The sequence below is a fragment of the Drosophila innubila genome, assembly GCF_004354385.1.
Source record: "Drosophila innubila isolate TH190305 chromosome 2R unlocalized genomic scaffold, UK_Dinn_1.0 1_C_2R, whole genome shotgun sequence".
Lineage (NCBI taxonomy): Eukaryota > Metazoa > Arthropoda > Insecta > Diptera > Drosophilidae > Drosophila > Drosophila innubila.
In genome coordinates, this window is record NW_022995374.1 from 25,386,778 (window position 1) to 25,670,886 (window position 284,109).

The 284,109-nt window shown below is 37.5% G+C and overlaps 29 protein-coding genes and 2 long non-coding RNA genes across 65 annotated transcripts; 9 read left to right on the plus strand and 22 right to left on the minus strand.

Moving 5' to 3' along the window:
- Window positions 1–6,872: 6,872 nt before the first annotated feature.
- LOC117783521 lies at window positions 6,873–8,469 on the minus strand. The gene is made up of 4 exons (XM_034620945.1): window positions 8,409–8,469; window positions 8,242–8,328; window positions 7,202–7,439; window positions 6,873–7,146 (listed from the first exon to the last, which is right to left on the minus strand). Exons 2-4 carry the CDS (start codon window positions 8,294–8,296, stop codon window positions 6,942–6,944), a joined length of 498 nt encoding a protein of 165 aa, XP_034476836.1. The 5' UTR covers window positions 8,297–8,328; window positions 8,409–8,469; the 3' UTR covers window positions 6,873–6,941.
- Window positions 8,470–26,607: 18,138 nt separating this feature from the next.
- LOC117785461 (transcription factor collier) lies at window positions 26,608–58,398 on the plus strand. Of its 2 annotated transcripts, none has more exons than XM_034623485.1 (11): window positions 26,608–26,798; window positions 31,261–31,478; window positions 31,549–31,604; window positions 39,789–39,862; window positions 42,165–42,233; window positions 54,100–54,181; window positions 54,660–54,840; window positions 55,103–55,384; window positions 55,462–55,609; window positions 55,684–55,973; window positions 57,958–58,398. In XM_034623485.1, exons 1-11 carry the CDS (start codon window positions 26,623–26,625, stop codon window positions 58,047–58,049), a joined length of 1,668 nt encoding a protein of 555 aa, XP_034479376.1. In that variant the 5' UTR covers window positions 26,608–26,622; the 3' UTR covers window positions 58,050–58,398. The 2 variants fall into 2 exon arrangements, with proteins under 2 accessions (XP_034479376.1, XP_034479377.1); XM_034623486.1 differs by having other exon boundaries at window positions 26,623–26,798; window positions 55,465–55,609.
- A 4,371-nt stretch (window positions 58,399–62,769) lies between these two features.
- LOC117784619 lies at window positions 62,770–65,030 on the minus strand. 2 transcript variants are annotated; one of them, XM_034622414.1, is made up of 2 exons: window positions 64,665–65,030; window positions 62,770–63,644 (listed from the first exon to the last, which is right to left on the minus strand). In XM_034622414.1, exons 1-2 carry the CDS (start codon window positions 64,900–64,902, stop codon window positions 63,088–63,090), a joined length of 795 nt encoding a protein of 264 aa, XP_034478305.1. In that variant the 5' UTR covers window positions 64,903–65,030; the 3' UTR covers window positions 62,770–63,087. The 2 variants fall into 2 exon arrangements, with proteins under 2 accessions (XP_034478305.1, XP_034478304.1); XM_034622413.1 differs by lacking the exon at window positions 64,665–65,030 and adding an exon at window positions 63,868–64,214.
- Window positions 65,031–67,653: 2,623 nt separating this feature from the next.
- Window positions 67,654–88,095, plus strand: LOC117785643 (patronin). Of its 22 annotated transcripts, none has more exons than XM_034623752.1 (25): window positions 67,654–67,854; window positions 68,664–69,050; window positions 73,456–73,767; window positions 73,824–73,912; window positions 73,971–74,106; window positions 74,179–74,429; window positions 74,496–74,596; window positions 75,499–75,651; window positions 76,453–76,557; window positions 76,860–77,072; window positions 77,555–77,617; window positions 77,779–77,928; window positions 77,987–78,116; window positions 78,194–78,548; window positions 78,612–78,713; window positions 78,990–79,136; window positions 79,347–81,137; window positions 81,218–81,454; window positions 81,511–81,709; window positions 82,150–82,224; window positions 82,524–82,595; window positions 83,193–83,297; window positions 84,672–84,845; window positions 86,076–86,358; window positions 86,422–88,095. In XM_034623752.1, exons 2-25 carry the CDS (start codon window positions 69,021–69,023, stop codon window positions 86,564–86,566), a joined length of 5,418 nt encoding a protein of 1,805 aa, XP_034479643.1. In that variant the 5' UTR covers window positions 67,654–67,854; window positions 68,664–69,020; the 3' UTR covers window positions 86,567–88,095. The 22 variants fall into 22 exon arrangements, with proteins under 22 accessions (XP_034479643.1, XP_034479648.1, XP_034479645.1 ...); XM_034623757.1 differs by having other exon boundaries at window positions 84,672–84,740; XM_034623754.1 differs by having other exon boundaries at window positions 84,678–84,845.
- A 752-nt stretch (window positions 88,096–88,847) lies between these two features.
- LOC117783865 (U3 small nucleolar ribonucleoprotein protein IMP3) lies at window positions 88,848–89,661 on the minus strand. Its single transcript, XM_034621418.1, has 3 exons — window positions 89,469–89,661; window positions 89,169–89,380; window positions 88,848–89,109 (listed from the first exon to the last, which is right to left on the minus strand). The coding sequence occupies exons 1-3, from the start codon at window positions 89,603–89,605 to the stop codon at window positions 88,913–88,915; spliced, it is 546 nt and encodes a 181-aa protein (XP_034477309.1). The 5' UTR covers window positions 89,606–89,661; the 3' UTR covers window positions 88,848–88,912.
- A 128-nt stretch (window positions 89,662–89,789) lies between these two features.
- On the plus strand, window positions 89,790–90,563 carry LOC117783863 (anaphase-promoting complex subunit 10). The gene is made up of 2 exons (XM_034621417.1): window positions 89,790–89,969; window positions 90,032–90,563. Exons 1-2 carry the CDS (start codon window positions 89,831–89,833, stop codon window positions 90,484–90,486), a joined length of 594 nt encoding a protein of 197 aa, XP_034477308.1. The 5' UTR covers window positions 89,790–89,830; the 3' UTR covers window positions 90,487–90,563.
- Window positions 90,547–93,757, minus strand: LOC117783862 (ras-GEF domain-containing family member 1B). The gene is made up of 6 exons (XM_034621416.1): window positions 93,539–93,757; window positions 92,357–93,326; window positions 91,536–92,297; window positions 91,332–91,475; window positions 91,070–91,275; window positions 90,547–91,011 (listed from the first exon to the last, which is right to left on the minus strand). Exons 2-6 carry the CDS (start codon window positions 93,182–93,184, stop codon window positions 90,774–90,776), a joined length of 2,178 nt encoding a protein of 725 aa, XP_034477307.1. The 5' UTR covers window positions 93,185–93,326; window positions 93,539–93,757; the 3' UTR covers window positions 90,547–90,773.
- Window positions 93,758–97,951: 4,194 nt separating this feature from the next.
- LOC117784939 (cathepsin L1) lies at window positions 97,952–100,011 on the minus strand. Its single transcript, XM_034622797.1, has 4 exons — window positions 99,984–100,011; window positions 99,065–99,244; window positions 98,798–99,006; window positions 97,952–98,738 (listed from the first exon to the last, which is right to left on the minus strand). The coding sequence occupies exons 2-4, from the start codon at window positions 99,236–99,238 to the stop codon at window positions 98,036–98,038; spliced, it is 1,086 nt and encodes a 361-aa protein (XP_034478688.1). The 5' UTR covers window positions 99,239–99,244; window positions 99,984–100,011; the 3' UTR covers window positions 97,952–98,035.
- A 2,437-nt stretch (window positions 100,012–102,448) lies between these two features.
- On the minus strand, window positions 102,449–102,868 carry LOC117784986. The gene is made up of 2 exons (XM_034622854.1): window positions 102,732–102,868; window positions 102,449–102,667 (listed from the first exon to the last, which is right to left on the minus strand). The coding sequence occupies exons 1-2, from the start codon at window positions 102,831–102,833 to the stop codon at window positions 102,518–102,520; spliced, it is 252 nt and encodes an 83-aa protein (XP_034478745.1). The 5' UTR covers window positions 102,834–102,868; the 3' UTR covers window positions 102,449–102,517.
- Window positions 102,869–105,841: 2,973 nt separating this feature from the next.
- Window positions 105,842–112,200, minus strand: LOC117785462 (proline-, glutamic acid- and leucine-rich protein 1). 4 transcript variants are annotated; one of them, XM_034623488.1, is made up of 4 exons: window positions 111,656–112,047; window positions 108,421–108,796; window positions 108,189–108,338; window positions 105,842–107,139 (listed from the first exon to the last, which is right to left on the minus strand). In XM_034623488.1, exons 1-4 carry the CDS (start codon window positions 111,705–111,707, stop codon window positions 106,167–106,169), a joined length of 1,551 nt encoding a protein of 516 aa, XP_034479379.1. In that variant the 5' UTR covers window positions 111,708–112,047; the 3' UTR covers window positions 105,842–106,166. The 4 variants fall into 4 exon arrangements, with proteins under 4 accessions (XP_034479379.1, XP_034479378.1, XP_034479380.1 ...); XM_034623487.1 differs by having other exon boundaries at window positions 108,189–108,341; window positions 111,656–112,044; XM_034623490.1 differs by lacking the exon at window positions 105,842–107,139 and having other exon boundaries at window positions 107,950–108,338; window positions 111,656–112,200.
- Window positions 112,201–120,037: 7,837 nt separating this feature from the next.
- LOC117784262 (protein 5NUC-like) lies at window positions 120,038–122,184 on the minus strand. Its single transcript, XM_034621952.1, has 6 exons — window positions 121,971–122,184; window positions 121,787–121,922; window positions 121,461–121,717; window positions 121,104–121,380; window positions 120,717–121,017; window positions 120,038–120,660 (listed from the first exon to the last, which is right to left on the minus strand). The coding sequence occupies exons 1-6, from the start codon at window positions 122,171–122,173 to the stop codon at window positions 120,071–120,073; spliced, it is 1,764 nt and encodes a 587-aa protein (XP_034477843.1). The 5' UTR covers window positions 122,174–122,184; the 3' UTR covers window positions 120,038–120,070.
- Window positions 122,185–124,019: 1,835 nt separating this feature from the next.
- LOC117783810 (protein 5NUC-like) lies at window positions 124,020–130,322 on the minus strand. The gene is made up of 5 exons (XM_034621355.1): window positions 129,869–130,322; window positions 129,685–129,820; window positions 129,366–129,622; window positions 128,958–129,286; window positions 124,020–124,639 (listed from the first exon to the last, which is right to left on the minus strand). The coding sequence occupies exons 1-5, from the start codon at window positions 130,051–130,053 to the stop codon at window positions 124,065–124,067; spliced, it is 1,482 nt and encodes a 493-aa protein (XP_034477246.1). The 5' UTR covers window positions 130,054–130,322; the 3' UTR covers window positions 124,020–124,064.
- Window positions 130,323–130,674: 352 nt separating this feature from the next.
- Window positions 130,675–132,208, minus strand: LOC117785595 (protein 5NUC-like). Its single transcript, XM_034623692.1, has 5 exons — window positions 131,980–132,208; window positions 131,785–131,920; window positions 131,465–131,721; window positions 131,132–131,408; window positions 130,675–131,071 (listed from the first exon to the last, which is right to left on the minus strand). Exons 1-5 carry the CDS (start codon window positions 132,162–132,164, stop codon window positions 130,775–130,777), a joined length of 1,152 nt encoding a protein of 383 aa, XP_034479583.1. The 5' UTR covers window positions 132,165–132,208; the 3' UTR covers window positions 130,675–130,774.
- Window positions 132,209–132,429: 221 nt separating this feature from the next.
- Window positions 132,430–135,997, minus strand: LOC117785592 (protein 5NUC-like). Of its 2 annotated transcripts, none has more exons than XM_034623684.1 (7): window positions 135,885–135,997; window positions 134,399–134,626; window positions 134,189–134,339; window positions 133,877–134,133; window positions 133,546–133,822; window positions 133,186–133,486; window positions 132,430–133,116 (listed from the first exon to the last, which is right to left on the minus strand). In XM_034623684.1, the coding sequence occupies exons 1-7, from the start codon at window positions 135,893–135,895 to the stop codon at window positions 132,542–132,544; spliced, it is 1,800 nt and encodes a 599-aa protein (XP_034479575.1). In that variant the 5' UTR covers window positions 135,896–135,997; the 3' UTR covers window positions 132,430–132,541. The 2 variants fall into 2 exon arrangements, with proteins under 2 accessions (XP_034479575.1, XP_034479576.1); XM_034623685.1 differs by lacking the exon at window positions 135,885–135,997 and adding an exon at window positions 135,692–135,709.
- Window positions 135,998–136,760: 763 nt separating this feature from the next.
- Window positions 136,761–140,146, minus strand: LOC117785593 (protein 5NUC-like). 2 transcript variants are annotated; one of them, XM_034623686.1, is made up of 7 exons: window positions 140,001–140,146; window positions 139,064–139,296; window positions 138,858–139,008; window positions 138,538–138,794; window positions 138,185–138,479; window positions 137,827–138,124; window positions 136,761–137,770 (listed from the first exon to the last, which is right to left on the minus strand). In XM_034623686.1, exons 2-7 carry the CDS (start codon window positions 139,279–139,281, stop codon window positions 137,211–137,213), a joined length of 1,779 nt encoding a protein of 592 aa, XP_034479577.1. In that variant the 5' UTR covers window positions 139,282–139,296; window positions 140,001–140,146; the 3' UTR covers window positions 136,761–137,210. The 2 variants fall into 2 exon arrangements, with proteins under 2 accessions (XP_034479577.1, XP_034479579.1); XM_034623688.1 differs by having other exon boundaries at window positions 136,761–137,766; window positions 137,823–138,124.
- Window positions 140,147–149,111: 8,965 nt separating this feature from the next.
- On the minus strand, window positions 149,112–151,062 carry LOC117783811 (protein 5NUC-like; the record flags this gene model as incomplete). Its single annotated transcript, XM_034621356.1, has 6 exons — window positions 149,112–149,678; window positions 149,745–150,042; window positions 150,102–150,396; window positions 150,455–150,711; window positions 150,776–150,926; window positions 150,989–151,062. Coding segments are annotated over 6 exons (1,581 nt in total), but the record flags the coding sequence as incomplete, so codon positions are not given.
- A 2,769-nt stretch (window positions 151,063–153,831) lies between these two features.
- Window positions 153,832–154,720, plus strand: LOC117785597. The gene has a single exon (XM_034623694.1). It carries the CDS (start codon window positions 153,918–153,920, stop codon window positions 154,422–154,424), a length of 507 nt encoding a protein of 168 aa, XP_034479585.1. The 5' UTR covers window positions 153,832–153,917; the 3' UTR covers window positions 154,425–154,720.
- A 6,170-nt stretch (window positions 154,721–160,890) lies between these two features.
- On the minus strand, window positions 160,891–162,959 carry LOC117785596 (probable basic-leucine zipper transcription factor E). Its single transcript, XM_034623693.1, has 4 exons — window positions 162,814–162,959; window positions 162,700–162,731; window positions 162,346–162,654; window positions 160,891–161,992 (listed from the first exon to the last, which is right to left on the minus strand). Exons 1-4 carry the CDS (start codon window positions 162,937–162,939, stop codon window positions 161,932–161,934), a joined length of 528 nt encoding a protein of 175 aa, XP_034479584.1. The 5' UTR covers window positions 162,940–162,959; the 3' UTR covers window positions 160,891–161,931.
- Window positions 162,860–165,349, minus strand: LOC117785594 (KH domain-containing, RNA-binding, signal transduction-associated protein 2-like). 3 transcript variants are annotated; one of them, XM_034623691.1, is made up of 5 exons: window positions 164,322–164,592; window positions 164,137–164,261; window positions 163,484–164,064; window positions 163,173–163,414; window positions 162,860–163,115 (listed from the first exon to the last, which is right to left on the minus strand). In XM_034623691.1, exons 1-5 carry the CDS (start codon window positions 164,590–164,592, stop codon window positions 163,033–163,035), a joined length of 1,302 nt encoding a protein of 433 aa, XP_034479582.1. In that variant the 3' UTR covers window positions 162,860–163,032. The 3 variants fall into 3 exon arrangements, with proteins under 3 accessions (XP_034479582.1, XP_034479581.1, XP_034479580.1); XM_034623689.1 differs by adding an exon at window positions 165,146–165,349 and having other exon boundaries at window positions 163,033–163,414; window positions 164,322–164,665; XM_034623690.1 differs by having other exon boundaries at window positions 162,860–163,414.
- A 934-nt stretch (window positions 165,350–166,283) lies between these two features.
- LOC117784317 lies at window positions 166,284–169,254 on the plus strand. Its single transcript, XM_034622016.1, has 4 exons — window positions 166,284–166,709; window positions 166,778–167,436; window positions 167,499–168,420; window positions 168,485–169,254. Exons 1-4 carry the CDS (start codon window positions 166,403–166,405, stop codon window positions 169,093–169,095), a joined length of 2,499 nt encoding a protein of 832 aa, XP_034477907.1. The 5' UTR covers window positions 166,284–166,402; the 3' UTR covers window positions 169,096–169,254.
- A 603-nt stretch (window positions 169,255–169,857) lies between these two features.
- Window positions 169,858–178,168, minus strand: LOC117784319. Of its 2 annotated transcripts, none has more exons than XM_034622018.1 (2): window positions 177,953–178,168; window positions 169,858–173,884 (listed from the first exon to the last, which is right to left on the minus strand). In XM_034622018.1, the coding sequence occupies exon 2, from the start codon at window positions 172,941–172,943 to the stop codon at window positions 171,300–171,302; it is 1,644 nt and encodes a 547-aa protein (XP_034477909.1). In that variant the 5' UTR covers window positions 172,944–173,884; window positions 177,953–178,168; the 3' UTR covers window positions 169,858–171,299. The 2 variants fall into 2 exon arrangements, with proteins under 2 accessions (XP_034477909.1, XP_034477910.1); XM_034622019.1 differs by lacking the exon at window positions 177,953–178,168 and adding an exon at window positions 177,717–177,838.
- A 1,809-nt stretch (window positions 178,169–179,977) lies between these two features.
- Window positions 179,978–195,639, minus strand: LOC117784322 (dynein light chain roadblock-type 2). 3 transcript variants are annotated; one of them, XM_034622024.1, is made up of 4 exons: window positions 195,628–195,639; window positions 180,417–180,450; window positions 180,285–180,363; window positions 179,978–180,208 (listed from the first exon to the last, which is right to left on the minus strand). In XM_034622024.1, the coding sequence occupies exons 2-4, from the start codon at window positions 180,417–180,419 to the stop codon at window positions 179,997–179,999; spliced, it is 294 nt and encodes a 97-aa protein (XP_034477915.1). In that variant the 5' UTR covers window positions 180,420–180,450; window positions 195,628–195,639; the 3' UTR covers window positions 179,978–179,996. The 3 variants fall into 3 exon arrangements, with proteins under 3 accessions (XP_034477915.1, XP_034477916.1, XP_034477914.1); XM_034622025.1 differs by lacking the exon at window positions 195,628–195,639 and adding an exon at window positions 184,448–184,458; XM_034622023.1 differs by lacking the exon at window positions 195,628–195,639 and having other exon boundaries at window positions 180,417–180,533.
- On the plus strand, window positions 183,055–183,437 carry LOC117783812 (dynein light chain roadblock-type 2). The gene is made up of 2 exons (XM_034621357.1): window positions 183,055–183,078; window positions 183,135–183,437. Exons 1-2 carry the CDS (start codon window positions 183,055–183,057, stop codon window positions 183,435–183,437), a joined length of 327 nt encoding a protein of 108 aa, XP_034477248.1.
- LOC117784318 (myotubularin-related protein 14) lies at window positions 184,625–202,864 on the plus strand. The gene is made up of 6 exons (XM_034622017.1): window positions 184,625–185,245; window positions 199,391–200,136; window positions 200,210–200,848; window positions 200,924–201,103; window positions 201,165–201,536; window positions 202,147–202,864. The coding sequence occupies exons 1-6, from the start codon at window positions 185,129–185,131 to the stop codon at window positions 202,280–202,282; spliced, it is 2,190 nt and encodes a 729-aa protein (XP_034477908.1). The 5' UTR covers window positions 184,625–185,128; the 3' UTR covers window positions 202,283–202,864.
- Window positions 187,918–189,824, minus strand: LOC117784321 (glucose-induced degradation protein 8 homolog). Of its 2 annotated transcripts, none has more exons than XM_034622022.1 (3): window positions 189,597–189,824; window positions 188,637–188,776; window positions 187,918–188,577 (listed from the first exon to the last, which is right to left on the minus strand). In XM_034622022.1, exons 2-3 carry the CDS (start codon window positions 188,737–188,739, stop codon window positions 188,057–188,059), a joined length of 624 nt encoding a protein of 207 aa, XP_034477913.1. In that variant the 5' UTR covers window positions 188,740–188,776; window positions 189,597–189,824; the 3' UTR covers window positions 187,918–188,056. The 2 variants fall into 2 exon arrangements, with proteins under 2 accessions (XP_034477913.1, XP_034477912.1); XM_034622021.1 differs by having other exon boundaries at window positions 189,474–189,824.
- Window positions 202,799–204,147, minus strand: LOC117784320. Its single transcript, XM_034622020.1, has one exon. The coding sequence runs from the start codon at window positions 204,008–204,010 to the stop codon at window positions 202,916–202,918; it is 1,095 nt and encodes a 364-aa protein (XP_034477911.1). The 5' UTR covers window positions 204,011–204,147; the 3' UTR covers window positions 202,799–202,915.
- A 2,388-nt stretch (window positions 204,148–206,535) lies between these two features.
- Window positions 206,536–208,260, plus strand: LOC117784455 (actin-like protein 6B). The gene is made up of 3 exons (XM_034622197.1): window positions 206,536–206,845; window positions 206,923–207,765; window positions 207,855–208,260. Exons 1-3 carry the CDS (start codon window positions 206,644–206,646, stop codon window positions 208,088–208,090), a joined length of 1,281 nt encoding a protein of 426 aa, XP_034478088.1. The 5' UTR covers window positions 206,536–206,643; the 3' UTR covers window positions 208,091–208,260.
- A 60-nt stretch (window positions 208,261–208,320) lies between these two features.
- LOC117784456 (S-methyl-5'-thioadenosine phosphorylase) lies at window positions 208,321–209,877 on the minus strand. The gene is made up of 3 exons (XM_034622198.1): window positions 209,717–209,877; window positions 208,799–209,578; window positions 208,321–208,713 (listed from the first exon to the last, which is right to left on the minus strand). The coding sequence occupies exons 1-3, from the start codon at window positions 209,765–209,767 to the stop codon at window positions 208,675–208,677; spliced, it is 870 nt and encodes a 289-aa protein (XP_034478089.1). The 5' UTR covers window positions 209,768–209,877; the 3' UTR covers window positions 208,321–208,674.
- Window positions 209,878–210,996: 1,119 nt separating this feature from the next.
- LOC117785117 (threonylcarbamoyladenosine tRNA methylthiotransferase) lies at window positions 210,997–212,836 on the plus strand. Its single transcript, XM_034623022.1, has 2 exons — window positions 210,997–212,073; window positions 212,138–212,836. Exons 1-2 carry the CDS (start codon window positions 211,078–211,080, stop codon window positions 212,807–212,809), a joined length of 1,668 nt encoding a protein of 555 aa, XP_034478913.1. The 5' UTR covers window positions 210,997–211,077; the 3' UTR covers window positions 212,810–212,836.
- A 22,169-nt stretch (window positions 212,837–235,005) lies between these two features.
- LOC117784183 lies at window positions 235,006–235,167 on the minus strand. The gene is made up of 2 exons (XR_004617407.1): window positions 235,093–235,167; window positions 235,006–235,057 (listed from the first exon to the last, which is right to left on the minus strand). It is a non-coding gene; the product is annotated as an uncharacterized LOC117784183 (long non-coding RNA).
- A 2,487-nt stretch (window positions 235,168–237,654) lies between these two features.
- On the minus strand, window positions 237,655–238,365 carry LOC117784184. The gene is made up of 2 exons (XR_004617408.1): window positions 238,056–238,365; window positions 237,655–237,820 (listed from the first exon to the last, which is right to left on the minus strand). It is a non-coding gene; the product is annotated as an uncharacterized LOC117784184 (long non-coding RNA).
- Window positions 238,366–284,109: the final 45,744 nt, after the last annotated feature.

Consider the following 284,109-nt stretch of genomic DNA (forward strand, 5'->3'; position numbering starts at 1 on the left):
TTTATTGTTTTCACTTTTGTCGCATAAAAATGACAACAAATTAGTTTGACTGCCGCGTGGTTTCCCGCTGTGTTTTTCACAGTTTTCTTGTTGTTATTTTTCCGTTTTTTTTATGAGTCCACGTCCTTGACTGTTCGGTGCTCAAACCTGGACAATAAATTATGTGGATGCTGTTGATGTGTTGCCGGTTGGAACTTCCGGTTGCAAGGGTATCATTGAGCTACCCCTCACACCCCTAAAACAAGCAGGAATGGGCAACAGGGAAGGGAATGAGAAAGGGCAGGGGAGGGATACTTGGGCGTGAGGCTCTTCAGTCGACGTGTTTGATTAGCTTTATTAAATATGCAAACAATGAAATTTTGTTTTGTTTTTGTGAAAAAAAGTGGAAATTTTTTCGACAATTCAATTAAATGTGCGCAAAGAAGAAAAACGAATTTAATTTTAATATTTTTACCATTGCCATTGTTGAACCCCAAAGCGAAAGATATGTATAAAAAAAAACCTAATTCATTTTCATTTTTTATTTATATATAAGTTTTTTTACTTATGCAAGAAAAATTACCGTCATAAATAAAAATTTTGGAAACATATTTTAATGGACCCAAAATAGAAAAAAAAGCTGCTCGGTAGTAAACTTCAGATTTATGAGCCAAATGAATTAATTAAACTCAAAGATTGTCAAGTATTTTATAGAATCAATAAAAAATCATGATTTTTAATTATTGCCCTAGTATACCATATTCATCACTTACAGGGTACAGTATAGTTTACTTTAAAGAGAAGTGCAATGAGTGCCAAGCGAACCCGAAAATGGGCTGTGGCCATTAGATTTTCCTTCAGCGAGTGCGAAAAGTGCCCAAACACCAATAAGAAGCAGCTGCGGCAAACGGCAAGAGCGAGTCTAAATTTGCGATAAGAGAGCAGACAAGTTGAAAGAGAATATACGCTACGCATGCACTGCTTTATCGACGCGCGCTCTTCTGTTTATGCTCAACGGAAAAAGCTTCGCACTGTGCGTTTATTAAAGCGCAGCTTAGGGGTTTTCTTTGAAATCTAAAGTTATTAAATTACATTAGATAAGTAATCTATTTTTAATATTATATTTTTACTCTTTTAAAAAAAAACACAACCATAACTGTCAAAGTATAGCAACATGTTGTCAAAGTCTCCGAGACTCCAAAATGTGTCCAGTACCATTGAACTTGAATTTCGGTTTTATATTTCACATTTTTCCTTGTCTTTTTTTTGCGCTGCATTGTCAACCATTCCGTCCGCGAGTAGGTGGATGAATCGAAATTCCCCCGGGACCGGGAACCAAAATCCAAATACGTACACTAGAAGACATGTGTATGAAAGTGTATGTGTTGAGCATGCTCTTATGTAGATATACACGTAGTAGCTGGGAGCTGTACTTTTGGGTCAGTTTCAACCCTTTAAGGTCTGGGGAAAAGGGATGCATTCATCGTTGGTTTAACTGCCCAAAAAATAACAAACAACTAAATGTGAGGTAGTGCACATATTGTACAAAAGGGTTCATTAACAACATTAATTAAATTCGGCAAACCAAAATAATAATATGTTGTATTGCATTTTATAAGACCATATTATCTTAATAGCGCAGGTTTCTGTAATGGATAACTGTATTTATAGCTGACTGACTGTCTAACTTTAGTTGCTTTTAATAAAACGTAATCTAGAAGTTTTCTGCCACCAATGTAAAAATTTGTAAGACCTTGTACTTTAATCAATAAAATTTCCCAAAAATAAATCAAAACCTGACTAATTTTGGGGAATTTGAACTCATGGATGGGTAATGTATTGTCGAATTATTTATAAAACTTATTGAACAGCTTAATGAAATCAACAACAACATACTCGAAATACCTTCACTTAAGTAATTGTCTTTTGTTTTTTTTTTTTAAAGATAGCGGAAATACCTTCCTCTGTGATAATAGATACTGCTAGTCAAATATTAAGCAGTAGCCTGCTTTATGATCGTATTTTTTTTGACTCCAGCATTTTTTCTAAATACAAATTTTCAGTTGGTCCTGTTGCTGCCCCCTTTCACTCCGTTTGAGCTCTCCATCAATTATTCCAGCATCAGTCAGTTAAAGTCCATCACAGTGCCTGGATTAATCGCACAGAGTTTGCCGGTTCAGTCTGAGCATTGTTTAACAATTAAGGGAACAAGTTGTTTAACTTTACCTAAACGATTTAAGTCAACAGGCAACTGAAATGCATTGCCATGGTCTGTGAGGAAAGCCAGTCAACCATCACTGGACTCCACCGTGCTCATTCTCGTCCTTGTCAACGGCTCATCAGAATGCTTTTGCCTTCTGTTGCTTCCGCTTCCGATGATGACGACGAGAAACAGCTTTGCCTTTTTTATAGTGTGTTTCTCTCCTGTTTTTCTGTCAGATTCGGGCAAATAATTTTTGCTCCAGCATCTGCATCTCTGTCCATTCCGAAAGGCTTTGCTGAAATGGCAAAAATTTGTCAGCCGATTTTCGTTGACGTTTTTGAATTTGTAACATTTTTTTTATCGCTTCTTCAGATTGGTTTGATTATTTTTTTTTCCTTTCCGTAGATTGCCATTTAGCAGACTTGAGGTTGCATCGCCTGCCCGCCCACCGAGATTCCTGGACATCATCGAACAAAACATCGATCCAATAATTAAATTCTCGCTCAGTCAATGGAATTAACTGTTGTCAATTATCCATGTGAGGACCCGCCGCTGCTTTCATGCCTCTAAATAGCAAAAACGTGGCCGTCTTGCTCTTAGCCGCCAATAAAATGTCACTTGGCCAGCGTTGGCATCGCCATCGCCATCGTCATTGGCATCAGCATCGGCATCGGCATCGCCAAACGCAATCGCAATCGGCGCTCGTGTCCGGCGGCAGTCGGCGTTGAGTTTTGTGCACTGAATTTGGCATCGCATCGGATCGGTGTATCGGTGGCCACTCTCCGACCAGGTGGCGTCTTCTGCGGTGGCCCCGGACCACACAAGTTGCTTAATTTGTTGCGCTCCATGCCCGAGCTACAAGTTGTCTCCGCTTGACTCCCCATCAATCAGTGAGTTTGTGGCCCGCTTTTTGTCCCACCGCCAATCTCGTTTCATAAAAATTCAGAACACGAGCGACGCTATGCGCTTTTTGCGTACGAGTATTGCCCCATTGCTTGATCATTCGATGGCTTTTCTCCTCGGCCGCTATGGTCATGACAGTTCCATCACAATGCCTCATTTCTCAATCCCCTCTTCCCGCGCCTAACATCAGATCGATAACAATCCAATGCTCCACTTATTTTCCTCTTCTTTTCTTTTCTCGTATTTACATATTTTCGATGCGTCTATTTGAACTTTATAATTCACAATACATTTGGAAAAGAAATTATGTACTACCAAATTTAAACGTAGCACCATGGCTCATTTGGCAAAAGTAGTTGGCAAAAAACAATTTTTGCGTTTGTACCCTTGGGCAAAACTTATGATGTGGTTCGATCAAGAATTGATTTTAATAATTTATCTTCCAAAAAAAACCTCTTTACGACATTCGTTTAGATATTTAGAAAAATAATGTTTTTTTGTACTAAAACGTGATTTTCGACCGATCGAAAAATGTATATATTCAGTTATCAGGTAATGTCCCAAGCCCCTCAACCAAAATTTATGTATCATATCCCAAAAAACACGAAATAATGTATTACAACATTTTGAAACTAAATAAAAATCGTTTGAGCCGGTTTGTCAGAAATCGCCTAAATGTATGCTTAATACCCTATTTCACCTGTAAAATGTTACCTAAGTACTTTAGAAAAAAAAGTTTGAAGGTATACCTAAAAGTCCATCAAAATACTTTTTCAGCGATATATAGGACATATCTGTAGCTTCTATGGCTTGGAAGCGGAATTTAGCGGAATTTACCGTTTTGCCGCTGAACTAGCGGGAAATTCAAAAGGTCGTAAAACAAACATTTTTAGAGTTTCGAAGGGGAATAAATCCCCACCATTAGATCCGTAATTTTTAGAGCTTTTAGACAAACAGACAAACAAACAAACAAACTGACTTTTCATTTCATTTTGAGAGGTCCACTAATTATCTTATGAACTAGTTGTCAGATTTTGATGATCGAGGTATCAATCGACGCGTATTTTTAATTAGAATTTTTATTAAATAAAAAAATTTTCCTAAAAGGCCCCACGTACACCAGATGAGTTAGCAAAAGTTTTAGTATGTAGTTTTTCGATCGGTATATAACTCGATCTGATCAGACAGTCGTAGCAAATTTCCATATTAGATGTATATCTTTTTAGGCGCCTTTCGCACCCTTCGTGCAGCTTTCGTCACTAGCGCTGACTGAAAGTGATGAATAATGAAAGTAAAAAAATATGCGTTTTAAGGCAACTATTAATCAGTATATAATGAAATCGAGGTGGGGTTTGGTGTCAAACTAATTTATTTCTGTTAACAGACTTGTTTTTTTTAAAGCTAACTCGATAAACAAACAACTTTTTTTTGCTTTGAACCTATAATTGTCGAACTTTTTTAACTATATATTCAGATTTTTAATATAGAGTTGACTCGAGTTCACAAAATATTATTTTTGTCTCTGATTCTGCGAATAATCAAAAACAGGTTAAAATCAAAAACCAATGCTACAATTCTGGCCGATTGGAGATTTTTAACTTTTAGTAACATAACCACCGGAATTTTTCTATTTTTTGCCATTGCCATAGCCAATGCACTGAAGCAAATTATTTGTATCGCTTTACTACGGAAGAATTGGTTGAAGATCGTAGGAAAAAGCTGTAAGTGTATGATTCAAAAATTAACGGTAAAAGGGACTTATTTACTTAAGCAATTGCAAAAAAGGAAATATTTTATTTTTAATTTATATTTTTCTCAAACTAAAAAAAAATAAAGGTTTATTTTTAACAGAATTATTTAATTTTTTATCGCATTTTAAATTTGAAAATAATACGAAGTTTTTCGTCAGTTGACGGTTTTTCTAAAACCGCTCCTACTTTTTGTGGTCTTAATTTTTGTGAAGTTTTAAGAATATATATTTCAAATTTCAGACTGGAGACTGAGATTGTATATAAAAAGCACACATATGTTATGACACATTGACAGTCAATGGGAATCGAACTGAAGAAGTTTTGTTTGTGCCAGATCGGCAATTCTAACCATTGAGCCACTGGACCACCAATATTTGATAGGTAGATAACAAAATACCATACGTAGATCAACAAATTGCATTTTCCTGGTAAACACAAATTTATTAAAAAAAATACGCAAATCCGGAGATATTTAATTATCGTACACTATCGACTGTGGTCTATCTACAATCGTTGAATCATTATATTTTCTGCTTTCGGATACCCTGCATCTGTTTCGAGCAACTTAGGGACTGTTGGACAGCCTGGCACATCTTAGATGATTGAATCATTATCTGTGATGTGATCATGAGTAATTTCGTATCTATTCGATGACATTCTTTACAACAAAGAAACATAATTAAAAGATAATTATAGCTAGCTTAAGGATTAGGTAATAATTTTATTTAGCTTAGATTGCCTCAGGGCTTAGTTGGTAGACTCATGTCTGACTGTTGAAAAGGTGAGATCCATGTCTATAAGAAATTGGAAGTCTTGTTTGAGTTTGATTTAATGCACTCGCTAGTAAATTCATTACACTTTCAAAATTACGTGGAATAAATTACAATAAAAGACGTGGAGCACACATAGCACTAGGATGGGAATGAAGATGGGGTTGAGCGTAAGCTTAAAGCCCGAAGCTGAAGGCATCATCTAAACGAATTAGCCGTAAACCCCAACATAATCAAGTAAATTAATAGCTCTGCCAACAGACAACAGACAGGAACTGGAACAGGAACCAAAGACTGGAGTCGAGATCAAAGTAATTAATTATAATAATTAAAAACTTTTGGAAAGCCCTGCGCCAAGTCGACAACCAGCGAAGTTGAGGAAAACTTTTCAGCATTTGCATGTCGCACGCGGAAAAGGGAAGGAAGTGTGGCCGTAAGGAAGGATGAAGGGCAGAAGGGAGGTGAAATGAGAAATGTGAAATGCTGTTGAGGTTGTGCGCTCGTGTGGACTTGTTATACCCCTCATATGTGTAAGAGAAGGTGGAATGCGGTCACAAAAGTTGATATATAAAAGATGTGCCTTGCAAGATTAAGTAAGTTCTATGCTCACTGTCGTGTAGGGTATCTCACAGTCGAGCTGTCTAGGCTGTTAGTGTATTAACTTGTTTGCGGAGCAATCTGTGACCAAGCTGCTGGCTGGTTAAGCAGCTTCGCGCTCTTCTGGTGCCAAAGTGCGTGTACCTGTTGAGATTTGGGCAATTCCCCAAGCAAATAACATATTCATATTTTGTTCTGGCTGCAACATCTTTTGATTTGCATGCAACGTGCCATCAGGTTGAGCCCATTAGACATCATCTGCCTTGCCTGTTCCCCATTCTCTTCCTCTTTTACTGCCTCTGTCACAGTCACATAGTTTGCCATTTGTCATCCCGGCACTATGCGTAGTTTTAATCAGCGCTAAGAGCCTCCTCAGATGTTGAGGGTGGTGGGTGGTAAGGCAGCGACATCAATTCCGCTTGGCTGGTTAAATGCCTGCTGAAAGCATTTACCAACACTGGCGCTACGCCCACTTGACATTGTTTTTGCTCAGTGGAGCAGGCGGTGCACTTTTTGCGAGATTAAACAGCAGCAGGAGCATTAGGAGCAACAGGAGCAGCTTGACTGCAATCATATAAAGTGTCTGCATGGCAAAGATGCCAGTGCGTCAGTGTCAAGTGGGCGTTAAGGCTACGCCCACTGCATAACCCCATTGAAAACACATGTGACTGGATGTGATGTGAAATTTAATTCGTATTACACTTCCATTGGCCAGAGGCCTTAATTCTATGGATAGGATTAGTTAGTTGTCTCTCTGTGATGCCATTGTCCATCTTGGTGAAGATAGTGTTGATTCACCTTCTGATTGGTATGACCCTTGGCATCTGTGGTCTGCGAAATGTGAGTAATATGTGCTTGGGGGCGGGACCCACTACCAGCCGTATTGCTGAAACCGCTTGTTGGCGAATCCTCGCCGAAGCGTTGTGCTAACACAACAGTTGGCCTACAATGCAAATGGTTAAGCTGAAGTCAATGTAATGATGGACATTTCAACTCACTCATAATGCGCAATGGTTGCTTGCACAACTTTGGAGCCATCCTCATTCACCTTCGAAACCGTCGACTGTTGGTGCACGACACCATTATCCGATGAGGAGCTTGACGATGATGAGGATAACGAAAATGACGACTGACGGCGCAAACGCCTCAGCAAGCGTGCACTGACTGGATGCACCTCCGACTGATGACCCTCCGAGTCCAATGTGAAGGTTGCTCCCGGCACATACTGTCCAGCTTCTGAAATATATGATTTTCAAATTGCAATGCGATTGTTAATTTAAAAGAAAACATGCCTTATATTATCAATAATGCTCCATATATTAAATACCAAACGTAAATTAAGAACTCTTAAAAAATATATTTTTCAATCTTTTTAAATCTGTATCTAAATTAATCGAAACGAGTATCGCTTATTTTTAGTTTTAGGTAAAATGGGAAGTTTAAATTATTTATTATCCGAATAAAATCTGTTGACATTTTTGTGCTAAAATGTACATAAAGAGGACTAACGAATATCAAAATATTCTTGAACATATAGTACTTTGATTGAAGACAAGTAAGGTGTGTGATGCAGATCTTCTGTTGCCTTTAGAATTGTGATCTGATTTTATACATTTTTGGAATTAATTATCAATTAAAGACTTGAACATTACAAATCAAGAACTTGTCATACAACGTAGATTCAGTGTTCGATAGTTATCTTTCCTTATGACTATTTTCAAAATTCAAGTCTCTACGCATTTCAATACTGTATTTTACGCAGCTCGTGTCTTTTTTTATGCTATTTTATTATTTTTATTTTATCAATAAATATATTAGCATACAAGTCTTGAGAGATGCTAATAACGAATGGAATCAAAATGAAGATGATAATAACAATAGATCGTGTTTGTTTGTGTTGTTATTTTTCCCAATAGCCAAAACGCGTCGCTAATAGACGATGATGTAATCGCGAATATTCAGAGTCAGTTAACTAACTTTACTAACTTTAGCGTTCATTGTCTGCTGATGACGAATGCGGCAAACACCTCGTACTTACCGGAAGCGGCGTGCACGACCACGAAAAGGGCAAGAGCGATGACTGCGTATTTCATGTTGCTTAGCTGCTTTCTATACACAGATTCAACTATAATTCACAAAGCACAAACACACACAAAATGTTAGCGATGATTATCAGCAGCAGGTTCCGGAGGAGCGACGACTTACAGAACGAAAGACTGAGGCGACGAACGTGAAACGTGGAGCGACAAGTAAAGTCCAAAAACGACTAAACTTACGATGCCGATGTGGGTCGCTTTTATATGGAAATTTATCGAGCTGACGTAGTGCGAATAATAAGAAGAAGAAGCTGCCAAGTCGCAAACCAGATGCGTCTCAGTCTCAGACCCGGGCCAAGCCCCGCAGCTGAGACAAAAACAAAAATAAAACTCAAGTATTAAAATAAAGTTGTGAGAATAAACTGAATAAGAAGTCATTAAGTGGAGTTACAAATACTCATTCTTGGAAATATACACAGAAATATATGATATGTTAGATTTATATTGCAGGGAAAACATTTCCATAGCTCCAGAGAACAAGAATTATAAATTCCCCGTTGAAATTCGTATGATAATAAAGAAACTTGCTAAACAAGATCTAAAGATCTATCTAGTATATTGGGGGATTTTGTCAAACTCGATTTGGTTTTACTTTTGTCATATTTTTGTTTGTTTTTGTTTGTCTGAACTTGCTTAGGGCTCTTGGATCAGGGGCTCTTCCACGTGAAGCTCTCTCGACTCATTGAAAGCATTGTAAAGCTTCTCTTATGTACTCGCAAGTCGGCCAAGTGTGGCTCTTGTGAGTGTGAGTTGAGTGTCGAATTTATTTTTGCTGACCTTATTCGTGGCTATTCTACCACAAACTGCTTCCCATGTTGTTGCGGACAATAACCTCTTTGTCTGCAGTTTAGTGTAAATTAAATTAAATCGACAAATGTTACAAACGTTGTTATGCAGTTCAAGCATCATTTGGGGCATTCAACTTGTGATCGATCTGTAATTAGTACCTGATGAATAATATGATACCTTTCTATAAAAATGTGGCAACTTCTTGCCTGTCCCTGTCTGGATCTCGATAATCAGAAATGTGTAATATCAATGAACTTTTTTTTCCCATTCGGATTTTCACATTCGGATTCATTATGCGAAATATATATTTATTTAAGCCAAGAAGTGTATAAAATAACACAGATTAAATACACGAAAACTGTTGTTCGTTGTCTAGTATCACACTACTTGCACAATACAATTTATATGGTACCGATACCAAATATTGTTATTTTTAATTGTTGAAAACTTTCTGCTGAATGCAAAAGTAGTAATCAGGTATCATGATTGATCTAATTTACCTGCTGAATGTCCCCATTATTTACCAGATACTTACTTAAATATATTTAAAAAGCAAGTTAGAACGATTTGCTCAATAATGCTTATCTACATGAAGAGTGGAGTATCTTTAATTAAAAATATTAAATGAAATTTTATACCAAAAACTTCATACAGTAATACCAACAAAAATCATCATCATCATCGAAAATCGCTTAGATCTATGTTTATTAATTACATTTAAATATGTTAAATCAATAGCCTAATCGATTAATGTCCAAAATAAATTGGCAATATGTGCTAAACCAAAATATATGCAATGATGAATGAAACGAGCATAAAATGGGATAAATATTTTTCAACTAAACTCATATTATTGGTTTTAGGATCCTCTGAAGGTGCGTCAATATGTTAAACAGTTACATGTATAATTAGTATATTAGGTAGCTAGGCTTAAGAACTTAAAATCGGATATAAAACGACTCAGCTTTTGTAACTAATCAAGAGTATATATTCAAAGTATATAGACGGTATAAATAGAAGAAGATGGAAGAATAAATTTGAAAATTTTAAAAGCTGTCTCGTTCATATATATATATAAACCAGTTCGATACCAGGTAATAATTGGCAAAGCTTGCTAATTAATTGACGCAATACTAATTAATAAATCGATTTACATGCTGCCAGCTTTTAACTTCCAGTTTAAACTTTTGTGCGATCTTATGATTCGATTATAAAATAGTTAAGATAGGTAGTATATTTTCATCAGATATAGGCAACGGTAAAGCATCTCTTTAAAAAAAAACAACAAATGGTCCGACGCCTTACATTTTACGCGAAAACTAGTCAAAAATCAATAAAGTCATTACGAATATTGAATCAACAACAACGATTGGAGTGTTGAGTAACACGGCCAATTTGGATACACTGTCTGATATTTTTATTTTTAAGCTTTCCCGCTACCTTTGTTGGAGTTGTTACACTGCTTCTCATGGCATTACTTCACTCCCGATTTCATCCGCATTCAAGTCTGACCAATGGGAGCGTTTGCAGTATATTTAAAGCAAATTATATGCAAATATTTTACAATAAATTCATTCCCTGCTTAAACAGTTGACAGAAATAAAACAGACTCGGAAAAAGCCAAGGTATCCTGGATTGTTCATGCACTTAATAGAATAAAGCGCATTTGGCTGAATATGATTCACGCTCGGAATAAATATTCACTCTGAATAAATATTCAACAATATTAGCTTGTCTTAAGGGGTCTTTGAGGAGACTTAAAGAATGCAATCAAGCTAGAGCAAACGAACATCTGAGCAGGTAGATGAGTGCAGTTTTCAATACAAAAGAATACAAATCGAATATTATATACATATGTTTTTGAATTTTGCACACGTTTATGGAAAAAGATTAAATAAAATCGTTTCTGCAAATGGTGACAGGCAGTTTTCATACCCCGACATTTTCCTGTTTTTTAGCAGGAAAAAGAGGAGGATAAAAACAATTTATTATTTGGGAAGTTGAGCAGTTGCTGGTGAACACATTAATCATTTGTGTCCGAGATGTGGACACTGGCGAATACTCGCAGCATTTGAGCAACATTTTGGGGCATGCCAAAACTTTTCGATGTGCCGCAGCATCCCTCATCCCTTCCTTGTTGGTCTGTTCATCTGGTCGTCTGTTGGCCACAACGTGTTGAAATTACAAAAATTCTCTACAATGTGTTAAAAACCGAAAAGCGGGCCGACCCATAATAAAAACCAAAATAAAATATTTCATTCACACAGAGACAAACGGCATAAATTTCCTTTGAGAATAGATTCGTTTGCTCCGAGACACACAGACAGACAGACTGACGGTATAAAAAACTTGCAGTCTGATGAGCAGAGGGTGTCGTCTCTTGTTCTTGTTGTTTTCAGGGGCACTTGCGGATCAAGGTGATTATGTTTGACAGCCGACCTGGGACAAAGTGCCTGGACATCTACGGGACATGGGTACTAAGTGCTAAACTCGAATTCGATTTCGACATCTCCAAATTGGTCTCACTATTGTGATTTATTGGCTAGCTCAAATTTTACAATTATTCAGGCTTCCCTTGCATAGTTTATTAATTGTCTTCAGCTATAGATAATCCAAACAAATCTTTATATAATTTTGAGAAAAAAAAAATCCCAATCAAATACATGTGCAATTTTTTATCATCGTACAAGTTCGACATTAGAGAAATGCCCATATATTCTATTGGACATAGATTTGCATTTATTCAATTCAACTAAAATATGTGAATTCAAAGTATAAAAACACATGCCAAGACAACATTTATTTTTTGACAAAAGGCTAAAATTATAGCTCTTGATTGGCAATATAATTGCTGCTAAAGTTGATATTTCGTTTTCAAGATAATAACAAAACACTAAGGCACTCGGATGTAACTAAAACAGAAGTCGCTTTCAAGGCGATCACAGACTGTAGCCCCAAAACACTTAATTTTAGATCCCGTACCTTAAAAATGTACAGGGGTAAACTAAGTTTGTTTTAAAAAAATATATATATATTTATATATTCTTGATCAGCATCAATAGTCGAGTCGATATAGCAGTCTTCTGTCTGTCTGTGCGTCTATCCTGTATGAACACCCAAATCTCAGAGACTATAAGACCTAGAGACACCAAACTTGATATGTAGGCAGATCAAGTTTGTTGTATTTTTAGACCCCGTAGCAATGTCGAAAAAAAAATTTCATGTCCAAATTATAAGAACAATTTAAAAGCTAGTGACACCAAATTTGGTATGTAGATTCCTCTATCTTGCAGGCAGGTCAAGTTTGATTCTTTTTTGAATCGGACCACTATTTCATATAGCTTCCATAGGAACAATCGGTCGAAAATCAAGTTTTAGTATAAAAAACTTTATTGTTTTATGAGATATCTAAAGCAAACTGATACAATAAGCATTTGACTTGGTTTTATATATCCTGTCCAAAGTTGGTTCAAATCGGACCACTATGTCATGTAGCTGTTAAAGGACCGATCGGGCGAAAATCAAGTCTTAGTATGAAACACTTTTTAGCTTTATGAGATTTCGTAACCAAACTGATCAAATATGCATAACAATTGGCTTTATATATCCTGTCCTAAGTTGGTTCAAATCGGACCACAATATCATATAGCTGTCACAGGACCGATCGGGCGAAAATCAAGTCTTAGTATGAAAATCTTTTATGTTTTATGAGACATTGTAACCAATATGATTTTTTATTTTTTCCATTATTAGTTTTTGCCATAGTAAGTACGGGGTCACAGACAGTCGAGTAGCCTCGACTGTAGCACCGGCCGATTAATTTTTCTATGAGATATCTCAGCCAATCTGACAAAATATGCTTTTAAATTGGTCTTACACATACTTACCGAGTCAAATAGGTTAATACTATTATAAAGCTGCCATTGGAACAATTAGTCGAAAATTAAATACAGAGCTCTGCAAGGCCGTCGAGTAAGCTAAATATTTTTTAGTTTTTAGCAGTCTTTGCATTTTCCATTGTAAGTACGGTATCTTCGACAGTCGAGTATGCTCGACTGTATCAGCGCGAGCGAAGCGAGCAGGGGGCGGTTCTCCCCTAGTTTTTACACCCGTTACTTAAAAAATAAGTAAAAGGGTATATTGTTTTCGTTGGAATGTATGTAACAGGGAGAAGGAGGCATCTTCGACCCCATAAAGTATATATATTCAGGATCAGCATCAACAGCCGAGTCGATATAGCCATGTCCGTCTGGCCGTCCGTGTGAGCGCCTAGATCTCAGAGACTATAAGAGATAGAGATACTAAATTTGGCTCACAGATTTTTATAGAACCCACGCAGGTCAGGCTTGTTTTAAATTTTTGACACGCCCCCTTCAACCCCCGCAAATCGCGAAAAACCACCACCCCCGCAATTTTTAAGATAACACAGTTTTTATGGTAATTAACGTTTTCTATTAATATTATCTATAATATCACCTAGCACCGCTGCAAGGTTTTATGGATGGAATATAACTAACAAAATGACGTACTAAAAATTTTGCTAACTCAACTGGTTAATGAGATAAAGGGGTGTACGTGGGAGGGAAACAATTTTAATGATTGCAGCTAATTTGGCCGTTGGGGCCTTTTGGTAAAAATACGCGTCGATTGATACCTCGATTACCCAAATCCGACAACTGGTTCAAAAGATTATTAAATTTGAAATTTTTAGTGGACTTTTCAAAATGAGATAAAAAGTCAGTTTATTTGTTTGTCTGTTTGCATCAAAGCGCTAAAATACGTTAAATGTAATGATGGGGATTTATTCCTTTCGAAAATCTAGGAATGTTTGTTGTACGACTTTTTGAAAACACCGCTAGTTTAGAGAGAAAACGCTATTTCCCGCTAAAATTTAAACCACAACAGTTTCCAAACCATAGAAGCTACAGATATGTCCTATATACAATTGGAAAGGTGAGTTTGAGGGCTTTTAGGCGTACCTTTAAGCTTCCGTTCTAAAGTACTCAGGTAACATTTTACAGGTAAAATAAGGTTTTTAGCTTACAATTTAACAATTTTTGAAAAATTGACACATGACATCTTTATCAAATTTCAATATGTTAAAGTCGATTCCGCATTTTTTTGTGTATCACAGATATCAGTAAAAATTCGTTTTGGCAAGATAATACCAATGAAGTGTATATATACATATTACTTAGAGTTCAAAGATGACAGCAGCAATAAAATGGTATATCAACAAACCTATGTAGCAGACAGCTTTTGCGCCACCAAAATAACCAGTGTTGCCAAAAAAATTATTTTTGCGTTGCAGAAAAACCAGTGCTGCCAGACTAGTTTGTTTTTTGACAATTCGGGCTTAAACTAGTTTAATTTAAATAAACTTGTTGTGTCTTTCTGCAACGCATATGAAATTTATTTATTCTTTTTCTCTTTATTATTTAGGAAAACAATTTTTTTTAATATGAAATAAATTCAACAAATAAATTAACATATATTAATATCTGTCTGAATTAATGATAGCTATAATACAATGTCAAACAAAAAGAATTGCAAAACTTTCTGATATCCCAAAAAAAACACCTCTACTCGAGGTAAAAGTCTAGTGACGAAAGCATATTTCAGCCCCAAAATTTTTGATATCCAATTTTGTGACTAACAAAATAAAGTTTATTTAAAAATTTTAAAATTAAAAAAAAAACACGAAATTGGCATTCGGCACTGCGCAAAAAGTAATTATTATATTCGTGGGATTGTTTTTTTTTTTTCTTTTTAATTTTAAATTGAGTTAAAATATCTTTAAATTGAATAAAAATCCAAAAAAAATTGTTCGAAAGTACTGACATTTAAGAAACACCAACATTTCAAACGGTTTATTTCAAAAAAAAATTTCATTTTTAAATCTCTAGGGATTTCTGGAGCACATTTGAATAGTTTTAAATTATGCGATTATGTGTGTATGTGTAAATTCAGCTGTTAATTTCTGTCACCGGAGCGGACTCGCTTTAGTTACGGAAAAGAAAACTAAAGCCACGACCATTTGTTGGCTGAGTTGGAATAAAGATGATTTGTGGATTGCTTTCTGGTCCGGAGTGTTCACGCACTTTGCTGATTACTCCGGTGATTTTTGCAATCAGAAAATGTGCACAAAATAATGCATGGCAACTGGGACATGATTAGTTTCTTGGCAACAATATGAATAGCAAGTGCCAGGACCAAACATTGCGCAGAGACACAGCAGAGAGTTCACATCGCCAATGGAATGTCGTGGAATCAAGAAATCCTTCAAATTAAAATGTAATGAATGCGGACAAAAGCATCTCGTCTGCCAGCTACGTGATGGTCAAACTGGAATACAGTGAGGTAAGTGAAGTACGCGAATGGCATAAGAATTAGTAGGCAAGTAATACTCTTAGGACAGTCCGTCTAACTCTATTCTCAGTCCTCCTGCCTTGTCGTCTTGAGATGTTGTATTTAATAATCCCGTCTTAAGATTAAGCTGCATGATGACCTATGATTTAGTGGAGATGTTGAGCATATGCCACATCTCTTTATCCTTATTGTCATTATTATTATCTGAAACTGCATTGCTTCTTTTGTTCCTGGGAAAGGCAAATAGACGCAATGCCATTTTGGCAATTGGCACACGCCCAGACATGATTGCATCCGGTCAGGAAGCTGTATACGAGACAGGCTTCCTTCCTTCCGTTACGTTCTTCCTATCAGCCTTGTTTCTATGTCGTCCGGTATCATCCGCAATTTTCACGCCCACTTTGTTTGATGATGACAAATCTAGTTGCGTGTTTGCCGATTTGCGACGTTTATCAGATTGGCCTTAGCCAGGCCCAGTTATGCTGCATCCCGTGGCTTCCCGTAGTGGCCGTAATTATGTTTATTTTCAGATACTGCTGCCGGGCACATTTAGGTCACGTGGCGCAGAGGCAGTTCCACGGCGGGGGGAGGTGCAGTTGGAACGAGCGGCACGTGCTAATCGGCGGTCGCATGTTCCATGTTGCATGCCCCCGATACGAGCTTGATAATTGAAATCGCTAAGCCGAACATCGAATCGGAATGGCTTCATTTAACTGACCATTTCAGAGCCAACTGCCCCTTAATGATTTCGACGTACTTATTTCCCGCACTTAGTTGATTGACTTGACCAATTTCCATATATTAACTTACTTACAATTCGCATATTTCATCTCAGGCTTCGCATTGCAAGTTATTCTTCTGTAGTTAAAACATGTAACGACGCTGACAGAAGAAAACGACATGCAAACTTGCCCCATCTGAAATTGTCTTAAGCATACTGAACATTTCTGATTTAAATCAGTCCACTATATCATGGAGCTGACATAGGAACTATCGATCGAACATAAGGGTTTAGTATGAAAATCTGATTAATTCTTAAGATATCTCAACCACACTGTGAATTTGGTATTGTCCTATCTATGACTATATATGTCGGCGTAACAATCCATCGAAAATTGAATACATGGATTATAAATAGTGTTAAACCTTTGGTTTATCGATGATCCATTTTTTTTGGTATTTAGAATTTAAACTAAAAATATGGTAAATAACGTTATCTATTAACATTAACCATAATCTAACTTAACCGCAGCAAGATTGGACAAGTAGATAGAGAGTATAAGCTAACCAAAGTTATTATTAAAGATATTATTTCAATACAATCACCTAAAAGTATGCAGTAGTTTTTAAAAGGTAGTATTTTTTTTAAAATACTTTTATATATATTAAAATAAGTAACGGGTATCCTATGGTCGGGTTCTCGACTTTCCCATTTGTTTTTTTATCTCCAGTCTTTACTATGTACTAGTACTTGTAATGTACATGAGCATTTAGCGAACTATAAGCGTTTTTTATTTGCAACACTTTATATGAGCTGGCCTTGAATTAAGTATACATTAGATTTAATTTAATACCTTTTGCAGTAATCTGACCAGACATTTAACCAGAACAAAGTAAAGTGTGTGTTCTATAAAATAGTAACCACAATTCTTTTAAAGTTCTACTTTACTTTAAGACGCCTCTGTTCATGGACAGTTGCTTAAAATTTAGTAAAAAAAGGTAAGTCAAAAAACCCGCACTAATAATCATAAACACATGTGGACCATTGTGAATGCTTGGGTGTGTGTGTGTGTGTGTGTGTGTGTGTGTGTGTGTGTGTGTGTGTGTGTGTGTGTGTGTGTGTTGCTTGTCGCCCTGAGGACGCATAAATTATGAATTAAAACCTCACACAGGCGAGTGGGCGGCTTTTTCGAAAGTTGGCTGCCAAGAAGTGTGCTAAATATTTTAATACGTGAAACCATAAACCTGAGTACGATGAGTATTTATAAATTAGCTTTCACACACACACACACACACACATGCTTTAACAAAATGGCTGACCCTTAGGTGAAGGACAAAGAGGACAAAGGACACGCCGGGGCTTCATTAGAAATGCCAACTAATGTGCTTGACTTAATAATAATCAAATTTATATGCATGGTTATGTGCTTTAAGTGATCCTGTTGCCAACAAACAAGCAAACAAATAAACAAAGGATGAAGGACGAAGGATGTGGGATTGAAGCTGACACTGAAACTGAAACGGAGACAGAGACAGAGACGCAAATTGAAAGAGGCTTAGAGAATGAAAAGTGCCAATATCCCAGCTCAAATGAGTCCTTAGAATTGTTAGGCTGGGTCTTGAGACAGCCAGACAGATGCGACAGACTGGACAAGAGAAAGAGAGAGAGAGAGAGAGAGGGAGGGGTGCGGCTGGACTTCTGCGAAGCCACGCCTACAAATCCAGGTCCACACGATGTGCACGTCGTACCGTTATGTTATGTGTTATTTGTTGTTTGTTTTTTGTTATTTGTTATTTGCTGTGCTGGACGGCACTAAATGGGCAAAAGGTTGCTCTCCTGGGAGTCGGCAATGTATCCTGCACTTTGGACCACTGCAGTCTAATGATGAGTCTTGAAATTTTCACAAAAATTAATTATGAATACCGTAAGGATATGCCATAGAAATCTAAGCACACACACACTTGCACACACACACACAGCTGGAAGTTGTTTATATTATTTTGACAAACAGTTTTTTATTTACGTGTAATTTTACTTGGCCGTCTCCTGGTTGGGTCTCAGCTGAGCCAGCACCAGAACCAGGACCAGGTCCAAGACCAGGACCTTCGACTGGAAGTTGCCATCCAGGAGACAATAAACACAAATTACAGTTACAAATAACGCATATGACCAAATTTTTGTCCACACTTGCTCGTAAATTAACATTTTCACGTACACAGCGGAGAGTCGAGCACACATTAACCCCTTTTTTTGCAGGGATGACAACGCGAAGGACTCGAACGAGGGACAGGGACGGGGACAGGACGAGCCGTTGTAATCTATCGCCACGGCAGGAAAAAAAGAAAAAAATTGAAATAAATTACCAAAACTAAAGGCACAACTGTTCGCATAATGAAGTCAAATTATATTTGCCGCTGCAAGGGGCACAAACGAGCTGGGCGTTTACCGTACCGTTTGGGTGCGCCCGAGAGACCCGGGCCGGGAACTACTTCAAATTATGCAAATCGCGGACATCGCATCCTCAACAATCGAGGCTCGATAACCGACCAGCTCCGCCACGACGATGAGGCATCGATAGCCTAAGTGTCACCCCCGACTGTGCAACAGGCCGTAAATAGTGACATTAGCGTCAACAAGCATTTGGGCCGCTATCCATTCCGTGGCCGAAAGTGTGACATGTCACTTGAGGCGTGGGTGTAGAAGGGGAGAGGGATGGGAATGGAATGGGAGCTAGAATGGAGTCCAGTCTGGCGGTGATGTTATCATTTAATTCGTTGAAATTAACACGAACATTGTTAACTGTAAATGAGCTAATTAATCTAGTAAATGTGTCGTGCGACTAGAGAGCCAATGTCTTCCCAGTCACCTTTCCCGTCCCCGTCCCCTTACATGTCCCCTTCTCCGTTGTCCACATCATCCGCCCCAAAACATCATCAACAACGTACTCCTGCCACATTGCATGATACAAGCACTTCGCGTTTTTGTGGTTCTCCAGAGGATCCTCACACGCACGCATGTTTACACTCTCACTTCCCCCGTGCATGCCCCCTCCTCTCCTCCGCCTCCTCCTCCTCCTCACACCATTTATTTCAGCTGCATTCGTTCGTTCCCAGCGGGTGCCACTAAACCCAAATGAGATGCATGAGGCACATCGTAAACTTGCCCCGAATGTGCTCTAAATAATTTAATAATCATTTCAAATAAAAATAAAAGTTTTAAATTCCGCTCAACTCTTCCTCGAGAGCAAAGGAAACTGTATTATAGTAAACTACGGAAGTATAAAAACTACAATAATGAATAGAATATTATTAATAATAAACAATATCCATAATATTAATAACATATTATAACATTTATTTGCTTAATTGTCAGCTGTCAGATTTAATTGAATTTTTTAAATAGTTTCTACTAAAGCAAATAGGATATTTTATTGAAATTTAGCTAGAAGATTTTCCAATTATAGACTGATTTAGTGGTCTTATGGTCTCCTAAGGCAATTGTTTATAACAAAACAATTCTTGCCAAATGACGTTAGGTATCTCATCAATAAAACTTACTCAATACCTACAATTTCAAATGGATAAGAGATCTTCGGAAATAATTATTTGACCAGTCAACTGGGATATAAGTACCTTTTAATAATACTTTTTAAAAAATATCTTATGATAGATGTTCAACTCTGGAACAAACTACTACAGAATCTTAAAACAAATAATAGCACACACCAAATAATGTAAAGACTGATGCCACATTTCAAATGTAATAATGTATACAAATAACTAAATTAATTTAAATAAAAATGAACTAAACATATTAGTTAAAACACTTATATAAATTTAAAATATTGTTATTTAATAACTTATATATTTATTTATTAAAATAATGTTAGTGATTAAGAAAATAAATAATTATAATTAAACTTAAATCTTAAATTAGTTTTATTTAATTAACTTGTTCTTTTCTATTTGAAATTATCTTATAATTCGATAGAATATGTTATATTTGGTAAGTTATAAGTAGCTCCTTCATTAAATATTTGACTAACTTAATAATTAAAAATACACAAGTTTGTTATGTTGAATTTTGGCTAACTCTGATCTGTTGGCCAGAAACTATTTGAAACTTCAACTGTCAAGCCAATTTGGGCAGTTTTCGGCCTGAAGCTAATGAACTTTGTCCCCAAATTGAATGCATTTTCAGAAACGCATTTTTCATAAGATTTTTCACGATTTGATTTGGATGCGATCGAATACGCGTATTTGGCATGCAATTTCGTATTTATGGCATGCTTCAAAGTTGTTTTCCCTTCTTTAACTTATCTGACGCTGAGATCGCTGAGAGTCCAAACAACTGGTAAATATTTATGAAATGGGCATATTTTTGTTGCATTTGGCTTTTTGTCAAGTTGTCGCCATCGGATGGAGAAGCAGAAGCAGAGAGAGAAAGAGAAACAGGTCTCTTCTCGTGTGATAAGCAACTGGGGAAGTGCAACTTCCAGTTGCAGTTGAGATGTGCGAAAAAGTTCAAACACCTTGACTTGAGCTGTGAGAATATTTTTTTCGAGAGCTCCAAGCAGAACATGATGCGGCCAAAGAATAATATTCTTTTTTTTCTCTTATGTAAACTTAACCTTTTTTGTGGCAGAACCCTCCGCCCAATCCCCCTTGACGACGTTTAGCAAGCGCTTTGTAAATATTTAAACTGGTCTCAATTGTTTTGCAAAATCGTTGCATTTGGTCAAACACGTGTTTGAGATAATTTAATTAAATTTACTTTTACTTGGCTCTTGTGTTGGTTCTCATGTAGTTGTTGTTATTTTTTAGAGGCTGTCTAAACTGCCGCCTTCCGCCTTCAGCCCCGCCGAAGGCGTGCCACGTGCCGAGCAAGCTTAACTGGGCCTGATTCACTCGACCTGCTACAACAAGTTGCACTCAAACCCGAACTTGACTCAAGTGGCAAACACTTCTCTCTGCCCGTGGTGGGGGTAATTTCTCGATTGTGGCAAGTGCAATTTGCTGAGGATAAGGGCGGTTCCATGTGATTGAAAACTGCAACTAACGAATTTCTCTTTCAATCGCTGCTCAATCAAAACTTTGGTGGTCTCTTCGCTTTGTTGTGTCGCGTAGACAAAGCAACTGTCATATGTTGTCATTTCCAAAGATACTTTTATTGTCAGGCATCTGGCAACAAATCCGCTGAGAGATCGGCGAGTTAACCAAACAGATTCCATGAATAGATGACGATGACTTGAAGAACTTGAAGCGAGTAGATTCTTTGACTCTGCTTTCTTCAAGCGTATCACAGAAAGAGAGAACGAGAGAAACAGAGACAGACAGAGAGAGAGAGAGAGAGAGAGACTGAAACTGCAATGATTTATGTGCGACTGCTGCCTCCCTTGGCATTACTCATAGCTAATTTGCATATTGCCAGGATTCCAGTTCCACTTCCACTTCTAGCACCAGAACCAGGACCAGCGGCACACTTGAGAAAAATGCATAAAAGGAAACTAATTAAAATGTTCGCGCCTCAAATTTCCACTTTCCCTCCTTCCCTCCATACCTCCTCTTTCCCTGTTTCCCTCTTGCTGTAAATTTATGGCTTGACTCTGTGAATGTCTTACATATGGAAAGTTAAAATTATCGCCTTTTCCTTTCTTTATGACTGACAAATGGACACATTTACATGCGCTCTTTAGTTTTCAAGCATTAAGTTTCATTATTCAAATTATTCATGACAATTGAATATATTTGGTATCTGTGTAATTCAAGTGGAACCTCATAAATTCATAATTATTGTAAATGGTGAAAATCAAACTCTGTGAATTTATTCGACAAATCTTACATAGATGTTAATGCTTTACTAATTATTATCTGGATAACAAAAACTTGCTTAGCATATTTAATAAAATCTAGAGGTGCCCACGGACTTATTACTAATAACTAAGGGCTTTCTGCCTCAAAATGGTAAACCATAAGCTTACTTATTTCTTACGTTAATCTCCAAAAGTATGTGTGTTGAAATTTTCTGATAGTTACACTTCTCTACTTGTGATAAAATCATAAAGTATCGTTCATTTCAACTAGCTAACAAGAAGAATAACAATAATATGTTTAATATTTTATCACACGTTAATTTTGTTAAAATCTTAACATTAAGTTTAGTGTTTGAGCTGAGCCGGCCCTATCTTTAGTTTATACTATAATTTGCATTCGATAAATTTAATTGAAATATGTAAGAGAATGGAGAAAATGGGTAAAATGATATTGTTTCTCCTTCTGAACGCGTCAAATACAGAAATAATAAGAACTTCATACCTTAGGAATATCCGTTACAGACTTTTAGGTGCTTTTATTGCATTTAATATTAATACAGCCTTTACTGAGCTCACACGGACGGACAGACGTACATGGCTATATCGACTCGGCTGTTGATGCTGATCCTGAATATATATACTTGTTAGGGTCGGAGATGTCTCCTTCTACCTGTTTTAAACATTCCAACGAACACCATTTACTTATTTTTTAAGTAAACATTTTTTAACTATAACAATAGCAATATATGCAAACTAGTCTCTGAGATTATAACTATCTTCATGAAACTTGGTACAGATCCGCCTTTTTTGCTAAAGGCTCTGAATATGTGAGAGCTTTAGGAATCCGACCACTATAAATAAAACATCATATAATATCAAATATCATAAGATTAAGTACGAAGTTCTCTTTTGTCGTTTAAGATTTCCCAAGCTATCTTAAAGATTTTGGCTGTTTGTAAAACTCGGTTTTGTTTTTTATTGCAATATTTTAACCAAACTCGTGTGTGTCCTTTTGTCCTTTACATTCTGACTCGCTTATTAACTACTAACTTACCCTAAGAAGATTATTGTATAGAATGAAGAAATGCTCAAAGATATCAGAATCTTTTAAAGATCTCTTATCTTATAATTCATTTAGATAAATAAATTTTACTGATGAAGCTAAGCTTTGATTATCACTCAATTAGTTATAACATTACTTATCATCAAGGGTTAACCACTGACTTTTAATCCCAATTGTCATCTCACTTGTTTGTTTGAATGTCGCGTTGTATTATTGTTGGTTTTGGTTAAAAGTCAATCCGCACATTTAATGTAAGCACTTGTAATGATGAGTGTTCAGATCCTGCTCATTTCGGGGGAAGTACATACAACCTTGTTAATCTCTTAAGTCGCCGGCAAGAATTTAATTGTCAGGCAACCCAGTCAGGAGCCGACGGGGTGAGGGGATTGCATTGCTGGAAAATTATTTGGCAATCGGGTAGGTAGACTCTTCCTTGTAATCCAATTGAAAACAATTCAAATTTGCGTTTCGAGTGATTTTGAATGGTCGCAACACAGAGTTGACAAAAACAACAAACAAACAAACAACAATGAGCAGGGGTGAGAGAGGCAAGGTAGGGAGGGGAGGGAGGGGAGCTGAGCCCAGGCCAATGCACAGGGACTGGCACGGGGCGAGGTGTTCTATGACAGCTGCCAGGCGAGGCACACACACACACACACACACACACACACACATACACAGTTCCGCAGTCCCGTTGAGAATAGCGCGTGATAAAAGGGGTTAATCGAACGTCCGCCGAAGTTGGACCGGACCAACGACCCAGCTGACTGACTGGCGGTCTGACTGGCGGTCTGCCTGGCTGACTGTGACTATTCGCTCGGGAGCATCGAAGTCGCATGAAGTCGCATGAAGTCCCTGGCACGGATTTTGTGGTCGACGACGGCGCTAATGAGGGCCGCATACTTCGGCACGGTTCAGCCGCGGAAAATTTAAATTTTTCCTTGACTTTTGCCGAGGAAAATCAAAACATTTTGGGATGAAAACTTTGCTCCAACATTTGGTTAATTAGCGACGCCTGGGGAGATCTTTTGTTGCCCTTTTGATTCGAGCATTAAATATACATGTACTTGGAAATTCCTGCCTTATTCGTTGCCTTATTGACGACGGCGTCTTATGGGAAACATTTAGACTGTCACTTGGAGTGTTCTAAAATTGGTAACCAGTAAACATTTCCCTGCGAGGAAATTCCCAACTGCAGCACTTGCAGTTGATGAAAATGCAAGCATGACAAGCAAATGAGATTAAAACACCCTTTAAATTAATTCACAGAAGCGCAAACAACTCACAGCCCAACATGTGTGTTATCTCCCTCTCTATCTACCTACCTCTCTCTCTCTGTCTGTCTGTCTTTCGCTCGATTGGGACCGCATAGTGTGAAACCGCAAATGCGGAAAATGCAAATTGTTTGCCTGCTGATGAGGCGTGACAATTTTGTGGGCGGATTCGCTTATGTTTTCAATTCGAAGATGACACGGTTTGATGCTAATCCGGGAACCAGTCACTGCGGGAGTACGAGTACCTACTCGAAAATGTTTGACAACTTGCTTTAAGAATGCGAATAGCCAAGAGAACAGGGCATGTACACAAAGACAGCTTGATGCTCCTTTTATCGAGTTACTGCTACTATAAGAGGCAACAAAATGCAGATAACTGATTAATGTACTATATTCCAATAAACGAGGTTAAATGATATATTATTAACAGGCACGATTTCTATCAATTTATAATATTTATTTAACTTTTAAATTGAATCGCGCCTTATGCTTTGTTTCAGCATTCCACTCGTTTCTCTGCTGTGCACTGCTCAAAGCAGCAGCAGCACAAACCATTGCACTGCTTTGCCGACACACTTGGGTAAGAGCAGCAGTCGCTCTCGCTCTCATGCGCGCGCTCTCTTTGGCAGGCGTACTGCGAGCCATTCACAAGGCAGCGACCAATCAGCGACGAGCAGACAATGACATTTTGTTCCGATTCCCAAATGGTTTTATGTGTGCTACGCTGGAATGGGGCGTTGACACATTTGTTGTTATCGTTGTTGCTGTTGTTGTTGTTGTTGTTGTTGTTGTTGCTGTTGTTGCTGGCTGAGCACCCAGGGCCCGAATGCCCGAATGCTGGCAATTGTTGTTTGGGAATAGCCATAGATAAGCCAGAGTGCAAGGGGACCTGGACTTGGGGCCAAGCCATGGCTCAAAGGGGCTGTCTGGCCAACACGCCTCTCAGCCAGTCTCCTAAGGGGGGCACCCACTTGGTCGCTGCCGAAGACGTAGGCACCGTTTCGTGCTGTGTGCCAATTCACAGTGTTCCAAAAGTCTCAAAACAGGTCAGCGTCGGCGTCCTGGTCCCGTGCTACTCACACACACACACACACACACACGTGCTCTCTCTCTCTCGCTCTTTCTCTTTTTAAGCGTGTGCGTCTGTGCTCGCTCTGTCTTGGCTCTCTGTCTGACCTGCGTCCTTGTCTGCTGCCGTCGCATCTTCGTCATCGTTGGTGGATGGTTGCTGACAGTTCGGCTCTCGACGGACGGCCACATGTTTCCCTTTGGCCTGTGCCTGCGCCTGTAACTGTGACTGTGCCTGTGACTGTGCCTGGCCTGAAAAACCACCACTCCCAGCGATAGGTTAGATTTCCATTCGTTCGCTTGGACTGGCAGTCATGTCTTATTGTTGTGCACCCTCTCCCGCCCCCTCTCTATGCTCAACATGAACATCATCGACAACCGCCCGCTGTGCTCCTGCGACGCACGCTCGTTTCGTTTCCACCGCGACTTCTCAACTCTCGTTGGTCGTTGGGTTGCTTTGCGTTGCGGCTTCACTTGCGCTGCTTCTGCTGCTGTTGGCGTCGCAGTCTGTAGCTCGCTGCTGTTGCTGTTGCTGCGCAGTTGCCTTGGCCGTTTGGACGTTCGGTTGCAGCAGCATCGCAGCGGACTCGGATTCAGTTGGGGTTTAACAGCCACTCGGGACGGTAGCGCGCGCCGCTTAAACTTGTTGCGAGACCAATTTTCCGAAAATCCCAAATTCTCCGCGGTGCATTGGCATTTACACGTACATAAAGAGGCATACTCCCACACACACATATATACTGTATATATATTATACTAATACCAGGTTAAAGTCAAATCGAGCCCAAAAGCCTCCCAATTACAATTGCCTTCAGTGTCGATTTGTGCGATTTGTGCGATTTTGTCGTATTTGCAAATTGAGAGCTCAGCTTTAGTTTGGCTTCAGCCTCATCCGTGTCGCGTATTATTGATTGCTGTGCCTCTCCAGAGAGATCAAAGTGACCCAGACAGACCCCAGGTGCTTGGTGTATTCAAATCACAATAATTGCAACAACAACAATAATAACAGCAACCACATTCACCACGGCTGCCACAATTGCAACCACGCCCAACGCCCACGCGACCAACTACACGAAAGTGAGCGACTACGCGTACGCTGATCTCCACCAGCATCATCACTTCGCTAGCACAGCGCCCCTGACCAGCGCCGATAGCTTCAAGCTGCGCTCCGAGGAGCCGGTGCCGGGCTTTAGCTCGGCCTCGCCGTGGCCAACGCTCGAGCTGGGCATGGAGTGGGGACGCAAGCTGTATCCCACGGCGGGACCCAGATCCGCGGGCGGCCTCATGTTCAGCCTGCCGCCCACGGCGGCGGACATGAATCAGCCGCGGGGACCGATGACATCGCTGAAGGAGGAACCTCTCGGCGGACGCTGGGCGATGCAGCCAGTTGTCGATCAGACCAAGTAAGTGAAAGTGAAACAGCCAACTGATGATACCAGATATGGAATCTCGATCTGCAAAGTGAAATGAAATATTTCAAATATAAAATGTGTATAAACCAGATCAAATTGATCAAGTGCTAAAGATCAATTCAATTATTTTTAAGTGAATCTTCTAATTGAGTTGAAATTCGTTGTTTCTCTTCTGCCTGGGCAACATTGGCAGGCTTGGCAACATCTGTGAATGCGTTTGGCAACATTTCGCATGTTGCGGCAACACAAAGTTTGCACAAATAAAAAGTCTCCAAAAAAGCGTTTGTTTACTTTTGCCAAAGCCGGCAACGTGTCCGATATGAATACCCCGGGGGGAGCTATTCGCTGGAGCGCAGTCAGTCAGTCAGTCAGACAGTCAGACAGTCAATCGAGGGGCTTTTTATGGGCTACTCCCCGCAATTCAGTATCCACCGCATCCACCAACAGTGTGTTTTGTTTTGGCGAACATTTCACTCACGTTTCACTCAAAGTTATACTCAGAAAGTGACTCAAACACCCGAGCCGGAGTGTCGCCAGACATCTTCACGCACTTTCCGGGGATGCTCCCAACATCTGGAGCGGGGGATGTGCGTGCTTTTTGGGGTCTTTGTGCGCTCCGCTTCTATCCGCTCCGTTCAAAGGGATGTTTTTGTTGTGGCCGCTTCACTTTCACTTTCACTTTTGCTTTCGCCTTGGCGTTCATTTCAATTGAATTACAAGAAGAGCGCCCCCGGCTTTGAGTCTGTGAGGTTGCTTTGGGGTTTGTTTGTGTTTGTGTTTGTGTTCGATGCGTTGTGTTGTGTTGACTAGAACTTCTCAGGAAAGCTTCTCTCTGCCCGTTTCTCGACTGTTTGTTTAGTTGTATCTGAGATGCTTCTAGCGTGAGATGTTCGCGCCGAGAAGAAGTGCGCGTGTGGCCGAAATCGAAAGTGCGAGTCTCAGTGCCACATTGGTTAAAATGACAGCGGGCTTTCATTCCGTGCATTCAGCGTCGGCAAATCAACAGCAACAACTGCAACACTCACACTCACATTCCCAATCTCAAACGCATTCACATCAGCACTCAAACTCACACTCACAGCCAAATACTCACACTCATAGCAGACAGAATCATCATCAACATTTGCTGCAAGAGGAGGATTCTCTTAATCAGGATCATAATCACAATCAAACTCTAAGCAATACTACAAACGATAAGATAATGCGCTGTGATCTGAGGTAAAGTTGAGACTGAGGGTAGATATTTACATTTCTATTCACAAATAATCAATTAACTTTAATTATTGCAAATAATAAAAAAGGAAATATCTAGACAAAGTCAATTCTCGAGCTCAGTTTCGAATATTAAATAAGTAGAGTCGTATTTAATTGATTTCAGATGTTTACTCTTGTATCATGTCTGAATAGTTTTTTTTCTTAATGATTTATTCTGAACTGGGTTTTGTTTCTAAGGAACTTAAAAATGTATTTATAAAGACAAGACTAAGAATCGAACCGAGCTATTTTTCAAACTGATGTTTTATATGTGTGTGACAAGTCGGCAACTCTAATTAGATAAATCTGAATTTTAAGTTTTAATTTTTCCTTCTTTCGAATTAATTTTTAAAAATTAAAAGCCATTTCTTTTTGTCGACATTGTTTGAGTGATGCTAGAAATATAATGAATATACATATGTGTTTTCGTTAAAATTATGCAAATTAATTATTATACAAACAGTCGAGCTGATCAAACAAAAATATGTTTCAAATCAAATCGGAATATATGTTGTGTTAATACTTTCGAAAGCAATAAAAAAAGATAACAAACAAAGTTTATTTGCTTCAAGATAATAAATGTAAGATGGACTTTTTCGAAGAGTTCCAAGTAGCAACTTTTGATTGCAATTAAATTGTTTTGTTTAAACTCCAACTTGAGTTCAATTTATGGCACAAGTTTAGCACATTGCAGTTAAAAAGTTTGAGCATGAAATAAATTTGACAATTATCGGGTCGAGTCAATATATGTTATATGTACTCTGGTCATTTATTTATTTATCTGCAAGCATTGTCACATATTGTACTAAGTACTAGTATGTTTGGTATACAAACAACAAGAAACTACAACAATTTCGATCATAAATCAGAAATATTTGAAATTTATTTCAACAAAGATTGTGGGCAAATTGCAATCGAGCAGCGTTTGTGTTGTGGCAACAATGCAACAATGGCCATAACTGTGCTCAACAGCAGCAACAGCAATAACAAAAACAACAACAACACCTACAACAATATTGTAAATAAAGTGTCCTTTTTAAAGGACACTTTCAGCACTCGATGCAGTTCGACTGAATGAAAAAAGAAAAGAGCAACGATAAAATGAAATGAAATGAAATTTCACGTGCGCGGAATAGGAAAAACGTGACCACGACTCCATTGGAATCCCTGTCCTATTGCCTGTTCCTGTTCCATGCACTCCACATGGTCACATGGTCCCATGGTCACCTGGGCATCGATTTCCGACAATTAAATGTTGGCATAATAAAATCAACAGCAAAACGGCCACAAAACGTTTTTCGCAAATTGGCGGCAAGTGCAAACAAGCCATAGAATGAAAATGTCCACAATGCGACCGGAGTCGGAAAAGTCAACAATCGACTGTCGTTCTCCTGGCATGCTTAGCTCCCGAACCCCGACCCTCAGACCCGGTTCACCAGGCGGAGTGGCAGGAGCACTGACAGGAGGTGGAACCGTCACTGCTTTTTCTTTCTTTTTTATCCGCTTCCACTCGCTGCTGGAGCCATAACAATAACCTTTCCTTCGCCCAGAATGTAACATGTCTGGCATTTATGTGTCGTATTTCCCGAACTCGAACATCATTCGGGAGTTGTTTGGCATTTGCCATTTGAAATCGCATTCTCATCCTGTTACCATATTTTGGCACTGTATCCTGTTTCCTGGCATACTCCTATATCCCCATCCCTGTTGCAGCACTCAGCCTCAACAGCCGCAAATTGTCTAATTTCATTTTTGTTTTCCCAAATTGTCAAATTGAAATTGCATTTATGCAAATCTTTATCAGCACTTTCCGATAAATGGGTTCAAAATCAAGTGATCGAAGAATCTAAAGAACTATATAAACTAAACAAGACTGAAACTAAAGCAGTTGATCAAACTTAGCTGGAAAAAGAAAGCGACACAACTAAAGTGTAATTACATAAATTTAAATAAATGGACATGATAAACAATCATCGACCTTACTATGATAATAACTCAAAAATAAATGGAAACTGAACGCATTTTGTTGAATCTTTTTCCCGAGCTACGACTTAAAATTATCAAGGTAAACCAATTTTATTCACATTCGTAATTACAACAGTGAAGTCCTTTGAGCCTTTATCCAAATAGTGTTTGCTCAATTTTTATTTTTGTTTACATAACTCGAAACATATTCGATACCTTGGGTACGGGGTTAGATAATGTTCAAGCGATTTATCATCGGAACTATCATTAGCGGGTCCCAGTCCGTCCAACTGGTATTATCCTTTGGCAAATGTGTATATAATTGCAGGCGCCGAGAAGCGCGTCAAGTTGCAGGAGACGTGATAAGGGGTAAGGGGCGAGGGGTAAGGGGCAAGGAGCAGGCATATGCGATACTACTTGACATTTCCAGAATAAATAATAGAAATCTGATAAAATCAGCATTTTCTAAATTAAATTGTTCGTTATGCATACGAAACGAAAGCGCAGCAGGACAACTCGGCCGTGTCCGAGGGTCGCAACTCAGCTCCGTAGTTAGCATTGTCCGGTAATTGCGCTGACAGCCCCAGACACGGACGGAGATGGAGACGGAGACAGCAACACAGACACGAGTCAGCCATAAGGTGAGCAGCAGTGAAGCCAACGCAAGAGGGACAGGTCTGGACAGTGGACAGTAGACAGTGGACACTAGTGCTGACATTTGGCATATGGAGTGGACAAGCCTTTGGCCCATGTGTGTCCTAGCTATGGCCTTATAATTACAGTGTTTGCTTGGCCCACATAACATAAATATTTCTCGTTGTTTGCAGACAGAAAAGTATCTCTTCTCTTTGTCTCTCTCTTTGTCTGTTCCTTTACATCCCCCACAATAGTTGGTGTGTGTTAATTCCTTTATTCATCAGGATTATTGTGTCACGTTGAAGTTGCTTATGCGCTTTTAATGATAGCTGTCACTGACCACTGACCACTGACCACGAGACACTAACTCACCAACTCACTAGCTCACTGGCTCACTGACTCAACAGCTCCGGCTGCTGGTTAAATGTCACTGTCAAGTAATTGAGTTGTCCCAAAAACAGGAGGCACACAAGGTTGACCAGAGCACTGTTAATTGCCCAGAGTAGACCCTCTGTTTGCAGTGCTAATAGCATAATTAGATGTCTCCTTCTTTTCCAAAATACACACTAATATTTTGTTGTTATTGCTCTAATTGCAGCCTGGGCATTGGCCGCGCCCACTTTGAGAAGCAGCCGCCCAGCAATTTGAGAAAGTCCAATTTCTTTCACTTTGTGATTGCGCTCTACGATCGCGCAGGTCAGCCCATCGAGATCGAGCGGACCGCCTTCATTGGCTTCATCGAGAAGGACTCGGAATCGGATGCCACAAAGACCAACAATGGCATTCAATATCGACTACAGTTGCTCTACGCAAATGGTGAGTAGCGCACGTTGGGCGCCAAATAAAATAAAGTCCGACTAACGATACGTATTTTATTTGTTTTCAGGCGCACGACAGGAGCAAGATATATTCGTGAGACTCATCGATTCGGTAACCAAAGCGGTAAGTTTGAAAAGTCCACTTAAAGTAAAGAATCCTTCCCTTCTCTTCCCTTCCCCTTCCCTTTCCTTGTTTTCCTTTGGCTCTTGCTCATTTTTTAGTCGCCACGCAATCGAAAACTAATTCCTTCCACTTGGCTGGCCACATCCTTCGAGCAGTTTGGTTTTGCTGATTCGAGCATAAGTTGCATTCGAAATTGATTGTCACGGCTAATTAAGTGTGTCCCATGTCCTTTGTGCAAGTCCTGTGCGCAGTGCCAATAAATTGAGTCGTCAATTGACTCGTCCTGCTCCTTCTGCCCGGCCAAACAGCAGCCAAACGAGCAATTCATTCACACGACACGTCGCCGTCAGTCGCGCCTCTGAAAGGGGTGTAACTGACTCTTATCTGAAACTGAGCCGAATACGGAGCTGCGACCCGGGGCCCAATCCAATTGAACATGGCTAATGCGCTTTGTTGTGGGTGCTAGCTGCAGGCACTACTCAGGACTCAGGACACTACTCGGACCAGTGCACCATATGTCAGCATTGTGTGGGCCTAATGCGTGTGCCGCGTCTCTTGGTCGTGCTCCTGCTCCTGCTCCTGCTCGTGCTCCTGCTCCTGCCCCCTTTCCCATTCCTTTCCTTTTCAAGGGCAATTAATTTCTCGAGTGACAAATTTTTATAGACGTTTGTTCGCCTCTCGACGTTTTGCTATCGTGCTTTCTTCGTATTCCATTATTTTGTCGCCCATTGTGGGCGTTGCTTTCACCCGATCGCAATAAATTTATCCACAAATTATCGATACCCTGCCCGAATCGAATCCAACCGAACCGAACCCGAGCCGTTCACCAATGTCTACAATCTATTATGTGAGCACTTTTTTTTTGCAAATGAAATTTAATCACACAATATTACGAACCCTTAAAGAATTTTCTCATTGATGGAATAAAAGAGCCATTACGTCATAATGCGAATACCGCCTGGTTCGAATACGTTCGGTACAATGTATCCGATAAAGCTTTAATAATTTATTTGATACTTTTCAACAAATTTCGCTGGAATTTGCAAAGCAATAAAAGCATAATCTAAAAAAAGCCAATAAATAAAAATAAGTAAGCAACTGTAAAAAAACAAAACAAATCGTTAATGTTCAAAACATTTGCAATGCTGATGCCTCAAAAGATTATTAATTATAATTATGGCAAGATTAAGATATATAAAATATATTATTAGTAAATTTTCAAAAGTAATGAAGAGATTCTTAGAAATTATGAGTGCTAACGAACGGTAACATTTTTTCAAACTGATTGTTAATATAAAACTCTGTGGCCCATTTTATCAATTTCTAATTAAGGGATTTGATAACTATCATAGAAATTAACATCAAATTTCAAAACATCTCTTTGTTCAAATTTAACTGCACTTTGAACAAACGGTCAAAAAAAATTTATTTTCTACAATTCATGAGATTCTTTCGTGCTTTTATTGATTTACTGTAAAACAGTTTCGATACATTCGACTTTGGAATTAAAGACCTTTAAGTGAGAAATGGGGAGCTTAAAATTGTATTTTGGAAAGTTTATTTTATTTGTCACTTTTAAGATCACTTTTAAGGCTTTCAGTAAATCTAAATGATAATAATACAAATACAGATATACCACATTAATATATTCTTCATATGAATAAAAAGGAACTTAAATACACTTAGGTTTCCTACAAAACAATCACTTTGATATTTAAGGACATTGTAACGTAAACTTGCCCAAGAATACGTCCGTTTAGCCACCCTTAAAAAACCAAGAGTTACATTTAACTGTCTGTCAGTTGTCAGGCGAGTTTAAAATGTTTGGCAATTGGGCGGGAATAAGGGCCGACAAAAGAACAATCATTTGATCGGATTAGTTGGGTTTTAGAACTCAGCTGAATCTGACGGGGTGTCCATAAGTTGAACACGAATAAAAACTCGTATGTAGACCTCGACCTGGTCAGATGACGTTTGTTTCGTTTCGATTCATTTCTTTTTTTTTTTCCTTTTGCATACGCGTGGCAGGCGTTGGGTGCATTGTACTTTATCTGAAGCACAAACAGTGCGTAACAGGTAAACCAGGAGGCGGACGTGGGTCGTGCCCCGGATTGTTGTCCTCATCTGGGGGAGGGTGACTGCAAAGTGAAACTTGAAACTGTTGAAACTAAAGAGGCATTGCGATTAAACAAGATCAGACTCGACATTGTCTTAGGCATTTATGAGAAAGCAATGGAAAAGGGAGCACAATTGTCACGTGCCGCAGTCGCGAGAACCGAACCTGAACCCGAACCCTTGCTTGCAATCCGCGATTTTTATCGGTTAGCCCGCACTTCGCTGAATGTCTGTGTCCTTGCTTGGAGGCTGGCAAATGTAGCAAATCATCGTCATAATCATAATTACATTCGATCAGATAACTGGCGATATAACACAGCCAAGCAACCACCAACTCCCCGTACCGCCAGCAAGGCGGTGAATTGCAATTTGAGCTAACGAGCAGCAGGAACCAACAGCAGGAGCAGGACCAGGAACAGGACGAGAACGACTCAATTGGTGTGGCACTCGCATCATTTGCGCTCATATTTCACAGTCAGTGTGTTCGCTGTGACTGTCGCTGTCGCTGTCGCTGTTCCTGGTCCTGTCTGTGGGCCCGGCATAAACATAAAACAAAAGCGAGCCAAACTGCGACAACTGCCCAAAATCCTTTTGGCTGCCAATATCGCGCTTATCGCGATTTACACGCATTATGCGGCCGGCCAAAAAAGCGCAGCGAAATTCTAAACCGAAATAGCGAAGGGCGATTGCTGATTGCCGATAACAGGCGATTAATGCAGCTTGATAAGCCGATGCCGATGCCAATGCCAATGCGAATCTGGATGCGGAAGTGAATGTATCCACATTAGGCCTCAAATTGTATAGCCTTTCGGTTGGACGAGCTAATTAGTCGTTCCCTTAAAAGTTGTAGCTTTAGTTGGGACGCCATTGTTTGCATCAACAAACAGTTGTTAGAGATGTGCAATATGCAATTGTTACTTGTCACTACTTTTGAATATTATAAACATAATTTAAATAAATGTTACAATACCACAAATGTCATATACATGAGAAGTCTGCTTAACAAACAATCGTGATACTGCCAGTCAATATCGCAGAGTTGCTCATCTCTAATGAATATTGGCGCACAATAACAGCACCAAAAACGCATTCATCAAGCGCCATTGCAGCTGTCTGTCTGCCTCTCTGTCTCTCTCTGCATTTCGCAACTCTCGCATCTGCATGCATACGAACGTGTATACACGTGTGTTTGTTTTTCGCTGTCTCGCTTTCACATGCGAAGCTTTCTTTGTCTGCTCGCGCTGTGTTAATTAAGCGATAATATTAATTTGTATGTCAACACTTAAAAATAAAGCGCGAACATTTTCGATTAATAACACATTTCACATTTCATTTTGGCATTTTATCCACTGCACAATTGCTTTTGTTTTTATTGCTGCTGGTAGTTGTTGTTGTTGTCGCTGCAATAAATTCAACAGATTGCACAGAAAATCTCCACATTTGCATCTCTACAGTGAGCGCCATTTGCACTGCTGATTTGATTGCGTGTGTGTGTACATGCATACATTTGTATGTATTAAAGGCATGTTTGTGTTGTTATTTTTGTTGCTGTTGCTGTTGTGCGGCAATACGATTAAAAATGCTTTCACGGCAAGTGCATTTCCATTTCTGCGGTTGGCGTCGCTCGGCCGAGTGCCAACAAAAACAAAAAACGAACAAAAAAAAAAAAGAACTGCTCTTCATATCGCCCTCATTATGCAAATGCAAATGTCTCTGCGCTAGAGATGGGCGTGGGAAACACACGCCTCTTTAGTGACACGACAAAATAAACATCACGATTCGCACTTAAAGACTAAAGATTAAGCTATTTCTGTCTGTCTGTCCGTCTGTATAAACAAAAAGATCTCAGAGACTACAAGAGATGGAGCAACCAAATTTGGCACACAGATTTCTATAGACCCCACGCAGGTCAAGTTTGTTTTTTAAATTTTTGCCACGTCCCCTTCGGCCCCCACAAACCGCGAAAGACCGCCAAGGCTACAGTTTTCAGATAACACATTTTTTGTGGTAACTATCGTTATTTTTTGTTATTAGATATTATCCCACATCTTCGCAGCAAGATCGGACAATTAGAACGGCAGTAATGGCTAAATAAATAAATCAGGCAATTCAAGGTCCCCTAAGTATGTAACGGGAATTCCTACAGTCGGGGTCTCGACTGTCTGACAAATTGTAAATAAGATATTTAATGGTTTCAATGATTTTCAATCGAGTGTCTTAAAAATATAAATGTTGGGATTATTTAAAGAGAGAACTTAAAGCGAAGTTGCAACGCGACTGCAAATAGGTTCCCATACGAGTCCTCGTGTGGCCCTTTGTTAACTTGTTGTGCTTTTTTGGGAAAAGGCTGTCGCAATTTATACGGTACCCAGGACGCGGGACAACGCTGATAAATGGAGCTTTAATAAATTAAGAGTAACCCTCAATGTTCTCTCTTTTTTTTTTGCTCTCAAATGCTTTTTATGCGCTTTTTTTTGCTGCTGTCGCTGCCTGCGATAATTTATCTTGTTTGGCGAGATTTTTATTTTGCAAGTTAAATATGCAACATGCAAGTGCGTGAATAATGCAAAGGCCGCTGTGCTTTTTATTTAAAAAGCGATAATAGCAATTTGGAAAAAACAAAGCATTTAAGCCGGTTGGTTACACTGGACATTTTTATGCAGAGCGTTTAAATTTTAACAGCCCCGTCAATCGGCAACTCTTCAGCCTCCAATTTCACGTCGTCGTCCAGCTGCAACATCGCTTCCCTTTTCTCGTCACATCATCACCCGTGTTTTTTTTTGTCTGTTGATTTTTTATGTCTCTCTTTTTTTGTTTGTTTTCCGGACTCTGTCGTTGTTGTCCTGTCGCACTGCTCCAATGGATGTCATCCAGAGCGAGTGATAAATCGTAGTTTAAACGCTTTCAGTCCAGTTTTAGTAGCATTCGTTTAGTTTTTTATTAGATGCACCATTTAGCGGCACTTCGCCAGTCAGATTTGCTCCAGATTTTGAGCCGCACTAATTGTTTCAGCTTTGGCCACAACGATGATTGATGGCTTCGTTTCCAAAACCTAATCTCAGTCTTGTTACTGGTCCAATTATTGACAGCTATCTGGGAAATACACTAAAAGTGATTCTGACAGTAACAATGTGGTAACAAAAGCAGTTTTGCTCTTTTAAACTCAACTATCCTAACTTTTAAAATAAAGAAAATTGGTGAGGTACGTCACTAGCGTAATCAGATGTTTACAATCTTGATACGACTAAACATTACACAGTTAGCTAATATTCAAATATTTGTAAATATATATAAAAATGTATTTGTATTTGCCAAACATTGAAAGTCCATTAACACAAACATTTGCCCCAAATCCTTGACGAAGGATGTGTCGTTGTTGTCCGGGTCCAGTTTTGGGCCTGCTCTATAATTAGCTGCACTTGTCCCACATACATAAGACGAACTGACACTCGAAAACCAACTGGTTCAACTATTGTATTGTACATTAAGCCGGTCGACATTGGTAGCATCCTTTACCGCATAGTTGCTGTTATCCCTGGACTTAGAGAGCGAGAGCAGGAGCTTCCTTTTTGGCAGGACAGAAGGCGGAAGGGCAAGGTTGTTAATGTTTTTTCGCCGTTATTCCTTTTATTTTTTAGCAAAGGGGGAATTATTAACCTAACAAACGGGATAATAAGGGATGATCATAATTTTACATGTGCCACTGATGCTGTTACCGTTACCTAAGGACACAGCAGGGGGGTGGGGAGGGGAACTGGTTGCAGTGAAATTAATTTCTGATTATCTGTTTGGCTTCCGACTGAGCTCGAGGATGAGAATGAGGCTGAGGCTGAGGATGACGACGAGGACGAGTCGGAGAAGGTAGATACAAAAACAATGCACATATGCTGATGACGTCAGTCGACCCCGTCACTCGTCCTTGACGTTGTGTGCAGCCAGTGGCAAGTGGCAGCATTCACCGGTCCTGACTGTCTGTCTGTCGGGTGGATGAAATGGTAATGATTGCCTTGTATCTAGTTATTGTTATTACTTTTGCGTGTACATGCAGTTTTACAGCCCGTGTCCTGCAAGGACGCTGATAGTGATGAATGAGTCCTCAGTCCTCCGACTCCGACTGGCCACCCCTCTCGTGCTGCGCATATGCCGTGTTTTCCAACTGAGTGTTGGATTACAGGGAGCAGGAGCAACCCGCTTTAATCATTTTTAAATTAGAGAACTATGCGCCTTTTGCTTTTCCTTTTCCTGCGCCCCCTTCGGGCCAATTCATTTTGCAGTGGTTGCATCGTTTGTTTATCTATTTGTTTTTGTTTGCGGAGGCGCAAACACACTCGAGAGCACACCCTCCTCTCCCCCACCTACCAGTTGGCATCTCAATGTCTCGAAATTGCAACAGATTGTCGGACGAGAGAGTTGCACTTGCGGTTTCAATACCCCTGCCCCTGCCCCTGCCTCCTCTTCAAGTGGCAAGTGACAGCGTGTGCCTCGCACATGGCACGATTTTGTGTAGTCACTGTAGCCACTGACACACTACACTGACACTAAAATGTTTTGCTCTCCTCCCCATTGAGGCAAACAATGTCTACTAAAAGTTCTTTTTTACCGCCTAAGCAAATACAAATACAAATAAAAGTACCAAAAACATACCAAGTTATTATTAGCCAAATTTTGACCAGTCTCGCTTCGAGTGTGTGTAAATATTTGCCTTGAGTGTAAGTCCCATATGTCGCGACTCGCTGAACAATTTGAGACTCTCGAGTAGTTGCACTGTAATTAGCATTTATATGTGTGCCCTCTGAGTGGGAATTGGGAGTTGGGAGCGATGAGACTTGTCCTGTGGATGGAGATGATAACAGGTTTCCGTTTAAGGGTGCGCTTATACTAAGTTCTGTGCCACAGAGATAAGTAAACAACAGAGGTAAACACACAAGACACTAGACTCAAATTCAGCTAATCAATCGAAATAGATCAGCAATTAGCTGGTAAAATAACGTTCACATTAAATAAACTATATCTACCATCAAATGATTTTCTCCATTGCATCGTCAGATAATTATGAGAGATGTGCAATTTTCATAGCCATTATTTATTGTAGCAGGAATATAGATTTAGATATCGATTAAATATAATTATCGCTTATTTACATCTCTCTGTTATATGTACACAGCAGCTCGATGTAAATATATAACATAACATTAGTGATTATAAAATACTCTGTAAATAAATAGAAGAAGAAGATAAGTTAAGCATCATTCTGTATTTGGCAATCGCGCATTGCGCGATTGATATAAATAATATACTGTCTACAATGTGAAATTAATTCTTCTATAAATATTCCACGCAAAATCTCAATCTTGCTCATCTCTAACAAAAGCGCCAACAACACATTCATCAGACGCCATTGCAGCTGTCTGTCTAGCTGTCTCTCTCTGGAATTTGCATCTCTACACATGCATGTGCCTTCATTAAGCTGTCTCTCTTGCTCTCTCTCTATTTCGCAAGTCTGCCAATCACAGTTTAATTGATGCACCAACCAATTAATTGATATTTTAATTTAAATTCAAACCGGGGAATCAAACCGAAACAAATATCGTTTCCAATACGACCCGAAACAACTATTTCGGTAAAGGTTCTAGTTCGGTTTTTTCCTTTCGGTTCCGGTACTTGTACCAATACGTACGGGTACAACTATTAAATACAAAAAGAAAATAAAATGTTATAAAACAAAAAAATATTAACAGATTTGTACCTTTGTACGTATTTTATTAATATTAATTACATTTTAAGAAAACCAGAAATAGTTTCGGTTTTCGGCTCTTAAAAATTAACTTTCGGTTCTGGTTCCGCTTCTCAAAATAAATCGATTAATTTTGGTAATTGGTTTCCGTATCGGTTCCAGTAATATTCTCCAAATTAAATTTATTCTGTTCTTCATATATAAAAGATCAAAATAAAAAAATTAATTTAATATAATTGAATATCCTTACCTTCGTGACATTAAATAATCTTGCTTATAGAATTGTCAAAGCTACATATGTCTAATAATTTGTGCATGTCTTTTCTTTATTACAGGCCATCATCTATGAGGGCCAGGACAAAAATCCCGAAATGTGCCGTGTCCTGCTGACGCACGAAGTGATGTGCAGGTGAGTTAATCTACCGAATTCCGGATTCCTTCAATAATCTGCAAATGATTTAGATGCATTGACTTTTACTTTGAGTCACACTCGCATTGTAATCCACACCTTTGATTCCCTTGTCTCAACGGTGTTTAGTTACTTAGCTCCCATGAGCTTTGTCCAAGTATTTATATTTGGCTTGTTTCCCGCCTGCCCCTCCTGCCCTGCCACCCACTTTTCCACCATCTCGTCTTCTGCTAAACCACTCAAAATGTTGGTCGAGTTCTGAGCTGTTGAGCAATTGAGGTTTGGGGCTTGGGGCCGGAAACGGCAGCTACGCTCATTTGTTTTTAAGCGTTTTCCGCGTGATTTTTCCACTACGCAGCTTTCGTTTTACTTTTATTTTATTTTTTCGGTTCTTCTTTGTTTGCTTTGTGCTTTTGCGGCTGCTTCACTTGGCGGCTGCTTTAATATTGTTGATTTTTAAGCTTGCTGTCCTATCCAATCCTCGCCTCTACTGTCCTCTCCTGTCCTGTCCTCTTCTGTCTGTCAGCCCATGCGTCCTTCGTTTTATTTGTACGCTCAAACGCACGCGAGCTGAAACGTATAAATGGCAGCCACTCTCCCACCCACTTCCTCGTCTCCCCCATCTCCCCCCTAGTTTCATCCCGCTCTCTTGCTAGCTCTTTCTTTCTATCGCCATATAGCATCATCATATCTCTGGGCAGTTCACCCTTCTAGCGCCCAACAGAGGCTGACAGTTGAAGGTTGCCTGGAAATAAAACGAATGAATTTTTGTAAGCACTTGACCAACTGGCACATATCCTGGGATTTTTTAAAAATTCATGCGTATCCATATTATAATCGATAATACAGACAATTTGACAATTCAATCTTTAAGATTAATTTTAGCTTTATATGGTTGACAAAGGCAGATTCAGTCAAGAAGTAATGAGATATATTAAAATAAATTTTATAAAGCTTAAAGGGTGGCATCTCAAGAGGATATACCCAAATTACTAAAAAAAAAAAAGTAATGAGAATGAAAACAGCACAGAAAACGCACAAAATAACAACAGCAAAAATTACATAGATTCGTCCCCTTTAGCTGCCACCCACCACCACCCAAATGTTACTCGCACCCTCCTCTCACCAGCCCCACTTCCCGCCCTTGTTAAGGGCAGTGCAGCTTCAGGGTGCGCTGGCCGGCCATCTTTTATTATTTCGGATTGGCACCCAGTTTTTATGTTTGCGTAGCATTATCAAAACAAGGGGACAACGCACCAGCTTCGCACAGGGGTTGACTTTTGGATCTGTCCCTGCTTCTGCTCCCTCTCCTGCCCTCCCCGCATTGTCTTCCACTTTTGGCTTTGGCTTTGGCTAAGAAACCAGCAAAAATCAACAGCTTCGCGTAACACAAAGCAAATACAAACACAATGGCGTTGGCGTTGACGTTGGCGTCGCTGTCGACGCCGAAGTTAACGTTGAAGCTAGCAGAGGCAATGGCGTCTTCTTTATCGTTTGGCATTTCGCCCATTTTAGTCATCCATGTTTATGTTGTGCCCAGGACGATGCCAAAGCTCAAGCTTCAGCTAAAGCCACCCAGTTAGTATGACACCCGGTACGACCCAATCCCCTTCCCCTTCTCCTTACCCTGCTCCTGTATCCATCACATCTCAAAGCTGTGCCCAGAGGCTGTGCGGACAAAAATTACGCAGCCATTGAACCCAATCCGTGTGTATGAGTGTAAAAAAAAACGATTTCGAATTGCATAGTCCAAAAACTAGAATATTACGTCGTAATTTTCAGAAAATAATACGTAGTTTTACCTAAATGTTGATAGGCAATTGAGAAAATTGTTATTTGTAATTAACATATTTATTTTAATTAATTTGAGGTCGATAAAGCGCCATCTAGCGCTGGAAACTAATACAACTTTTTTTCCCAGAGGTTTTTCTAAAAAGATCTTAATTTTATCTTGAATTTTTTAGTTTTGAATAATTGTAATAATTGTTAAACAAGGACTATATGCGTATAAACAAAGACAAGTCAGTCAAATATGCTAAAGATATTTGATTCTAGTAAACAAACTATTAAAAGACCCGATTATAATCCAAATATCTGCTGAGTTCGACATGATAAACCGCATTTGGATCAAGTATTTTGTACTCAATTTAAAATATACATCATCTGGAATTGACTTTCTCTATCTATGAATCACCACACACACACTCATTTACATATATGCATATATAGCTGTCGCTTTAGTTTTAAATTAAAAGCACTTTAATATTTCTAACCAATTGATTTCACTTGTATTTTCCTGCAGCCGCTGCTGTGATAAGAAAAGCTGTGGTAACCGCAACGAGACTCCATCGGACCCCGTCATTATTGATCGGTAAGTAGCCGTAGCCATAGCCGTAACTGTAACCGTAACCGTAGTCAATAACACCGTAAACTCACTCCAACTTCCCCGGCGGCTCCGGCTCGGAGTCGGACTCGATACAAAAGATGACATTTTAAGCTGCTTTTCATCATCGTCGCATCGTCGTTTTTTATTTTGCCAGACTGTTTTTGCGGCTTGTATGCGTACGAGTATCGTTGATTTATTGGCATTATTATCAACTGCAGTATAAAACATGATGCGGCTGGAGAGGGAAAGGGGTACGGACTGACGAGACACTGGGAGAGCTCGATAGCGATGGCGATAGCTCTGGGAGTCCTTCAATGAACTCGGAGATGGCCAAAATAAAAGTTCATCAAAATGGCAAAAGCAAATTCTATTTTCATAAATTGTGAATTGTAAATTGTAAATTGAGACGAGTGCAGCACTCGCAATCCGACACCCCCCGTATCAACCACCAACCCCAACCCCCACCCCTATGATCCTGTCTACCATTTCGTCGCCCCGTCGTGCGCGCCTGTCACGTGTCAGGCGAATTATGTTAATTGTATGCACATCCTTGCGGCTGCCACACAGTGCGCCCGAGGCATCTCCTCCACTGCGAAAGCCGCAGCCACTTCCCAGTCGAGCTGGAGGAGGACGACAAGGACGAAAAGGACGAGGCCGACAGCCGACAGGCAACAGGCAACAGGCAACGACCGGGAGTGCGTCGGCCTTAATTGGCTTCGGAAATATTATTAGAGAAATACAAATTGTTTGTACAAAAATATAAGTAGCCACAGTCGGCGGGCAAAGAGGGGGCGGGGCTTAGGCAATGGCTCTGAATACTCGCGTTTGATTCACTTCAATTATTTTCCATTATGCGAACAACAAAGATATGTATAAGTGTACTTTGAATCATCTTACTTACGAGGTGAATTAATTGTTTTTATGTTCATATATTAACGCTTTCCTGCTTCTGTTTTCCACGGCTTTTCCGCCCTTAGGAGAAGCTTTGTTAAAATCTGTAAAAACCTTAAGCTATCAATCATACAGACCAATTGAAATTCAAAATATTCCCAAGCTATCTTGAATATTTCTTTATATTTTTCATTTATTTTGCGACTTCAATCTCATATTAACTCATTTATTAAAAATTTTAAATTAAACTTTATTAATTATTGAATTTTTTTACTAGCTGAATTGAGAAAACTGAAATATAATTCAAATCGAGTATATATTAAGAAAGTTTTCTACTTCCATTTCCACCTTGGGTATAGAATAAATCACAGAGTATTTAGGCTCATTCACAAGTAAATCAACTCAATTTAGTATTACATATTTTTAGGACATCTGAATGTTGAATGTCGTTACCTTATTAGTTGTTGGCCACGATCGACTTGTGAAGCGATATCACCTGGCCAATTGAATAGCTCCTTATGCAGATAATGACGACAAATCGAAGGGAGGGAATAAGGTTACCAACTCTGCTCGGAAGTTCCTTTACATTGCCCCAACGGGTGTCTAGAACTATTTGCCTATTGTCTCGATTTGTATGAGGGAAACTAAAATATGGCAAGACGATTGCCAACCATGGTGGTATTCCAAGAAAAACCCAACTGGCCAGGGCCAAGACTTAATGATTCTATTACAAAATCACGACTGAGACGGAGACTTAAACTTGGACTCTGTCTGTGAATTGATTGTGAGGAAGGAGACTCATTTATGCCTTGGCTGGTTGCTGGCAATCAGACCATAATTGGTGTCATAATTAAATTTAATTGATTGCTGCTGTTGTTGTTGTTGTTGTTGCCACATAAATAGAGAGACTCTGCTTCGGTTGCAGTTTGCAAATTAGGAAATAGATTGTAGAACTGCCTCAAGCCTCGATTCTCGATTCGCGATTCTCGACTCTCGACTCTTGACTCTCCAGTTGCAATGAGAGGTTCGGCAAGATCAGAGCCCACTTGCATTTATGATCTTGTTAAAATTACTGAACGTGTTTTCAACGCGCTACGTGCTCCACAATGTGGCAAGATACCTACACCAAGCCGTTGCGAGAACAGTTATCTGTGGTTATATGTAGTCGAGTGCATCCGAATCCGATTCCGAGTCCAGCTTCAGGTCCAACTTCAGCCACGTGCGCAGGCGCGACACTTTGCTCTTGATATTTACGATTATTAATTCATTTTTCGCCTGTTTATTTGCGCAATGCGATCGATCGTCAGTGCAAGATCGAAGATCGCCTTGTTAGCCACAGCTGTAGAGCTGGCATTGACCAAATTGGTTAATCCCGTCGCATTCCCAACTACGACTTGCTTGGCATCATTTCTCTCAGCTTCTGCCTCTGCTTCTGCCTCTGCCTCGGCACATGTCGCATTTGTCAGGCAGGCTGTAACTTTTGTCGGCAATGACACAGCCAGCAGCACACAGTCTTGGCCAGGTTGGCAAGACGCATATCAATCACAGCTGCACACTCCGCCCCAATCAGCAGCGGGTCGGCATGGATCAGTCAGACAGTCAAAGGCAACTCCAGCTTCACCTTCAGCTTGAGCTCCAGCTCCAGATCCAGCTTCAGCTCCAGCTCATTGATATGCCAGTAGATCATGCCGCCACAAACACAAAACAGAGACTAAAACTCGAACTCGACTCGTTCGCGTTCTGCTTGGATAATCTATGTGTTCGCAACTAAATTTTGCCAAGGCCTACAAGCTAAAGCGCTAACTTGGCTGGGGGTCCAGCACATTTTGCCACTCAAACATCGACTGTTGCTTCCTTCATCGATGCTCCTCATCGAAAACTTGTCACTGAGCGCGCAACAATTGGAACTGATTGAAAATTCCGACTCTGAACACAGTCAACAGAGAACAGAGAACGGGCCACAGTCAACACAGTCGCTTGCATTTCAAAGTGGTTAGCTAAGTTGGCCAAAAACTGATACATATGACAACAACCAGAAGACAACACCAATCGCCCCCCTTGGACGCAATATCTGTTCCTGTTGCTGTTCATGCCACTTGCATGACGCTCGAACGTGTGCCGTGAGAGCAACAGCAACAGCAACATCACAAAAGCCACAGCAACAACAACAACAGGGGCACCAATAGTGGCAACAACTTGGAGCCAAGACTCTGCTCTCTACATGTTTTATTGATGAATTTCTGTTATTCATGCAACGATCTGCAGTTGCCGACCGATCTGCAGCGGCTTTAGAGAAGCCGAAATTGTACAGACAATGCGCGTACTACGCACAGTGGGGCAAACTATAACTAACTCGAAATAAATCGATAAAAATGTAGATGTTCAGATAGTTACACATGCAGATTTACATAGATCTAGAGAGGGAAATAGATTTAAGAATAGGTTCAATATTTGCTATCCGTAGCTAAGCTTATATCTTTTCAGTACTTACATAACCCAAATTGTTATTAAAGATTTCCTCAGCATGGATATCCTTTTCATTTGTGCATTAAGACTTAAGTAATGTTTCACAATAAAATAGTTCCTACGATTAGGTCTTTTCTTATACAACATATGTACATACATATATGTTAATTATATTCTGAGACGCTTATTGTGTTTATTCTTACTTCACCATATGCGTTTACTTCAGTTTGCTTAACTAAGAAGAGAGAGTAAGTGACCAGATTCATTTTAGATCAAAATACATAGTTGTACAACACTAAATCAAATATAACTAATTATCGATAAGTCACATATCGAACACGATCAATCATTGCACGCATTCATCGTGCAGATTCCCATAACTAGTTTAATTGTCACCAAATTTAAGCCACTATTTCAACTATTAGTCACGGTGGCTAAGGAGGAATTGCAATCATCAGCGCTGACTAAAACTTACTCAATCTCTAAGTCTCCGTCTCTTTCTCTGCCTCAGTCTTTGCTTCAGCTGCAGCTTCCAGCTTTGGGGACAGTGTCTCTCGGTTTCCTTTTATTTATGATTTGCGAGGACACTCGAGCATTGTGTGTGGATCGATTGCAATGTTTGCAACGCATTTTTTGTTGTTTTTTTTTGGTATGCACTTCTTGTGTGTTCCATAATTAAGTGAATTTAAAGCGCACTTCGGCGGTGGTCGGTGGTCGATGCTCGCATTGTCGCCACCATGGGCACAGCGTGTCCAGCACTCCGATGTGATCTGATCCCACAGCGGCATTTCAATTCTTGTTCTCAATTTTGTGGTTGTTGTTGTTGTTGTCTGTGTCGTTTGCGACATGTACCGCGCTTTTTTCACACATTTTTGCTGATCGCATTTGAACTTGAATTTCGGATTTCATTTCAATTATCATTTCATTTTTCAATGGGCCCATCTGGCGTATGCGTAATGAGGCAAATTATGCCCACGCATACATTGACAGCACACACACACACACGTACAGACACTATTAACATTTATCGCGTGTCAAATGCCAGCTTCGACTTTTTAATTTGCGTAAATTGAAGGAAGACAACAACAACAAAACATCTGTTAAAAAAGCAACTGAAAATTGCCATTTGGAAGAGTGGCCAAACGACAAATGACGAAAAAAGAGCAGAAAGCAGAAAGCAAAAGCAAAAACAGGAGACAAGAGAATAAAAAGCCAAGCACACAATCCAAAATTTGCCACTTTTGCATTTATCTACGTCATTGACATTTTCTTCGCTTTATTTCAATTTTCTATATTTTCCCTGGCGTGGCAAATAAACTAAGTGCAAACTCACGGACAAATGTGGGCAACTGTGCACTGTTCACTCCCCTTTACCCCTTTTCTCCACTGCACCCACTTTGCGCCCACAGAAACCCCACAGCCAGGAGGGTGACAAATAGAATTGACATTTTGTGGTGTCCAATAGGCAACAGTGGCGTCGAAAATAATAGGGCAATCGGTAGGGATAGCCAATTGTAGCTTTTAATCATTTTATTTAGCAAGAGGCAAGTTTAAGCAATTGAAAGACCAATTCAGAGATATACATTTATCATATCAAGTTTACAAAAGAGTCAACTTGCTGTATTTAACTATGGGATGTATGCCTAATATGTACTGCCACGATTGTGGCTTAGGGCATTGGCTGCGTGTGGCAAGCAAATGTTTTTGGCCGTTGCATGCCTTGATAATCGCGCTAAAAATGATGACAAAACTGCTGCTAGTTGTGGCTACAATTTTTAATTTTCTAAATGCATTCAGGCACACCATTCCCGTTCCCGATCCCATTCCCATTCAGGTATTGCTGTTGCTGTTGGAGTTACAGACGGAGTGAATGATTCTGGACTGCTCGCACGCATTTGAATGGTTCAGTGGATGACTGGATGAGTGCGAGTGAGCCACTTAAATATTCAGAGAGAGAAAAAAATGAAAGGCAGACACAAATTTGACGGCACTTGCGGTCAGCTATCGACAGGCGGACGCAGCCAGATGAAATATTGGGCAGACAGACAGTCGTGGAGTCCATAACAGTTAATTATCGATAAGGATAACCGCCTCGTACATTTGCCTTTTTTATCGCTTGCCCAATGCCAGACACTCCCGATCCAATCCCAATCGCAATTTCAGTCCCCATCCAATCTATGTATTTTCTATATGCCTGCGCACATCTTTGAAGTGGTAAGATCCCCAGATACTTCTTAGCCCGGCCTAAACAGAGAGTGCAAGTGCAGCTTATTCGCACCTCATAAATCAATGGTACAACAATTCGAATTGAATTTTGCATTTCAAAGAGCGCACAAATTTGCATATTTGTAGCCTGTCTATTGAAATTGAATTATTAATGCAAATTTCAGCTCTGTTCTCGGTTTCCCTCTCTCTCTCTCTCTCTCTCTCTTTCTCTCTCTCTCTCTCTCTCTCTCTTACTTATCTCTTCTTTGTATAAATGGTAAATGGCATTCGTTGCGAATCGTTAGCTCTTGGGAAATGCAGTTTATTAAATCATAAATATCTATTTTCCATTTCAATTTCTGATAAACGTTTGAACTCTGAATATTTGTGCAAGGTTTTAAAGAGAATTTCACAACTAAGGATATTTGTGTCATTATCAATAATGGAATAGATACAAAGTATTTATTAGTGCATCATAGCTCTTCAACTACACTTTAATTGTTAATATTTATCACAAACTAAGCTCAACTCTTTTAATACTTAGTGGTATCTTAAAATTCAATATTAGCACTTTAAGTTACAGTATCTCATGTGATGCCAATGAATTATCTATATCTAGAGGCAAACTATCCGATGTGTGCATAATTGAAACGACCGCGATGTTATTTAAAATGTTCAAATCCTTTCGAAATGCCTTTCAGAAGTTAATCATGATCATCATCGGCATCAACATAATCATCATCATTTTCATCGTCGTCATCTTTTGCATGTTTCTCATGTGTGTTTCGTGTGATTACGTTGTGGCATTTCCTCAGCCATTTACGCATGCTGCATAATTAATTCTATTAAAAGCGTTAACTGACAGTCAACATACACAACCACACACACACACACGAAAAAGTCGCTAGTGTAGAGTAAGAGCGAAAATAGTTAGCATAATTTGCGCATTTCAATAAGGTCGATAATTTGATGGCTCAGTAGTTGGAAAAGGTTAGAAACGGATGCGAACTGGGCTAAGGCTGAGAAAACGCGAAGGGATAAGCGAAAGAGTGGCCAAAAGTTAAGGGCAACAACGTTTGGGATACACAGATACAGTTAAGCTACAAAAAGATACTTTTTGTATTTGTTGTTTCTTGTTGTTGGTGTATCTTTGTCTGCTTGTAGCTTTTATCGATGTCTGATATTTAACCTCGATATGGTATTTATATGGTCACACACACACAGGCACTCACACAGATGCTCACATGCGTGTGCTTACAAAAATAATCAGTTTAGAGATGAAGAAATCGCAAACAACAAGAAGCTGCCATTGTTGTTGCTTCTCTGCCCGGTAAAAACAACAAGAACAACAACAACAATAGCAAGAACAGTTACGAGGTATTTCCCTGGTCCCAGCGGCATGACATTGAATCCCAAAGCAACCCCAAAACACACACACACTCACGCACTCTCACGCACAACAACACAAAGCAAAAGCAAGACAAATCCACAACAAACGAAATTCTCCCAAAACAGCAGAAGCCGCCTTTCTCTCTCTCTCTCTCTGTCTCTTCCATCTCCCTCCCCCGCACAGGCCGAAATTCATTCACGAAATGAACACAAGGACAAAGCTTCACTCAAAGAAGTCACTCAAAGAACTTTACTCACTTTCGCTCTCGTTCTCGTTCTCGCTCTCGTGCTCTCTTGATGTTTGCAATGTTACTGTGGAATAAACGAAAGTGTTTACAACAAGTTCCTTATAAATGTTTTCTCTCTCTTCCGGCGAAAAGGATGAACCACAACGAAAATGAAAGCGTAACAAAAACACAAACACAACAACAACAACAACAGCGCATAGAAAACCGCCCCCAAAGTCTATTTTAATACAAAGACCCAAAGCTATGAACTCTCAACAAGACGACGACGAAGTCGAAGACGTTCAAGTCCAAGTCCAAGTGCGATTTTGATAAGGATTGTGCCGACATCGCAGCGTGGTAGGAGGCGGGGGTGGGAGAAATCTTTGCAACTGTTCATGGATGCTTTGGGGGTAGTGCGGGGCGAAGGGTTCTCTACGTTTTGGGGTCTTGTGCGTGCGCCGCGAAGCGTGCAGCGTTAAGCCGAGAAAGAGCATAAATAAATAAGAGACCAACAACAATAGAAAACGCCAGCAGCCGCCCCCTCTTCACCTCCATCCCAATCCCAACCTCAACCTCGATTTCAACAACAACAACAAAATGGTGACGTCGTCCGCCATGTTGTGTCTCTGTGTTTGTGTGTGTGTGTGTGTTTGTCATGGCGAAATGGCGCCAAAGTAAGTTTTTGCATTACACTGTACGAGTATATTTGGGTGGCACTGTCTGCGTGCCTCTGTATTGGTGTCTGCCATAGTCATTGACTTTATGCGGCAATAAAGTTGAAAATTTTGAATATTATCGTTAGTGAAAAATTAGCGCCAAGTAGCCCGCAGCGGCTAAAGCGGAGACAGCGTAGGCGAGGACAGAGGAGAGAGGAGAGATGAAGGTGATAAGGTGGAGTTACGCTTCTCACCTGTGCGAATGGCACAGTTGGCGTGCGCCAGAGTTGCTCCCGGCTACATTCTGTTATCGCCTCTCCACCTCCGCCCACCTCCAATGTCAGCGAGATAACATCAAGAGTCGACAGCTGCAAAGCCGAAACCCAAAGCGATTTATGTGCGCTCGTATTCATCATTAAATGTTGTGCGAGCGATGCAAAGATAATGCTTTAAAGCTCTCTTCTTCTTATTGTTATTGTTGTTGATTCACAAATTCACAGTTAATCGTTTGCACATTCAAGGAGCCAAGGACGTAGGCAGGGAGAGCAGGTCGGACTAATTGCCCCCTCACCCCCTACACTGAAAACAAAAATATTTTAGTTTCCATAGCAAAAAAAACAAGTCTCGAAGTCTCGATCTTTCATTGCCTAAAAGATATTGACAACGAATTCTATCTGTGGTACCTACTAGTAATGAAAGGATATAAAAGATACAGAAATGTCAGAAATTTAATTTTAATAAATACATTTATTTTGGGTTTAATTACTAAATTAAAAAATTTATTTTATTTTCCAGCAACTATTGTTAGTTACAAGAACATTTACACTTTTGGTGCATTTAAGAATTTTTAAACCATTCCAGTAAAATGTATTTCCTTTAAGGATTATGTATGTTGAGTGTGCACATAAGATTAAAAACAATAATCAGATGTACCATTTCACTTGACTGATCTAAAAACAGCGCTAAGATTTATATTCCTTCATCGAATCCAATTTAAGTTCGACTTTAAAGACCGTGCTGCAAAGTACTTAAAAGTCTTTTTAAAAAGAAGGAGTACATCTAACTCGGGGGAAAATATGAATGGCCAATTATGCACTTCGTTGGCTCTACGTGCTCCAGCTGCCAATGGGCCAAGTGGATGCCATTTTTGGCCATTCTTGGCCATTTTGCTAGCCAGGCCAATGTCATGTGCGGACATTTGATGATGCGTAGCTTTTCATTAAATGAAAATTGTACGCGGCAGCCAGTAGGAAAACTGCGAGTAAATGGAAAGCTAACTTTGTTGCCGCGCAGCCAGGACGAAAATGGAGACACTTTGATTTATTGGCAGAACGCGCGCTGAATTTTTAATTGCCCAACGAGAGGTGGAGCAATAAAAAACAGCACAGAGAAGAGAGCGAAGATTAGCTTCAAAGTCCGAGTGCCAGAAATCCTGTCAGATTAAATTGAATCAACAAAGATTCTCAACAGAGCTCGAAGAGTTTTGTAGACAGTCGAGGCATATGCAAATGGGAATCCTAGACAAGGACGACCCCAAAAACACAGAGGACACACAAAGAATACGATTTATGTCGGTCGGGGAATTTATGCGTCCTGTCAGGATATTTGAAAACATTGTAATTCAAGCGTGAGACTTCTTTGGTACTTCCGAGAAAGTCAATTAGCTCTCCATAAAGATGCACACAATGGTGAATGGTGAATGGTAAATGGTGACGACGTAAATGATATGATCCGTAAATGAGTTAACCTAGGCGGACAGCTCTCAATATCCACTCGATACGTATTCAAATTTCGACTGCAGTTACTGCATCTGTGAGGGTTCCATGTAACTCGATATTGTATCTGAGAGATACACGGCGCTCTGTCCCCTTGGGATCAGCGATGGTCGTGTTAATGATGCTGCTCATGCTCTCCTCGTATGCTGCTCTTGCCAATGCATATAAAAAACAACAACAACTCAAACAACAACGACAACAAACATAAACACACATCTGTTTTCATTCTCATCGAACATCGAGAGTCCAAGTTTGACTTCAACAAGTTCTACAATCAGCTCGACTCTCAGCACACGTGGCCCCATAAGCAGTACAAATATTTTAATATGTGTATCTGTGTACAAATGTACTCGAATGCTATATATATTACCCATTGTCGAAAATGTACATAAATTCATAATCAATTTTGACTTTGCGCTCGCTTCAAGTTTCTTGATAAAACATTTGCGTCTGGCATTTGTAAGACTTGTGTGTTTTATCGAATGTAGTTGAAAATTTCTCGTATTGAAAATGTCAATTTCATACGCATATACCCTGTAACCTTAAGAGCAAACAGGCCACGTCATACAGAGAACAATGAACTCAACTTAAACCCATAAACTACTCCGATTTGGGTATACTAAGAAACGAAGAAAAAAAAAGAGTTAATATTGTTATTAAACAACATTTAAGCGAATAACTTGTTAAATCAGATATACTCAGTACACTAAGCAGCTTAATATAGAGTATATGCGAGTCGATCATTTCGCAACTGAAACCATTTATATTTGAAATGCTTTACTGTTTTGACAAATTGATAATTATAATATGGGGGCAATTGCTTGAGTTCACTTGTGATCTAAAATACAAATACAATTTATATGGGCTATATATTTTACTGGATTGTAGAAATACTACAAAAGTTTTAGGCAAATAATTAACTAAACCAGCAAATGAGTTGATAAATTTCAGCCAAATTTCTTGCTGAATTTAATATCTAATATAGATAACTTGTGCATATTACCAGTATCTACTGTAAATATCGACCTGAAACTGACCTACGAAATTAAAATGGGAAGATTAGGCACTTTAAGAAAAAGTATGTCAAATGAAGAATATTTTAATTTTATTATTCCTAAAAATACTCGGTTTTAGTAAAAATAAAATGTCAATTGTAATGGTATGTGTGTATGTATGATATTCAGGGATCTGAGAGGAGATGAAACACAAGACGCAGATCTTTCAACACGTCCCCCGCCCAAGAGATACACTTCCTCTTCAAGTACACTTCCCCATGGATAGTAAACAAATTTATGGCACACCAACAGGGTGCACATTCTCGTATGCAGATGTTCCGCCTGCGACGAGCACCGAAAATGCTGTAACAGCGACTTACGCAGGGGCAGGACACGCCTCCTGGGCTAATTTGTCCAATTTGTCGAGTGAGAAACAACAAAATGACTGAAAAAGTATAATAAACTGAAAAATACTGCCAATTTGTTTGGTAGGGGGGTAACCCCCTGCAGCGGAAGCAGCAGGAAAATATTATTTCTGCAAATAAAATCAACGTGTGGCAGGGCGGGGCAGTAGCAGAGGCAGGGAGAGGGGGGAAAGGTTGTGAGCTGTGGGGCGATATGTTGCTGCTGTTGTGGGTATATTGGGTGTATAGTATTTTACCATTTAAATGCGCGACACACGGGTGTCAATTTCGAATATCCTGCCTGCAGGACATCCCATTCACATAACTGTCACCCCAAGTCCGACTGCGACTCCGACTCCGGCTCTGTGTCCGTGTATCCGTATCCGCTTATCGCACGCTGCGATGTTGCGCCTGAGGCAAGCAGAGGGCATGTGGCAGAAGCGAGGGCAAGTGCTGCAGCTCTTGTTGCCCCCGGGCCAAACATCTGCTGCAAAATGCGGCACCAGCAGCAAGTGGCAAGTGTGGCGACTGTAAAAGGCGCACTCGATCATTAGCAGCTCATGAAAATGATTTGACTGTTAAGTGTTCCTCTTATCGCAATCACTGAAGCCAGGATTTCAAACCGAAACGAATATCGGATTCAGTTTCGTAACGGTTACTGGTTCTCAAAGTGTTTTGGTTTCGAAATACCGGTTACATGTACATGAACTAGTTACTAAACGGTTATTTGTTTTTGACTGCAATTACGGCTACCAGTTTGAATCGCTGAATATCATATATATATTTTTATATAACCTTACTTTAATGATTAATTATTAATTCTTGCATTTCTATTGCCTACAGCTTTTTCCTCAAATTCTTCTTGAAGTGCAATCAGAATTGCTTAAAAAATGCTGGAAACCCGCGGGACATGAGAAGATTTCAGGTGAGAATACTTACATATTCTTTTTGCAAAAATAAAAGTAAGGTGGGGATTTAATTTGTAAAAATGTTACACCTTCTGTAAAAATGTTACACCTGCTGTTAATTCGATGTAAAGGCAATGTTAATTATGCTACCATTAATAGTGCCATACCATTCAATCAGTGTAGCTTATTAAACTGTTTTCTGTATACATCTGTGTGTTATAAAACAAGTCGGAATAACTATCAAACATCCTCTATCCGGAAATCTAGACTATATTACAAATTCTGAAATTGATTAAATTCGTGAAATGTTGAAGAATAATGGGCACACATGCATCCGAATAATTATAATAAATATTACAAATCAAAGATTTTAAGAATAGAGGATTTTCTTCCATATAGTGTGCACTTTTTTTTCTGGTCGGTTTGACCTGTTTTTGAGGAGAGTAATTGGGACTATACACGTATTATAATATTATATTAATTATTATTCGACAGGTCGTCATTTCCACCCAAGTGGCCGTCGATGGTCCTCTCCTGGCCATCTCGGACAACATGTTCGTGCACAACAACTCGAAGCACGGACGCCGCGCCAAGCGACTGGACACAACGGAAGGTACAGGCAACACATCCCTGTCCATATCCGGTCACCCCCTAGCGCCCGACAGTACCTATGATGGTCTGTAACAAAATTCCAATTCATTATCGATTACTAGTTATCGATTTCTTGTTTTCATTCAATCGATTTAGTTTGTTTACTTTGTGTTCGCTTTTCATTTCAATTCTGTAGCAATTGGCAACTCGATCCCGTTTTTCGTTTTCTCGTTTCGTATCTCGTTTCTCTTTGTATACTGTACTCGTACTTCCCAACAAATGAAATGCCTCGAGCGTTTGTAACACACGCACTTACACTAAACAACACATTTGGTTGAAACTTTCAGGTCTGTATCCTCCGCTGCCCGTTGCCACGCCTTGCATTAAGGCGATATCGCCCAGCGAGGGCTGGACAACAGGTGGCGCCACCGTGATTATTGTGGGCGACAACTTCTTTGACGGATTGCAGGTGGTCTTTGGCACAATGTTGGTGTGGAGTGAGCTTATCACGTCGCACGCGATACGGGTCCAAACGCCGCCACGCCACATCCCCGGCGTAGTCGAGGTGACGCTTTCCTACAAGAGCAAACAGTTCTGCAAGGGATCACCCGGACGCTTTGTCTATGTCTGTAAGTGGATGCCATTAATTCGATTCCTCATGTTAGCATGTCTAAGCTTTCCGTTTCTCCTCCCTCCGCCGATCAAGCAGCACTCAACGAACCCACTATCGACTACGGATTTCAGCGTCTGCAAAAGCTCATACCCCGTCATCCCGGGGATCCGGAGAAGCTACAAAAGGAGATCATCCTTAAGCGCGCTGCGGATCTCGTTGAGGCACTCTACTCCATGCCCAGGTAAGCATCTCGCCATCCTCCACACACTCCACTCCTTGCAGCTGTCCCTAACGCTCCCCCCTTTGCTGCAGCAGATCGCCCGGCGGCTCCACCAGCTTCAACTCCTATGCCGGCCAGCTGGCGGTGAGCGTGCAGGATGGAACCGGTCAGTGGACGGAGGATGATTACCAGCGCGCCCAATCGAGCAGCGTCAGTCCGCGCGGCGGATACTGCAGCAGCGCCTCGACGCCCCACAGCTCAGGTGGCTCCTATGGCGCCACAGCAGCCACCGCCGCCGTTGCTGCCACCGCAAATGGATATGGTCCTGCTCCAAATATGAGTTCACTCTCCTCATCGCCGGGCAGCGTATTCAACTCCACCTCAAGTAAGTGTAAAATGCGGACAGATATTCTACAGCCACTGAACTGCACCCCGATGAGCAGGTCATTTAGCCAAAGGAATTTTTTCTTAGTTAAAACTCTGATGAGCTGGGTGGGAGAATCTCTTGAAGAGATTTGCGTCTCGACTCTCTTGCTTTTATTATTGATTTTGTAACTTATACCCAAAAGAAACATGTTATACTCTTACTACACCACACAATCCACATACTCGTACCTGTACTTACTCCAAAACAAAGTGAAACATTATTGCTCAGCAAGTGCATTTTCGCCATTAATCCTTAACAGTGTCCGTATCGACGCCTTGGCATTCGGCGCTCGTTCAGCATCATCATGCGACCGCCGCCCATCCGCATCATTATCCGCATCCCCATCAGCCCTGGCATAATCCTGCCGTGTCAGCAGCAACAGCGGCGGCCGTTTAAGTGCAAAGCGGACGAAAGGCAATGGCAACACCAGCATGGAACAAGGAGCAAGGAGCATGCAGTAGGGAGCATGGATGGCGGACATGACCAAACACACACATACACATATATAGCCTACCACAGCTATACACACAGAACACAAGGTTATCGTCTGCAAAGCTAACGACGCCCCCAAAAGTGACACTGCAACAACTACAACAACAACAGCAACTGCGACAAACAACAATCATCGACTGATAACGATGCCGGCTGCCGTTGTAATTGTCATAAAACACAACCACCACAACAACAACAACAACAACAACAAGAACACACAATCAACACACGTTTAACGGTATTTATAATTTCTTTTAACATTTTTAAATGCTATCAAACTTATTTTTCCAAAAATTTCAAGAGTTTTTTATTTGTTTTCCTCTTTACAAATCTTGCGCGATTTTATTAAAATGTTGACGTAGGCCAAGGGTTAAATTTGTGGAATCCATTGCACTGGTTTTTATTCTTCTTGCATACTTTTAGGGTCACTTGTAAGAACCCTTTTTGTAATTCGTAACGCACTGAAAAGTATGCTATGGTAAATATTGTGACATGTATGCGAGGAAGTGTGTAATAAGCAAAGCATACTTTTAGGCTAACCAATAAAGAAATTATCAAAAGGTGCATTTTTGTAATAGCCTATTTCCACGACAGCACATTTGGCACATTCGACGCCATTTTCATCATTCGGCCCGAATGTTGACTTCATTTCAGTACAAAATCCGAATGATAATTTTGGCTCATTCATAATGAATGCTAAGATTTTTTGACATTCGCCTCGGCGAATTTCAGAATTTTTTTATCAAGTACGCGATGCTTATCGATAAACTCGTGAAAAAAAAACAATTATCACCTTAACCAGCTGTTTTCTTTTATAAAAAACGTTAGGCATTAAATTTGCGCCAATTATAATATCAAAATAAATATTGAAATGTTGTTATTGTCAGCTTTTTATAATTTTTGCACAGAAACCGAACAGCTGATTTGCTTGCGTGACTTTCAAATGTCTTAACAGATTCACATTTGGTCGTGGAATGCCAAAAATATGCCACATTCAAAGGTGAGAAAATGTGGCAAATGTGAATTTTCATGGAAATAGCCTATTAAAAGCAATTTGTCAAAAATTTTCATAGTTCTATCTTTTATATTATAAAAATTGCTAATTTTGATACTTTTTGGAAATTGATCATATTATAAAAACAGGCAGCTAAGTTTTCCTTTATGAGTTGACAACACTTCCTCGAATGCAATTGTGTGTGCTCTAAATAAAAGGAAAGTTGATATATTTAATAAAATTTTAAATTTATTAAATTAATTTCAAAGTTTTAAAGTTGAAAAAAAATTTGTTGAAAAAATAGGTCTCTTATATTAAAAGAATACCGACCTAACTTAGAATTTTGGAACACACCTGGTTATAATTATAAATTGTTTATACTAGAAATATATATTCAATAAATAAATCACAAAATTTGAAAAACTTAACAATTTTGTTATTATTTTCTATTTCCAGGGGTCAGCAGCCTGAGCTTCAATCCCTTCGCCCTGCCCACCTGCAATACACAGGGATATAGCACTAGCCAGCTGGTGACATCAACCAAATAATATTATTATTAAATTAGGCCATTGGCCGCTGTTGTTCTTGCCACGCCCATACGCTCCGAGACACACGCCCCCAAAAGTCACCAATGAAAATCAAAGCAGCAAAAGAAGCTCGAAAGTGCAATAAGCGATGGAAATGTTTCCAAAATTAAACAATTACGAATACATCAAATATTTATTGTATAAAAAAAAAACAAAATGTAAACAAATTTTGTTGTTTATTTTTGATTGCCCTTGTAAATTTATGAAAATTCACAAACACTTTTACCCATATATCAAAAAGAACTTTAAACATATGAATAAAATTGCAAACCCATATCATTCGCGGGCTACGAACCACGTTATAATCTAAGATCTATGATAATGCTGTTTCCATTGATCAAAACCGGCTGAAGCTATTATACGAAATTACTTACGTAGATTTTCAGTAATTTTGGAGGTTCGCTTGATTAATCGATATACATATGCATGTAAATATATATATCAAAAATTTATTGGATGTAATAATCAGAACTGTGAATAGAACAAATTATACCAATTTACATACAAATTACCTATGATGATCTGAAAGTAATACGAAAATACATATTATACAAAACTAAAATATAAAATTAATTACCTTTTGGATATATCTAAATGCTTGTATACGAAAATTTAATACCAAAACCAAAATACAATAATTATATCGTGCTGCAAAAGGACTACACACAATTTTGGAAGATCAATCAATCGAATATGCCATATCATTTTTCAAAATTATACGCAGACACACTTAATACCGATGCGTTGTCGAACTGACAAAGTAGAAAAACCCATAATCAAAATGATATATACCTAAAAATATACAAAGATTTACAAAAATAGTTGGGCTATTTACATACGACTAGCTATTTGAGAACCCGTTAATATTCAAAAAAACTAAGCTAAAATTTGCATTTTATTAGAAACATACTTATCAACTTTTGGCAGTCATATCGTGCACTTAATCGATCCCATCAGAACACGCATATATAGATATAATATAAAGAATTTCACTATCTAATCTAAACTTCATTCAACTCAAACATCACACGATTCAACACATCAGCTATTTACAAGTCAAGTCGAAGATTAATCAACTACCGATTTAATGCCCAACATTTGTTGACTAGAGTTTAATATAAATCTATAATGTACTTAAATACATATAAATTAACAATAATAATAACTGAAATATAAATATACACGATATTGGGGTGCATATACATAATAAGTTTATTGTTTATTACTCGATCTGTAGGGTTAATTTTAATTGGTATTGTATTATAATATATACTTACATATATGAATGTATGTAGGTTTCTAGAGACACATACTTATTATTGAAAATGTAATAGAAAAAAAAAACAATAATAATAATGCATAAATGATACGAACATTTATAGTTTTAAGCATTGCATAAGCCATACAAATTAGCTCCAGAAATCGATTTGTAAATTATAATTCTAGTAATGCTCTCTGTTTTGTAAATCTTAACAAGTTATTTAAATAAAATTTATTTAAAAATATTAATAATAAAAACTAAGCAATCGTAATTCCCATAAAAATTCCTATATTTTATTTTATACTACTGCCGTACATTGCAATCTTGATAGTTTGGAAAACCAGATATTTTTATTATTTAATCAGCTTACTGTTTTTTAGATTATTGGGAGAAATCTTTTTTCAACGCTCTCAAAAAAACAATCAGTATTGGGTGGTAAGACACTACTATTTTTGTACGAAACATGGTTTGTGATTTCAATACCTAATTTGAGTTTTTTGATTGTAAATAATTTTCTGCTGAATACTTTTTGCTATTATGATTTGTGATCCAAGTAACCTGAACATCAAGCTATAAACCGATTACCATTTCAAAGCCATTTTCCCTACAAATAGGCTGCATATCCTCTAGAGACCTAGTATGCATTTCGTTTCTTTAAATTTCAAATCTTGTGTTATTTTGCCTACGATTTGTTTTATTGATAACAAAGCATCACAATTTTGACATCATGATTCTACATCACAGCCGTTCAGCAGAACAATTGATCAAATTTCATCGGTTTTCTGTTGTCGATGAGTTCTGTGAGTTCACCATGATGCTTTGTTATCGTTAAAACAAATCGTAGGCAAAATCTCGGTTGCCACAATTGGTGATTTTGCATCAAAACTCTCTCTTTTTTTAAAACTTTTTTTTGGATTAGTTTTTTTTTTTTTTTTTAGCATAAGTGTCTTTTTTTGATAGGTGATAGATAATTGTTGATTGATGGGTTCTGGTGAACGCAGCCCATTCGCTCGTTCATCCGACAACTGGTTCAAAAGATAATTCATTTTAAAATTTTTAGTGGCCTTCCCAAAGTAAGATGAAAAGTAAGTCTGTTTGTATTAAAAAGCGCTGAAAACGCTTAGATATGATGATGAGGAATTATTCCCCATCGGAAGTCAAGTAATGTTTGTTCTACGACTTTTGAAAAAGAAAAAACTAGTTTGGCAAAAAAACGTTAAAACCCACAAAAGCTACAGATATGTTCTATATATCGTTGGATTGGTATTATTCTCTAAAGAACTAGGTAATTATGTTTTTGACTTACATTTTGTCGATTAAAAAAAATGGTTCACGAAAAATTTTAATTTATTTTTTATAAAATAATAAGTTTATTTCGTGTCATACACATCGAAAACATTAAGCAGGGAAAACTGCAGATTCTTAGCAGGATAAAAATGTAAATAACGTGTTGAAATATGACTCCATCAAGCACAAGGCGAAGCCTGTAACAGGGTTGAACAGTTCTAGCTGATGTCAGGCAATAGCCAACCACCAGGCGTTCGGCCAAATATCCAACTGTCAGAAATGTGTCTCCTTCCCAGTCTCCTTCTCCTGAAAGGTCTAGCAAGTACAAAGGCAAGGCAATTCGAATGGGTTACAAACCGCGCTCTGTATCTCTCAGCAAAGTTACTTACCGTGGTGCACACAGACTGAACATCAAGATCCCGATAAATAGTAATGTCTCTTACATTTCTCGGCGAGTCAACGATCCGTCGTAAAATTTGTCTCTGACAGGAAAACTTTAAATTACTAAAATATTTTATTTGCTTGGCTGTATACAATATACCTATATAAATTACCCGTTGTTTAATATGTTTACCGTTACAATCGATGGAAAGACGGCTGAGTAAATATCACATGAACACTTATAAGTATGTATGTATATGCTTGTGGCGCTAGAAAGATTAAATTAATAAATAACAGGATATAGTGAACTGATTTGAACCAACTTTGGTGTGGATGTATAAGACCAAGGAAACTGCATATTCTATTAGTTTTGTCGTGCAGAGAGAATTGCTGAATTCAGTTTACCAATCTCCTCTCATCATAAGTATCTTGGACTGACACCGGACAAGTCCCTTAATTTCAAGACTTACACCAAGACTCTTAGATACTCTCTCCAAGTTCGTGCAAAGAAGTTTTTACTGGCTATTAAAGGTTTCCTCTAAACTACCCCTCAGGTCTAGGAGCATCTTATTCAAATCTATAATCCTGACCATCTGCACGTACGTTATCTCTATTTTAGATTTGCGGCTAATTTTCATCTTAAGATAGTACAAGACAAGTTTAATTGTATAAATCGATCTATGGATCATTCGTCGATACTTCAAAATCCCTTCCCTTATTAAGACATTAACCAAGCTCTCAACAAATCATACGCCTAAAATATCCGGACTAAAGCACTTGTTACCCGTAACCGTCAGCGTAGGAGACTGAATCGTTTTCACATCGACAAATTCCCCATCAGAGTTATTCCCTCCAGGGCCATGGACCCATCTTAGTATTATGGATTATGCCTTTTTATATGTTTGCTTTTATTTGTCATTACAAAAAAATCTTAGTTAAGATATCTTTAAAAACAAAAAAGTTGTTCATACTAAAACCTGATTTTAGGCCGATATATTTCATGGCAGCTATATGATATAGTGGACCGATTTGATCCAATATTGATGAAGATAAAAAGACAATAAAGGTAGAATACTAAACTTGTGAGTTTGGTTGAAGTATCTTAGTAAATGAGAAAGTTTTTCATACTAAAGGTCGATTTTCGACCAATCGTCCTCATGACTGTTAAATATGATAATGAACCATTTTAAACTAATTTTGATTTCTGATTTAACGAAATATGGTCAAAATGTGCAACCCAACAACCAATTGATATTCTTTGAGATTGGTTAAGATATCTAAAAAAAAAAAACATTACCATTTCTTATACTAAAGATCAAAACTAATTAACAAAAAAGTCAGCAAAATCTCCAAAAAAAAACATCCCGTGATATAAAATGTTATAATGATGTTTCTCCATCGATTTTAATAATTTATATCTTATACTTCGCCAAATTAATTTAGTTATATAAATAAAGGCTTAAGCAATATGTAATTTTTTTCTAGTTTCGTTGCCTAGTGTAACAGGTAAATCATAAATCTTAATATTGCTACGTTTACTTAACGTGAATTTATATAAATCTCATAGTCATTCAGCAGGAAATGTTCTCTTTATATTTCTATCTCTTATATATATATGTAGTTCCTTGTTTGTGATACAGATCAAGAATATATGTATATTCTTTATAAAACAAGTTCCCTTAAGTCTCTTACATACATTGCACAAATTTAATATAATGTTTAGTCCGATAGAAATTGATTGGATTGGCATGATTAGAACTTTTAAGTTTTGAAGGATTTTATTGCGAAGGTCTTAGGTAACTTTATTAGCGGTTTGTAAATGGTTTGCATTAAATATTTGTATACATGTATATATGATACATAGAAATGTAACTGTACATACATATGCGCTTAATAATAGAATGCTCGAACTAAAGATTACGAATTGTCCGTAAGCAAACAAACATACATGTTTACTTTTAAACCTACATGAATAATTGTTGTTAAGATATATTTTAATTTCTTTCATAAATTTTAATTATAGGGTAAATATTTAGAGATTTAGCTTATCCGTATCATACCCTTGATATATTATTCAGTTTTAGGTGAAGTCTCCTCACTCTCTTTGTACAATATTTCATGAATTTTCGAGCGCACGTAAAGCTTGCGGCTTACGGACAATTCTCGCATAATGGGCACAAGACTTAATGCAAAATAATAGTCGTCATCCTTGGTGTGCTGCTCATGTTGCTGCTGAATGACATAGCTCAACTGCTCGCTCACCGTAGTCAGACGTTCAATGGATGTTTCCAAATTGTTCTTTAATGTTTTTGCCGCGCTTGTGGGAGCTGAGACCACGGTGGCAACGACAGGAGCAGTAGTTGTCCGGCTGCTGGTCATCATTGTGACTTTATCGCCAGTGTCTAACATCTCATCTTCAACCACTTGTATGGGACTGTAACAGAGCGGATCTTCACTATATATAATGTCCTTAATGTCCTCACTAATTTCCTCGTTGTGCTCGTACTCCTCCCACTTTTGCGGCAGTGCTCCCGATATAGATATAGTTGAATGCGCTTCGACCTTTGGTTTTGCGATACGCAGTGGTTCCCGCACAACCTTCGCCTTGGCGATACGAGATGTTTTTTCTGCAATGTAAATACTCTTGTTAATCAATAATAATATGTATAAAAGTAATTCTAGATTAAGTCTGCAATAAATGTAATCGTATGTCAATAAATTGCCAGCACCCAGCTGTAATGCAGGGCTGGGCATAATCGTTTTGCGATAGTTTGCAATTGGGGACAGTCGCGCGGGATCGATAGGTACGTCAATAGGTCATTGTATGTTGTGATAAGGACAGCAGCATACCTTTCTTTATTGTAACAACCCCAGGTCGGCTAATGGATCGCTGTTGTACCGGATTAATCAGCACCTCGTCGGCGTGCTTATGCCTTAAGTGGGTCCACAGATTGGTGGTATTATTGCCCTTAAGATTGCTGGCCATGCCACCACGCGATATATTATTGCCGCAATAGCGACAAACCGCAAAGTTTTCGCACTCTTCATTAATGTCGTAGTGCTGCCAGACAGTGCTAACTCGTCCTTTAGGCATTTAAAAATTTGTTTTTCACTAAATAACTGTACTCAGTTATATTTTTTTCATAAAAACGCAATAGCGATGTTAGCGTTGCTGGCGCGTGTGTGTTGGAAAGTGCATGCGAAAAAAAGTGTTGTGAAATGCTTGTTTTAATATAACAAAACAAAGAACTAAATAATTTATGAACAAGACAAATTAAATCGCGTTTGTTATTTTTTTTTTAATACAGCACATAGCAACACTTTTACATTTTATATATTTTTTATAATACACAAGCATTACGGACTTTCTTGATTTTAATGTGTCGTCAAGCTTAGACTTATATTTTGGTTACGCACAGCTGAGTATTTTGATGGGAGGAGCACATCCAAAATTAGGCAAAATTTTGACCGATTTGTTTGCAATAGACACAATAGACACTTCTATATACCGCGTGAATCTCTAGTATATATAACAACCCTAGGATAGCTTAAGTTGTGGCGATGACAACAACAAGGCAAACGCTTCCCGCTCTGAACACGCGTGGCAGTGTGAGGGGACGTGCGTGAATATCAGATCCAAAACTTACCGTTAGTCGTGTGTAAACATCTATGGCGCAACAAACTGCCAGTTCCAGTTTTCCCACTATATGATAAAAGATCGCCACAGGTTTTGCAGCAGGCATATGGTTCTATTCGATCATCACAAGACACCAAGTTGAAGAAACGCCAAACACAACTCTTTGCATTTCGGGGTTCTACTAATTTACACCGCTTGTCACCTGATTTGAGAAGGCTTCGCAATTCCGATTTCTTTTCGACGTGCATTTTAGACGTCCTATTCAAACCGTATCATCAAAATAATAGGTAAAACTTAAAATGTAAAATTTACTATACGACACGCATGTCACGGTTTCTAGTCACGCACAAAACCGTGTTGCAAAGCACGACAATCAACATATAACGTAATGTTTGGCAACACTGGCAAGGGTCCCAAAATATAGTGGACGTCACAAATGAGCTGTAGTCTGAGATAATTTACAACTCGATTGAGTCAATTTTAAACATAAAATAGATCAATATAGCCACATTAAATAATTAAATTTTTAATCAAATAATCTATCAGGTAAAAAATAAAAATGTAACAACCGAAATCTGACTTAAGTTCATATGTAGATTTCATTTATTTGCAGTCAAATTCAGTGAATTAGTATATTCCATTACAACATAATATCAAATTAAGCGGCACAAAAAGACACGAGTCAAAATTTCCATACTTCGATTCAAGGATCCAAACGAACATTGTGTATTTTCTCATCGTCAGACTATTTTAGTGCCGACAGCTTATTCCCATTTATTGTGGCGGCCAACCGATAGACAGTCGATAAGTGTTAAAGTATCATATTTGGACTATCTTCTGCTAATTGTTCAAATATAGCTTAGTATTTATTTGGAGCGCTCTTTAAGTTTTTCTTAATGTTTTCAAAGCTTAATTGTGTAGATACTTTTTGCTGCAAAATAACATTCAAGTTCGGAGGAAAACTGTTCACTGATTTTTGAGTGCAATCCACACGAATCCACTCGAAACAAAGTAAATGATTCACTACATTCATATTTACTTGTTAATAACACTATTTGCTACACTATTAAAATACGCATGTAATTATTAAATCAATATTATAAATGTTTCTTTAATTAGAATCTTCAAATAGAATATGTCCAGTGAATCGGGCTACTATGATCATGCAGTTGTAAGATGCAAAATTAAAAGTGGAGAGTTTAAAGTAATAAACAAGAGAAGCCGAAGCAAAGTTTGGAACATATTTTCCCGAGTTGTTGATCAGGATGGAACTGAAATCAAAAGTGTCATGTGCCGGACTTGCCCAAGTATCTTTAGATTTAATGGTAGTACTTCAAATTTGGTTCGACACAAATGTTACCAAATCGCCAAGAACCGAATACAATTTGAAAGTGTGAGCACCGAGGATCAAGACTACAGCACTGACAATATAGACCTTATAGAAGAGCAAAGTGTATCGGAAACATCACTCGATGATGTAGCCAAGGAAAAAGTAGAGTATGCTATATCAGATTGGGCAGTGGAAAACTGTCGAGGCTTGGACATTGCTGAGGACACTGGACTCAAGAAATTGGCTGCGATACTTATTGAAATTGGAGCCAACTTGGGCAGTCACATCGACGTGGATGAACTCTTTCCGAAAGCAAATACAATGTCTTTCAATTTTGAGAACTGTTACCTGGATAGCCTGGAAAAGGTGCGGATGGATGTGTGTGAAGCGTAAATGGATATAGCATAAGCTGCGACAGCTGGACGCATAGTTATTTAAAGAGTACACACCTCTGTCTGACCATACATTACGTGACAGGTGTCGGACTTGTCAACCAACTGCTCTCTATCAGCAGCTTAAAAATGGATTTCTGTACAGGCAAGATATATATTTATATAAATGATACTAGAAAAATTTTTAAGATTTTTATTCATTAGGCTAGCAACATGAATCCCACATTGATGGCATATAACGGGATTTCGATTGTAGGATAACCGAAGACCAGCCGATCTTTGTAACACCTGTCGATTTGAGTTTCGCAGCTGTCCTCGGAGATGCTCAAATTAACTGCATTAATGATATGCTGAACAATGCCATCGAGACAATATTTAATGAAGTCGACGAGCTTAAGGAAATGTTGCATCAAGTTACCGAGCTTGTCCAATATTTGCAAAAGTCTGGTGCCTTTTTGATCCTTAAGAATCACCAGGACTTTAGCTATTCTTCAATGAAATGGAATAGAATATATTATACGTTAAAGTCAGGATCCGATGGGTAGATTAAAAATTCATGAAATCTCTTCAGTTGTAAATATTTTGAGCTATGTTGTAAACCAGCTATTGCAATGCACACAGTCGGAAAAGGACGAGACAATCGGGGAGTGTAAATTACTAATGAAACGATTTTGCTCGATAGAAAATGAAAACGATGATAAAAATGATAAGGATATTAGGGGGCATTTTGATGACGATCTATTTTCTGATTTTGTTACCTTGCAAACGCCAGAGGACAGTATTCATAAGGAAATTCGTAGATATTCCGATATGCAAGTGAATCTAAGAGAAGGCTACGACCTATTAAATTGGTGGCACTCAAACAAGGATAATCAATTTTCCACTTTTATACCAAATCAGTTGTCGAATTTTATGTATTCCTGCAACAAGTGCTGCCTCGGTAAAGATATTTGCTAAAGCGCGAAACTTAATAACTTCCCAAAATTTTGGTTTGAATTCTCATTATGATGTTAATAAAATAATGTTTTTACATTGTAACTCTGATTAACAGTATCCACTATTTTAATTGAATTTTAAGCGTTATACTTATTACTAAGACTGTCTGTGTTTATCTGTTATAGCGGAGAATACAAAAATAAATAAAACAAATTTAAAATATAAAAAGCGTTCTTTGCAGTAATTAATTTCGATAACAACCAATATTCACAGTCACAGTAACTATTTAAATGATTCAAAAGATTCGATAGTCGAAGTTGGATCTGATTAATTGTGGTGGATGGCCGATATCTGCTAAAAAAAACTTTAGTGTTGATATGTGCAAGTACTTGGGCGTTGTACAACACGCGTATTCAGAGAAAATTTTGGAAGAGAAGAAGCAAGTTGTTATTCGATTCGTTTATTTGAAATAAAAAGAAAGTGCAAAATTAATTTGAAATCGAACGCGGAGCGTATAAAATGCACTTGTATGAATGCAAGCGGTAAAGCAATGATAAATACAAGATCGGAGTGTGTGTACCACGCACATACACTCAGCTTTTTCGGTCATCATTCCGTCGTTGCTCACAAACTGACGTCAACGTTGGCGTCGCTGCCGCAGTCGACGTCGTCATCATACGCCTTGCCCTCAATGAGAGCGAAGAGCATAACAGTGTCTACCAGCTTGGCAGAGTATCGCGCATAAAAGAGAGAGAAAACAACGGCGAGCGCAACAACAACACAAGGCAATAGAAAAATGTTTTCATTTATTACTGCCTGCCATCGCGGAAAAGTGGAAAATTGCGAAAAACCGCAACTGCCACGCTAATAATTGTGCACTAATTAGCCGAAAATTGACGCGAACTAAGCAAAAAGTGCGTTTCTGTGTCAACAGTGGCCTCAAATTGCAACAGCTGATGCTGTAGACACCACTAAAAATCATTGCCACCTCTGCCGCTGCCCCTCTGCTGCTGCGTCAACTGCTGCTGCACTGCGCTGCTTCTGTTCTGTTATTGTGCCAAGCACAGCTCCACGGCAAAGCAACCCCCCGTCGCCGCCCAGTGAATGATTCACATTTTTCCTTTGCTACTTATTTTTCTCCTCTTTCTATGTTTTGTGTTACTGTTCTGCTTCTTCTTCGTTTCTGGGTGCTGTTGTTGCTGTGCTGCGCGAATTGTTGGCAATGCGTGCGCGCAATTAATTTGCAAAAATTCAAAAATATTGTAGTTGTAAAAGTGCTCATAAATATTTATTTATGTACATATATGTATATGTAAGTACTAATTTATCGCTGTGTGTGTATGTGTGTTAGTGATTTTAGGCTGCTTTACGGCTAAAGTGAAAATTCCAAGCCAGAGAGAGCAAGAGAGAGCGAGAGAGAGAGAGAAAGAGGCCTCACAAAAACATAATAAGGAAAGTGTGGAAAATACGACGACGACAACAACAACGAGAGAAAAACCGCTTGGACAGTGAAGAAAGAAAAGTGAACTGCAAGTGCAGCGGAGACTGGGCGTCGGACAGCCAGTGACATCCGTCATTTGTTGCTGCCATCGACGTCGCCGTCGCCGCCACTGTTGCAACAGCAACAACAACAACATTTATTTCATCGAAAGAATTTTGTTAAACTCTCCGACTCGGTAAAGTGCGGTGTCATCTCGTCATCTGCAACATGGATGCCGAAACACAGGAAATACGACAGGTAAATATATATTTTTAGCCATTACATATGTATGTTACTCCCAATCCCCATACTCACCCGCACCCTCATCCGACCCACTGTCCAGCTACTAGTGTATGTACACTCCCACATACATATGCATAAATACATTAATAAATATGTGTGTACATATGTATGTATTTACGCTCTCTAACTAAGTATCGCCTTCATTAAAATTCCTGCACTGACTGCGACGTCTGCGTCGTCGTCGTCGTCAAAGTTACTCCCCAAAGAGTTCGACGCCGGCGTCGCTGTCTTTGCTTAACGCCTTTGCAATGCGCTCATCAAACGCTGCCTGCGCCTCTGTCGTAGGCCATAAGCGTAACGGCTGACGCTGACGTCGCCGCTCAGACACCTACTCTCTTTGCCAAAATGGTGCGCTGAGGTAACCACACGCCACACCGCCGCGCCGCTCCCACTCCCACTGTGGCCGGCCACTTGAGCGCTTTAATATGCGACCGACACCTACTTACCGTTTGACTGGTTTTAAATTTGAAAAAACCAATGCATACAACAATACCAACAACAACAGCAACAACAACAACAGCAGCAGAATTAGAAGCAGCAATGCCAACAATTCGAAGAGCAATCGTCAGTGTGGACAGCTGCTTAGTATTTGTTGGCATTGGAAACTTGCTGCTGTTCAATCAACTTCAAAATGGTTCTTGGGTCGGAAAAAAGTATTGCCTGGGTGTGTGCTTGCGTGCTTACGGTTTATTTCTGCCCGTCTAATTCCATAACTTAAAAAACTCCCTAGAAAGTCAAGTTGAACGCCTCACATACTATCGACTATTTCTCTATTTGCTGTTGTTGTTGTTGCTGTTGTTAATTCTGCTAAGCTCTTTAAGCAATTAGCGCATTATGGGCTTTAAAAACTTAAAAAGAAACAACAAATAAAATGAATATCGAAAACCATTCAAAATTTGAAGCTAACGCTCGGCAGTTTTAGGCATCCGCCGAAAATGTCTAGTTCGTACGCTCTCTGTATCTTATTCTCTTCGCTCTCCCCACTCGCCGCTCTTTGGAGCATAAGCTCCAAGCAAAAACAAAATACATTTTGCTGTTAATTGTCAAAGGGAAAGAGTTTTTGTGTGTTCCTTTTGCATTTATATTTAGCCTATCGCCGCAGTTCTCTCTGTCATAGCTAGAGCCAAACTGCTGTGAGATAAAGACTAAAAAAAAAAAAAAATAAATGCCGCCAAGCCGCAATTTGAATTGTGAGCATTTCCATATGAACACACATACACACATGTGTACTTAAAAATACATGCATATATGTAGTATGTGTGTTCTATGAGTGTGTATGAGCTTATTAATGTGCATGCATTGAAGACAAAACTAAATTATGCCATCCATGTGGGCGTTCAAACCAAAAGCGATTTATTGTTTTACTCCGAAATGTTTACATTATGAAATTTGAGTTTTACGGCGTATGTATTATACGATTATGTATCCAAAAGCAAGCAAAAAGACACACAAAAAAAAGTGCAGCTCGTTGTTGTTGGTGCCGAATTAGTGGAAAACATAAGAAGACAAACTGGTTGCGCAGGAAGTGTGTCCACCTGTCCGCCAGTTAGGCTGTCAGCCTGTTGGCCAATTCGCATAGTTCGACGGTCTACGACCTACGCCAACATATTTGACACTCGTTAACCTGTTGCTCGAAAGCTCCACTCGATTTCACAGTTTTTATGTTAATTACGAGTACAATTGTGCTTTTATCTAATTTTTTATTTTAATAGCGACTAGTAGCAAGTCCGGCTTTCTTAATGATCGAAATCAATTAATATTTTTTAAAAAAGATTTAAATAATGTTCATTATTTCACAATTTTCCTTAATTTTGTAACATCTTAACCATAAAATTAAAATTGTTGTATTCTAACTATAGCACTCATATTTTCTTATGTTATCTACCGACTTATATATTTGCTTAAGATTAAACAAAGTTGTCTCTATGAAAAGTCTCATTCCGGATCTTATCTATTCGGTGTATTTACAGATTCAGTCGTTTATTAACTGGTCAAACTCAAGTTAAAGATCGCACAGATTTTCTCTTCAAACATAATCCCCAGTTTTTACAGTGTTTGTAAATAGTCGAAAATCGAAATCCCTCTGCTTATCAGTCACATTCCTTAAAAAAACGAAAGTAGACACATGCGAGCGATAAGAAAAGTTTGAATCATAGTTACTCTTAGAAGAGTATTATTAGTGGTATCTGGTGTGGAGTGTTGGTTGATCGATCGATCTCTTGCCGGTTGGTCTCAATTGAAACAAAAACTAATGGGGGGCATTTTTCAAGAAAAGTTTGAGAAAATGATGAGAAATGATGGCCAACCGGAGACTGCAACGAATTGATGAGTATGAAGTGCAGTTGCAAATGGAAAATGGCTTTGCTGGCGAAGCAAATGGCAGCACTTGAGATTTTATAATTCAGAATAGCACTACGTCGCTCTGGGCATGAATCTGGGGACTTGTGAATCCCTCTTCTTCATGCTGAGTGACCATCGGCGAGAGCTAAGCACAAACACAATGAAACAACGGCGCACGCCAAGCCAAATACAACACAACACAGCACAGCACAGCGAGTTTATCGAACTCATATTGAAGATTGAACGCATGGCTTCACACAGATGCAGCGACGACTACTTGCACCGACAGATACAAATTCAGATACGAATACATAGGCATATGTACAGATACACTCATACAATTATTAAGACTAAACTGAAGAGTGCGCTACTTAATTGCTTCAATATTAAAATGCCACGCTAAATTCACTGAACGGTCTAAAGTATTCTTCACTCCGCTCTCCCCAGTATCACCGAGTAAGATACAAATGTATCTGTTTAATTCAACCTTCTCTTTTAACCGGAAACTGGGAATTGTAACGAGCAACAAATTTCTGTCGATTTATATCAAAACCCAATGTTTTCTTTTCTTTAATGAACAACACTTTTATTGTGCGGTATATGAAACCTTTTCTATCCTTTAATTTTATCAGGCTTCTATGTAAGGTAGTTTTATTTAAAATGAGAAATGAGCAGGGTCTATGCTAATGTCCGTCAGTCTGCATGTCTGTTATTGAAAAAAATTAGTCTTTTAGTTTTTAATGCCTTGTAAAAAAAACTTGACACACGAGATTCTTCATATTGCCATTGTTAATTATTAAATAACATACAGAAAAAAATTATAGTACCACTCTGATACTTTGCGTTACCAGAGATGTCCACAAAAACTCCTAGTGCATATTCTTGGTGGTGAAGGGCTTTTTCAATAGATGCTACTAGTGAATGTAGCGCAGTTTCTACTGACTTCCCTTTACTGTAGGCGTGCTGTTTTTCCGACATGAGTCGTCCCAAATCGTTCCTGATGTAAAGATCCAGCTGTTTTTCAAGTGTCTTTAGTAGAAACGAGGCTAGGCTTATTGGCCTGTAATCCTTGGGGATCATGTGGCTGCACTTTCCTGTTTTGGGCAGGAAAACCATTCGAGAGGTTCTCCATTGTATAGGAACATAGCTTGTGCGCAGGCATGCGTTGTAGATCTTTAGTAGCCATGGGGTGATCACGTCTTTCGTCACCTGTAACATGGCTGGTATTATTCCGTCAATTCCAGGGGCTTTTAAACCATTGAAGGTGTCATCTGTTGGTTACCAGGTCATCCTGCCTTGTGCCTTGAGGCATCGGGTACCTCAGTACATCCCGGGAAGTGAGCTGACATGAAATCTCTGGGTCTCTTCAGTACCTTCCGCCCATCTGCCTTCTTTTAGTTTGAGCTGACTTTTAATAATGGGCTGCTTTGAGAGCAATGATGATAAAAATTACGAAAAAGACCACTACTTTCACTTTCTTCATATAAACGGGTACGAATCGCATAATTGCTTTAAAGAAAAGCAATTGCTTAAAAGATTTGACTTTGACGTAATTATTTTGTTTATTGATTTTTAAACAAATCTAAAACTGCTTATGCACTGGGTCTTGAAAAACTCTGCGGTGCATAAAAGCTCGAAGACATATATAAATTATACTGTACAGGAAGTTAAAACTTATTGAACTTGGTCTATTGGTTTGATTTTCATAGATAGATTACATAGGGACAAAACCATATTGGTACAGCCTGATTACGTTGATAAGGGGTATCTTAAAGTCATGTTCTGAACAATAGCTTTTACCGGTTGCTATAAATCTTTATTGGTTTACCGGAACTGATAACGAAATACTCGTTTCAGAACTTACCGAATCCAAAACCCTGATTTCTTTCCGTATAAATCCCAAATAGTTATAATTTTTATCATGTTCTTCTTCATTTATGTAAAAAGTGATTTATATTTTAAATACAATTAATTTATATACTTATACTATAAATATTGTTTATTTACAATTGGATCTCAGGCTCGTCAACGTGCTTCCGTCAAATGGCTGCTCTCGAAGGCGTTCAACAATCGGGTGCCAGACAATTTGAAGGAGCCCTTTTATCGCGATCACGAGAACCAGGAACGCCTCAAGCCGCAGATCGTTGTTGAGTTGGGCAATGCGACGCTTTATTGCCAGACATTGTCTAACCTGTACTCCGATCCCAACTACCAAAGCTTAAATCACTGGTCAATATTACAGACGCTAGCTCGCAAGGGTGTCCCTGTGGCCGAGTCCTCGGACATGCCTATTACCGAAACGGTATTAATTCAGACAAATCCTTTGCGAATTGTAAGTAAAATTAACGTTTTAAGTATATATTATACTTAACTCTTTTAATCTTTCAGAACGCCCACATGTCTGTGATAGAATCGCTGATGATTCTGTATGCGAAGGAAATATCATCGGGTGACCGCATCACGTCTGCCTTACGGAGGTAAATAGTTTATGAATCCTTTACAGATTGGCAAAGCTAACTCTTGATTCAATTATAGAATATCTGGTAGCAGCTATCAGGCGCCTCCTGTCCAATCGTATGAGCAAGCGTTACTCGCTTGGATATCGCATGCGTGCGCCGCGCTGAAGAAGCGAATCGTCAAGGAGCTGGAGTCAAGCGTGGCGGATGAAATCGTAAGAGTACCAAAACAAAACCGTGTACAGCCCTGCCAATTTTTTTAATCTCATTTATGATGCTTCTTGTAGGGCACGCGTCTTCAGACGCCAGATATACCGCCAGTACGTGATTTTCAGGATCTGTGTGATGGAATCTGCCTGGCGCTGCTCATTTCCTATTATTGCCCCAAGGTGGTACCGTGGACGAGTGTACGGATTAATTACTTGCCCGCCGTAGAGGACTCGATTCACAATATACTGCTGGTGAGCAGTTTTTCACAAAAGCATTTGCCATACGGTGTCTTCCACATGACGCCCGAGGACATTACATATATGCGGGGGTAAGTGCATGAATCTCTTATTCTAATGACTACCTTAACATTCTATAACTGTATTATGTTTGACAGTTCGATGAAACTGAATCTAGTCTTGCTGCTGACGGATTTGTTTAATCTATTTGAGATACACCCGGCCAAATGTGTATGTTATCCAGGCATGGATGGACAGGGTAAGTGACAGCTTCTTCATACTCCATCCAACTATGCACCGCATCGCATTCCAACCTACCAAATAGCTAAGTAACCTACCAAGTACCCTTCCAATCCATCGGCCGTTTTGCGTGTTTCCAACCAAGGGCATGTTTTGCGTCGTCTTCTTCGTCGTTGTCCTGTGAAATTATTATTGTTTTGCAATGCGTTTTGTGTTCACTTTTCCTTTTATTTTGCTCCATTTGATTTTGGCTGTATTTTAAAAAGGAATTCAATCAATACGTTAAACAACTTTTATTGGGGGATATGATCCTTGAGAGAATTATGCAAAATATTAATTCTTATATCCACTAACCGATTCTTAAATTATTACCACGAGTGTGCATTTAAAAGTAGTCTCTGGTTGCACAACGCACTTTCGCAACTTGTAGAAAGCAATTCGATTTGAATAGATTCACTACCAATTGGAGTTACTTTTGTCACCAGCAGTTTCCCTCTGCACATCGGATAGTTTACATAAGAGTCAAGAAAATGCAAATTGATTCTGCGGTTACCCCTCGATCAATAAACGATATTATTCAAAATCCTAATTAAAATGACACACCCCAATCATCTCAGCCTCATTCATCAAATTTTTTAATTTATCCGGCTGCCGTCATCCCGCACCTGTACCATTATATGGAGAGCAATACCAAGTAGATAAATTAATGATTAATTCAATTTCAATCAATTTTATACTTGATTCTCTTTCTTTGTTTATGTGCAAAACGCTTCTGCAAACTACAAATCACCAACTGAATGGGTGTTAACACTATGATCTTTTTCTTCTCTCTACATTCAACACACTTATGCAAAAACAACTAAACAACAACGACATCAACAATTCACAATAATTTGCAATATTTGTGATCAATTCACGTAGATGTCATCGCCAGGCGCACCATGGGCGCCAATGAGCACGGAATCTGCCATCGACGGGGCCTCACAATGCAACCCGTTACGCCCATACCCGATTTACGCAGCGATCTTGACCAGCCGCCTGTTGGCTCGCCATCGAATCGGCCACCGTTTCAAGGTTTACTTCACTTCTTTAATTGCCCAATTACTCTGAACAACCCAATGCAGAGATATCTGTGCTTATTTTGTTTTTGTGTGTGATCCACCCCTTAATTTCCATCTGTTGTCTAGTTTCTTAACGTGAATGTTTTGCATTGTTTCATTCATTTATATATGTTCGTTTATTTGTTTGTTCAATTGCTTGTTTCGTTTCTTTCCATTTTTTGTCGCCACTTTGTTTATGTCATTATGTACTTAGTCTGTTAATAAATATAGTTATTAGTTAACTAACAAGAAAACTATCTGTTAATCATTATGCTGATCGACACACATTTCTGTCATTGCTTACAATTTGAAAATATTTCGACTGTCTATGCCCCCGATAATCGTTGCACTCGTGAATGTTTCACCTGCTCATGACACATACATATATAATTATATCCCACTTCTTGCACTGGAACCCTTGAATTCAAACTAATAAACTAAGACGGCAATTTTATAACTATTAATGATGATGATACATGATCATCAGATGTGATTGAAAGAGCCACAAAACAATGAACATAAAGAATAAAGATTTTCAAAGAAAGAAAGAAGACGATTTTCCCATATCTGGAATATTTTCATCCAAATCTTTCATTTTCTCGTCTATCCATCGCTTTATGAGATTCTGAATAGGCCTTGGTTTTGCTTGGATATGTTGACGTTTTTGATGATCTACCTTACATAAAATAAAACTTATTATTTCATGTTAATTTTTCTGTGGGACTGAACACATTTTGTAATTTAATTGCTTTATATTTTTGTATTCGTTTTTTAGTTCCACACACAAATTCATTTAGCGGCGGCTTAAATCGCAGATCAACTCCGCCCACCGAATATCAAACGATGCAATCAAATCATTTTGATGGCAATCAAGCTGAAGGTAATTGTCGATAATTTAATAATTTTATTTCTTATTTGCTTATTTGCTTATTGTGTGTTATTGTTTACTTGTAATTTGATTTTGAATAGACTTAAACACTTGATTAGTAAGTCATTTGCCTACTGCAATCCCAAAACTATACTTGCAATTTATTTATAATTATATAATTTTTGTTTTTTCTTTTCTCTCGAACACCGATCCACATACACATGCTTTAACATTGCCACCATCTGCGCTATTCCGTCTCCAACTCCTAATATCCATAACGCCCATCTCCACGCCTTTCGATTCGCATCTGGCAGCGTTCGTCGTGCACAAGTCCCGTGGCATTACCACACTCTCATCCATGCACTCGCAGCAGCAGCAACAACAGCATCAGCAACAGTTTCAGCTACAGCACCAACATCAGCAGCAGCAGCAACAACAACAACAGTCCCAGCAGGAGCCCTTGGTTCCAGCTCGCTTGCGACAGGCTAAAGAAAAGAACAATGTCGAGTCGAAGGCAGACGAGAGAGGTTTGGCTGTCTTTTAACTCGTATCTCATATACTCTTCCTTCACCTTTCATCTCTTGTCCCATCAATTACACTTGAAATTCTTCTATATTTATTTCATTGTTTCACAATCGATCTTTGCTAGTTTAAAATGAAATGTAATGATCTCAAGTCTGTTGTTTAGGTCATCAACCCAGTTTGTAGTCTAGGATTCTTCCGCTATTAATTATGGGTCTATGCTCTATGCATAACTTTTTGAAATATATTATAATGGATTAGGAAGAGTGTATTGTTATGTGTTCCGTCTGTTTATCCCTTTTTACCATACAGATAATTCCTAAACGATCATTACTTAAACGGGAAGTTACTTGACCATAATTTCATTATCATTTATGCTTTATTTGATTTTCTTTTCTGTTCATTTTAATTAACATCAGTTTTATTTGCTAAATTTCTTATCTTTTAATTTTTATTAATTTTGCTCTCGTATCAACAATCAAAACAGGCGATTTTGTCGCTGCGGGTCGACCAAGTAACTGGGAACAGAGCCGACGTCCGAGCTTTGCAGGTATGCCAAAAGAGTCTCTACAGTTGGTGTTTGATTCCCTGTGCAAATGTGTGATGAATGTGCTTAAGATTCTGTTATTGTTTCCGAACTGGTTTCCCAATTCCCTCTATAATGATCCATTCTGTGCTATGATGTCCTAATTGTGATTTATAATGTTTTAGGTCGCCGCTCACGACGCAATTCCTCTAGCGAAGACTCACAGTTGACAATTGAGAACTTTGGAGGCTCACAGGATCAGCTGAATACGCTGGGTCGCTTCGAGCGTGAACGGGACAGAGACCGGGAACGTAAGCTGTCGAACACCAGTGTGGGTAAGTAGTGATCTCAGGGATAATCTTTCACCTTGATAGTAACTTGATTAAATTGCAGAACCGGCTGTGGCAGTGCGCTCGTCGGTTGCCGATGCTCGTGGCACGCTTCAGCTGGGTTACGATACGGATTCGGGGTCCGAAAAGCAGGATCGCGAAACGGAGAAGTATTCAATGCGTAGACAAGCAAGGTGCGTCTTCTTAACTACACACACAATACACACAACGCATCGAATAACGGATTCTCTCTATGTCTATGTTTTGACAGTGTCGACAATGTGCCCACGGTCTCGTCCCACAATCTGTCGAATACGGGCAGTCCGTTGCCGATGGCGCGTAATAAACAACATTCCTCCGACAAGGATTACACGAATGCCGAGCACTATAACGACGCCAGATCGACTGGATACGATCCGGAAAGCACGCCCGTGCGTAAATCCTCAACCAGCAGCATGCCTGCAAGTCCAGCGGCCTGGCAACTGGAGATCTGTGACGACGACTTGCGCTCCCTAGAGAATGCGAATAAGTTATCCACGATGCGCATGAAACTAGAGGAGAGGCGCCGTCGTATCGAGCAGGACAAGCGTAAAATCGAAATGGCGGTGCTACGGCACCAGGAGAAGGTAGGATCCTAATTACAATTATGAGTTTGGTGTCATGCGTACTTATTGGGTTATTGATTTTAGGAGGACTTGGAATCTTGTCCAGACGTCTTGAAGTGGGAGACTATGAGCAATGATTCAAAGCGTACACCGGATATAGATCCCGCTGATATGGACAAGTACCAGGTGAGTGATTTCTCATTGCATCTCTGCATCTCACAACGCGCTTGTTCTAACCCCGGATAAATGTTAATTCGCTTGTGTCTCTTTTTATACTCTCCCCGTACCCCATGTCCCATTATCCGCAATGCTCGAATTTCGTGTCTGTGGTTGTTCTCCCCCACATAAATAAATAACGTCTCTACACGACACACACATATAAACTTTAAAAAACACACACACATTAACACACACTTAACACTTAACACCGGTCTCATGGATGTGACGATAAACGATGAACAGCAAAGCATTGCCATTATGAACATGAATCTGCAGGATATCCAACAGGATATCCACAGACTGGCCACACAGCAAAGTCAAATGCAGGCGCAGCATCTGCAAGCGCAGCAGCTGATGCAGGCACAGCAAATAGCAAACATGCTGAACCAGGTAAGCATCAGGATCTCCTCTTCGCACCGTGCATCTCACCAAAATTACAAAATTAACTTAATAATTGCTTTTATCGGTTATATTCGAATTCGTTTTCGTCTGTTGTTTGTCTGCATTCGTTTATTTTGTTTTTTGTTTCTTTGTTCGTTCGTTTGCTCGTCCGACTAACTGTATTGGCTTCCTTCCTCTCCAATCTAACCGCATCCACAGCAACAAACTTACGGCTCGCAGCAGCATTTGGCTGATCACCATTACCAGCAAAGGCCCATGCAGCAAAGCTTCGGCTCATCACCACATCTTCCACAGGCCTTCAATGCGCCCGTCAGCGCCTACAGCTCCCGTCCACCTAGCCGCGATCCCTACCAGCAACAGCAACATCAGCAGCAGCAGCATCATCCACACCAGCAGCCCATGCAAATGCCCCCGATGCAGTACGTCAACGAGCATGGACAGTACATGTCGCCGCCAGCTCATTACATGCAACCCCAAAGCCTCTACAGCGACAATGGCGCGCCCTACAACAACCATTCCCCCTACGGAGGGCCCCCGCCGCCACAATACCAGCAGCGGAACAGCGTCTACGATGACTACGGTCAGCCGACGAATCATTTCTACCTGCACGAGTCTCCGCCTCAACCGCATGCGCATCCACATCGTCGCACCTGGGCACACTCGGCGGCAGCTGCCGCCTATGAGCAACAGCAACAGCAGCAACAACAACAGCAGCAGCAGCAGCAACCCTTGTTGGATGTGAATGCCTGGCAAACTCAGAAGAAGATGCAACAGCAACAGCAGCAGCAACAACAACACCAACAGCAGCAGCAGCAGCAGAATTGGCCGAATCGGCCGCCCTCTAGCGCTGGCGCATCTCAGGGCTTTGTGCTGCATCAGAACGGGGGAGGGGGCGGCGGTGGGGAGTTGCAGCATTTGTTTCAGATGCAATCATCGCCGCAACATGTTCAGCGTATGCATGGCGGCGCTAACAATGCCAATGCGAATGCCAATGGCGTGCAACGCCAGCAATCGTTAACGAATCTTCGCGACAATCGATCACCCAAGGGCAACATGGGCCAGCCAATGACGATGGGACAGCACGAGGACATGATGGCGCCTCAAAGTATTTGCTTTATTGGCGACGAGGAGGACGTCGAAGAGCTGGAGCGCAACATCATAGAATCGATGCAGTCAACTCGCATCTCCGATTTTGTGGTGCAGCAACAGCAACGCCTTCATCATCAACAGCAACAACAACAACAGCACCTGCCGTCGGCGCACAGCGGACGCGGTAGCAGCTCTGAGGATTATGACAGTGGCGAGCTGATTTCCAATAAGCTAAACATCACCAGTGGCAATCTCACTTACCGCATACCGTCGCCTTCGCGCCCCTCCATACAGGCCAACAGTTTTCAGGATCCGCGGGGAAATGGTGGCGGTGGTGGTGGTAGTGGCAGTGGTGGCAGTGGTGGTGGAGGGAGTGGCAGCGGGGAGGAGCAGAGACCCGAAAAGGGCTTTTACATATCCTTCGACAACGATCAACCAAAGCGACCAAAGCCGCCGCTGCGCGTTAAGCGGTCGCCCAAGAAGGAGCCCAGCAGAGATAGTGTGGACAACCAAGTTGTCCTTAAACGTGAATCGCTAAGTCAACTGCACAACATTAATAACTCTGTGAGCGATGAGATCAAAAATGCTTCCGTTGCCAGACACAGCATCCATGGTCTTGCCGGGGTCACATCCAATGCCAATGCCAATGCTAATGTCAATTCCGGCAACGCAACATACAACAAGTACACAGACGAGCCGCCCATCCAGCTGCGCCAGATGTCCACTTCAACGGCCGAGTCCTTGGGCTTGGAGCGTCGCCATCTGGAGGACCTCACCAATCAGCCGCTGCAACAACCACTTTCACCCACACGGCTTAGGTCCGAGCAAAGCATCAGCAGTGCCGAAGCGGCCAAGAACAAAGCGCTAGTTGTCGGCGTGGATGCGACCAACCTTGATCCGGTAAGAAACAAGATGCACACAAGTTTTAAGTATTTACAAAGGGCAATTGTATCTATATAACCATTTAACTTTTCTTTCAGGAATCTGTGGACGAAATGGAGCGTCGCAAAGAGAAAATAATGTTGCTGTCCCTGCAGCGTCGTCAGCAACAAGAGGAGGCAAAGGCGCGCAAGGAGATTGAGGCATCGCAGAAACGAGAAAAAGAGCGGGAAAAGGAAGAGGAGCGTGCGCGCAAAAAGGAAGAGCAAATGGCGCGACGAGCAGCCATATTGGAACAACATAGACTAAAAAAAGCCATCGAGGAGGCTGAGCGTGAAGTGAGTAATTCCCAACAATTTGAGATTATCTGGTTTTGTAATTCAATTATCTTTAGGGTAAGACCCTGGACCGGCCCGATCTACATGTTAAACTACAGCCCCAGAGCTCGAGCGCATCTACGCCACGTCTAAGACAGCAGCGGGTGACTCGGCCACGCCCCAAAACCATCCACGTTGATGACGCCAGTGTGGACATCAGTGAGGCTTCAAGCCTATCCAGTCGGGGAAAGAAAGGCTCCAGTTCAAACCTAACTGGTGAGCTCATCGCTAGATTTCAAATCTCTTGCCCCCTTGCTTTTCTACACACAACTACAGAATATTAATATGTGTCTCGCCTTTGGACACCAATTTCCGTCAACTCTTGTCCGTCTGTCAGATAGTTCAAAGAGACTTCGATTAAAAAATGTCAAGTCGAGCTCACATGCGATTTTTCAGTTTGTTACTTCCCAAGATGAGCCCAGTTGCCATGGAAGCAATTGCTTAATTGATTTGTTAGGCAACTAAATTGATCTCTCTATAGAGATTCCAAAGAATGTGACCTTTAATGTTTGTATGTGTGAAAATTTCGGTATATCGAAAGTGAAAAACTTCGTTCTGTTTATTTTGTTTTATTCTGTGCGTCTTAATTTAGTACTTGTATTTAATTTGTTAATATTATGTTTTTGTTTTAAACCCGATTGCCCCTGATTGGACAGGCTACGGTCAGCTAAGCTCAAATTCAATGAAAAGAGATTTTTACAGGGGATCCCAAGACTCCCTCACTGTTAAAGGTAAATTGAAATTTTGTTTTGTTTTTATTTTTATATATATTTCTTTCATTGTTTATATTATTTACTAAGTATAGTTTATGTTAAGCATGAATTTTTTAATGATTTGATTGGTATTTTAATTTTTTATTTTATGTTACCTCCATTTGAAATGATTTCTGGTAAAGGGGCAACTCTAGATTTTAGTAGTTCTTTATTTTTATTTCGATTATATTTATGCTTAGATGCACTTTGTATCTTGCCTAATTTATAGACTAAGTGACGTTGTATCATAAGTCATAACCACTAATCTTGTTCAACAGAGTCCCCCGACGATTATCCCAGCACAAGTTCAACTCCGATTGGACGACGGGGATCTTACAAAACTTCCAGAGGTTGGTGCTGGGTAAAAAGTACTAAGTCTTTTTTTTTTCTACTCTTGCTTTTTGTTGGTTGGTTTGTTTTGTGTTAATAACAGCAACGGAGAAGAAATTAAATTAAAAAGAAAAAGATTGAGTTTGAAGCTCTGATTAACACAAAGCTTTCTTCGTATTATCCTCATATTTTTTGTTTATTTCAATTAAGGCGTGCTTCGCTACAAAGTTCACGCTAAATCACCCAAACTACTTTAGTTCAACAAACGCATACTTAACATATTTTAAGAAGTATAATAACAACACTAACTGCTAGCGCACCTCCCATTTGAGATTACGCACCTGGGGAAGCTGATTAAGACACCCAAAATGGACAGGACATGCAATTGGAATTGGCTCTCTATACAAGTTATTACACACGATTTTCTAATATAATATTTAATTATATCTAACACTTCTTGTGGTTTGGGTCGATGGTCAAATGTCAAAAGACATGTTAAAGTTAAGCTTTAGTTTAGTTTACATATTTTGTGTTTTTTTTCTATCATCATACTTAAAGAGAACTATACTTGATCCAATATATACGTATTCCATACGCCCTGGCGCCACTTCTTACAGAGCCAACCGTCGAAAGGGGCCGCACCCTGTCGCGAATATCAGTTGCTAAGGGGAGCACACTTAATTTCCGTGGCCGAAAGTCCAATTCGCTAATGAATTTGTGCGGTAAGAAGAGTTTCACAGCTAAAAACATTAAAAAAAAACAGCTGCTTGCCTTTTACTTTTACTCGATTGTATCTATAAAACTTCTTTCTCCTGCTTCATGTTTTCATTTGTAATAGATGATATTGTTACTTTTGTATACTTTTAACTGGCTCGGATTTTTTTCTACTTTGTATTTTTCATTACCCATATTGGTGGCAGCTTTTTTCTTTATATTATTTTTATATATGTTTTTTCTTTGAATACTTGGTGGTTTTCTTATACTTCTATACATTATTTTAATATAATTTCAAAATGTTTAACTTAATGTACGATTGAAGCTCGAGAATAATGCACTTAGGACTTGTGTATTATGCTACTTATTCCTGAAACGAATAAATGCTGAGACTTATTTTTGTAAATCTGTTGCATTCTTAAAATCAAAATATAATAATCGATTATTTCTCTAAGAATTCTTCCAAATGCATTACTCTCGACTTGCCAGGTAAATGTTCAGTATAATATGTGGGTAGTAAGAAACCTTTTTGGAATTGACTATATACTTTCATTTATTACATTCATAATTTGTGTATGAGTTGTGTTTCTCTTATCTATTATCTTTGAAATTTGATCTTTAAATTTATTGAATTATTATCAATTGCTGAGAGAGTTATTCAATGACTGATGAAAATACGGCGGTGGCGGTGTTTCTAGCATTATTTGTGGATCTGTCTGTTGATTACTGTCAGTTGTCATCTTTCAACGCGAATTTATAATTCGCGACTGGTTCTGGTTTGATTTCGTCTACTTTGTATATATTGTCCGCCTTTTGGGGAAATGGGCGTGTCCCATTTTTGACTACGCACACAAATATGACTGCACACCAATCATATCGAAAAACACACGCATACACGCACACACATTCAATGCACATTTTCAGGCCGATCATTTTTAGATTTTAAGCTACATTGAACAAACTTCGAAACTGCTTAACTAAATTCAATGCACAAATTCTCTTCTTTTATTTCTCGTTTCCTTTCAATTCAAAACTCTTGTGTACAAAAAACCGAAAATCCAAACTATTGAAATTAACAACAAATGTGATAAATGTATTAACTAAATCGAAATAATGCCTAATAACATTCATCGCTCGATCGCTCCCATCGACATTATCCTGTGGCGACTAACAAAATCTGAACAAAACGCATCAAAACGCAATTGAATGAATTACTGCATGGATGGCAACCCTGACACTGTTGCTCTGCTCTCTCTCCACTCTTTCACATACACTGTGTCTGGGGCTCTTTTGTGGCTGTGGTATCCGGCAATGCATGCTGTGGCTGATGATGCTTGATGATTCATGATTGATAAACTCGATCGATCTCGCTTAATGGTTAGACACAGATTCGGGATTGGGACGGGCCACTCCGCCGCGGCGAGCACCGTCACCAGGAATGGCGGCATCAGGTAGGCATATGCCATCTCCCTCTGGACCAGGCTCATTGCCGCCAGGTTTGATATCGAAACGTCGCGGATTTGATGATGGATCAAGCGATATCATGGAATACTCGGGTTTGTACCTAGTCTCAAACAATCCTCAGTTATACTCGTATCACATCCACCACAGTCAGCATATTCGTACATACACCATACATACATATTGGTTATTCATACATCATTTGTACATCTCTACCTTTATCTGTCATACAATTTGAATTTTATTTGTCATTTATGTTTTTGAGTTCCATTCATTATTCAGCTGAGTTCAGTGTCAATTGGCATTATCAACTTTATATTATATCATAAATATGATTTATAACTACATATATTTGCATATTTATATACATACAATGCGATGTACATATGTATGCATTTACATACATACATATACCTCCCTATATGCGTACGTATGTGTAGGGACTACGACAGTCTGTGTATGCGCGCGATTATACCCTACTCCTAAATGACTAGATAACTGATCTGTAATCCATTCCTTCGTTCTTTCGTTGCGTCGTCAAATCCACGACATCGATAGTCAAACCGAGATGTGTTTATTTTCTACATTTATACAAATAATTAAGTCTAATTAATTAAATATCCCGGTTGGATCTTTATTTAACCGCATCACATTTGCAGAAGTTAATACAAACAGCAATACTTTTCAAATTAAATGCAAAATTGCAAGCATTATTACTAAGTTTTAGTTTTGTTTATTTTTTATTTGAGTTTGTTTTAAATTTATTGTTTTATACTAATTTTTGTTTTAAAATGATTTACTTTTTTTTATACCAAATTTTGTTTTGAAATGATTTACTTTTAGTAATAATTTACTTATAAGCTAGTTAAAATTGTAATTATCAAAGTCATGCTTGGTTAACAAGGGTTCTTTCATCATGTAATGTATCTATTTATAATCATAAGAATTTAATTTGCAGTCTTAAAAGAATATTAAAAATTGTTCGTAAAATGATCTCCAAAATTGTATCCATGTTTAATGCGATTTTCTATTTAGTTTAAGGAATGTGATAAGTTGAGACATTACTTTGTAAGGAACCCCAATATGCATCAGGTCCTCAACTATAATCATCACATTTCAGAATTGTGACCTGTAGATCTAGCACCTATAGCTTTTCAGTTTTGTATGCTCACTTTGCACGTAAAGAAAACAGAGCAAAAAATGAAAAGTATTTTTTATTTTAAATGTATTATTAGGAAGCTTGCCATTAACACTGAGTAGAAATACACGATAAAATGAAGTAGAATTTTCATAACAGTTATAACGAAAGTTTTGTTTATCAACAGGTCCAAAACTTTATAAACAACCAGCGGCCAAGTCAAATCGCGGCATTATACTGAATGCCGTTGAGTACTGCGTTTTTCCAGGCGCCGTCAATCGCGAGGCCAAGCAGAAGGTGCTCGAGAAGATTGCACGATCGGAGGCGAAACACTTCCTTGTACTCTTCCGTGATGCCGGCTGCCAATTTCGTGCCCTCTACAGCTACGTACCCGAAACGGACCAAGTGACGAAGCTGTACGGCACGGGACCTAGTCAAGTCGACGAAGTCATGTTCGATAAGTTCTTTAAGTGAGTTGAAATTCGAATATTCACAATGTACTTGTAATGATCCATTTTCATTTTCCTATTCAGATACAACTCAGGTGGCAAATGCTTCTCTCAGGTGCACACGAAGCATCTGACAGTCACGATAGACGCCTTCACAATACACAATTCTCTGTGGCAGGGCAAGCGGGTGCAGTTACCCAGCAAGAAAGACATGGCGCTTGTGATCTAAATCGATCGATTGCTAACTAAACTGCAACCTTAAACAACAACTGAAACTGAAAGTGAACTGCGAAAGCAAAGACAATTAAACGTTTTATTGTGGCACCGAGTCATTGGCAGTGCGCTTGAGTTTTGGGCTTGGGCTCTGGGAACAGGGTCCGGCATTATATGACTTAATAACTAATTGCACACGTTTGCGCAGCAGCAGCAAAACATTGGAATTTACATAAAATATTGTATTCAATTGATAAGCTATGCGATAAAATATTTATTTGAAATATTCCGCATACACAAAACGAGAACAAACAATAATTCTATAGGAATAAAACTCCTCCCCACACAAAAGCCAAAATAATATCCAATGGATAACTTGATAACTTTGTCAAATACACCTACACAAAAACACACACAATTCAAAGAGGAAAGGAACAACATAAACAATGTAGAAAATCTTTATCTTATTAATTTGTTTTAAATTGTTATGAAATTTTTTTATGCGAATATTGTTGCTCTTCTTTCTTTGTATCAGGCATCAGGCGAAGCGATGTGAAAGGGCAACAGTTTCGCCAGTCGACACTAATTTTAATGCCACTAGCTATTTATTTTAACACTAATTAATAGTTACTTTTATGCAAGTTTAAAAGAGAATAATACAACTAATATAAAAAGGATACATACACACATACATATACCTATAAAAAAATGAAAAAAAGACTTAACTGACTGAAATCGAGGAGAGCAAAAGCTTTTTCTTTGATTTGTACAAACTCAGTAGGAACGCGATTCGTGGTTGACATAAATTCATACATGAACATTGATAACAAAGTCAGATGCTATGATCAAGACGTAGTCGGACTCTAAAATTCGTTAATCTATAACTATTTTCTGAACTTCTCTTAAGTAATTTTCCAATATGTATGTTGTTTATTATTTTAAAAATTTTTTTTATTGGATTTGGGTTCGAATTGGGCACTTGGGTATAGATACTACTTTAACATGTACTTGCGTCTAACTGCCATCGATATAATCATTGAAATTGTTGCCTTTATTTTCTGTTTTTAAAAACTGTACACTCTTTTAAATCCGCTCAACATCTCTTCTTTATATTACAATTATATTAAAAAGCAATTCTCCTCTTTTTTATTGATTTGCTAATTTTGAAAATTTACTGTCTGTTTCTTATAATGATATTAATCTTGGAAATGACTTTTTAACATATGTTTTCTCGGTATCTATATGTTATTGTAATATTGTGAGAGAGCTAAGTAACATAGTAAGTGACAAGCTAATAAACTATCAACTGTGTACGGACATTATCAAGAAATTATGTGCGAATTTGGCATTATCTAAATGGAAATAGTACAAGGGAGAGTTGATTGAATAACAATGTATGTATGTACCATATATATAAAAGTATATGTATGTGTCGGCCTAGCTACGCCCTTGGCGTCATAGGCTCCAACATAAATGAATAACATTAATGCGATCTAAACATTATATAAAATGTAATAAAGTTATTAAAAATTATAATTTAACAAATTGCAATTCAGTAGTTTTTCTCATACGTATCAAATGCTTTGGTTTACTCTAAGACTAGAACAGAGCTGCCCAAGAGAGAGCAAAGAAATGTCAATGAAAAATAACTTTCACATGTGATAAAATTGACAGGCGTAATTATAGCCATTTACGGTATTATATTTTACCATCAAAACTGAGATTTTAGAATAAATTTCACATACTTTCGCATAAAGTGCTCGATATTATGATGACTGTTGGTCCTTTAGAACAATTATTATTTCGGAAAATTATAAAGACAACATCATGCAATGATGAATAAGGTTGATATTTACTCTAACGAGTACTTGTACATTTGTTTATCATCACGCATGACATTTATCCAGGAAGACGAGAAAGACGAAATCTTTTACAACTTCAGTCGGTCAAAGTCCTTTCTTAATTTGGGTGGGAAAGTTAAAACAATTGCCTAAAATTTAATAAATCAATGAATATTGACCTTAGCTTGAAATCGACGTATGCCATTTTGGTTTGCTTAAAAGCATATGGGCAATTCTACAGAATGTCAACCGCAGCAAAAAACTTAAAATTAATCAAAAACTCACTAAATGTGAAATTTTCATTCAGAAACATTTTCAAGTTACTTGTTTAAACAATTTACACATGAATTCGTTCAATAGTTTGAGCATACCGACTGCATCTTTGAATAAATTAAGTTTTTCTATATTCTTGATTTAACCACTTGGTTCCGGCTTGAATGGATGACATACGATACTTTTAAGGTTGCTTCGATATTTTATTGTACTTATGTAAGTGAAGTTAAATTAGATAAATTTAGATTTTACATTTGGAAATCATCGCGCAAGTCATTATATCGCAGTACATGCTCCTTTATCTTGGATCCATCGACCCACGTGACAAAATCTTCTAAGTTGCGAGAGACAAGAAACGCGGGATCTTTAACCATTTCAGGGCCCACTCGGACGTGACCCTGTTCAATTAGGTCTGTGGCATGTTTCAGTGTTTCGGACATTCTCACTGAAATAAATCCTTCATATTAATGCCTATCAGACGTGTTAGGTCCAATTACTACTCACGTTTGACCATTACCACGGGCAAACGACGCCGACAAAAGTGACTGGCCGATGTCCTGCTGGCGCTTTCCAGGGTAAGATGATCGTTGGCAACTCCCATCGCATGCAGTTTGTGCATAAGCATATCGGTTGCCTCCGCTTTGAATGGATCTGACGCATCGAGTCTGGCTATTTTTTCAGTGAGTTCTCTAATTTCACGCGATAGTTTATTGTATCTGCACAGAGAGTTAAAATTCAATGTTTATAGTTTAAAAACATACATAAACACTTGCATACATATGTATGTGCATATGGCCAACCTACTTTGTGTAATCCTCACGCTTTTGTATGTGATAGCGACGTAAGATTTTATTCTCCTTGCCGCTGTTGTCGACTTTCCAAGTAATGAAATCGACCTTTTTAAGCAATTTTTGCTCATGAAATTTAAGTTTTCGCACCATTTTTGTGTTTGTTTTCTACCGCTGCTTGCACGTGTGCTTTGTTATGTGAGTGTTGGAAAACGCTCGCGTGCTGATTGTTGACTGCGCTCACAGCTGTTTTTACATCGCTGAACAGTACTGGAAAGTAAAACGGAACGAACTAGCTCTGGAAGTGACAAGCTCAATTGAACAACTTCATTGTTTCGTTTGTTTACGTTTGCCGATTTCGTTGTGTTGTTTATTACAATGGCAGCTACTCTAGACGATGAATCGCCACCAAAGCCGGCTTTCGCGAATGAGGAGGACCCTCTTGCTGAAGAGCGACTGGGCTATGTCCGCGAAGTTGGCGCTCAGGCGGTTTGGAGCTTGTCGTCGTGCAAGCCAGGTAAGCTTCTATGAATTAATCAACGAAAAACGGATGCATAAAGCTCCCTTGAAACTCTTAAGGATTCGGTGTTGAGCGATTGCGTGATAACATAATGGACACCTACTGGCAATCAGATGGACAGCTGCCGCATTTGGTTAACATCCAATTCCACAAGCGCACCAACATCAGCCAGATCTATATATACACCGATTACAAGCTGGACGAGAGTTACACACCATCGCGCATTTCAATACGCTCCGGCACAAACTTCAATGATTTGCAGGAGCTGCAAGTGATCGACTTGACGGAGCCGAATGGTTGGGTGCAGATTCCCATTAAGGATGGTAACGTGAAGAGTCTGCGCACGTTTATGCTGCAGATTGCAGTAATCTCCAATCATCAGAATGGTCGCGATACTCACATGCGCCAAATCCGGGTTCATGCTCCCTGTGGTGGTGAGGGAAAACATTATCCGCTGGAATTGTTTGGCAAATTCGGCACTGTCGACTTTCAAAAGTTTGCAACCATACGTTAATTTCGGATAACTATTAAAAGACACATTAACGTTGGCAATAGGTAAATAAAAGTATCTCTCTAGTATTAAATCCCAAATCGGTGTATATAGTTGATTATATTCTTCTTATGTCTTAAGTACAAATTAACGAATACGAATACGATTGCGATTATTACGATTTTGCGTTAAAATTATTATCGTTATTGCGATGCAAATGTAAACATGGAAGTGTCAACAAAAGAATGTCTACAAACTAGAAAAGTTTGTGCGAGGATCAATGCGGATTCCGCATAGAATTGTCGTTTCGATTATTTAGCTGCTTTTAGAGTTTTGTAATGATCCTTTTCCTCAGGGCTATCCGGCGGCTCGCATTCATAGGAGGCTTTCATTAAAAGGTTCTCAGTGAAAGCTTCTGCCTTCTGCAAATAGGCAACCACATTTGGTATCTGTTCGTATGGACAATCCAGTAGTTGCCACTTGTAGAAGTTACGCAAGTGTGCACCAAAGAGTGTGCACTTCTCGAAGTTAAAGAATCCATTGGCCAGCCTGAAAAAAACAGTAGAGTGTCAGTTACATAAATTAAACTATAATTGAAGTTACATGCCTGGTTTCGTGGTTCTCGTTAATGAGGTTAAAATCCTTAAGAAACAGCGAGCAGAATGGAATAATGGCACGCTCAATTTTGTTGGCCGATTCACGCTCAGATCGCCAAACAGCAGCTTTCATGGTTGAGCGGTAATTATGATAATCGCAGTTGGAATTCATTTGATGCTCTAAGCCATCAAGTTTTGACCTCTCTACCTTCGACCACTGCAAGCAGAATTATTTAGGACCTTTATGATAACATGTTTTTGAGAGATGCTTACGGTTTTCTTAAGTCGTGTCACGGCATTCATATTTAGAGCCGTTAATATTGCCATCAGGCTGTTGAAATTGCCCGTGTTGAAGCATTCCAATGCAGTCTCTATCCAAAACTCAACCATCTGCACTCGCTGCGATTTCTTGCTAAGCTAATCATGTGAACAAGTCAGGTTAATGGAATGCATTTGATTTGGCTTTAACAAACTCACCTTAACTATCTCCGTGGCAGTCAGATGGAAGAGTTGGTTGAACCACTGCACATATGCGGCAATATTAACCTCGGGAAACTTCGTTGAGTTGCAGATGGACCCCAATGTGCTGGCTTTGGTTTGCGACATGCAAGACTTAAACTCGTCCGCCTTTATCATTTCGACAAACTCTTCTAAACGTATTTGAGAGAGGTAGGCATATTCGATGGCGTACAGCTGATGCGCCAGCTCAAAGGCGCTGCTGCACTTGCTCAGCACATTATCCGATTTATAGACATTTGTGGCGAATCTTTTCAGAGATTTAATACTGCTCTGTCGCCCCAACGAGCTGGCTGACGGCTGTTTGCTCACCAGATACTGCAATTGCGAGCGTCGTCTTGCATCCACCTGTGCGAGTTTATCGACAATTCCGTCGAAAAAATCACAAATGGCTTTGCTTTGGTTTCGCTTGCGTAATTCTTGCAGCAATGTTTCATTGCGAAAATCATTGGGACATAAACGTATCCAATGAGTAAGTAAACGTAGGAGCGCCTCCTCCTGCCCATGACACTCTTGAATGATTCTCATCAGCAACTCTTGATTTTCAACAAACAAACGTGCACAGAGGAGAAAGTCAAACTCCTGGTCTTCGTTGCTGGACTTGACCAGGAGCTTAACTAGCGTGTCGAGGTCACCAGCGGCTGGCAAGTCTTTGGCATAAGCCGGAGGCGTTCGGCAATTATTGGCTGCATTGCTGGGCTCTTTAATCTGAAGGTGCGTGCTCTGCAAAACAATGTGATTACAATTGGTGACTATTTATTTAGTTTGATTTGTCTTCTTACCAGCAGAGCAACTGAAACTACATCAGACTCATCTGCTGAGCTGGGAATGTCACAGTACATGGAATCTGTCTGAGTGTCCCGGCCATCGCAATGGGTGTAGGGAGCGCTCATTGAGACGCTGTGGAAGAGGCCATCGTGTCCCGAGTCACAGCTGCTGATGTTTGAACTCTTGTCGCCCAAAGTTGTGGCTGTCGATATATTGGAAGTTGAGTCGACGAAGACGAGTTGATCCGAGCCGGTTATGGCTGAGCTGCTGGACATGAGAGAGGCATTCGAGAATGTTTGATTCAACTGGCGACCAAGACGGCCAGCAGCTTGCTCTGTTTCCGTATCGGTTGTTGCTTGGGAAGCACACGTTGAATTCGAATTCGTTCGATATTTGAGTGCGTTCTCCGGCGTTGTCCGGGCTAGTGCATTCTGTTGTTTTAGTGGTTGCCATATTTCTTTCTGATGCGACTGATGATTAAACTGCTCTTTGGTTTCGACGCTTCGTTCGTCAAGCACCTGGCCATTGCGTGAGACGAGAACTTCTTCGGTGGTAGTAAGCGAAGACTTCACTGTAAGCGATGTTTCCACCTCAATTGGCTGCTGGGCGAGGCCGGCCCGGAACAGCAGCTGATTCAGATGCTCCACTGCCGGCATTTGTCCATCGAGAAGAGCACTCTTGATGGCACTTGCGTCATCGGCGGGCAGACCATCCAGTTTAACCGGCACACCGTTGATTAACAACACCTCTTCTTGCTGAACCGATGACGACGTCTGGCAGTCCACAATCTTAACATCTTTGCCAAAAAGAGATTCTACAGCGTTCATAATGTCTTCGTCCATTTTCGATTGAGGAGTTAGTCAAAATGTTATGACAATTAGGTGGTGGTAAAGTTTAATTTTTATTGGTAAAATGCATATGATCCTGGGTGTTTCTTTGGATTTGGATTTGGATTAATATCAATGCACAATATCATGTACATTTCTGAAAAAACGAATTGGAATTATGGCATTAAGCTACACATATCGATGCATGAACACAAATACAAAACTACTTATGATAAACAATGCACAATGCGATTGTTAGCAATGAGAACGAGAGCAGCCTTGTGGAGAGGTGACAACGCCCACCACTTTCCCAATTTGTGGGCTGGGCCTTGGCTCTATCTTATTACAATTATAATTTTAAGCACACACCTGCAGGAACAACTTTTGGTATTTGCGTTCCATTCGACGCGCAGCCTCATTCATTATGGCTTTCTCATTATACTTGACATTAATTGCGTGATTCCGCTTACAATGAACTGCTTTTTTTTGGCGATTATTTATTTTTATTATTTATTTATTTGTTTCCCACACAAGCAGTGTTGGGTTGCTCAGGAGGTCGTGAACAGAAAACATGAGCAAAACGCGAACTGGTTCAGAAAATGAATCAATATTACAGCACTGCACGACGTAGTTTATTCAATACATGTTCTATGGCTGCCATGATTAAAATAATGTTTCTTAGTGTGGCAGCCCTGAATTCCACATATATGTTTTTTTTGGCGCTCAATTGAAACCTCCCTTTCGTTACAGATAATATATACTCAAACACTTTAATACTATTCTTAAATAAATATACAAAAAAAATAGATGATTTCTAAAATTAGGAAAGTTTTAATTTGAAACCCATGTGATGGGTTCTCTATAAGAGAACATGGGTACACTATTCAGCAAATTTTGACTTTTTTTCTGAATTGACAAAACTAAATTTTTTGGATAGACATGGGGCTCAATATGACAAAAAAACATATATTTTTTTTAATTCTATGGCAGAAGTTTTTTTTTTAGAATTTTTTAAAATAGGACATTTTTTTCTCATCATTACTTGAGAATTCCAAAAAGCGATATTGAAATCCTTTACTTTTCCTGAAGGCTAATGGATATATCTATAATTCATTCATGCACAGTCTAAGATTTAAACCAGTAGTTTTAGAAATGTTAATTTGTTTTTTTTTTTTTTCTTTGATTTTTGGGAAAACTGGCTGCATTCATTGAATATCGTTTAAGATATGTTTTATTAAAATCTATGGAGAAACGACGCTTTAATAACATTTTATATCAAGGGATGTTTTGTCGATTTTGATAACTTCCTTGTAGAGCGGCATGACCTTTAGTATGAAAATTATTTTTGTTTGTTGAGATATCTTAACCAATCTCACAGAATAACAACTTGTTGTCTTACACAATTTGAACACATTTGGTTAAAATCTAATTATTATATCATATAGTTGCCATAGATGGGATCGGATGAGAATCAGCCTCTAGTATGAAAAGTTCTGTTGTTTCTTGAGATATATCATCAAATCCCACAGGTTGTGTATCTGGTAATGGGTTGTATACCAAATTTTTTTTTCAAATCGGCTCACTATTCAATATAGCTGCTATAGGAACGATCGATTGAATATCCACCTTTAGTATGAAAAACTTTTTTTATTTTCTAAAGTTTTTTAAAGAAACTCACAAAATGTGTATTCTATATTGTCATTTACATCTTCACCAAAATTGGTTTAAATCTGTCCACTATATCATATAGCTGAACCAGGACCGATCGGTCTAAAATCAAGCTATAGTATGAAAAACTTATTTGTTTTTTTAGATATTCTAACTATGCTGGTAGAATAAGCCTTTATGATGGTTTTATGCATCCTGAATGAAGTTGGTTCAAAACGGTCCACTATATAATATAGCTGCCGTAGGATCGGTAGAAAATCAAGTTCTAGTAGTTTTCAATTTTTTTTTGCCAAAGGAACGATTGATCCGAACGGTCGAAAAGCAACCTTTAATAAGATAAACTAATTTATTTTTTAAGTTATCTGTAAATCTCTATAAATCTCCATAAATCTCTTATCGTCTTAGACAAACTGTTCAAATTTGGTTGGAATCGGACCACTATAACATATATGGGCATATGGGGCCCCATACACTAGTAGCCTAGTGTTGTCTGCTTAGTGGTGAAATTAAATTGAAAAATTATAATTGAAAAAAAAAAGAGTTATATATAGGGGTGCCACAGAAAAGCGAGAGCTGCTAAATGTTTTTATCGTTAAATTTAAACTAAACTTACAAAATCAGAAATTAGTAACTAAAATTCATACACTTCAAATCACTGCGGACGGCAGTTCGCGTTAGTGACGAAAGCATCACGAAGGGTGCGAAAGGCGACTAACTATATATACAGCTAAGTTGGAAAATTTGCTACGACTGTCCGATCAGATCGAGTTATCTACCGATCGAAAGGTTTAGTCCTTACTTACAAAATAGCATACTAAAACTTTTTCTAACCAATCTGGGTCATGAGATACGGGGGTGTAAGTGGGAGGGGAAACATTTAAGTGATTGCAGCTAATGGGGCTGTTGGGGCCTTTTGGTAAAATTTTTTATTTTTATTTTTCAAAAATTCTACTTAAAAATACGCGTCGATTGATACCTCAATCACCCAAATCCGATAACTGGTTCAAAAGGTAAATAAATTTGAAAATTTTAGTGGTCTTCTCAAAATGAAATGAAAAGTCAGTTTGTTTGTCTGTTTGTATCAAAGCGCTAAAAAAGCTTAAATGTAATGATGGGGATTTATTCCTTTTCGAAAATCTAGAAATGTTTGTTCTACGACTTTTTGAAAAAACCGCTAGTTTGGCGGGAAAACGCTAAATCCCGCTAAAATTGACAGTTTCCAAACCATAGAGGCTACAAATATGTTCTATATATCATTGGAAATGTGTGTGACGGCTTTTAGGCGTACCTTTAAACTTTTTTTCTAAAGTACTCAGGTAACATTTTACAGGTGAAATAAAGTTTTTTAGCTTACGTTTTGGCGATTTCTGACAAAACGGCTCTAACGATTTTTGTTAAATTTTAATATGTTGTAATACGTACAATTTCGCGTTTTTTGGTAAATGAAACATAAATTTTGGTTGAGGCGTTAGGAAGATATTACCTGTTAAGTGAATAAATACATTTTTCTATTGGTCGAAAATCACGTTTTAGTACGAAAAACTTTTTGGTTTTATGAGATATCTCAACCAAACTGATACAATATGCATTTAACTTGGTTTTATATATCCTGACCAAAGTTGGATCAAATCGGACCACTATATCATATAGCTGTCATAGAGCCGATCGGGTCAAAATTAGGTTTTAGTATGAAAAACTTTTTTGTTAAGTGAGATATTTTAACCAAATTGATAGCATATGCATTTAGGCTAGTTTTAAAAATCCTGACCGAAGTTAGTTTATATCGGACCACTATATCATATAGCTGTCATAGGTCCAATCGGGCAAAGATCAAGATCTACTGTGAAAACCTTTTTTGTTTTATGAGAAATCTTAACCAAACTAATATAATATGCATTTAACTTGGTTTTATACATCCTGACCAAAGTTGGTTCAAATCGGACCACTATATCATATAGCTGTCATAGGATCGATCGGTCCAATATTAAGTGTTAGTATGAAAAACTTTTTTGTTTAATGAAACATTTTAACAAATTTAATAGAATATGCATTTAAGTTAGACTTATATATCCTGACCAAAGTTGGTTCTAATCGAACCACTATATCATATAGCTGTCATAGGACCGATCGGGCGATATCCAAGCCGTAGTATGAAAAACTTTTTTTCATAGTAAGTACGAAGTCTCCGACAGTAGAGTATGCTCGGCTGTAGCAACGCGAGCGAAGCGAGCAGGGGGCGGAGCCCCCTAGTTTTTCTTTATAATTAAAGAAAAAAATGTTTTTAAATATGAAATACGTTCAACAACTAAATTTATATATTTTACTATTTGCCTGCAATAATGATAAAGTTACAATGTCAAAAGCAAAAGCAATTGCAAAAATTTCTGATATCCCACAAAAAAAACCTCTACACGAGGTAAAAGTCTAGTGACGAAAGCAATTTCTAGCCCCAAAATTTCTGATATCCAATTTTGTGACGAACAAAATTCAGTTGAGCTTTTTTAGGGTTGTTCATGCAGACGACAATATCGACTCTCCTCTTGATTCAGATCAAAAATATATATACTTTATAGTGATCTGGGACACAAAAGTTATAGCAGATTTCTTATAAGCACAATCAAGTTTAGAAAACAGTCGACTGATTAAGCTTACAAAAGTCGACTGTTTCAACTTATAAAAGTCGACAGTTTAAACTTACAAAAGTCGACTTCGACTTGAGATATTTAAACAGTCGAAGCAAAAGCAAAAGCAAAATTATTTATGACTGTTTAAGCAATGTTTAATTTTTTGCTTCGACTTTGACTTCGACTTCAAATTTTTAAAAAGTCGAAGCAAAATCAACAGTTTGTTTTAAATGGTTGGAAACAGTCGAAGCAGAAATAAGTCAAAATAAGTCGACTTTTGCTGCTTCGACTGTAAGTTTTTAGACACTGTAGAAAACATTTGATCAAAATGTAAACCTCGTATACTAAAAAAATGGTGCCTTCGATAAATTCGCACAAGGGGGACGTTAAATAATTTATAAATTTAAGCCATATTGTATGATTTCACTTACAATTGCGAATACTAAAATTGATCTTCATATTAACGAGAATTTGTCATTCAGCACATTAATTAATTGGAATCGATCATAATTATTTATTGTTATTTAATGCTTGCATTGGATGGATTGCAATTTCGTTTACTTATTTTAGGGGCCTAAACTACGGGATAACTGCATTCGCTGGCAATACCGCAGAAGTTCTGGCCGCGTGGCAGTCGGAAGTAACCATCCTCACCCCAGTTCTTGCCCCACGAGTTCTTGACAATCCAGTAATCCTTTCCGTTTTCGGTGCCATAACCAACGACAAGTATCGAGTGGTTTACTTCGCCCTTGTTGCATTCCTCATCCGCATAGATTCCTCTTTTGTAAAGCAGCAAGCTCTCTAGACCATTTACAGAGCAAGCCAGTGGACCCTGAGTGGCAATTACTGTTTTCATAGATTGTTCGTCCTTTGGTGGAATTGCGGCGAATCCGGTGATTTGGGCACCAGATAAGCCCTTTGCATATTTGCATGTGTCCTTCTTATCCACATAGGGATACTTATCTCCAACGGCAATGCCGTTCTGCTGCGTTATAAAATTAAATGCGTACTCCTGGAAGCCGCCGTCGCAGCCCGCAAGACCCAGATCCTCCTGGCCACAATCGACTAAATTCTGCTCCGACAGGTTTGGCAATTTACCAGTTTTACGGAATACGTGACCTTCAATAGCGCCCGTTGCGGCAAACGACCAGCAGGAGCCACAATCCCCTTGGAACTTGACAGGCGTAACTCCGCCCTTTTGACGCCAATCAAAGGTGTCCGGAAGAGCCACATTTGTTGCCAACTTGGGTAATACACGATGCTCCTTTGCGCTTTGGCTGCAAGCCAAGAGCTTTATTAGAGCAAATGATAAAGTAAGTACATTTAGTGTACTTACTCGCCCGATGATGACTTCCTCAATCCGGTAAGCTGCTTAAGGAACTCCGCATTCGTAAGGTCCGCAAAGGCATTCACGGCCAGCTCATAGGTAGAAGCACCGTTCTTGAACGCCAAGTTCTTGGTGTCTACTAAGTTTTTATGAGCACTGAAGATTCCCTCACGCAATTGACGGTCTGCCGCCGAGATATAAGACTTGCCCGATTGTGCCTACCGAAAAGTTGGTAACAAATGGCACCGGTGATAGTAGGTCATATTTATAGCTTACCACAAAGTCGCCAAAGTCTTGCACATTCGTAAGAACAGGAGGTGAGGGAAGTCTACTGGCAATGTCCGAAACCCTTTGCCTAAAATTGTTAGCGACATTTCCCAAGCCTCCGCCAAAGCCAAACTGAGCAGAAGCCAGTGCCACAAATGGAAGAAGAATGAGCACCAGTTTCATTATGATCTATAAGAAAATATACGAATAATAATTTATGAAAAATATAAATATCTTTGTCAAGACTGCAACCGGTTGTGAACCGAACTTTGCAAAACAGACTGCATAGATTTTTTGGGTTTACCGAACCGGTCCATGAACTGAAATATTGGTTGGTTTTATAGACTTTATCGTTATTATATAATATTATTTCATTTTCGCCCTACGATTGATCTTAAGGCTGTCCAAAGGGCAATGCAAGTAGCGCGACATTGAAATGAGTTTAGATTTATTAACATTATTTTTAAATTTTTGTATTCAAGTTTAGCCACTCGCTTGAATGGGCCCCAAGCAGGAAAGTCATAAATAAAAAATTGATTAACAAATTAACATAAACATTTACACAGTATTTACTTTTTTGTGCGAGAATTCTTTTAATTATTATATTCTCATTACACAAGTTTAAGCTTTCCAAAAATTTGATAGCTCTGTGAAAACTAGAATACCTTGCACCTTATAAGTACCCTATATTTAAGGCGATTAAATTCATATAGCTGTGCATTCAATAGTGCATTGTTGAGTATTACTAGTTACAAACTTGCAAACTTGAATAGTATTATATACAAGTATTATATAAGACGAATCTTTTATTAGTCGCACTTTTTCAGACTATCTCACAGTCACTTTACATATTCATTGATCACATCAACTCTTCTCTACTGGCACCATTAGAAGTTATGTCTTATTGACATGAGATGATGACTTTTACCTTTGTAGAGTAACCTTTCTCGTCAGATCGTTCAATATAAATGCGAGACTCGCTGACTGAGTCTGTGTTTTTATAGATGTGATCTTCGCATCTGTGTTATCACGCAAATTAAGCCTGTCTCACATCGTATATTGATATATACATGCGTATATACAAACATACATATATATATATATATATATATATATATATATGTATATGTAAGTCACTTATACCATGATCAAGATTGTATATACACAACTGACTGTATATAAGCTTTCGATTTGACTTGATTACTTGTATCATATAAAATGTCGACTGGTTTGGCGATTTATAGCCGTTAATTAGCGCTATGTTTAGCATCATTACTGTATAGATGAATGTATATTGTAAGGTGCTTCTATTTTATGTGTTTTGTATAAGCCGAACTTTCTGAACATAGTTAATTAAAATGTTTCACAAATATTTTTGAAATGCTTGTAAAAGCCAGAAATTACTTCACAGTAAGCAACATATAAAAGAATAAAATATTCCCAGAAAAATTTCAAAAAAAAAAAATTGCAGTTAACGTCAATCCCAATCCGTGCCCAAAGTTTTTAATATACTAATGAGCTGTAGTTCTATTCCTGAATATATAATACATAATTTCCTATGTAGATCAAGTTGGAATTAATTTTTTCTCAATTAAATGTATTTCTAGATATAATTGGGATATTTGGAATGCGCAAGAGTATTTCGCTGTCGAACAATCTACGCTGCCGTCTTTCTAATTGGTTTTTCTCAGAATTAATCCATTGGAACCTGTTTTAGTATGATTAAAATATGTTTTTCACTTAGAAATACAAGAGTGTTAATTTTATTTCTTAAAAAAATTGTTAAAACATTTATCTTTGGGAGCCACTGTTTATATTTAAATGGGGATTCCCATTTTAATAGGTCAATATAAATAATGCACAAAACCAAGGCTGCAAATCACCAAAATGTTGGTAAAGGTTCGGTTCGATGGTTCGAACCATAGAGCAAGACTGAGGTTTGGTTGGCAAACCGGTTTGTGTTCCTTTTAAGCCCAAGGTTTGGGTTCGCGCCTTGGTTTAATTTTATGCAAAAAAAAATAGTTTTATTGTATGTACATAGTTTTTTATTTAACTTTTTTAACAAAGTAAATTTAAAAAAATCTCATTCTATAAAAATCTAAATTACTTTCAAGGTGACTTATTATTTTATGATTTTTATGTTATAATTGTTTGTTTCCGAGCGATTGAATTGAATTCAGTTCACTTCCGAATAAGCACTACATTTCAAGAAAAGTTTTGATTGTAAATCATTTAGTTTTCGATGTTTTAATGGAAATCGATTGAATTAACTCGATAGATTCGGTTTCGTGAATATCAAGCCGTCGATATTTCGATGTATTTTTATATCACTAATAACAAGTCTGTAATTTTTTTTTCGAACCTAACCTTTTATTTAGCAATTGGTTCGGTTCATGTTCGGGTTCACAAAGAATATAATTTTAAAGTTTCGGTTCATAATCCGGTTCGGATTGCTTTAATATGTACTCGAACCGAACCGGATCAGAGCGGTTCGGTTCATAACCGGCTCGCAGCCTTGGACAAAAGAAGAAAATAATTGGTTTTTATTTATTGTGCCTATCACTTAATTTTACTGTCCATCATTTAGAGCTCAGTCGCACTTCTATTTTCATGAACACAACTGTATATACATATGTATATTTTTAATTTGCCAGAAATTTAAATATGTTATGTTTATTGAAATAAGTTTCAATATAAGGTCAAATTAATAAAATAAGCGGGAAAGACTAAAGTCGAGATCCCGACTATAAGACACTCGATGCTGAATGTAAGCCTACATATGTATAATATATATATTTTAAATTTAAATTTAAAACTCGAATGGTATATACTGCATATTTTAAGGCTCTTGAGTTGCCAAATATCTAAAAATCTTTATTCGGGCGGACAGACGAACATTGTCACGAACACAATACGAGTATTTCCCTATAATTTGTATGTAACGGGTACGCAAAATTTGCAACAAAGTGTCAAAATTATTCCTTTGACAATACAAAATGATGTTAACTTGGGTGTAAATTTCTCGATTGCATTCAGTAGGGAACTTCACAAATTGTTGAGTTCAGGCACAATGTTACTGCTGTAACTTATCTGTATCTGTACACAAGCTGTTAACTATACTAATGAGTTGTCAGATAGTTGTTTTCCCAACATTTCATTATTACAAATTACAGTTGTAAAAGTAACTTTCCTGATTTTGTCGTTCAATCAATCTTAACATTTAATTAGGACTAAGTTTTATCAAAGGATTTTATCTTGACAGATATTGGGAATATGCATATACTTATAACACCGCTAAAACTCGTTCTGTTGTTAAATGATTTTATGTAATTATTCGCATTTTTATCTTATCAATTAAGTTCTTATCTGAGCTTAACAATAAACAAGTTCAGACTGAATTGGAGTTATTTTATACTTAAAATTTTTGATTTATGAATAAATATTATTTGATTTATTACATATTTATGTCGAGGTATTTTGGCCTGTTTTGCGGATCGGTGTGAGTTTTGGTTCCTGTGGCGCTTCAGTAATTGGTGTTGCCTCAGGCAGTAGTACTACGGCTTGGCTCAAGTCCACAGGTGGAGATGCCCAGTTTTCAGTCATAGCAAAGCGCTGCAGATGATAAAAGTGAACATAAATATAAATCTGATTTGATTAGACTCATATAGATATTTACTCCACTGGGGGCCAAAACGGAGCCGCGTTCAAGCTGAGGTAGAGCCGATCCCAATGCCAAAAAGACAGATGCAATAAGAACCAAGGTGATAGTCACTTTCATTTTAAGTATAAGTATTGTGAGTATTTAAGTTGAAGATGTGCTTTCAATTCGGATGCTTCCTTTGCAATGATTCTGTTTCCTCGAGGATTCTGTTTATATACCTGCACCTTTCTCTTTAAAAACGGATACGAAGTGCAAGCATATAATGAATAATGTATTAAGTACTTGTACTTATTATACTAAGCTTCCGTGATGTGAATCATCTGATTTTTAATGGAATTACCTGACATTATTGATTTCGCAATTGCAGTACTCGTAATCGTGAATCTCACACAAAGCGGGCTTCAAAGTTATAAATACATCTACAGTTTTAAGAGGCTCGTCACTTTAAGCCAAGCTAACTCGGAATGTTAATTGTTACCAGCTGCTATCTTTAGTTTTTGCCTTAACCCGATGGCGTTTTCCGAAAAATTAAAATCGCGACCAAAAACTTAAGAGTTATCAAGAACCATTTTTTTGTGAAACTATTATACCACTTTACTATATTTAACAATTACACACTGGATTAAAGCCGTAACCGAAAATCGAACCCCTAACTGGTAACCAATTAAGATTGGTAAACGTAACTGAAACCATAATCAAAGCAAAACATTTTTATTAGACCCCGTACTTAAAAAAAAGTACAGGGGTCTATTGGGTTTGTTTTAACGAATATGTGCGTAACAGGCAGAAGGAGGCGTGGCAGACCCTATAAAGTATATATATTCTTGATCAGCATCAATAGCCAAGTCGATATAGCAATGTCCGTCTGCCTGTCTGTCTGTCCGTCGGTCTGTATGAACACCTAGATCTCAGAGACTATAAGAGCTAGAGGCACCAAACCTAGTATGTCGGTTCATCTATATTGCAAGCAGATCAAGTTTATTTCAAAATTCGGCCACGCCCAATTTCAGTATTGCAGGCAGATCAAGTTTGTTTCTTTTTTTAATCGGACCACTATATCATATAGCGCCCATAGGAACAATCGGTCGAAAATCAAGTTTCAGTATGAAAAACTTTTTTGTTTTATGAGATATCGTAATCAAACTGGTTTTATATATCCTGTCCAAAATTGATTTAAATCAGATCACTTTATCATATAGCTGTCATAGGACCGATCGGGTGAAAATCAAGTCTTAGTATGAAAATCTTTTATGTTTTATGAGACATCGTAACCAATCTGATAGAATATACATTTAAGTTAACTAAATATTTTTTAATTTTTTCCATTATTAGTTTTTGCCATAGTAAGTACGGGGTCTCCGACAGTCGAGTATGCTCGACTGTAGCACCGGCCCACTAGTTTTTTATTATTATTACTTATCATCAGCTTACTACTTACTCGATCAGCCATGTCCGTCTGTCCGTCCGTCCGTCTATTTGATCGCGTCGATCTCAGAGACTATAAGAGCTAGAGACTCCAAACTTGCTTTGTAGGTTCCTGTATACCTAACGCAGATCAAGTTTGATTTTATTTTTGGATGGGACCTCTATATCTCATATAGCTGCCATAGGAAGGATCGGTCATAAATAAAGTTTTAGTATGAAAAGCTTCTTGATTTTTTTTAGATATCTCAACCAATCTGACACAATATTCATCTGGGCTGGTATTACACATTTTGGCAAATTTGGTTCAAGTCATATAGCTGTCGTTGGAAGAATCGGTCGAAAATCAACTTTTAGTACAGAGTACCTGGGCACAGGTTATCCTACTGTCGAGCGTGCTCGACTGTATCCGCATCACACAGCGCGCGAAGCGAGCAGGGGGCGGAGCCACCTTGTTTTAGATGCAAGTCGAAAACAACTTCTACTTCAATCAGATTTGTACTGCTTAAATATTGGAAACTTCAAATCGACAGAACCTACTTTTTGGACTTAATATGGTGCTATGGTATTGTTATAAAAAAATTAAAATAAGACATCTTTTAGATAAACTTATTTATTAAGTGTTTAACCGAAAAAATAATAAATTTGCTCTGGCTAAATTTTTTTTTTTTTTATTTATTAGTTTATTAAATTTTGATTAATAACAGCTGCAGCTAGTTATTCAACAATATATTAATAACACGTAATTCAAGGAAAACGGGAGAACAACACCATGAAAATCGACAAAAACAATGATTTTAAAGTTGCAAGCCCAATTCTACCTTTTCTTACCTGTTTCTGTATGCGTTGATCTTGTTGTTGGCGTTGTTTTTGTATTTGTTGGTGTTGGAGTTGCTGTTGCTGCTGCATTTCAAACATGTACGTGAGGAATGTTTACCTTTTTGTTAGTCTGAGATTGCCGTTTCAGCAAAAGAGAAACTTTTTATATTCGTTCGTTGGACCCTGCTGTTCTTTTCAAGGTTGTCTTCAGAACTCTGGGCGTTTCTTTCTCTGTCTCTCTCTCTCTCTCTCTCTCTGTCTGCCTGTGTATGTTTATGAGTGTGTGGTTCTGTTGATGTGCAGGTGTATGCACAGTATATGAAAGAAGTCTTTCATTAACCACTTTCAGCGGCAGTAACAGCATCAGTCAGCACAACTTCAAACGAAGTCAGACTTAAAGTCAAAGTCAAAGTCAACCAACTCCTTCTTTCTCTTCCCCATCTTCTTCCATTGCGTTTTAATCATCTTCTGTTGCTGTGTCTGCACCTAAAGTCAAGGAGAGGTTCAAGATGATGAGTTGAGCTGAGATGGCGGGTGGCAATGCCTTCCTGAAGTCTTCTGTTTAATATTTTTTGTCCATTGTCCATTGTACACTTCTTCTTCGTGCAATTGTGAGTGACACCAACAGACACATAAAAGCTAATGTGATGCGTCTCCACAAATCCCCTTTAAATTAAGAAAAATGATTTGCAAATTCGACTGCACACTTATTAAACACAGGTTGGCCAAGCGTAATAATGATTTTGTAACACTAGAATTGTATTTATTGGCCATTATGGACACATTCAATGAGCCGTAATACATTAGAAGCGGAACAGCAACAGTCAGAGTCAAATTATTATCATCATCATCAGCAGCATCATCAGAAAGTAAGAAAGTGAATCTTTACATTTACCAAATTCGTTTTTATTAATGAAGAGTTTTGTCATACAATTAAAGCATGTAATAGTAGGTATGTAGTAAATAATTAAGCTTGTCTTAACTCATATAAGTTCTCTCTAGTCGATACCTAACCGATAATGCTACTGAAAATTCATTGTCAGTTTCTACAGAGTGTATGAACTGTTGCGGGTCCGCAGAGAGAAGTGTCATTTATCGTTCATATAAGGTCAAAATGTACATTCCTCAGTGGAACCCAGAACAGTGCCCCAACAGTGCCTGGAGGAGCACACCGCATCGCAAACTTAGGGAGTACAAGTACGAATGGAATTAAAAGCTATGCGGCTCCGGCAGCACCTTGAATTTGCGTGAATCCTCGTTGTTGACTACGGCCGAAGTCTTTCCGAGCACCCGCATGGCATTGGAGTAATCGGAGTCGATTTGGGGAATGATCTGCTGCTCATTGGGACGCAACGTGCGTATAAGATCGCTCAGGGAAAGCGACGATTGAGGCGTGATCTCATCCTTGCTGACAGCAGCGGCACGCTGCAGCTCCTGCGAGCTGGTCATCTTCTCAAAGTCCTGCGCAATCTGCTTGAGACGCACCTCAATGGCCGGCGACTCCGTGGAACTGGGCAACGCAACTGGGGCTGGTATTTCGCTGACGCTGGCCGACGACTGGAAATGTGAGTCCGTCTCAGTATCAGTTTCGGTTTCAGTTTCAGGTTCAGGTTCATGTTCAGATTCAGCTTCTGCTTCATGCTCAACACTACCGTGCTCATCCGCCTCTGGGACATCCTCATCGTGCTCCTGATGCTCGTCGGCGTCATGAGATTGCAGTTGCAGCTGCAACTCCTCAATCGAGTGCATTTCGTTGTGCAACTCGTTGTCGTTAAGCGGGAAAACGTGCTCCTTAACGTCATCGCCATCGCTCAGCTCACGCGCGTGCTCATTGGAGGCATCGCCAGTGTCGTGCTCGTGCTCGTGATCCTGCTCGTGATCCTGCTCGTGCTCATCGAAATCACTCTCGCCCTCAGCATTGTCGTGCTCTTCAACGTCCGCCTCGAGGTCAACTTCCACATCAGGATCGGTCAAAGACCGATCGTGATTCAACTTGAACCATACAGTTGAAGGCTGCTGCGAGGCATCGACGGCATTGTCAGCCACCGACGACTTTGGCTTGGCAAACAAAGTGTTGCCGCTGGCGATGGTGGACATGATGAGCGGAAGGGGAGTTGTGGTTGCCAGATTGAGGTTCAGCAGTGCGGCGGGCGGGCGTGGTGTCGTCGAAGTTATGGGGCGTCTGCAGAAGGCGGAAGAAGATGGAAGATGCTAAATGAGCCAATTGAATTACACGGATTTTATTTAACATACATACAGACTAACAAGAAGTACATTTGTATGTATGTGCATATGTATGTCGATCGACTGGCAGCGAGCTTGGCATTGGGTTAGTGAGAAAGTGCGAGATTGAATCTAAAGTTAGTTAGTTGAACACAAATCTTGATGGCAACGACAACAACAACAACATCAACATCAACAACAAGAACAAGCTAAGCCCCAAACCACCAATCAATAGTGGCCTCCAATAGAGCCTACCTCCCTGAAAGTTGTGCAAAGGAAACTAAGGAAGATCTCAGGACAGTTAAAATTTTAATGGGGGTCTTGAAATGTTCAATTATTATTGATAATAGAAAGTATCTTTTATGACATCTTCCTCGTCGATGGCACAACATTCTCTGGAGGGGGAAGGGGCAACTACAGTGGCCTCTCAGACAGCAAATAGGAAGTTATCGTGTTTCGTTCGATATCATGATATCAGTTTTAGTGATCTGTAAGTTAGTAATAGGCTGATAGCTTCGCATTAGTCTTCTATATTAGATATAAGACAGAGTATACAGATATGCAGATTCTGAAATGGATTCAGTCACTTTATATTTGTGTATACCCGTATGAGTGTGTATAGTGTATATTTGTATTTGTAACGATTTGGGGTTTAGCTCACCTATTTGATTAAGTTTTGTATTACTTTTTGAACAGAACGTTCCATTGTATTTTGAATTTCTTATTGTTTTTTTTTTTTTTTTTTTTTTTTGTGGTCAACTAAATTAACTTTTATTAATCACGATATGTTTTATCAATTGTTTATGTTTATTTGTCTGTGTATTTGTAGTACTTTTTTGTTTATATCTTAATTAAGAATATTCGCTTAAGCATTCTCGTATATCGATTCATTATATTTATGTGTTTATACTTATGAATTATTAGGTTATATTTATTTATTGTTTGATTGCTTGATTGATTGATTTATTATATCGTTTAGTGGCGCCCATGCTCTCTAGTTGTCCTTACCCCTGCGCAGACGACACCGGAATGCTGCCATAGTTATAATAATAGCAACGGGTCTGCTCGCAAATGAAGTCCTTGACGTCCGAGCAGTCCTCGGGCATCCACTTGAGCGTCGGCTGCTTGAGGATGACGCATCCCTTCTCGGCACCACTGCTGCTATAAAGAGCAAACATATTGCGAACCGTTTAAAAGAAGCCTCAGTCAGCTCCAAAACGATAACCGAATCCTGTCTTACCTGTCGCGGGCCGTACGCTGGGGAGAGGTGTTGCTGTTGTGATCGACGGGATCAAGCAGACCGGCTTGGATTGCGTCGGCCGAGTTCTCGAAAAAGTCGAACGTGGCGTTGAACGGCAAACCGGTGCTCATCCATAGGAACATGCCCGTGCCCAAGCGATTTCCGGATGTCCAGAAATCATAATTACCATAGCCGGCATTTTTTAAATACGTGGTCATCGACTCGGCCTTCTCCTTCGTCTCGAACGAGGCCAGCTGCAAGCCCAAGGATCGGCAGTACTGATAGGCCAGGAAGTAGTTCAACTCCGGCGAATACGGATTCATCCGACTGATGAAGTACTGCACACCATCTAAATGAATGGTCGTGATGCGTTGACCTAATCAAAAATTATAAAAAAGTTAGAAAGTTTTTGTTGTGATTGCTCGACTATAAGATACCCTGACCCCTTACAACAAGCTTTGTACTTTATAGAGTCGGTGTTCTCTTCTTCTTCATTTGAGCCGATGTCATAATAATTTATATATTCAATAACTTGGAGATGGAATCGAGATATCCAAATTTTGAATAAAACCTGAGTTGCCTGTACATATGAGGAGACCACATCCCAAATTTGGTACAGCTAGCTGTTCCCATCACTGAGATCTGTTTGCCCATACAAACAGACGGACAAACTTAAAAATATTAACTCGGATGTTGATGTAGATCAAGAATAAGTATATGTATTTTGTACATACATACTTCATAGGGTATAAAACTAATTATTCTTCCTGTTATATATTTTGTTCAAACTCATTATACCCTCGGCATTGGGTATTAATACAGAATCTGAATGAGTTAATGCTTAAAGACCAAAGCCGGGGGCCACTGAACCCTCCAGACCGCGGTCCGCTCTGAATATTGAGTAATCACCATGCGTAACCGTAACGGTTTCGTTTCTATTCGGATCGGCTTCGAATGCGTAATCAAAAGATATCCAAAGAAAATATCATTGAATAGGATTACCAAAACGAGCAATTCGAATGACAAAACACATTTTTTAGCGTATGTCTTGGATTGCTATAAAAAGAAGAAGCTAGTCCCTTGTTGGACTTGTACTGAAAATAGAAGTTGTTGGGCCCAACTCGATGATTCATTGCAGAGCTTTAATGATGATGATAACCAGGAGCATTTATCGGTCTATGACCCGCAGCATTTACGGACAAAGATACAGACAAAAGTAACAGATACAAAGCTAATTACACAAAATCCGATGAGGAAATAATGACGCTGATGACATTAATTAGCTCAATAGCCAGAAGAAAAAGAATGTGGCTAGAGAAGAACGCCAAGAACAAAAGTCGTTGCCAGTCTCAGCTTTAGGGCTCTCCCATCAAATGCTCGTATAATCTCCCATTCAAAATAACCAATAGAAAAACATCTTCAACGCCGAAAATGACTTGACGGCTTTCGTTTCGGACATGGGCCAACAGGTAGCTGGCCGAAACACTCGGACCTTGATGAATCCCTTATTTTTACTGTACTCTTGGTGAGACACTCGGAGCGTGCTAAACAAATACTACGACAACATATAAGTGTGTGTGTGTGTGTGTTTTAGTAGTAGGGGTAGTGGTGTTGGCCTCACTCAGCCCATTTTCGTTTTCAATTCTGATTCGGAGTCTCAACGCAAACGGAAGGTTGCCCTCAGCGGACAGTTGACTATTTATGGAACTTGTCATGAATAGAGGTACGAGTATGCCTTATGTTTATATATCTATAGACAGAGGGCCCAATCTTCAACGCTCACATAGTACGCATAGTATATTTATCTGTGTGTGTGTGTGTGTGTGTGTGTGTGTTTGTATATTAAATTATTTCCGGCGATTTAAATGCAAGACACACACGAAGCTGAGTCCAAAGTCTTCTGATTCAAGAAAACGAAGGACCGACAGAGCGACTGACAAAGACATATTGTGGATACTTATACGAATTTGATATGTATGAAATCTACAAATTTGATTGAAACAGGATAGGCTGTAGTAAATACTATCTCTATAAAAACAATCTCGATTGATCTTATGCAATTTTATCTCGAAGTTTGAGCCCAAATTAGTTTCAATTTCCCGACTGAAATTAGAAGTGGGAAAATCGCGATAGATTTTATCAATCATCGGAGATTGCTTTAGCACAAATGTAGTCCAAATCTCCAGGAAAGTGGGCATCCACTTAGAACTGCAGACAATTTGACTTGGACTGGTTGAACTCCCCATCGTATCACCCAACAATTGAACTACACTTTACCCAGCTCCCCGTCTCCAAATCTACTTGAGCACTATAATTTGTAGGTAATTACGTTCGACTGGCTCCCCTTATACTTGTTACGATAGTACACGAATCTAGCACGTCTCTAATGATGCATTCAGAGTCAGCTCTGGTGTTTGGTCTGGTCAGATCTCCGAACCGCGAGGCTCGGGGCGCAAATGTAATCAAATGATGGTGAGCCTAGTTATTTGTTGGCACCTAACTTCCCTCCGGTTAGCATTGAAATGATTATTAAGCACGACCAGCTGCAGATGCAGTTGCTGATGTCGGGGATAAGAATGAAATTGATAAAACAAAGAAACAGCTTGAGGCTACAAGTGAATCAGGAAACGAGAACAGCCGAATCAAATCTAACAACTAGCAACACCCCAATCCCTCTCTTTCTCCATCCTACCACATAGCTCGAACATGCAAAAAATTAATGGTCATTTAAAAAAAAAAACCATTATTGAGATAATGATGCAGAAATACTCGTCATGTCATGTTTTAAATTGTGTAAAAATTTTATTAATAGATTATACTGAATAGAATATTTAAATATCATTTTCGACAAAATTGTTTTTTTCTTTTTGTTATGACAGTCTCAAATTATATAAGTTATTATAGTAATCTTAGTTATAATTTATTTAAAGTGTGTAATCTTTTCCATAAATTGTATACACTGCATTTTTGTTTAATTTTGAAAACTTTTTTAAGATATTTCATTCTCATATTAGTACAGTTTACTAAAACCAAATTTATAATCTTTGCCCATTCCCAATTCTTCATCATAAAATTCACTACAAAATTAATATACTGTTTCCTAAGATACTTCATTCTTGCTATATATTAGTTCAGGTTATAAAAATAGCACTGATTTCTGTGTTTATTCATAACTTCATAACTTCGATCACTTCAAATATTCGAATTAAAAGTAAGTACTAGAGTTTTTACTAACCTGCAGCGCAAGCCAAAAGGCTTAGCACACAAAACAAAATGATTTTGGCCATATTCTCTTTAAGAGTTTGTGATTATAACTCTGAAAGGTCTTTGAGCAAAAGCGATTTGTGTAACGAACGCGATGCTGATGACTGATGAGATCGAGGAACCGTGGGCACTTTTCGTCGCGTTCACTGTAAGCCTTCGACTGAACAGACTGATATCCAGGCTATATCACGCAACCGAGAACCGTCAAGAAACTAAAGAAAAAACTCGCTGCTGCTGCTGCTGCTGCTGCTACTTCCAGAACGCTAGCACTTCCAGTTCCAATATTATTTCCAGTTTCTGTGAGAACTTCCTCTTCCAAGGCGCGCAGAATGGAATGAAGCGAAACGTTTCGAGGCGATGGACGACGGCGATGCCGAAGACGAAGACGAATACGAATACGATAAGTCGCGCCTAGCACACACACACAAAGACAAAGACACAGACACAGACACACCCTCAGAGACTGACACACGCACACACTGAGGCGTCTTTAATCCTTTTGACCAATTGGACACTCAATTAGAACTTAAAGATGAGGACTATTTTTCCTGCTGCTTGAACGATCTCCTCGTCTTAGTTCGATTCGGAGCTGGCTGTGTTGCTTGGCCGAGTACACAAAGGTAAATGTCGTGAAGAGGGCCAGATTGTTAGCTTAAAAAGGAAATTGACGAAGAGGCTTAAAGTCTGATTCCATAAGTACACTGTACGGAGTGCATGTATGTGTGTGTGCATGTATGATCATGAATGAGTGAGCCAGCAATGGAATAAGCCATAAAACCAGAAAGAAAGAAGCAAGCCAAAGAATATGAAATGTGACAGTGGCTATCACGATTGTAGCACCAAAGAAAAGACAAGAACCGACCCGAACATTAACCCGAACTCGAATCCAAACCCGAACCCGATCCCATACCAGCGCTTATTCCCATTCCCAATCCCAAACTTCAACCCGAACCCGAACAGCAATTTGCCCATTTCGTGGATGTGATTGGAACGCGTTGTAGGTGAGTTCATGTGTGTGTGTGTGTGTGTGTGTGTGTGTTTCTTTGTGTGCGTGCTGTCATCGTGCAGCACTGGGACCTGATGACTTGGCCATGCTCTTGGCCCGAACTCAGTGCTAGACAAAGAGCACAATAAAGCCGCGACGGTTTTGTCGGCGCAAAGGTACAGACAAGCGGGCCAAAACCGAAATACCAAACACACACACACAGACTCATTCGCATACATGCATACTTGCCTGGGTTGCAAGTCGACGATCGTCGTTGCCATCATTCCAATGGGAGTCGCAGTCCGCTTTTCATTGTTAGTTTTATTCTTTCTCCCACAACGTCGCATTGCTTTTAGGTTCTTCTGCTGGTCCCACTTACCTGGCTTGTGGCTTAAGTTAGGGCCCCATTCCCGTTCCGTCCCGTCCCGTCCCGTCTCGTTCCAAACCGACCCGACCCGTCCCGTCCCTTCCCTTCACGGCCTCATCTCCACCTCTCTCCGCCTTTGGCCACAGACACAGCTCCAGCCCTACGCGATCGTTCCATTAATTTGGTACGCTATCGCAGTCACCGTCGACGTCGGCGTCGACGTCGACGTTTCGACTGGTTTGTGGTTTTGGTTTTACGATCCCTGCCTGGAAGCGTGAAATGTAATAATGATCTTCTCTTTTGCATTTTGACAATACATAAGTCTGCGGGTGCCCCCACCAAGCTAACCAAAAGACCCGCAATAAAAAATGGTAATATTCTCTTAATATTCGTATGCTATATTTGTTACATTTGTAGTTTCATATACTTTTCTCACAAGTCTCACCAACTACTCATACGAGTAGGTATTTATTTATCTTTTTTTATGACCATGGTAATTGGCGTCTCATACACCTACACAAAAATGGCATATACTGTCCATTTCATTTAATTTATAATACATCAAATTAACGTAATTAAATAATCATCAATGAGTTGCCAAATGTTTATTGACTCCTTACCATTTCAATATCTCATTTTACAGTCCCAAGTGTTGCTTAAATTGTCAGTCGTAGTTTAAATTTTAATAAGAAAGAAACGTTATCTTCGCACGTCATAAATTTGATACCGTATATTAAATTTTCAAGTATGACATAGTAGTCTAAATTGGTTCAGAGTGTTCGATACACTACCAAATCTAATCTGCGAGTTTGGTTGAAATAATTTAAGCAACTACAAATACTTGTATACTAAAGCTTGATATTCGACTGATTCTTTCTATGACAGCTATATGATATAGTGATCCGCCTGCCTGCAGCAAAGTACGGTTGTGTGCCGAGTTTCATCAAGATGGCTTTACTCAGAGACTCTGAGACTAGTTTGCACATATGCACTCAGTTCGTTGCCCTGATCAAGAATATATACACTTACTGGGAGCTGCCACGCCTCCTTTATAGATTTGGTGACAAAATCTTAATATCATCTGATTCGAAACATTTCTCATATGCTCAGTCTATTGCAGCTTTGACTGACAGAATTGTAGTTTTTTCCAGCGTTTCTTAAGGTTGTCGGATATTTTTAGTGACACTTCATTAGCTTAAGCTGTCACTTCAGAAAGCCGGTTTAAGGACCACTAGAGTTAGAAGCCAAACTAACTTAGTGTTATTGGCATTGGCAATGCATTTTTGTTATTAATCTCTTTTGCATTTTTCGTGGTTGGATCTTATTCGTAGAGGAGTTTAATCAATATTTAATCCAATTCGACGTATGGATGGGTAAATAGCTAGATAGGTGGGTGTGGGCCATAATTATATACAAGTCGAAATACTAGTAAATACGAGTATAATAATGGTCAGGTGATTAAGAGTCATGGGAATGGGAATGCGTTCATTTTCCCAGTTGGGCCCAGGGCCTTGTTGTTTCCTTCGATCGGTAAGCATTGGCACTGACACTGGCAATGGGACTGGGCCTGGGCCTGGGCCTGGGCCTCGGACTGGGACTGGTACCTAAGTAGGGTCTGAGGCTCAGCTTCGGTCTAGGCGACTGTTGACTGGTGCTGACCATCAGCAAAAAGTTGGCATTGCGACTGCCACCAGGTCAGGGGATAGGGTTTTGGGGTTGGGGATGGGGATTGGGCTGTGGCTATGGCTAAGGTTGCGCCTGTGTCTGTGCGTGCGTATTGCAATCAAAATTCTATCGAGAAACGCACCAAGATTTTGGGCCGCCCTACGTGCATCGTTTATTGAGTTTGTTGTTGTTGTTGTTCTTGTTGTGGTTACTATGCTGTTGTCGAGGATGAAGCTGCCGCCGGGCCGACGCCGACGCCGACGCTGACGCCAACGTTGCTGCTGACGCCTGTCGACGCATTCAGTTTAATGTGACCGTCGAGTCGCGTCGGGTTGGATCCTCGCTATCTGGATTTAGTGTGCCTTGTGCTTGTGCTGGGCTATGGAGTTTAGAGTCTAAAGGTAGCTATTTGGATGGCCTTCGTCTTAACAGCATTCATCCATATCCATCCATACATGTTGCTGCTCTGCACTGGGCTCTTTTACGGCTGCTGATGGTGCTGCTTCTAGTTGATCTTGTGATCTTCACCATTTGTGTGCTCTGTTCTTACTTTGTTGGTTCCTGTACATCTTCGTTTTTTGTTGTTTTGTTTTTGTTTTTTGTTGCTGCTGTTGATGTTGATGTTGTTGATGTTGTTGCCTTTTTCTCTGCTTTATTTCATTGCTAGTTTTCACAGTGACTTGTTCGTGGACCGCGTTGTTCTGCTGTTCTAAAAATAAACTTGGCACAAGATTGAGGAATTTAATTCGCCTTTTGGAAGAAATCCTCGACTTTGCAAACGGACTTTGGCAACACGCAGACGAACTGCTAGCTAGCCTCGATTTATTTTTGCCTCTTCCTATGCACACACACTCACTCACACACTTTATACTCAGATACGTTCGCATAAGTATTTGAATCTGTATCTCAGGTGCGTGAGGCAGAGTATTGCTTCTGTATCCAGAATATTCAGAATCCACTTTGGCGTCAACTTTAGGAATGATGATGATGACATGCTCATGGTATGCTGTTCATTCGCAAACCAGCGGGAATGCTGCCACGAGTTAATATATATTAACATTTTCCGCATGAGATCAAAGGATTAAGAATTCTGTGTACGCAGATATCACGGTTTTAATTCCGGATCTCAGCTGCCAGCGAAAATGACACTCCTGATGCTGCACCTGAAGCTGAAGTTGAAGTTGAAGCTGAAGCTGATGCAGACATCACATTTCCACTTGCCTGATTTCAAATTAGAAGTGATCTTTCAAACGTTATGATTTGGGAAGTAGAATTCGTGAATTGCATAGCCAAGAACCATCTCAGCCTGTTTACTCTGATCTGTTCGTCTGTTTGTGTCCTTGATCCACGAAGGTCATCAGCATTTGCATCTTGGCCAGCATTTACCATTGCTGCCACGTGAGTGTCGTGAGTGCCGAACCCAGAAAATCACATAAACAATCCAGAACTATACCCTCCGGAGATCCAGGCTCATTCATACATAAATTTATATGCGCAGCTTCATCGAAATTTCCAATAAGTTATTAAAATATGCGGAATTGCAGGAAGGATTCGCAATAAATGCGAAGCATAACAAACGAATTATCAACTTGAACAAAATTGCAAGCATGGAGATTCTTTTCACATTAGTCTTTAGTCGACGACGACATACCCTATCAACTTATTACGGGCTAACATCGATAATAATTGGCAAACATTTAAAACTTGATCAGCGGGGGGTTTATAGAAGTCTGTGTTCCAAATTTATTTGCTCTATATCTTATAGTCTCTGATATCTAGGCACATACAGATGGGCAGACATATTTTACATATTTTTTAAGCGACGGGTATAAACATGAAATCGCTTATTTTTTAGGTAACGGTACATAACCTTATGTGACTTTAATTTCTCTATGATCTTATTGAGAATATAAACATGCACATATTTATAAATAAATTTATATAAATTACCTATTTTATTAACTGTTGAATTCAAATAAATAAATTTTTAGCATCTTCATTTTTGTCATCTACAACATTGAGAAATTTAAGCAGCTACTTCAAGCAAATTATCGTTATAATCCATTTCATACTATCCATTTTCGAAGTCAACTTTTAAGAAAAAGGGCAAGAAATTGGATAATCTAAATTTATTCATTCATTTATGGAGAAAAAGGCAAAAAATTTAGAAAATCAAAATTTAATCATTCATTTATGTACTTGATATGCCTCTGCTAGTGGGTTACTCAATGTGTATATTGTTTAATTATGTTTCTGAAAGAAACTTTTACCAAGCTTGAGTTTTTTGACAGGTCACTAAGAATCTAGAATTTTCATATAAAAGATTTCTAATTGGGATGATCGAGGTATCATTCTACTATATTATGATTGTATTATTGCATAAATTTTGATATTTAATTTAAGAATATTTTCATCAGATAATTCAACAGGTTTAAGAGTTAATGAAAAACTGAAAACAATTTAGCGAATAAAGTATTATATATGTGTTAAGTATATCCATGTTTCCACAGCTTTCGACTATTTAATTATTTTACCTGAGCAAAAAACTACACTAACCTCATTTATAAATGTCAAAATTCTTATGGCATCCAAGCTCTTTGGAAGATGGATCAGAGGTGCCTGAACGCGAGTGCTCTAAGTGTACATCTTTTGGGTCGATAAATGCATTCATTCATGCGTTACAAAAATCGTGACATAGTTGTTATATCTTTATGCCTGAGAATAATATCTCAGATCAGGCTTATTGCATTGACCGTGGTCATATCAACGGTAAATAATTTCGATCACAAAGCAAAGCCAGTCAAAAGACATAAGCAAACGAGGCAAATGAGCATTTGGCATGTCCAATGCCCAATGCTCGGATCTGATTCCAGAATCCCGATGCCTTGTCTACGGTGCCTAATGGACAATGGCTGCATAGCGTTAGCTGGAAATCCAAGAGAATGAGGACGAGGCAAATTTGGCCCAAGCCGATGATGCCTATGGAAGAGCAACCGAATCACCAACAACAACAGAAATGAAAACAGCCACAACAACAACAACAACAACGACAACAACAACAATTTGAAGTCTTCTTTGTGTGATTCACGTCATTTCGAATTCCATGTCAAAAGGTGAAGCCAATTCAGCGATTCTGGCGAACTGGGCACAAAAATCACGACCAAATGGCAAAGCGTAACAATGCCAAGACTGAAACAAAATGAGCAAATGCAACAACACGAAATTCGCCTTGAATGAAGATTGTTTCAACTAATTTGTGAGTCTGACTTTTGGTCTAGATACAAGTACCCCTACATGATGTTAGACTCTTTGTGCATTGGCCACACGAAGCAGTTAATGTCACTAATATGGCCATTACGAGTCCACAAGACGAATAAAGTATTTTTAGTGAAGGAAATCAAAATAGACAAAAAAAATAGATATAAGACGGAAGTTGTCTTTTATGCTCACATTTACCGTTTAAATGGGAAAAACAGTTCGAGAAGTTTATACATACTTATGCTCATACGAAGTGGTGCTAAGTGGTGCCAGCCAGCCAGTCAGACAGACAGTCAGACAGACAGACAGACAGACAGATGGCTCAGGCATATTTTCCCGGCCAGGGTCAACACACATACACACACACAGATACTTTCACACCTAACAGCGAGTCTCTATTTGCGAAATTGAAATGCCACTGCCAACATCTTCTCGGTATTTAAGCAGGCATTGAATGTGAATGTAACTACGGATGCGGGTGTGGGTGAGTTCAAGAACCTCTTTGAACCATGACTAACTGAATGACTGATAGTTGAAAGCTAAAGTGCCGTGCAAAATGCCCGATTCTGCACTTGACCGGTGTCCAGCAGGCAAAGACCTCAGTATACAGAATCCAGACCTTACTGACATCAAGTGTCGAGACAGAGTTTAAGTATGAGCTGCTCGCCATAATTACATACAATACGAGTACGAAAGAAGACTTCTCAGTTTGATGGGCTTGTGCATGGGCTTAAGCCATGGCTCATCGGCCATGGATGGGCCTTCAGCTGCTGGAAAAGACGGCTCAAGACAAGGCAGGGGGGGCAGAATGCCGCCAGCTGAATGTGTTTGTGTCGCCTACTACCAAGTCATTTGCTGGCTTCAACATAAGCTCAAAGTACATCTGTGTAGTTCTCACGACATCAGCTAAACCAGCAACAACAACACAGTAGCAGCAGCAGCAGAATATGCCAGTAGCGCCATTGAGCCAAGGCTGGGGGTGAGAGTGGGAGTGAGGGTGAGGGCCGAAGCTCAACCACTTCTTGCATGCGAGTGCACATTGGGACAAATACAGCAGACGATCTGCATAGGTCTGCATGATATTAAAGTTGGAAAGTACCTGGAAACTAGAAGTCATCTTCGTCTCGCCGATGATTTGATACAATTGCAGAAGCTTGAAACATTTGAAAAAAAGTTTTAATATTGAATAACATTAAGTAATTATATTCAATTAAATAAACTTTAATACACAAAATAAATATAGACCTAATTCAATGCACTAATAATGTACAATAATATTAACAGCAGGGGCGTAGACAGGGGAGGATTACATAATGGGCAATTTGACCAGTCCTGGATTCAAATTAAGAGAATTAATAAAAAAATCAAGAAAGCTCCCCTTCTTAAATTATTTGGCTTTCTTACCAGGTTTATTCAATACCAGTTGTTTTTACTGCAGCCAGTGTGCAGCTCAAACTCTTCAGGAATCTCTAACTATAGAGAATTTAACATCAAGAGACAAAAGTATATGCATAAATTAACACACACACTAGAATTTGTCTTTACAGAAGGAGTTAGCTTGTTATATCTATATAAATATAAGTAATAAGCTCGACGAAAACTTCTCCAATTTATCAAATTTAGTCGTAAAGAAAAATCCTGTCATTTATCCTTAAACAAACATAAGAAATTTTAGCTAGAATAGAGCAATAGATTTTAGATTTGTTGAAGCGATGTCAGGATTGTATGGATAGAAGGATTTTAAGAAAACTAACCACTGACGAAGTTATCTCGAAGTGGTTAAGACTATGCGGGTATAACTCGAATTAACCAAGTAAGTGAGCATGTTTATTAGTGCGTGCCAGATACAGAGAAGCTTGGACAAAGGCACATGTCTTGAGCCGAGGGAACTGTATAATAATGGAAGGTCAATGCACAAGCTGGCGGTGCGACGACCCGAGGTTTGTGGTCCGAGATCCGAGAGTAAAGCAATTAACAAAAACAAAAAATGAAGCTAACGAAACTGCGCATTAGAACAGATCATTAATCTAGCACTCGGACTGGGCATGTTACATACAGATAGTCTTTGCACATAATCTTAGCATTGGTGACAACTAAGAGCTTCTAGTTTCTTAATTTATTAAAAGCATCGGCAAAAAGTATAATAGTTGAGGAGCTACAAATACAACTAATGCAAATCGAGACTGAGATCGGAGAACGGCACAAGATCTGAATGCTTTTTCCACAATAGTTATTCGTTGTTCCCGTTTAGGGAAGACAATCTTATGTTCCTGGAAATATTTTGTTACTATTTCGCGATCAATAAGGCGCATAGTACTGTGCTGTGCATCTGATCCTTCTTGAAAATATTTATGACCATCTCCGCCATTAAGTAAAAACGTCGGTAGAATCACCCCATAATATTTATGTCTATCCAGTGGTTGATAGTACGGAATCTCACAATCAGCGCAGAGAACAAAAATTGACGTAACACGTTTACCTTTTGGCCGATTAAAATTTAAAACAAAACGTAGGCCAGACACTTGTAGAAAGCCTCCACCCGAGTCTGAATTGCGCAAAGATGCCGAGTGCTCCAACGACTTGACAAGGTTTGCTCCCTTAACACGGGCAACGGATATGGTATTGCCAAAGGGCAACACGGTGGCAATATCTGCGCCGGTTACAGTACCATCCTTTCCTCCATCAATGGATGCGCGTATTCCTATCAATGAAATATAATAAAAATAAAATTATATGGATAGTATAATAGATAAGTACCTCCTCCATTGAGCAGAGCTATAGATGCATCAGTCCAATAAAGTCCACCAAAGTCTTCAGCCACACGGCCGTAAACCAGGGAGTCACAAATAAAATTGCCAAAGTTGCATTCCTTATTTCTACATGCTGTACGATCGCCATTAAGAAACACCTTAGTAGTTCCTATCACCTGACTATCCAGCTCATCTATTTTCTTCCTTTTCATTTCTAAGAGAGATTTCATATTACTCTCGAGCTCCACCGACGAGTCCAACAAGATTGGATTGCCTTTGAAATAGATTAGGTTCCCTCCATTGTCAAACTAATAATGAGATTGAGTTTTTACGAATAAATCTTATGAGTACTAATGAATAAAAAGAATACTCGTATTTTACATTGTTTACTTGCCTCCAGATGAATTTTACCCAAATATTTGGTATACGCATATGCCTGCACGACAGGCACCTGTCGACCATTTGGCTTCACGACAATAGTTGGATAGTTTCCCTCGGGTTTCTCTTTGGACGGTGGATTACCCGTGTAGAGAAAAGTGTGCGAATGTCCACCGATGACAACATCCACATCTGGACAATTGATGGCGATTTCCTGATCCCTCTTGTAACCAGAATGACCCAGTGCTATTATAATATTAACTCCTTTCTCTATAAGCTTTTGAGCTTCCGCACTTTTATGTACAACATGGCACATAGAAAATACACTTGTAAAATTTCTGTTTTTAACTTCAAATTAAATGAAAGCAATTACTTAATTGATGGTATTTCATTGTAGTACTCCAGATCGTTCAATGCAGCCAGTTCTCTTGTTTCAGGCGTAAGATAGCCAATAATGCCAATCTGTTTTTCCAATTTTGTAATGATCGTTGACGGCATCAACCTCTTTGCACTTTCCAATTGAGGAACCTTACTTAGGTCCAAGTTGCAACTCACTATGGGGAAGTTGACCTTATTCAGAAAGGGAAGTAGCCCATCGATATTGTCATCAAACTCGTGAGTTCCCAGAGACTGGCCAATTGAGACGATCTCTTTAAACTTATCTAATAGTAATGTAATGGTCATTCGAGCAATACCTACCACTGCATCTGGATTGAGCATATTCATAAGTTCAGCTGCCAGATCGCCTTTGTAGAGCGTAAACCAGGGCGTTCCCTGATATGTGTCGCCTGCATTCAGAAAGAGTGTCGGTCCCTCAGCTCTGGCCTTAGCTACACTAAGATAGGACTTAAGGATTATCAAGAATGTGGCTGTGGGTACTTACGCCGTAGCGACTCTAGCGAAGCCTCCAAAGCACAGGCCTCTCTCGTCGTCTCCCTTGGGACACTTCCCGCTGCTTCCTTTCATTGGGTCATACCTGGCATGCATGTCATTGTTGTGCACGATGGTAAACTTAAATCCTTGGCAGTGTTTAAGGAAAACCAGAAATTGTATCAAACCCCAAAGCACCTTAAACCGAAGTGCCATTTAAATATCTAGGCGTTTTTTTTTTTTTTGCCACTAATGCGTTTTAGTATTTTGTGTCTTTTTGACTATTAGTACTTAACTCATTTGAAAACAGTTGATAAGTTAACTGAGAACATTAAACATATGTATTAATATTGAGTGCGTTCACCAGAACATATCGATCTCAGAAAATTAGCTTTGATTAAGCTTGTATGATTGTTCAGTTGTTCAATCATAATGCCATCATTTTGTGATTGTGATGAGTCTCTGCTTGTGATGCCTTTTTATCGATAAAACAAATCGTACGCACAAGATGGCACAAGATTTGAAATTAAAAGGAACGAAATGAATACCGAACCACTTTATTGGTCTCTAGAGGATATGCAGCCTGTTTTTGGGAAAAAGGCGTCGAAAAATGATTAAAGTCTTTACATATTTAGCAATAAATAGGCGTGCAATATTGGCCTAATTGTTTCATATTACGAGTTACCATCTATTATTTTAAACTTGCCCTATTACTTTTTTGGCTTTCATTTTATTAAGCATTTTGCGTCAAAATGTTGTGAAAATGAAGTGAAAACTTTGATTTTGTCTGAAAATTCAATCAAAGCGTTCACCAGAAGTCCAAGATTTTTTTTTTTATAGGTGATAGATGATTGTTGACTGATCTGGTGTTAACATGAACCAAACCCACTTTTATTTTATACATGACAAAATATAACTTTAAAAATGTTTTATAATACAACTTCTTTTTTTAATTTTTCTAAAACTTACTGCAGCCAGAACTTGAGAGTAAAGTATGCGATTCGCAAAATAAAAATAGATCGGCTAACAAATAGGCTAAATTTAAAAAATCCCAAAAGTCATTTAAAATTCTTGTTTTATTTATTAATACTTTTTTTTTTAATAGTAATGCATGTCATCTACATCAGATTCTCCTTTTACTTTATACCATGCTCCAGTTTTATTTAAATCTAAATAGATGAATGCAATTCATAGTAAAGACAAGAGCATTACCAGCGCAAATGAATGAAAATAATTTTGTGCCTGCATCGAACAAATTAAAGTTTAAAAAAAACTTTAATATACTAATACTTTAGACATTGTAATTTTACCATTAATGCAAACATGTAGAAAAATATGTAATTTATTTGTTGAATTTCTTTCATATTTAAAAAAAAAAAATCGTCAAAAAAAAAAAATTAAACGGTCTGGTAACACTGGATATTTCAGCAACTCAAAACAAAACAAAACTATCTGCAACACTGGTAATTTGTGCAACGCAAAGCTGTCAGCTACACTCTCAAGCACTGGCTGCTACGCCTGCCTTGTTCTCTCTTTATTCCTATTAAAATATATATATTCAGTAAATAGGCTATATCGTCTGAACCCCTTAGCCAAAAGACGCGAAATTTTACGTTTTACAATATAATTGCAATTTAACAAAAATCCTTACAGACATTTTGTCATAAATCGCCAAATTGTAAGCTTAATTCACCTGTAAAATGTTAACTGAGTACGTTAGATAAAAAGTTTAAAGGTACGCCTAAAAGTCCTCAGAACTACCTTTCCAACGATATATGTATAGGATATATCTGTATATCTTCTATGGTTTGGAAACTGTTTGTTTTCAATTTTAGCGGGAAATAGCGTACACTCCCGTATCTCTTGACCGAGGTGAGGTAGAAAAAGTTTTAGTATTCCATTTTGTTAGTTTAGACTAAACCTTTCGATCGGTATATAACTCGATCTGATCGGACAGCCATAGCAAATTTTCCATATTAGCTGTATATATTGCAAGTCGCCTTTCGCACCCTTCGTGCTGCTTTCGTCACTAGCGCAAACTGCCGTTCGCAGTGATTGGTGCGCGAGCTCACACACTTAAACGACAACATATTAATTTTAAAATAGCTTATATGATTAGCAATATAGAAACAGTTGAAATCAACAAATTCTCAAGGCAACTGATTAATTTTATCGCAGAACCAGTGGTTACGCTTTCGAGAAATGCTCTAAACTCAATGCGACCTTCCACTTCCGTATAGACGAATTTGTGATGCTGCAGATACTGGTTAACAGCTTCGCGGACTGTTTTCTGCATACGCAACCTCTCAGGATTGACTTCATCGATCATGATGTGGCCATCACCACCATCAAGTATAAACTGCGTCACAATCACCTTGTAGTACTCGGTGTCGTTAAGGGGGCTGTAAGAGGGTACCGTGCAACTGGCACAGCGCACTTCCGCAGAGACGACACGGCTTCCCTCTGGCATATCCGTATTATAGACAACGTGTAGACCGGAAACCTGAAGGAACGCTCCATCGGTCCAGCTAAGGACAACAGCAGCCGCGTGTTCGAGGGCATTCCAAATAGCTTTTCCACTGATTCTCGTGATATAAAGATCGTTATCAAACGGAATTGTCGTCAATATATCGCTCTGGGTTATTATGCCGTCGGATTTTTTCTCAATTGAGCTGCGTATTCCTAAAATACCATTATAAAAGTACTTTAAAATATATATTTTAATAGTTAATATAAATATTTTTAAGATCCACTAACAAAAATAATTAAAACATACCATAATTAACCAAAACCACTTTTTTGGATAGATATGGGGCCCCACACGACAAAAAAAAACATTTTTTTTTTTCTCTATTGTAGAATTTTTTAAAATTTGACTTTTGTTCTGTATCATTTTGTATCATTCAAACAGGATTTAAATGACCTTTTCATTGATACTAAAATCTTCATAAAGTTAGTTACATTTTGTCAAAATAAATATGCCGACCACTGCATATATATATCTGTAATTAATCCATACACAGTCTAAGATTTTTACAAGTAGATTTAAAACTATTAATTTTTGAATTAATAATTTTCTTATGATTTTTTTAAATCTTTTTTTAAAACTCGAAAAAAATTCTGAACCGCGGTTTCTTGTTGCATAGCTGCATTAATTAAGCGTCGTTTAAGATTTGGGTCATTAAAATCTATGGAGAGACGGCTAAATTATTAGCACATAAACAAATAAAGAAATCCCATGGCAGTTATATGTTATAGTGGTCCGATTCCAACCAAATTTGGACAGGTTGTATAAGACGATACGAGATTCATAATTTGTGAGTTTGGTACAGGTAACTTAAAAAATAAAAAAGTTTTTTACACTAAATGTTGCTTATCGACCTTTCGTATCGATCGTTCCTATAGCAGCTATATGATATAGAAGACCGATTTCAATCAAATTTGGTTAGGATGTAAAGGGCAATTTAAGATACACAATTTATCAGTTTGATTGAGATATCTTTAAAAACAACCAACGTTTTGATACCAAACCTTGATTTTAGACCCATCGGTCCTACGGCAGCTATGTGATATAGAAGTCCGATTTCAACCGTGATTGGTGAAGATGTATAAGGTAGAATAAAATACACAATCTGTGAGTTTGGTTGAAATACTTAAAAAAAATAGGAAAGTTTTTCATACTAAAATCTGATTTTCTACCGATCGTTCCCATGGCAGCTATATTGAATAGTGAACCGATTTTAACCAAATTTGGTAGGGATATATAACACATTACCAGATACACAACCTGCGAGATTTGTTGATATATCTGATCAAAAAACAACTTTTCATACTAAAGATTGATTTTCGACCGATCGTTCCTATGGCAGCTATATGATATAGTGGTCCGATTTGAACCAACTTTGGTCATAATGTGCAAGACAACAACAAGTTCATATTCTGTGAGATTCGTTGCGATATCTCAAAAAACACAATCATTTTTTATACTAAAGTCACTACCGCTCCACATGAAAGTCATAAAAATCAAGAAAAACATGCATAGACATAAAATGTTATTTTATCGCCGTTTCTCCAAAGATTTCTATGAATCATATCATAAACGACGCTTAATTAATGCAGCTTTGCAACAAGAGGTTAAAGCCACAGTTCAATTTTTTCGAGTTTCCTCGAATTTTATAGTAAAAAAAAGCTTGAAAAAAATCATCATATTCTTAATTCAAAAAATTATATATCATTAGGAATATGCCAAAAAATGCCAAAACCTGACAAAAAAGCCAAATTTTAAAAAAATTCGAAAAAGACAAACTCTGCCACAGCCAAAAAAAATTATTTTTTGCAGTGCTCCCAAAAAAAGAGTCGACCAAAACAATCAAAGCAATTCCCTCCCACAAATGACAGAAACAACTGAGTAATCTCGGTCTCTTTCTGAGCAAGACCCTTTTTTCCTTTCACTAATTCTCTCGGGCTTAAGTTTATACTGAGCAAACACACAAATCAGTTTTGCATGACAACTCGATCAGGAACATATTTTTGGCCTCTTACAAAATGAGTCTACAGATGAGCAAATCGTAAAAAGGGGAAACAAAAAGGGTCTTTAAAAATTTTATTTTTAATTTAAAATTAAATTAAAAAAAAATTTTTAAATGCAGGGATCTGCTTGCACTATCTTCGGTATGTTATAGCTCACTGGTAGCCTTGAGAATATCCCTTCAGCTCACGGGAATCAATCGATTAACAAGAATTGGGGTCAAGGATCGTTTTTGCCCAAGTCTTTCAGCGTTTTTTATATAGTTTATGTCGTTTTTCGTTTGAACTCAGAAAATCGGTCTCTGAAAATCCCGACCGAAATAAAACCGAATCGAGTGGATATTGCTTGAGCATCCCCTTATTGACACAAAACACAATTGAGCGTTATTTTTTCTCTCAGCCTTTTTGGGATCTGTCCGAATGAAACAGGTTTTTTCCTGACAGTAAGAAAGTCTTGACCCTTTTTTGCAAGCTCTGTCCTTTGTCGTATGGAGCCCCATACCTATCCAAAAAAAGTGGGTTTGGCTCAGTTGAGAAGAAATAGTCAAAACTTTGTGCCGAAGCCCGGTAGGCCCTAAAAGATTGATAAAAGCTTTTCTGTCATAATTCACTTTTAATATAATTTACGCATCTCTTTTATTGATGCACATCGACACATTTATCAACTTTAATTTTACTACCTATCAAATGCGTAATAAAGAGAAACAAAGGTAAATCGCTAAAAATTTTAAAACAAAAATCCGTATTTTAAAATATTCAGGCCTGTTCCGGTTATCACTTCCTATTTTATGGGATTTTATAAAATGTATAGTTTTACGTTGAATTTAGGCTAAGTATTTTAAAAATATCTTTTTTTTACTTTATCAGACATGAATTCATCAACTTAAATTGAATTCAATCCGCAAAATATATCCGGAATGAAATTAAAAGAGGTTAAAGATCTTAACTTTAAAGATTTTTAAAAAAAATTAGGGATATAGAAAGAATTATTTAAAATTGTTTTCGATTATATAGTAATTTTGGGCCGGGCTAGGGGCGGGCCGGCTTTTTTTTTAATATCTGACACACAAATACCAATTTCTTCACTCAAATTAAAAAAAAAAACAAAGTAAAAATAAAATTTTGATATGGAATAATATATACACTCAGAAATGAAATCAAGATTTCCGTAATTAAACAGGCCATTTTCAAATACAAACGATCTCAAAAGCTGTCTATGATTACGAGCTTTCTAAAGTTGAGAACAAAAATCTTATTTCAAGTTCGGTTTTCGTAAGTACGGAATGTATAATTTGACGTCGAATTTAGGCTAAGTATTTTAAAAATATCTTTTTTTTACTTTATCAGACATGAATTCATCAACTTAAATTGAATTCAATCCGCAAGATGAAATATAAATATAATGAATATCTGACACACAAACACCAATTTCTTCACTCAAATTAAAAAAAAAAAAAAAAGTAAAAATAAAATTTTGATATGGAATACACTCAGAAATGAAATCAAGATTTCCGTAATTAAACATGCCATTTTCAAATACAAACGATCTTAAAAGCTGTCTATGATTACGAACTTTCTAAAGTTGAGAACAAAAATCTTATTTCAAGTTCGGTTTTCGCAAGTACGCAAATCTTAAAAGAGATTTTTCGGGGATACTTTAAGTACGTTTAGGGTTTATTTCATGTCTGAAAAAATTTAAAACATACTACTTTAAGTATACAAATATGTTAAACTAAACCCAAAACAAGTTTTCTAGTACATAACATTGTCATAATTAAATTATTAATTTTAATCTTAAAACATACACTAAAATTAGGAAAAACACCAAAATTAAATACCATTAAATAATGGTGTATTTTATTCGTTAGCGACCATTCGGATAGGTGCTGATTTTCTGAGTGTAGGAATCAGCTCGCGAGTTCACTATTTTAATATTGTCAGGGTTGTTAACATTGTCAACTGAAATCATTGTCGGTGCTAAATTGTTTTCATTCTCGAAATCTACACACGAAGTAATTTCTTGCTTTTTCTAACAGTTGCTAACTTGGGTTTCAAATAAAAACTAATTTAATTTAAAAATTAATTGATTAAAAATTAACTGATTAAAAATTAAATTAATTTAGTTTTTATTTACATACTTCCTTCACATACCTCCTCCATTGATTAGAGCTATGGGTGCATCCGTCCAATAAAGTCCGACGAAATCCTCAGCCACACGGGCGTGAATCAGAGCGTCACAAATTAAGTTGCCAAGATTACATTCCTTTTTTCTACACGACATACGATGCCCATCAAGATGTACCTTTGTAGTCCCCACTACCTGACCATCGAGTTCATCTATTTTCTTCCTTTTTAAATCCAAGAGAGACTTCATTTTGCTCTCGAGTTCAACCGACGAGTCCAACAACATTGGACTTCCTTCAAAATTAATTAGGTTGCCTCCATTGTCAAACTAGCGAGGTTGTATTTTTACGAATAAAACTTAATTCATATAAAATTGTTATTACTATACAGTATTTACTTGCCTCCAGATGAATTTTACCCAAATATTTGGTATACGCATATGCCTGCACGACAGGCACCTGTCGACCATTTGGCTTGACGACAATAGTTGGATAGTTTCCCTCGGGCTTATCTGTAGACGGTGGATCGCCCGTGTAGAGAAAGGAGTGAGAATGTCCACCGATGACAACATCCACATCTGGACAACTAAAGGCGATTTCCTGATCCTTCTTGTAACCAGAATGTCCCAGGGCTATTATAATATTAACTCCTTTCTTTAAGAGTTTTTTCGCTTCCGCACTTTTAGTGCAATATAAAAAATGAAAAATACTTTTGTCAAATTTCTGTTCTTAACCTCAAACTAAAAGAAAGCAATTACTTAATTGATGGTATTTCATTGTAGTACTCCATATCGTTTAATGCAACTAGATCTTTTGTTTCAGGCGTAAGATAGCCAATAATGCCAATCTGTTTTTCCAATTTTGTAATGATCGTTGACGGCATCAACCTCTTTGCACTTTCCAATTGAGGAACCTTACTTAGGTTCAAATTGCAAGTCACTACAGGAAAGTCGACCTTATTAAGAAAAGGAAGTAGCCCATCGATATTGTCATCAAACTCGTGGTTTCCAAGGGACTGGCCAAGGGAGACGAAATCATAATAATGATGTGATTGATGGTCATACGAGGAATACCTACCATTGCATCTGGATTGAGCATATTCATAAGCTCAGCTGCCAGATCGCCTCTGTAAACAGTATACCAGGACGTTCCCTGATACGTGTCGCCTGCATTTAGAAAGAGTGTCGGTCCCTCAGCTCTGGCCTTAGCTACACTAAGATAGGACTTAAGGATTATCAAGGATGTGGCTGTGGGTACTTACGCTGTAGCCACTCTAGCGAAGCCTCCAAAGCACAGGCCTCTCTCGTCATCTCCCTTCGGACAATTTCCACTGCTTCCTTTCATTGGGTCATACCTGGCGTGCATGTCATTGTTGTGCACGATTGTAAACTTAAATCCATGACATTGTTCGTGAAATATCAGAAATAGTATCAAACTCCAAAGCATTGTCAGTTAAAAGTACTTCTTTTATTAGTATACTTTTGTGTCTTTTTTATTATTATTTGTTAACTTATTTATTTGAAAACAGTTGATAAGTTTACTGAGAACATTAGTATTATTTAATCGAGATTACGCCATGGGCAACCGCACACTGCTTGCTGTCTTATACAAGCAGTGCGTTCACTATGTACTGCTTCCATTCTTCTGCATTACCGTGAATACTCTTATATTTTGGGTATAAGAAATCGGTATAAGGTATGGAAAAAGCAATGCAACGTGCCTGATTATGTTAACAAAAAAAAAAACATCTACACGAGGTAAAGTCTAGTGACGAAAGAAATTTCTAGCCCCAAAATGTCTGATATCCAATTTTGTGTTGAAAAAAAATCAGTTAAATATAAAAATGTTAAATAAAAATATAAATTACTAAAAAAAAAAACCAGAAAAAAAACCAAAAAATTACTTTTTGCGCAGTGCCGAATGCCAATCCTTGTTTTTTTTTCTAATTTATATTTTTTTTAAATATATTTATATTAAACTATATTAAACCCTTCGTGCTGCTTTCGTCACTAGCGCGAACTGCCGTCCGCAGTGATTAAGTGTATGAGATAAGTCCTTTTAGAGATATTCAGTAAATATTATTTACTTGGGTAGCAAACCGTAATTTTGTGTAATGGTAACTGAACTTTCTTCACGTTGTTTTAATTTGTTAATAGTGCACTAAAATTTAAAAAATGTGTATTAACACAAACGCTGATATCATTATTATAGCTTGCAATCTCTTGACTTCATATCCTATGGAACTTGACTTTTCTAGTTCAGGAAAATCTTTTTCATCATCATTCTCCAGGTACCTTATAGTTTTTAGGAACGAGTTCCGCTCTTCCCAATATTTTTTATTGATAATGTCTATTTGTTTCCTTTTAATATCCAAAAGAGACTTGATATTTGTCTGCTGAGGAACCCACTTATCCAGTAGCATGGGGGTGCCATTAAAATTTATTAAATTGCCCATATCGTCAAACTGTAAAAAGATAATCATTGGATCCTTGAATGATTCAATACTCTTCCTACAATATCTAACCTCTAAGTCAATTTTACCCAAATATTTGGTAAACGCGTAGGCTTGAAGAACAGGTACCTGTCGCCCATCTGGCCGAATCATCACGGTCGGATAGTCACCCTCTGATTTCTCCTCATCTGGTTCATTCCCTGTATATAGAAACGTGTGCGAGTGTCCACCAATGACTACGTCTACGTCTGGACAGTGCAAAGCAATCATCCGATCCTTTTCATAACCAGAATGGCCCAGAGCAATTATAATGTTAACACCTTTCATAATAAGCAGCTTCGCTTCAAGGCTTAAATGATTTGAATATATTAACCAACTTTTCTGAATAGTGTTGTGGTGGCGTACTTAATAGAAGATATCTCTTCCGAGTATTCAATTGTATTGTAAGGCACGTAATATTTCGTAAGCGGCGTAATGTATCCAATAATGCCAATTTTCCTGCCGAATTTTGTGATAATCGTCGAAGGAACTAAATTTTCAAAACCTTGTACCTGTGGAACCTTACGCACGTTGACATTGCAGCACACAATAGGGAATTTGATCTTATCCAGAAAAGGCACCAGTCCAGCGATATTGTCATCGAGCTCGTGATTGCCCAGAGCCTGTCTCATGATATGGGTTTATTAATACTTGTATGGATTACACTATTTTGGGTGCTTACTAACCATTGCATCTAGATCAAGTAAGTTCGATAGCTCGGCAGCTAGCTGTCCTTTATAGACTCCGTACCAGGAGGTGCCATGAAAGGTATCTCCCGCATTCAGAAAGATTGTCGCTCCCTCGGCTCGGGCCTTTGCCACACTGAATTTTATTGAATTTATGACTGTCGAGATGATATCTCAGATGTGGCAGAAACTTACGCAGTTGCCACTCTAGCAAAGCCTCCAAAGCACAGGCCTCTCTCGTCGTGTCCCTGGGGACACTTCCCACTGCTTCCCTTCATCGGGTCATATCTGGCGTGCATGTCATTGTTGTGCACAATGGTGAACTTAAATTCATGACTTTGTTTGAGAAAGATCAGAAATAGTATCAAGCTCCAAAGCATTTTAAGCCAAGGGTCTATTAAAATATATATTACGACTACTTGGAAACTTGAATGTACTTGTCGTTTTGTATTACTCATTTCTGTTTACTTGTAAACAAAAAAGTAAATATTTTTTAGAAATGTTTACTTAGTTTGCAACGCGTTTCAAAGTCACTTAATTACCAACGCAATATAAGAAATTTTTGGTATTCATATAAAAAAACATATGAAAAAGGTAGTTTAATTTACCTTTAAAGTATAATAGGTATAGGGAATACTCGAAATCTTAATGAATTTGAATAATTCATCTTTAATTAATTTTAAGTTAGATTACATACTGGGGCGCGAACTTACACCTTAAGTTCTTAACATTGTGATAATTTCTAGGAACATACGTTTTATGGGATCAGCAATAAGGAAACACTTGAGATCAACAAAAATGGCACACAACTCATAAGGCCTATCGCGGAACCAGAGGTAACATTTTTGTGAAGTGACTTAAACTGAATGCGTCCCTCCAACTCCGGATAGACGAAGTCGTGATGCTGCAGATACTGGTTAACAGCTTCGACGACTGTTTTTTGCATACGTATCCACTCGGGATTGGCTTCTTCGATCATGATGTGACCATCACCACCTTCAAATAAAAACTGCGGCACAATCACCTTGTAGTACTCGGTGGCGTTAAGGGGGCTGTAAGAGGGTACCATGCAACTGGCACAGCGCAGTTCCACAGAGACGACACGTTTTCCCTCTGGCATATCCGGATTATATACAACGTGTAGGCCGGAAACCTGAAGGAACGCTCCATCGGAGTCCTTAAATCTAACAGCAGCTGCGCGTTCGAGGGCATTCCAAATGGTTTTTCCACTGATTCTCGTGATGTAAATATCATTTTCAAAGGGAAGTACCGTCAATAGATCGCTCTGCGTTATCATACCGTCGGGTTTCTTCTCAATCGAGCTTCGTATTCCTAAAATACCAATAATGAAACAGTTTGAATAATAAATTTAAATTTAAATTTAAATTTGAATAAACTTACCTCCACCTTGGTGAAAGGCAATTGACGCATCAGTCCAGTAATCGCCTCCCTGATCCTCCATAACTCGACTGAAGATCAACGCATCGGTAATAAGGTTTCCCATATTGCACTCAATGGAACGACATGTGGCCTTCTGTCCCTCTAGATACACCTTGCTATGACCCACCACGGACTTCTCCAATGCCGTTACATTCTCCCGATACAACTCCAACAGATTTAAGACTTCTTTATCTTGTGCCACAGCAGCATTCAGTAGAATTGGCGATCCATTAAACTCAATCAAGTTGCCATCTTTATCGAACTGTGAAGGACAGACTTTGGATAATGCTTGATAACAAAGGCTACGTAAGGTCAGCCAACCTTGACATGCAATTTTCCCAGATACTTCGTGTAGGCGTAGGCTTGTACTACAGGAACCCGTTTTCCACTCTTCTGGGTGATCACCGTGGGATATGGTCCATCCACTCTCTCAACGCTGGGCCTATCTCCATTGTAGAGGAACGTATTGGTGTGTCCGCCAATGACAATGTCAACTTCTGGGCACTCTTTGGCAATTTCTTGGTCCTTTTTGTAACCAGAGTGACCCAGAGCAATGATGATTTTAAATCCTTGAGCCTTCAGTCTTGCTGCCTCAGCGCTGTTAAATGGGCGATAGTTAGACTAATGTTTAAAAAACCTGAAGATAACTTACTTGATAGCGACGACCTCTTCATTGAATATGACGTTGTTTTTAATGGACAACACTTTCGTATCCGGCGTAAGATAGCCAATAACGGCAATCTTGGTACCATTTGCCTCTAGGATGGTTGAATTTGCCAAGTGTTTGGCGGAAGCCAAGGTGGGTTCATTGGTAAGATCCAGATTACAGGACAGAACCGGGAAATTAACATCATTAAGAAAGGGAATTAGACCCTCTACTTTTTCATCAAACTCGTGATTACCAAGGGACTGCAATTCTCAATCAGCTGTAGAAACATCTAAGACAATTTAAATTGAATATTACCATAGCATCAGGCTGGAGTATATTGAGAAAACTACTGGCTATTTTGTCCTTGAAAAGGGCAAACCACGCAGTGCCAGTGTATGTGTCACCAGCGTTTAAATAAAAAACGGGGGTTCCCCCCTGCTTAGCCTCTGCACGATATTTTCGAACTCTGAAATTACAATATAATTTTTATTGGTTGTCTTGACAAACGTGAAATGGGCCACTTACTCGTACGCCACACGTGCAAATCCTCCATAACATTTATTGTTAGTTACATCCTCGGGAGGACACTTTTCGCTGTTGACATTCGTCTGCTCAAATCTGGCATGCATATCATTATTGTGCAGGATGATAAACTCAGTAGCTACAACAGGCTTCCCTGCCACGGGATTGGCCTTCGCAGTGACAATAGACAGCAATACGATGGCTAAACGTGTCCAATGAACCATTTTTAAACTGTGAATCGCAACAAAATTTTAAATAATATAATATTTAACTTCTCAACTTCTCTCAATGCTGGAAAAAATCAGCGTTCTTTCCCCACGGGCTGAATTAAGCAAATAACTTATTGCCTCTCAGTTTTTTGCCACTTTGACTTTGTCGAATAAACTAAGAATAAACTGACCCTATCGAAATCGGGATGACTATGCAAAATCCACTCTTTACAAGTGAAGCAAGTAAGAAACTTATTTCACTTTATAAGGGGCAGTAACATTGTTAGTTTGACACCCTGTCATAATACCCTAATTTCCATAAATTTTTACAGATATACTTTGTTATTTTGGTTTTTATCATTTTTATTAGATTGTGTAGGCCCGCCTCACATTAAGTTAATTGCCTAGTCTTCAGTTAAACGGGTTATCCGCATAGTACACGAGAAAGAAAAGATTCCTCAAATTGTCAGAGCTAACTCTGTATAATCTGAGAATCTCCCAATAAATTGAACGTCAACTAGATTCGAAACTAACCCTTTCGTGTTCCCTTATTTATTAAACATTTTAACCCAATTAATTTGTAGACACTGCAATTTTATTAAAGTAATTAATTTTTTAACTGAAACCGGTATTGGCTTCATTTTCAGTTGATGTTGTACTTTTATTATAGGTGCCGACGAAATCGACTTGGAGAAGGAAACAAGACACCCTTTTTACGAGTAAACGGCTATCATCTTTAAGTTGATTTTATGTTTTGATTTTACAGAACTAGCTGACTCTTTGATATGAGTATATCAGTCGAAAACTGTTTAATGAATTAAAAAATTAATTTATTCTTTGTGTGTGTGGGGGTTTTTGTAGAAAATATATGAATATAATTGTTCGCTTATTAATCGCAATTGCAAATGAATTCAACCGAAGCTAGAATAATTGAATTTAATCGGTTTTTTAAATAATACACGTATTTCACAATAACTTTGATTATGTGGAACCCACAGCCACAATACAAAACATGCAATTAGCTAAAGTGCCGGAGAATAGAGAAACCTAACTTAAATAAATAATTTGTTATGGTGAGGTTGGATACCTGCGATTGCTACTCGTATCTAAACGAGTATAGTTACAAAAAGTTGATGATTCTCGGTTGCAGATTCAAATCGATTGTAAAAACGTTGAGTTTTGGTTGCCTGGAAACAGGGCCATAACAATACCCCACCTCCCTCTAACCGCACACACAGACACACACACATACCACACACACAGACCTATAGAACGCGTACCTTGAGAGCATACTTGGGTAATCAATTTCAAGTCGTACGAACTGCAGATCACACAACTGCAGAGATTTTCAGAGATTCAACCGGTACCACCGACGTCTACTATCGCACTGACACCGCGCAGATTCCAAATGCCGGTACAGACTCAAAAGCGAACGCAGTGAGAGCGAGAGCGACAGCGACAGCAGCATCGACACGGGCAGAGACAGTGGCAGAGGCAGAGGCAGCAGCAGCGGCAGAAGCAGAGGTGCCGACCGATCTGTCACTTATCGAAATTAGTTACACTGCAGAGCACCACGCACGCACACCGGGAGTGAGAGCGACAGTCTGCAACTGCAGTCTCAAACTGTTCTTGAAATGCATATCGGTAAGGCTTACTTATCGCATACTGTCCACAACCCACAATCCACATTAGTTTTGCTGTCTTATCAGTCAAAGTGTGGGTGTCTGTGTTTATGTCGGTGTCGGTGTCGGTGTCGCGATCGCACCTAATCGCGACTTTCATTTACATTCGAGCCTTCATGTATTATACATACATAAATATGAGCATCTAAAGCAGATTCTTTATCTGTATCTGTAACTGTATCTACTGCTGATTTTTTAATGAAAGTAAATGATGTCGCTTTTCTGCATTGCATTAGATCGAAAATTAAAGTAAAGTGTCTGTGAAAAAGACCTAATTTTAGAGCGCACTATTTGCAGAGACACATCAAACAAAATACGTAGTTTATGCGCTCTTGATCACGACTAACTCTCAGGAATTGGTAAACAAAGACGAGCCAATATGCGTAGAACAGATGCTTTATTATCAAAGTACGGGTATTCCTCACAATTTCTCATATCAAAACGAAGTCTTCAATTAATGAGAAACATAAAATAGCTTTTAAGCTTGTTATTGCAATTGCTTAACAATGTTTCATTTATCAACTATGTTATGTGCGATCAGCTATTTCAATATTAACTTTTATAAATCAAATAAATGGCATCTTACGTTAAAATTTCTTTTTTATGATTAGTTTATGATTTTTATTGAGCGATTACACCCAATCCAAATTTATATGATTATTATCTGGTATCATGATAAGCTCAACTGCATAAATGTCTGTAAGCATTCACATGTCTCATTTGAAGCTACAAATGCAAATATAAATGTACAATCTTAAACTTGTGTATATCTTTAGATCGCTAAATATAACAATACTATTTCAGGCTGTTAGTCTATCACGACAATCAGACAAGTCAGTATTTATTGTATATATTACGTTATAAATTTACAACTCTCGTATACTGTTTTATAAATTGGCACTAAAGCTGTAGATACACTTAAGATTAGTTAAAAAAACGAGTGATCAAAGAGGAAACCAGTATTAAAGCAATGGAACCGATAATGCTTCCCGCACCATCGGAAGGTCCCCTGATGACAATACGACCCTCGTTTTCAGGATAGACGTAGTGACGTGCCTTCAAATACTGGCCCAAGGCAAATTGATCATTTTTCTCGAGGAGCTCAGAGTACGGCTCTTGCTCATCTTTTAGGTTATAGCCATCGCCTCCATTCAGAAGAAAATTGTTAACAATCACCTTGTAGTACGCCGATTCATTAAGATGGCTGTATGAAGGAACATTGCACTCGGCACATCGCACTAGAGCGGAGACTACACGGTGTCCTTCCTCCATGTCATAGTCGTACTCCACACGAATACCAGCAAACTGCAGGAAACCACCATTCGAGTCCTGGTTCCGTATGGAAGCCGACCGTTCCAAAGCGTTTCGCAATGTTTTGCCGGAAATGCGCGTAATGTAGAGACTATTCTCAAAGGGCAGGACTGTGAGAATGTCACTGCCCGTAATCGAACCATTGGAATTCTTATCAATCGAGGCACGTATACCTGAAATACCAATATGCAATTGCAATTTTACACAATCCCAACGTATATCAACATACCGCCTCCCTGAATCAAAGCAATTGGAGCGTCAGTCCAGAAATTACCGCTCTTATCTTCTAATACGCGAGTGTGAACCATGGAATCGGCAACAAGATTACCGAGATTGCACTCTCTCATGCGACATATGTTTCCTCCCTCAAGGGTAACCTTGGTGTAACCAACGATCGTTTGCTCCAGAGCCGTGATATTAGGACGGTATACATCAAGTAAGTCCAACAGATCTTGTTCCTGGGCAATCGAAGCATTCAGTAAAATAGGTGATCCGTCAAACTCAATTAAATTTCCTTCTGCATCGAACTAAGAATGAAAATATAACTTGATTAAACTAAACAAGAGTGCTCGAGATCATTAACTAACCTGGACATGTAGTTTTCCCAAGTATTTAGTGTAAGCGTAAGCCTGTACCACCGGCACTTTCTTTCCGCTCGGCTGCACCACCATGGTGGGATAGGGTCCTCGAACAGCTTCAGGGTTCGTGTCGTCCTTATCGGCAACAGGTTGACTTGAGTCCAGAAAAGTGTGAGAGTGACCACCAATAACAATGTCCACTTCTGGGCAGTCCCTAGCTATCTCCTGATCCTTTTGGTATCCCGAGTGACCCAGGGCAATAATAATCTTGATACCCTGATCCTTCAGCTTCTTCGCTTCGGCACTGCAATGAGTCAACACTCGTATTTGAATCTCAGAGAGTAAACCTTTGCCATAATTACTTGATGGATACGATTTCCTCCTTGTACTCCACATTGTTTTGAAAGGAGAGATTCTTAGTGTCCGGAGTAAGGTAACCAATGACACCAACTTTCACTCCACTCACTTCGAGAATGGTGGAATTCGACAGTGATTTGGTGGCTGCCAATTCAGGTTCATTTGTCAAATTAAAATTGCATACCAATACAGGAAAATCCACAGCATTGAGGAATGGTATAAGGCCCTCAACATTCTTATCAAATTCGTGGTTTCCAAGCGACTAGAATATAGTAAAATAATAGTAAAGACAAGAATTTATGGATGAATTTAAGTGAAGTCTCACAATGGCATCTGGCTGCAGTTTGTTAAGGAAAGCGCTGGTAATATTGTCCTTGAAGACGGTGAACCAGGCTGTTCCAGTGTAGGTATCACCCGCATTCAAATAAAGAACTGGAGTTCCTCCCTTTTTCGCCTCTTCGCGGTATTTGCGCACCCTGAAATTTAGCCATAACCGTAAAGATTCTTTCACTGATCAGTCATGACACTTACTCGTGGGCAACACGTGCAAACCCGCCGTAACATTTATCCGTATTTGCATCCTCCTGAGTGCAAGTTCCGCCGTTCACATTCGTCTGGTCGAACCTCGCGTGCATATCATTGTTGTGCAATATGATGAGTTCCGTGGCAACAGCCTTGGGGGCAAGAGGATTGGCTGCGATCGGGGCTAACAGCAAACTGCACGCGACGATAACCAGTTGACAAATCATGCTCGAGCTGGAGAGCTGAAAAATGAAGTAAAGTGAATGTCACCAGAGAGATCAGCGAAATGAATCTCAGTTAACTTCAACTTCATATTAATCGCAATAATCGCTATCTTTGATTTCTTCAACAGATATTGATAATAAAAAGGGCAAATTGAAAAAACAACACAGCCTGACGACTTATCTGCACCTCCATTAATAAATAACAACTTATCAGGCTCTGCAAATTTCTACAGCAAATCAATATTGGAGTTTATAATGGGTACTAAATCTAATCACGTATCTCAACCTGACTTCTACAGTACGTGTACCTACACGTTTACAAATTCAATTCTTTATTTTCATTGAATGATTTGCGGCCGCTTTATCACACTTATGTACCCAATGTAAATGACTGTACAACTAATCTGTGGTCTAAGTAACATAAACTCAATTAGCAAATCTTTGCGTGTTTTGCGTCTATATCTTAAATATGAATGAATTATAAATTTAGCAAAAGTAACTCGCGTTTCACTTTCGTGTTGAAGTTGATCCACACACAGCTGCTTTGACAATAGAAGATGAAGTTTGCCCGATATCAAAAATCAACAACAAAAATAAAAACAATTTTCGCATTATATTCAGGCTTAAATACTTTTGGAAATATAATTCAAGCCCAAAATCTGTCATATATATACATATATTTCACGTTTGTTCGGTATTCGGCATTCGTTATTCGTACTTACATGCTCTCGTCTCAAAATCCGCTAACAAACTGACCGCCAAACGATGTGGAACCGCGGCTATAACCAAAATACTTCAATATTGTCTCACTTAGCGATTACGATACGACGATACAACGCAGCGCGTGGTTGTGACTGTGTCTGTTTTTTGAGAGTGTTTTTTGTTGTGTTTTGTGTTTTTTTTTTGGCGTCAGCAACGATTTAAATAGGGCTATTGTATTTATTTGCAGATACGAGCACTACGACTCTAATTGCTATTACTGATTATCTCATAAACTCTTGCTTCTTTTCTCTCTCTCTCTCTTTCTATCTGAATCTATCTCTCTCTCGTACTGATACCCAGTATCAGGACACATCACAAATCTAATCAATGTTGGCAAACTGCAACCTGTTATGGCCAATCATTCAAATTCTGTAGCCACAAACTTAGTACATTTGCAGAAAATATACAGAATATATACTCATAGTTCTATAGTTCTATATATACCTCAGATACTCGTACACGTTTTTGTGTTGTACGAGTTTGTTTTATGTCCAACAGTTGTTCAAACAGAACGTGATGTTCCCACGCAAACATATATGTAGGTTTAAGTACATAAATGTATTCTTCTGCTACTGTAAGTTAACTTGGCCAGAAATATGTTACCATTGCCCATGAATTTCTACATACATATGTCAAATAAAATATTTCAGATACAGTATTGAGTAACTTACATATCTGCCGATAATCATTTACGACTATCAAAATTTTACAACATTTTTGATATGGTAACTAGAGGTGCTTAACTTTGAGGCACGAAAACACCTAAAATTAACAAGCTACATACAATAAAACAAATCAACTTAAAAAATAAGTAAAAGGGAATATTGTGTTCGTGGGAATGTATGTAACAGGGTGGTGAAGGCATCTCCGACTCTATAAGTTTGGTTACGATATCTTATTAAACAAAAAAGTTTTTCATACTAAGACTTCATTTTCACCCGATCAATCCTATGACAGCTATATGATATAGTTGACCGATTATAACCAACTTCGGTAAGGATGTATAAGATTAACTAAAATTCATATTCTATAGGTTAAGTTACGATATCTCATAAAACTAAAAAGTTTTTCATACTAAGACTTGATTTTCGCCCGATCGGTCCTATGACAGCTATATGATATAGTGGTCCAATTTGAACCAACAGGACATATAAAACCAAGTCTTATGTATATTCTATCAGTTTGGTTACGATATCTCAAAAAGCAAAAAAGTTGTTGTGACTTGATTTTCACCCGATCTATCCCATGACAGCTATATGATATAGTGGTCCGATTTGAACCAACTTTGGACAGGATATACAAAACGAAGTCATATGCTTATTGTATCAGTTTGCTTTAACAAAAAAGTTTTTTACACTAAAACTTTAATTTCGACCGATTGTTCCTATGGGCGGTATATGATATAGTTGTCCGATTCAAAAAAAAAAAAACAAACTTGACCTGCCTGCAAGATAGAGGAATCTACATACCAAATTTGGTGTCACTAGCTTTTAAATTGTTCTTATAATTTGGATATGAAATTTTGGTTTTCGATTTGTGGGCGATAAAGGGGGCGTGGCCGATGTTAAAACAAACTTGATCTGCTTGCAATATAGAGGAACCTACATACCAAGTTTGCTGTCTCTATCTCAGACGGACAGACAGACGGACATTGCAATATTGACTCGGCTATTTATGGTGATCAAGAATATATATACTTTATAGGGTCTGCCACGCCTCCTTCTGCCTGTTACGCACATATTCGTTAAAACAAACCCAATAGACCCCTGTACTTATTTTAAGTGCGGGGTCTAAAAATAAAACAATTATAAATTAAACGAAAACTGTTTTGAGAATTTCGTGCCGGACCGTGCCGTGCTTGGGCTTTACAAAATATGTGTTGTGCGGGCTCGGGTCGTGCCGGACCTCAAAAAAGAGGCCCGAGCCCACCTCTAATAGTAACAAAGCCATCACTTGTCTACGTTTTTCGGGCCTTTAACAATTGCTAAACACAGAATTTTCGAAGCATGTGTTAAATTGCCAGATGTTCATTAATCACATTGAGTATTCGTAGCATTGTACATTCAATTGAATTTTTGAATATTCTCAAAATGTTTAATTTGTGGTTTAAATAAATATATGCATAATATGCTCGTGTACTATATATACTTATTTATGTTTTTATGCTTTGACACTTTAAAATGATTTATTTATTTTTTAGGCTTCAATCCAAATATATTAAGAGTGGGTGACATCCCATATTTAGCACGATATTATCTGAATACCCTTCCTAGGTAATTTTATCAATATTTAAAATAACACAAAATTAATTTATAAATTTTAGCTCTTTGTGAATGAATATTTTCTATGATCCATATCAAATTATACATGTACATTAGAGTGGTTCAAGTTTTTTTTGCGACAAAGCGAGTTTTTGAATTCTAAGAAGAGTTGCTTGGGAAACCATATGTCGAAAATCAATATCGAGCTTCCAATTTTTTCGAGGAATGTTTTAATGTGTTTTGTATGACAAAACTGTCTGTTAGGTAAAACTTACCTCAAAAAAACCACAGACGGAGCCGAATTATAATGAATTTAGAGATAAGAATTAGTTGGCGGACTTAACTAGTTTTTTAAAATTGAATTTTAAACATAAGCACTTTTGTCAAGTTTCAATAAAAAGTACATTTTGCATAAATTTTGAAATTCAATTGAAAAGAGACCGCCAACTTATTCTTATCTCTAAATTCATCATAAAACGGCTTAGAAGTAAGTTGTACCTAACAGAGAACTACTAATATATGAAATAGTTATAGCTATTCCGTAAAAAGTGGAAGCTCGATATTGATTTTAGACCAATAGTTCATTCGGCAATTCTTCTTAGAGTTCATCGCAGATTACGAATTTCATAACCGCTTTGTGCATTTTGTTTCTCCATACAAATTGACCCATTCTAATGTCCATATACTCGATTCTAACATGCAATCAAATTATACTAAACAACAAAATGGAACTTTTTTCGAGTTACTGCGTTCAAACCCACCTTTTTTTAATACATATGGGGCTTAGATGACAAAAAATAACTTTCATACCCCGTACCCATTAAAAATGTGCAAAAAAAAAGTATAATGTGTTTGGCAGAATGTACGTAACAGGCAAAAGAAGGCGTGGCAGACCTAATAAAGTATATATATACTTCCGTCTGTCTGTCCGTCACTCCGCATGTTTGAACGTGTTGATTTCAAAGACTAAAGGAGTTAGAGTTTAAGAACTTGGTATGGTTGTTATTTTTGGATCGGACTTCTATATCCTATAGCTGCCATAGGAACACAGAGAAAAATAATCAAGTATTTTGTTCTTAAAACGCCACTTTTCGAACTTGATTTCTCACCAAGAATGAAAATACTGAAGTCGAGGGTTTCGATCTAAAGTCAAGTACAATATTTTAAGAACGAAATTGATGTATTTTAGTATTTTCAAACTTAAAGAGCCTCTAAAACGAACTTGATCTAAGTTCTGAACATTCTGAAACTGAGTACAAAAATATGTTAAAATTTGAACATGATACTTGATTCTTAATTCAAAAGCGTGTATACTTAATTTGTACGTATGTATGAAATTTTCTTGAAATAGGTATTAACTACCTGATTAATTAATCTAAATCATAACCGTGGGTGTTAAAAACAAGTAAAGACTAATTACATCACTGCGGACGGCAGTTCGCGTTAGTGACGAAAGCATCACGAAGGGTGCGAAAGGTGACTAACACTATATACAGCTAAGTTGGAAAATTTGCTACAACTGTCCGATCAGATCGAGTTATATACCGATCGAAAGGTTTAGTTCTAACTTACAAAATGGCATACTAAAACTTTTTCTAACCAACCTGGGTCATGAGATACGGGGGTGTAAGTGGGAGGGGAAAAATTTAGATGATTGCAGCTTATGGGGCCGTTGGGGCTTTTTGGTAAAATATTTTATTTTTTAAAAATACGCGTCGATTGATACCCTAATCACCCAAATCCCATAACTGGTTCAAAAGATAAATAAATTTGAAAATTTTAGTGGACTTCTCAAAATGAAATGAAAAATCAGTTTGTTTGTCTGTTTGCATCAAAGCGCTAAAGAAGCTTAAATGTAATGATGGGGATTTATTCCTTTTCTAAAATCTAGAAATGTTTGTTCTACGACTTTTTGAAAAAACCGCTAGTTTAGCGGGAAAACGCTAAATCCCGCTAAAATTGAATTCTCAACCGTTTCCAAACCATAAAAGCTAAAAGATATGATCTATATATCATTGGAAAGGTGTGATTGAGGGCTCTTATGCTTACCTTTAGACTTTATTTCTAAAGTACTCAGGTAACATTTTACAGGTGAAATAAAGTTTTTTAGCTCACATTTTGGCGATTTCTGACAAAACGGCTCTAACGATTTTTGTTAAATTTTAATATGTTGTAATACGTACAATTTTTTTGTACGTTTTTGGTATATGAAACACTAATTTTGGTTGAGGGGTTTGGAAGATATTACCTGTTAAGTGAATAAATACATATTTCTATCGGTCGAAAATCACGTTTTAGTACGAAAAACTTTTTTGTTTAATGCGAAAAATCTTAACCAAACTAAAACAATATGCATTTCACTTGGTTTTATATATCCTGACCAAAGCTGGTTCAAATCGGACCACTATATCATATAGCTGTTATAGGACCGATCGGTAAAATATTAGGTCTTAGTATGAAAAACTTTTTTGTTTTACTAGATATCGTTACCAAACTAATAGAACATGCACTTAATTTAGACTTATATATCCTGACGAAAGTAAGTATTAATCGAACCACTATATCATATAGCTGTCATAGGACCGATCGGGCGAAATCCAAGTCTTAGTATGAAAAACTTTTTTTTTCATAGTAAGTACGAGGTGTCAAAATTAGGTTTCAGTATGAAAAACTTTTTTGTTTAATGAGAAATCTTAACCAAACAAATACAATATGCATTTCACTTGGTTTTATATATCCTGACCAAAGTTGGTTCAAATCGGACCACTATATCATATAGCTGTTATAGGACCGATCGGTCCAATATTAGTTCTTAGTATGAAAAACTTTTTTGTTTTACTAGATATCGTAACCAAACTAATAGAACATGCACTCAATTTAGACTTATATATTCTGACCAAAGTTAGTATTAATCGAACCACTATATCATATAGCTGTCATAGGACCGATCGGGCGAAATCCAAGTCTTAGTATGAAAAACTTTTTTTTTCATAGTAAGTACGAGGTCTCCGACAGTAGAGTATGCTCGGCTGTAGCAACGCGAGCAGGGGGCGGAGCCCACTAGTTTTTCTAAAGTATTCAGGTAACATTTTACAGGTGATATTATGTTTTTAAGCTTACATTTTGGCGATTTTTGACAAAACGGCTCTAACGATTATATGAAATACGTTCAACAACAAACTTTTTATATTTTACTATTTGCCTGCATTAATGATAAAGTTACAATGTCAAAAGCAATTGCAAAAATTTCTGATATCCCACAAAAAAAACATCTAAACGAGGTAAAAGTCTAGTGACGAAAGCAATTTCTAGCCCCAAAATTTCTGATATCCAATTTTGTGACGAACAAAATTCAGTTTAATCTAAAAATTTTATATAAAAATATAAATTAATATAAAAAAAGCGAAGATTGGCATTCGGATTTCAGAAATTTTGGGGCTAGAAATTGCTTTCGTCACTAGACTTTTACCTCGTTTAGAGGTTTTTTTTGTGGGATAAATTATTCTATTATAGTCTTAAGTTCAAAGTGTCCGTCGACCTACTCCTCATTGCAAGTTAGCAAGAATCAGTTGACAATGATATAAGAATTAATGAACTTAATTCCAGATTTGACGAACTTGATCTGTTAGTCAAGCCTGGATCCCGATCTTATATTAATAATTTTCGGACTCATTTATAGTAATTTGTGAGTTTTACTTGATTAAAAATGCATTGTTTATATATTAAGAATGTTGGTTCTTGGTTAAAAAATTCTTATACTTATTTCTAGTAATTCGTACTTATCACGGCGGACGGCAGTTCGCGCTAGTGACGAAAGCAGCACCAAGGGTGCGAAAGGCGACTAGCAATATATACAGCTAATATTGAAATGGTGCTACGACTGTCCGATCAGATAGAGGTATATACCGATCGAAAGGTTTAGGGTTAACTAACAAATGGTATACTAAAACTTTTGCTAGCCCACCTGGCTCATGTGATAAGGGGGTGTAAGTGGGAGGGGCAAAATTTTAATGATTGCAGCTAATGGGACCGTTGGAACCTTTTCGTAAATTTTTTTATTTTTTCTTATGAAAAATACGCGACAATTGATTCCTCGATCACCCAAATCCGGTACGTATCGGTACAGCAATTAAATTAAAACAAAAAACAAGAGGCTCCGCCCCTATTATAAAAGTTGATTTTCAAACAATTGTTCCTATGGTAATTATGAGATAAATGGAACCAAATTAAACCAAATTTGTTCAGAATGTAAAAAACCAATTGAAATGCATATTCTAACAGTTTGGATAGGATATCTCAAAAAAAAAAAACTTTTTCATACTAAAAGTTAATTTTTGACCGATCCTATGGCAGATATATGATATAGTCGCCTGATTTGAACGAACTTCGGCCAGGATAGACAAAACCAAGTTTAATGCATATTTAATCAGAAACAAAAAACTTTTTCATACTAAGACTTAATTTTTGAATGAGTGTCTCTATTGCAGCCATATGATATAGTGAGCCGATTTTAACCAATCCTGGTCCGGATGTATAATCCCAGCCCAGATGCATATGGGGGTGGAGGGGGCGCCGAGAAAATCTTTGCCCCGGGAGCAACTTTTCGTCGCAACGGAGCTGCCTATATCATATAGCTGTCATAGGACCGATCGGTCGAAATTCCATTTTAAGTACAGAGTGTATTTTCTCATATGCTAATAACTTAGCTGTCTCTCCATAGAGTTTAACGATTAACATCACTGCGGACGGCAGTCCGCGCTAGTGACGAAAGCAGGCGACTAGCAATATATACAGCTAGTATGGAAAACTTGCAACGACTGTCCAATCAGATCAATGTTATCACCTGGTTTACGAAATAGGGGGTGTAAATGATGGCAACTAATGGAACCGTTGGGGTCTTTTGTTAACAATTTTTTTAAATTCTTAAAAAAACTAGTCGGCCGGTGCTACAGTCGAGCATACTCGACTGTCGGAGACCCCGTACTTACTATGGCAAAAACTAATAATGGAAAAATAAAATAATATTTAGTTAACTTTAATGCATATTCTATCATTTGGTTACAATATCTCATAAAACATAAAAGATTTTCATATTAAGACTTGATTTTCGCGTGATCGGTTCTATGACAGCTATATGATATAGTGGTCCGATTTGAACCAACTTTGGACAGGATATAAAAAGCCAATTGTTATGCATATTTAATCAGTTTGGTTACGATATCTCATAAAACAAAAAAGTTGTTCATACTAAGACTTGATTTTCGATCGGTCCTATGATAGCTATATGATATAGTGGTCCGATTTGAACCAACATTGGACAGGATAGTCATATGCTTATTGTATCAGTTTGCTTTAGATATCTCACAAAACAAAAAAGTTTTTCATACTAAAACTTGATTTTCGACCGATTGTTCCTATGGGCGCTATATGATATAGTGGTCAGAGTCAAAAAAAAAACAAACTTGACCTGCATGCAAGATAGAGTAATCTATATACCAAATTTGGTGTCACTAGCTTTTAAATTGTTCTTATAATTTGGATATGAATTTTTTTTCGATTTGTGGGCGATAAAGGGGGCGTGGCCGAATTTTGAAACGGACTTGATCTACTTGCAATATAGAAGAACCTACATACCAAGTTTGGTGTCTCTATCTCTTATAGTCTCTGAGATCTAGGCGCTCAGACGAACAGACAGACGGACAGACGGACAGACGAACATTGCTATATCGACTCGGCTGTTGATGCTGATCAAGAATATATATACTTTATAGGGTCTGCCACGCTTCCTTCTGCCTGTTACGCACATATTCGCTTAAACAAACCCAATAGACCCCTGTACTTTTTTTAGGTACGGGGTCTAAATACGCGTCGATTAATACCTCGATCACACAAATCCGACAACTGGTTAAAAACATAATTGAAAGCCGAATACCAAACCTTTTTTTATTCATTTTTCATATACTAAGTATATTTAATATCTTTCGTCACAAAATTGGATATAAGAAATTTTGGGGCATGGAAAGACTTTGGTCACTAGACTTTTACTTCGAAGAGAGGTTTTTTTTATGTATTACATATAGTTGTAAAAATGAAGGATAAACAAAAAAGTTAGAATATTTTTCGAGAATTTTAAATCCAAACAAGGGGGCTCCGCCATCTGCTCGCTTTGCTCGCGGGGAGGCGCGGCCACAGTTGAACATGCTCGACATCCGTTTGGCACTCCACTGAATAAATCCCTTGCAAAACGCTGCAAAACACTTCAAAAACCTGCAAAACACTGTTCCTATGGCAGCTCTTTGATGTAGTCAACCGATTGAAACCAAACTTTTTTAGAATGTATATGACTAACCAAGGTGCATATTCTGTCAGATTGGTTGATATAACTAAACAAAGAAATTTTTAATACTAAAACTTGATTATCGACCGGTGGATTCTATGGCAGCTTTATGATCCCAGTAATTTTTTGGCTGTTGCCTAATGTTATTTAATAGTTTAGTTAATAAATACTGTGATAACATACATTTAATATAAACTGATTCTGTTCATGATAAGCCATAGTAAGTTATTTCAACGAGTTTATATGGAATATTTTCTTCTACACTTACCTATCTTGATTTGTTGCGATATTTGATAGTATATATGTATTTTATTATATAAGGTATTGACTTCCAACGAGTATATTATCTAAAAGTAGATTACGTGACACTCTTTACATGCAGTACCTAAGCCAAGCTAATGGATTTGATTCATATAAAGAACCAAGAAAATTTTTTACTTAACAGCTTCCAAACTAATATGAAATGAAATATGCTGGAATAACATTAAAGGTATATTTTTAAAGCTGTCACAAAAATAGTATTTTAAGACTAATTTATAGACATAAGGTATTGTTTATAGATTTTCTTACAACAATACGACCCTCAATATGGGGATAGACCACATTTGTGCCCTGAAGATATTGTTGCAGAGCACCTACATCATCTTCTTGCAAGACCTCTGTAAACGGATCATGTTCTTCAACTAGACTATACCCATTACCTCCATTGATCAGAAAACTCGGTATAATCACATTATAGAATGCAGATTCGTTAAGATGGCTGTACGATGGAGCATTACACTCGGCGCAACGTACTAAAGCGGAGACGACACGGTGTCCCTCTTTCCTTTCAAAGTCATATTCCACACGAATTCCCGAAAACTGCATAAAACCTCCATTGGAGTCCGTGTTCCATAAAGAAGCTGAGCGCTCCAAAGCAGTTCGCAATGTTTGACCTCTAATGCGAGTTAGGTAAAGACTATTTTCAAATGGAAGGGTATCCTGTAAGTCTCTCAATGTAATAGACCCCTGGTTATTCTGCTCTATGGATGAACGTATTCCTAAAAATCGAATTGAAATTTAGGCCCACTTATAAACAATAAAGAATAAATAAAATTAAAACTGACCCCCTCCCAAAATTATGGCAATAGCAGCATCAGTCCAGTAATTTCCGCCCTTGTTTTCCAGCACTCGAGTATGCACCATGGAGTCGGCAACGAGATTGCCAAGATTGCACTCTCTCACCCGGCAAATTTTGCCACCCTCTAGATAGACCTTCGTGTAGCCAACTATTTTTTCTCCCATTGCCGTGATATTAGGACGGTATACATCAAGTAAGTCCAACAAATCTTGTTCCTGGGCAACAGAAGCATTTAGTAGAATAGGTGATCCGTCAAACTCAATTAAATTTCCTTCTGCATCGAACTAAGAACGAAAATATAAGTTGATTATGTACTCTTCTTTACTAGAGATTATTAACTAACCTGGACATGTAGTTTTCCCAAGTATTTAGTGTAAGCGTAAGCCTGTACCACCGGCACTTTCTTTCCGCTCGGCTGCACCACCATGGTGGGATAGGGTCCTCGAACAGCTTCAGGGCTCGTGTCGTCCTTATCGGCAACAGGCTGACTTGAGTCCAGAAAAGTGTGAGAGTGACCACCAATTACAATGTCCACTTCTGGGCAGTCCCTAGCTATCTCCTGATCCTTTTGGTATCCCGAGTGACCCAGGGCAATAATAATCTTGATACCCTGATCCTTCAGCTTCTTCGCTTCGGCACTGCAATGAGTCAACACTCGTATTTGAATCTCAGAGAGTAAACCTTTGACATAATTACTTGATGGACACGATTTCCTCCTTGTATTCCACATTGTTTTGAAAGGAGAGATTCTTAGTGTCCGGAGTAAGGTAACCAATGACACCCACTTTCACTCCATTTACTTCGAGAATGGTGGAGATTTTTAATTTACTTGCAGAAAGCAATTCGGGCTCCTTTGACAAATCCCAATTTGATACCAGTACAGGAAAATTCACAGAATTAAGAAATGGGACAAGACCTTTGACATCCTTATCAAATTCGTGGTTGCCAAGGGACTTGAAGACATGAAACAAGTATTTTAAAAGCTACAACGATATCATTAGAGGAATATAGTCTTACAATGGCATCTGGTTGTAGTTTATTGAGAAAGGCACTGGTAATGTTGTCTTTGAAAATGGTGAACCAGGCTGTTCCACTATATGTATCACCTGCATTCAAATATATAACAGGAGTTCCACCCTTTTTGGCCTCTTCGCGGTATCTGCGCACTCTAAAAGTTTTACAGCTTGTATTTGATCATTTTTTGATGGATCGTTTGATTATTAAACTTACTCATGGGCGACACGTGCAAATCCGCCATAACACTTGTCCCTGTTTGCATCCTGTTGCTCAATCTGGCATGCATATCGTTATTGTGGAGGATAATGAATTTGTTTACAGTATAGTTTCTGGACGTCATAAGACTAGCACTCATAGCATGCCCAAACATCAAGACTAGTACATAAGCCCACTTTGCCATCTTTATTCGAGCTGGAAATTATAAAAATTTAAATACTCTTGTTTAATTAATTCAGGGATTATCAGAAACAAACATTGTTTTTGAATTCGGTTATGTTCACATTTTGATTTTTATAGTAGCCTTCGGTTACGCAAAATCTTTGTATATTGGGTTTTTAAAACTGTTGCCGATTTTTGCATGTTTCGGTTTCGAAGTACCAATATGGTTTTGATTAAAGCAATTAAGTAAAAAAAATGTTCAAGTATGTTAATTTGTAATACAAAATTATTTTATTTCCAAGCTAAAGTTTAATTTAACGACATAAGGAGATCGGGATCACGAGATAAAGCAGATTTCCGATTTCGTAACGTACTTGTACTTCTACTGCACGATCTGGACTCAGAACAACACAAACATGATTTTATATTAATAATTAATGTGAATTCTACACACTAATTAATACCAAATATATATACTTATTTATTCTCTCAGAGAGCTGATAACAGGTAAATGTCTCAATTTGAATTAGGAAAACAACCTGATAGCGCTATATTCAGTCTCGCAAAATTACTCTCATAAACAACAATTTATTTCATGTCGAGTTTAAATAATTGATAATACTAGTATATATAAAATATATTCACTATATACTTAAGAAGTGCACAAAAAAATTCATCTCGATTAAACCTATGTGAAAATAAGTAACATCTTTTCAATACATTGATAGAGAGTATCAAGATAGCTGAAGTTTGTGATATTTTAAATACTCTTGATAGATGTAACTCTATATATAAATAGTAAAAGTCATCTTATCAAAAGCAATCGTAATGACAAAAACAATTCTAATATTATCTACCTAAGGGATTCAAACAGTAGATAAAACCGGAACTGAAATCGTATAAAGGTTAGTTCATTGCCAGCTTTGCGCGAAGGGGGTGGTGCCAAATACCACCTTTACACCCTTTAGGCTTTAAAAATTTTGTCACGAATTGTATACTGCATTAAAGGACGCATGGCAGATCCCATAGAGTAAATATAAATATTTTGACCATCACTTAAATGTTAGAGAATTGAATAAATAAATACATAAATATTTGTATTTGTCAATAATTTTGTTAATATTTCCCACTTATCCTTCCTTCCCACCGTGCCTATTGGCTTGATAAGGGCAGTTGTTGAGTACCGATAACAAATTCTAAACAAAAGCCACTTTTTCTGCTCAAAAGCCCGCCTTTAAGAACTGAAATCATGTTTTGATAGTAAATATCATACGACATAATTTAACCGAACGTTGAAAATTATTTACTACGCGAGCACACAATCGCACCGACGTAAATAAATTATTGAGTTAAATTGAACCAATTAGAAGGTATATAAAACTTCTATATTTAAATTTAATTGTTAATTTCAATCATTTTTTTGTTTTGTTTTATTAGTTGACTTAGTTCTTGCGCTATAGTTCATATTAACCAAACGGACTTCTTCTAAATATTTTTGTTTTTTTTTATAATATAATAAAACTGGTATCGGTTATATTTATAATACAATTCCTATGAATTTACACATTTCCTATTCCGAAGAGTGATTAACTCAAATTTAATAACATGACTTAGTATTAATAATTAATGTGAATTCTACTCACTAACTTATACTATATAAATTGTTTGTTCTCTCATAGAGCTTATAACAGGTAAATGCCTCAACTTTGATAACGAAAATTATCTGATAGCGCTTCTAGAAGCACATTCAGGCTCGTAAAATTTGACTTGTAAACAAAAATGTATTTCATGTTGAGCTTAAATAAATCATAAAATATATTCCGCTGAATCAAACCTATGTGAATATATATTTATAATCTATATATATATATGTATCAGAATATATTCACATACATATATGTATGTATGTATTAAAAATTATGATTAATTTATGACGATATGATTAAAAATTTAAATGGAAAACTTTAAAATCTTTTGAAGAAGAAAGACCAACGTTGAAATCACTATGAAATAAAGTATGCTCTATTGAAACTAAAGCAAATCAAGGATATTACATACAACTGAATATGTAGTTATTTATTATAAAATTGGAATTTACTCAATAATTGTTGTCAGTGTACATACAGATAGGTGTGCACTTATCATGACAATGGCAGGTCAAAGCAAACTATGGAGGGGCAACGCCACAGAAATCGAAGAGATGACTAGGAAGCGTGCCAGCTGCAAATGCTTGGTATGGCCTTAACGGTATTCCGAATACACTACGCTCTACACTCCACAGGAAGCAGAGTATGCCGTGGTAAGGATAGCCGAACCAGTCGAACAGCCACGAGACAACGAAAGCGGAAAGGGACGTGAGGCAAGGACGAGATAGCAGGCCACTGCAGTTAGAGAGCAGCAGATTGTCAGGGGTTGCTTTCGATTGCAGCACAATATCCTGCCTGTATCCTGTTGCCTTCCCGCTCCAGCTGCCGGCAGCAGCGGCCGACAAATTCAAACAGCTGCAACAATTTTTTGGACGCCTTTAATTTTCAGCTCAGCTCAACACATCCCCTAATGCCCTCCTGTCTCTTTTTCCTGTCGCTGTTGCTGTCGATGTTGGGGTTGCTTTCAGGATCGCGCTGCCTGCATCAATGCGAGCCGTTCAAGCTACGCTGGGGTGCATTTTGCGTTCAGTTGTTGTGATCGCCAGGTGAGCGAAGGTTGTGCCGCGGACAAACCAAATTCAAAACAGAACACAGACAAAAGCAACCGGGACTCTGCCATGTCCGGAAAACTGATAATGAAGCGCAAGCGTGCGGATCAGCGTAGAGCTCAGCAGGCTGATGAGCAGCAGGAACAGCCCAATGATCAAGTCACCGAGAAGCGCCATCGCTTGGACCTTGAGCCCAGATCGGAGACACCACCACCAATGCAACAACAATCTCCAGCAGCCAGCAATTCGGATGCGGATGCTTCCAACAGCATCTTACTTGAGGCACTACAAAAGATAATGGAGTTGCAGTCGGAGCTGGATTCATTTGAACAGGATTTGGATGAGCGAGAGGTCAGCACGCATGATGAAGATGAAGAAGAGCATCTGGATGCGGAGGTAGCTGCGAGCTTTGCACCAGCAACCCGACGCAGCGAGGCAGAGGCCTTGGGATTTGCCATGTGCGCACGCGAAACGTTGCTCTTCCTTCAAAGCGAAGGCGTCTCCACGGAGTCTGTGCTGTACAAGACACTGCTTGGAAAGCTGGTCGGTCAAAGCGATGGACTCCTGCAGGCCTAACGAGACATGAAGCGTCAACCAAACCGCTCTGCTCCGCTCCCTCGGCGGGACATTCTAGTCAATTTACTTCAATCTTATTGCAAGTGAAAAAAAAGTTTCAGATGCTTGCCGCCTATATGGGAAGTATCGGTTCCAGGATCCCAAGTCTGAACAAATTAAACACCCAGGCAGCGTCGTATGAGAAGAGTGCAAGCCACGAACACAAATAATAGCTTGTAATTATTTACTCTAGTCAGTTATTGTGAAGCAATATAAAACTTAAATACTACCAAATAAATAAAAAATAGTGAATAATACCTGTATGCATATATTCATATATAAGAGACACTAAGACATCGTATAAGCTTACAACAGTCGACTGCTTGACTTTCTGCTTTGACATTAGAAAATTCGAATCAAAAGCAAAAGTTTTAAAAGTCCAAATAAGCTTTTAAGGACTGTTCAAAAACTGATTTGAATTAGACGTTTACTTCTACTTAAGTTTGTTTTCCAAATCGAAGAAAAGGCAAAAGCAAATGAAGTAAAACTTATTGAATACCGTTAAGCATTGGAAAATACGACAGGGAATCAAACAAAAACAAATATCTGTTTCGGTAGGTCCCAAAACAACTACATCTGTGGAATTAAAATATATAACAGATATTTACATACGTGTGTACGTATTTTATAGAGATAAACATACAAATTTACTCATACAAAGAACAACTAATAAATTGTGGAAAAGTGTACCGATTCGTACTGGTACAAACGTTTAGATTTTTGGCTTAAAAAATAATTTATTTCGTCCGGTACTTAAAAAGGAAAAAAATTGCATTCTCCAACATGCGCAAAAAGTTTGAGCTACTTAGTACATAAAAATAACTATTACGCAGTGCCGAATGTAAAAGGGTATATTGTGTTCTTTGCAATGTATGTAACAGGGAGAAGGAGGCATCTCCGACCCTATAAAGTATATATATTCATGATCAGCATCAACAGCCGAGTCGATATAGCCATGTGTGTCCTTCCGTTTGTGTAAGCGCCTAGATATCAGAGACTATAAGAGATAGAGCATCCAAATTTGGCACACAGATTTCTATATACCCCACGCAGATCAAATTTGCTTTAAATAACAAACCGCAAATCGCGAAAAAACCACTACATCCACAGATTCTAAGATAATAGGTTTTTTTCTGGAAATTAACGTAATCTATTATTCCACTCAGTCGCATCAAGATCGGACAAGTAGAACGGCAGTTATGGCAAGTAATACAAGTAATTTCTTTTAAGTACTTTTATTTATATTGAAATAAAAAACGGGTATCCTAGATAGGGATCTCGACTATCCCAAAAAAACATCTACACGATGTAAAAGTCTAGTGACGAAAGCAATTTCAAGCCCCAAAATTTCTGATATCCAATTTTGTAACGAACAAAATTCAGTTTAATCTAAAAATTTTAAATAAAAATATAAATTAATAAATAAAAACGAAAGTTGGCATTCGGCACTGCGCAAAAAGTAATTTTTATGTACAAAAAAGCTCACTCTTTTTGCTCACAGTGCACAATGCCAATTTTTGCTTTTGTTATTAATTTATGTTATTATTTAAAATTTTTAGGTTAAACTGAATTTTGTTCGTCACAAAATTGAATATCAGAAATTTTTTGCTATAGTTGCTGTCAAAGCTAAACTAGATCATAGTGTCTGAAAGTACTGTTCAGTAGTGAAGAAGAATTTTAAAATATTTTGTGCAGCTTCTTAATATTAACTCTCAAGCACTATTAGAACGACTCATCTTCAATGTCTTCATCAGAGCGACTAGGCACTTCAATCTACTAGGAATCGACTAGGAACTTTATTCTTATGACTAGATTTTGCATAATATGTTTATTCGCCAACCAACCAATTTCTCTCTCCCCCAAATTAAAGATTCTCTTTTAAGGTACCTGCGGTATACCTCTGATCTTACGGGGTGGTTGATGGGTCTTACCTAGTGATACAAAAATGTATCGAAATGTCGACAACGATTTTCGCGAAAGCGATTATCGAGTACCTCAACTCGATGATTTAAACAAAAATCAACAACTCACTGGTGATTGCTCATCGCATGTAATTTGTAGAATTACGTTTGGTGGTTAAATTTTTGATGGACGGCCGTAGTAAATAACTTACAAAATTGTTAAAGTTTGAATAAGGCATAAAAACGATACAAGAAAAATTAGATTTTTAATTAAAATGTGCGTGTGTTTTTTAATTACAATTGCATTTTCGAAATAAAAAAAAATTTTTTTGATTTACTATTTTTCGATATATCGACAACCCGATACTTATTTGCGGCTATTTTTTATTTCGATCTAAAATTTGGATTTGCATCACTAGTCTTAGCTGTCCTGATATATCCTAGACCATCGTATCAGAGATTTAAAGTGTTGTGAGTTTGGTTAAAATATGTTAAAAAAAAAAAAAGTTTTTGAAACTAAATATAGATTTTCGACCGATCGTTCCTATTTCAGCTATATGAGGTAGTGAACCGATTTGAACTAAATACACAACCTGTGAGATTGGTAACTATATCTTAAGAAACAACAACATTTTTTTAATAAAGGCTGATGCTCAACCAATTCTTCCTATGGCAAATCATTCAGTTATCCGATTTTGTCCAAATATAGTCTGAATGTGTAGGACAGCAACAAATTGATAACACTAGGCAACAAATTTTGACTTTTTTCTTCTGAATTTCACCAAACCGACTTTTTTGGATAGATATGGGGCCCCAAATGACGAAAATCATTTTTTTTTTTGTCTAAAGCAGAGTTTTTTTTTTAATTTTAAATAGAAAAACTTTAACACAAGAAAAAAAATAACACTACTATTCATACTAAAGATGGATTTTCGACCGATCGTTCCTATGCCAACTATATGATATAGTCGACCGATTAAAGCCAACTTTGGTCATAATTTGTAAGACGATAACAAATTCAAATTCTGTGAACTTGGTTAGGACATCTCAAAATACACAAAAAAAATGTTCATACTTAAGGTTATGCCGCTCTACAAGAAAGTCGTAAAAATCAAGAAAACCATGCATAGATATAAGATTTTATTATGTCGCCGTTTCTCCATAGATTAAATGAATAATATCTTAAACGACGCTCAATTAATGCAGCTTTGCAAAAAAAAATTAAAACCGAAGTTTAGAAATTTTTTCAATCTTTCTTTGAATTTTTTTAATTCAAAAATTAATAGCTCTTATACTACTGTCTTAAATCTTAGACTGTGTATTGATGAATTACAGATATATGCATTCGCTTTAAGGAAAAGTATAGCTTTTGAAAATCGGCTTTACCATTCTCGAGTAATGATGACAAAAGTGGGCATACCTCTAAAAACGGATCGAAAAAAAGACAAATTTTATAAAATTCTAAAAAAAAAACTCTGACATAGAAAAAAAAATGTTTTTCGTCGTTTGGGGCCCCATATCTATCCAAAAAAGTCGGTTTCGTTAAATTCAGAATGGGGCTGTTGCCTAGTGTACTTTGTGAGATATATCAAGAAAAACCCTTTTTTACTCTACAGGTCAGAACCCCTCCAAATGGAAATCAGAAAAAACATCCCTAGATAAAAAAAAATTTTGTTTAAAATGTCGATTAGCTGTCAGTAGTTGTAAAAAAAAAATATTTGAGTATTTTTATACCCGTTACTTAAAAAATAAGTAAAAGGGTATATTGTGTTCGTTGGAATGTATGTAACAGGGAAAAGGAGGCATCTCCGACCCTATAAATTAAATATATTATTGATCAGCATCAATAGCAGAGTCGATATAGCCATGTATGTCTGTCCGTCCGTCCGACCGTATGAACAAAAGGATCTCAGAGACTATAAGAGATAGAGATACCAAACTTTCACTCACAGACTTCTATACACCCCACCCAGATCAAGTTTGTTTCAAATTTTATCCACGACAAAAAGACATCGAATTCTTGTGTAGACTTACAGCGATCTTTTTCCAACTGTCAAGACTTGTGAACGCTGTTTTTAACTTGTTAAAAGTGGTGAATTTAATATTTTTGATAAACATCGCGAAAATACCTGGCGCCTTCTGATCGGCATTTGTTCTCATCGATGGGACACGTACTGGCTGAACACCACTCCTTTTCTTTCGAGGATGTACTAAAATAAGTCGATAAATGGATGTTAACGAAACGTAAAGATTTCTTTCGGCATAGGGCGAATACTTTGAATTACAAATCTTTTATAGATTATAATAAGCTTTTCATAAAAAAAAACAACATTTTAAAATTGCACGCCTAGTAAATCATACATTAAACAACGCCCAATAAATACAGCTATGCATATACTGATTCAAAACAAGTGTCAGAATTATTTTTTCGAGTTTTCCTAGAATTTTAAGGTCGCAAAAATATCAAAAAAAAAAAAAATATCAATTCAAGAATGATAAGCGGTACAACTATCGATTTATAATTAAAACTATGTAAGCTTTCTAAAACAAGCGAAGAACAAAAAAGTTACACTTTAAAATAGCTACCACAGAAAAGTCTTATGTTCTTTTCTTTTATCTGGGGTCCTAAATGTTGTTGCCTAGTGTTATAAATATAAAGTCAAAAGAATTTCTGGATGTGATTGTTTTTAGCATACATTTTAAATATATATTTATTTATTTTTTAATTGTACATGTAATAATTAATGAGAATATCTCAATATTTAATGGTTTCGTTTTTGTATTCATATTTTTTTAAAGGGCGGGGAATTCATAGTATTTTATATTATTATATTTTGTGTTGTAAACAAGGCTACAAACCAGTTCTGACCCAAAATTTCAAAATAATTCAGAAAAAAAAATTTTAGTGCATCAAATTGAACCAAGGCACAAGGACTTTGTTCAGAGAAAAAAAACTAGTCGGAAAGGCTATAGTCGAGATCCCGACCATAGGATACCCGTTACTTATTTCAATATATGTAAAAGTACTTCAAAGAAATTACTTGTATTACGTTAAAAACATTACCTGGCCAAAACTGCCTTTCTAATTGTCCGATCTTGATGCGATTTAGTGGGATAATAGATATTAATAATAGATAACGTTAATACAGTGGTGGTGGTGGGGTGTACAAAAATCTGTGCGCCAAATTTGGTTGCTCTAACTCTTATAGTCTCCGAGATCCTTTTGTTCATACGGACGGACGGACGGACAGACACACATGGCTGTATCGACTCGGCTGTTTATGCTGTTCAAGAATATATATAGTTTATAGGTCGGAGATGCCTCCGTCTCCCTGTTACATACATTCCATTACTCACAATAATTTGAAAAATATTTTAATTTGTTACCAATGATTCTTGAAATCCAAAATAAAAAATAAGTAGTTTGAATTTAATGCCTTATTGAACCGAAACCAACTATTAAAGATGAGTCGGTTACTAAGCGTTTATTTTGTTTGAGTAATTGCTGTTTTTGTTTTCTGTCTAATAATAAAGATTTTTTGTTACGGTTTTAGCAAAGGTTACAGATGTCAGAAGTTCCTTAAACCGACGTCCCAACCGAACCAAAATCTCGAACTATTAAACTAAACCTTCTCCAAAAATTTTGTGGTTTGCAGCCTTGGTTGTAACTGTATTTATTTAAACTTTTGTCATCCACTGAAGTACTAATGTAAATTTCAATTCAATTCAATTTGGGCGTCTGGAAGCGCCTTTTAGGTATGTATATTATATATTCATTTTACTTTTGTATAATAATAACAATAGTTAGATCAAATAAATGAATATATCATTTTTTTTACTGATATTGTTTTACAAACTAGATTTTTATTGTTTTCAACAATTTAACGTTCACATGGTTATAAGTATTTATTACGCTTTGCTTTACTTGCAACAATTTGCTTTTTGGACTTGATATTTATTTATCTGCTTTTATTATGTTTTTTGCACTTTCCCAACTATGTGTTGGAATTGTTATAAATGAAATGCTCAACTTATAATTACTACAAATTTGTATTAAACAAATTTAAAATCATTTAAAGATTGATAGGGATGTAGAGGTGAATTCAATTCTCAACTCCATTTTATAAGTACAAAAGGGTTTAAATATGTGTAGAAAAGTTAAACTCATGTAAATGTTAACAATTTCGAACTGGAAAGTGGGTTATACGAGTAAATAGTAAATTACATTTGGCACAAACTTATGTATGTATTCAAATTCATTTTCGAAACTTAAATTTTGGCATTGTTTTCTTTTTATTTTTTTTTACAATTTTCAAGTATATAGTAATAAATTATGAATAAAATAAATATTAAATCTGCATTGAAAGAAATGTATTCAGGGGTGCCACAAAAAGCGAAACCAACTGATAATCTCCCAAACTTCATATATATTTGGTAGAATTTCGGTTGGTTTCTATTTCTGTGGCACCCCTGATTAAGTTAGTTTTGAGCTTATCGACTCCGGACATCTTATTATTTAAATTTAATGAGTATTTATTATTCATATCATTGTATTATATTTCCATATTGTTTCAATAAAGTAATCATTTGCAGCATTATCCACATAATTATGGGCTTTTATTCACATTCTTTGAATAATATAAATATATATTAAGTTATGAGTATTTTATTCGTATATTTATAAATATATTTTCATTCCAATGTTGTCGATCATTTATTTAATTAGTTTTGTAAATATTATGTTCTGTATATATATATATATATTTATATTAATATATTTATTAAGTTATATTCAATTTATTTTAAATGTGCCCAATTATATAGTTTCTTTAAGTAACTAAATCTTATAGATTTCCACTTCAACTGTGCGATAGTCACACATACACATACCTAAATAAGTACGCCATGTACCCTGTACATACCCAATCTCCAAAATAGATAGAATTAAAAGATCAAATCGATTCAAGTGTATTAATTTGAAAAGATTTATATGTTGCATTCTATCAAATCACTGAAGATAAGCAAAGTAATGAGAGCATTTCTATTCTATTCTGGAGATCGAGCGGTGCTGTTGACATTCTTTTGTTTTATAAAATATTGTATGCATTAGTTTTAGTTTTAATATTATATAGTATTATATAGACAGCTTTAAGCTGTACCCAACTTATTATTTAACGCTTTATTTTTTAAATAATTTTTCAATTATTTCACTTTGAATACTAAGTAGTATCTTAAAGATGTTTTACTCTGTGTAAATATATGTAGATTAAAAAAAGCGGACCTAAATTGTCCTGCGTCTGCATCCGTCGTCCAACACAAAGTAAAATTTCAACTTGTAGATCCAGCTGCATTATCATCTAATGAGTCCCTTGCACTCAAAAATATGTACATATATATATATATATATATATATGTATAATTTAAGGTTTTCGTATGTAAATCTTCATCTTCCCTCTTAGTGTACAAAGTATTTGTAATGTTTGTTTTATTTTTATTTTGTTTGTTTTCTCTTGATTTGTTGTCATGTAGTTATTGTTAATTCTATCTGTTAGATTTGTGAATGTGAATCAGAAAATCTGCACCGGTAATAGCGGTAACTCACAAATGTGAAGCGAAGGATTATATGGGCTGTAAAAGAATTTAGTTGCATTTAGAGTTGGAGTAAAGTGTTGTTAATTATGTGCGATTTAAAATCAACGGCTTTTTGTGAATGCAAATAAATAGTTTTCCATGATGTTGAATAATTGCAGGCTAAATGTATACATATTGTATTATGTATTTATAAGTATGAGTATTAGATATGTATATGTACTATGTAGTCAAAGCAGCTTGAAGCCATCATGAAATGGATCTGCGTATTTACATTTCCAAAAGCCGTGACTTGTGTCGTGTCGGGGTATGTGCAAGGAACGATGAACTGGACAAGGAATTGCTGTAAATGTCCATTTGATTATTTGTGCTCTTTATAACGATTTCAATACCTTACTAAAAGCATACTGGGCGCTGTGTGGTTTTTGCTGTATTTGTTCTTGTTTTTACTGCCTAATGTCTGAATGTTGTTATTGTTGTTGCTGCTAGCAGCTACGGAATACTTTTGGCCATTTGTTGGATACTTTTGGTTCAGTGTATACGAGGATATGGAATATGTCGTCATGGTCACATCGATGAAATCGTTATTATTCTTAATCAAATGATTGTTGTAGTTCTTGTAGCTGATGTTACTGTTGTGCGGTGGGTAATTTTGTTGTTGGTGTTCTTGTTGGACCAATGTCAACGATTGTTGTGAGTGTGGCTGTTGTTGTTGTTGCTGTTGTTGTTGTTGATGTTGTTGTTGTTGCTGTTGTTGTGTTGCTTGTTGCAGTTGATGCTGTGACAAAAGATACTCATAATTATACCTAGAACTACTCTATCCAATTATTACACTGCGTAAATGTCTCAGTTTTTTTTACCTTTAAGCAGCCGTTCTTTTTGTTATCATTACTGACACTGTTTTTATTGCTGTCGTTGTTACGGCCAATGCTGCAGTCACTTGTGTCAGATCTAGGCATTAAAAAGCTGCTCCTGTTGCGGTTCATGGTCAGATTGGGGATTTTTGGTATAGGATTTATTGCAATATTTGCGCCTCTCACTCCACCTCCATTGCTGGCGTTGCTGGAACCCAGCAATTTTCACCTGTTAACATGACTGCGATTGTGATTCGAATTAAGGCCCGCTGCGATGTTGGGATTTGATTGCGCTGCTGCGCCACCACCTGCAAAGTAAGAAGCATTATTAAAATAGTTCATTTGTGCCATTCTATCTTTCCTACCTGCATAGCCGGGTGAGTGTTGATAGTAGTCCCGTCGCGTGTAATCCGTTTCGTAATCTGAAGTTTCGTAGTGACCGCCGCGTACACCGCTCCCGCCGCCGCCAACCCCACTTATGTTTCCAACGCCACCTAGAATGCTCGTGGGGGGTCCATGCCCGTGTCCGTGTACGACGTGTGATGCATAGCTGTAGGTGTCGTACGACTGATGCGGATCATAGGCAATTCCATCTTCATAGCCGCGACTGCATGAGGGCAAACAGTTTAAATTAGTACGAAGTAAGAATTTAATTTCCTTTAACAGTCAAACTCACCCGTAAGTCTCATCCATTGCGGTTCTGGCCTTCTCGAGAATTGACATGACCTTTTGCTTGGGTGCCAACACATTTTTGCTGAACGACGACTGTTGAGTACCTCTGTAACCATGATGAGGCACATTTTTCGCTATCCCAGCGCTACCACCGCCAGAATTAGACGAACCAGAACCGCCCATTGAATTGGCGCCAGAGTTAGAGCTCTGAATATGCGGCATTTTCTTGTAGGAGCCTTTCGTATTGGTGTCGCTATCGTTGAGGCTAGTACTATCCATTAACTCACGTAGCTGCTCCTGGCGAATGATGTCGTTGCTGTCCGGTATCAGATACTTGCGCAGCTCGGCCATAGCGTACGCGATTCGTGCATAAGCCTCTGCGGGTGGCGCAATCGTTGATATTTCCACGTGTAAATCGCTGTTAAGGTGCGCATATTTTGGATCTTTGGAGATACGCAACTCCTCTTCCTTAGCCCGGTCCCGCATTGAGTTACGGCCAAGCACCGTCATCTTACACAGCGTTTCCTCCTGCAAGCGACGCAACGAGTTGCCTTTGGGACCCAGCAGCTTTCCCACAAAGTTAAACTGCAATTCCAAAAGCGGTAAAGATTAAGATACTCTTATGATATAATACCAGATGCATTTGTATGTGCATACCTTAGGATGTTCGCGTATGGGAACCAAAACCCGCTGTGATATGCGTAATGGCTTCTCTCGATATATGTCAGCATACTTTTGCTCGCGCGACGGAATGCGTCCAGTGGTCTGCACCTTTTCAATCTCTGCAAAAGACTTGTTCAATCATCATCCGTATTAATAAGAGATCGCTGATTGTATCTTACCACCCTCTAAAAGCTTCTCGGCAATGGGAAACTTGCGGTCCATGCGATTCCTCTCGGCCATGCAGTCGCGTATGTATTCGTTGGCCTTTTCATTAAGCTGCACGTTGCCGCTGCCCTCAGGACCGCCGTGATGCTCGTGGGCGCCAGCGTCGCCGTTGTGAGCGCCGACGCTGCCAACACTTTTGCGCGGTTTACCTCCGCCCCCGTACTCGTTGCTGTCCTCCTCATTGTACGTGGAATAGTCGCCATTGCCGTCGTACTTTTCAGTCATACTTACAGATCAGTTCAGTGGCAACAAACAGCGTTTAATTTGGCTAATAGATAATCAGTTAAGCCCACAGCAGCTGCAAATATCAATTGGAAAATGTAGTGTCTGACAATTTGTGGGAAGAGTTGCCGCGAACGCTTCACCCCTTCGCCTTTTTCAAATTTTAATCACTTTTTATAAACGAATTTAATTCAATTGCATGTACCACTTTTCCCCCCTCCCAACACACGCGTCATTCAGTCACTCTTACACACACATACATATGCATACATACACACACACACACACACACGCGCACAGACAAATTCACAGAGGCAAGAAAACACGGAAATCAAAAACAACCACCGTGCGAATTTCAAAGTCAATTTGTTCTCCAAAGATACAAAAATTTTACCGGTAATAAAACAAACATTACCACGATTTCGTTTAGTCGTAAACAATTTCGTAAGTTTTTATTGTCAATTAGGGAAACTCTTCTATCAATCTGTCGTCGTCTGTCCTACTGCACTTTCACTTTTCAGTGGGACGACTCAATTGTTTTCACATGCATACATACGTTTATTGCATTTTTTTTTTTAGCGTTCGCAAATGCCTCCTGATTTCCGCTATGTCTATCTTTTTGTATTTCTTTAAGTCTTACAAGAACAAATTAAGATTTACGCGTTTTTAAAAAGTTTCTCGACAAAAATAAACAAATAAATACTCAAAGTTGCAACTTGTCTCTTTTTTAGTGCAACACGCGAAAGTAGTGGGGCTGCCACCCTACAAAATTTTCAGATCTGGCAGCTTGTTCTAATTTAATAAAACAAAAAAATTTAGTTGCAACTACGAAAATTTAACTTAATTGGAATTTTTTATTTTTGAAGCTAGAATTTTTTACATTTTTGCAGAGTTTTTGTTGGAATTTTCTCGATTTTATGATATTTTTTTATTTTTTAGAATTTAATTTTTAACTTCTCTCCCCTTAGGTTGACAAGCTTCAAGCCCTCATTAAAATTTATATATTTTTTCTTTTGAATTTCGAATTTTAAATTTTCAACAAAATGTTAATTAATTTCAAAGTTATTGCATTTTTAAATTTGCATAAACTAAAATTTAAATTTTCCAGCTTATCGATGTTTTTCGTGTTCAGAATCGATTTTTTAAAACCGAATCGACATAAAAATAATCGAGTGTTCTAGAGTGGCAGCCCTAATTTAAAAGGACGCCGCGAGAACTAACGGTGCTTTTTGAACAGAATTTAATTAATTAAGAAAAATTTGACTTTTCTTGAGATGGCCGACGAAACAAAAACGATTACATACATTTTAAATGGAGGTATATTTAAAATCAAAAGGCGAAAGGACGACCGTGTAGTCCATCACAGCTTCCATCACGGCTTCGCGGCAAACTGGGAAATGGCAGGCAATTTCCACCAGCACATCAGAGTAAGTAGTACCCCCCACTCCCAAGTGCATGTACACTTTCCAGTTAAGATGAAATTAATTAATTAATTTAAGTAATTTTTAAAAAAATATCTTTAGAATTAATCTTAATTGTAAAAATTAAACATTTAAATTTAAATTTATTTGAAGTTGCACGCCAATAATAAGCCTTCCAGCCCGTCGTTTGTTGCGACATGACTATTAAAACAAGTTGGCAGCACTGCTACTACATTTGTAAATAGCTGTTCTTACCTCTAAAGAGTTGGCAACAGTGGTCAATCTGCCTTTGCTTTGTCTTTGCAAAAAATTGCACATAGCGTGAAATTATATTAAATACTTGAATTAAATGATCGGTATCTGAGATATGATTAATTAACAAATTAGACAAGATGTCAGACACTGCAAACAGCAATGGCAGCTCCAATTCCTGCGTTGAGACACCCACGGCACCAGAATGGCTGTCCAAACTGGAAAGCAGACGCGAATTGCTGAAGCGCTCGAGGCTGGGACACGAATCTGGAGCGGGTGCCCCTTGTAGCGAGTGCCAGGATAAGTGTCCTGGGCTGGATCTGCACTTCTGGCGCAAGGTCTGCCGCAACTGCATGTGCCGAAAGGATCAACACCTGTGCACAGATGATGACGCCACCGGCTGGGCGCAGTTTGAAATCTTAGGCCAGATCCGCGCAAAGCCAGCGTGTAAGTGCGAGAAGACTAGCAACAGCTGTCTCATTCGAAATATACATATGTACATTTCTCTCCGACAGTTATCAAGATCAAGGCTCTAGCCAGTCAACCCGTGCAGGTGGAGTGGGTGCCACCCAATGCGTCACCCGATGTCGTTTCGGACTATATGGAGACTCTGGGCGCTGCTCAAATACCCGTTGCCGGCAGCGACGCAGCGCACAAGCGTAAACAGCAACTGGAGTTCCAGGTGCCACCTCACGATCTGGATGCCGCACTCTGCGACAATCTAACGGAGACCGAGGCCCAGCAACTTCAGCAATATGTGCAGAAATTACGCGACCAATGTGTGGGCCAAGGCATTGTAGTCCGTGTGGGACGCCTGGCTCACGGCCACGTTGAGAATGTTGTGCCTTTACAATCGAGCTGCGTCCAATTGCCGTTGGACACTTCTAACAGTCTGTTGAATTCACTGGGCCTGCCGCCAGTTGCCGATGCCACGTTGGACCAGCTGCTGTCGAATCCCAAAGTGGCAAACGCTCTTTCCCAGCAAGGAGCACACACTCATCCCAAACTATTCGTGGCCTTTTCGGAACCATTGAGCGACTCCACAGCACAGTTCGACGAACACTCCGCACTGCGTGCTCAGACCAAGGAGAAACTGTTGGGTATCAGCAAAACTGCACTGCAAAGCCTCGTTACACATGGCATCATCTACGACAAGCTGCTGGGCATCCTAAAGGTATGAAATGTGAATATCTTTATTTGCATATCCTTGTCTCACTTATTCGCATCCAATTGCAGGAGAAGAACCTTAACATATCCCGTGATCCCAGACTGGGACCAATTGCGGAGTTTCGCAAGGAATATGCCAGCAATCCGCAGTTCAAAGCGGAGATTAACACGGTCTGCCCACCGCCAGCGTTGGCCACAACACCATTGAAGTCCTCAGCATCCACTCCGTTTCATTCACCGCTGCCAATTAAGAATCCGGTGCACGCCCGTTTCGGTGCACAATTGCGACAGGATACGCCCATGCGACGTGTCAAGTTTGGCGGCGTGTCCACTATCCTCTATGACTGCGGATTGCCGGCCCACATTGACTACGACCGCGATCCGGTTTTTGCCCAGATCGTTCAGGCGGAGCCATTAAAGCAGGCGCTGCAGGAGGCGCGAACTGGTCGAACGGCACCCTCGGTTATTATTGCTGCAGCTCCAGCGGCCACTGGAAACCTACAACAGCTGCAGGGATTGGCGCCGGCAACAAAGGCTCAACTGCAACGCGTGGGCGTGGATAAGCACATGCTGCACTCGGCAGTAGCAAATGCACCTTACTACAATCGCCTGTTCCAGACGCTGAACGACAAGGGCATCAAACACGATCAGTGCCAGCTGTTGGAGCCGCTCAAGCAGATGCACGACTGGCTGTTGAACGACGAGCAACTGCTGGACGACATTGACAAGTTGTTTGCGGACATGGCCAACGGTGCTAGTGGAGTCCGTGACATCAGTTACGGCAGCGAGACGCTGACGAATTCAGCCAGCAACGACTCCGGCTTTAGCTCGAAACCGTCAACTCCAGGACAGTCGGGAGAGGATATCAACGCCAGCTTGGGCAAGTTTACAACTATTCCGGGCATTGAGCACATGAACATGTATCCCAGTTGCGCCGGCATGACGGAGCAGCTGCAACACCTCCAACTGGGCGACGACAAGCGAACGAGGGGTAATTAGATTGGGGTTATCCCTTAAACGCTCACTTTATTGATCGTCTTCAATTGATATTGCAGATTCCGTTGGAGCTCCTGCCTTGCCCAGCATCAACTGTCGCGACTGCAGCTTGGCGATCAACCTGGGCGAAGTGGCTGTCAAGGCTGAGCGGGCGGGCAAGGAGATCGCCTGGCATCCGGGCTGCTTCAAGTGTCACACTTGCCGTGAGCTGCTTGCCGACTTGGTCTACTTTTTCCATCATGGACAGGTGTACTGCGGTCGCGACTTGGCCATTAAGTTGAAAATACCGCGATGCAAGGCCTGCGATGAGTTGATCTTCACCAAGGAGTACACCGCCGCCGAGGGCGCCACTTACCACATCAAGCACTTTTGCTGCCTGCAGTGCGACGAACCGCTAGCTGGACAGCAGTACATTCCTGACGAGAAATCGAACATGCCCCTCTGCCTGCAGTGCTACGATAAGTTCTATGCTGGCACCTGCAAACGCTGTCAGCTGCCCATCGGACCAGCCGATCAGGGCGTCGCCTGGGGCGACATCCACTGGCACGGACAATGTTTTGTATGCGCCGGCGCCCAGTGCTCCAAGTCACTGATCGGCGGACGTTTCTGTGTCAAGCAGGACATGCCCTTTTGCAGTCCCGCCTGTGTGCACAGCATTATTCCAGCATAAATCCAAAATGCACAGCGATCCAAACAGTATTTGAAGGAAGCGCACAAATCATGAAATATAAAATATACCCTGTATTCCTATTCCTATAGAGAGAGTAGAGTTTTCACTGGCCATGCAACCGTGCACAATTCTGAGGTTGAACTTTTTCCGACTATTTAAGTGCCTAGTATTATATACATTTTATATACACACACACAAATATGTATATGTACATTTACATATATGTTTATAGCCTATTCAAAATATTATATACACACGAATTTTAATTGACATTTTTATACCGCACGTAAATGCAATAAACATTTTAAAATAACAACAAATAAACAAATGAATCTTGCCAGTTAGTTGAATATCTCTGGAAATATATGTATTTACGTAAATAAAACCCAGTAGTTTTCCCAGTTTTCGTTCTTATCCATTTAGTTGGATTTGGATTGGTTATTCTAATTGAGCAATAAATAAATGCGTTGGGTTTATATTATTTTTTACGTATTTGCTGGTAGTTTTTATTGGTAATTGCATTTCATTGTTTATTAATAATAATAATTCCGTTTTGTATATGTATTATGTGTATGTATAAAGATTGTTGATTTTTGTATTTTGTTTTGCGGTTTTGTTTGTTTTGACATTTTGAGTTCATTGCAAAAAGCGAAACAAAAGGAAAATCACATCATTTGCTGAATTACACAAATTGAGAGTTTATGTTTACTTCAAGGATACTTTCGCATAGTTTTATTTATATTATTAGTTAATTCTTATTGATTTTGTGTTCTATGTTTAAAGATTAGATGCCTGCAATTTTGTTTGTTTGTTCAGTTCGTCGTATGCTAAGTTTGTAAGTTTATATTTTTATGTGTACTTTATATTTATATATATGTCTATTTATGTGTATGTATGCAAACACCATATATACACACACAAACACACACAGTATATATGTACTCAATCCTTTTATTAACCGACTAGGTTAACATCACTAGGACACTTTTTCGAGTGCTCAAGTCGTCAATTATCTTTTTTTTAATGGCAGGGAGGATGATCTGTATGATCAGGTGCCAGAATTGGAACTGCTTGTTCCACTGGTCGGATGGTCAAATGAATGAATTGCGTTTTTAATGTATTCAGCATGATATCAAAGTTCACAAGTACTTGTTGTTCTTTTGTTTTATTTCTCTTCAGAGTTACCAAACTAGTTGATTTTGATCCTAAATTAACACTTTTTTTTCGCTCTCGCACTCTCTTTCATCTTCCTATTTTCTTGTATCGTTCAATTTTAATAGGTATGTATTAATTACATTGATAATTAGTTTAAATATAATTTCTGTTCGTAAACAATTTTACATGATAGAATTTTAGTTTAATTTTCTTTTGTTTTTTTCTGTATTGTTTTGTGTAAGTATTTTGCTACAACAAAAAACTATGCCTTAAAATAATACTTTAGTTACAAGTTTATTTTTCTCGCTTTGCATTAATTTTGTTCGCACTTTTCTATTTTCATCTTTTGCATAACTAAAAACAATCAACAAAATGAGTTAAGTTCAAATAATATAATTTTTTGTAACTAGTTTCTCGGGGACACATCGATATTGGATGGGGGGAAGTTTTGGAGCTATTTTAAAAGGACAACTAAAAGTAGATCTTACAACTAAGTAGGGGCGAGGATAGGGATGTGTGTGAGGGAGGAGGAACTAGGGGATTACTGCAGTTGCATAAAAACACTAATTACAAAGCGGCATGACAACACTGAAACAACAACATAAGGATGTCCCCATGGAATTGCCAGTGTTGGCACACGTGGCGTGCGGGAATCTCGCATATATATTAATACATAACTAAACATAATCGAATGCGGACAGCAGCAGATACAGATACAGATATTGATTCAGATTCGGTTGCTCCCGTCTGCAGAGTTGCACGCACACGTCTTAAAGCTATACACAAAAAAATGTCAAGTTAAATGTACGAAAAGATTTTACGATCGCCAACGTCGTCGTCCTCGTCCCCGTCCACTTGCCGTTTCTAGGATCATCATGTGAACGGGCCACTTAGAACGTGATGCGTGTAAGCAGCTGCCATATGAGGGAGGTGCCTCTGTCATGTGCCACTGTCACGTGTTCCTTTCCCTGTCCCTGCCCACTCCCAGCATCATTATTATCCTCATCATCGTTACACTCATCACATCCAGCGCTTTGCAGCGTCGGTTGTCAACAATTCGTGTAGACGCCTTGAGTGTAATACAGCTCGGTGATGCGTTCGGGGAGCGTGCTGTACAGGTTGGTGATCAGATCGTGGGGTAAGCGAGACCACGCCTCCTTGATGCGGAAGATCAAGTCGTCTTTGCGCGAAAACTTTCGCCCGCCATCGAACACCTCGCGGATTAGCCAGCCCCAAATGTTCTCCATGATATTCAAATCGTGGGCGATCGTTGGCCACTTTTGCGTCTTAAAGCCCTCGACATTGAGCAGCTCCTGGGCGGTGGGCAGGGCGTGCGACATCCAGTTGTGATCCTGGAGAACGAACTCCGTGTTGCCGCCCAGTTTGCTGACAATGTTTGGACGCTCTCGCATGATCGCTTCAATGCAGGATTCGGGCCGTTGCTTGGCAGATGACACCTCCAGGTGAATGGGCCCGCCCACACATATCATCAGGTAGATGTAGACTGAGTTGCCGCGCGGTCTCTGCGACAGTTTGCGCTCGTAATTGCGTAGATCGTGAAAGTAATAGGAGAAACCGTCCGGGCCGTCCAAGTTGAAGCGACGCTCGTCGTGGAAGATGACTCGGCGCCAATGCTCCTCACTCCACACAATGTACGTGTTGGCAAAGTTGAGGCGTTCCGTTTGATTGTATTGCGAGAGCAGCGGCTCAGTTTTCAGTTTCTTGGCACAGTTGGCAGAGCCGGATGTGGATGTGGATGTTGATGAGGCGGACGACGTGGACGAGGATGACGACGCTGATGACGATGACGACGACGATAGTGACGTTGACGACGCTGGACCATTTGCCACTGCTGTCGCACGCAGCAGAGCATTTGCAGCAGCTGCTATGTTGCTATTGCTGCCACCAGCAACGACGGCGCGAGGTTGATGACTGATGATTGTGGGTGAAACGCTCGAGCCGTTTGACTGTTGCGTAGGCGCATGGCTGGAGGCAGTGCCTCCTCCCGTGCTGGAACTGGCCGCCGAGAAATTCGAATTCTGATTCAAGGCATGCACAGGCAGTTGGCTTTGTTGCTGCTGCTGTTGGTGTTGTTGTTGTTGATGTTGGCTGCTGTTTGTTTGCACCTGCACCTGCGCCTTGTGCTGGGCATGATGTGTGCTGGCTGGATGGCTGTGGCTCAACTGCGTCTGTTGCTGTGTCTGCTGCTGGTAGTATGGGTGATGATGGTGGTAACTAATGTGCTGCTGGTGCTGGTGAATTGTTGGCTGCTTCAGCTGCAACTGCTTTAACTGTGTCTGCGACTGGGCCAACAATTGTTGCTGCTGATGTTGCTGCTGTGCATGTACAGCCGCTGCACTGTTGCTGGCCGGCTGGCTAATCGCTGGCTGGGTGCCCACACCCACATAGTTGCCCTGATGGTTCAGATAGTAGTGGAGGGCCATTATCTTATTGGTGCTGTTGTTCACTGTGCCAGTACCCGCACCGCACACGGTGCCCACTGTTGTTGAGACGGGCACTGTGGTTCCACCCGCCACCAGCTGCACGCCTCCTTGTCCATGTCCATGCCCATGTCCATGGGCAGCTGCTGCAATGGCGCCTGCACTAGCGGCCAGCTGGGCCGCCGACTTTGGATCGTAGATGAACTTGTTAAAGTTCTGCAGATCGTCTGGACTGAGCACTAGCGTTTTCATTTGGAGTCTGGAGTGCTTGGTGTTTAAAGTATGTGTGTTTCCTCGCTTTCGCTCTCTCTGATTCTTTTTCTAGTTATTAATACAACTCGTTTGCATGTGCCTAAGTTGCTGCATGCGATGTGGCAACACTGGTTGTTTCGTAAATGCACTCAAATAACTCGCATTCAATTTGAACAACACTCTCTTCGCTTACGCTCACGCACACGCACAGCTACGACGCACTTTCACGAATGCGATGCCACTGTCGTGATTTCCAAATTCGCTATGCGTCCGACTGTGTATTAACGGTTGTTAGGAAACACCGAACAGCAACAGCTACAACGAAGTCTCGACGCCAACCAGACTCTCTCACCTTTAGTGCTCCCACTTGCTCTCTCTCTCTCTTTCTCTCCCTGTGCCCAGCTGAGCTCGCTCTTTTCGTTGATCGCTTGACTTTGCTCTCTCTGTGGGCGTAAGTGTGTGTGTGTGTGCGTGTATTCGTGTGTTGCTTGCGTTATCAAAGGGCTGGCCCTGGCCCTGCTTGTCTGCTTGTCTGTCCAAACTGAGTTCAAACTTGCTCGCTCGCTCTCTCGCCTGATTGCAAAACTATACGACGACTTCGAGACGATGTCGTAAAAAGATGTCGGTTTACTTTCCCACGTACATATACGTGTTAGTTGGCAGCTCCGTTGTCGATTGTGTTTGTGAGCCTGCGTATATATGTGTGTGTGCGAATGCGAGTGTGCAGAGCTCTTTCAATATGTTATCCTCTTTCGTTGAAGTGGTTTTTCTTGTCGGAGCTCTGCAGTTTCTGTTGCTGTTGCTGTCGCTTGTTGGTTGCTGGTTGTTGGTTGCTGTGCAAATGTTTCCTTGTTTCTTTATTCTGCGTGCCGCTGATTCGTTGTTGTTGCTCTGTTGCTCTGTTGCTTTTAGGTATTCAGTTGTCGTCGACGTCGATTTACCTGGAATAAAATAAAGCAGGTACGTATGTGAAAAAAGAGTCTTGTTTCACACTTTGCATTGTGTTTTTTCATACAGTACACACACATATATACACACAGTTGTTTCGAGGTACTTATATAAAATGCTCCCAAATGCACATGCATATATGTGTATGTGTGTGTGTGTGTTTATTATTGAATTAGTAGTTGTGTATTCCAATAATTTCTTGGTGAAATCTTCTTTGTGCTCGAAAAAAAAGCATTTCAGATCGAACAGATGTTCAACGTACTCAGATTACAGGTCCCCGTTTCCCTATGCCAAAAAGTAAATAAAAGGTCTCTCCGTCCGTCGTCGACAGCATCATCGTCGGTCGTTGTCTTTTGTCTTTTCTTTCAAAATGAGAGCACACACACACACACACACACAAAGACGAAGAAATGCACAAGTGCAGTTACGCTACATATTTCGAAGTACTTTTTTCTTTCTTAAATTTTTAGATTTTAGCAAAATTCACTCTGTACCTCGTTTATTGTGTGTGTGTCGACTTCATTCTCTCGCTCCAAACATGCAACATATTTTGAGATAAAACATGTGGTTGGGTCAAAGTTCAACTGTTAAAGGAATGTAGACGCAGGTAGTTTAATCGGTTTCGGCAGGTGTTGCATTCAAATCCTGCCTGTATTCAATCGCTGTTCAATCGAGTAAATGTTTGCATCAGGAACGAAAACAGGTTGTCTCTGAACTCAAATTGCACTCAAAACCGTAAAAACGATTAATTCTTAAAATTTTAACTTACTTTAAGTTGTTTTCAAAAATAAAGCATGTCAAGTTATATTAATTATTGTCAATAAAGTTGCTTTAATAATAAGAAACATTAACTGCGACTAGATTTAAGCACACTAAAATAAATTCGTTTCTATGAAAATTGAATTAATTTTTGTGTTTTATTTCGTTTGAGTAAAAACAAAGCCAAAAATAATTTTTGCTATTTTGACGTTGTGTTTGGTTTGTTGTTTTTCAGCTTGTCTCAGCGATAACGCCACAGTCTTTTATATACATTGCTAATACAAATCTACTCAGATGTATATATATTTGTGATACATATACATATATACACGTAGGCCAAAGTTTCTACGTGTATATTTTGAGCTTTATCATCTGACAACGCTTCGATAGACACGAGCAAGCAAAGCACATGCTCCAATCTCCATATTCAGCGACCCCAACACCACACCCCACCCCAACCCACCACATCTCTACAATTAACTAATAAATTTGATTACTTTGTAGTATTTTTACTGTGCCTCAGAACCGCTTAATTTAAGAGCTGCACAATATGTGGTAGCTAATATAACCCAAGATTAATCCGGGCATTTCCTATTACAGCTGGGGACTCAAATTTCCCCACCGATTTCACATTAATAATCAAATGAAAACTAAAGTCTGCACAACGGGGATGAAAACCAGTTTGCTTTCCGTCCTTAAAGTAGAGTAAGGGAAGAAAGCTGCTGTTGTTGTTGATGATGATGCTGGTCGGTCGGTCGGTCGGCAACTTGCCTCTTTGTGTGAGAGCTTAAATTCGACTGTGCGCGAGTGTATGTATTTGTACACGTGTGTGCGTTTGCATCTGTGTATGTGTGTATCTCATTGGGGTTGTTGCGAGTTTTTTTTGCTGCTGCGATTGCAACGGCAACCGCGGCATTAAAGTCGGTTGCACATTGGCTACTGTTGATCGAACCCAGTGCAGCAGCTGCTTCCTTAAGCCGATACCCACAACTAAGTCACTTTAAGCTAACAACATTAATGAAACATATAACATTTTAAGAAGTCAATTAAAAATCTAAACTAAACTAAGAAAAGCAGAATTATTATATGTACATATATCGATAAATACAACATTAACACAAAGCACTACAATAGCATATGAAAAAATAATAAGGATTATATATATGACTCATATTGATTTATTTTCTTCTTTTTATTACAAGTCAATGTTTGTTTAATTATCAATTTCTGTTCTCTCACGTAATTTAAAATTTTTATTTTCTGTATAATTAATTTTAAATTTTAACCGTAAGGACAAATCATAAACAACAAAAAACTGTTTAGCTCAAAATTACAATCATAAAAAATATATATATTTAATATAAAATACAATTTAAGCTAAAATAAAATGTGATAGCTTTTGTTGACACATACAATTGTCGGTGTGTAACCACCGTGTACACTGTGACAATATATATCTAGTAGACGCTCAAAAGGGCGAAAGTTTAACTATTAACAAAATGCAACATTGTACTACAGTGAACAGTTCACACTATGCTAAGATAAAATACAAATCGTTATCGAAATGCATTGCTTGGTGCGCAGTTCGCAAAGCGTCATACTGTCATACAGTGGGACACTGATTGATATTTTTTCAATTTGTAGTGAGGTTCGAGTGTGTGCATCGTAATTGGGTACACCTGATGCGACACCTGATAAGATATTGACAAAATACGAGGTGCCAAAAGGAATTTACAGATCTAGTCTGTTATTATTATTATGATTGTATTTTTGGACTTTAAATAATGACAATGTAAAATTCTGAAGTAAGGAATGTTACATCATTCGATATCCATGTACTTAATTGATTGAACTCTCGATTCGATACTTCCCATAATCAGTTCGTCATAAAAAAATTTCTTAATAATTTTAAATCTGTTCAACGCTGAGTAAGGAAAAAAAATCACATTTGAGTCATGTTATCTTTCCCATTTGATTCGTGGAAACAGTTTTTTGTGCTGTTTCTCACAAGTGTATTTGTGTTAGTTTTTCACGTGATTCACACTTAAGAATTCGTTATTGAAGTTTCACTGTTCGGACTCGCAATATTTATGAATATTTCAATCACATTATTCAATCAATCGATCACAACAGCAGATATAATGCTTAGACTTTGAACATTTTGACTTTGTTGTTGTACCCTTATATATGTATGTGCATATACACACACACATACAGGCATACGTGTCAAAAATATATATATTACGCGTTGCGGGTGGGGATTGAACCGTTAAGCGTTACGTTCTTTTTATGGCGTCGCGATTTACGTTACGTTGCACATATGTATTTAATGAGCGCTCTCCTAGATGCACTGAGATGCATATATTGTACATGTACACACGGAATACACACACACATACATATGTATGCATGTACATATCCAAAAATATAAACGAACCCAACGACGGAGCGGCTGTCGCTCGAGCTGTACGTAATAAAATCCCTTGCGCTGCAATGCAGCAGCAGCGATATCAGCAGCAGCAGCCGTTTACAGCGACAGCGCAGTTGCTGCGCAGCACATGCTTCGCTTCTTATTTATAAATTGAGCCAGCCCTTATGTGTTCAACTCTCTGTTATGTACCAGTCGACATCCATACATAGTACATACATACAAACGTATGTACATATTGTCTCTACGTAGTACGTGCGAACGTGCGTGCATGAGGTTTGCTTGTATTTGTATGCGTGTGCGCTCTTGTGTGATGCCATCGTCGATATTGAAAGTATGTACGTATGTATGAACATTTGTACATAATACAACGTATCGACGTTGCTTTGTACGAATCGTTGAATCTGAATCGTTAAAAATTGCTTGAGTTTGCGAACAACGGGACGACGATCTGATACGAACTGATTCTTTTTTCAGTTAATTCTTTATACGTACGTACACATATGTATCATATATACACACACACACAGTCATACATATATATATTTGTATGTACATATCATTTTCATTTTTCACGGAACAAATATGGCTGCACAAAAAAAGTTGCGTTGAAAACGCTTACGCTGCTATGTGCTCACATTAAAGCACTTTTCACATTCACACCAATTTTATATGCACACACATGTATGTATGTATGTATACATATATTTCTGGTTTTTAAATCAAATATTGGAAGAACGACCATTAAAAGCTGACTGGCTGATTGGGGAGCGTAAATTCCGTTTGCGTTGCCGTTTGTTGGTTAGTGTTGGTGTTGGTTGAGTGCGTGATTACGCCATTTTCTTTACTATTGCACGCCCAATTTCACATTTACCTTTTTTGTAAATTTCTTATTTGTTACTTTGCACACGCGTACACTGTGATAGAGTCTTATTCGAAGAGTTTTTATCACAAATTGTGATAATTTATATTCTTTTAACGATATTTTAAATGCATTTGTTAAAACTTATAAGTTTTCACCACTACCACCACACGACTTGTCGACAGACTCACTGAGTTTAGAGAGATGACACTCCGTCGATATTTCATCACTTGCGATATTTTCATGCGGCATAACGATATTAAGATTATCGATATTTAACAGTAAGGATATAGTAAAATATAAAAAACATATATAAATTTGTATCTATTGTAAAAGGTAGTCTAAAAAAAATGCAGCAAACTTATCACTCTTTAAACTATCGAGTTTTCATAGTCATTGGACTATCCATTAATAATCAATGTTATTTGTGCAAAATTATCGATAGTAACACCTAATTGAGGTCGAGTTTTTAAATTGGAATGAAATGAATTGACAAAAATTTTTCAATGAGTGGGGCTACTAATTTATAACTTAATTATAAACTATAGGGTACTAAAATACACAAAAGATGCTATTTATTTTTTAATTTTTTTCAAAATTTAAAGCTAGGGACAAGGTATTTGGCATGAATTTGTTTTAGAATCTGTAAGATTTCGAATTTTAATGTATTTAAATTAATATTAATTAATGTGATCTATCGATATAAACGATATCTCTACGCGTCATAATCAGGTGGTGTATCAACGTACCGCCACATGGCGCCACCTCTAGTCTGTTTTGTTAAAGATAAGTACGCAACCTATAGTTTTGTTTTAAAAGTTGAATGTGAGTTCGCACAACACAAAAAAAATATCTGAAATTTGGCGCCAAGCCGATAAATTTAAATTTAATTGAATGAAAATTTCAAAATGCAATAACTTTGAAATAACTTAGTTATTTGATGAAAATTAAAAAATCGATCTTAGATAAAATTGAGGAAAACATTTTAATATAGGTTTGAAGTTTGTCAGCACTCGGGGAAAGAACATACATAATTTAATTCTTAAAAAAAAAAATTATATCAAAAAATCGACAAAATTCTAAAAAAAAAAACTATGCAAGAATTTAAATAATTCTAACAAAAAAAAAAATTATAAATCTGAAAATGGGTACAAAAATTAAGAATACCCACTTTCGGAAATGTACTTATTTTTTTAAGTACAAAAAATCAAACCATATCGGGAAATTTTGTAGGGTGGCAACCTTTGCATCTGGTGTCATTCATTCAAACCAGTGCTGGCAAGTTTTTAGGGGGAACAATAGCTGTTTCTGTTAAATTTGTTATTGTGGGACAGTTTTACTTAAAATATTAATAGGAAAACTTAGCTGAATATATATTTAAAATAGCCAGATTTCCAGCTAATAGCAATTTTATTAAATTTTCCTAGCAAAAGAACTCTGAAAATTTCCGGACCTAGCTATAAAAAAGCTAAGCTGGAAACATTGTTCCACACCAGCACGTTGTTGTTGTTAATGACAATAATTAAGAAACAAAATGCGCAATCTGAAGCTACAAGGAGGAACCTGGCATTCGGCATGCAAAGCAATTGTTGCTGCAGCCGAATTTCGAGCACATAGACAAGGAGCTCACGTTTGTTGTGATCGAGGACAAGATCTACGCCGTTGGTGAAGCCGGCGATTGCGTTTAAGAGCCCAAAATAATTGCCGAAGTGCCGAACATATTCAGTAGCTTTCAGAAAAGGTAAAGCTTTTGAAAGTACGAAATAAACGTCAAATTTTAAAAAAATTCTAAAAATTAAAATGTTCGTGTAATAGCCAAAAAGTTCAAATTTGTTGAATAGTGTTATCTGCAATGTCCGATGTTTTTATGACGTCATCATTTGAATGTTTGCTTAGACTTTCTGTAAGGTCTGAGCAATTGAACAAATTCATTTTGGGTTAAATTTTGGTTACTTAATAATTTTACATTTCTTGCTCATACATGATACAATTTATAAAGAATCATGTATGTACATGATACATAAAAAAACATGCAAGTAGTTCGCATTAAAAGCATTTAATCTGTTGGGTTTTGGATTACAATTAGAATGAAGTCCTTATCAGGTGCAACCATTATTTCGTGTTTCTTTGAACGGACTCGAAGGAATGTCATATCGTTGGACGGGTCCAGATCACGCACCACACTTCGAGCCTTGTCGGCCAGTTGACTCATCAAGCCAGCATATTGAACGGTCGTCGTATTGTCAAGCGTTGACTTCACTGGAATACCTAATAAGCCAACAATGCGTTAATAAGGCATGCGAAATGTTCAGAAAATTTTTTTTATCTACTCGAAATTACCCACCTTCATTATTGACAACAATTGTACCAACAACACCTTTGTGGCTTTGAATTCTTTTTAGCGTTTCCTCAACTTCTTGAGACTGTAAATGAAAACTAAATGATACACAAATTTATAAGCAAATTACAAACTTACCATTACGAATAAAACTTAACTTTACCGTTTGCAACTTAACTGCATATAAATAAAAAACTCTTGTTTGTTCAATAAACCAGATTCTCTCTCCCTCAATGACTCTCTTCCAGTGTTGCCACACAGAAAAATCTTTCGGATCTGGCTCGATTTTTTGTACTTAAAAGAAATAAGTACCCATTTTCGGATTTTACTTTTTTTTGCTGGAATTTTTTAAAGAATTTTCTTAGAATTAAATTTTCTAACTTCTCTTGCCGAGGGCTGACGAACTTTAAGGTTTTATTAAAATGTTAACCTTAATTTTGTCTTAAATTTTAAACTTTTATCTAAGTTTTAATTTATTGAAAAGTTATTGCATTTTGAAATATGCTCAAGCTAAAATTTACATTTATCAGTGTGGCCGCACGCGACCTCTAACGCGTTCTAATAAATACTGATTCAGTATTTATTAATAACCATCTGGTATACCAGAACAGTCTGGTATTATTAACGTATATATTACTCTGCTTTGTTTAAATCAAAAATTAAATAAATAATTATTTTATTGGGATTCTTAAAAGCGATCTACTTGTATGGTATCAATAATCATAATACAGGTTCTATTTAGTTACAAGCTGTGGCTTTAAAATTAGGAGAAAATTGAAAATCAACGAATCACTGCGGACGGCAGTTCGCGCTAGTGACGAAAGCAGCACGAAGGGTGCGAACTGTCCGATCAGATCGAGTTATATACCGATTGAAAGGTTTAGTCCTAGCTTACAAAAACTTTTGCTGTCTCACCTGGTTTATGAGATAAGGGAGTGTAAGTGGGAAGAGAAAAATTGTAATGATTGCAGCTAATGCGGCCGCTGCGGCCTTTTGGTAAAATATTTTATTTTTTAAGAAAGTACTTAGGTAACATTTTACTGGGGAAATCAGGTTCTTTACCATACAATTTGGCGATATCTGACAAAACAGCTCTATCGATTTTATTTATTAAATTTGAATATGTTGTAGATCGTAAAATTTTGCGTTTTTTGGTATATGAAACATAAATTTTGGCTAAGGGGCTTGGATGATATTACCTGTTAACTGAATATATACATTTTTTTAACGGTCGAAAATCACGTTTTAGTTGAAAAAACTTTTTCGTTTTATGAGATTATCTCAATCAAAGTAATACAATATCCATTTAACTTGGTTTTATATATCCTGACCAAAGTTGGTTCAAATCGGACTACTATATCATATAGCTGTCATAGGACCGATCGGGTCAATATTAAGTCTTAGTATGTAAAACTTTTTTGTTTTACGAGTTATCGTAACCAAACTAATAGAATATGCCTTTAAGTTAGACTTATATATCCTACCAAAGTTGGTTCTAATCGAACCATTATATCATGTAGCTGTCATAGGACCGATCGGGCGACATCCAAGTCTTAGTATGAAAACTTTTTTTTTTCATAGTAAGTACGGGGTCTCCGACAGTAGAGTATGCTCGACTGTAGCAACGGGAGCGAAGCGAGCAGGGGGCGGAGTCCCCTTGTTTCCTTTATAATTAAAGAAAACATTTTTTTTTAATATGAACGAACAACTAAATTTATATATTTTACTATCTGCCTGATAAAGTTACAATGTCAAAAGCAAAAGCAATTTCAAAAGTTTCAGATATCTCACAAAAAAAACCTCTACATGAGGTAAAGTCTATTGACAAGCAATTCCAAGCTCCAAAATTTCTGATATATAATTTTGTGACGAACAAAATTCAGTTTAATCTAAAAATTTTAAATAAAAATATAAATTAATAAAATAAAAGCGAAAATTGGCATTCGGCATTGCGCAAAAAGTAATTTTTATTTACAAAGAAGCTCGCCCTTTTTGCGCACAGTGCACAATGCCAATTTTAGTTTATTTTAAATTATTAATTTATATTTTTGCTTAAAATTTTTATATTAAACTGAATTTTGTTCGTCACAAAATTGGATATCAGAAATTTTTGGAAATTACACAGCCACAAAAAAAATATATTTTTTTTTTCCTAATGCGGGGGTAGTAAGCATAGTCTGACCCCCAGATCAGGAAAAAAATATTTTTTTGTATGGCTGTGTTATTATCGAAAAAAGTTCAGAATATTAAAATGAGCTCTTAGTGTCTCTGAGATCCTTTGGTGCAGACGGACATAGCTAGATCATCTAGGGTATTATTGCTGATCAGGAATATATATACTTTGCGAAGTCTTGTTTTGCTTGTTCCATAATTTGCAGAAACTTAAGACACACGCGACCAGGACTTAGAAAACTAATTAATATTGCATGGTATAAATTAGTCTGAGGATTTCCTTTGAAATTTTGTGATCGGGTCACACTTAAACATTAAACATGTTTTAGAGTCCTCCAGAAAAGGTACTCAATCAATTGCAGAAACTTAAAACACCCTCGACCAGGACTTACAAAACTAATTAATGTTGCATGATATAACTTAGTTTGTGGAATAATCCCTTTTAAATTTTGTGATCGGGTCACACTTATCAGCGGAATTTAAACGAAATTTCTTGTTGACCCACAAACCCATATAACAGCCGTTACCATAAAAACTTGCCATGACAACTTAAAAATATAGTAAGATACAGACTAAAAAAGTAGCCGACCTTTTGTTATTAAACATGTTCCAGAGTCCTCCAGAAAAGGTACTAAATTAATTAAATTTAATCAAATCCATGTTTATGAACTTTATCTGCTTTAGTCACCCCGAACACGTCGATATGTGGAAGAAGCATTCAAACAAATCCAAGAAAAGAAAAATATCCGTGACATTATTGTTATTAATGAACTAGGGCATCCAGTAAAAAGCACGATGGAACATAATACGTCCGTGAAATTTGTTGGCCTCTTTCAAGAGATTAGGGGCAAATTGGAGAGAGGTATAGAAAAAATTGATCCCACGGATGAATTGTTGATGATGAGAGTTCGCACTAAAAAACACGAAGTTCTGTTAACACCAGACTCTAAAATAACATTTATAGTTGTTCAAAATGCTGAAAAATAAATCTAAATGTTAAATAATATAATAAAGATAATGTCTACAAAACAGGTCTTGAGTTTTAATGCAAAACTTTTTAATATATAGTAGAGTTGTATCGAAAAGTTCTTTTGAAACTATTGTTAAAATTTTGTCGAATGACAAAATTCTTATGTATTTTATTAGAATAAATAACACCAAATTCACCCCTGATGGGTGAAGAATACATAACATTCATTAAAAATCTATGTTTTTTAGACCCCGTACTTAAAAAACAGTACAGGGGTCTATTGGGTTTGTTTTAACGAATATGTGCGTAACGGGCAGAAAGAGGCGTGGCAGACCCCATAAAGTATATATATTCTTGATCAGCATCAATAGACGAGTCGATATACCTCTGTCCGTCTGTCTGTCTGTCTGTATGAACACCTAGATCTCTGAGACTATGAGAGCTAGAGACCCCAAACTTGGTATGTGGGTTCCTCTATATTGCAAGCAGATCAAGTTTATTTCAAAATTTGGCCACGCCCCCTTTATCGCCCACAAATCGAAAAAAAAATTTCATATTAAAATTATAAGAACAATTTAAAAGCTAGTGACACCAAATTTGGTATGTAGATTCCTCAATACTGCGGGCAGATCAAGTATGTTTCTTTTTTTAGTCGGACCACCATATCATATATCGCCCATAGGAACAATCGGTCGAAAATCAAGATTTAGTATGAAAAACTTTTTTGTTTAATGAGATATTGTAACCAAACTGATGCAATAGGCATATAACTTGGTTTTATATATCCTGTCCAAAGTTGGTTCAAATCAGATCACTATATCATATAGCTGTCATAGGACCGATCGGGCGAAAATCAAATCTTAGTATGAAAATGTTTTATGTTTCATGAGACATCGTAACCAATTTAAGTTAACTAAATATTTTTTAATTTTTTCCATTATTAGTTTTTGCCATAGTAAGTACGGGGTCTCCGGCTCACTAGTTTTTTTTTTTAATTTTGAATTAAAATTGGTTAATTAATTTTAACTTTGTTGCAAAATTAAACAAGTGTTTCAGAAATTTTTGCCAGCCCCGACAGATTGTGGCGGTTGGGCGATAGACTACTAGTAAAATACCCAGAGCTAGCTATAAAATAGCTTAGTTGCCAACAGTGGTTTCAAACTAACATAAGATAATAACAGAGCCATTAGAGTACAACAGCAACAACATTAAAAGAGCATTGTGGTTCGTATGTTAAAAAACAGTCCCGTGTGTCAAACGTGTGTTTTCAGTCCGTGTCCGCGATTTACGTCGTAATTAAATTAAAAATAAACGCCAGCGCGTAATTAGTTAATAGAATTTGTTAAAATTCATGTTATACGTGTGCAGTTGTTGTATGTTTTTTCGAACAGTGATGCCGAATTCCATGCTGACGTCGTGGTCGGAGTTGATGACGTCGCGTTTTGTCTAACAAGGCGTTGACAAAAACAAACTTGAAAACGACAAAATAGACATAAAAAAATCAGGCAAAGACGTAGATAAAAGAGAAGAGCAAAAGTCAAGAACAGAATTTGGTTAAATACATAAGTATATTACTATTTTTGACTTTTAATTGTGTGTGCTTGTGTTTTTGCGAATAATTGTTCAAGTGTGAGTGTGTGTTTAAAATAGAATTTTACATACGAACGTGACACCCACGCAAACGTACAGTAAATGCAGCTCCGCAATAATGTGCAGCATAACGCTAAACGACATGGTCAATGTGACTCAGCAGGATTTACACGATCTATTAGAAATTTTCGAAAAAAAATCATTCGAGGCAGTGGCCTTTGAGGAAGGGAGTGCGGTAAGTAATTTTGGTATTACTCTAAAATGCCTGTGACATACACTAAGGCACACGTGCACGTGCAGTAACAGTACTAAATAGCAATAACATTGCAAGTAACAGTGACACACTGTTTTATGGGGGTTGAGGAATTGCTTACAGGGCTGACTTACGGCCAAGTTAAGCTCCACTCTGTTACACTCTGCACATTAAAGACCTCAGGAATCTAGTGGCCGCGCCCAAAGCGATTGCCAAAATGGCTGCCCAATTTGATAAGTTGATTTTTGTTTATAACTGCCGGCAAAAGCATCTGCATGGCAATCTTTTGACTTTCCCTTATTTCCATGTACATATTTATGCTGTCTGTCATGCATACATACATACATATGTACATCTATGTAGGTGTGTATTTTTGCTTGAGCGCCTGTTTTTCGCTTGACGTTCCGTGTGACTTTTCGTGCGTTTTTCTTTTCTAACTTGCCCCCATTTCAGTTACGGTTGCGTTTGTTTAGTCAATGTGAAGTTGACACGTATTTGGATATTTGATTGCCCTCTCTATTGTAATGTTATATAAATATAAATAAGAAATGATTAAAAATGTTTGCAGCCTTAACATTTTCTGTTAACCGGATTGTAAACAGATTCCTAAACTGTTAACCGGCAACAATAATAACAAATATCCCTATGCGTATTTATGTTTTTGTAAGTGAGAGACTGAACGAGTGTCAGGGGGAAAGAAAGAGACAGAAAGCCGCAAACTTTTCGCAACAATTGCTCAGCTGAAGTGAAAAACTGATAAACGAATGGTTTACAATCAGTTGACTTGAAATGCATTCCCATGTTGACTTGTGCTACATTGTTGCAATATTGTTGCTAAATCTAAATATGTTTGTTTATTTTGTCTAGGCGTGTTCGTTTATCAAACATTTGTTGTTTATCAGCAGCGCGTAAGTATTTTCTTATCAGCATAAACTTAATCGCTATGAAAACAAAACATTAAAAACTCAGGAGAGACAAATATTCTATATGACAACCCTTCAATGGTTTAACTTCCCTTGAAAATCTGAATCTATTTATATTAAACTCATAATTAATTGTAAAACTCAAATTTTTAAGAATATTTATTATATATTTTTATATTTATTAGACCCCGTACTTAAAAAAAGTACATGGGTCTATTGGGTTTGTTTTACCGAATATGTGCGTAACAGGCAGAAGGAGGCGTGGCAGACCCCATAAAGTATATATATTCTTGATCAGCATCAATAGCCGAGTCGATATACCAATGTCCGTCTGTCTGTCTGTCTGTATGAACACCTAGATCTCGGAGACTATGAGAGCTAGAGACCCCAAACTTGGTATGTGGGTTCCTCTATATTGCAAGCAGATCAAGTTTATTTCAAAATTTGGCCACGCCCCCTTTATCGCCCACAAATCGAAAACAAAAATTTCATATCCAAATTAACAATTTAAAAGCTAGTGACACCAAATTTGGTATGTAGATTCCTCTATCCTGCAGGCAGGTCAAGTTTGTTTTTTTTTGAATCGGACCACTATATCATATAGCGCCCATAGGAACAATCGGTCTAAAATCAAGTTTTAGTATGAAAAACTTTTTTGTTTAATGAGATATTGTAACCAAACTGATTAAATGTACATAACAATTGGTTTTATATATCCTATCCAAAGTTGGTTAAAATCGGACCACTATATCATATAGCTGTCATTGGACCGATCGGGCGAAAATCAAGTCTTAGTATACAAATCTTTTATGTTTTATGTTAACTAAATATTTTTTAATTTTTTCCATTATTAGTTTTTGCCATAGTAAGTACGGGGTCTCCAACAGTCGAGTATGCTCAACTGTAGCACCGGCCGACTAGTTTTTATATTGATGTATGCAATTGTAGACATTTCCGATAAAGGATTCTAGAATTAAAAGTTTATGCACTCGCTTTTACCACAGTGAATTTCTTATCACAAAACGGAAACTCCATAGCTGTGGTTATACTTCAACCGTTTCGCTTTAGTGCATTCTTTCTATATTTTATGGTTGTCCGTTTCTTTGTTCTTAGTTGTTAGAATTTTTTTATACCCTGTGCCAGAGGTGCGTAGAGGAGGCGTAGAAGATTCCACAAAGTATATATGTAAGTTATATATTCTTGATCAGCATCAACATCCGAGTCGACATAACCATATAGACTAGGGGTGCCCAGCAGGGTTGCCAACTCAGATTTTCCCCGACAGAGCTGGAGCTTTTCAAAAGCCAAGCTCGTAAAAAATTGTAATCGAATAGTCTGTTAGCGTGGTCTCATCTCGAAAAAAACACCAAACATCATGAATTTAGCGATAAAAATTAGGTGTTCAACCCTGGTGCCAAGCTTATGTCCTGGGGCGGAGGTTATTCAGCTTTCACGGAGTAACAAGATGAGCTTAGCACTAAGTGTTGGTTCTCTCTTCCGACGCACCTCTAATATAGACTGTCAGCCTATCTTTAGTGCCAAAAATAGACAAGCGAACTAACTTTTAATCTAATTTCAATCAATGTCAACTAAAAGTATACATTTTGAGAACCATGTGAGTTACTTTTACTTTTGTATCAGTGAATAGCCCAATCATGTTCCTTTCTTCCTCTTTGTATTTCCACATTCACTGTACAGGAGAAGAAGACACCCTCAAAAAAACCCATTTGATTCTTATTGCACATCAAGAAATTCAAACATTTATATTTAAGCACATCTAAAAAAAAATATCGCATTTGTATATGTAAATATAGATTTGTATAGTTGCAGTAGACACCTTTTTCGCCTTTTAGGCATAGTGATCGATGGTTTAAAAGCTGTGCTGCAATGCATGCATCAGCTCTTCCAACTCAAAGTCGCCATCGACATCGAAACTGACGTTATCCACAAAACTATTATCATTATCCAGCTTGCTTTGGGCCCATAGTATTAACTTGATAAGGAAAACAAGTTTGGGTTCCATACTTGTGGCCTGCTCATGCTTCATTATGGTTGAGTCAAGCTGGCTGTTGCTTTGCTGACAGAGGTCTGCGGCGGAGGAGGTCTCAATTTGCTCGCTGGGTGCCATCGACTGTGTGGATTCTGTATCAGTAGAGCTAACAGCTTTCTCCAGATTGCGTTGGCGGATTAGTTCGATCAGATGCATCTGCTGCATGTGAAAGTACATATAGTTGTCGCATTCAAATCTTCGATAAAGCTTTTTGGCCATGTCCATGGCATATTGAAGCTGACCAGCTCGCACCGAGTTCCGGTATTCCAGACTGTCCATCTGAGCGCCGGATTCCTTCTTGGCCTGAGCATCAAATCTTCGCGCCGTTTCCTTATAGCCCTCTGTCAGCGTGTTGGATTATAGTTAAGGAAATGGGCTGATCATATGATAGTTTACCAACCTCTTAACAAGTATTCCATGATTAGTTTATTGATGTCCGCTTGCTTGCATTGATAGCTTCTCATACGGTGTGCCCAGCCGGTTCTCTGAGCACTGCCCGCCATATTAATTATATTCAGCCAGTACAGACTCGATGAAGTGCTTAAATAAAGATAAAGTCAGAATGGATAGGTGGTGTTAAATAAATAGATGTATAAAAATTTTAAATTTTGCAACAACATTTTGAGTAACAGCACTGTTAGTTTCTGGCATACTGCACATATGCATGGCATTTCCATCAATAACATAACTCTGCTAACATAAGTCATCTCAAATAACAGTTGCTGCCAAATTCTTGAATCTGTTAGTTATTAAAATAAGCTATTGCACTTCGATTGAACTTATTTTCAACAAAGCAAAATATTGATGATTGTATTTTTAAATGTATCAAATGATTGATTAATTTAACAGCAACAAATTGCCTTGTTTACTATCGGACTTAATCTGAAACCATAGTGTCAACTGATTAAATATTGAACTTCGAATGCAAAAATAGAAACGCAAAAAAAGTATTATTACTATGTATGTATTATTATCAACATTCTCGATGTTTGTTGTTCTTAAAACAAACCTTACCCAATGACATTGACATAGCAAGAACACGACTGCAACTGTATTTCTGTGTGTGTGAGAGTGACCCTGTAATCGTGTGGGCGCCAAAATAGAATTGTTTTGTTTTTGGCCAGCAGATAAAAATATCTCAGATTCGTAGTATTCATATGTTCATATTCATACAGACAAATTGTATTTCACTTTCTATATTATTATATTTGTGTCACTATACTATACAACAACCCACCTGTTGTTGTTGTTGTTGCTCGTTTTATTTTTACTGTTGCAATTTTTACTTGCTATGTAGCCAAGTGTTGATGGTGGCCAGCAGAAAACCAAATATGTCGAATGTAATGAAAAACAAACGCACCAGGCAATATAATTCCAGAGCCAAGTAGCCGAGAAAAGCCAAAAGGATTGAATCCTCCAGCTGCAGATCCATGCAGTATTAATCTTCGTTTTGCAATTGCAATTACAGCGGCAGTTGCTGTTGCAGTAAGAAGTATATTATTATTAATCACTGCGTAATCCAAAGTTTTATTGGCGCGTTGTTCAATGCCTGTGGTCAGGCCAGAATGCGGATACGGATGCGTTTGCGACTACGGCTGCAGCTGCAGCTGCCTTTCCGTGTGTTTTGTGTATCTCGCCTGGCAGTTTCAGTCCAAATCGCTTCCAGTCTGCATAAAACTTTGTACGCCCACGCAGCAGCAGCGCAGTTGCACATTTTGGGGTTGCATGCAGACACTGGCACAGTGTTGCCTGGCTAAACGGTCGCCGTCTCCGTCATGTTTCGAGTGCGCAGGACGCCCACGCCATCTGATTTTAGCTTTATTGTCCGGCTGTTATTTGGTTCGCTCCCACTCGCGCTCTAAGCTCTGTGTGCATTGCTGTGCGCCTGTGCCGACTGGCAGCGCCTGTGTGGGTGCCGCGAGACTTGCGTCAATATCTTCTGCCCACTGTACCGCCTCCTGAAGCTCCAAGTGAACATCGATGCACTGGAGACGCTGCCGTGTCGTTGTGTGGGCGCTTTGGAATACGGGACACAGGCGCACATAAATCAAAGAAGCCGACAAGCTCTGGCGCTGCTTCCAGCGCAGCAGCTGCAACGACAAATGATAGCTTACAGTGTCACACATATCAAAGAAAATATTACAATAAATACACTTAAGGTCACTGGAAATAAATAAAACCTCCTTAAGGGCCGTATATTATCCGATTTGGATATTTTTTCGTTTATTTCAAATGTTAATAAAAGATGCAGAACCCAAGATGGATCCATTAAAACAAATCTAACATAGTGCTATCGGAGCTTGGTGAATGGCCGATTTTTATTTTTTTGAGGCTACGAAAAATCCTGATTTGCTAGATCTAAATGGACTTTAGATTCGGATTCATTCGGCATTCGGCACAGCCTATAAATCTATTTTTGGGAATATAGAATCGGGACCTTTTTGAGTAATGTTCCAAATGCCCAACATTATTTAAAATTGTTTACATATTAAATTTATTATCGTTCGTTACAAAATTGGATATCAGAAATTTTGGGGCAAAGGTTAGGTTGGGCCATAAACCAGTAAGGCCCTTCGTGATCCGGATGTTTGTGTACATATTAACATTAAATTAACTTTTATATGATATTCTAAGAGCAAATTGTTGACTCTAACGGATAAAAAGTTGATTGAAACAATCTCTTGAAGATACATGATCGAAAAATGCGCTTTAAGTTGACACTATATTCTGCAGTGCAAAAAACGGCATTTGGCAATTCGTCGCAAGTAAATTTAAATCGTTTAACTAATATTAGTACTGAACTATATGCAATGCACACAATATTAGAAATGTAATAGAGTGCTCTTTTTGATTATGAAAATAATTCGGAATAAAAACTACTTTTTCTCGGTAAATTTTCGCTATTCCATTTCTTGTTACCATATGGTAACGCTAGTACTATGGTAACAGCCGGAAAAATGGTTCTGTCTATTATCCTGACAAGGACGTACAAAAATAATGTTATTTTCGGATTCAGCGATCTCAAATTTATCAGTCCTGAAAGTTTCTTGAAGAAACTCAAGAAAATTTGGTCAGGGCTATTCGGGTTAATATACTTACTCGTATATCGGTTTTGGAACGGCTACCGGTATTTTGTAGTTTTTGGTTTCGAAATACCGGTATGATTTTGGTTCAAAATAAAGAAAATAGTGATAGAAATGTTAAAAAAAAGTTAATATATAAAGAAAAATTCTTTGATTAAAAAACAAACTATTTAATAAGAACGATATTCAAATTTACAAACGATGATTACATCTTGACAACAAATTGCAGTTCAGTGCTTGATTGAATGGAAACTTTCCATTGGAAAGTAAACGTTATACACGTTTGCATAACTTCGGTTTTTCGGTTTCGATTTAATAATAATGTCTTGTATCGCTTTTGGTTTCAGTTACGGTTACCAATTTCTATCGGTTAATACCGGTTAAGGTTTACGGTTTCGATTACGGACTTAATCCTTGGTCAGTATGTATTCTTAAATGCATTATCTGTCAGATTGGTTAATATATCTCGAAATATCAAAAAAGTGTTTGCTGCTTTCGTCACTAGCGCGGACTGCGACCGTATATGTGTTATGCTGTTGTTGTCTACTGTTATTGTTACTGTTTTTTTTAAATCAAAAATCGAACTAATTACTTTTGTGGCGCACGTTGGTGCATGCAACTAGAAATGGCAAATATAAATAAATTAAAGTTGGACCTAGAGTTTTAAGTGGTCCAAGTGACACCAAGACGAGGCTTATTACGCGCAGACCCCAGGCAAAGAAGAGGCAACCATAATGTGCGTTATTACAGAATAAGTACAGGGTCTCTCACAGCCGAGTTCGCTCATATGCAGCCTGTTTCATTATTTTTTTTTCTATATTTGTGTTGTGAATGCTTTGTATTGAGGGTTGTCGGCAGCTGTTGACGGACGCGCGTGGGTCGAGCCGCAGACACTTGGCACAGGTGCACAGCAAAGCTGCATAGTTGGCCATTGGAAGTATTTACGGGACTGCAGCTGCCCGGGCGCATGTCCGGGAGAGAGTGTGGCCGTCAGCTGGAGCTGCAGCGGGTTGAATTCGATTAGTTGGCAACGCAGCAGCCAGTCTCAATGAAGTTACAATGCTTCATATCTGCCTGCTATTTTCCAGGGACGGGCTGGTTCTGAATTTTGCATTATAATTTTTGATCCAGGCAACATCGCGTCGAACTGTCTGCTACTGTTCCCGATGCCCTGCTGCATACTGTTGCTTCATGAATGCCTGTTGACGAGCAGATAAAATCGATAATAATTGAAATGGCGACAATGCATCAGTGATGGCAACATTGCGTGATGCCATTGCTGTGCCCCACTGCGAGCTAGGCGTGGCATTATTTAAAATAAATATCAATGATTTAGCCGAAGTAATTGATATATTTTATCGATAAGATTATTTTATATATAATATATATTTGAAATATATTTGATTTCTTATTGGATTTTGCTGCCGACATATCCGTGTAAAGTATTCGACCTCATCTTCATCGCCAATGACAATGACCTCGACAGACTTTTGGATGAACTGATTGACAGGCGAGCATGAATCGCAGCCAGAGATCGAAGTCAATACAGCGACAACTTTCCAAATTGGAAGAAGAAACTGGGTATAAATGCGAGTATGAATTAATAAGTGTGTGTGGGTGTGTGTGTGGGTGTGGGTGTGTGTGTTTGCAACAACTCTTCCTACCAGCAAAGCCTACAGACTTGATTGTGTTTTTTTTTTTTTTTTATTATAATCTTATATTGAACGTGCACGAACATATTATTAATTTCTTCTCAAGTGCGGCCGCAACTTCCGGAAAAAACAAGTATTTTTTGCCGTTCATATTGCAATTTAGTAGAGATGACCATGGACCGGATTTTGTTTTAAATGATTAACACTTTGAAAAGAAAGGAAAGGAATTTAAACGATGATTTGATACTTAATAGCTCAATGAATGTAAACAATTTAGTTTAAATACATTCATACATATAATATTAATTAATTGCGGTGAGGTGCGGCTGCAGTCGAGCACGCTCGACAGTAGGATACCGTGTGCCCAAGCACTCTGTACTGATTGTTTTAATAACAGCTATATGATATAGTGAACCGATTTGAACCAAATTTTGTCAGGCCGTACAAGACCAACTTAAATGCATATTCTGTGAGGTTCGTTGAGATATTTGAGAGAACAACAACAACCAAACGTTCGTGTGGCAGCTGTATGATATAGTGGAACGATTTGATCAAAATTTGACTAGGATGTATTAGACCAACCTAGGAACAAATGGAGTCAGATTGGCTAGGATTTCTCAAAATACAAAGAAGTTTTTCATACTAAGACTTGATTTTGTGTGTGATTGTGGTCCAATCCAAAAATAAAAACAAACTTAATGTTTGCCCAGTATCCAGGAAGCCAGTTGAGTCGATATAGCCATTTCCGTCTATCTGTCTGAGACTGTAAGAGCTAGAGCAACCAAATTTGGCACACAGAATTCTAAAAACATCATGAAGCGTTGGAAATAAGCGTTATCTATTGTTATTATTATCTATCATTCTTCTTATCGCATCAAGATCGGTTAAACAGAACGGCGGTAATGGCAGTTTTAATTTTTAGCAGTAAGTACCGGGTATTCCTTTAATCGGCGTCTCGACTATAGTCCTTCCGACTAAATAAATTTTCTTTCTATAAACTTTTTCTTCAATCCGACAGGTTGTTCTTCGATAAAGGAGGTGCTCATCGAAAGCATGCGTTGAGGTCTTTGAACGCAGCAAAAAGTTAAAAACAAAACTCTTGTAAACACAAGAACAAGAACAATCAACGGAACTGTGGAGAATGGAGAATGCATGCTCAAGGTGTGGTCAGTGGTCAGTGGCCCGGGCCCATGCCTGTGTGCCTGATATGAACTTGTTCCTAGTGTCGCTCGCCCTGAATAATTCATTCAAGAAAAGCAATTTTCCGTGTTCAGTCAATGATGAATATGTATGAGCATACCTATATACAATCAGACACACAGCCATAGGTACTCTTGATAAACCTTGCCAAAATGCCAGAGAAGCAAAACGAGACTTTTATTTACATGTTTATGCTGTCTTTTTTTGGCTTTTCTTTTCTTTTCATAGTTTGTCTTGCCTCTGCTGCTAATGCTGCTGATGGCCTGGTCTTGGTCTGTTATGTCGTCGGTGTTGCTGTCGCTGCCGATGTCGGTGGTGTTGGTTGGTTTCTTGATTGGTCGCTCGGCTGGGTTGCAGAAACCGCGGTTGAAAACTTTGAAACTGTGCCGCGGTTGCAGCTATGATTTCTGCTTGCCCAGCACCGGCAAAGTCTTCAAAATCCGGGTTTGTAAGAAAACTGCATTGCTTGAGCCACGGGCCCAGAGAGATGGAGCCCAACAGAGAGGGAGTGATTGAGATAGAAACAATGTAGTAAGCAAAGCTGGTTACAGCGGCAGTCTTCATATTAAATGTGTTTTTTGGGTCACGTCGGCAGCTGATGCTGATCGCTGCTTGCGTCGCTGCGTCGCTGCTGCACTGCTGTGGTTAAGATTGCGGCAAAACTATTGCAGTGGCGTCTCAATGTAATCGCAACGCGATGACAAGAGCAGCAATAATAACAAGTTTGCAAAAACTATTTCGCTTTCGCGCGCGTCTGTTTGTTGTTTTTAAGTTTTACAGCGCCTTATTAACAGGCGCACAGCAGAAAAAGCACAGCAAACTGCACGCTGTGTTTCGCTGCGCTTACAAAGAAAATAAAAGCAAATGTGCAATACACTAAAAAAAAAAAAAAAACAACAGTGACAGCAGCTGTACAGAAGTGCAACAACAATAACAGCGGCAAAGACAACAAGTAAGCGTTTCAATACACAGAGATACATATTCTCTTTGTGTGTGTTTGCGCTTGTAACAACAACAACAATACAAGTATCAACGACACCACGTAGCAGACCCCGAAGTCCCCTTCCCAGTTGATTTATTCCCTCACACTTGCAGAGACGCAAACGAACAAGTTGCCGATAAAACGCCAAGACTTTTGTCTTTCTCATTCAAGACATATGTACAAATACATATACATATGTATGCATACACTGACAACGCTCTCTCGCACAACTCTTGCGTGCGTCCAAGAGCGGCGATTACAGAGCATCAGCTGTCTTTGTGTGTGCATATATGTGTATGTATGTACTTTCCAGATAATGAGTTGGAGTTAGCTAATGTAAATAAAAACAACAAACTATTACTCCTCTTTTGCCTTCCAAACAATTTTATACATTAAATCTTCAGTCTAGGGGAGTGTATCTTTGTACTTGTACTTACTATCGCGGACAGAGTATTATAGTAATTTCAATTTCACTTTATTGCCAATTTAGTATCATGCAAGTCTCGTTTTGATTTTTCAATCAGGCTTAATATGTAGTTCGGTTCCCGTTTTGCGAGATTATTTTTAGACCCCGTACTTAAAAAAAGTACAGGGGTCTATTGGGTTTGTTTTAACGCATATGTGCGTAACAGGCAGAAAGAGGCGTGGCAGACCCTATAAAGTATTTATATTCTTGATCAGCATCAACAGCCGAGTCGATATAGCAATGTCCGTCTGTCTGTCCGTCTGTATGAGCGCCTAGATCTCAGAGACTATAAGAGATAGAGACACCAAACTTGGTATGTAGGTTCCCCTATATTGCAAGAAATCAAGTTTGTTTTAACATCGGCCACGCCCCCTTTATCGCCCACAAATCGAAAACAAAAATTTCATATCCAAATTATAAGAACAATTTAAAAGCTAGTCACACCAAATTTGGTATGTAGATTCCTCTATCTTGCAGGCAGGTCAAGTTTGTTTTTTTTCTTTTTTGAATCGGACCACTTATCATATAGCGCCCATAGGAACAATCGGTCGAAAATCAAGTTTTAGTATGAAAAACTTTTGTGTTTAATTAGATATCGTAACCAAACTGATTAAATATGCATAACAATTGGTTTTATATATCCTGTCCAAAGTTGGTTCACATCGGAACACTATATCATATAGCTGTCATAGGACCGATTGGGCGAAAAACAAGTCTTAGTATGAAAATCTTTTATGTTTTATGAGACATTGTAACCAATATGGTAGAATATACATTTAAGTTAACTAAATATTTTTTAAGTTTTTTCATTATTAGTTTTTGCCATAGTAAGTTTTATGAGATATCGTAACCAAACTGATACAATAAGCAAATGACTTGGTTTTATATATCCTGTCCAAAGTTGGTTCAAATCGGAGCACTATATATAGCTGTCATAGCACCGATCGGGAGAAAATCAAGTCTTAGTATGAAAAACTTTTTTGTTTAATTAGATATCGTAACCAAACTGATTAAATATGCATAACAATTGGTTTTATATATCCTGACCAAAGTTGGTTCAAATCGGAACACTATATCATATAGCTGTCATAGGACCTATCGGGCGAAAATCAAGTCTTAGTATGAAAATCTTTTATGTTTTATGAGACATTGTAACCAATATGGTAGAATATATTTCAGAAAATCTTCTCTGTTGATTAACCAATCTTGATTCACTTTTCAGTACACGTTAACACGCGACCCCCATTATTTGTGCTAAGTCCCAAGGCCTTAAAATTACTCTTGATATTCGATTACATTCCAAGTTTTAAAATGTTTAATAGTTTCACAAATTGATTCGGTTCGATTTCGGGTTTTCTTAATAGAATATGCATGAACTTAAGAAATAGGACCAAAAGAAAAAATTATATGCATACATATATAGTATTTGGTCGCGATAAAATGTGGAACAAACTAATGGTAATCTTTTTTGTAGTATATAAGTTCTATTTTGAGAATCAATAACAATAACAATTTGTACGATTAACGTTACTCACTTTTTCGTGTAGCGTTACTGACTTTCTAGACACTCAGTATTTCTACACATTAGTGATGTAAAAATATAACGAAATATCGACAACTCGATTTTCACGGAAGCGATTATCGAGTACTTTAACTCGATGATTTTTTTGACGATCTATCGAATTGAATAAATCGATTTCCATGAAAAATCGACAACTCTCAGGGGTTTGTTCATCGTAGCTAATTTGTGGGATTGAGTTTGATCGTTAAATTTTTGTTGAACGACATTAAAAAATAACTTACCAAATTACCAAAGTTTGAATAAAACATGAAAACGAAGCAAAAAAAAATAAGATTTCTAATCAAAGTAAGCGTGTATTTTGTGATGACAATTGCGTTTAAAAATAAAAATTTTCTATTTCGATATAAAACTCGATCTAAAGTTTAGATTTACATCACTACTATACATATTCATTCATATTCATATTCAAAAAAAAAAAGGTTTTATACCTCAAACTGATTTTTGCGCAGTGCCGAATGCCAAACTTTTTTTAATTATAAATTTTGTAGATTTTATTAAGTGTTCAAGCAAAGAGTTACATTTAAATTTCTATTCCCACACAATTCACTTTTCATTTTTTCTAAGCCTTAAGTTATCTAAATCTTTCTCACCACAATGTTGAATCTGCTCTTTTTCACATATCTTTGGCTCTCGCCCATACACCCGTTTGTGGCAATTGCGTTTTATTTGCTTTGCTCGTTTATTTCGCTCTGCATTCATATATCTATGAATGTGTTGGTATTTGTGTGTATTGATGTGAGTGTACTATTGCTACGTTTGTTTTGCTATGCTGTTCGCTAATTTGCAAGTCTTTGCCGCAATTGCTATTTTGTGTTCTCAGTATTTTTCGCATTTCTCTGTGTTATGCTTTGTTGTTCGCTTTTGTTGTGTGTTACAAACCTGTTTGAACGGCATCCATTTCTGTCAAGGTTTTGCTGACTGTTTGCGCATTTGTTGTGGTTATACTAGCTACTATTTTTAGCAGCTCTACAACCTTTAGATTTTCCCCAGATCGAAATTAATAAATTCATCGATTTAACGGAGGTGCAGTCAAAATTTTATTCAATTTATTGCATTTCACAAGCATCAGCTATTTAAGCATTTATCGCCTTTAATTATATGTACATACAGTTTGGAAAAAAAATAATAATAGCAGCACTATGACACCCTGCCTTTTAGATCAAAAAGATCATGTTTTGGGGCTGAGATTTTGTAAAAATTCTTTATTTAATATTTTGTTAAGTATATGGACAATTTTCAAATTGAATAGAAAACAGGCAAAAATATAGAAAAAACTAAATTTATTTATTTTAAACTAACTCATGTGTAAAATGTTTAAACAAGTAATTTAAAAACGTTTGTGGAAGAAAATTTCACAAGAAGTTTCTCTTTTAAATCGGGAAACTCGATTTCGATATTAGACCCATGATGTCAGGGCAAACCTTTTAAGAATTTGTCGTAGATTACGTTTTTTATAACCGCTTGGTCGAGAAAAAATTGACCTGTTCTAATGTTTATACAACGTTTTTATGTAAACTACGAGTATGTATATGTCGGATCAATAGGCGGTAGCAGTTACATTAAAATACGACTAGTAATCTTTTTATACAGATAACTTAAAAAATAAGTCAAAGGGTATATTCACTGCGGACGGCAGTTCGCGCTAGTGACGAAAGCAGCACAAAGGGTGCGAAAGGCGACAAGCAATATATACAGCTAATTTGTAAAATTTGCTATGACTGTCCGATCAGATCGAGTTATATACCGATCGAAAGGCTTAGTCCTAACTTACAAAATGGCATATGGCAATGACCTTGATCACCCAAATCCGATAACCCTGACTAAGACTATACTTTTTAATCGATATATAACTTGATTTAATCGGACAGGCGTAGCATATTTTTCATTCTTCCTGCTGCTTTTATCTCTAGCGCGGACTGCCGTTTACAATGATTTGAAGCTAGTCATTATTTTTAAAGAGAATCAATAAAAAAATAAAAATGATCATTTTGTAATTTTATAATGAAACTATTAATGACTACATTTATCATCAACAAGAAAATATAGTTCCACAAATGTGATCAAAATGCCTTTTATTGGACCGCAACTCTGATTATGATTAGATGTATTTAATTAAAGACAAATGACCTATTAAAATAAGCTACATATTCTTATAAATATCCTTTGATTTTTCTTGATTGTCTCTACAGGAGTATGGCATCTCAAAAAAATGCGAATTTCTGTTCAAACTCGACTATAGCCTCATCGAGCTGGACAACTCAAATGGGTTGCTTAGTCCAAGATATCCTGGACGTATACTTATACCGGAATATGAGCATGGGCACATGGCAAAAACGCTAATACCCAACAATGGGTTGGTCGGAGGTGGCTCATCTGGTACAACGGCAACAGCAACACCGCTAAACAGCAGCGTTGGCAGCAACTGCAGCAATGGCAGCTCCGCTGGAGTTGGCATCCAAGCCTTCGTGACATTCGCTAATCCACTACAGACTCAGCCGCAGCAGCCCACAGTGCAGCAACAGTCGCAGCAGAATACCATCTATGAGGACCAGTATGACATACAGCGCATGCGGGAGCTGGTGACAATGGCGAAGTACGCACGCTGCAGGCAGCGATTTGCAGTGCCTGTAATAATGTTCCGCGGCAAATACATCTGCCGTTCGGCTACACTATCCGTGATGCCGGAGACGTACGGGCGAAAGGTGGTGGATTACGCTTATGACTGCCTCAGTGGTAATTATGCAGCACCCAATGGCGAGGAGAACGAGGCGGACACCACAGACGAGTCGCTGATAAATCACATCAATGATCAGTCACAGTCACAGTTCAGCTACGACGAGGTCATCAAGAGCGACATTCAATTGCTGCACACACTAAACGTGTCTACAATAGTCGATCTCATGGTGGAGAATCGCAAAATAAAATACTTCATGGCGTAAGCTACAAATATTGACAAAGACTCTCAATAATATAAAAACAATTCTGAATTTAACCCATTCCCATTGCAGTGTCTCCTCGTCAGAGAAAGCTGATCCCAATAAGCATTATAAAAGCTTTAATCTGCTATCGCTGCCGTATCCGGGATGTGAGTTCTTTAAAAAGTTCCGGGACAACAACTACATGGCCAAGAATCTGCATTACAACTGGAAGCAATCGTTCAACGATGCCAACATCAACATACCCAATCTGGGACCCGCCGCCGACATCGACATCATCTGGCCAGAATATCGGGAATGGGATCTGGTGTCAATAACTCAAAACTATCTGCGTGCCACGCTTAAGTACATACAGGAGGACAAATCAGGCTTGCTGATACACTGCATTAGCGGCTGGGACCGCACGCCACTATTTGTTTCCTTGGTGCGCTTATCGCTTTGGGCCGACGGGCTCATCCATCAGTCGCTGAACGCGTTGCAGATGGCGTACTTCACCCTGGCCTACGACTGGTACTTGTTTGGCCATCAGCTGCCAGACCGCCTTAAGCGCGGGGAGGACATCATGTTCTTCTGCTTTCATGTTCTCAAGTTCATTACAGACGAGGAGTTTAGCATTGTGGAGCACCGCAAGCGCACCAAAACGTCCAGCAGCAGCGGCAGCAGCGTCATTGTCATCAAATCAGACTGCTGCGATGACGAGCCACTCAAAGAGTGAGTCCACATTGGAAAATACTTAACTTAAAGCTATACTAATCGTATATTTCTATTGTTATTATTCTATTGTAGGGACTACATTTTGGCATTCGATCAAGATAGCAATGATAGCTACTCAAACTGTTCCAACTGTGATATGTCCATAACAGATAACTTCTATGCCACAACAACAACAACGGCGGCAACGCCAGCATCAACTGCACCGCCAGTACTCGTCAATCCGCTCACCAGCCGATCTCCCAATCCCAAGCGGTACGGAATAAAATTTTCTTTATTTACAAGATTTACCACAACCTATGGTGATTTATTGCAGATCCCGTACCAGCCCCATTTCAGTGCCCGGCTCGAGTGCGCGCCAGCGACAGGAGTCGACGTCTTCGAATGGTAGCTGGCAGGTGGTTACGGACACCGGCTCCATAGACTCAATGATGAATGGCAGTTATATGATGCGATTTGTGTCACAGCAACAGCACCAACATCAGCAAACAGACAACATTCCAATGTGCAATGGCGGAAATGGCTATCACTGCACTATCAATAACATGACCGCCGCCTATCCAAGTGCCAGCGGCGGCAGCAGTAGCAACAGTAACAGCAGCGCCAACAACACGCACGGTTTCGCAAACGGTTCCTCCAAAGATGTGAACAACGGCAGCGCTGCTGCCTCCAAGCAATCTATTAATTTGTAAGTGCTGTTAAATGTCTCTGCCATGGCTTTTATCAAGGCTGCAAACCATCAGTATTTCTGGAAAGACTAATTTTTTTCAATGATTTGTTAAATCAATTTTTTTTTAGTTATCTAACTTATTTTTCGATTTACATACTCATTATTATTCAAAGTCTGAAATAATTGCGCGATATAAGAAAAGAATGAACTTTATGTAATCATCTTTTTTTTTCGAACCAAGCCATAATTCAAAGTAGTTGCCCGGTTCATGATCCGTCGGATAATCTAAAAACATTATCATTACATTTTACTTATCATTAATACAATGAATGATAATGAAATCGCATTTCACTTGCATAAAAAAATCACATGCTAAGGAAATGTTATTTAAATTTGAGTAAAGTTTTCATTAGCATTATTTTTTCAATGCCAATGAAGTGACCTATGCACTACAAAATTAGTTAGTTAGTCACAATACTACCCAAAAATCCAAACCTATGCGCTTTTTAGAAGTAGGTTCGGTTTGGTTCGGTTCAGAATCGGTTTGCAGCCTTGATTTTTAAAATCTTGATAATCTTGTTAATCTTGTGCAATATCATTAATTTTTCCCTTAAATTTCGATTGACAGACGAAAACAACGGCTGAATGCTGTGCGCGCGATCTTTATACAAGCGTATGGTAAAACGATTGGACTGAAATTCAAGGAGGGCTCCTCAATGAACTTGGCTACGTTTATTGGCAATCTGGCGGACCAGCTGTTTTGAGCTGCAGCCGGCACTGTTACTGTGCCTGCCGCATCTAAAGTATGCCACATCTACATCCACATCAATTGCTGACTGACTGCTGGGTTGTGGCTTTGTTGTTTGTTAGTTTTCTTGTTAGTGCTGCGCTTTATTTTTTTTACCATGACTGTATTTTGTAGACATGTTGAATATTTTCGTTCTTGTGACACTTGTTAATATTAATAAAAATAAAAAAAAAACAGAATTTCATAAATATATAGAAGCAACGGGAACATCCAAATAGACAAGAGTTCCTTACGCAATCAGCAACAGCAACTGCCAGCAATTCGGTATCCGGACAAGCCCTCATCCTATAAACAACAAGCATAGTACAATGTTCTCACAGCCGCTGTTTGGCTGCAGTTGTTGCTGACCGTCGATCAACATGTTTTTTGTTTAGGCAACCCCAGCTGCTTGCAACATGCAACATGTGACAAGCATAGCGCAGGTACATTTGTTTCAGAAACTGTTTGTTTAGTGGTTACAAAATCAAATCGGTTTAAGCAATAGCTCTAAGTTGTAATTTATAGTAATATCTTTTATAAATAAACGTTTTGTGCATTTGAAATAAGACTAACTTAATTCCTTGTCATATCAATATCTTCAGAAAGTACTTTAGCTGAGCTTGCCTCTGGATCGGGGCATGTATTTGTCGAGATTGAGACGTTTCAGTCTCACTACAACCCTTTTCGTGTAATATTTGGCGCTTTTCAGTGGCACGAATCGCAATTCTAATTCATTGGTGAGATTGGCTTCCGTTCCTGATCCTGGTGTAGGTTCTTGCTTCCCTTCCTGCTGATTTTCTGCTGCTGGTTGGATCTCCAGTGGCGGTGTAGCAGGCTGATTGATTGGCCCTTCATCCTGTGATTTCAGCAGGCGACATACGCTACTAATGACAAGATTGCACTCGCTGCTATTTACAATATTAGTGGAATTCGAGTTGTCATTCGTGCGAACAGAGGACGTTTCCGAGCTAATATCTGAGGGTAGCTCCTTGACTTCAAGATTGCTTTCAGTGCTTACGAGTGTATTTGTCGTGTTCGAGTTGTTTGTGAGGCTTACCAAGACCATTTCAGATATATCACTCGAAGGCAGCTCCTTGACGCGAATCGCTCTTAAAAAATTATCGTACTGAGTCTGCACGATGTTCTCCGCCTTTTTACTCAGCGGATCTAAATGAATATTCCGCTCATGAGTGAGTATGGCGTCTAATACCTCGACCTCTAAGCGCCTTTGCTGCGTCTCCGTTAGCTTTTCTATCATTGGTAATTGATTTAATATTAATTTTTGTGGTGCAGATGTTCGTTGAATATGCGCGGGCGTTTTGACATTCAACAATCGATTTATCTTGCAAATAATATACCAAAGTACATCGGGTATTTGGCCGCATGCTTTGCCGAGCGATGGACAAACTGGCCGCAGAACTTCCCAACGCCACTGCAGCTCCTCAACGGTAAACGGCGTGTTGAGCTCCAGTCCCTTGTAACTCAAATTGAATTTCTTGGCTACCTCCTGCCAGCCCCATTCCTCATAATCCTTATCGCCGTGGGCATGCACAGCTTTGCTAAATAGGAATGGGTACGAGTAGAGTAACTCAAGGAGTTGCAGATCATTCAACACTATATGTGACCTTGAATCCGTGTTGCAGATGTTGATTTCCATTTGTGTTGCCTCGTCTGAGGAATTCATATCCACAGTGTTTCTATCCATTAATTGTATATTTGTGGCTGGTTAAAGTCTATGGTGTACACGTATACAGTTGAAACGATTTTTGATATTGATTAATAAAGTTCATAATTATTTTGTTGTTTTCAAAGAAAAACAAGAAACGCAAAACTACAGCGATAACAATTGAATGCTGCTATCGACTGTTTTGTAGTGTTGCGACGTTTCGTTCCGAAAAAGTTCAAGTAAACGGGTCATTGAAATTATCGAGTGAACCTATTTATTAGTTTATGAACTATATCGGTTATTTTGCAGCTGGTAAATTTAAATTTAATTTCGTTTGTATTTTTTAGCTTTTTACACAAATACAATTATACATAAGGTTTCACGATGCGACTAAACTTCTTGATTATTTACATATTAAAATAAATCAATATCTTGTATTTAAATTTTTTTAAACTGAAATGTTACTCAACCCCCCTGTTCAATGGAATTAGTGTATACATAAAAACATCACAACAAAATTAAAATTAAATTCTGAAACTTATAAGCATTTGTCATCTTAATGAACTTAAAATGATTTTCAAAGTTTACTGGGGATATTCCTGAAACAGATTCAGATTAATTTTTCATCAGGTCCATAGAAAACTTTTCCAATGTACTCAATGCTTAGCGTTTTGTGCAGACACTTTCAGTTGTATGGTGGCATTTGTCGGTGATTTGAGCACTGTTTCCAACTTAGCTATTTATAGCTAGTTCTGGGTCTTTTCAGATATCAATTGCTAGAAAATTTAAATATTGTTATTAGTCGGAGATATGGCTACTAAGCAAAGTCAAAACGAATAATAGTACACAAAATAAGTTGGTTTTAAATATTTAAATTAAATTTAAATATGCAGTTATAGAATGAATTTCATCCTCATCTTTCTGCGATGTATATTTGTCCCTTGAAGAAATCATATTTAAATATATTTGGGCAAATCGTAAGAGTGGCAACTCTTTCCGTTTCGATGCAATTCTAATAAATGTAAATATATAAAAGTTTGTTATAATTTGTTCAAATGCCAACCTTATGATCGCTATTTTGCACCCAGGCGTAGCGAAATAATTATTTGTATTGAATTTTCGGCATTTTTAATCACAAAGTTCACCTTGTTTTTGCACTCGTAAGATTTCGTGGCAAAGTGACTGGTTGCGTCAGAATTCTTACCGATAGCAATTTACGCGATTATGTATGAACGATTTACGTAACCATCTGCAAAAATTAACAAGCTCAGCTTTTTGTGTGTCCGTCAAACCCTTTAAACTCATAAAATATTTCATTTTGATGCAATACATTATTAAAGCTAAAGTAAGCTAAATGAAAAATAAAATAAGCGAGATTTCAGGCCATAAGCTATTCGCTAAATTTATAAGCTTTTCCAATTCTTAAAATGCTAGAACTGGCCTGAAATATGCTAAACTGGCAACACTGGTGGTTATGAATAAGTGCGCGCAACAATGCTTTCTAGTCTGAAACAGCACTAGTGAGTTCGATAGTTTATTCTCGTACGCTACTAGCACTGTTTACATTGTATCTAAATAAGCACGGCGCACAATTCAAATGTGAACTGAATTTACAAATATTTTGGCAACAAATAAAAATAAATAAAAATTCGAAATTAAATAAAATAAATATCTAGATTTTAATGAAGGTCTGAAGTTCTTTAATTCTCAAAGGAGGAAGTCATACAGTTTAACAAAATTAAGAAAAATACATGAAAGTAAAAGATAATGAAAATGTTACTATATAAACCATCTTAAATTAAAAAAAAAAAAAAAACAGATAAATTGTAAATTTCCTTTTAATAATTTTTCTTAGTTTTGTATCTAGAGTTTTATTGAATGGAAAGGCTGCCAGACGTTCAAACTATTGGTATTTTTCATTTGGGATTCAAAGTTGACACACCGTTTTTGGGTTAAGGGCTTCCATTTTGTTTTTTAAGCTATTTTACATCGCAATTTCAGCAATTTTTTGGATGCTGTTCAGCCATTTTTTCTCTAAGAATTGGAATTAGAAAATTGAGCAAGAAATCCCAACTCTACTGTTTTGCAACACTGGTTTCCCATTACAAAGAATTAAGTGCTGCCATCCATCGACTTGATAAAAAAATACCAGTAAACAGTAGAACAGGAGAAATTGTAAAGTTTTATAACTTATACTATAACGTATACAAGTGAATGGTCATTAATGCAAAAGAATTTTGTTATGTGATGTTTGATAAATGTTCAGGAAATTAAATTTAAAAAAAAACGACATATCTAAACGGAAAACGTCTCATTTGGCTGCACTGTTAGTATCAAGAGTTGGTATTTTTTTTTTTTTTAAGGATTTTTAGTATTTTATTAAATTTTGCTTTCGCTTGAGAATAGGTTAGAAAATGAATTATTTTTAAAGAATCTCAATTATGCTGCTTTTAATTTTACTAGAGGTTTATTGAAATTACAAATATATCAAAATGAATCAGTTCGTTCACTTTGAGATTCAGTATTTTAGTAGTTCTGTTTTTCGGCTTTACTCAACACTTATTTTTAAGCATCTGCCGGTGATTTGAGGCAGCCGTGTACAGAATATACACACATTTTGTAAATCATTCTTTTGTCGAAAACAAGTGAAGTGTTGAAAACAATAGGCCAAAATGAGTGGCGGTACTATGTTGTATGGCGGAGATGAGATTGGTGCCTTAGTTTTCGATCCAGGGCACCATTCGTTACGTGTGGGCTATGCCCAGGAGGATTCGCCCAAAGCTGAAATACCTTCTGTTGTCGGGATTGGAACCAGCGCGCCAGACACCAATCTTGATCCAGAGACAAAGACAGACAACAATGTGACGCCAAGCAGTGAGTAAATCAGAAATGAGATAAATTGTACACAATTATATTTAACATACCCTCCCATTCCACTTACCCCGTGATAGACACCGACGCACGCAAGTTCTATGTGGACACAAACTATGTGAATGTTCCACGGTCGCAGATGGAGGTGCAGACTTACATGAAGGACGGCATGATTGACAATTGGGAGCTGTTTGAGAAGGTCATCGACTATGCATACGCAAATGTCATACAATCGGAGCCGGAGTATCATCCGGTGCTCTTCTCAGAGGCATCGTGGAATGTGCGAAACAATCGCGAAAAGCTAACCGAGCTCATGTTCGAGAAGTACAATGTGCCAGCATTCTTTTTGGTCAAAAACGCTGTGCTAGCTGCGTTCTCCAGCGGACGTGCCACGGCTCTTGTGGTAGATAGCGGGGCAACGCACACCTCTGCAGTGCCTGTGCACGAGGGCTATGTGCTTTCCCAGGCAGTGGTCAAGTCGCCACTTGGCGGAGATTTCCTCTCCAGACAGTGCAGGCAACATCTGGAAAAACATGGCATCGACTTATCGCCAGTGTATAGAATTGCCTCCAAGGATGTGGTGAAGGAACGCGATAATGCACGATTCACGCTGCGCAAGCTACCCGAGAATCTCACACAATCGTGGCAAAACTATATGCAGCAGCTTTTGATGCAGGACTTTCAGATGAATGTGCTGCAGGTGCTAGAGAATCCCTACGACGAGCGCGTCGCCTCACAAATACCTATGGTACACTATGAGTTCCCCAACGGCTATCATCAAGATTTTGGTTCCGAGCGTTTCAAGATTGCCGAAAGCCTCTTTGACAATGCCATGCTTGGAGCAGGACAACTCGCGTCCACAAGCGTGGGAATGTGCGACGCTGATGTGCGCTTGTCTCTCTTTGGTTCGGTTGTAGTTACAGGTACAGATACATTTACAGATACAGAACAGATCAAGACACAGATTCTACATATAAGATACTTATTTATTGTGTTTCGGCTTTGCTTTCAGGTGGCAATACACTGCTGCAAGGTTTCCCCGAACGCCTCAATCGGGATCTGCAATTGCGGGCACCGTCGAACACTCGCTTGAAAATGATTTCAGCCAACGGAAGCGTGGAGCGAAGGTTTGGAGCTTGGATTGGTGGCTCCATACTAGCAAGTATTGGCACATTCCAGCAAATGTGGATATCATCGCAGGAATATGAAGAGGCTGGCAAGAGTCAAGTGGAACGCAAATGCCCATGAATGATGTTTTTAAACCAGAACCAGAACGAATTCCAATTATAATTGTAAAGACAATGATTCAATGATAATTTTTTAAGTCTACTATTTATTGTGCGCCTAATTCCACGATTTGATTTGTCCACTCAACGATAAACACATAACCAGGTTTATAAATGCGCTCTTATAAATACTATACCATTTAGCAAGTTGTAGTTTTTATTTTGGGATTTGAACAGATAAAAGCGATTACATTTACTTTGATAATATTTATTCATCGATTCGATAGGAGAGAAATTAATTTTGGCCCAGCAATCTGTCCAAATTGCTAAATACATGTCAAAAGCTTAATATATATTGTATATTGCTAAAAGTACTCGAAGTGACGAAATGTTTAAGTGTATCTAAGTATCTGTAGGACTTTGCCTGTTTGGTTTTCCAGTGGCTTCTTCGCAGACACTGGCTGGTTCCAGTTCATAAGCAATGGATATGGAGTGAAGTTTTGGTATATGCTTCCTGTAGTGCTTGCAATTAGCATTTGACGTCATTAGTGACTTGCGGCGCCTAATTGTATCTCGGGTAATTTCGGTGCAGAGCTTTAAAAAGCGTCACATGGCACCGGACATGGTATTGTTGCATACACATTGCTGTGATTGGGAATGGGAATGGGAATAGATATGGCAATAGTAATGGAAACCGATAGGTTAATCTTAGACGTTTGTTTGTACGTACCTTGGCATTTAAAATGTCCTCGGACCAGTCCTCCTTGGCAATGCGTCCAACGGCATTTACGAGAATCTTCTTGACCTTGACAACATTCTCGGAAAAGGTCTTGAGCACATCATGTACATTGACTCCCTCGCAACCCATACGCCAGCAATCGTAGTCAGTAGCAATTGCAACCGAGCCATAGAGTAAGCCAGCTTCCTTGGCCAGCACAACTTCTGGACAAGTTGTCATGTTGATTAGATCGCCGCCCCACTGTCTGAACATGTTGCTCTCGGAGCGGGATGAGAAACGTGGTCCCTCAATCGTCACAATGGTGGCCTTCTCGTGAGCTTCATACTCCAGCTCCTTGGCCGCATCGAGGAGAACCTTACGCGTTCGCTCACAAAAGGCCGGATACATGGGCAAATGGCAGACGCCATTCATACCAGCGTGTGCGCCATCGTAGAACGTCTGCATTCGCTTCGAGGTGCGATCTATAAAGTCATGCGGCACTACCAGATTTCCTGGCTTTATAGACTCTCTGAGAGATCCGCATGCTGTGGACACAATCAGGTGTGTGCAGCCCACCTGGCGAAGAGCCCAAATGTTGGCGCGATAGTTGACATTCGATGGCATTATATCATGTTTGCGGCCATGACGTGCCAAGAGCACGCACTGAACTCCGCCGATTTCACCTTCGATCAGCGCATCCGAGGGCGAGCCGTATGGAGTATCTATCACCTTCTCCTGCCGCTGCTCCAAAATGTCTGGATCATCCAGGCCAGAGCCTCCAATGATGCCAATCTGTAAATGTGTCTCAGTTAATTAACCACACAACCGTATAATGATTAAAACATACAAACAAGTATACACACATACATACATATGTATTAATCTTTAGATATGTATGTACACATGCTCTATGTAAATATTCGTACTCACTTTGACAGGAATCGGATCCAGATTAGTATCTTTGCATTTAATGTGTAACATCTTGTCGGTTGCAAATATCGAATCCAAATGCCGTCGTCTGGGTTAAAACGTGCTAAGGAACTGTCGCTGTCTCCGCGCTGATAGCGTCGTTGTTGTTGTTCTTGTTGTTGTTGATAAGCTGTCATAAATGTAGCGCAGCTGAAAACCTGAGGCATATTCATTTTACATCTTGTGATACCTAGGGCTGCACAAAAGTCCGAAAGTAGTTTTATGATTTCAACATTCAGCAAACTGATATAACCAATAAGCAAATAACCTAGGTCGATTTAAACAATAATTCAACAAATATATATGTATATATATACTATGTATGTATTATACAAAATTTATTGTTTGCAACAAATCTGTTAATAACATATGTACATTGGCCCGATAAGGCATCACATCATTTATTGGATTTATTCGTTGTATGACTCCACCTCGAATTAGATGCTGCTCAATGTATTCCAGTTCAACAATTAGGCAATTCGACACAGCATTTTCACAAATAGCATTTTCGAGTGCATTTAATAAATCAGCTGACAACGAATACGTTCATATTAGAAAAACTTTATCAAATTCATGAATAATATAATTTTATAACAGTACAATATAAAAGTCTAGAGTTGATTAATGTTTATAAAGTAAGTTTAACATTTTTAAAATTTCAATATCATCAATATCAGAATACATAAAATGTTTGTATTTTTTACACAGATCCAAAAGTAATTAGTTTCGTTAAAACTTTTAGTTCGACCATGTATTCCTTATTTATTATTTGTCTGGTCACACTATAAATTTTTTATGGAGCTGCTGTCAATATGTGATCGGGAAAGCCCGATCTGTAACGAAAGTAAATCTAAATCTGTTTCAGGAATACCACTAATAGTACGCTAAATTAAGTTGCTAAAGCAGAGCAATTTAAATATATTTATTTTTTTTATCATATGAAATCATAGGATAACAAAAAAGAATGTTTATTTATAAGAATAAGTTAATAATAACAAATAATTATTAATAAAGAAATTTTTTTATTTTACTTTACTTTTTATATTTATAAGTACTTTTTAACATATACAAATTATTTTTAATTCTCTTATTAAATGTGAAAAATACAACAATGCAAAAATAAGTAAATTGAAGAGCAGAGCAAAGTGAACAGCTGACCAAAAATGAGCAAACATAAAGGAACATGTTCACTCGCTCATTTGAAAGAGCAGCTCGTTTTTGTTCACTCACTAATGAACGACACAAGTGTACATCTCTAATTCTCAAACAGCTGCTTCCACACAAGCACATGTATTGCAAGTCGAATTCATAGGAATTCAATAATGGGACTAGAAGTGAATTTTCCAGGAAACGATATAGACGATATCGAGGATTTAATATCATCCGACGATGTTAAGCCCCGTGAACGATACGAAACCAAAAAAAATGTAACATTGCGCGCTAAAAAGCGTACACAAATTAAGCCGGCATTAAGCGACGGGGACATAGAGACGGCTATTACTCCACAGAAAATTATTCACACAAGTGTTATACCAGGAACCCAAAAGGTGTATGTAAAAACATGGGGCTGTGCACACAACAATTCCGACTCGGAGTACATGGCCGGGCAATTGGCGGCGTATGGCTACAATCTGAGCGGCAAGGATGACGCTGATCTGTGGTTGCTAAATAGTTGTACTGTGAAAAATCCCTCGGAGGATACTTTTCGTAATGAAATCGAGTTGGGTATGCGCAACGGCAAGCATGTTGTTGTGGCCGGCTGCGTGCCACAGGGCGCTCCAAAGGCAGACTATCTCCGTGGACTTTCAGTAATCGGTGTCCAGCAAATTGACCGTGTAGTGGAGGTCGTTGAAGAGACGTTGAAAGGTCACAGCGTTCGCCTGCTTCAAAACAAAAAGGTGCACGGCCGTCGAGTGGCTGGCGCTTCCTTGTCCCTGCCGAAGGTGCGCAAGAATCCGCTAATAGAGATCATATCCATCAACAGCGGCTGTCTTAACCAATGCACTTACTGCAAAACAAAGCATGCTCGCGGAGATTTGGCCAGTTATTCGCCTGCTGAAATTGTGGATCGCGCACGTCAATCATTTGACGAAGGCTGCTGCGAAATTTGGCTGACTTCGGAAGACACCGGTGCTTATGGACGCGACATTGGAAGCTCGTTGCCCGAGCTGCTCTGGCAGCTAGTTGAAGTGATACCTGAGCACTGCATGCTGCGCGTGGGCATGACCAACCCACCATATATACTAGAGCATCTCGAGGAAGTGGCCAAGGTGTTACAGCATCCGCGCGTTTACGCTTTTCTTCACGTGCCTGTACAGGTAAGCAACATACATATTACTAAATAGTTCAACTCAAGTAAGAACCGAAATTCTTTTAATATAGAGTGGCAGCGATTCTGTGTTGGGCGACATGAAGCGTGAGTATTGCCGCAAGGATTTTGAGCATGTGGTTGATTTTCTACGCGCTCGTGTGCCTGGGCTAACAATTGCCACTGATATTATTTGTGGCTTTCCAACGGAGACGGAGCAGGACTTTGAGGAGACAATGTCGCTGTGTCAGAAATATCGTTTTCCCAGTCTATTTATCAACCAGTTCTTTCCACGGCCGGGAACGCCGGCAGCCAAAATGGAGCGTATACCAGCCAATCTTGTAAAGAAGCGCACCAAACGACTGACCGATCTGTTCTATAGCTACGAGCCGTACAAAGGACGAGAGGAGCAGATATACACGGTACTTGTGACGGAAGTATCTCACGATAAGCTGCACTATGTGGGACACAACAAAAGCTATGAGCAAGTGCTTCTGCCCATGCGCAATAATTTGCTGGGTACCAGTGTTCGCGTCCGCATTACAGCTACTAGCAAGTTTAGCATGATGGGCGACATACTGGACGAAGAGCGCGATTGGACGCGCTGCGACATTAACAACAAAGAGACTCAGCAAGCGTCCAACAACAACATCAGCAGTCGGGGACAGCGTTTTATAGGCGTTGCGTTAATTGCGGCCACCATAGCTTTTTTGTTGCACTTGCTCTTCAGATTCTTGTCTCAATAAAATAAAGTTTTTACAAAATAATCTAAATTGATAACACTAGGCAAAAAAATTGAACTTTCTCCGAGCTTCTGGGTTCTGACCCACTAGATTGTTTTTTTTTATACCCTATGCCTATTATGGGCAAAAATGGGTATAATGTGTTTGGCGGAATGTATGTAACATGCAGAAGGAGGCGTGGCAGACCCCCTCCAAAGTATATATATTCTCGATCAGGATCAACAGCCGAGTCGATTTAGCCATGTCCGTCTGTCTGTCTGTTTGAACGCGTCGCTCTCAGAGACCATAAGAGCTAGCGGAAAAATTAAAATAATAATCTTTAAAAGATGCTAACACAGATCATAATTATCAAAATCAATGCAATAATACAATCAATAAAAAAAAATTAAGGAACGAATTTTTATAAGCATAATAACAACATAACTTAAAAATCACTCAGCCGATCTTAAAGAGCATTATACTTTAACAAACTTACATAAGTTTTTAAAATAATAAGCTTTCGATAAAAAATTAGACATTTAAATCTATGCTGGAGAATCGACTGAGCATATTTACAAACCTGCCCAACGTGAATTAAGGGGTTTGTTTGGAATTATTATACTCAGGCTTTATTTAAAATTCAAAAATATTTCAAGGACGGCAAAATGCAACTTGCTATGAGCCATTGCAGTTTGAGTGATGTTTTGTGAATTTTATTTTAAGTGACTTATAAACACGGATTCAGTTGGAAAACAAAATTAAATTTTGCCAGTTAAATAATACTATTATAGAATGCAAATGTGGCAAGTTTTTTTTTTATCCAGTAGGGAACTAGCAGTGAATACAATTAGTTTAGATTGTATAAGACATAGGCATACACTTGCCAGTATTCACATACCACCACCAAGGTTTATCAATAGTCTCTGTTTTTTGCAAGCTAAGCCCCCCACAGTGGGCGTGGAAAAATTTTAATATTTACTGGATCTGTCTGAAATTATGGGGAGGCTATATTCCAAATGTAAGCTTAACTCTTACCATCTCTAAGATCTTTTAGTTTATAAAAACGACTCGGCTGTGTGTGCTGATGAAGAATATATAAGCTTTGGGGGTCTTTGGGTCCTTCCCGCACAGGGAAGGAAGCGAAGCGAGCCGGGGGTAGGCGAGTGAAACGAGCAGGTCAACTTTTTCTTTTTATTGCTAGATTTAGAATTTGTATCATTACAAAAGCTGGAAAATTGAATAAAATGCTATGAGAAAATCCATTTTGTCAAATGGGAGAACTATTTCGTCAGCACAAAGTTTTGGGCAGAGGTCTTTTTTGTGTACAATTGTCGGATTTTAGATTTCAGAGCTCGAAATAATGGAATATTTGTCGAGGATTTCATCATCATTGTTAAAATATCATTGCTGTTGAACTAAAATAAGTTAAAAAACTTTTTTTTTTAATTTACGTAATTTATCCTTAGTCCTAAATCTGTTAAAAAAATTACATAAATTAAACGAACGAAGCCCACTATTACGGATAGATTTGGAAGTACAAACGACGAAAAACATTTTTTTTTTTTTTTTCTATGGAAGAGGTTTTTTTATAGAATATTTAAAAAATCGGGCTTTCTTTTCATACTTTTCTTTGAGGTGCGCCCACTTTTGTCATCCTTACTTGATAATGCCAAAACCGATTTTCAAAAGGTATACTTTTTCTTAAAGCTAATGAGTATATGTTTATATTTCATTCATACATAGTCTTAGATTTAAGCCTGAGCTATATATTTTTGAACTAAGCAAATAATGATTTTTTGCTTAGCTTTTGATCAGCTATTTTTACTTTAACATATAAGGAAAGCTCGAAAAAGTTAATTAAATTTTCGTTTTTATTTTATTTACATAGCTGTATTATTTACGCGTTGTTTAAGATATGATTCATAAAAATCTATGGCCAAACGGCGATATACATTTTTTTTATCTTTTCTTATGGAGCAGCATGACCTTTAGTATGAAAATATTTTTGGGTTTTTGAGATATCTTAACCAATCTCACACAATATCAATTTTTTGTTATTTTACAGATTTTGACCATATTTGGTTTAATCCGTCTACTATATCATATAGCTGCCATAGAGAGATCGGTTCAGAATCAGCCTTTAGTATGAAAACTTCTGCTGTTTCTTAAGATATATCATCCAATCTCGCAGGTTGTGTTTCTGGGTTTTTAAGATATCTTAACCAATCTCACACAATATCAATTTTTTGTTATTTTACAGATTTTGACCATATTTGGTTTAATCCGTCTACTATATCATATAGCTGCCATAGAGAGATCGGTTCAGAATCAGCCTTTAGTATGAAAACTTCTGCTGTTTCTTAAGATATATCATCCAATCTCGCAGGTTGTGTTTCTGGTAATGTGTTATATATATTCCTACCGAATTCAATGTAGCTGCCATAGGAACGATCAGTCGATAATCCAATTTTTTTTTATTTTTTAAGATATTTCAACCAAATTCACAAACTGTTCTACATTGTCCTTGACATCTTCACCAATTTTGGTTCGAGTCTGTTCACTGTATCATATAGCTGCCATAAGACTGATCGGTCTAAAAACAAGTTTTAGTATTAAAAACTTTTTGTTTTTGGAGATATCACTGCGGACGGCAGTTTGCGCTAGTGACGAAAGCAGCATGAAGGGTGCGAAAGGCGACTAGAAATATATACAGCTGATATGGAAAATTCGCTATGACTGTCCGATCAAATCGAGTTATATACCGATTGAAACTAACAAAATGGCATACTAAAACTTTTGCTAAATCATTTGGTTCATGAGATACGGGGGTGTAAGTGGGAGGGTCAAAATTCAAACAATCGCAGCTAATGGGGCCGTTGGGTCCTTTTGGAAAAATGTTTTACTTTTTAAAAGTTCTTATCAAAAATACGCGTCGATTGATACCTCGATCACCAAATCCGATAACTGGTTCAAAAGATAAATAAATTTGAAAATTTTAGTGGACTTCTCAAAATGAAATGAAAAGTCAGTTTGTTTGTCTGTTTGTCTGTTTGCATCAAAGCGCTAAAGAAGCTTAAATGTAATGATGGGGATTTATTCCTTTTCAAAAATCTAGAAATGTTTGTTCTACGACTTTTTGAAAAAACCGCTAGTTTAGCGGGAAAACACTAAATCCCGCTAAAATGGAAACCATAAAAGCTACAGATATGTTCTATATATCATTGGAAAGGTGTGTTTGGGCTTTTAGGCGTACCTTTAAAAAATTTTTCTGAAGTACTCAGTTAACATTTTACAGGTGAAATAAAGTTTATTAGCTTACATTTTGGCGATTTTTGACAAACGGCTCTAACGATTTCTGTTAAATAATAATATGTTGTAATACGTACAATTTCGCGTTTTTTGGTATATGAAACATAAATTTTGGTTGAGGGGTTTGGAAGATATTACCTGTTAAGTGAATAAATACATTTTTTTATCGGTAGAAAATCACGTTTTAGTAAGAAAAACTTTTTGGTTTTATGAGACATCTCAACCAAACTGATACAATATGCATTTAACTTGGTTTCATATATCCTGACTAAAGTTGGATCAAATCGGATCACTATTTCATACAGCTGTCATAGGACCGATCGGTCCAATATTAAGTCTTAGTATGAAAACCTTTTTTTTTTACGAGATATCGTAACCAAACTAATAGAACATGCATTTAAGTTAGACTTGTATATCCTGACCAAAGTTGGTTCTAATCGAACCACTATATCATATAGCTGTCATAGGACCGATCGGGCGAAATCCAAGTCTTAGTATGAAAATATTTTTTTTCATAGTAAATACGGGGTCTCCGACAGTAGAGTATTCTCGACTGTAGCAACGCGAGTATACTCGACTGTCGGAGACCCCGTACTTACTATGGCAAAAACTAATTATGGAAAAAATTAAAAAATATTTAGTTAACTTAAATGCATGTTCTATCATATTAATAACAATGTCTCATAAAACAAAAAAGTTTTTCATACTAAGACTTAATTTTCGCCCGATCGGCCCTATGACAGCTACATGATATAGTGCTCCGATTTGATCCAACTTTGGACAGGTTATATAAAACCAAGTTTTATTTATATTCTATCAGTTCGGTTACAATATCTCATAATACAAAAAACTTTTTCACACTAAGACTTAATTTTCACCCGATCGGTCCTATGACAGCTATATGATACAGTGGACCGACTTGACCCAACTTCGGTAAGGATGTATAAGACTAAATTAAATGAATATTCTATCAGTTTGGTTACGATATCTCAAAAAACAAAAAAGTTGTTCATACTAAGACTTGATTTTCACTCGATCGGTCCTATGACAGCTATATGATATAGTGGTCCGATTTAAACCAACTTTAAACAGGATATATAAAACCAAGTTTTATGTATATTCTATCAGTTTGGTTACGATATCTCAAAAAACAAAAAAGTTGTTCATACTAAGACTTGATTTTCACTCGATCGGTCCTATGACAGCTATATGATATAGTGGTCCGATTTGAACCAACTTTGGACAGGATATATAAAACCAAGTCATATGCTTATTGTATTAGTTTAATTACGATATCTCAAAAAACAAAAAAGTTGTTCATACTAAGACTTGATTTTCACTCGATCGGTCCTATGACAGCTATATGATATAGTGGTCCGATTTGAACCAACTTTGGACAGGATATATAAAACCAAGTCATATGCTTATTGTATTAGTTTAATTACAATATCTCATTCAACAAAAAAGTTGTTCATACTAAGACTTGATTTTCGCTTGATCGGTCCTATGACAGCTATATGATATAGTGGTCCGATTTGAACCAACTTTAGACAGGATATATAAAACCAAGTCATATGCTTATTGTATCAGTTTAATTACAATATCTCATTAAACAAAAAAGTTGTTCATACTAAGACTTGATTTTGACTCGATCGGTCCTATTACAGCTATATGATTTAGTGCTCCGATTTAAACCAACTTTAAACAGGATATATAAAACCAAGTTCTATGTATATTCTATCAGTTTGGTTACGATATCTCAAAAAACAAAAAAGTTGTTCATACTAAGACTTGATTTTCACTCGATCGGTCCTATGACAGCTATATGATATAGTGGTCCGATTTGAACCAACTTTGTACAGGATATATAAAACCAAGTTATATGCTTATTGTATCAGTTTAATTACAATATCTCAAAAAACAACATAGTTGTTCATACTAAGACTTGATTTTCGCTCGATCGGTCCTATGACAGCTATATGATATAGTGGTCCGATTTGAACCAACTTTGGACAGGATATATAAAACCAAGTCATATGCTTATTGTATTAGTTTAATTACAATATCTCATTCAACAAAAAAGTTGTTCATACTAAGACTTGATTTTCACTCGATCGGTCCTATGACAGCTATATGATATAGTGCTCCGATTTGAGCCAACTTTGGATAGGATATATAAAACCAAGTCATATGCTTATTGTATCAGTTTAATTACAATATCTCATTAAACAAACAAGTTTTTCTTACTAAAACTTGATTTTCGAACGATTGTTCCTATGGGCGCTATATGATATAGTGGTCCGCTTCAAAAAAGAAACAAACTTGACCTGCCTGCAAGATAGAGGAATCTACATACCAAATTTGGTGTCACTAGCTTTTATATTGCTCTTATAATTTGGATATGAAATTTTTTTTACGATTTGTGGGCGATAAAGGGGGCCTGTCCGAATTTTGAAACAAACTTGATCTGCCTGCAATATAGAGGAACCTACATACCAAGTTTGGTGTCTCTATCTCTTATAGTCTCCGAGATCTAGGTGTTCATACAGACAGACAGACAGACAGACAGACAGACAGACGGACATTGCTATATTGACTCGGCTATTGATGCTGATCAAGAATATATATATATTTATGGGGTCTGCCAAGCCTCCTTCTGCCTGTTACGCACATATTCGGTAAAACAAACCCAATAGACCCCGGTACTTTTTTTAAGTACGGGGTCTAAAAAAGCGAAAATTGGCATTCGGCACTGCGCAAAAAGTAATTTTTATGTACAAAGAAGCTCAAAGGGTGAGCTTCTTACAGTGCACAATGCCAATTTTCGCTTTTTTATACCCGTTACTTAAAAAATAAGTAAAAGGGTATATTGTGTTCGTTGGAATGTATGTAACAGGGAGAAGGAGGCATCTCCGACACTATAAAGTATATATATTCTTGATCAGCATCGAGTCGATATAGCCATGTGTCTGTCCGTCTGTCCGTCCGTCCGTCCGTCCGTCCGTATGAACAAAAGGATCTCAGAGACTATAAGAGATAGAGATACCAAACTTTCACTCAGAACTTCTATATACCCCACGCAGATCAAGTTTGTTTCAAATTGAAGCTACGTCCCCTCCGCCCCGTAAATAGCGAAAAACCTTTCGCTCGTCTGTTTGAACAAAGGGATCTCAGAGACTATAAGAGATAGCGTAACCAAATTTGACAGACAGATTTCTATATACCTTACGCAGATCAAGTTTGTTTCAAATTTAAGCCACGCCCCCCTCTGCCCCCGAAAATCGCGAAAAACCACCACACCCACAGTTTTTATGATAATACTTTTATACTTTAATAATAAACGTTATCTATTAGTATTATCTATTATCCCACTGAATTGCATTAAGATCGGACAAGTAGAATGGCAGTTATGGCGATTTAATGTTTTCAAAGTAATTTCTTTTAACAAAAGGATCTCAGAGTCTAAAAGAGATAGAATAACCAAATTTGGCTCGCAGATTTCTCTATACACCACGCAGGTCAAGTTTGTCTTACATTTTTATCACGCCCCCTCCGCCCTCGCAAATCGCGAAAAACCACCACACTCACAGTATTTAAGATAATACGATTTTGTGGGTATTAGAGTTGCAAGTTGCTATTATCTATTATCCTATAAAATCGCAGCAAGATCGGACAAGTAGAACAGCAGTATTAACGTGCCGAAGCTCTTGAAGCAAAATTAGCTCCTTAGAGTATGCAATAGTTTTAATATTGTTAGACAACAAAAATGCATCAAATAATACTCAACTGGTTCTGACGACGCAAGTATGACATTCGGCTTGAATCGCTACTCGACTCAACCCAAATGGTACCGATGAATCTTCAATGATGATGGAACTGGCATCTATCGAATCGTATTGAGCATACTCCTTGCATTTATGCAAGTGTAGTATGTTGTTGAGCGTGTCAAGTCACCGGTTACCATATAGAGAGGTCGCTAACCAAGGGGATTGACATTTAGAAAAATTATAAACATGAAGAAGTTGCTAATTTAAAATAACAAAAATTAATAATAACAAAATCCTTTTTTCCTTAAAAAAAAATTCTTAAAAAAATACTTTTATACATATTTAAGTTAAGTAACGGGTATCCTATAGTCGGGATCTCGACTATAACCTTTCCCACTTGTTTTTTTTATTAATTTATAATTTTGTTTAAAATTTTTGGATTAAACTGAATTTTGTTCGTCACAAAATTGGATATCAGAAATTTTGGGGCTAGAAATTGCTTTCGTCACTAGACTTTTACCTCGTGTAGAGGTTTTTTTGTGGGATTTATTTAATTTTAAATTATATTTATTTTGATTTTTGCATAAATATAATTTTTACCCGCCACTACACTTTCGTATATATTTATTTATTTTTATTTATGCACGACTAAAAGCAGTCGGCAACAAAAATTTACCAAGTATAAAAATTAAGTTAAAGATTAATAATACAAATACAATTAAAAATAAATTATGAACTGTAACGAAAAAAAAAAAATTATAGTTGGATCTGGGGTAAGCAAAAACTATAAATGATCCAACATTTGTTGCTAGGATTGGGGAAAACCCAGAAAAGCCCAATCAGATCAATTAAGATTAGTATTGTTAATAACAATAGTATGAATGTTAGATTAGTATAAAGTAGCATAACAAGTTATTAGTATTAGTAAGGTCAGGGATTTAACGATAGGTATTGGAAAATTGCGGATTTTAGGGAAGGGAGAGGGAGAGAGAGTTCTGAGGAGAAAACGTGAAAGAGGTTATTATAGTTAGTGCATAAAACACGAAACAAATCGTGTGAAGCGTAATCAGTTGTGCATGTAGATAAAAATAAAGGCTTGTAATTCCTAGTAGACCTGCGGGGGACCGAAAAGGTGAGGCGGGCCAGAAGGGAACTACAATCAATCTCGCCAATAATCAATTTGTGAAGAAAAACAACACCAAGAGTTTTCATACGATTAATTAAAGACGGAAGATTGAGAAAACGAAGCCAATGGGAGTACGGTGGTAAACGAAGGTTGGGATCCCAGTTAAAACCCCGTAAGGCGAAAAGCAAAAATTGCTTTTGAACTGATTCAATTCGATTCTGGTTTATTTGATACTGTGGGCTCCATATGCATGAACAGTATTCCAGGATGGGACGAACTAAAGAAACGTAAAGGAGTTTAGTGGTGAAAGGATCATTAAATTCTTTCGACCAACGTTTAATAAAACCAAGTACTCCTTTGGCGTCATTAACTATAGTGGAGATGTGCAAATTGAAGCATAATTTGCAATCAAATAAAACCCTAAGATCCTTTACAGTTTTTATACGTTGCAAAGGGGTATTGTCAATCGTATAAGAACCTAAATAGGGCCTAGAACGACTAAATGTCATGAACATACACTTTGAACAATTGAGATACAACTTATTGGCCGAGCACCATAGATGCATAGCGTTCAAATCGTCTTGCAGACGATTATGAAGAAGGGGATCAGTGTATGAAAAGATAAGCTTTACATCATCTGCATACATTAAAATATATGAATGGGACAGAATAGTGGGTAGATCGTTAATGAACAGAGTGAAAAATAAAGGCCCCAAGTGACTACCTTGAGGTACACCAGAAGTAACGTGAACCGAACTCGAAATGGTTGACCTAAGAAGCACTTTTTGGGTCCTATCTTTTAAGTAGGTGGAAACCCAACGTACAAAGGCGGGAGGGAAACCTATGCAATTAAGTTTGTTAAGTAAGAGGTCATGGTTCACAGAGTCAAAGGCTTTACTGAAGTCAGTGTATATGACATCAGTTTGCTTTTTCTCTGAAAATGCATCATTTACCAAAGAGGTAAATTCAAGCAAGTTGGTCGTAGTGGACCGACCCTTAATAAAGTCATGTTGTGCAGGGGAAATGATCGATTTACAGAGATTCTGCAAAGAAGAAACAAGGATTTTTTCAAATAATTTAGGTATGGCTGATAGCTTTGCAATGCCTCTGTAGTTCGAAATATCAGACTTACCACCTTTTTTGTGGAGGGGAATGATATAAGATTCTTTCCAAAGATGTGGAAAGATTGAAGATTCAAGGGATAGATTAAAAAGCTTATGCACCGGAGCAGCTAAAGAAGAACAACATTCCTTAAGGAGACAACTAGGAATGTTGTCTGGCCCAGGAATGAAAGAAGATTTTAAAGAGCTAATAGAAGAGATTATAGTGTTAAAAGAAATAGAGGGAGCAAACATAGCGTTTGATTGAAAAATAGAATAAGGATAAGATGAGTTGGAAGTGGAGATTGGAGAATAGGTGGATTGAAAAAAGTTAGCAAATAGTTCAGCGGCTGCAGAGTCGTTGCTGGCATTATCTATCCCATAAAAAAAAGAGGAGTGTAAACTGGGGGATTTACGCTTCAAGTTAACAAATTTGTAAAATTGTTTAGGGTCACGGGAAAACTGTCTTTTGCAACGAATTAGATAATTCTCGTAGCATAGCGAGTTTAAATTGGCGAAGTCCGACTTGGCTACTGTGTACTTAGACCAGTCAAGACTCGAACCAGACTTCTTATATTTTTTAAAATATTTAGATTTAATATTTTTTAAATAAGAAAGTCTAGGTGTAAACCAAGGAGGCTTTATAGAACCAGACGGTGGAACATAATTTTTAATGCACACATCTAAGAGTGTATTTAGGGTCTCATAGAAAGAACTAAGGGCAATATCAATGTCAGTAGCTTTCTCTAAAAAGCACCAGTCGGTAGCAAGGATAAGTTCATTAAGCAACGAATAATTTCCCTTGCGAAAACAACGACGAGGTAATTGCTGACATAATAGAGGTGGACTAAAAGGTTTTGAGATTGAAATAGAAATCTCTATAGTAGGGTGATGTAAATCTTCAGGGATACTTAATGGGGATACCCTAGAGACGGCAGTATTTGCGAAATCATTAATAACAAGTGGGAAAGGTTATAGTCGATATCCCGACTATAGGATACCCGTTACTTAACTTAAATATGTATAAAAGTATTTTTTTAAGAATTTTTTTTTTAAGAAAAAAGGATTTTGTTATTATTAATTTTTGTTATTTTATATTGCCTGAATACAGTTGAGAATTCTTAGGCACAAGAATGACAGAAAAGTTTGCTTGGCATATTGTGTTGCTGTTGTTACTTAGTTGTCGATTCAAAAAATTTTAAATTAGCAACTTCTTCAGGTTTATAATTTTGCTAAATGTCAATCCCCTTGGTTAGCGACCTCTCTACATGGTAACCGGTGACTTGACACGCTCAACAACATACTACACTTGCATAAATGCAAGTAGTATGCTCAATACGATTCGATAGATGCCAGTTTCATCATCATTGAAGATTCATCGGTACCATTTGGGTTGAGTCGAGTAGCGATTCAAGCCGAATGTCATATTTGCGTCGTCAGAACCAGTTGAGAATTATTTTATGCATTTTTGTTAAGTCTAATAATATTAAAACTATTGCATACTCTAAGGAGCTAATTTTGCTTCAAGAGCTTCGGCATGTTAATACTGCTGTTCTACTTGTCCGATCTTGCTGCGATATAGGATAATAGATAATATCGACTTGCAACTCTAATACCCACAAAAACGTATTATCTTAAATACTGTGGGTGTGGTGGTTTTTCGCGATTTGCGAGGGCGGAGGGGGGCGTGATAAAAATGACCTGATAAACTTGACCTGCGTGGTGTGTAGAGAAATCTGCGAGCCAAATTTGGTTATTCTATCTCTTTTAGACTCTGAGATCCTTTTGTTAAAAGAAATTACTTTGAAAACATTAAATCGCCACAACTGCCGTTCTACTTGTCCGATCTTGATGCAATTCAGTGGGATAATATATAATACTAAAAGATAACGTTTATTTTTACAAAAAACGTACTATCATTAAAACTGTGGGTGTGGTGGTTTTTCGCGATTTTCGGGGGCAGAGGGGGGCATGGCTTAAATTTGAAACAAACTTGATCTGCGTAAGGTATATAGAAATCTGTCTGTTAAATTTGGTTACGCTATCTCTTATAGTCTCTGAGATCCCTTTGTTCAAACAGACTAGCAAAAGGTTTTTCGCTATTTACGGGGGCGGAGGGGCGCGTAGCTTCAATTTGAAACAAACTTGATCTGCGTGGGGTATATAGAAGTCTGTGAGTGAAAGTTTGGTATCTCTATTTCTTAAAGTCTCTGAGATCCTTTTGTTCATACGGACGGACGGACGGACAGACGGACGGACAGACGGACAGACACACATGGCTATATCGACTCGGCTATTGATGCTGATCAAGAATATATATACTTTATAGTGTCGGAGATGCCTCCTTCTCCCTGTTAAATACATTCCAACGAACACAATATACCCTTTTACTTATTTTTTAAGTAACGGGTATAAAAACCAGATCAAGAATTCGATCATTGTGATTTCTTATTGAATTCATTTGAAACAATGAGAGATCAAGCAAGTTATCTAAAAAATTATCTTGATTTAAGGGAACAAGATAATTTGTGCTACTGAAAAATGACCAAGGAATTTTAGGCAAATTAAAATCACCAAGCACAATAAATAAGTCGTTGTCTTTGACTTGAAGGTTAATTTCTTCGATACAGGTGAAATGTTGCAAGTAAACTGCAGGAGAAGCTTTTGGAGGGATATAAGAGCAGGTGATGAAAATAGATCGAGTTGAAAAAGTTACTTTGACAGCAACAATTTCAATATCAGTAGTCACATTAAAAGTAATGCGTTCTGACTGAAGTGCCGATTTAGTGGCAATAAGTACGCCACCACTTCGAGTCGGTCGATCATTTCTATATAAAAGATAATTATTTGACATAACTTCAGAATCAGATACTGTAGGATTTAACCAAGTTTCTGATAAAGCAGTTATATCAGAATCAAAGGACATACTACTCAAATATAGTTTTTTAAGCTTAGTAAGGAGGCCTCTAACATTTTGATAATGAATACAGGCAAAATCGGGCCGCAGGTCTAGTTTTTTGAAGCCGTACTAGCGGGCTCCTGTACGTTGGAACTGCGGCTGTAAGCGATACAGGCAAGGATTCACTACGCCTTTGGGCTTAAACTCATGAACAATCATATGAGGTGGCCAAAATTTTGGATCACAAATGACAGCAAATGAGTCGTGGGGGACACCTATTTTAAAAGATGCTATTTCACGGGCCGTAGCAAAATTAAATTTAGTGATCGAACGCTTAGCAGAGACTTTGCTAGAAATGTATGCATCCACATTTTCACAAGTAGTGTCTTAGCCTAGATAGCCTAGACACAAATACTTGCTTACGAGGAGCAACAACATTTAAAATAGGGACCTCAGATGAAGGGGCAACTACGTTATCAGTTCTATTGCTAGGCGCTGCAGTACGAGGAGGTCTACACTTCCGACCAGATCCAGCCCGCACCGAAGACACGATGACTTGGGCTGATTCAGTTGACTGAGTGATATAATCACGTGTAGAAGGTGTAGGAGAATTGAATAGGTTATTAATACCCGGAGAGGCCGATAAAGACAAAGTTGGCGAAGCGTCTTGATATTGACGAGATGCCAATTGAGTCACGGGAGGCTGAGTAACCGGTATATTAGGGGGAACTGATAAAAATTGAGAATCAGGTGGTGAGCTAAATTCATATTGGCTAAGCAACTCCAGACTATAGTCAAAATCACTGGAAAGAAGCTAAGCCATTTTATTAAGTTTTGAGAATTGGTTTCTCACAGAACTATACATTCTTGAGAAATCAATTTGTATGTCGATGCATACTGGACAAGACCATTTCACTGCACCACATTCCTTTTTAGAAACGGCAATGATCTTATCACATTCTCGACCTGTAAGACCAGCACACTTTGCATGCATGATATTCTCACACAACCAACAATAAATAAATCTCGGTTGCTCAGAATCATCAGCACACTTGATATGGCAGTTTTTCTTGCAGCACGACATATTTCCAACAGGGGTTAAACAAATACACAATAAGCAGAATAGGTAGAAATAAAATAGAGCAGGAGGCACTCAAGTGAAGCTCTAAACAAGAGAGCAAAACACAAAAACAATTTGCTTGTGAAAGCACGCTGCTAAACAAAAACGAAAATGCAACAGCGAACACACGCACAAACAAATGTATTAAGATGTGCGAAGAGCCGAAACTGAGATAAGGAGATGTAAACACAAACAAAATCAATCGCTGTGCTTACAATAACAACAAACTTGTGTGAGCGAGGTGTAAAGCAAAAGCCAAAATACACAAACAAACACACGCACAAGAATGTAATTATTTAAGGGAAACTGCAAAACTAAGTTTAGCAAAAATAAAATGCTATATATTAGGACCACAATGCACAAATGATTACAACTTCCACAGCAAGTCGATAGCTTGTTCACTTATGCACAAGTATAGATCAAAAAATTTATGTGTGTTATAATTCACAGAAACAGATAAATCTTTACGAGCAAAATAAAACACGTCTAATTCGTTCAAACAAAGAACTCTCTATGTTTGTTATTCGTTTTAATAACACTATGTTTAAGTGTTCTGAAAAACGATTCTACTGGAGCATTACTGGGTTTTTTTTAGATTTATGAATAAAATGTCCAATAATGTTGGTCCAAAATGGCGCGTACACAATATACTTATTTAGAATTAAGTCCAAAATTTTTGGACACAAATAAGAATTTAATGTACAGAAGTTGGTCTTATTTTGTGATACGAGTTCCTGTACTTCTGTACGTATTTTTTTAAATTTAACTCTAAATGGACTTTTTTCAGCAACAGACTGCAATGTTTGATCTTTAATAACATTGCTAGTTTCTGCCAAAATTATATTATCCATTAAGTTAAGTGTGGATGGCTGCATCAATCACATTTTTATCAATATTTGGTGAAAGAAGAACGATTGCAATATATTTGAACCATTCTTCTAAATCTCCAGCATTGTTTATTGAGTAAGCACAACCCAAAGCTTTTCTTAAAACGTTCTGAGCTTAATTTGTTCAAGCCAACAACTGCAGTAATGGCTTGTACAAAATTGAACACAGACTTTGGGCATAGTGCCACGAATATTATAAACGAAATTATAACAAATTTCGTTATATGTCGCTAGATCTATATTTATATACTCTTTTAAAATGGCGCCAATTATTGCAAAACTAACATCGGTGGTAATTCTTCTGCAAAGAAGCCATTTCAGCTTATCTTTTTTGCAAAACTCCCGCAGATCATATACAAATCTGCCTATATCATTTGATGTATGGTTAGAGAGAATTGCATGTGCGACAGGGAAAAAAATTTAATGAATATAAAACTAGAGGGCCGGTGATACAGTCGAGCATACTCGACTGTCGGTCGAGTACTTACTATGGCAAAAACTAAGATTGGTTACGATGTCTCAGAACTTGATTTTCGCCCGACTCGTCCTATGACAGCTATAAGATATAGTGGTCCGATTTGATCCAACTTAAGTCAAGATATATGAAACCAGGTTAAATGCATATTGTATCAGTTTGGTTGAGATATCTCATAAAACCAAAAAGTTTTTCGTTCTAAACCGTGATTTTCGACCGATAGAAAAGTGTAAATATTCACTTAACAGGTAATATCTTTCAAACCCCTCAACCAAAAAGCCTCATATACCAAAAACGTGAAATTGTAAGTATTACAACATATTAAAATTTAACAGAAATTGTTGGAGCCGTTTTGTCAGAATTTGTCAGAAAAAAGTCGTAGAACAAACACTTCTTCACATTTCGAAAAGGAATAAATCCCCATCATTACATTTAAGCTTCTTTAGCGCTTTGTTGAAAACAGACAAACACACTGACTTTTCATTTCAATTTGAGAAGTCCACTAAAAAACTAAAATTTAGTTATCCTTTGAACCAGCTGTCGGATTTGGGTCATCGAGTTATCAATCAACGCGTATTTTTGATAAGAATTAAAAAAAAAATAAAAAATTTTACCAAAAAGCCCCAACGGCTCCACAATCTGCGATCATATAAATTTTTCCCCTCCCACTTACATTCCCGTATCTCATGACCCAGGTGAATTAGAAAACTTAGCTGTATATATTGTTAGTCGCCTTTCGCACCCTTCGTGATGCTTTCGTCACTAACGCAAACAGCTCTTGTACATAAATATTAAAAAGTGGCACCGCTTAAAAAATCGTTGCTAACTTTTTTATGCGCGCGGCCCCAGATGCACGGTATGTGGGAGTATAGGCCCCAATTTTACTAACATTTTGCTGCAACTTTGATCAATTTCTATCAGACAGTTTTTGAGAAATTTGCATTTTAGTATATTTGCCATTATACCTGAAACAAACATAAATAAAACTAGTCGGCCGGTGCTACAGTCGAGCATACTCGACTGTCGGAGACCCCGTACTTACTATCCAAAATCAGTCACTTCTAAAAACTAAATAATATTTAAGATTACCATAAACTCTTATATATTAAATTTGTCGCCGCTCGAATTTGCTTCCGATATAATTAAAAATTTTATCGGCACCCAGGGAACACCACGTGGAGGCCATTACACTTGTAATGGGGTCCTTTTTTCCAAAAGAAACTTTTTTGGACCTTCGAGTCGACTTGAGTTGCGTAAAGCAACCCCAAAGTTCCCCAAAAATGGTTTTAATCTGCTATCTACACAGATAAAAGTATATGCATATATATATATCTATATATATGTACATATAGCAATAAAACTAAAATAATAATAATATTAATAATAATAATAATAATAATGAAACAAAATAACAGATAATTTAAATATAATAAAAATAAATATTCATATATAGCTTTAAGATTAAATATAGTAAAAATAAAAATGGTAATAAAACAAAATATCAGATAATAATACAAAATAAAAAATATTTTCAAAGGATAAAAAATAATAAAATTGAAACGCCAAAAATCCATCATCTAAATCTCACTACTTCGGACACTAACTAAAATTCCACTATGGTGACTATATATAGTCTCAAAGGTGCGTGCGTTGGCCCTGTTATCTAAAATATTTGTCATCGCCCAATCAATGTGTGTATCACAATTGGTTGTAGATGAATTCAAATCTAAGAGGGACTCATATCCTAATCTACATAAAAATTCATAAATTCTATCACTAGATCCTCTGAGAGAGCGTAAGCACAGATTAAAATCTCCTAAAACTATTGAATTGCTATTTAAAAATGAAAACCTCTGAAATAAGTCCTCAATTTCTGCTTTAAATTTAGGCAATGGATAGGTTGGGGTTTTGTACAATATTAAAATTCCTAAAGACTTGTATTTAAACACGGCAAACTCAAACACTGCAGAAGAAACATTATTATTATCAGAATAATGTCGACCACTGGAACAAAGACTAACATTCTCGAATAGTTCATTTTTTATGAAAATAAGAATGCCTCTGTTTGGCCGAGTTCCGTTAGATAATGATTCACAATCTAGACGGACTACACTATTATACCCAGGTATTTCATATGTCTCGTTTGAAAAGTAGAAGTCTCGACGAAACATAAGAGAAGAATGAAGCATTAATTGATCTGAGCAAATATCATTAATGTGGCAATGCAAGCTCTGGGTATTATGAAAAATGCATTAAATGTATTGCTGTCGAAAAGACAGTTATAGTGGGTACTTAATAATTTGGTGCTTCTCAGACTTTGAAGCTCTTGCTCTACTGGTGAGTGAGGACTCGATTTTGGAGGAATGAATCCTCCAATAATGAAAAGGCCGGCAGCACTAGTGGCTCTACTGCAAGCTACGTAAAGGGCCTCACGAATCATCCTTGAAGTTGTATGAACTACAACTTTACTGTAAGTTGCTCCTTGGCTCTTATGAATAGCTATACCTTCTGCAGGAATAACTGGAAATTGATTACGGTCGATGTTTATTTGCTGGTTTGAATGAAATTGAAAACTCTTGTGGTTTTCTGAATTGGGGTCCAAGAAGACTCTAGAGGATGGGGGCACTTGGCCCGAGCGTTAATTCCTACGCTTTCATGTATGAATTGTAGCCAAAGAACTTGAGGAGAATTGGATGAATTAAAACTTATATCCATAAGAATTCCGGAGGCTCCATTTACTAAACCATATGCCGTATCTATGTTGACCGTAATCATATACTTTGCAGTGGTTTTCAAAATAAGAGACGTACATAACCCTTGAGTTTTGGACGTCTGAAAATTTTTGACTGCCTCCAGGTGCCTATTTTTCACTTCTGTTGAAAGATGTGAAGCCTTTATAAAATCAAGAGCAGTGGAAATGTGTTGAGCAGTTGGAATAGAGTTTAATTTTGCTGTGTTAAAAACAGAAGTATCTTGATTACCATAAAACAAATGAATTGCATCATTTGGTAACTGACTTTCTTCGCAAGATCGAGATCTTAACAAAGAGATGTCATCAGATGACATGTGACCGGATGCCATGTTATTTAATGCTATTGCAAAAGCTTGGTCATCTCGCTGTCGCATTATCTCTGTGAGTTCAAAAAACTTAAAAGAGTCCCACAGAGACGACCCATATATTGCACTGTATGGGTCATGCAACGCTGAATTGGGCTTGAAAATCCATCGATCTCCAACAGGACTTAGCTGTCTAAGATCACCGAAAACTATAACAGATATCCCTCCAAATGGTTGGTCTCTGTTATTTAAAATTTGTTTAAGGCGAGAATCCAAATGGGAAAACATTTTGGCACCGACCATCGAAATTTCGTCAATTATTAAAACTTTAAGATCCATAAATCTGCAACGGAGGGTGTTCAAAGGTCATCTCAAGATTTTAAAGGAGGACCCAGATTGATTCACTGGAAGTGAAAACATAGAATGAAGGTAGAACCCCGATTCCAGCTGCTTTTCCTGTGGGAGCACACAGAAGAATTTTGGCAGTATTTGCGTTACACCTGGTCTGCGTAGATATATTTGAAAAGGGACTGAAAAGTGCTGATATTAACCTACTTTTGCCAACACCTGCTCCGCCTCCCACAAATTTGTGGAAGACAATATTATGGTGGGCATTATGAAGAGCATGAGTTAAATAAGTTTTTTGCTTTAAATTTAAAGATCGAACAATGTTCGACAAGCTCTCAGGAGATATTAGTGGCGGAAGCTTTACTATTCGCATAGTATCATCCAAATCTTCATTTTGGTCATTTTGATTGTTATTGCCATTTATATTTAAAACATTTAATTGAGAGCTAATCTCAGGAAAAGCTAAAACCCTGAATTCATCGTCTACCTGACCATCTAACTGCTCTTCCTCGGTGTTGCCCTCACTTTCTATGACCCTTCTAAGCACGTCTTCTAAATCTTCTAATACATTATACTTCCTAAAGTTAAACCTAATTGCCTCCTCATTTTCTGTATAAACTTCCTCACAATTTTTCCGAACAAGCTCTATCTCTTCATTTCTCCATGAAAATAGAGCATTACTAGTTCCCTAAAGTAATTTTGCCTATCGGTATTTAAATTAAAACTCCTAAATCTAATTATTTTGGGCTTGGATCTCTGCCTGACAAAACCACTTCCATCAAGAAGAGGAAGCGGTAAACCACCTAACTCTTCGTTTTCATCAACATTATCGTCGTCATTATCACTATTCTGACAAGTTCCTCTTGCGGATTTTGTATAATTATACTCTGCAGCAAAATCGGCTAAACACAGGCCGTCGAGACTATGTGGTCGCTGTTCGTAGTGATTGAGCAACCCCACTACAAATATGTCATTTGAATCTGGAGACATATTCTGGAGTTGCTCCTTGGACTTGAGCATTCTTACTCTATGTTCCGGAAGTAAAGTGTTAATATACACTTCTGCGTTGCTAGTCTCAGACAATCGCATACCTAAACAACAATAGGCGGCTTCCTGAGCTGAAATTTCAGTGCCGGTAATGAATTTGTGACCAATATACTGCAGCTTTTGCCTGATGGATAAATTGCCATTCTTAATCTCTTCGATGGCATCACGCATTAGTTTAGAAATGCCCCGTTGGGATTTGTTTATATAATTAATTATATAGCTGCAGCATGCGTATGGATCCAACATGAATTGTATATCAATATTGGCTCGCTGCATTTCAAGAATGTGTTTATTATATGCGTTAACATTTATTGCTGCAAAACTTCTCTTCAGGAAAATTTGTGGCTTTTTCAAAGCAGACCTAATGGCATATATGTAGTCCTCGTAAGTGAGGTTCACTTGATCGTGAGATAAAATATTTTCGAATATGCTCAAGTAATTTATGGTGTCCGAATCGAAGGACAAATTTAAGAAATTCTGAATCTTCTTTAAATTTTCACGGTGAAGAGAAATTTGAGGAGTTTCTTCGGGCAGTGGCCTTAAAATTTCTGTTTGGGGCATTGGAAAATAAGGAATACCAAAGCGACAAATAGAGTTTCATCTCACTTCACGTCTGCATGAGTGCCGCGCTTGTGCTTTTGGTATTTTAAATACTCAGATAGGTCATTATTTGTTACATCCGTGGTAACGAAGCGATCAATGAAGTCTATTACTGGAGAAATAGATGCATCGAAATCCACTTGAGGGGCATCTTTCAGCCAAAACATTCCGTGAATGTGAGGTGAACCTCTCTGTTGGAACTCAACTCGCCAGTAGTGCATAATATCATAATGTTCTCCGAAAACACCCCCCGCATCTTCATAAGCTTAAATAATTTCCTAAACCGATATTCAAAATAGCGAGCACAAGTGACAGGGTCGGTGCGGATTAACCTCACTTTCTCTTGGGAAGACAAATTAAATGCTTCGTCTTCCGTAACTTGTTGCTTGTCCACATTATCTTTCAATAGGACAAGCAGCTCTACCCACCTACTTTCAGCAGCTGACAACGTAATAAAAAAAGTTGGTAGGCCGAACTGACGAATCATGGCCATAACCTTCTTTTTTTCTGCTTCCCAATGAGCAGGAGACGTGCGAATGCCCTTAAGGACCCTATAGCCTTCATCGTGGCGAATAAGATGGTCCATATGTTCTTCATTAAGAGCGTTGGAAACTGTAATAGCGCGTGAGGCGCTGCGCTTTCGTAAGCAAATTGAAGTATTGTTTCTTATACTGATAAGCTCTAACTTCTTATAATTGAAGAATAATTTATCAACTCTACAACCTCTCCTATCGATATTCCGAAGCTCAGATCTAACAATGGTTGTAAAAGTTTCTGAAGTTTTTCTTTTGATGCCAGCATATATAGTTGGAAATGCCAATTCCTCAGAGTCAGCATCCATAATCATATCTAGGGGTCTTTGCCCTTCGCCAGGAGCAATTATGATTCTTTGCATGGCAACATGATTATTCTCAAGCGGAGTTTCTTGACCCCCAGGATTGAGCTCCTCCATTTCAACATCCTCTTCCGGATGAAACGGCTGCTGAAATTCTCGATTGAGTTCATCTACTAACTCAACGTCTGCTTGAGAAACTACAAAGGGAACAGTGTCAGAAGTATAAGTTGAAATCCACTGCTGATTAAGAACTACATTGTGCTTCAGATAAAGTTCTGTATTTATTAAATGCCTTATGGCATCTGTAACCTTTAGGGGTCTAATGGTTTCAGTCATATAATCATGCCTGAATTCCATTCTTCGTTTGAGGTGGAGCTGTATTACCTCTGCTTCATTGAAAGCTCGTGGAAGGGATGTCACGATATTGCTAACTGGAATAGGAACGTTGACTACAGCTCCTTTAATTGCACTCTGGCGACCAACACCTAAAGATTTTATTACCATAAATGGAAGTCTTGGCGAAATAAGTCTTTCTTCTAAAAGAGTAAGACCTTTAAGACACGGGGGCAAATCGGGAAAATCTAAGCCATTTATAATGGCAAATTTTGGTTTCTTTCCAAGTGCAATGTTACGGAGACATGTACTGCACAACTGAAGTTTGTTGTCATCAGAAAGAAGATCACTAGAATGATTTAAAAGAGAAGCTTTACTTTCAACGAAAGCTCGAGAAATCTCTGTAACTTGATTTGGAAACCACAGGCCTTTACAACAAAGACAAACTTGGTTTGGCCCCCATTTTACATGTTTATTAAATTCACGTATTTTAACCTCCAATTGGGTTATGACGGCGTCCTGAGAATTATTTGCACGATTCTCCCTCATACGGTCAGCATTTCTTCGGTTTTCAGCTTCCCTGTTTTGACTAATGCTCCTATTTTGGCTAACTCTCTGACTAATACGTCTTATCGCGTCAGTGATTGCTTGTCGCTGTAACAATCGGGCACTTTGTCGTCGTGCACTGTTAACAGCTTGATCGACAATCCTCCTCGCAGGATTATTTCTAGCTTGAGATCTAGCAATTCTATCTCTCTCTCTTTCTAAAATGCGAATCTCAGGATCCGAACGTCTCTGCCTCCTACTATGTGTATCATTCTGCTGCTCTGTTGCCCGTACGTTCGTATCCCGTCTTCGGTTCGATCTACGTCGTCTATCGGCCACCCTTTCCGTCTCCCGAATCTCAGCGTCTGTACGTCTCTGCCTCCTACTATGTGTATCATTCTGCTGCTCAGTTGCCCGTACGTTCGTATTCAGTCTGTCTGTCTGCCACCCTTTCCGTCTCCCGAATCCCAGCGTTTGTACGTCTGTGTCTCCTACTCTCTGTGTTGTTCTGCTGCTCAGTTGCCCGTACGTTCGTATTCAGTCTTCGGTTCGATCTACGAAGTCTGTCTGCCACCCTTTCCGTCTCCCGAATCTCACCGTTTGTACGTGTTTGTCTCCTACTCTGTGTGTCGATCTGCTGCTCAGTTGCCCGTACGTTCGGATCCTGCCTACGGATCGATCTACGGAGAGTATCTTGATCCTGTTCCTGATGTCCAGTCTGAGGATTACGTCTTCTAGCTCGTCCGATCAATAATTCTTTCTACTCTTCTAATCTCCGAATCTTCTCTGCGCTCTCTCTGAGAACTTGCATTATTCTCATTTTCTATTGCTGAATATGTGGTATTTTCCCTATTTGACCTATTTCTTAAGCGGCGATTGAGAGCTCGCTGCGAGGCAGACAGCCGAGATAGACGTGGCATTTCGGATATACAAATATAATATTCAATTAAAAGAATAATATTTAAATTATATATAATCTTCAATAATAATAATATATAAGCTAAATATAATAATAGGAATAATATTCAAAAGTTTATACTTAAAAAATATTATAATAAGATAAATTAAATTTTAAATAAAATTAAATTATTTTATTATTTATTTATTACTTATACATGCATATATACATACAAACACACATGCACAAAGAAACTGTCAAATGTATGCAATGCAATGTATATATGTGTTTTGAAATTATGTACACACAAATGCATAAATATTCATTAATGTATATGAATATTTGTTATTACATATATACATACATAGAAACACACAGGTGCACAAAGCAATGCATTCAAATGTACACGCAAACGCTACGTACATATGTTATATTAACTTATGTACGTATGTATATATATTTAATAATTTATTTAATTATTTGTTATTCTTTTAAGTAGTTATCATGAAACACACGCGCACACAAAGCAGCACTGCGGAGCACCAATTAACAAAACACTTTCGCACTTTAAAACATATATACTTATAGTATATATGCATTAGAGTCTTATGTTTAACACTATTTAATAACACTAGTCACACTAATTATCTTAAAATGGAACACCTGGTAGCACAACAAAATCAAATTTCAAAATCACTTGTACACAGCGCGCACAAAAGAGTTGAAAAAGAGTCAGTTTAAAGTCAAATAGACATACATATGCATTAATCATTAGGAAGAGCAGGACATCCATATGTGCAATTCAAAGATCTGTTAAGTGCACACATACATACATATGTTGGCACGCGCCAAAACAAAAGAAGTTTCTAGCTAAGCATTCATATATATAAACATGCGTTTATGCATATTTGGCTATGTTAAGCATAAGTGAAACCTTAACAGAGAATTAATTAAAACTGCATGTTAAACATGCTAAATGTTAAATCAAATAGTAGAATAATTGAAAACCAAAAAAAGACAAATTTACTAAAAACATAAATTTACACAGTAAATTTATAATAAACATAAAATTAACATAGAATTTTAACTTAACGTTTATATAAATACCAATGTAAAATTATTTAAATGAAATTTTTAAGCATGTATTCAATATTAAATGTCAGTATAGCATTCATAAATAATAATTTCAATAAATTGTAAAATTAAAAAAAAGCTTAAATTCAGCTGGAAAAAAGTTGTTCCCGCCGGAATCAGACCCGCGACAAAATTGCAAATATTTTCAAAAGACAAAGGCTCAAAGTGTTGAGCCACTCTCGCACTTATGTCTTTATCCTCCTAAATGGCCATATTGCTTGTTTTAGTGCTCAATTAAAAAGTAAAAGAAATAATTTATATTTTAACATTTAATGTTAATATTACATTTTAAATAAGCACTGAGTTTGTTTTAATATAAAATGAAATTGAATTCGAACATAAATAAATTAAAAATCTTTCGCGCACGGCAGGACTCGAACCCACGAACACTGTCCGACTCCGCGACTCAGTACACTGCGCCACCGAAGCTCACGTCTGAATGGACGCCAATTTGTTATATAATATGTTAATATAAATTTTTTGTTTTATCAAGATATTCAAGTTTTAATTACTGCCATCGCGCCATCAACGAATTTAACAGCAAAATTTATTATTTGAATATCTTCGCTATTTACTGTGCGATCAGAATGAAATTTTCAGCAAAAATTTAAGACAATTATATCTTTATCTGTGCAAAATCTCGTGGAAGGGATGTCACGATATTGCTAACTGGAAAAGGAACGTTGACTACAGCTCCTTTAATTGCACTCTGGCGACCAACACCTAAAGATTTTATTACCATAAATGGAAGTCTTGGCGAAATAAGTCTTTCTTCTAAAGGAGTAAGACCTTTAAGACACGGGGGCAAATCGGGAAAATCTAAGCCATTTATAATGGCAAATTTTGGTTTCTTTCCAAGTGCAATGTTACGGAGACATGTACTGCACAACTGAAGTTTGTTGTCATCAGAAAGAAGATCACTAGAATGATTTAAAAGAGAAGCTTTACTATCAACGAAAGCTCGAGAAATCTCTGTAACTTGATTTGGAAACCACAGGCCTTTACAACAAAGACAAACTTGGTTTGGCCCCCATTTTACATGTTTATTAAATTCACGTATTTTAACCTCCAATTGGGTTATGACGGCGTCCTGAGAATTATTTGCACGATTCTCCCTCATACGGTCAGCATTTCTTCGGTTTTCAGCTTCCCTGTTTTGACTAATGCTCCTATTTTGGCTAACTCTCTGACTAATACGTCTTACCGCGTCAGTGATTGCTTGTCGCTGTAACAATCGGGCACTTTGTCGTCGTGCACTGTTAACAGCTTAATCGACAATCCTCCTCGCAGGATTATTTCTAGCTTGAGATCTAGCAATTCTATCTCTCTCTCTTTCTAAAATGCGAATCTCAGGATCCGAACGTCTCTGCCTCCTACTATGTATATCATTCTGCTGCTCTGTTGCCCGTACGTTCGTATCCCGTCTTCGGTTCGATCTACGTCGTCTATCGGCCACCCTTTCCGTCTCCCGAATCTCAGCGTCTGTACGTCTCTGCCTCCTACTATGTGTATCATTCTGCTGCTCAGTTGCCCGTACGTTCGTATTCAGTCTGTCTGTCTGCCACCCTTTCCGTCTCCTGAATCCCAGCGTTTGTACGTCTGTGTCTCCTACTCTCTGTGTTGTTCTGCTGCTCAGTTGCCCGTACGTTCGTATTCAGTCTTCGGTTCGATCTACGAAGTCTGTCTGCCACCCTTTCCGTCTACCGAATCTCACCGTTTGTACGTGTTTGTCTCCTACTTTGTGTGTCGATCTGCTGCTCAGCTCCCCGTACGTTCGTATCCCGTCTACGGTTCGATCTACGAAGTCTGTCTGCCACCCTTTCCGTCTCCCGAATCCCAGCGTTTGTACGTCTGTGTCTCCTACTCTCTGTGTTGTTCTGCTGCTCAGTTGCCCGTACGTTCGTATTCAGTCTTCGGTTCGATCTACGAAGTCTGTCTGCCACCCTTTCCGTCTCCCGAATCTCACCGTTTGTACGTGTTTGTCTCCTACTCTGTGTGTCGATCTGCTGCTCAGTTGCCCGTACGTTCGGATCCTGCCTACGGATCGATCTACGGAGAGTATCTTGATCCTGTTCCTGATGTCCAGTCTGAGGATTACGTCTTCTAGCTCGTCCGATCAATAATTCTTTCTACTCTTCTAATCTCCGAATCTTCTCTGCGCTCTCTGAGAACTTGCATTATTCTCATTTTCTATTGCTGAATATGTGGTATTTTCCCTATTTGACCTATTTCTTAAGCGGCGATTGAGAGCTCGCTGCGAGGCAGACAGCCGAGATAGACGTGGCATTTCGGATATACAAATATAATATTCAATTAAAAAGAATAATATTTAAATTATATATAATCTTCAATAATAATAATAATATATAAGCTAAATATAATAATAAGAATAATATTCAAAAGTTTATACTTAAAAAATATTATAATAAGATAAATTAAATTTTAAATAAAATTAAATTATTTTATTATTTATTTATTACTTATACATGCATATATACATACAACCACCCACACATGCACAAAGAAAGGCTGTCAAATGTATACGCCAATGCAATGTATATATGTGTTTTGAAATTATGTACACACAAATGCATAAATATTCATTAATGTATATGAAATATTTGTTATTACATATATACATACATACATAGAAACACACAGGTGCACAAAGCAATGCATTCAAATGTACACGCAAACGCTACGTACATATGTTATATTAAGTTATGTACGTATGTATATATATTTAATAATTTATTTAATTATTTGTTATTCTTTTAAGTAGTTATCATGAAACACACGCACGCACGCACACAAAAGCAGACTGCACTGCGGAGCACCAAATTTAACAAAAACACTTTCGCACTTTAAAACATATATACTTATAGTATATATGCATTAGAGTCTTATGTTTAACACTATTTAATAACACTAGTCACACTAATTATCTTAAAATGGAACACCTGGTAGCACAACAAAATCAAATTTCAAAATCACTTGTACACAGCGCGCACAAAAGAGTTGAAAAAGAGTCAGTTTAAAGTCAAATAGACATACATATGCATTAATCATTAGGAAGAGCAGGACATCCATATGTGCAATTCAAGATCTGTTAAGTGCACACATACATACATATGTTGGCACGCCAAAACAAAAGAAGTTTCTAGCTAAGCATTCATATATATAAACATGCGTTTATGCATATTTGGCTATGTTAAGCATAAGTGAAACCTTAACAGAGAATAAATTAAAACTGCATGTTAAACATGCTAAATGTTAAATCAAATAGTAAAATAATTGAAAACCAAAAAAAGACAAATTTACTAAAAACATAAATTTACACAGTAAATTTATAATAAACATGAAATTAACATAGAATTTTAACTTAACGTTTATATAAATACCAATGTAAAATTATTTAAATGAAATTTTTAAGCATGTATTCAATATTAAATGTCAGTATAGCATTCATAAATAATAATTTCAATAAATTGTAAAAATTAAAAAAAAAAGCTTAAATTCAGCTGGAAAAAAGTTGTTCCCCGGGAATCGAACCCGCGACAAAATTGCAAAAATTTTCAAAGACAAAGGCTCAAAGTGTTGAGCCACTCTCACTTATGTCTTTATCCTCCTAAATGGCCATATTGCTTGTTTTAGTGCTCAATTAAAAAGTAAAAGAAATAATTTATATTTTAACATTTAATGTTAATATATTACATTTTAAATAAGCACTGAGTTTGTTTTAATATAAAATGAAATTGAATTCGAACATAAATAAATTAAAAATCTTTCGCGAACGGCAGGACTCGAACCCACGAGCACTGTCCGACTCCGCGACTCGGTACACTGCGCCACCGAAGCTCACGTCTGAATGGACGCCAATTTGTTATATAATATTTTAATATAAATTTTTTGTTTTATCAAGATATTCAAGTTTTAATTACTGCCAACGCGCCATCAACGAATTTAACAGCAAAATTTATTATTTGAATATCTTCGCTATTTACTGTGCGATCAGAATGAAATTTTCAGCAAAAATTTAAGACAATTATATCTTTATCTGTGCAAAATCTGGCTTTCAAAATGCTCTTATAATTTGGATATGAAATTTTCAATGTCGATTTGCAGGCGGTTAAGGGGGCGTGGCTGATTTTTGAAACAAACTTGATCTGCCTGCAGTATAGAGGAACCTACATACCAAGTTTGGTGTCTCTAGCTCTTATAGTCTCCGAGATCTAGGTGTTCATACAGACAGACAGACAGACAGACAGACAGACGGACAGACAGACAGACGGACATTGCTATATCGACTCGACTATTGATGCTGATCAAGAATATATATACTTTATAGGGTCTGCCACGCCTCCTTCTACCTGTTACGCACATATTCGGTAAAACAAACCCAATAGACCCCTGTACTTTTTTTAAGTACGGGGTCTAAAAACGTGGCACATTGTCGTGGTATTTTCAATTTTTATGAATGAAAATTACCAAATATCCACAACATTTTTACATTAATGTCGTTATTAATACAATATATTTATGTTAAGCAGCCATTTTCGAAGTAAAAAGCATAATGTATTTTGGCGCGTTGCAGCCATATGTTAATGTGGTCTGCCAACCTGATTACTTTCGCAAATATGCGTCAATATAAAACTAGGTGGCAGCCTTGCACATAACGGAACTTTAAAGTTGCATTTCCGAGAAGTCTGTGTGTGTGTGAAAAAAAAGATGCATCGAAATAATAATCGCATTGCCGCCCTTAGGGTAATGCAAAATAATATAAACCGCGAAATTAACACATTGGAATCCAATCCGCCACAGGCTTTCCAAAGCCTGAAAAACTCAATTTCCCAAATTAAAGTGGAGCAAAAAAAAAATAAAAATAAAAAAAACAAATTAAGCTGGAGATGGTGGTGCAGCAGCAGCAACAACAACTTGGCAACGCTTACGTCTAATTGAACAGCTGCAGGTTCAAATAAAGCAGCCGGTGCTGCGGCAGCAAGGCCTGCAGCACCCGGTGGTGTCGCACCCGGTACAACAGCAATGGCGGGAGCTGCAACAACAACAATAAACAAATTTTTTCCTTTTTTTATTTTGAGAATTAACTTTTTTACTTTATTTACTTATAAGGTAAGTTAAGCAATCCACATAGAAATTGTTATTAAAATACTTATTACTTTTATTGCTTCGCAACCTCCATTCTCCAACTTGGATTTTCTCTTGGGCGGCACGTCTGCTTCCTTTTTCGCTTCTGCTCCCGCTTCCTTCTGCTTTGCCGCCATTGCTGCTGTCAATTCCGCTTGTTTGGCCTCCTAATATAATATATATGTAAATTTAAAAATTAAAAAGAGGAATACATTTTGTAACTTTACTCTTTTCCGCACCACCATTGAGGTTGAGTTTTTTTTAAGTGTGGTATCTCCAGTAGGCCTAATCCACAACACAAACATTTGTGTATTTACTTAAATACATTTCATATTATATTATATAAATATAAGTACAAAATATACTTCAAAATGTATAAATATATGTATTATTTGAAATTATATGAACTAAGCTCACATATCTTGCAAATAATATTTTCTGAATTTGTTTTATAAAATTTTTTGGTACAAAGTTCACATATAAAACGATCACAATTAGAGCATCTGGATTCTGAGAATGATGTTGTCTAAAACGCGCGGTAAAGACATAAATCATTTAAAGAATTTTATCAAACATTTCGCTTCTGTATAAGTCATTTGACTTAAAGTTTTTAAGTGAAACGTTCGACACATACGATTCTGCAAATTGTAAAATTAAAATTCCGCAATTGTAATCATCCAACTGCTTGTCATGTTGCATTGAAGCCACTGAATAATTTTCTTCTGGCTTCAAACGTTTTAGCAATCTGAGATAGTAATTTTCAATGTGGTTTCCCAAATGAGTCTAAAAAGACTATCTCGTTTTTCGTTTGATTGATAAATAGTATATAAAAATGATTCTCGAAACAATGAGGTATTATTAAATTGGCATTATAATTTAAACCACTTTTAATATCCTCCTCATTATTGAAGCAATTTTTATTGAGTTGACAAGGCAAGTTTATAAAAGACTCATCACCATTTTCGTATTAAATGGCTGTTAGGCAAACATCGACAATAAAATTTGTTAGCCATTGGCAGCCGTTTAACAAAAATAAATCTTTTATAGTTATGTGAAACATAAAGGCAGGTGAATTGATGCCAGCATGTACACGTGAAAACAAAGTTTCACAACTTAAAATGTAAAGTTCTGAAATATTACTTAAATTGCTATGCTTTTTTAAAGTGGACAAATATTTCTTACATTTGAAATCCATTTTAAAAGCATTCTTGCCCTCTATTGAAGTGTAGGAATGGTCATGGCATATTGATGCCTCATGATTTTCTTGGATTTTTAATAAACTAGAAAAATCAATTTTGAGCATACCTACTTTTAATCTTTTATTTAGCGATTTTTTCCAACTTTCCTTATGCTTGGAAAGCTTTCGCTTGCACGACATTTCATCAAAACCTTTTTTAGATTTTGATATAAAATGTTTTTCTCGTGGTCTCACAACCATTTCATTAAATGGTTGCAGAGCTTTTTGGCTTAGCAAGCTAATTAACTGGCGAATAAATCGTCCAAGCCTTAAGCCATTTTTGTTATTCGTTTTAATAACACTATGTTTAAGTGTTCTGTTAAATGATTCTACTGGAGCATTACTGGGTTTTTTTTTAGATTTATGAATAAAATGTTACGATATAAAATGTTTTTCTCGTGGTCTCACAACCATTTCATTAAATGGTTGCAGAGCTTTTTGGCTTAGCAAGCTAATTAACTGGCGAATAAATCGTCCAAGCCTTAAGCCATTTTTGTTATTCGTTTTAATAACACTATGTTTAAGTGTTCTGAAAAACGATTCTACTGGAGCATTACTGGGTTTTTTTTAGATTTATGAATAAAATGTCCAATAATGTTGGTCCAAAATGGCGCGTACACAATATACTTATTTAGAATTAAGTCCAAAATTTTTGGACACAAATAAGAATTTAATGTACAGAAGTTGGTCTTATTTTGTGATACGAGTTCCTGTACTTCTGTACGTATTTTTTGAAATTTAACTCTAAATGGACTTTTTTCAGCAATTGACTGCAATGTTTGATCTTTAATAACATTGCTTGTTTCTGCCAAAATAATATTATCCATTTAGTTAAGTATGGACGGCTGCTCAGAATAATTTGAAAAGTAATGAATAGCATCATCCACATTTTTATCAATATTTGGGGAAAGAAGAACGATTGCAATATATTTGAACCATTCTTCTAAATCTCCAGCATTGTTTATTGAGTAAGCACAACCCAAAGCTTTTCTTAAAAAAGTTCTAAACTTAATATTGTTCAAGCCAACAACTGCAGTAATGGCTTGTACAAAATTGAACACAGACTTTGGGCATAGGGCCACTAATATTATAAACGAAATTATAACAAATTTTGTTATATGTCGCTAGATATATGTTATTATTCTCTTTTAAAGTGGCCCCAATTATTGCAAAACTAAAATCGGTGGTAATTCTTCTGCAAAGGGGCCATTTCAGCTTATCTTTTTTGCAAAACTCCCGCAGATCATATACAAATCTGCCTATATCATTTGATGTATGGTTAGAGAGAATTGCATGTGCGACAGGGAAAAAAATCACTGCGGACGGCAGTTCGCGTTAGTGACGAAAGCAGCACGAAGGGTGCGAAAGGCGACTAACTATATATACAGCTAAGTTGGAAAATTTGCTACGACTGTCCGATCAGATCGAGTTATATACCGATCGACAGGTTTAGTTCTAACTTACAAAATGGCGTACTAAAACTTTTCTAAGCAACCTGGGTCATGAGATACGGGGTGTAAGTGGGAGGGAAAAATTTTGATAATTGCAGCTTATGGGGCCGTTGGGGCTTTTGGTAAAATTTTTTATTTTTTAAAAATTTTAATTAAAAATACGCGTCGATTGATACCTCAATCACCCAAATCCGATAACTGGTTCAAAAGATAAATAAATTTGAAAATTTTAGTGGACTTCTCAAAATGAAATGAAAAGTCAGTTTGTTTGTTTGTTTGTCTGTTTGCATCAAAGCGCTAAAGAAGCTTAAATGTAATGATGGGGATTGATTCCTTTTCAAAATCTAGAAATGTTTGTTTTACGACTTTTTCAATTTCCCGCTAGTTTAGCGGGAAAACGCTAAATCCCGCCAAAATTGAAACCTCAACAGTTTCCAAACCATAGAAGCTACAGATATGTTCTATATATCATTAGAAAGGTGTGTTTGAGGGCTTTTAGGCGTACCTTTTTTTCTAAAGTACTCAGGTAACATTTTACAGGTGAAATAAAGTTTTTTAGCTTACATTTTGGCGATTTCTGACAAAACGGCTCTAACGATTTTGTTAAATTTTAATATGTTGTAATACGTACAATTTCGCGTTTTTGGTATATGAAACATAAATTTTGGTTGAGGGTTCGGAAGATATTACCTGTTAAGTGAATAAATACATTTTCTATCGGTCGAAAATCACGTTTTAGTACGAAAAACTTTTTGGTTTTATGAGATATCTCAACCAAAATGATACAATATGCATTTAACTTGGTTTTATATATTCTGACCAAAGTTGGTTCAAATCGGACTTCTATATCATATAGCTGTCATATGACCGATCGGGTCAAAATTAGGTTTTAGTATGAAAAACTTTTTTGTTTAATGAGAAATCTTAACCAAACTAATACAATATGCATTTATCTTGGTTTTATATATCCTGACCAAAGTTGGTTCAAATCGGACCACTATATCATTTAGCTGTCATAGGACCGATCGGTCCAATATTAAGTCTTAGTATGAAAAACTTTTTTGTTTTACTAGATATCGTAACCAAACTAATAGAATATGCATTTATTTAAGACTTATATATCCTGAACAAAGTTGGTTCTAATCGGAACCACTATATCATATAGCTGTCATAGGACCGATCGGGTGAAATCCAAGTCTTATGAAAAACTTTTTTTTTTCATAGTAAATTCGGGGTCTCCGACAGTAGAGTATGCTCGGCTGTAGCAACGCGAGCAAAGCGAGCAGGGGGCGGAGCCCGCTAGTTTTTCTTTATAATTAAAGAAAAAAAAAATTTTTTAAATATGAAATACGTTCAACAACTAAATTTTTATATTTTACTATTTGCTTGCATTAATGATAAAGTTACAATGTCAAAAGCAAAAGCAATTGCAAAAATTTCTGATATCCCACAAAAAAAACCTCTAAACGAGGTAAAAGTCTAGTGACGAAAGCAATTTCTAGACCCAAAATTTCTGATATCCAATTTTGTGACGAACAAAATTCAGTTTAATCTAAAAATTTTAAATAAAAATATAAATTAATATAAAAAAACGAAAATTGGCATTCGGCACTGCGCAAAAAGTTATTTTTATGTACAAAGAAGATCACCCTTTTTACTCACAGTGCACAATGCCTCCTTCTGCCTGTTACGCACATATTCCTTCAAACAAACTTAATAGACCCCTGTACTTTTTTTAATTACGGGGTCTAAAAATGAAATCTGTAAAAAAAATTATATGTTGAAGCCCTTTGAGATTTTGTGCGAGATTAACAAAAAGAATAACAATGATAAAGCAGCATAGCTAACAACAACAAAAATGCAAAATGTTGCAATATTTTATTTTTGAATTTAAAAAATATGAAAAAACTAGTGGGCCGGTGCTACAGTCTAGCATACTCGACTGTCAGAGACCCCGTTCTTACTATGACAAAAACTAATAATGGAAAAAATTAAAAAATATTTAGTTAACTTAAATGCATATTCTATCAGATTGGTTACGATGTCTCATTTGCATACTAATGGTGCATTTACACTAGTTGATGCAGCGTCAATTCTAGCTATATCAACAATTGATATCCAACGTCAACGCATTTGTTGTGTTTACATTAGTTGATAGAGTTGACAGAAAAACCGGGTTGCCAACTAATTTTCGAGTTGAGCAACGCGCAAGATGCCAACGCGTTGATATAGAAGTTGAGAGTAATTTACACCAGTTGATATCCACATTCGTTGACATTCACGTTGCTTAGCATTTTTCGTTGACGTCGAACTTGTGAATGTATCGAAACTGATTTTAATTGATATTGTGTTGCAATTTGTTTACCTTGCAATTTGTTTACCTTACGATAAAATCAGAACAATGGCAACAGCGAAGAAGAGCAAAATAGCGGCACCAGTGATTTTGGTTTTAGCTCTTGAGGACGAGGAAGAGCAAGAGCTAAAAAAACGCAAGCGAGCAATGTGGGTTCAAGAACTCTATTTGGATCGAGACGAAAGTGGTTTTTTCCGATCATTTGAGACAATATTTCGATCGAATAGTCCTGATCGTTTTAAGGACTTTGTCCGAATGAGCCCAGACGATTTTGATTTTTTGCTTGAACGTGTGAAGCCTTTTATTCAAAAAGCTGACACAAGTCTCCGAAAATCTATATCTGCCGCAGGTCTACTTTCGATATTAAAGTATGTATCTTTCAATAAATATGTACATAAATAAATGAATATTTATTTTTTAATAACATTTTATTATTAGTTATTGTTTTTTATAGACTGCACACTTGAAATAACAGACAACATTAAATAAATCGTTTACACTGTGTTTACACTCAGATCAACAATTGATGATTCTCGCATTGTCAATCTACTGTCAACGCAACAGTTGATCAAGTTGACAGCTGTTCACACTAGGATTGATAAAGTTGATATCAACGTTGACTTGTTTATCAACTAGTGTAAATGCACCATAGCTCGATTTAAAAAAGTAATATATAATTTGCGAGTTTCATTGAAATACCCAGTAGTTCCAGACCTCAAGGACAAGTTGTGGAATCCATGTGGACTTGTCCCCAATCGATAGGGAAAACCTAGGGACATGGTAGGAAAAACGTTGAGCACTTAAACATTGTCATGCCCTAGGTATTCCCTTACATAGTCCTCACGAAAACGTTAGGGACTCCTCTTGGAACTCTGCATTAAAGTGAAAAAATAAATGTTTACGTCGCTAATCAAGCGTCGTAAACATGGTGTTCCATTCCATTGTTGTAGTATCCTGATTATGTTACACATGAATTTTATCGATTGTTAAGCTTATAGTTATCGGAATATAGCAATTTTTGTAAAGTCATTGTAGATATGTACATATGAAAATTTACAGAGATTTTAGTTTGTACAATCACTTTGAATCAGTCAGCAGAAGTAAAAAGTTCCAAATTTTCCAAATGGTCCTCGACTTTTCTTTCCTCTTTGGTTGGGAATCTTTGTTCAAGAATTCGGAGTCGATCGTCCATACTAAAAATGATTTAAGTGTACTCATGGTGCATTTTACTATTATGAAGAAACTTAAAGTACTGTGTGTTGGAACGCAATCCAACGTTAACATCCCGGTTGATCTGCAAGTGACCGAAGAATTGCCGGAAGGTTATAAACATAACCACAAATACAGTTTACAGTATATACGAAACGGAAAAATCCGGTTGTTTCAGGCCAGAGCCGCGGACGACCATATCGTATTCAATCTTCGCGAAGGGCGCAAGAGAAGTTCAATAATGACAGTATATTTGGATGATGACATGCCAAACCTCACTTTGACATCTTGTGCACTGGTCTATTGCGAAGAATTCGTTCATAAGATGTATGAAGAGCTGATAGCTCGTTGGGTCTTAGGTAAGAAATCATAGATTAATTGTTTGTACATTGGGGGTTATTAATAAGTATTTCGCTAGATGCTGTTCTGTAAAGTCTACATATTAATGTGCAGCGCATTGTGGTTGTTGGCACATGTGAATGTGAATGTGATAAGCGTGCCACATGCAAATACAGATGCAGATGTTGTTATGAATAATAATACCAGCCCATATAATACATTGTTAGATTGGTTGAGATACCTCAACCAAGAAATTTGTCATACTAAAACTTTATTTTGAACTTATCGTTCATATGACAGCTGTATGATATAGAAGACCGATTTTAACCAAACTTGGTCAGGATGCATAACATCTAATATAGCCCAGATGCGTATTCTTTAAGTTTTTTTCAGATATCTCAATAAATAAAAAACTTTCCATACTAAAATTTCTTTTTCGATGTGACGTTCCTATGGCACCTATATGATATAGTGGTCCGATTCAAAAAAAAAGAAGACAAACTTGATTTGCCTATGATATCCAGGAACCTACATACCAAGTTGGAAGTGTCTAGCTCTTATGGTTACTGAGATCGACGCGTTCAAACAGACGGACAGACAGACGGACATGACTAAATCGACTCGGCTGTTGATCCTGATCAAGAATAGTTATATACGTTAGGGAGTCTGCCCCCTTCTGCCTTAAAGTCATTCTCCCGAAAACACATTATACACTTTTTGTCCATTTTTAATGGTCACAGGGTATAAAAAAGAGAGTAGAAAACAATGCAGAGAAAAAGTCGAGCAGATAATTCCCGGCTTGTAAGCCAATTTGCACTTAGGCTTATCTAATGTCATATCATTTGTATAATGTTGTGTTTGGCCTGATACTTGATACCAACTGTAGTATTGACTTCCTCTCTCTGCCCCTCTATCGCTCTCTCTCTCTCTCTCTCTCTCTGTCTTTATCACTATACATGTGTGCCTTATCCTCCGGGGTTCATTTCTAAGCTCATTTATGTTTATCATAAATGCGTGCCAAAGTGTGTCGTTATTCTTCTTCTTTTTCTTTGGCGCGAACAAAAACATTTCAAATATATTCAAAAAAAAAAAAAAAAAGAAACACATCATTTTGATGATATCATCATGAGATTTCAATAAGGAAAGTTTTAGATCGTTTAAAGGAATACAATCTTAAACTACAATTAAGTAAATGCACATTTATGCAAAGAGAGACTTAATTTCTAGGACACATCGTAACTCCCGACGGGATTAAACCAGAACCACAAAAAGTAGAAGCAATCCAACGCTATCCAATACCAAAGAATTCAAAAGAAATAAAATCGTTCCTAGGTTTTACAGGATACTACCGAAAATTTATAAAACACTTCGCAAAAATAGCAAAACCAATGACAAATTATCCTAAAATAGATCAAACTATTGACGTAAACAATGAAGAGTATAAAAATTCGTTTAGTAAATTAAAGATTTAAATTGCCAGTGACCCCATACTAATACGACCCAATTTTAATAAAAAATTCACCCTCACTACAGACGCAAGTAATTTTGCATCAGGTGCCGTTTTGGCACAAGAAAATAAACCAATATGTATTTCCAGTCGAACTCTAAATGAACATGAAACCAGATATTCAGCAATTGAAGAGAGTTATTACCCATAGTATGGGCTACACAATATTTTCGACCTTATCTATATGGACGCCGATTTACAGTACAGACAGATCACAAACCTTTAGTTTGGTTGGAATCTCTTAAAGAACCCAACATGAAACTTCAAAGATGGAAAATAAAGTTCAACGAATTTGACTTTGAAATAAAACACATACAAGGAAAAGAAAATCATGTTGCAGACGCTTTGTCCAGAATAAAAATCAATGAAACATTTATAGGAGACGCGCATAGTAAAGATAACGATAGTCAGATCAGAAGATAATAGTCAGTATATTCAGGTAACAGAAAGACCAATAAATCATTACAATAAGCAAATTATTATGATTAAAGGAACTGAGTATAAGATAAAAACAGAAAAATATTTCAATAAAAACATAACGCAAATAGAATACGTATCGCCAATAAATTAAACAGAAGTAAAAGACATACTAGAAAACGTCGTAGGAACCAAAATACAACAATTTATATTACTGACGATCGTGACTTCGCGCTAATACAAAGAACATACATGACCTTCTTAAATCCCAGAATTAGAGGAAAATTTACCAAATAAACAGCATTAAAGAAAAATATAGAAAGCTATGCAGATTTCAAGGAAATGAGTTTAAAATTACATGAGGAAAAATTACATCAAGGTATAGAAAAGTTGTAAATGAATTTAATGCTTCAGAGCTTTATTTCCCGACTACCATAACTTAATACAGAATTCCAGAATCGATAAGCTATATCGATAAGCACATACTTGTGTAACCAGTGTTGAGCAACAAACGCTAATCAAGACAACTTGTTAAAGGGTAATGGTGCATTTACACTAGTTGATGCAGCGTCAATTCTAGCTATATCAACAATTGATATCCAACGTCAACGCATTTGTTGTGTTTACATTATTTAATAGAGTTGACAAAAAAAACCGGGTTGCTAACTAATTTTCGAGCTGAGCAACGCGCAAGATGCCAACGCGTTGATATTGAAGTTGAGAGTAATTTACACCAGTTGATATCCACATTCGTTGACATTCACGTTGCTTAGCATTTTTCGTTGACGTCGAACTTGTGAATGTATCGAAACTGATTTTAATCGATATTGTGTTGTTTTAATAATTGAGAAAAGTAAAAAGTGGTAAGTACTTATGCATATGTATTTTAAAACTAATTCATATGCAATTTGTTTACCTTACGATAAAATCAGAACAATGGCAACAGCGAAGAAGAGCAAAATAGCGGCACCAGTGATTTTGGTTTTAGCTCTTGAGGACGAGGAAGAGCAAGAGCTAAAAAAACGCAAGCGAGCAATGTGGGTTCAAGAACTCTATTTGGATCGAGACGAAAGTGGTTTTTTCCGATCATTTGAGACAATATTTCGATCGAATAGTCCTGATCGTTTTAAGGACTTTGTCCGAATGAGCCCAGACGATTTTGATTTTTTGCTTGAACGTGTGAAGCCTTTTATTCAAAAAGCGGACACAAGTCTCCGAAAATCTTTATCTGCCGCAGGTCTACTTTCGATATTGAAGTATGTATCTTTCAATAAATATGTATATAAATAAATGAATATTTATTTTTTAATAACATTTTATTATTAGTTATTGTTTTTTATAGACTGCACACTTGAAATAACAGACAACATTAAATAAATCGGATGGCGAGCGAAGTGTTGCTACCTCCAATCTGTACATAAAGTTTGTCAACACAAAGCAAAAGAATGAACACGAGCTCAACTTAATTTTGTGTTGTCAACGCGCCGGTTGTGTCTTCAACTGTTGACACAAAGTGTTTACACTGTGTTTACACTCAGAGCAACAATTGATGATTCTCGCATTGTCAATCTACTGTCAACGCAACAGTTGATCAAGTTGACAGCTGTTCACACTAGGATTGATAAAGTTGATATCAACGTTGACTTGTTTATCAACTAGTGTAAATGCACCATAGCTCGATTTAAAAAATAATATATAATTTGCGAGTTTCATTGAAATACCCAGTAGTTCCAGACCTCAAGGACAAGTTGTGGAATCCATGTGGACTTGTCCCCAATCGATAGGGAAAACCTAGGGACATGGTAGGAAAAACGTTGAGCACTTAAACATTGTCATGCCCTAGGTATTCCCTTACATAGTCCTCACGAAAACGTTAGGGACTCCTCGTGGAACTCTGCCGAGGAATCCCTAAGCATTAAAGTGAAAAAATAAATGTTTACGTCGCTAAACAAGCGTCGTAAACATGGTGTTCCATTCCATTGTTGTAGTATCCTGATTATGTTACACATGAATTTTATCGATTGTTAAGCTTATAGTTATCGGAATATAGCAATTTTTGTAAAGTCATTGTAGATATGTACATATAAAAATTTACAGAGATTTTAGTTTGTACAATCACTTTGAATCAGTCAGTAGAAGTAAAAAGTTCCAAATTTTCAAAATGGTCCTCGACTTTTCTTTCCTCTTTGGTTGGGAATCTTTGTTCAAGAATTCGGAGTCGATCGTCCATACTGATGATTTAAGTGTACTCATGGTGCATTTTACTTTTATGAAGAAACTAAAAGTACTGTGTGTTGGAACGCAATCCAACGTTAACATCCCGGTTGATCTGCAAGTGACCGAAGAATTGCCGGAAGGTTATAAACATAACCACAAATACAGTTTACAGTATATACGAAACGGAAAAATCCGGTTGTTTCAGGCCAGAGCCGCGGACGACCATATCGTATTCAATCTTCGCGAAGGGCGCAAGAGAAGTTCAATAATGACAGTATATTTGGATGATGACATGCCAAACCTCACTTTGACATCTTGTGCACTGGTCTATTGCGAAGAATTCATTCATAAGATGTATGAAGAGCTGATAGCTCCTTGGGTCTTAGGTAAGAAATCATAGATTAATTGTTTGTACATTGGGGGTTATTAATAAGTATTTCGCTAGATGCTGTTCTGTAAAGTCCACATACTAATGTGCAGCGCATTGTGGTTGTTGGCACATGTGAATGTGATAAGCGTGCCACATGCAAATACAGATGCAGATGTTGTTATGAATAATAATACTAGCCCAGATAATACATTGTTAGATTGGTTGAGATATCTCAACCAAGAAATTTGTCATACTAAATCTTTATTTGAACTTATCGTTCATATGACAGCTGTATGATATAGAAGACAGATTTTAACCAAACTTGGTCAGGATGCATAACATCGTATTCTTTAAGTTTTTTTCAGATATCTCAACAAATAAAAAACTTTCCATACTAAAATTTCTTTTTCGATGTGACGTTCCTATGGCACCTATATGATATAGTGGTCCGATTCAAAAAAAAAAAAAAGACAAACTTGATCTGCCTATGATATCCAGGAACCTACATACCAAGTTGGAAGTGTCTAGCTCTTATGGTTACTGAGATAGACGCGTTCAAACAGACGGACAGACAGACGGACATGACTAAATCGACTCGGCTGTTGATCCTGATCAAGAATAGTTATGTACGTTAGGGAGTCTGCCCCCTTCTGCCTTAAAATCATTCTCCCAAAAACACATTATACACTTTTTGTCCATTTTTAATGGTCACAGGGTATAAAAAAGGGAGTAGAAAGCAATGGAGAGAAAAAGTCGAGCAGACAATTCCCGGCTTGTAAGCCAATTTGCACTTAGGCTTATCTAATGTCATATCATTTGTATAATGTTGTGTTTGGCCTGATACTTGATACCAACTGTAGTATTGACTTCCTCTCTCCCCTCTATCGCTCTCTCTCTCTCTCTCTCTGTCTTTATCACTATACATGTGTGCCTTATCCTCCGGGGTTCATTTCTAAGCTCATTTATGTTTATCACAAATGCGTGCCAAAGTGTGTCGTTATTCTTCTTCTTTGTCTTTGGCGCGAACAAAAACATTTCAAATATATTCAAAAAAAAAAAAAAAAAAAAGAAACACATCATTTTGATGATATCATCATGAGATTTCAATAAGGAAAGTTTTAGATCGTTTAAAGGAATACAATCTTAAACTACAATTAAGTAAATGCACATTTATGCAAAGAGAGACTTAATTTCGACCTTATCTATATGGACGCCGATTTACAGTACAGACAGATCACAAACCTTTAGTTTGGTTGGAATCTCTTAAAGAACCCATCATGAAACTTCAAAGGTGGAAAATAAAGTTCAACGAATTTGACTTTGAAATAAAACACATACAAGGAAAAGAAAATCATGTTGCAGACGCTTTGTCCAGAATAAAAATCAATGAAACATTTATAGGAGACGCGCATAGTAAAGATAACGATAGTCAGATCAGAAGATAATAGTCAGTATATTCAGGTAACAGAAAGACCAATAAATCATTACAATAAGCAAATTATAATGATTAAAAGAACTGAGTATAAGATAAAAATAGAAAAATATTTCAATAAAAACATAACGCAAATAGAATACGTATCGCCAATAAATTAAACAGAAGTAAAAGACATACTAGAAAACGTCGTAGGAACCAAAAATACAACAATTTATATTACTGACGATCGTGACTTCGCGCTAATACAAAGAACATACATGACCTTCTTAAATCCCAGAATTAGAGGAAAATTGACCAAATAAACAGCATTAAAGAAAAATATAGAAAGCTATGCAGATTTCAAGGAAATGAGTTTAAAATTACATGAGGAAAAATTACATCAAGGTATAGAAAAAGTTGTAAATGAATTTAATGCTTCAGAGCTTTATTTCCCCGACTACCATAACTTAATACAGAATCCCAGAATCGATAAGCTATATCGATAAGCACATACTTGTGTGACCAGTGTTGAGCAACAAACGCTAATCAAGACAACTTGTTAAAGGGTAATGGTGCATTTACACTAGTTGATGCAGCGCCAATTCTAGCTATATCTACAATTGATATCCAACTCCAACGCATTTGTTGTGTTTACATTATTTAATAGAGTTGACAAAAAAAACCGGGTTGCTAACTAATTTTCGAGCTGAGCAACGCGCAAGATGCCAACGCGTTGATATTGAAGTTGAGAGTAATTTACACCAGTTGATATCCACATTCGTTGACATTCACGTTGCTTAGCATTTTTCGTTGACGTCGAACTTGTGAATGTATCGAAACTGATTTTAATCGATATTGTGTTGTTTTAATAATTGAGAAAAGTAAAAAAGTGGTAAGTACTTATGCATATGTATTTAAAAACAAATTCATATGCAATTTGTTTACCTTACGATAAAATCAGAACAATGGCAACAGCGAAGAAGAGCAAAATAGCGGCACCAGTGATTTTGGTTTTAGCTCTTGAGGACGAGGAAGAGCAAGAGCTAAAAAACGCAAGCGAGCAATGTGGGTTCAAGAACTCTATTTGGATCGAGACGAAAGTGGTTTTTTCCGATCATTTGAGACAATATTTCGATCGAATAGTCCTGATCGTTTTAAGGACTTTGTCCGAATGAGCCCAGACGATTTTGATTTTTTGCTTGAACGTGTGAAGCCTTTTATTCAAAAAGCGGACACAAGTCTCCGAAAATCTATATCTGCCGCAGGTCTACTTTCGAAATTGAAGTATGTATCTTTCAATAAATATGTACATAAATAATTGAATATTTATTTTTTAATAACATTTTATTATTAGTTATTGTTTTTTATAGACTGCACACTTGAAATAACAGACAACATTAAATAAATCGGATGGCGAGCGAAGTGTTGCTACCTCCAATCTGTACATAAAGTTTATCAACAAAAAGCAAAAGAATGAACACCAGCTCAACTTAATTTTGTGTTGTCAACGCGCCGATTGTGTCTTCAACTGTTGACACAAAGTGTTTACACTGTGTTTACATTCAGAGCAACAATTGATAATTCTCGCATTGTCAATCTACTGTCAACGCAACAGTTGATCAAGTTGACAGCTGTTCACACTAGGATTGATAAAGTTGATATCAACGTTGACTTGTTTATCAACTAGTGTAAATGCACCATAGCTCGATTTAAAAAAGTAATATATAATTTGCGAGTTTCATTGAAATACCCAGTAGTTCCAGACCTCAAGGACAAGTTGTGGAATCCATGTGGACTTGTCCCCAATCGATAGGGAAAACCTAGGGACATGGTAGGAAAAACGTAGAGCACTTAAACATTGTCATGCCCTAGGTATTCCCTTCCATAGTCCTCACGAAAACGTTAGGGACTCCTCGTGGAACTCTGCCGAGGAATCCCTAAGCATTAAAGTGAAAAAATAAATGTTTACGTCGCTAATCAAGCGTCGTAAACACGGTGTTCCATTCCATTGTTGTAGTATCCTGATTATGTTACACATGAATTTTATCGATTGTTAAGCTTATAGTTATCGGAATATAGCAATTTTTGTAAAGTCATTGTAGATATGTACATATGAAAATTTACAGAGATTTTAGTTTGTACAATCACTTTGAATCAGTCAGCAGAAGTAAAAAGTTCCAAATTTTCAAAATGGTCCTCGACTTTTCTTTCCTCTTTGGTTGGGAATCTTTGTTCAAGAATTCGGAGTCGATCGTCCATACTAAAAATGATTTAAGTGTACTCATGGTGCATTTTACTATTATGAAGAAACTAAAAGTACTGTGTGTTGGAACGCAATCCAACGTTAACATCCCGGTTGATCTGCAAGTGACCGAAGAATTGCCCGAAGGTTATAAACATAACCACAAATACAGTTTACAGTATATACGAAACGGAAAAATCCGGTTGTTTCAGGCCAGAGCCGCGGACGACCATATCGTAGTCAATCTTCGCGAAGGGCGCAAGAGAAGTTCAATAATGACAGTATATTTGGATGATGACATGCCAAACCTCACTTTGACATCTTGTGCACTGGTCTATTGCGAAGAATTCATTCATAAGATGTATGAAGAGCTGATAGCTCCTTGGGTCTTAGGTAAGAAATCATAGATTAATTGTTTGTACATTGGGGGTTATTAATAAGTATTTCGCTAGATGCTGTTCTGTAAAGTCCACATATTAATGTGCAGCGCATTGTGGTTGTTGGCACATGTGAATGTGAATGTGAATGTGAATGTGATAAGCGTGCCACATGCAAATACAGATGCAGATGTTGTTATGAATAATAATACCAGCCCAGATAATACATTGTTAGATTGGTTGAGATATCTCAACCAAGAAATTTGTCATACTAAATCTTTATTTTGAACTTATCGTTCATATGACAGCTGTATGATATAGAAGACAGATTTTAACCAAACTTGGTCAGGATGCATAACATCGTATTCTTTAAGTTTTTTTCAGATATCTCAACAAATAAAAAAATTTCCATACTAAAATTTCTTTTTCGATGTGACGTTCCTATGGCACCTATATGATATAGTGGTCCGATTCAAAAAAAAAAAAAAGACAAACTTGATCTGCCTATGATATCCAGGAACCTACATACCAAGTTGGAAGTGTCTAGCTCTTATGGTTACTGAGATCGACGCGTTCAAACAGACGGACAGACAGACGGACATGACTAAATCGACTCGGCTGTTGATCCTGATCAAGAACAGTTATATACGTTAGGGAGTCTGCCCCCTTCTGCCTTAAAGTCATTCTCCCGAAAACACATTATACACTTTTTGTCCATTTTTAATGGTCACAGGGTATAAAAAGAGAGTAGAAAACAATGGAGAGAAAAGTCGAGCAGACAATTCCCGGTTTGTAAGCCAATTTGCACTTAGGCTTATCTAATGTCATATTATTTGTATAATGTTGTGTTTGGCCTGATACTTGATACCAACTGTAGTATTGACTCTCTCTCCCCTCTATCGCTCTCTCTCTCTCTCTCTCTCTCTTTCTTTGTCACTATACATGTGTGCCTTATCCTCCGGGGTTCATTTCTAAGCTCATTTATGTTTATCACAAATGCGTGCCAAAGTGTGTCGTTATTCTTCTTCTTTGTCTTTGGCGCGAACAAAAACATTTCAAATATATTCAAAAAAAAAAAAAAAAAAAGAAACACATCATTTTGATGATATCATCATGAGATTTCAATAAGGAAAGTTTTAGATCGTTTAAAGGAATACAATCTTAAACTACAATTAAGTAAATGCACATTTATGCAAAGAGAGACTTAATTTCTAGGACACATCGTAACTCCTGATTAAACCAGAACCACAAAAAGTAGAAGCAATCCAACGCTATCCAATACCAAAGAATTCAAAAGAAATAAAATCGTTCCTAAATTTGGCAGGATACTACCGAAAATTTATAAAAGACTTCGCAAAAATAGCAAAACCAATGACAAATTATCCTAAAAGAGATCAAACTATTGACGTAAACAATGAAGAGTATAAAAATTCGCTTAGTAAATTAAAGATTTTAATTGCCAGTGACCCCATACTAATACGACCCAATTTTAATAAAAAATTCACCCTCACTACAGACGCAAGTAATTTTGCATCAGGTGCCGTTTTGGCACAAGAAAATAAACCAATATGTATTTCCAGTCGAACTCTAAATGAACATGAAACCAGATATTCAGCAATTGAAAGAGAGTTATTACCCATAGTATGGGCTACACAATATTTTCGACCTTATCTATATGGACGCCGATTTACAGTACAGACAGATCACAAACCTTTAGTTTGGTTGGAATCTCTTAAAGAACCCAACATGAAACTTCAAAGATGGAAAATAAAGTTCAACGAATTTGACTTTGAAATAAAACACATACAAGGAAAAGAAAATCATGTTGCAGACGCTTTGTCCAGAATAAAAATCAATGAAACATTTATAGGAGACGCGCATAGTAAAGATAACGATAGTCAGATCAGAAGATAATAGTCAGTATATTCAGGTAACAGAAAGACCAATAAATCATTACAATAAGCAAATTATTATGATTAAAGGAACTGAGTATAAGATAAAAACAGAAAAATATTTCAATAAAAACATAACGCAAATAGAATACGTATCGCCAATAAATTAAACAGAAGTAAAAGACATACTAGAAAACGTCGTAGGAACCAAAAATACAACAATTTATATTACTGACGATCGTGACTTCGCGCTAATACAAAGAACATACATGACCTTCTTAAATCCCAGAATTAGAGGAAAATTTACCAAATAAACAGCATTAAAGAAAAATATAGAAAGCTATGCAGATTTCAAGGAAATGAGTTTAAAATTACATGAGGAAAAATTACATCAAGGTATAGAAAAAGTTGTAAATGAATTTAATGCTTCAGAGCTTTATTTCCCCGACTACCATAACTTAATACAGAATTCCAGAATCGATAAGCTATATCGATAAGCACATACTTGTGTAACCAGTGTTGAGCAACAAACGCTAATCAAGACAACTTGTTAAAGGGTAATGGTGCATTTACACTAGTTGATGCAGCGTCAATTCTAGCTATATCAACAATTGATATCCAACGTCAACGCATTTGTTGTGTTTACATTATTTAATAGAGTTGACAAAAAAAACCGGGTTGCTAACTAATTTTCGAGCTGAGCAACGCGCAAGATGCCAACGCGTTGATATTGAAGTTGAGAGTAATTTACACCAGTTGATATCCACATTCGTTGACATTCACGTTGCTTAGCATTTTTCGTTGACGTCGAACTTGTGAATGTATCGAAACTGATTTTAATCGATATTGTGTTGTTTTAATAATTGAGAAAAGTAAAAAAGTGGTAAGTACTTATGCATATGTATTTTAAAACTAATTCATATGCAATTTGTTTACCTTACGATAAAATCAGAACAATGGCAACAGCGAAGAAGAGCAAAATAGCGGCACCAGTGATTTTGGTTTTAGCTCTTGAGGACGAGGAAGAGCAAGAGCTAAAAAAACGCAAGCGAGCAATGTGGGTTCAAGAACTCTATTTGGATCGAGACGAAAGTGGTTTTTTCCGATCATTTGAGACAATATTTCGATCGAATAGTCCTGATCGTTTTAAGGACTTTGTCCGAATGAGCCCAGACGATTTTGATTTTTTGCTTGAACGTGTGAAGCCTTTTATTCAAAAAGCGGACACAAGTCTCCGAAAATCTATATCTGCCGCAGGTCTACTTTCGATATTGAAGTATGTATCTTTCAATAAATATGTTTATAAATAAATGAATATTTATTTTTTAATAACATTTTATTATGAGTTATTGTTTTTTATAGACTGCACACTTGAAATAACAGACAACATTAAATAAATCGGATGGCGAGCGAAGTGTTGCTACCTACAATCTGTACATAAAGTTTATCAACACAAAGCAAAAGAATGAACACCAGCTCAACTTAATTTTGTGTTGTCAACGCGCCTATTGTGTCTTCAACTGTTGACACAAAGTGTTTACACTGTGTTTACATTCAGAGCAACAATTGATAATTCTCGCATTGTCAATCTACTGTCAACGCAACAGTTGATCAAGTTGACAGCTGTTCACACTAGGATTGATAAAGTTGATATCAACGTTGACTTGTTTATCAACTAGTGTAAATGCACCATAGCTCGATTTAAAAAAGTAATATATAATTTGCGAGTTTCATTGAAATACCCAGTAGTTCCAGACCTCAAGGACAAGTTGTGGAATCCATGTGGACTTGTCCCCAATCGATAGGGAAAACCTAGGGACATGGTAGGAAAAACGTTAAGCACTTAAACATTGTCATGCCCTAGGTATTCCCTTACATAGTCCTCACGAAAACGTTAGGGACTCCTCGTGGAACTCTGCCAAGGAATCCCTAAGCATTAAAGTGAAAAAATAAATGTTTACGTCGCTAATCAAGCGTCGTAAACATGGTGTTCCATTCCATTGTTGTAGTATCCTGATTATGTTACACATGAATTTTATCGATTGTTAAGCTTATAGTTATCGGAATATAGCAATTTTTGTAAAGTCATTGTAGATATGTACATATGAAAATTTACAGAGATTTTAGTTTGTACAATCACTTTGAATCAGTCAGCAGAAGTAAAAAGTTCCAAATTTTCAAAATGGTCCTCGACTTTTCTTTCCTCTTTGGTTGGGAATCTTTGTTCAAGAATTCGGAGTCGATCGTCCATACTAAAAATGATTTAAGTGTACTCATGGTGCATTTTACTTTTATGAAGAAACTAAAAGTACTGTGTGTTGGAACGCAATCCAACGTTAACATCCCGGTTGATCTGCAAGTGACCGAAGAATTGCCCGAAGGTTATAAACATAACCACAAATACAGTTTACAGTATATACGAAACGGAAAAATCCGGTTGTTTCAGGCCAGAGCCGCGGACGACCATATCGTATTCAATCTTCGCGAAGGGCGCAAGAGAAGTTCAATAATGACAGTATATTTGGATGATGACATGCCAAACCTCACTTTGATATCTTGTGCACTGGTCTATTGCGAAGAATTCATTTATAAGATGTATGAAGAGCTGATAGCTCCTTGGGTCTTAGGTAAGAAATCATAGATTAATTGTTTGTACATTGGGGGTTATTAATAAGTATTTCGCTAGATGCTGTTCTGTAAAGTCCACATATTAATGTGCAGCGCATTGTGGTTGTTGGCACATGTGAATGTGAATGTGATAAGCGTGCCACATGCAAATACAGATGCAGATGTTGTTATGAATAATAATACCAGCCCAGATAATACATTGTTAGATTGGTTGAGATATCTCAACCAAGAAATTTGTCATACTAAATCTTTATTTTGAACTTATCGTTCATATGACAGCTGTATGATATAGAAGACAGATTTTAACCAAACTTGGTCAGGATGCATAACATCTAATATAGCCCAGATGCGTACTCTTTAAGTTTTTTTCAGATATCTCAACAAATAAAAAACTTTCCATACTAAAATTTCTTTTTCGATGCGACGTTCCTATGGCACCTATATGATATAGTGGTCCGATTCAAAAAAAAAAAAAACAAACTTGATCTGCCTATGATATCCAGGAACCTACATACCAAGTTGGAAGTGTCTAGCTCTTATGGTTACTGAGATCGACGCGTTCAAACAGACGGACAGACAGACGGACATGACTAAATCGACTCGGCTGTTGATCCTGATCAAGAACAGTTATATACGTTAGGGAGTCTGCCCCCTTCTGCCTTAAAGTCATTCTCCCGAAAACACATTATACACTTTTTGTCCATTTTTAATGGTCACAGGGTATAAAAAAGAGAGTAGAAAACAATGGAGAGAAAAAGTCGAGCAGACAATTCCCGGTTTGTAAGCCAATTTGCACTTAGGCTTATCTAATGTCATATTATTTGTATAATGTTGTGTTTGGCCTGATACTTGATACCAACTGTAGTATTGACTTCCTCTCTCTCCCCCTCTATCGCTCTCTCTCTCTCTCTCCCTCTCTCTCTTTCTTTATCACTATACATGTGTGCCTTATCCTCCGGGGTTCATTTCTAAGCTCATTTATGTTTATCACAAATGCGTGCCAAAGTGTGTCGTTATTCTTCTTCTTTGTCTTTGGCGCGAACAAAACATTTCAAATATATTCAAAAAAAAAAAAAAAGAAACACATCATTTTGATGATATCATCATGAGATTTCAATAAGGAAAGTTTTAGATCGTTTAAAGGAATACAATCTTAAACTACAATTAAGTAAATGCACATTTATGCAAAGAGAGACTTAATTTCTAGGACACATCGTAACTCCCGACGGGATTAAACCAGAACCACAAAAAGTAGAAGCAATCCAACGCTATCCAATACCAAAGAATTCAAAAGAAATAAAATCGTTCCTAAATTTGGCAGGATACTACCGAAAATTTATAAAAGACTTCGCAAAAATAGCAAAACCAATGACAAATTATCCTAAAAGAGATCAAACTATTGACGTAAACAATGAAGAGTATAAAAATTCGTTTAGTAAATTAAAGATTTTAATTGCCAGTGACCCCATACTAATACGACCCAATTTTAATAAAAATTCACCCTCACTACAGACGCAAGTAATTTTGCATCAGGTGCCGTTTTGGCACAAGAAAATAAACCAATATGTATTTCCAGTCGAACTCTAAATGAACATGAAACCAGATATTCAGCAATTGAAAGAGAGTTATTACCCATAGTATGGGCTACACAATATTTTCGACCTTATCTATATGGACGCCGATTTACAGTACAGACAGATCACAAACCTTTAGTTTGGTTGGAATCTCTTAAAGAACCCAACATGAAACTTCAAAGGTGGAAAATAAAGTTCAACGAATTTGACTTTGAAATAAAACACATACAAGGAAAAGAAAATCATGTTGCAGACGCTTTGTCCAGAATAAAAATCAATGAAACATTTATAGGAGACGCGCATAGTAAAGATAACGATAGTCAGATCAGAAGATAATAGTCAGTATATTCAGGTAACAGAAAGACCAATAAATCATTACAATAAGCAAATTATAATGATTAAAGGAACTGAGTATAAGATAAAAACAGAAAAATATTTCAATAAAAACATAACGCAAATAGAATACATACGCCAATAAATTAAACAGAAGTAAAAGACATACTAGAAAACGTCGTAGGAACCAAAAATACAACAATTTATATTACTGACGATCGTGACTTCGCTAATACAAAGAACATACATGACCTTCTTAAATCCCAGAATTAGAGGAAAATTGACCAAATAAACAGCATTAAAGAAAAATATAGAAAGCTATGCAGATTTCAAGGAAATGAGTTTAAAATTACATGAGGAAAAATTACATCAAGGTATAGAAAAAGTTGTAAATGAATTTAATGCTTCAGAGCTTTATTTCCCCGACTACCATAACTTAATACAGAATCCCAGAATCGATAAGCTATATCGATAAGCACATACTTGTGTGACCAGTGTTGAGCAACAAACGCTAATCAAGACAACTTGTTAAAGGGTAATGGTGCATTTACACTAGTTGATGCAGCGCCAATTCTAGCTATATCTACAATTGATATCCAACTCCAACGCATTTGTTGTGTTTACATTAGTTGATAGAGTTGACAAAAAAACCGGGTTGCCAACTAATTTTCGAGTTGAGCAATGCGCAAGATGCCAACGCGTTGATATTGAAGTTGAGAGTAATTTACACCAGTTGATATCCACATTCGTTGACATTCACGTTGCTTAGCATTTTTCGTTGACGTCGAACTTGTGAATGTATCGAAACTGATTTTAATCGATATTGTGTTGTTTTAATAATTGAGAAAAGTAAAAAAGTGGTAAGTACTTATGCATATGTATTTTAAAACTAATTCATATGCAATTTGTTTACCTTACGATAAAATCAGAACAATGGCAACAGCGAAGAAGAGCAAAATAGCGGCACCAGTGATTTTGGTTTTAGCTCTTGAGGACGAGGAAGAGCAAGAGCTAAAAAACGCAAGCGAGCAATGTGGGTTCAAGAACTCTATTTGGATCGAGACGAAAGTGGTTTTTTCCGATCATTTGAGACAATATTTCGATCGAATAGTCCTGATCGTTTTAAGGACTTTGTCCGAATGAGCCCAGACGATTTTGATTTTTTGCTTGAACGTGTGAAGCCTTTTATTCAAAAAGCGGACACAAGTCTCCGAAAATCTATATCTGCCGCAGGTCTACTTTCGATATTGAAGTATGTATCTTTCAATAAATATGTATATAAATAAATGAATATTTATTTTTTAATAACATTTTATTATTAGTTATTGTTTTTTATAGACTGCACACTTGAAATAACAGACAACATTAAATAAATCGGATGGCGAGCGAAGTGTTGCTACCTCCAATCTGTACATAAAGTTTGTCAACACAAAGCAAAAGAATGAACACAAGCTCAACTCAATTTTGTGTTGTCAACGCGCCGATTGTGTCTTCAACTGTTGACACAAAGTGTTTACACTCAGAGCAACAATTGATGATTCTCGCATTGTCAATCTACTGTCAACGCAACAGTTGATCAAGTTGACAGCTGTTCACACTAGGATTGATAAAGTTGATATCAACGTTGACTTGTTTATCAACTAGTGTAAATGCACCATAACTCGATTTAAAAAATAATATATAATTTGCGAGTTTCATTGAAATACCCAGTAGTTCCAGACCTCAAGGACAAGTTGTGGAATCCATGTGGACTTGTCCCCAATCGATAGGGAAAACCTAGGGATATGGTAGGAAAAACGTTAAGCACTTAAACATTGTCATGTCCTAGGATTGAGGACAGAGGACACCTCCCTAGGTATTCCCTTACATAGTCCTCACGAAAACGTTAGGGACTCCTCGTGGAACTCTGCCGAGGAATCCTAAGCATTAAAGCAGCGATGGGCAAGCCCTTGCTCGTGCTGCTCAGAACGCTCAGACAACAACAACAACTTTGGCGCCGCGCAACTCATTTATGACACGCAATAAAAAAAAAACAACAAACACACAGCAAATGCTCGAGTTTCGGCTGCGACGCGTACGGTCATAAAAGTGTTCATTTTGCTTTGATTTATGACTTCAGCAGCTTCTTGTACACTGTGTGAAAAAGTTGAGTTGGTTTTGATGCGTGAAAAAGTAAAGTTGGTTGTAATGAATTTTTATTTTTACCACATGATAAGCGAATAAATGGAACTTTCTGAAACTGAGATAAAGTATTTTTTTTTCGCAAACAAATAATTCGGATATGCTTAAATGCCTTATTTGCGGAGCTCTTAGAAGCTCAAAAAAAATTTTAATATTCGGAGACATTATTTAAATTTCCATGCAAACGTATACGGTTCTATGAGTGATAATGAAAGGTTGCAGAATATCGCTTTACTGAAAAAATCAGTATCTAATGTCGAATTAAAACCGGCATATGATGATAGTAAGAACATCTTACGCGCATCTTTTGTTGTAAGCTACAGTCTGGCCAAAGCTCAAAAACCTCTACAGGACGGTGAATTTTTGAAATCCACCTTCACGGCGATGCTTAATTGCTTTGATAAGAAAGTCATTGAAATGAGCAAAGTAGTGTCAAAAGTACCGCTTTCTCGCCGAACAGTTACAAGACGAATAAACGCGATTATTCGTCAGTTAAAAGAAAATCTTTTGATTAAAATACAGAGATGCAGGTATTACTCCTTGGCAATAGACGAAAGCACTGATATCAATGATGTTGCTCAGGTGCTTATATTCATCAAATTCGTTGACTCAGATTTTAATGTTGAAGAGGACCTTCTAAACTTAGTTCCCCTATATACAACAACCACAGGGCTGGATATATTCCGAGCAATAGAAATATCAGTCCACGACATCGGTGGCTTTGAAAAACTTTGTGGTATTTGCACCGACGGAGCAAGAAGCATGCGCGGAGATGTTAAGGGCCTCAAGGGGCAATTTAAAATGAGAAAATTTGATGTCCCATTTTACCACTGCCTTACTCATCAGGAAGCATTATGCGCAAAAACCTTGCAAATGAACGAAACAATGGAGTGCGTGGTGAAAATTATAAATAAAATAAGAGGAGGTCATAATGCCTTAACCCACCGGAAATTTCAAGCTCTCTTGCTCGAACTTAAAGCCCAGTACGGTGACCTCAAAATGTTTACCGAGGTTCGTTGGCTTAGCAGGGGCAAGTGCCTTGAAAGATTTTTCGCTCTAAGAAATGAAATTGTATTGTTTCTAAAGGAGCAGGTAAAAAATTCAAAAGAATTGGTTGAAAAGCTTGAAGATCCAAATTTTCTTTCCAAAGTGGCATTTTTAACGGATCTTACAATGTATTTGAATATTTTAAATTCGCAGCTTCAAAAACCGAAACAGTCCATGGTGTCAATGCTGTCAACAATTGACGGATTCAAAAAAAAAAAAGGTTATTTTGCAAGCTGATTTGTGTAATAATGGCTTGAATCATTTCCCTTCTTATCGTGAATTATACACAGAATATCCAGCTCTCAGTTTTGCTACGTATATTGAATCCATACAACAAATGCGAGACCTTTTTTCAGAGAGATTCAACGATTTTGTCGAAATCAAAAATTTGATTCGTATATTTTTAAGTCCCAAAGATATTGACCTAGAAAACCAAGAGCCGAAATATCAAATGGAGCTCTGTGATTTGCAATCCGACCACCAAATGCTGGCAGTAAAGGAATCAGGAACAGAATTTTGGAGGAAGGTTTCTGAAGAAAAGTATCCCATTTTAAAGTCTTCGATGCTTAAGTTGGAGGCAAGTTTTGCAAGCACATATGTGTGTGAAGCTGCATTTTCACATATAAAACATATTAAAACCTTTATAGAAATAAGTTAAGGATATTAATCTGTCTGACTTACTGCGAACATCAATTAGTAAAGATGAAGTAGATTTTGAAAAACTAATAAACGAATAAAATAATTCACTCAATAATTTCTTTTAGTGTATAATTTTTTGCCTCATTGAAGAAAACAACAACCACACAGATTTTCGTCGCGACGCAGAGAGTCATAAAAGTGTTCATTTTGCTTTGATTTATGACTTCAGAAGTTGTGTTTGTTGTAGATGTTGTTGTAGTGCTCACGATTGCAAATTTCGTGCCCACCGCTGCATTAAAGTGAAAAAATAAATGTTTCCGTCGCTAATCAAGCGACGTAAACATGGTGTTCCATTCCATTTTTGTAGTATCCTGATTATGTTACACATGAATTTTATCAATTGTTAAGCTTATAGTTATCGGAATATAGCAATTTTTGTAAAGTCATTGTAGATATGTACATATGAAAATTTACAGAGATTTTAGTTTGTACAATCACTTTGAATCAGTCAGCAGAAGTAAAAAGTTCCAAATTTTTAAAATGTTCCTCGACTTTTCTTTCCTCTTTGGTTGGGAATCCAACCAATCAATCCAACGTTAACATCCCGGTTGATCTGCAAGTGACCGAAGAATTGCCGGAAGGTTATAAACATAACCACAAATACAGTTTACAGTATATACGAAACGGAAAAATCCGGTTGTTTCAGGCCAGAGCCGCGGACGACCATATCGTATTCAATCTTCGCGAAGGGCGCAAGAGAAGTTCAATAATGACAGTATATCTGGATGATGACATGCCAAACCTCACTTTGACATCTTGTGCACTGGTCTATTGCGAAGAATTCATTCATAAGATGTATGAAGAGCTGATAGCTCCTTGGGTCTTAGGTAAGAAATCATAGATTAATTGTTTGTACATTGGGGGTTATTAATAAGTATTTCGCTAGATGCTGTTCTGTAAAGTCTACATATTAATGTGCAGCGCATTGTGGTTGTTGGCACATGTGAATGTGAATGTGATAAGCGTGCCACATGCAAATAATACCAGCCCAGATAATACATTGTTAGATTGGTTGAGATATCTCAACCGAGAAATTTGTCATACTAAAACTTTATTTTAAACTTATCGTTCATATGACAGCTGTATGACATAGAAGACCGATTTTAACCAAACTTGGTCAGGATGCATAACATCTAATATAGCCCAGATGCGTATTCTTTAAGTTTTTTTCAGATATCTCAACAAATAAAAAAATAAATTGACCAAATAAACAGCATTAAAGAAAAATATAGAAAGCTATGCAGATTTCAAGGAAATGAGTTTAAAATTACATGAGGAAAAATTACATCAAGGTATAGAACATCATAACAGTGAAAAATGTACCGTTTCAGAAATAGAACAAATTTTTTAGTGGCGCTATAAATATGAAATGCACCTTATATATAAGTGCACATCGTTTTCTCTTTTTGTATTTTGCGTGTGTTTGTATGTGCAGCTACACATTTGATACACATTGATTGGTTTTATTTTTAATGAGATTTTGATATCAACATATAAAAAAAGCAAAATGGCTGCAAAAGACTTGCCAAAATAAAATGGTAATAGGTGTATTATTAGTTCATGCCTTCGGAGCTATAGAAATAGCTTTAAAGATTTTCCTGTTCGATTGCTTACATTTCCATCTAACGATTTCTATTTTAATAAATGGATTATTAGTTGTCGATTAGATGACAATTTTAATAGGAAATCTATACATATTTGTGATCGGCATTTCGAGAGCAAATATTTAGGAAAAGAAAGACTAAAGAATGAAGCTCCTTCGACATTGTCTAGTGCTGTTGGTAGTGAACCGTATGACTTTGTAGACGATTGTGACCCCATTGAACCTTATAGTGTTTATAAAAGGGCCAGTACTCCTCAAGAGTATGCACAGCCTTGCGATAATGACGAATGCGTTTTGCAAGAGCTCGTTCAAGAACGCTGTGAGGAAACTGATGAAAATTTCATTGGTGAACTTTTAATGTTCAAAGATCATCAAAAAACCCAGACATGGAAAGACCTGGCAAGCCATAGTTGCTTGTTGGATTTAAATCCATCAAATTCTAATTCTGAGTTTTGTGCAAATTGTCTTAAATGCAGCAAAATGAGACATATTACAAAGAAAAATATAATATTTTAAAATGTTGGACAGATTTAATAAAAACAGAAGGAAAGGTTATAGTCGAGATCCCGACTATAGGATACCTGTTACTTAACTTAAATATGTATAAAAGTATTTTTTTAAGAATTTTTTTTTTAAGAAAAAAGGATTTTGTTATTATTAATTTTTGTTGTTACTTAGTTGTCGATTAAAAAAATTTTAAATTAGCAACTTCTTCAGGTTTATAATTTTGCTAAATGTCAATCCCCTTGGTTAGCGACCTCTCTATATGGTAACCGGTGACTTGACACGCTCAACAACATACTACACTTGCATAAATGCAAGTAGTATGCTCAATACGATTCGATAGATGCCAGTTCCATCATCATTGAAGATTCATCGGTACCATTTGGGTTGAGTCGAGTAGCGATTCAAGCCGAATGTCATATTTGCGTCGTCAGAACCAGTTGAGAATTATTTGATGCATTTTTGTTGAGTCTAATAATCTTAAAACTATTGCATACTCTAAGGAGCTAATTTTGCTTCAAGAGCTTCGGTATGTAAATACTGTTGTTCTACTTGTCCGATCTTGCAGCGATTTTATAGGATAATAGATATAGCAACTTGCAACTCTAATACCCACAAAAACGTATTATCTTAAATACTGTGGGTGTGGTGGCGGAGGGGGGCGGAGGGGGGCGTGATAAAAATGTAGGACAAACTTGACCTGCGTGGTGTGTAGAGAAATCTGCGAGCCAAATTTGGTTATTCTATCTCTTTTAGACTCTGAGATCCTTTTGTTTAAAGAAATTACTTTGAAAACATTAAATCGCCATAACTGCCGTTCTACTTCTCCGATCTTGATGCAATTCAGTGGGATAATAGATAATACTAATAGATAACGTTTATTTTTACAAAAAACGTATTATCATAAAAACTGTGGGTGTGGTGGTTTTTCGCGATTTTCGGGGGCGGAGGGGGGCGTGGCTTAAATTTGAAACAAACTTGATCTGCATAAGGTATATAGAAATCTGTCTGTCAAATTTGGTTACGTTTTCTCTTATAGTCTCTGAGATACCTTTGTTCAAACAGACGAGCAAAAGGTTTTTCGCTATTTGCGGGGGCGGAGGGGGGCGTAGCTTCAATTTGAAACAAACTTGATCTGCGTGGGGTATATAGAAGTCTGTGAGTGAAAGTTTGGTATCTCTATCTCTTATAGTCTCTGAGATCCTTTTGTTCATACGGACGGACGGACGGACGGACGGACAGACGGACAGACGGACAGACGTACAGACATACATGGCTATATCGACTCGGCTATTGATGCTGATCAAGAATATATATACTTTATAGTGTCGGAGATGCCTCCTTCTCCCTGTTACATACATTCCAACGAACACAATATACCCTTTTACTTATTTTTTAAGCAACGGGTATAAAAAGGAACGTTTTGATAAGCTAAAAGATAGGTTTATCGCTTTAAAAAAATCATTTTTACGACTAAAAGTCTTTCGGAAATTTCCAAAACCAAAAACCTTAAAAAATTATCTCGTATTTATTTCGAATATGTCTCATGTTTCTGATGAAGCAAAGGTTTTATGTAAATTGCTTTTGAAGAAGAAAAATGGGTATAAAAGACAGATTACACAAAACATATACTTTTACTCGGCAAGAACTTACGTATATCTTCGGGATGTTTTTAAATTAAGGCTGCCGTCAATTAGAACGATTTCGAGATGGCGGTTTTAAAGAATATGAAGCCTGGTTTTAATCCCATTTTGCTTGAAAATTTGAAACAAATTGTTGATAGAATGAGTAATTTGGGATAAGAGGCAGAAATATAATTTTAAAGCGGAATTTAATTACTCCAGATGGCATAATTTCATGTAAAATTATAAGGGAACTGTTTGATATTGACAGTAAAAATTCGACTCGCTTATGCCCCAAATTGACTTCAAAATACGTTTCTCCCAATTGTTTTCAAAAAATCAAAGTAAAGTATGCCACGCAGGTGCTTAGTCACAGTGTCGCTGCTGCTTTGCAAACCGTGATCAATTCTGGTGGTTTTTCACATTGCAAGGAAAATGACTTCGCATAGGTGACTTTTATTGAAAAAATTAACAAACTATTTGATTGCTTAAATAGTCATGTTTTTTTCGATAGAAATCCATATAGGAGTGCGTTGCAACAAAATAATATTGTTAAAGATACCCTATTAGAAATGCGGGAATAACATGTGCATTGTATTGACGGTATGATTCAAACAATATCATCAATACTTTCTTTGGCGGATACCGTTTGGAGTGAGAGCTTAGAAGTTTCCTTCATTGCAACTTCAAGGCTTAACCAAGACCCTTTGGAAAATTTGTTCTATTTAATAAGGGCTCGAGATGCTACAAACACAAATCCGTCTATGTTTGAATTTAACATTATTATGTCTAAGATGCTGTCGATGAAAATTTTAACTTCAACGTCAGTGTCTGGGCACTGTGCGCCTGATGAAGATACAATGTTGTGCAATATAATTAAAGAAGTTGCAAATATAACAACAATATCAATCGCACCTATAAATAATTTTAGTGGGAATGACGATGAATTGATATCATCCGATGAGGATACAGAATTAGAAGTATTATTAGAAGCAAAGATTTTAAGTATTGAAGATGCTTCTAATGAGAATGCTCTGCGGTATTATGCTGGGTACTTCTTACATAAGCTACTTCAAAAGAATGACTGTGAAATATGTGCCAAACCTGTAAAACCGACAGAAGAGGTTGAATGCTATTCTGAGTACCATATTTTAAATAAACATTTTGGCTATGTGAACCAAAATTTGATGCTTAAGGCTCCATCAGATTATTTTTATAATCTAATAAAAATTCACTTTGAAATTTTTAAGAAATATTTTGATAGAAAGCCTCACATATTTAATTTAAAAAAGAAAATCATGCAAGTATGCAGTTCATTTTAATATTAATAAGAAAAAATTGTAAGTGGTTGACAGATAAAATTGCTAGCCAGTCTTTAAATAGAAATATTAAAAAAGAAAGGAAACTTAAAATTCTTAAGACATAGGATATAAAAAAAAAAAAAAAACAAAATGTAAGTAATTCAATATTTATTTAGTTCTTTTTTTAGTGAGTTGCTAAATGAGTAACTTGCATCTATCTTTTGGTTAGTATAGGGCGAGTGGGTTGCTAGATGAGCAACTTGCATCTATCTTTTGGTTAGTATAGGGTGAGTGATTTGCTAAATGAGCAACTTGCATCTATCTTTTGCTTAGTGTAGGAAAACTTTAATCTTTAGATTTGTGACATTACTCCTCTACCGCATACAAAGCCATATATGGCTTCTCACTTTCAATAATTTTTTTTGCAATAAAACGGTACATATACTAAACCGTTTGTTGTCACTTATTCTCTTTCAACTATTTTCTGTTAGATGTCTATACTCAGAACTTCTTTGTGTTGCCTTATCTCAAGTTTCAATCAGTTTTTTGCTCGCGTCTCAAGCAGACGAACGAAAGTGAATTGTGGTGAAATTAAAATTAAAATTACTGCACTAAAAATCAGTTTTATCACTGAAAAGTATTTTTTTTCTAAGAGAATATAAAGTTTTCGTTCATAAAAAATAGAATTTGACTATAGGTGAGCATCACATATACTATTCTATGCAAAAAACTGTGGACGCCATATATGGCTCTATATGCAGTAACGCGTGCATGTTTATATTCTATGTACATATGCATTATTAGCATATTAGCTTAACAATTGCACTTGTTTTCTTTTAGAAATTAATGCACAATTATTTTACGGTAGTTTGCAATACGTGAACGAAATCGATGATCCGTTTCAAAGTGATGATGACACACATGATTGATATGTGCGTAGTGAATTCATGGATTCTATGGCGTCGTAAGTCAGATCAGTATATGCCACTCTTCGATTTCAAGCTTTTAATAGCTGAGCACCTGTGCAAGGCAGGAAAAGTAAAGAAGCGCGGACGACCTGCGATGACTCAACTTCATCCCCGTGTACAAGCAGGAAGGTACTCCTACTACCAGCAAAGACGAAAGCACCAGGAAATTCCATTGAATTCTGTTCGAGGACCATATTGGGCATTTTCCCACCTGGAAAAAGCAAAGGCAACTCTGCAAAAACGATTGTTCTTTCCGCTCATACACCTTTTGTGAGAAATGCAATGTATTTCTATGCTACAACGAAAAAAGAAACTGTTTCACCAACTTTCACATGAAGTAATGCATGCATGCATACAGAGCCATATATGGCAAACTCTGGAATCAGCTGAATGCATACAAAGCCATATATGGCCCCATTTCCCCCACCCCAAACTATGCCCCCCCCCAAAAAAAAAAAGTCCAAATATATATTATTTTGGCCTAAATAAACACATAATTACATTCAAAAAATTTTTTCCTTTATTATTTCTATGCTCATGCAGTAGAGGGTTAATTAAGTCTCATATTATTTTAGAATTTTAATGAATTTCTTTACTTTTAATCTTATACAGACAGTTCAAAAAATCATTAGAATAGATAGTTTAATGTTCTAGTATAGAATAGTTCTGGAATTATAAAAATCTTTATATTCTTTATTTCTTTTCTTTATTTTACTTTCTTTTTTTCATTCTTAAAATAATAGAGTTTGAATAAATTCTTAATTTCTTTTCTTTATTTTCATACTTTAAATTATAGTTGAATAACTTGTAAAAATAGATAGTTCAATTCACGAAGCATTTAAGAAATCAGGGTATTTAAAAAATTTCTCTTAAGGTAAGTCAGTAAACAAGTTGCTAGATGAGTAACTTGCTTTTGTACATTTTTGGGGAACATGGAAATGATTTAAGCTAAAAATTTTAATTTAACATTTCAAGTCGACTCGTCGGTTGTATTATTTATGACCCCATTACACTTGCGTGATGGCCTCCACGTGGGGTTCCCTGGGTAGCGATTATATACAAATGTATATAAGAATACCATGTACGTATATCGGGAGCTAATACGAGCGGCGTCTTTCAATATAATTTATAAAATAATTTTTTATGTGAATTAATTTATTAATTTAATTTAATTAAATTAATTTAAAATCACATACAAATGATATTTAAAGCTAAAATAATTACTGCAAGTATATAAAGTTTAGATATTTAATATACAAATTAAATAAATTTTAAAAACAGACTGTTTAAATTTCAAATTAAAAATGTAAATTAAATAAATATATATGATTATAATAAAATAATTAAATTTTTATCTTACGCCCCATAATGTTTTCTGCTGTGACCTAATTATTTTAAATTATTGAGATAGGTCGTGTGCCACAGCACAAAGTCTATGATATACACGCATGCACACCGTATGACTCGAACGCCACTCGACCCGAATTGTTCGAAAGCAAAAAATATCATACCCGCGACTCGATCATAAACAAAGAGACCCGTGGTGCATATGTATGGGGTACTGAGAGAATTGACAACATCGTTTTGTTTATAAGTTGCTTCCCTTTAAAATTTGTATGTAAACTCTAATACCTGTATTAAAAATTGTTTAATAAAGAAATTTAAAGCACATATAAATATTTAAAATTATAAAAACAACACATCGCATTTTTTTTATTATCTACATTAATAAATTTATTAGATTTACGATGTTTTTCTTTATTAAATATTAAAGACAATAATTTTTTATAGCTAAAGGGTATTTCATAGCATGCATGTTTTGTGTCTCGCTTGCTGTGCCAGCAACGAGCTCGGCCAGCCAACTGATTCGAAACCAAAAATAATTTCCCTCTAACGACAGGTCCACCGAAAAATTACCCAAAGAACGCCCCGTCATGCTTTTAGCTGAGACACTTTCAGTTGTATGGGATGACTTCTCTATAGGTTATTTTCGTAGTGGTCATAGGCACCGTCACCGTCAACGTCACCGTCACCGTCACCGTCACCGTCAACGTCACCATCGGCAAAGAGTTCCGACAATGAATCATGATGCATGATGCTCATACTTAAGCAGGAGCTTTTTAAAGCCATTCGCTGTTAACAACGGCTGATGTAGATGGCTCTACGCTTTGCTTTTCTGCTGAGCGGCATACGAGATTTGCGTTTATGGCCGACATTGATGGCATAATTACGGTGTTGGCGGCTGGGTTGGTGGTTTCCATTGATTTGTTTGTTACTGCTGTTGTTATCAGCGATGATGATGCTGCTCTTGCTGCTAGTATTGTTAGCTTTAGCAGGCGGTAAGGAATTTTTATTGTTGTACAAATGATTCTTACCGTCGGCTGTTGCTGCTACAGCTGCAACTGTTGTCGCTGTTGTTGTTGTTTTTGTATTTGTTGATGTTGATAATAATGAAATTTTCATTGCAGGCGCAAGTGCGTTAGTGGCTTCTGCTGTGGACAGTGATGTTGTTGCTGATGGTGGTGGTGGTGACGGTGGTGGAGTTGGTGGCTGCTGCTGTTGCTGCTGCTGCATAATTGGCGAGTCGATAAAATAGATTCCAAATGGGCAGACCATTGGCGCGACGTTTGAGATATTACTGGATGTGATCGTTGTTGCCGTTATTGATGTAGGAGTTGTGATCGTTGTCACATCAACATCAGATTCACCGGCTGCCCAACCACCTCCTTTAGCTGCTGCTTCAGTGATAGCAGGGATTTCAATCTCGTTGGCATCCGAGGTTATGTTCGGGTGACCGCCAAAAGTTAAAGCATTTGGCGCCAGTTCAGGCATTGAAGATGGCGGCAAATTAGGCTTCACTTTGACACTAGAGTTAAAATTTGCTCTCCGTGATGGCGGCGATTGAGTGAGTTTTTTTTTTGTAGTTGCTGATTGAGCAGTTGCCGTTGCTCCAAGGGCTCTCTCGTCGTAGAGCAAAATGGTAGCCGTCGCCGCCGTCGACGTCACAGTCGCTGGCGCGGCAGTTATTGGTGTAGCTGGCGTTATTGTTGTGGTTATTTTTGTAATTGCTGCTGCTGTTGCTGCCTGTGTCGCTCTTAGGCCACTTGTGGCGTTGGCAAACGTTTTGGCGCCAATGGAGCGTCTTTCCCGCTTCGTAGCTTTGCTGCATCGTGGGCCAGGCGGCAGTATCTGTGACTGCGAACGCGATTCAGATGCAGAGAAGCAAAAGTGGCATAGACTGGCGTCTCAGCTCGTCTAGCTGCTGGTGATGCTGGATTTGTTGTCGTTTGTTGCTTGTATTTAGAAATTTTGTAGCTTCTCTTCCTTGGTGACTTTGCCCATTTTTATTTTGGTAAATACTTTTTGTAATATTTTAATGATTTTTATTTTATGTATATATTTATATGTTGAACTCGTTGTTATTTAACTGTCGTTTTTAATTTTTATATATCCTGTCCAAAGTTGGTTCAAATCGGACCACTATATCATATAGCTGTCATAGGACCGATCGAGTGAAAATCAAGTCTTAGTATAAACAACTTTTTTGTTTTTTGAGATATCAAAACCAAATTGATAGAATATACATAAAAGTTGGTTTTATATATCCTGTTTAAAGTTGGTTCAAATCGGACATCTTTGTCATATAGCTGTCATAGGACCGATCGGGAGAAAATCAAGTCTTAGTATGAAAAACTTTTTAGTTTTATGAGATATCGTAACCAAACTTATAGAATATTCATTTAAGTTAGTCTTATACATCCTTACCGAAGTTGGTTCAAGTCGGTCCACTATATCATATAGCTGGCACAGGACTGATCGGATGAAAATTAAGTCTTAGTATGAAAAACTTTTTTGTTTTATGAGATATTGTAACCAAACTGACAGAATATAAATAAAACTTGGTTTTATATAACCTGTCCAAAGTTGGATTAAATCGGAGCACTATATCATGTAGCTGTCATAGGGCCGATCGGGCGAGAATAAAGTCATAGTATGAAAAACTTTTTTGTTTAATGAGATATCGTTTAATGAGTTCATACATTTATCGTGTTCATCGTTTGAATATTGAGCATCGATACCCAATTTATTGATATTGAATTCTAATCTGCTGTTGTTCAACACTATAGACGAGTTGTTCTCGAAAGTTTTAGCACGCAGCAACACATTAAAATAAATTTTTTATTAATTTGTCTAGCTTTACTAAAACTTTTTCTAACCAACCTGGGTCATGAGATACGGGGGTGTAAGTGGGAGGGGAACAATTTAGATGATTGCTGCTAATGGGGCCGTTGGGACTTTTTGGTAACATTTTTTTTATTTTTTAAAAATTCTACTTAAAAATACGCGTCGATTGATACCTCAATCGCCCAAATCCGATAACTGGTTCAAAAGATAAATAAATTTGAAAATTTTAGTGGACTTCTCAAAATGAAATGAAAAGTCAGTTTGTTTGTTTGTTTGTCTGTTTGTCTGTTTGCATCAAAGCGCTAAAGAAGCTTAAATGTAATGATGGGGATCTATTCCTTTTCGAAAATCTAGAAATGTTTGTTCAACGACTTTTTGAAAAAACCGTTAGTTTAGCGGGAAAACGCTAAATCCCGGAAAAATTAAAACCTCAACAGATTCCAAACCATAGAATCTATAGATATGTTCTGTATAACATTGGAAAGGTGTGTTTGAGGGCTTTTAGGCGTACCTTTAAAATTAAATAAAGGTGAAATAAAGTTTTTTAGCTTGCATTTTGGCAATTTCTGACAAAACGGCTCTAACGATTTCTGTTAAATTAATATTAAATTAAATTAATATGTTGTAATACGTACAATTTCGCGTTTTTTGGTATATGAAACATAAATTTTGGTTAAGGTGTTTGGAAGATATTACCTGTTAAGTGAATAAATACATTTTTCTATCGGTCGAAAATCATGTTTTAGTACGAAAAACTTTTTGGTTTTTATGAGATATCTCAACCAACCTGATACAATATGCATTTAACTTGGTTTTATATATTCTAGCCAAAGTTGGTTAAAATCGGACTTCTATATCTTATAGCTGTCATAGGACCGATCGGGTCAAAATTAGGTTTTAGTATGAAAAACTTGTTTGTTTAGTGAGACATTTTAACCAAATTGATAGCATATTCATTTAAGTCAGTTTTAAAAATCCTGACCGAAGTTAGTTCTTATCGGACCACTATATCATATAGCCAATCGGTCCAATATTAAGTCTTAGTAAGAAAAGCTTTTTTGTTTTACGAGATATCGTAACCAAATTAATAGAATATGCACTTAAATTAGACTTATATATTCTGACCAAAGTTGGTTCTAATCGAACCACTATATCATATAGCACTTGGCATTTGGCACTGCGCAAAAAGTAATTTTTATGTACAAAGAAGCTCACCCTTTTTGCTCACAGTGCACAATGCCAATTTTCGCTTTTTTTTTTATTAATTTATATTTTTAATTAAAAATGTTTAGATTAAACTGAATTTTGTTCGTCACAAAATTGGATATCAGAAATTTTGGGGTTGGAAATGGCTTTCGTCACTAGAATTTTACCTCGTGTAGATTTATTAAACACTTCGTTGGAGAAAAGATACGATTCATGGACTTGCATTTATTTTACAATTTCCGGACTAAATCATTTTAATGTGTGAATATTTTGATTTTGTTTGAATTTAACCAGTGTCACCATGTAACACCAAAAGTAACGAAAAGTAGAGTGGATACACTGTTGCGTCAGCTGTGGTTTGTTTATATACCCTGTGGACAAATTGATCAACACCGGGTACATTGCCTTTATATAAAAAACGGAAATTAAAATGAGCATAATTATAAAAAATTCGAACAGTAATATAAAATAAATTACGCAATATAGCTCTAAAATTTTTATAAAGTGTTAAATATAAAGCATCGAGTATGTGCATACTATATTTACATATATATAAAACATTCGCATCATCGATGTTGCGGGCGCTGGTATAATTCCAAGAATTTGTCGCTTCCGCGAAAATCGCGAATTTTGCACAATACTTTTATTAAGTTTAAATACTATATATTTCCAATAAAACTAAATCTTTAAATAAAAATGAAATTAGTTTTTTTTTTTGATATTTTATTTTTTTTTTTTTTTCATTTTTGTCCGGGAACTACATTTTCAAATTCATCCAGGCGGACCAATACATCGGCCACCGGTTGGGCCACCATTTGAGCCCCCGGTTGGGCCACCGGTTGAGCCACAGGCTGGGCCACATATTGGGGCACCGGTTGGCCCAATCCTCCTTGTGGCTGGCCGACTTGGGCCCAGCCTGAATGAACCGCTGCGCCTTCTTGCATCCATGCTTGGGCCCAGCCCCAGCCCTGGCAGCATTTTCCGCATTCACTGTGGCATAGGAACTGGCAGCCATAGGAAGATGGTGGCGGCCCAAATTGCCGCCATACTCCATACCCACGGCCACGACCGCGACCACTCCGCACTTCTAGAATAATAGCAAAAGTTATTAATATATACGTGAAAAAAAAAATACACTCTCAAGCTCTGGCTGCTACGCCTGCCTTGATGCTGCTGACCCCTCTTAATACTTATTAAAATATATATATTCACTAAACAGGTAATATCTTCCAAACCCATCAACCAAAATTTTATGTTTCATATACAAAAAAACGCGAAATTGTACGTATTACAACATATTAAAATAAAACAGAAATCGTTAGAGCCATTTTGTCAGAAATCGCCAAAATGTAAGCTAAAAACTTTATTTCACCTGTAAAATGTTACCTTTGAAAAAACCACCAATGTTGTATAGAACATATCTATAGCTTCTATGGTTTGGAATCTGTTGAGGTTTTAATTTTTCCGGGATTTAGCGTTTTCCCGCTAAACTAGCGGTTTTTCAAAAAGTCGTAGAACAAACATTTCTAAATTTTCGAAAAGGAATAGATCCCCATCATTACATTTAAGCTTCTTTAGCGCTTTGATGCAAACAGACAAACAGACAAACAAACTGACTTTTCATTTCATTTTGAGAAGTCCACTAAAATTTTCAAATTTTTTTATCTTTTGAACCAGTTATCGGATTTGGGTGATTGAGGTATCAATCGACGCGTATTTTTAAGTAGAGTTTTTAAAAAATAAAAAAAATGTTACCAAAAAGCCCCAACGGCCCCATTAGCTGCAATCATCTAAATTTTTCCCCTCCCACTTACATCCCCGTATCTCATGACCCAGGTTGGTTAGAAAAAGTTTTAGTAAAGCTAGACAAATTAATAAAAAATTTATTTTAATGTGTTGCTGCGTGCTAAAACTTTCGAGAACAACTCGTCTATAGTGTTGCACAACAGCAGATTAGAATTCAATATCAATAAATTGGGTATCGATGCTCAATATTCAAAAGATGAACACGATAAATGTATGAACTCATTAAACGATTTCTCATAAAACAATAAAGTTTTTCACAGTAGAACTTGATTTTCGCCCGATTTGTCCTGTGTCAGCTATATGATACAGTGGTCCGATAAGAACTAACTTCGGTCAGGATTATTACAACTAACCTAAATGCATATGCTATGAATTTGGTTAAAATATCTCACTAAACAAACCTAATTTTGACCCGATCGGTCCTATGACAGCTATATGATATAGTGGTCCGACTTAAAACAACTTTGATCAGGATATATAAAACCAAGTTAATCGCATATTGTATCAGTTTGGTTGAGATATCTCATAAAACCAAAAAGTTTTTCGAATTAAAACGTGACTTTCGACCGATAGAAAAATGTATTTATTCACTTAACAGGTAATATCTTCCAAACCCCTCAACCAAAATTTATGTTTCATATACCAAATAACGAGAAATACGTATTACAACATATTAAAATTAAACAGAAATCGTTAAAGCCGTTTTGTCAGAAATCGCCAAAATGTAAGCTAAAAAACTTTATTTCACCTGTAAAATGTTACCTGAGTACTTTAGAAAAAAAATGAAAGTAGTATAAAGCCCTCAATCACACCAATCAATGATATATAGAACATATCGGTAGCTTGAATTTTAGCGGGATTTAGCGTTTGCCCGATAACTAGCGGTTTTTTCAAAAAGTCGTAGAACAAACAATTCTAGATTTTCGGAAAGGAATAAATTCCCATCATTACTAAAATTTTAAATTTTATTTATATTTTGAACCAGTTATGGGATTTGGGTGATTGAGGTATTAATCAATTAAGTAGAAAAAATAAATACATTTTTAAAAAATAAATAATATAATAAATTTTACCAAAAGGCCCCAACAGCCCCATTAGCTGCAATCATTTAAATTTTTTCCCTCCCACTTACACCCCCGTATCTCATGACCCAGGTTATTTATATTAAAATTAAAATTTTTAGTATGCCATTTTGTAAGTTAGGACTAAACCTTTCGATCGGTATATAACTCGATCTGATCGGACAGTCGTAGCAAATTTTCCAACATAGCTGTATATAGTGTTAGTCGCCTTTCGCACCCTTCGTGATGCTTTCGCTTTGATTGCCGCCGGGGGCAACTTTTTTTTACCTGATTTTTTAAGCTATTTTTTAATTTTTTTTTTTCAAATTATTATTTAATATTAAAATTTTTTTAAATTATTATTTTTGAATGTTATATTGACATATTATATTGAATTTATGTTTAATAATTTTATTTAAATTATTTTATATTGACATTTATATAAATGTCATGTGAAAATTCTATGTAAATTTAATGTTTTATAAATTTAGTATATAAATTTATGTTTTTAATAAATTTATCTTTTAACTTTTTTTGATTCAAATATATTATTTAATTAAATTTTAAGCTTCAATTATGTTACTATATGAATTAAGTGTTGTTTAGTTTATTTATAACAACATTTTGCATGTTGAACATGTAGTTTTAATTTTATCTCTGTTAAAGATTTACATTTATGTAGGCTTATATATAAGAATTTAAGTTTATCGTAAATATTATTTAATTTTTAGAAGTGGCTGCTTTTGAATAGTAAGTACGAGTATGCTCGACTGTAGCACCGGCCGACTAGTTTTTATTGTTAACATAAATTGTATCCTCGAGTATGAAGAGCGCCGATTACATAAGAGTGTTGAAAAACAGTCTCATCCCATTTCTTGATGAAAATGGTGACAGAGACTGGATTTTCCAACAAGATAACGCCGCAATCCTCGTCAGCAGGGAGACAAAATCCTGATGTTTCTCCAAAACGATTACGCTTATGGACTGGCCAGCCAAATCACCAGATCTAAACCCCATAGAAAACCTATGGAGTATTTTAGTACGTAAGGCTTACAAAGAAAACCGCCAATTTGGTTCTATGCAAGAACTCAAAACTGCAATCGAGGGGGCTTGGATGGAAATCGAGCCAGAAATCATTAAAAATTTGTTATGCAGTATGCCAAACAGAATTTTTAAAGTAATTTCCAATCATGGGAGTCAAATTTGATTTAAACTTTTGATAAAAATAAAAAAAAACTATTAAAATTAATAGCGAAAAACTTACTTACAGAGACTGGCGTTATAATAGTGAATCATGCTTAAAACAGAATTATCGCGAAATCAAAAGTACCGTTATCTGTACAAACTCCAAAATTTGTGTGCATTGTTGTTGCATGCAAATAAGTTTTTTCATAGAACATCATAACAGTGAAAAATGTACCGTTACAGAAATAGAGCAAATTTTTAGTGGCGCTATAAATATTAAACGCACCTTATATATAAGTGCACATCGTTTTCTCTTTTTGTATTTTGCGTGTGTTTGTATGTGCAGCTACAAATTTGATACACATTGATTGGTTTTATTTTTAATGAGATTTTGATATCAACATATAAAAAAAGCAAAATGGCTGCAAAAGACTTGAAAAAATTTAATGGTAACAGGTGTATTAATAGTTCATGCCTTCGGAGCTATAGAAATAGCTTTAAAGATTTTCCAGTTCGATTGTTTACATTTCCATCTAACGATTTCTATTTTAATAAATGGAGTATTAATTGTCGATTAGATGGCAATTTTAATAGGAAATCTACACATATTTGTGATCGGTATTTCGAGAGCAAATATTTTGGAAAAGAAAGACTAAAGAATGACGCTATCCCCACTAAATATTTATTTGAAGCTCCTTCGACATTGTGTTACGAACTGCTTTTCTTCTCGGTGGGCCGCGCCGGCTGGCTTATCGGTTCTCAGGGTAGAGTCCCATCCCTGGCCCGTTTGTGACCAGCCGGCACCTAACGCAGCGCCCAACGTAGGCCACACCCACAACATGACCCTACTCTCATACTCTACCGACTGAGTTAGCCGGGCTTCCAACAAAAAGATTGGTCATGAGCATCCGTGAGCCACAATGCCTCCTTCAACTCATCTACTCGGCGATCCTCTACGCGGAGATTATGCCGTCCTAGGTGGTATCCATTCCTCGCCGGTTGATCAGTGAACCATATTTGCATATCGCACAAATAATCGGTATCACGATGATCCTGGAATTCATCCTCTCGACTCTCCGGAATAGCTACTGCCCTCGGATCTGAGCTTCCCAACCCTGGAAGCATCGCCACGACACTCTCGGACCCTACACCACGCTCTTGCGGCCTGATCAATTCATTGATGAGTGTCATCATCTCCATGAACCCTTCTCTTATCTGCTCCTGAAACGCATCGTTAATACCCGACCGCAAGGAGTGTCTGTAGGTTTCATTTGCCTGGGCAACCGCTAAATTTATGGCTGACTTCGTCGCGCTATCCATAATACCTAATCTTCAACAGTATACTATCTAACGATACCCTATTTTCTAATCGATAATAATAAATAGCACTAATCTCATTAACACTAGCCAAAATATGTACATATAAACAAATCTACCACTCAAGAATCTTACAAATACGAAACTAAAGACTAATATATACAAACACTAATTAATATTCAACAAATTCACGTATTTACAGAAAATTAATTCCAACTACTAACAATAAGTAAACTCTACCCAGCAGGACTTAACAAAACGTAAGCAATACCCAACAGGACTTACAATACTGAATATATATACGTCAAACGAAACTACTCACGAAAATAAACAGACTTACGATACTTAACGAAACGCGTAACGATTACTAATATAATATCTATAACTTAAAAGAAATAAATTACTAAATATTACGACCAATTATTTTCTACTATATTTTACTGCAAATACATC

What these genes read in the sequence shown, in the direction of transcription:
- LOC117783521 (XM_034620945.1), bottom strand. Translation starts at nt 8,296, where the DNA reads ATGAAATACGCAGTCATCGCTCTTGCCCTTTTCGTGGTCGTGCACGCC. An exon ending in GGTCGTGCACGCCGCTTCCG is followed by an intron (nt 7,440 to 8,241) that starts GTAAGTACGAGG and finishes CATATATTTCAG; the next exon opens with AAGCTGGACAGTATGTGCCG. An exon ending in GCAACCATTGCGCATTATGA is followed by an intron (nt 7,147 to 7,201) that starts GTGAGTTGAAAT and finishes TTTGCATTGTAG; the next exon opens with GCCAACTGTTGTGTTAGCAC.
- LOC117785461 (XM_034623485.1), top strand. Translation starts at nt 26,623, where the DNA reads ATGGAGTGGGGACGCAAGCTGTATCCCACGGCGGGACCCAGATCCGCG. An exon ending in ACAGTTGCTCTACGCAAATG is followed by an intron (nt 31,479 to 31,548) that starts GTGAGTAGCGCA and finishes ATTTGTTTTCAG; the next exon opens with GCGCACGACAGGAGCAAGAT. An exon ending in ACGCACGAAGTGATGTGCAG is followed by an intron (nt 39,863 to 42,164) that starts GTGAGTTAATCT and finishes ATTTTCCTGCAG; the next exon opens with CCGCTGCTGTGATAAGAAAA.
- LOC117784619 (XM_034622413.1), bottom strand. Translation starts at nt 64,111, where the DNA reads ATGCCTAAAGGACGAGTTAGCACTGTCTGGCAGCACTACGACATTAAT. An exon ending in GGTTGTTACAATAAAGAAAG is followed by an intron (nt 63,645 to 63,867) that starts GTATGCTGCTGT and finishes TTTACATTGCAG; the next exon opens with AAAAAACATCTCGTATCGCC.
- LOC117785643 (XM_034623752.1), top strand. Translation starts at nt 69,021, where the DNA reads ATGGATGCCGAAACACAGGAAATACGACAG. An exon ending in ATCTTACAAAACTTCCAGAG is followed by an intron (nt 82,596 to 83,192) that starts GTTGGTGCTGGG and finishes CACTTCTTACAG; the next exon opens with AGCCAACCGTCGAAAGGGGC. An exon ending in TTCGCTAATGAATTTGTGCG is followed by an intron (nt 83,298 to 84,671) that starts GTAAGAAGAGTT and finishes CTTAATGGTTAG; the next exon opens with ACACAGATTCGGGATTGGGA.
- LOC117783865 (XM_034621418.1), bottom strand. Translation starts at nt 89,605, where the DNA reads ATGGTGCGAAAACTTAAATTTCATGAGCAAAAATTGCTTAAAAAGGTC. An exon ending in AAGCGTGAGGATTACACAAA is followed by an intron (nt 89,381 to 89,468) that starts GTAGGTTGGCCA and finishes CTCTCTGTGCAG; the next exon opens with ATACAATAAACTATCGCGTG. An exon ending in GCCCGTGGTAATGGTCAAAC is followed by an intron (nt 89,110 to 89,168) that starts GTGAGTAGTAAT and finishes GATTTATTTCAG; the next exon opens with TGAGAATGTCCGAAACACTG.
- LOC117783863 (XM_034621417.1), top strand. Translation starts at nt 89,831, where the DNA reads ATGGCAGCTACTCTAGACGATGAATCGCCACCAAAGCCGGCTTTCGCG. An exon ending in CTTGTCGTCGTGCAAGCCAG is followed by an intron (nt 89,970 to 90,031) that starts GTAAGCTTCTAT and finishes GAAACTCTTAAG; the next exon opens with GATTCGGTGTTGAGCGATTG.
- LOC117783862 (XM_034621416.1), bottom strand. Translation starts at nt 93,184, where the DNA reads ATGGACGAAGACATTATGAACGCTGTAGAATCTCTTTTTGGCAAAGAT. An exon ending in TAGTTTCAGTTGCTCTGCTG is followed by an intron (nt 92,298 to 92,356) that starts GTAAGAAGACAA and finishes ATTGTTTTGCAG; the next exon opens with AGCACGCACCTTCAGATTAA. An exon ending in CTGCCACGGAGATAGTTAAG is followed by an intron (nt 91,476 to 91,535) that starts GTGAGTTTGTTA and finishes TCACATGATTAG; the next exon opens with CTTAGCAAGAAATCGCAGCG.
- LOC117784939 (XM_034622797.1), bottom strand. Translation starts at nt 99,238, where the DNA reads ATGAAACTGGTGCTCATTCTTCTTCCATTTGTGGCACTGGCTTCTGCT. An exon ending in AAGACTTTGGCGACTTTGTG is followed by an intron (nt 99,007 to 99,064) that starts GTAAGCTATAAA and finishes ACTTTTCGGTAG; the next exon opens with GCACAATCGGGCAAGTCTTA. An exon ending in AGGAAGTCATCATCGGGCGA is followed by an intron (nt 98,739 to 98,797) that starts GTAAGTACACTA and finishes CTTGGCTTGCAG; the next exon opens with CCAAAGCGCAAAGGAGCATC.
- LOC117784986 (XM_034622854.1), bottom strand. Translation starts at nt 102,833, where the DNA reads ATGAAAGTGACTATCACCTTGGTTCTTATTGCATCTGTCTTTTTGGCA. An exon ending in CCGTTTTGGCCCCCAGTGGA is followed by an intron (nt 102,668 to 102,731) that starts GTAAATATCTAT and finishes TATCATCTGCAG; the next exon opens with CGCTTTGCTATGACTGAAAA.
- LOC117785462 (XM_034623487.1), bottom strand. Translation starts at nt 111,707, where the DNA reads ATGGCCAAAATCATTTTGTTTTGTGTGCTAAGCCTTTTGGCTTGCGCT. An exon ending in CCTTTTGGCTTGCGCTGCAG is followed by an intron (nt 108,797 to 111,655) that starts GTTAGTAAAAAC and finishes ATTTTTGATTAG; the next exon opens with GTCAACGCATCACGACCATT. An exon ending in CAGCGTACGGCCCGCGACAG is followed by an intron (nt 108,342 to 108,420) that starts GTAAGACAGGAT and finishes TGCTCTTTATAG; the next exon opens with CAGCAGTGGTGCCGAGAAGG.
- LOC117784262 (XM_034621952.1), bottom strand. Translation starts at nt 122,173, where the DNA reads ATGGCACTTCGGTTTAAGGTGCTTTGGGGTTTGATACAATTTCTGGTT. An exon ending in TGGGTAAAATTCATCTGGAG is followed by an intron (nt 121,018 to 121,103) that starts GCAAGTAAACAA and finishes TCTCATTATTAG; the next exon opens with TTTGACAATGGAGGGAACCT. An exon ending in AGCTCTGCTCAATGGAGGAG is followed by an intron (nt 120,661 to 120,716) that starts GTACTTATCTAT and finishes TTTCATTGATAG; the next exon opens with GAATACGCGCATCCATTGAT.
- LOC117783810 (XM_034621355.1), bottom strand. Translation starts at nt 130,053, where the DNA reads ATGCTTTGGAGTTTGATACTATTTCTGATATTTCACGAACAATGTCAT. An exon ending in TTCGCTAGAGTGGCTACAGC is followed by an intron (nt 129,821 to 129,868) that starts GTAAGTACCCAC and finishes GTCCTATCTTAG; the next exon opens with TGTAGCTAAGGCCAGAGCTG. An exon ending in AATGAAATACCATCAATTAA is followed by an intron (nt 129,287 to 129,365) that starts GTAATTGCTTTC and finishes TTGCACTAAAAG; the next exon opens with TGCGGAAGCGAAAAAACTCT.
- LOC117785595 (XM_034623692.1), bottom strand. Translation starts at nt 132,164, where the DNA reads ATGCTTTGGAGCTTGATACTATTTCTGATCTTTCTCAAACAAAGTCAT. An exon ending in GAAGAGATATCTTCTATTAA is followed by an intron (nt 131,409 to 131,464) that starts GTACGCCACCAC and finishes AAATCATTTAAG; the next exon opens with CCTTGAAGCGAAGCTGCTTA. An exon ending in TGGGTAAAATTGACTTAGAG is followed by an intron (nt 131,072 to 131,131) that starts GTTAGATATTGT and finishes ATCTTTTTACAG; the next exon opens with TTTGACGATATGGGCAATTT.
- LOC117785592 (XM_034623684.1), bottom strand. An exon ending in TTTGCACGTGTGGCGTACGA is followed by an intron (nt 134,340 to 134,398) that starts GTAAGTGGCCCA and finishes TTGTAATTTCAG; the next exon opens with AGTTCGAAAATATCGTGCAG. An exon ending in TACTCCAGCCTGATGCTATG is followed by an intron (nt 134,134 to 134,188) that starts GTAATATTCAAT and finishes TGAGAATTGCAG; the next exon opens with TCCCTTGGTAATCACGAGTT.
- LOC117785593 (XM_034623686.1), bottom strand. Translation starts at nt 139,281, where the DNA reads ATGATTTGTCAACTGGTTATCGTCGCGTGCAGTTTGCTGTTAGCCCCG. An exon ending in TTTGCACGTGTTGCCCACGA is followed by an intron (nt 139,009 to 139,063) that starts GTAAGTGTCATG and finishes GCTAAATTTCAG; the next exon opens with GGTGCGCAAATACCGCGAAG. An exon ending in TGCTTTGATTCAGGGAGGCG is followed by an intron (nt 137,771 to 137,826) that starts GTATGTTGATAT and finishes TTGGTATTTCAG; the next exon opens with GTATACGTGCCTCGATTGAT.
- LOC117785597 (XM_034623694.1), top strand. Translation starts at nt 153,918, where the DNA reads ATGTCCGGAAAACTGATAATGAAGCGCAAGCGTGCGGATCAGCGTAGA.
- LOC117785596 (XM_034623693.1), bottom strand. Translation starts at nt 162,939, where the DNA reads ATGAACCGCAACAGGAGCAGCTTTTTAATGCCTAGATCTGACACAAGT. An exon ending in AAAAGAACGGCTGCTTAAAG is followed by an intron (nt 162,732 to 162,813) that starts GTAAAAAAAACT and finishes CTTTTGTCACAG; the next exon opens with CATCAACTGCAACAAGCAAC. An exon ending in CCCAGTATGCTTTTAGTAAG is followed by an intron (nt 161,993 to 162,345) that starts GTATTGAAATCG and finishes ATTCTTTTACAG; the next exon opens with CCCATATAATCCTTCGCTTC.
- LOC117785594 (XM_034623690.1), bottom strand. Translation starts at nt 164,592, where the DNA reads ATGACTGAAAAGTACGACGGCAATGGCGACTATTCCACGTACAATGAG. An exon ending in CGAGAAGCTTTTAGAGGGTG is followed by an intron (nt 164,262 to 164,321) that starts GTAAGATACAAT and finishes AGTCTTTTGCAG; the next exon opens with AGATTGAAAAGGTGCAGACC. An exon ending in CCATACGCGAACATCCTAAG is followed by an intron (nt 164,065 to 164,136) that starts GTATGCACATAC and finishes TTGGAATTGCAG; the next exon opens with TTTAACTTTGTGGGAAAGCT.
- LOC117784317 (XM_034622016.1), top strand. Translation starts at nt 166,403, where the DNA reads ATGTCAGACACTGCAAACAGCAATGGCAGCTCCAATTCCTGCGTTGAG. An exon ending in GATCCGCGCAAAGCCAGCGT is followed by an intron (nt 166,710 to 166,777) that starts GTAAGTGCGAGA and finishes TCTCTCCGACAG; the next exon opens with TTATCAAGATCAAGGCTCTA. An exon ending in CGACGACAAGCGAACGAGGG is followed by an intron (nt 168,421 to 168,484) that starts GTAATTAGATTG and finishes TTGATATTGCAG; the next exon opens with ATTCCGTTGGAGCTCCTGCC.
- LOC117784319 (XM_034622018.1), bottom strand. Translation starts at nt 172,943, where the DNA reads ATGAAAACGCTAGTGCTCAGTCCAGACGATCTGCAGAACTTTAACAAG.
- LOC117784322 (XM_034622024.1), bottom strand. An exon ending in AATTGTTGTCAATAATGAAG is followed by an intron (nt 180,209 to 180,284) that starts GTGGGTAATTTC and finishes TTGGCTTATTAG; the next exon opens with GTATTCCAGTGAAGTCAACG.
- LOC117783812 (XM_034621357.1), top strand. Translation starts at nt 183,055, where the DNA reads ATGTTCCAGAGTCCTCCAGAAAAG. An exon ending in TCCAGAGTCCTCCAGAAAAG is followed by an intron (nt 183,079 to 183,134) that starts GTACTAAATTAA and finishes TATCTGCTTTAG; the next exon opens with TCACCCCGAACACGTCGATA.
- LOC117784318 (XM_034622017.1), top strand. Translation starts at nt 185,129, where the DNA reads ATGTGCAGCATAACGCTAAACGACATGGTCAATGTGACTCAGCAGGAT. An exon ending in CGATCTCCCAATCCCAAGCG is followed by an intron (nt 201,104 to 201,164) that starts GTACGGAATAAA and finishes GATTTATTGCAG; the next exon opens with ATCCCGTACCAGCCCCATTT. An exon ending in TCCAAGCAATCTATTAATTT is followed by an intron (nt 201,537 to 202,146) that starts GTAAGTGCTGTT and finishes TTCGATTGACAG; the next exon opens with ACGAAAACAACGGCTGAATG.
- LOC117784321 (XM_034622022.1), bottom strand. Translation starts at nt 188,739, where the DNA reads ATGGCGGGCAGTGCTCAGAGAACCGGCTGGGCACACCGTATGAGAAGC. An exon ending in CATGGAATACTTGTTAAGAG is followed by an intron (nt 188,578 to 188,636) that starts GTTGGTAAACTA and finishes ACACGCTGACAG; the next exon opens with AGGGCTATAAGGAAACGGCG.
- LOC117784320 (XM_034622020.1), bottom strand. Translation starts at nt 204,010, where the DNA reads ATGGATAGAAACACTGTGGATATGAATTCCTCAGACGAGGCAACACAA.
- LOC117784455 (XM_034622197.1), top strand. Translation starts at nt 206,644, where the DNA reads ATGAGTGGCGGTACTATGTTGTATGGCGGAGATGAGATTGGTGCCTTA. An exon ending in CAACAATGTGACGCCAAGCA is followed by an intron (nt 206,846 to 206,922) that starts GTGAGTAAATCA and finishes ACCCCGTGATAG; the next exon opens with ACACCGACGCACGCAAGTTC. An exon ending in TGGTTCGGTTGTAGTTACAG is followed by an intron (nt 207,766 to 207,854) that starts GTACAGATACAT and finishes CTTTGCTTTCAG; the next exon opens with GTGGCAATACACTGCTGCAA.
- LOC117784456 (XM_034622198.1), bottom strand. Translation starts at nt 209,767, where the DNA reads ATGTTACACATTAAATGCAAAGATACTAATCTGGATCCGATTCCTGTC. An exon ending in TGGATCCGATTCCTGTCAAA is followed by an intron (nt 209,579 to 209,716) that starts GTGAGTACGAAT and finishes ACACATTTACAG; the next exon opens with ATTGGCATCATTGGAGGCTC. An exon ending in AGGACATTTTAAATGCCAAG is followed by an intron (nt 208,714 to 208,798) that starts GTACGTACAAAC and finishes TCCCAATCACAG; the next exon opens with CAATGTGTATGCAACAATAC.
- LOC117785117 (XM_034623022.1), top strand. Translation starts at nt 211,078, where the DNA reads ATGGGACTAGAAGTGAATTTTCCAGGAAACGATATAGACGATATCGAG. An exon ending in TTCTTCACGTGCCTGTACAG is followed by an intron (nt 212,074 to 212,137) that starts GTAAGCAACATA and finishes CTTTTAATATAG; the next exon opens with AGTGGCAGCGATTCTGTGTT.